The sequence below is a fragment of the Hypanus sabinus genome, chromosome 1, assembly GCF_030144855.1.
Source record: "Hypanus sabinus isolate sHypSab1 chromosome 1, sHypSab1.hap1, whole genome shotgun sequence".
Lineage (NCBI taxonomy): Eukaryota > Metazoa > Chordata > Chondrichthyes > Myliobatiformes > Dasyatidae > Hypanus > Hypanus sabinus.
This window is the reverse complement of record NC_082706.1, coordinates 178,343,305-178,546,050: the sequence shown is the minus strand read 5'-3', so window position 1 is coordinate 178,546,050 and position 202,746 is coordinate 178,343,305. Positions and strand designations below refer to the sequence as shown.

Below are 202,746 nucleotides of genomic sequence, written 5' to 3'. Positions count from 1 at the left end.
TGATCTTTCTGACATGACAACCTTCCAAACAATCTGATAATTCGAGGCATTCATTGCAAATTAGTTCGATGACAGAATTCAGTTTGGATTTGAGAAACACCTTGTAGATAATGGGCATGATGGATTAAATTGTGTTACGGGTTGATGAAGTCAGTCAGCAACAAGGCCATTTTTTTAAAGAAGGGTTGCACCTCCCGTGACCAGCTTCAGTGCTCTCCGGGACCAGGAAGTGAACGCGTGCAGGGAACGGGAAGCTGGCGCCGCGCGCCGCGCGCTCCTCTGCTGCAGCCCGGGCGTGACGCTCGTGACGCTCGTGACGCTGCTTCCTTCCAACATGGCGATGGAAGGCCGGTAATGGGGGAGCTTGGTGCTCGGCACAGGAACACTCCAGCTCCGGTTACACCGAGCTGCTCGCCGTTCCGCCGGCATCGGCGGCACCCTGTGCTGCCCCTCTCTGCTTTTTGCTCGATCGGGCAGGTCTCAAGGCGGGGTGGCAAAGAAAAAGAAAGAACAGCGAATAAATTAATAATAATCGGAAAATCCAGCAGGAGAGAGAGTGGGGGGAGAGCCCCGGGCCGCTTTTGAGGGGCCAGCGCGTCATGTATGAAGGGAAAAAGACGAAAAACATGTTTCTCACCAGGGCGCTTGAGAAGATTCTGGCGGATAAGGAGGTGAAGAAGGCGCATCACTCTCAGTTGCGCAAAGCATGCGAGGTGGCACTGGGTAAGAAAAGCCGATTTCACATATTTATAATAACAATACTGAGGGTAAAATTTGCAGACTCAGTGGCGCTTAACTGTAGATTCTAAATGTAAGTAATGTCTTTATGCATGAATATAACATAAACAGAGGCTTGTGTCAAACAAGTGCAGGGCCCAAGTCATCTGACATAGTGTAATATTGTAGCATTGTACTTCCTAGTATATATATTTATTTTAAGTGGAAAAGGCCATTGTTTCCCTTTTAGAATAACAGAATTAGGAAAAAAAGATATTGGCAAGGTTCAAGCCACATGACACTACAAAGTAAATAAAGCTATTCTCTTAAAATTAGGTTACAAGGGGGAAGTGTTTGGAATCTGGAATAGGGTTGATAGTTTTTTTACATATCTGCAACGTCATGATGATCAGAAAATACTGGATAATCTTCCCAACTCTACACAGGTGCTATGGGAAAGGGAAGGAAGCAAAAGTAAGTAAGAAGACAGTTGCAGTCAATTGATACGTGGATAAGGCCTGTAAGGAGTGACAAGTCGATGAATAAGAAGTTTACTTTTGTGGCCTCTACAATCTAATCTATAACGGCTTGTATTAATTGCTCAGAAATGTCAGCAGATCTTTATAATTTTGAAATGTGAAGATGAAGGCTACATAATACTGGATGAGAATGGACAAGGAAGTTGAAACCTTGTACAGTTTAATGATGCAAGATGACGCCAGCTTTTTCAGTTATTTAAATTTGCCAGGAAGGAAATTTATCCGAACATATGAGCAAGCTATTATCACTTACACATAGTGAACTGAAATATTTTGATATGAAGTTCTGTGAAATGCAGGCCAAGTTGATATCTAGTGTGATCAACATTTTGTTGCAGATGTGACAAAAAAGTGTGCACAGGCTATGTTGGGATAGGGATTGAATATTTTGCAGTATTCAAAATGTAGAAAAATAGAAGGCTTACTGTCAAAGGATATCAAGCCTGTAGGTGAAGCTATTAATGTTTCAGTAATTGCTTTTAAGATTGTATTGCATGTTAATTTTAACAATGGTTAATGTAAATGTTAACAGCTGAATGCCTGAATTATGGTAAAATTTTCAAGGCGGGAAAATAGCAGGGTTGGTAATTATCAGTGAGAAAATATATTTACTGGAATATGATAAATTATACAGAACATTGCTTAGCAAATCTCTGTATTGATATTTTGCATAAATGCAAATTGCTTGTGTTGACTTTTTAGAATTTTATATTGCCATTCATGATAAATGAACTACTGCTTTAGCCCATGTCATTCATAAAGTCGAGAGATGTAAACTGACGTGAATTCATATTTGAAGAATGTAAAAATCCTTCTATGATATTTGCAGCTGTCTGTACTTTAGCACATGTTGGCTTAGTGTGGATCATCTCCTTCTGAGTTTGTTCATTCATTCAGGTTGGCACTGCTGAAATACTTACCAGATTAGCAGTTGGGTAAAATTTTATTAAACAATGCAAACTCTGAGATCATTAGCAAAGAGTTTGGGCAGTGTGGTATACAGTTATATGTCAGATTATTATCCCTAGGAATAGGCCTTGGAGTGATTGTGAATTATCGTAGGTTGGTACCTGATTAGGAAGGTCTTGCTTTAGATTCTTTTGTTTACAGGTATAGTAAGTAAGTCAAATAACAAGCATAATAATACAGCTGGTGTAACCTGGCCTTGATTTATCAGAAGGATGGTTTATTGTTTGATTTTTGAAAAACAAGTGAAATTGAATGTACATGTTAGTTGAACAAACTGCTGACTGGGTCTGCAGTGTATGGAAATTGTAGACGTTGTTGCTTAGCAAAATTAATAATTCATTTAATCAACCTTTCGGTCTAATACCAAAGCACACTTTTTTAAAGCTTGGTATAATCCGTTTAACATCTATTGATTGTTTAGCCATATACTTTCAATTTTACAGTGCTGCAACCTCGCCTCATCAAATTCAGAACATAGTTTTGGCCCATTGGTTTGCTATAAACTGGTTAGAAATAAAAATGGAATTAATTGTTGAGCGAACAGTTTATTTGGTACCAATATTCCCTCTCACTCCCACCTGCTTTAAAAAGTGCATAGCGATTTTTGTTGAAGGAGCATGGAGTTGAGGGTTTATTTTGCAGGGAAGGTTTACAATTGATTACACCAGCTAAGCAGATAAAATAGTAGTATCATGTTTCCAATAACAAAAGAAGTTGATGTGTTTTCAATAGCAAAAGAAATTGACAATATGTTTTGAGTAATTCGCAACTCTGCACGAAATTTATCTATTTACTGCCACCAGAATTCCATTTCTTACATTTTGCTTGTATTTTAATGATTGCATCTTGTCGTATTGAATGCATTTTCAAATTAAGTTCAATCCATGGGCTGTTTATGCTCAACCTCCTGTATAGATTTTAAATTTACTTTTATTTTGGTTAGACTTTTAGCAAGTAATTAAGTTATTTTAAAATTGTGGAGATCATGTAGCTTTTTTTTGTGGTGGTGTTTTCTGTAACTGGTGATGGTGAATCATGTATTGAGATGTCCAAATGGTACAATATCAGCACATGATGGTTTTCTTTGCTAGATGTTTACTTTCTTAGATATGGCTATTCAGATTTCCTAGATGAATGTTTACCTTTTTGTTATACCTTAAAGGTTAACAGCATTACTCCTGGATACTTGGGTTATGAATGGGCTTGTTATTTTACATATAGGAGCATGAGAAAAGCAAAATGAAAATTATATTTATTTCTTAATACTCCGTTTATCCTACTTGATAAACAGTACTACTAGGATCTCTTATGCATTACTAGATTGGTAACAAAATCATTTCAATTTCATCATGAAGATAGTAATGACAATAGTGTAAGCCAACACCAATGTAACCTGATTTCTTGTGCAATACAGAACAGCATTTATATCTTAAAAGTACCGAGCACTAGGAGGAAGTGTTCACTTAATTGTGAACAAGTGAATGTGCCTTGGACAGTCTGGTGGCTACCCAGTTTGAGTGAGTGTTTCTGGTTGTGGAGAGCAAGCTGAGCTAGCTCTCTACAGTTAAGAAGTGGAGCAGGCTCCGTAAGCCACGTTGCCCTCGGGTGGCACACCATTGAGGTTCCACTCCCAGAATCCCTCAGTCTTTGATGGCTCATTGCTGAGATGTGTGAAACTTATTCAAATCAATTTTTAAAAGCATCTGAGTTTAAAAAGCAAAATTAAATTGAATTTAATGATCAAAACCAAAGTAAAACAAAGTAAGTCTTAACACTTGCTTTAGTTTTTGTCCCCCACTGATTGACTCCATTCAAATGAAAAGGGATACATGTGTGTAATCATAAATCTGAAGGTCCAAATCCACCACTGCTGCATGTAGTAGTGGGCTTAATGGTGGAGCAGGAGCAGGGCATCAGATATTATGGCACCTGACTTTCAGTTCATCTTGGGCTTGTTTATTTGATTGAGTGCAGGATGCACACAATTAAGTGACTTAAGGATTATATGGGTTGGCACAACATGGAGGGCTGAAGGGCCTATACTGTGCTGTAATGTTCTATGGTTCTATGTATGCTCTGAACTGAATGGCTGAGGGCCAGAGTTGCTGATTATCAACTAGCTTAATTTGGCCCAATGTTTTGTGATTTCCCCCCCCCCCCCCATTAGGAAAATCACAATCTTCAGTTGTGACTTAAGGGTATCGATCAGTCATCAATTGTTTTGCTTATTCTTATTAGATATTGATTGGACTTTGTTGTAATCCATGTTGCAAAGGACGGAATCCATCACAGATGGGAAGCAGGATAGCTACTTTCTTTCTCTCTGATTTTAGAGGGGGTGCCAGATTAAAATATCCATGCAAAAGCCAGAAATACAGAATAGAAAGTAATTTTCAAGATGTCTGTGCAGCATTTCTGTTCAATTGGAAGTAAATATGAAATATATGAAAGTAAATATACTTGTTCATTAGAAGTAAATATGAGTATATATGAATTTTTAACTTGTTTGCTAAGTCTATTTGTTTTATATTGCAGTATACAAGATTCTGTATAGTCTAAGCCACATTTTGTCTTTGTTATCATATCACTTCATCAGTGATGAATGTTAGCCTTGATTTGTAACTACTTTATCAGTGAATTAATGATTTTTTAAAAGTAATTACCAAATGGCACTTACCTTTTTTAATTCAGTGTTGGTAACCCTGCTATTTATGTCAACCTTGTTGTAAAGCTGGAAGGGTTGGTGTGAAGTGACTGAACTGGTCAGCTCCATTTGGGTCTCTGGCATGCTCTGCTTTTGTATTGCTATGTACAGATCAGCTCAGAGTTGAAGTGACCTTTAAGAAGGATGTAGCTCTATGAAGCTAATAGTCACAAGTAAACAATCTCTGGCCTCATGGGGGAAAGATGAGGAGAGAGGAAACTCAGAATGTGATTATTATAGATTGAGATTGTGTTTACTAACACATTGTATCAGATTAATTTATGTCAATTACAATAATTTAATGGAACATAGCGATAGAAATATAGCATAATCAGGATTCATCTTAAATTGGGTTTAATTTATTTTCCACAAAGTATTTTGTCTTAAAAATATAACCATGATGAGAACTGAAAACAAAATCTTGATCCATTAATCTGTGTGTTGCAGCATTACTGACTATTTAGGTGTGGCAGCTTATCGATAAACAATGGATGTAAGTGACTTCAGTAAATGAACAAACTATATACATGTACAGGAAAAATAAAGGCATGCACCAAAGCAATTTGGAACAATATTTATATTTTTATTTAGAGATACAGCACAGGCTAATAGCATAGCAATAGGATGATAATACATATGAATGAGTGGCTGAGGAAGTGGTGCAGAGGACAGGGTTTCAGATTTCTGAATCATTGGGATCTTTTCTGGGTCAGGTACGATCTGTCAAGGGGGACCAATATCCTTGCAGACAGGTTTGCTAGAGCTTCTGGGGAGGATTTAAACTACAACCCCATTTCCAGAAAAGTTGGGATATTTTCCAAAATCCAATAAAAACAAAAATCTGTGATATGTTAATTCACGTGAACCTTTATTTAACTGACAAAAGTACAAAGAAAAGATTTTCAATAATTTTACTGAACAACTTAATTCTATTTTGTAAATATACACAAATTTAGAATTTGATGGCTGCAACACACTCAACAAAAGTTGGAACAGAGGCATGTTTACCATTGTGTTACATCACCTTTCCTTTTAATAACACTTATTAATTGCTTTGGAACTGAGGATACTAATTGTAGTAGATTTGCAATTGGAAATTTTGTCCATTCTTGCTTGATATAAGACTCAGCTGCTCAGCAGTCTGTGGTCTCCATTGTCTGATTCTCCTCTTCATGATGCGCCATAGATTTTCAATAGGAGATAGACCTAGACTAGTAGCAGCAGGCCAGTCAAGCACACGCACTCTGTGTCTACAAAACCACGCTGTTGTAGCCCGTGCAGAATGCGGTCTGGCATTGTCCTGCTGAAATAAGCATGGACGTCCCGGGAAGAGACGTCGCTTTGATGGCAACATATGCCTCTCTAAAGTTCTAGTATACGCCTCAGAGTCAGTGGTACCTTCACATACATGCAACTCACCTGTGCCGTGGCATTGATGCACCCCCATGCCATCACAGATGCTGGCTTTTGCACCTATCGCTGATAATAATCAGGATGGTCTTTTTCATCTTTGGCACGGAGAACTTGACGCCTGTTTTTTCTGAAAACCAACTGAAATGTGGACTCATCTGACAACAACACACGGTTCCACAGTCTTTCGGTCCATCTGAGATGAGCTCGGGCCCAGAGAACTGGCCGGCATTTCTGCATAGAGTTGATGTATGGCTTCCTCCTTGTGTAATACAGTTTCATGTTGCATTTCTGGATGCAGCGACGGACTGTGTTAAGTGACAATGGTTTTCCAAAGTACTCCCGAGCCCAGGTGGCTATAATTATCACAGTAGCATGACAGTTTCTTAAGCAGTGCTGCCTGAGGGCTCGAAGATCATGCGCATTCAATAGTGGTTTCTGACCTTGCCCTTTACGCATTGAGATGTCTCTGAATTCTTTGAATCTTTTCACAATATTATGTACTGTAGATGTTGTAAGACCTAAATTCTCTGCAATCTTGCGTTGAGAAATGTTCCTTTTGAACTGACTAACAATTCTGTCACGAATTTTGGCACAAAGGGGTGAGCCACGACCCATCCTTGCTTGCAAAGACTGAGCCTTTGATGTACGCTACTTTTATACCCAGTCATGATATCTCACCTGCTACCAATTAGCCTGCTTAATGTGGAGTCTTCCAAACCGGTGTTACTTGAATATTCTGTGCACTTTTCAATCTTATTTTAACTCTGTCCCAACTTCTGTTGAGTGTGTTGCAGCCATCAAATTCTAAATTTGTGTATATTTACAAAATACAATAAAGTTGGTTAGTAAAACTATTGAAAATCTTTTCTTTGTATTTTTGTCAGTTAAATAAAGGTTCACATGAATTAACATATCACAGATTTTTGTTTTTATTGCATTTTGGAAAATATCCCAACTTTTATGGAAATAGGGTTTGTAAGTTGCAAGGCGATGGGAACCAGGCTGACCAGGCTGAGGATGGGGCAGTTGATATACAAGTTGATACTGTCAACCTGAAATTATTAACCTGCTCATTTGAGGAAAAACACCAGAGACACGAAATTACCTCTGAAGCGGTTTTTATTCAGAGAGGAATTCGCAGCCCCACACACTTCAGGCGTAAGGTAGCCAACTCCCAATTTGTCGGTCCACAGAGGTCGTACTTATACCCAAAAGTGGAGCACTACATTCGCAAATATGGTTACCGATTCAAATTCATCGATTGATTGGCTATCGCATAGTTAAGCACGCGAAATACTCAGAATGAGCATAGACGCAAGCGAAGTACTTGGAATAGGTATATAGCTCAGCTACTTTGCCAAGCACATTGCCTTGCGGTCACAAGGTTCCCTTTCTTTGTGGTTGCCATATCTGTCTGGTACTCTATTTTAGTTACCTGTTCCCCGTCCCCAATGTCCCCTGTCTCTGTCCCTAGTCCTGTCCACATATTTTGCTACACTTACCTCTTACCCTCTCCACATTCTCAATACAGTCTGTATTGAGAACAAGGAGGAAAGACAGGGTAGGGAAAAATTGCAGTCAGTGAGGTGAGTTGAAGTATAACATGGGGGCAAAATCGAAAATGGAGATGAACACTGGACTGAAGGTGGTATATTTGAATGTACAGAGTATACAGAATGAGGTCAATGAGTGCAGTTAGAGGTTGGCAGGAATCACTTGAGATGTGGTTGAAAGGTGAATATCCAAGCCAGGGACAAACCTTGTATTGAAAGGAGAGGCAGGTAGACAGAGGGGGTGGGGTGACTCTGTTGCTAAAAAATGAAATCAAAACCTTAGAAAGAGGTGATATAGTATTGGAAGATGTCGAATCCATGTAGGTAGAGTTTAGAAACTGCAAGGGCAAAAAGGCCCTTAAAGGGGTTAAGTATACAGGCCCCCAAACAGTAGCCAGAATGTGAGATATAAATTTCAACTGGAAATAGAAAAGGCATGTAATGAGGGCAATGTTACAACAACCATGAGAGATTCTAATATGCAAGTAGATTAGGAAAACTAGGTTAGTGCTGCATCCCAAAAGAGGGAATTTGTAAAATGCCCATGAGATGGCTTTTTAGAGCTACTTGTGGTTGAGCTCACTAGGGGAAAGGCAATTCTGGTTGGGTGTTGTGTAATGAACCAGATTTGATTTGGGAGCTTAAGGTAAAGGAACCCTTAGGATAGAGTTTTCATAATATGATAGATTTCACCCTGCAGTTTGAGAGGGAAAGGCTAAAGTTAGATATGTATCATGTATATGTATAGTATTGAGTGGAGTAAAGGGAATTACAGAGGCATGAGAAAGGAGATGGTCAAAGTTAATTGGAAGGGGACATTAGCAGGATATTTGGTGGAACAGCAATGGTTGGCATTTCTGAGGGCAATTCAGAAGGTGCAAGATAGATACATCCCAAAGATGAAGAAGTATGCTGAAGGAAGAATGAAGCAACCGTGGCTGGCAAGGGAAGTCGGACAGCATAAAAGCAATGGAGAGGGCATATAATAGAGCAAAAATTAGTGGGAAGTTTGAGGATCGAGAAGCTTTCAAAAACGAACAGAAGACAACTGAAAAAACATGAGAAAAAATATTAAGTATGAAGGTAAGCTAGCCAATAATATCACAGAATATTAATATATCTATCCCATCATCTAGCACCCTCAGTTTAATCCTAGCCTAATTACAGGACAATTTACAATGACCAATTAATCTACCAACCGGTATGTCTTTGGAATGTGGGAGGAAACAAAGGTACCCCGAGGAAAACAACACAGTCATGGAAAGAATATGTAAACTGCTTGGAGGCAGTGGTGTGATCCAGGTCACTGGTACTATAAAGCATTTTGCTAACCATTATGCTACTACTCAGCCCCATATGTGTCTTTTATCATATATATAAAGAGTAAAGGAGGTGAGAGTGGATATTGAACTGGAGGAAAGTTACACTAAAGAGGTAGTAATGGGGTATAAAGAATTGGAGGATGAACTTAGTAAGTATTTTGTGTCAGTCTTCACTGTGAAAGACACTAGCAATATGCCAGAAATTGAGTGGGAAGTTGTTCAGAAGTGTGTGTTGCTGCTTTACTAAGGAAAAGATGTTTGGAAAGTTGAAATCTATGAAGGAAGACCAAATGGACAATACCCCAGGGTTTTGAAAGTAGGAGGTGAAGAGATTGTGGAGACATTAGTAATGATCTTTAAGGAATCAACAGATTATGGTATGTTTCCAGAGGATTGGAAAATAGCAAATGTTACTCCATTCTTTAAGAAGGAAGGGAGGTAGAAGAAAGGAAATTATAGACCAGTTAGCCTGATCTCAGTAGTTGGGAAGATGTTGAAGTACGTTATTAAGGATGAGGTTTCTGGATACTTGGAGGCATATGATAAACTAGGCTAAAGTCAGCATGGTTTCCATAAGGGGAAATCTTGCTTGACAGATCTGTTGGACTTCTTTGAGGAAATAACAAGCAGAATAGACAAAGCAGATTCAGTTGATGCTGTTTACTTTAATTTTCACAAGGTCTTTGACAAGATGCTGCACATGAGGCTGCTTAACAAGATAAGAACCCATGGTTTTACAGGAAAGAAAATAGGATGGATAGAGTTTGGCTGACTACAGGAGCCAAAGACTTGGAAAAATGGGAGCCTATTCTAGTTGGCTACTGGTTTCTAGTGGTTCACAAGGATTGTCATTGGAACTGCTTCTTTTCATGTTATGTCAACAATTTGGATGGCGGATTTGGTGGTTTTGTAACAAGTTTGCACACAAAGCTAGGTGGAGGGGCAAGTAACATCGAGGAAGCAGGGAGTATGCAGAAGGATGTAGACAGATTGGGAGAATGGGCAAAGAGTGGTAGATGGAAAATAGTGTAGGGAAGTGTATGGCCGTGCACTTTGGGAGAAGGAATAAAGGTGTAGACTATTTTCTAAATGGAGAGAAAATTCAAAAATCAGACGTACAAAAGGGCTTGGGAATTGTTATGCAAGATTCCCTAAAGTTGACTTGCAGATTGAGTTGGTGCAGTGTGATCATTTATTTTGAAAGGATTAGATTGTAAGAGCAAAGATTTGATGTTGAGGCTTTATAAGGCATTTGTCAGACTTCATTTGGAGTATTGAGAGCAGTTTTGGGTCCCTTATCTAAGAAGCGATGTGCTGGCATTGGAGAGTGTCCAGTGCAGGTTCATGAGAAGGAATCCAGGAATGAAAATGTTAGTGTATGAGGAGCTTTTGACTCTGGGTCTATACTCACTGGAATTCAGAAAAATGAGGGGTGACCTCATTGAAACCTATATAATGCTGAATGGCCTCAAAACAGTGGATGTGGAGAGGATGTTTCCTGTGGTGGGGGAGGCTATGATCAGAGTGTATAGCCTCAATAGAGGGATGCCCATTTAGAACAAAGATGAGAAAGAATTTCTTTAGTCAGAGGGTGCTGAATCTGTGGAATTTGTTGTAGCAGACAGCTGTGGAGGCTAAGTTATTGAGTATATTTAAAGTGGAGGTTAATAGTTTCTTGGTTAATCAAGGCGTCAAAAGCTACAAGGAGAAGACACGAGAATTGGATTGATAGGGATAATAAATCGACCATAATGGAATGACAGAGTAGACTCTGTGAGACAAATGGCCTAATTTTTCTCCTAGTTCTTATGTTTTAATAAAGAATTTGCAGATCCAGTTGTGGAGGGATTTCAGAGAGCCAGATCTTGAAGTTGATGTGTTTAGAGGGCACAGTTGTTGAACATCAAGCTGTAGCTGGTAAAGTTGACATATGTGTTTCTGAAGCATTTCATTTTGGTTAATTTATGTGCCTTCATCAGTAATCATTGAGGCATGATGTTGAACTCAGAGTTGCAGAATCATCCTGAGATCCTTGGGGGGAGGGGAGGGGTGCTCGTGTGGGTGTGTCCTCTCGGTTTAAGTGTACATAAAAGGCATTGATCTTGTCCAACAGTGATGGATCAAAGTTCAAAGTAAATTTATTGTCAAAGTACATGTATGTCATCAGATACAATCCTGAGATTCACTCTCTTCAGTGCCTACTCATTAAATCCATAATAGAATAGCAATCATAATAGGACCCTTAGGGAACAGTGAACACAATATGACCGAGTTCACATTGAAATTTGAGAGGGGAAAAAAATCAAATCCAATGTGTCGGTATTTCAGTGGAATAAAGAAAATTACAATGGTATGAGAGGGGAACTGGCTGAAGTTGGCTGGAAAGGGCATTTGCAGGAAGGACAGCAGAACAACAATGGCTGGAGTTTCTGTGAAAAATGAGGGAAGTGCAAGACAGATATATTCCAAATAAGAAGAAATTTTCAAAGGGTATGGGATGAAGGCAGGGCAGTGTGTAAATAGGCAATAATATCGAGAATACAATATGAATAATCCTTGAAAGTGAGTCAATAGAGTGTGGGAACATTTCAGTGCTGGGGCGAGTGAAGTTATCCCCTTTTGGTCTGTAAGCCTGATGGTTGAAGGGCAATAACTATTCCTGGTCATGGTGGTGTGACTCCTTCCTGATAATTATGCAAACCAATCCACCATGTAGAAAGTAGTATTATACAAGCCCTACCACAGCTGTTGAACATACATCTGTGACTTTTGTTTAGTCCAAAGTTACCTCTTTGTACTCTTGATTGCCTTCCAGAAGTCATACCTGGATTTATTATGACTCTGGGTCATCAGTCCTAAACATTACAAATCTAGATTTCAGCATATTGTGAATCTCCTAGTTCATCCTTGGCTTCTGATTTTGGAAGATTGTGTTTTAGTTTTGTGGGTACGTTCTTGTCAATATGTATGTTGATGGATTGGTGAAGAATCTTGAATATTTAGTTAGGTCTGCTGAATAATCCTTGAGCATGGGTCAGTCCACTTAACTATCCCAATTAAAGTCTCCCACTGTGATGTCACAGTTATTGGGGTACACTGCTTTGCTCTTGTTTTTATGCCATTTAGTTTCTTGTGTGCTAGCTTGATGTCTTAGACTTCAGTCAGGATGACAATGAAGGACTTTTGCAATAAGATCAATGGTTTGCATTTCACTGTCAGATGTTCCAGGTTGCAGGAGCAGGACAAGACCGCTGTGTCAATATATCACGGCACATTTATCAAAAAGCAGGCGTTGTAGCCTTTTCCCTTACCCAATGCTGCCATCTGGTCTATACTGTGGATCATAAAACCCCCAGACTGGAGCACCATAGGATTCTGATTCATTGGGACACATACATTTTGGACCAATTAAGCAGCTACTGCAATTAGCCAAGGTCATGGAAATAGTTAAAATGGTATAAAAGAAAAAGACAAACTGAGTAATAGATTGTTTATTTAAATGAAATTAGAACACTGCCAATACTACAGCAGTACTATGAAGCTGTTTTAGTTCCTAATACCAATTGACAGAGGAATTCATCCATGTCATGTTCTTTTGACTGTACATGAACAGAATCAGCACAGATAATGGACTATCTTCATACAAAGCTGTTGATAATTGCATCCTCAATATTCATTTTCATTGTAACATTTGTTTATTATCAATATCTTCAAATTCTTCGTAGTTCCTAACTTGTTAAAATTGTGAGATTGTTTCATTTTCACTTCCGGTTTTTTCTGGCCTCTCCAAGCCTGATTGCTAGAAACCACGGTGAGCAAGACAGTTCTGAATTATCTTGTGGCTTGTTTCTCAGCACTGTCAGTGACAAAAATCACTACTTTCTGAACACCAACACATGCAACTGATACTATTTAAAACTGTTTACTCGAAGCAGTGTAGTTAGTGTCTAACAACCATGCAAATGCATGTGATTATCACTCACTAACTCACTAGCTATAACTGTTTGGTATAGTCTTCTGTCCCACTTAAGTGGCATAGTGTCCCAAATAAACAAAGGAAAACTTGGCAATTTTCCTAATTAATTTTTGTGCTTTAAGAATTGTCCAAAAAAGCAGCTGCATCCTGATTAACTGATGGCCCAATTACATATACAGTATTATATGTCCACTGTATATGTAGATTGTAATGTAAAGGAAGCTTGTAATTTTACGAAAAGTTGTAGGAATCTGATTGAAGCAATAGTAAAGAAAGAAAGCTTGGAGTTTTCAGAAAGTCACTGGGGGGTGGGGGAGTGGAATAAGAGACATTTTTCTTAGGTTATCCTAAAACACTGAATGGGGAAAGTGCAGTTGCAGTCATGTAGTAACTTTCTGTCGCCAGTTTACAAGCTCTATCAAAGCAATGCAATAATTACCAGTCTGTTTCTTTGAAGCTGAAGAAAGAATAATGTAAAGGGTAATACCCTTGTTCCTTCTTGAAGTTGTACAATAAGATATTGTGCATTCACCTAAGCAGATAGGATTTTAATTTAACAACACTCTCTTACAGTTCAACTAGGGCTGCTATCAGTCCAGTATTGTTTGGCATTTCCTGTATCTAAAAGAAAATTTGGTTGTAGATATGACTTTGATATAAGACATCAGTTTTCCAGATGTGTGGTGTATAGAGGATAATTGGACAGATGGCAGACCAGAAATCATCAGGTTAGGCCATGCAGCATAAAAAAGCATTCCATGATGTAACCACTATTTTGCTGGTGGGAGTGGAGGGGGGTCGTTACCTTGCTGCTGCTTCTGCATGGGAGAGGGAGTTGGGTAGGGGACCTTGTATAGCTGCAAACCAAATTTGGAAGTACTTCAATTTTTTAATGAATGTTGTTCTTATTACAGAATGCTTCCTTCATTACATATCTGATGCACCTGTACTTCAACTTGTGCTGATACCGTTGGCTTAGCTTACTTTATTCAGTCTCCTCCAGTTATGGGGTAACTTCACCAGGAATGGCAAGTCTTTATGCATCATCAGACTTGTGAGGTGGTGGAGTCCAGTTATTGGTGCTTTGTTAACATTCACAGTATCAGTGTTCAGATCCTTCCTGTTGCTTCAATGTGCCCTTCACAGATCCCATAATGGTTCAAGATTGCAGTCCAGAAGCCTTGAATACTGCTGCCTCTTGCACCTCTGAAAGGAAGATGAATCTGGAGTAGAAAGGAATGAGAGTGAGAATGCTTGAGAGTTAGTTTAGAAAGTGGCATACTTGTTTGCAAACTCTATAAGTCGTACAGCACAGAAACAGGTTCTTCCTCCTATGTATTCCAACTGACCATGTACCCATTTACAATAATCCTGTTTATCAGGTTTCAGAAGTCTGCTCTATGAAAAGTTTCTGATATATATTTCATCAATTTGTATACCTCTGGGGACTTACGGTAAGATGGCGATTGTTTAGTTGCTCCGAACTTTTGCTCCGTTATTCTTCTTACCTTTGCACTATATGTCTCCCTTCTTAAACCTTAGTTAGGTATTTTATTAGTTCTCTTTTACCTGCCTGCGAACACATCTATCTTATAATGGCTACCAAAAGTACTAAAACCGGGAAAAAGGAAACTTCTACGGCTTTGCCGGCTGACATTCTCACTGTTCTGGAACAACATCAACAAGATACTTTAATGGATTTTAGAACTGAATTTAGAACTTCTTTCAACCAGCTGAATGTCAAATTGGATCAGATTAATGCTGGAGTGGATGAACCTGCTGAACACTTATCTCACGTTGACATAACTTCTGAAGATTTAAAACGCCGTGTTCAATATCTTGAAACTCTCTGCTCCAACCTAAAGGAGAATAGTGAACTTTTTTCCAAAATGGTGGATCTTGAAAATCGGAGCGGGCGTTGCAATCTACGAATTCTTGGTTTGCCAGAGGCCACTGAAAAGGGCTCTCCCATTGAATTTTTTTTCCAAGTTTCTCTGTGAGATTTTCAGGAAAGAATTTCTTCCGACTCCACCTGAGCTTGAAAGGGCACACAGGATCTATGTTCCTCGAGCAATTCTGGGTTCCCGCCCACGGCCGATTATTTTATGCTTTCATCAATACCAGGTGAAAAACCGTTTGATGATGGAGGCACGCCGCAGAGGTACTTTTGCTTTTCAAAATACAGTCATTCGTTCTGTGGAAGATTTTGCCCCCCAGGTTCTGAAGATGCATGCTGAGTTTAAAGGTGTAATGAAAGTGCTTTTTGATCGCGGATTCAGACCCTCTCTCCGAAATCCAGCCGATCTTCGAATTACGCTTACTACTGGAGATTATAAGTGGTTTAAATCAGTGAAGGAGGCTGAGGCGTTTGTTGGAAGTCTTCCGGCCACCTCGTCTTCTTTGGAACCGGCCTGACCTTCTAAAATGATTGATAAGTCCTTCTCGAAGTAAAACTATTGTTTCCGAACTCAGACTTTACTTGAATAATTCAGTCATTATCTATTGAAACTCCAAGGGCTGTAGTCAATCACTCCCTGGACTTGGTGCGTTTTTTCTAAATAGATAATTTAAGTTTAATGTTTCCCTGCGAACTTTTAGATTTTACCTGTGTAATCTATTTTATTTTTGTATAACCTTATCTATAGAGAACTACAATTGCCTTTAACTTGTTTTGGAGGTTTGGAGTTTTTATTGAAGGCTGCCCTGTTGGTTGATTCATAGTTTAAGTTTTGCTTTTTTTTCTGTAAATGGTTGATAAGGACTCTCTTTGAATTTTATAATTTCCCCCTTTTCTCCCTCCCTTTTTTTTTCTTTTAATCTTTTATAATTTTTCGCGGGTAGGTTAGTTTTAGTTTTCTTCTGATTTTCTTTGCATTAAGTTTTATACTTCTGTTGAAGTTGTTCCTACTTGTAATTCTGTTTTCTAGTGCATAAATTAGTTATTATTTGCAATATTATTTATACGGAACTTTTGTTAACGACACAGAACGGGAAGTCATACTTGGGTTAATTTTTTTGGTAGAGCTAGCTGCTTTTTTAGGTAGCCGTCTAATTTTGGGTTGCGGAGGGGGGTGTCCAGTTCCAACACTACTCACTGTTTCTTTTGTTTTCCTTTGTTATTCAGGACATGTCTCTGTTTTGATTCTACGGATCTATGTTTACATTTTTGCTCCCAGACTGTTATTGTACTGCTTGATTTTTTATATGCCTGCTACCTTCTATGCACTAACAATTGATAATGGTTAATTCACTTAAATTTGTGAGCTGAAATGTAAAGGGATTGAATCATCCTGTTAAAAGAAGGAAGGTCTTCTTGCATATTAAACAACTCAAAGCTGACATTGCTTTCCTTCAAGAAACTCATATTCGTAGTTTTGATAATTCTCAGCTTCTGTCAAAGTGGGCGGGTCAGCATTTTCATTCATCCTTTGCTGCCAAAGCTAGGGGGGGTCTCCATCCTTATTAATTCAAATATTCCTTTTGAACTCCATAATAAGATATCTGATACAAATGGCCGTTTTAATTATTGTTTCTGGTAAATTATACAGTACTAAAGTTGTACTAGCAAACCTGTATGCTCCCAATTTTGATTATGTTAATTTTTTTGAACGTTTTTTCTCCTCACTATCAGATTTAAACTCATACTGTCTTATACTGGGTGGCGATTTCAATTGTTGGTTAGATCCTAATTTGGATCGATCGTCCTCTGTCACTAGACTACCTACTAAATCTGCCTTAGCTATTCACTGTTTTCTCTCTAATTATGGTATCTCTGATATATGGCGTTTCCTTCATCCTACTGAGAGAGACTATTCTTTTTTTTTCACATGTTCACCATACCTTTACTAGAATTGACTACTTTTTACTTGATAATCAACTTATTCCATTTGTGTATTCTTGTGACTATCAGAGTATACTGATTTCTGACCATGCCCCAATTACTTTGTCTTTAAATTTTCCTGGTCTCCCTCAGAGGAATAAACACTGGCGTTTTGACTCGACTTTATTATCGGATGATGATTTTCTAAAATTTATTAAGGATCAGATAACCTCTTATTTTAACACCAATACATCATCTGAAATGTCATCCCAGATGGTCTGAGATGCCATGAAAGCATATATGAGGGGTCAAATAATCCCCTATACAGCAAATCTTAATAGAAAGTCCTGTGCAGATCGATTAGACCTCATTAATCAGATTAAAGAATTGGATCAACTATGCTCAAACTAAGAATCCTGAATTATACAAGAAGCGTGTAGAACTTCAAACTAAATTTAATCTTCTGTCTACTCAACCTATCGAACGCCAACTTCTTGAAAGTAAGAGTCGCTTCTATATTCATGGTGACAAATCTGGTAAATCTAGCCAATCAGCTGAGACGTTCCAAAGCCAAACAACATATTACAAAGATCCAGAAGGAGAATGGAAACTTTACATCAGATCACTTAGAAATCACTGACGCATTTAAAAATTTCTATTCTCGACTTTATTCCTCTGAATCTTTGAATGACAGTATCTCTGTTGATAATTTTTTAAATAATCTGAATATTCCTTTGCTTTCATCTGATTTTAAAGCCAAACTTAATGCGCCTTTATCATCAGAAGAAGTATCTTTTGCAATTTCTGCATTTTCTTCAGGGACATCTCCTGGACCTGATGGGTTCCCCGTAGAACTTTATAAATCATTCTCTTCACTTCTTTCTCCTCAGTTATTCTCAGTATTATCTGACTCGTTTAATTATGGTAAATTGCCACCCTCTTTTAATGAGGCATCTATTATTCTTTTATTAAAAAAGGGTAAAGGCCCAACAGAGTGTTCCTCGTATAGGCCGATTTCTTTGCTTAATGTTGATGTTAAAATCTTGGCCAAAGTTTTGGCTTATAGATTAGAACCTGTTATTCCCTCTATTATTTCTGATGATCAAACTGGTTTTATTAAAAACTGTCTTCCTTTTTTTAACATTCGGCATTTATTTAACATTTTATATTCACTCCAACTGGGATTCCTGAATGTGTTATTTCCCTCGATGTGGAGAAAGCATTTGATCGTATAGAGTGGAACTACCTTTTTGCAGTTTTAGAAAAATTTGACTTCGGTCAAAGTTTTATCTCTTGGATCAAATTGCTGTATTTGTGTCCTTCTGCCTCTGTTTTGACTAATTTTCAGAAATCCCAGTTATTTAACCTCAAACGTGGCACCAGTTGGGGATGCCCTTTAAGTCTCCTTCTCTTTGATTTGGCTATAGAACATTTGGCGATAGCAATTCGAAATTGTCCTGAATTGACCGGGATTTGGAGAGGGGGTGTTGAGCATAAAGTTTCTCTTTATGCTGATGACTTATTACTTTTTCTTTCAAATCCGTCTACATCCTTACCTCCAATGTTTTCACTTCTTGATCAGTTTAGCCAGTTCTCTGGCTATAAACTTAATTTACTTAAGAGCGAACTTTTCACAATTAATAAAGAAGCACAAAAATTAACATGTTGTGATCTCCCTTTTAAAGTAGTTCATAATCAATTTACTTATCTTGGGATTGCAGTCACAAGGAAGTCTAAAGATCTCTTTTGTGAAAATTTTGCCAATCTTTCATATACTATAAAACAGTCTGTTACAATGGTCACCTCTATCTATGTCTTTGGTAGGTCGTATTAATGTTGTTAAAATGTATGTTCTCCCTAAACTTTTATATTTATTTCAATCAATCCCAATTTTTATTCCTAAATCTTTTTTTGATTCCTTAGACTCTATTATTTTGTCATATCTGTGGAAGAATAAGCGCTCTAGAATTAATAAAGTTTATCTCCAAAAATCTAAAAAAGAGGGTGGCATGGCTTTACCTAACTTTCGTTTATATTATTGGGCAGCCAATATATGTTGTGCTACCTTTTGGTCTTTTTTCCATGGCCAACCCGAGTGCCCTAATTGGGTGGAATGGAGTTGAGTTCCACTAAAGATTTATCTGTCTATGCACTTCTTGGCTCTGTACTCCCTAGTAGTTTGTCCAGATTAATTGTTAATCCTCTTGTTAGACACACTGAGCGTATATAGGCTCAGTTTAGGAAATTTTATAGTTTCCATGGTTTTTCCTTTTCTAGCCCTATCTTACATAATCACCTTTTTTTACCTACTACGTATGATTCAGCATTCCATGATTAGTACATTTTGAAGATCTTTTTATTGATAATCGCTTCGCATCTTTTCAACAGCTCTCTGCTAAGTTCAATTTGCCCAATGCTCATTTTTTTAGATATCTCCAAATTAGATACTTTATTAATCCTTTAATTCCTAACTTCCCTGAAATGCCTGAGAAAAATGTTACGGATTTATTTATTTCTATTAATCCACTAGGTAAAGGTTTAATATAATTTATTCGTGATAAATTAGCATCCTTACGGTGTGCCCCTGTGGATAAAATTAGAATGGCTTGGGAGCGTGATTTAAGTATCTCCTTATCTGATGAGACTTGGGACTCGATTCTCAAATCGGTTAATTCAACCTCTCTTTGTGCTCGCCTTTGCCTTTTACAGTTTAAGATTGTTCATAGAGCCCATATGTCTAAATCTAAACGATCTCGATTTTACCCTAACATTAGTCCTCTCTGTGATAATTGCAAAAGAGGCGAGGCCTCTCTCATTCATATGTACTGGTCTTGTCCTAGCTTGGAGAAATTTTGGAAAGATGTCTTCATAACGTTATCTTATATTCTGAATCACCACCTAGAACCTAACCCTTTAATTGCTTTGTTCGGTTTTTTGGGTGAGACAGATTTACGTCTGAGTTCGACTAAGTGTCAAATATTATCTTTTGCCTCTCTCCTGGCTAGACGTTTAATCCTCCTTAGATGGAGAGATGTTGCCCTGCCCACGCATGCTCAATGGCTTAATGATATTATGTCCTGCTTAGACCTTGAAAAAATTCATTATTCAGTTCTTAATTCAGATACAAAGTTCCATAAGGTCTGGGGACCTTTTATTGAGTACTTTCATAACCTTCCTCTTAACTAAGGTTTTTTTTTGGTCCCTTGCTTTCAGCTCCTCTTTTTTTTGGTAGTAGGCATTAACATCTTCTGTTGCTAAGTGTATTTAAAGTTTTGGGGGTTTGAATATCCTGATTTATACTCTGTATATTGTGTTGTGGTTGGTCTGGAGTTCTTTTTTGTTGTGGGGCTTGGGGAGGATACTAATTTTACATGTCTTCAATTTGGGTGCTTTCTCAATTATCTTCTTTTGTATTATATTATTATTGTATGTTTATTTTTGCACTGTATTCATGTTCTTCATTTCAATCTGGGGTTTTTTGTATCTGTAGCGATGTAGAAAATGTATTAAAAAAATATTAAAAAAAATTTGTATACCTCTATTAATTTTTCTCTTAGCTTCCTCCACTCAAAGGAAAATAAATCTAGCCTGTCCAGTTTGTCCCTATAAGTGAAACATTCCATCCTAGGCAACATCATGCTAAATCTCTTGTGCGTCTTCTCTGTTGCGATCACATACTTGTACCATGACAGCTGTGACCTTACCAAAGTTTTCTAAACACTCATGCTCTTCTATATCCAACTAATCAAGGCCAGCATTCAATATCTCTTCTCAAACCTTGCCCTACCTTTTGGGATCAGTGGGATGTCCATCATTTTGTTTTCAGTTCTCTGTCATTCATGATGTATATCCCATCCTTATTAAACCTCCTAAAAGCTATCACCTTGCACTTGTTGAGATCAATTTTCATCTGCCATTACTCCATACAACTTGGGTGCAAATCGATTTCATTCCATGTCCTAAAGCATAAAATCTCTTTTTTAGTTATTCCAATCTGGGATGGTGTAGGTTAGTTGAAGAAATTGTGTGGGCATAAATTTATGGGAGCAGTGATACAGTTGCATCAAATCCAAGCCACAAGCTATCCTTTATTGAGATAAAGTGACCTCTGCATAAGGTAGGGGAGAGGTTTGCATTCCTAGAAATATGGTCCATACCACAATTTTTCTGAAACAGCTATGTATTTTGTGAATGTTTCGAGAAATGTTAGTGGAAAAGAAATTTTCTTTCCATATAAATTCTTGAGTGAATTATATTCCATTTCTCAGATATTTGAGTATTGATTTGTGGTTTCTGCAAGGGTGACTTTGTTATCTGAAATTCACAATGTTATCAACCTCAGTTCAGTTTTCCATCACCACTGAACTAGAATTACTCAACAGTTTATACTTGGGTCCCTATGGTAGAATCTTTAGCATTCTGATAGCTTAAGAATGCTATCATATGACTTCAACAATCAATGAAATATTTTGAAATGTACTCATTAATATGGCGCATGGAAACTTGGCTACTAATTTCACAATGTGATAATGCAAACTCATTAATAATCATTTAAACTGGCCCTGCTTGTTGAAAGATAATTATTGGACAAGCCATAAGATAATGGGCCTCTCTCTAGGAAATTGAACGCTAAACCATTAGGTCTCAAGATGAAATGGAAGCTGGCTCAGGTGATTGCCAGGACAGAGGAACAGAGTATGAGCCACATTGCACCAGGAACAGAAATACTGAGGGCACTTTGCACCTGATGGCCTTGCTTTTTGCCTGCTATCGAGAAACTATCACTTCTGTATCTCCAATTCTTGTGGAACTTTTCTTAATCACTCCAAACAAATGTTGTTACGTACTTTGGCTCCTCCAAATCAGATTCCCAGTAGCTTCAGATAGCCAGATGCCAGATGACAGTGAAGTGAACATTGGATCGGTGGGGCCAATTGCCAAAGAGTATGGCCTTGCTCTTCCTACAGTTGATTTTAGCCTTCAAAGCTAGCTCAAAATGTTTACCGATGTGAATCAATCTGTCAGCCAATGTTGGATCCAACTGAAAATGGTAGTGTTGTCAGGAACAATATTATAATAAAAACAAAATGTTAGAGATAGGTCTGGCAGGAGCTTTGGAGGGAAAAGGCCAAATCAATATATCAGGCTGATGACTGGTATCAAATTTGGAAATCAAATGTATTTTAAATTTTAGAGAGGTAAAAAAAAAGAGAGAATAAGGGACTGTCTATGATAGGGAATCCCGAAGACATTGATGTCATCTACAGTCTGCCCTCCTTATCCGTGGGGGATTGGTTCCGGGACCCCCCGCGGATACCAAAATTCGCGGATGCTCAAGTCCTTACCAGTGCAATGGTCTTTAGGACCCATCGGAACCCCGGACTTTATTTAACCTATCTCCTTGCAGTGGACATTAGGACCTGGCGGTGCAGCTCTGAATCCGCAGTGTTTCTGTTCATAAAAATAATCACGATCACGATTGAAAATAAGGTGGAAGTAATAAAGCGATTGGAAAGAGGTGAAACGCCATTGGTCATTGGAAAAGAGTTAGGCTACAGTCGGTCAACAATTGGAACAATTTTAATGGAGAATGTGAAAGGTCCTGCCCTGATGAAAGCTACAATTATTACTAAGCAACGCAGTGGTTAAATTATTGAAATATATATGTTTAAGTGTTTTATATGTATAGAAAGGTAAAATATGTACTATATACTAAGAAAAACGTTTGACTAACTGACACTAAATAATACCAGATGTACGTGTTCCGACTTCAAATCTGACTTAAAGACGGACTCAGGAATGGAACTCATTCATAACCCGGGGACTGCCTGTACTTTTCTAGATTACTTATAATACCTAATACAATGTAAATGCTATGTAAATAGTTATACTGTATTGTTTAGGGAATAATGACAAGAAAAAATAGTCTGTACATGCTCAAGCAAAGAGCACTGGAGAGAGAACTTCTAGGTTTTCCCTATCCATGGTTGGTTGAATCCGTGGGTAAGGAGGGCCAACTGTACTTGTTACTCAGATGATTTGTCAGGAGAAAACACAAGCACAAATGACGAAAATAGAAGAGGAGCGAGGGGGACGAAAAAAAATGGTAGAGATGCAAGACATTGACCAGAAAATCTGACACAAAAATAGAGTACACTGAGAACTCTCAGCAAACCAAGCAGAATCTACAAAAAGAAGAGCCTGTGCCCTTGATTGAATTTTTTACAGCAAAGCTTTTTAATTCCAACATATGCAGGAGAGGGTGCAAAGAAGATCAATGAAAATGTATCCAGGACTGAATACAGATGTGAAATTCAGAAGGTGGTTGGGCAGGCTAGGAATTTATTCATTCGACTGAGGGATGACCTTATAGATGTGTATAAAATGATTGAGGGCACATATTAGGTGAATGCAGTCGATTACCCAGGGAAAGAGCTTGAAAAACTAGAGGGCATTGATTTAAGGTGAAAAGGTAAAGCTTTTAAAGGGATCTCAGAACATCTTTTGCATGCATATATGGTGGTACATATTTGTTGCCATATACAACCCTGAGATGAACTTTCATGCAGGCAAAAATAGTACCTGGATGATGGATGCTGCTTTCCTATGATGGCCCTCTGTGTTGTTGTGCTCAGTGGTGGGGAGTGTTTACCCATGATGGTCTGTGTCATATGCACCACTTTTTGTAGGCTTTTCTGTTCAAGGGCATTGGTGCTTCCATGATGCAACCAGTCAGTATATCCTCCACCACACATGTATAGAAGTTTGCCAGTTTTAGATGGCATGCTGAATCTTCGCAAACTTCTAAGAAAATAGAGGCGCTGCTGTGCTTTCTTCATAATGGCATTACGTACTGGACCCAGGACAGTTCATCTGAAATGATAACACCAAGGAATTTAAAGTTGCTGACCATTTCCATTCTGATCTCTCATTGAGAACTGGCTCATGGACCCAGGTTTTCTCCTCCTGAAATCAATAATCAGCTTCTTAATCTTGCGAACATTGAGTAAGAGATTGCTGTTGTGGCAACCCGCAGCCAGAATTTCAATCTCCTTCCTATACATTGATTCCTTACCACCTTTGATCCAGTGATGTCATCAGCAAATTTAACTGTGGCTTTGGAGCTGTGTTTAGCCACACAGTCATAAAATATAAATAGAGTAGAGCCGGGGGTTGGGGGGGGGGGTGGTTAAGCAGAGAGCCTTGTGGTACACCTGTGAGCTGATGGAGATTGTGGAGGAAAGGTTGATGCCAAACCAAACTAATTGGGGTTTGCAAGTGAGGAAATTGAGAATCCAATTACACAAGGTGGTTTTGAGGCCAAGGTCTTGAAGCTTATTGATTAGTTTTGAGGGGATGATAATATTGAATGCAGAGCTATAGTCATTAAAAAGCATCCTGATGTATGGATCCTTGCTGTCCAGATGCTCCAGGGTTTAGTGAAGAGCCTTTAAAATGGTATCTGCTATTGACTAGTGACAGTAGATAACTTCGAGCGGATCCAATTTGCTTCTCGGACAGCAGTTAATATTTCTTCAGCAATATCTCACAACACTTCATCACAGTGGAAGTAAGTACTACTGAATGATAGCCATTGAGGCAGGTTAGCACATTCTTCTTGGGCACCAGTATAATTGAAACCAGTTGATCAGTTTAGGTCGGGGGTCGGCAACCCGCGGCTCCGGAGCCACATGTGGCTCTTTTACGTCTGTGCTGCGGCTCCCTGTTACTTTGGGAAATAATTGGTTGTGGCGACCCTTTTCCTGGCACATCCGAACCGACTCACAATTAGATAGCCTACGGGGGTTTGCGAGCACAGAGCTTTGGAGCCTCTGCGCCATGGGGGGCAGGTTGAGGGAGGCTTAAAAGTGAGGCTGAAGATTTCGAATAAGGTTTTTTCCTTCGACTGCAGTTACCGACTCCGTGTCGTAATTTTAGCGCTGCGTGTAGCACACCGCTACATGGTCAGTATTTAATTAAAATGTATTTTATGTTAGTTTGTTAGTTTTTGAAATGTAAATCTAAATTTGAAGATTATGGTGATCTTGTACAATCTAATTAAGACGTTGTGGCGACCTATTTCCTGACACATCCGAACCGGCTCACAATTAGCCAACGTTCAGGAGATAGCCTACGGGGGTTTGTGAGTACGTGTCTTTTGCAGCATCCGCGCCCATGGGGGGCGGGTTGAGGGAGGCTTAAAAGCAAGGCTGTTTAGTTCGAATAAAGCTATCTTTGACTGCAGTTTACTGACTGCGTGTAGCAACCGCTACAACGTGTTTTTATCGCTGGCTGTCCAGAGGGAAGGTGCTGAAACGCTTTGTCGCGTGTCTGGAAGAAGTGAAAACTTTCCTGGGCAGCAAAGGGCTCAACTTTCCTGAGCTGGAACAGCCAGAGTGGCTGGAAAAGCTACACTTCATGGTAGACATGACAGCGCACCTGAACACGCTGAACACAGCTCTTCAACGGGGTAAGGACGTACAGCCCTGCACACGTTGGAGGATGTTTTGGCATTCGAGCGCAAGTTGACGTTGCTTGCCAGAGATTTACAGAAAGGCACATTGTCTCACTTGCCCAATTTGAGAGAGTTCAAACAATGTCACGACATGATAAATTCGGAGTATTTACATTCTGCAATCATCGCAATGCAAACATCGTTTGGGAAACGCTTCTGTGAGTTCAGAGAGGAAAAAAACACATTATCCTTCCCGGTCACTCCCCTAAGCATCGATCCATCCCTACTGAATACGACTGCATTGTCAGGTGTGAGTCAACCTAAACAAGTATGATAAATATTTTAATTGCCTATTATTTTATGTATATTCATATGTTTTCATTGTTCAGTGAAATAGTCCTTTTATTTTTCAGGCCGTCAGCTGGCTGATGTTATTTTTGATTTGCTGCTGGCGGCAAATTTAAGTTTGACGTTTTTCATAAATACAAGAAGGACTCAAATAGACGTTGAGTATTTTACTTAAAAGTAACCTTTAACCTAACGTCTTTTTTTCGGAGTTCAAAATGTTTCTGTTGCATGCAGAAATGTAATTTCGTTTTCTCTGCAGGAGTTCATCAATTTCATAAATGCAACACATTATAGTTTGTTTATACATAGCATAAAGGCAAAACAAAACGTTGTATGCAGTGTTATTTCATTTTAAACGTCAAACGGGTTTTGCGGCTCCCAGTGTTTTCTTTTCTGTGGGAAACAGGTCCAAGTGGCTCTTTCAGTGGTAAAGGTTGCTGACCCCTGGTTTAGGTCATTAGTATTTGGCCAGTACCCCATCTGGGCCAGATGCTTTCCACTGGTTCACCCTCATGGAGGATGTTCCCTGAGGTATTTAAGGTACGTGCAGCAACATTTAAAAGACAGGTGGAAGTTCTATGAAAAGGAAAGTTTTAGAGGAATATTGGTCAAACACAGACAAATGTAATTAGTTTAGATGAGCATCCTGGTCAGCAAATAAAATGGCTGACTAATTTGATTGAAAAGATTGGAGGTTTTTCTGCTTTACTCGTATATTGTTTTTGTTTATACATATTTGCAGTTTTTAGCGAGTTAATTTTGCTTGTACAATAGTTTGCATGAAATATTTAATTTCTTAAATAGTATATATTATATGCTGCCAACAATGTGTGCTTGCTCTTTTGGCATAAACTCTCCAGGTGTCTTTTTTTAAAAAGAAGTATGTTGGAACAAAATTTTTACACAACTACCAAAGGTGTAGCAGCAGAGTAGAGCAGCTGTGAGTAAATTTCTGGCTTATGTTTTATAACAATTGAGCTAATTGGAAACAACAAAATTCATCATCTGTCCATGATACAGAACATACTGGATAATGACCACATTAAATGTGCGATTTCACAGCAAATGATCAACAGTATTTATTTTTCTCTTCTCGGGTTGGTGGATGCAAAGTATTTCTAAAATTTTTGCATTACTATCAGATATAATTTTTACCCCAAATATTATTATTTGTTAAATTTGCCCTAATAGATTTATGCTATGTTGGAGTCATTTCAAATCCACAGATAGTGAAAAGCACAAGAGAAAGTTGTATAATTTTCAATAGCTTTATTATTTGTGTTATGATAGTTAAAATTTAGCAGGAAGACTGAAAATTATGACAAGTTTTCAAAATGTAGTCTAGGTTAGAACTTGTGTTTTTTTTCTGCCTTTATTTTTAATCATCTGAACGATTAAACACTTAAGAAGTATTTGGGGAAAAAACCTTACATTGTCATATTGTTCATTTTAATTAACTTCATATACAGCAAATTCAAAATTTTGATGAGGTAAGTAGGTGTCCTTATTTTTCCTTACCACCATGTGGGTGCTGAAACAGTCCTTCCAAATGAGAGATTCATGTGCACCTCTTTCAGCATATTCTGTTGCATTCAGTGCTCACAAAGTAGTCTCTTCTACATTGGTGACTTTTGTAGCGCACCTGTACTCTGTTTGCAACACCATCTAAAGCTTGCAGTTGCATGTCGTTTCAGCTTCCCTTTCCACTCTTACACAGACTTGTCTCTCTGCCCTCTCCACTGCCACATTAAGGTCAAATGCAAACCAGAAGGACTGCACTTCATAGTCCATTTGGTAGCCAAGAGCCTAATGATATGAATATCAATTTTTCCAAATTTCTGTCAACTAACTCCTCTGTTTGTTTCCTAAACCTGCTTGCCCACCTGAAGTCTCGCTCCCATCATTCACCTTTTCCATTAGTACACCCCCCCCCTTCACAAACGCCACTTCCACCTGTTTACCTGGCGCTTTTTTTTCCTGTTGGCTCACCTTTCTTACTCATTCTCTTATTATCTGTTCTCTCTTATTACTTGTCAACATATATCTCAATATATTTCCCTCTTCTTCTTCCATCTGGATCCATCTGCCCATTATTTCCACACCCACCCCATAATCTGGTTCCACTTTTTACCTGTCAGCTTCTGTCTGGCCTTTCCCTTTCACCAATAAACTGGCCGTCTTCCTTCTGGATTTTGTCTTGTTCAATCATTGCTTTACTTTGCTTGCACAGATGCTGGCCGGCTTTCATTCCACTGAATTCTACCATTAGTTTATTTTTGTCCAGATTCCAATCTTTTGTGTCTCTAAACTAGTTTATTTTTTTAATTGAAATCAAGCCACTGAAATGAGCAGTGTGATATAATGTTCTTGTTACCAGTTGCTTGAGTAAGAAAGGAATATCACTTTTTACTATTTGCATTGTCTAATTCCTTATCCATGTCTCTTTGATTGCATTTGTTAAAATATGCCCCTCATGTTGCTCTTTCTGTTCTGTTTGTCAGTCTGTATATATGAAGTTTACATTTTCTTATGTTGATTTAATGTAATGGCTTATAGCCAATTTATGATAGATTGAACTGCTTTACTTGCACCCATGTTCCTTGGATTTGCTGATAGCTTTGGTGAAGTACAAATTTGAAATAATATGAGAACCACACCATGATGAGGATGGAAAAGTTACTTGCTAGTGAAATTGAAAAGCATGGATACAGTTAAAACAGCATGTTAGTACAGGGTGATTATTCTAAGAGCGCTATAGCAGTCTCTTGTGGGGAAGAAAGGGCAGAAAACTGGGAGGTTGGAATGAACTTTAAAATATCAGAGTGAACAAGCATTTGGCATTGTGGGTATCGCTTGTCGAAATTCTCCACTGCATCTGTTCCTAGTAATCAGCTTTCCATTCTAGGATATTGGAGATGTCTTCCTTCAAAGAACAGGGTTTCCCCTCCTCCATCATTGATGCTGCACTCACCGCAGCTTGCCACCGCCTTAAGGACAAGAGTAACTCATATACTGTTGCCTACCTCCCCATGAGTCTCTTCATCCAACACTTCCTTCTCCAAAGGAATACTGCCACTAAACATATCTTTACCCCCTCCTCCCCCATTCCACTTTCCGCAGGGATCATGGTTCCACCATGATTCCTTTGTCCATTCATCCTTCCCCATTAATCTCCCTCCTGGTACTTCACTGTGTAAGCACTGAAGTCCTACAGCTGACCATTTGCTTCCTCCCTTACCACCACTCAGGACACCAAGCAGTCCTTGCACGTGAGGCAGCGCTTCACCTGCGAATCTGCTGGGGTTATCTATTGTGTCCAATATCCCAATGCGGTTTCCTCTACATTGGTGAGACTGGTTGTAAATTTGGGAAACCACTTAGTCAAGCACCTCTCATCCATTTGCCAAAAGCGGAATTTTCCCATGGCAAAACATTTTAATTCTGACATTCCATAAGACCATAATACATCAGAGTATAATACCATAGGCCATTCAGCCCATTGAGTCTTCTCCGCCATTCCATCATGGCTGATCCCAGATCCCACTGAACCCCATATACCTGCCTTCTCGCTATATCCTTTGATGTCCCGACATATCAGTAAACTATCAATTTCTGCCTTAAATATACTCACATACTTGGTCTCCACCGCACTCTGTGGCAGAACATTCCACAGATTCACTACTAACTAACAAAAAAATCTTCCTTACCTCTGTTCTAAAAGAGCGCCCCTCAATTTTGTGCCCTCTTGTTCTGGACACCCCCACCATAGGAAACATACTCTCCACATCCACCCTATCTTGTACTTTCAACATTTGGTAAGTTTCAATGCGATCCCCCTATATATTCTTCTAAATTCCAGCGAGTACAGGCGCAAAGCTACCAAACGTTCCTCATATATTAACCCCTTCATTCCCAGAATTATCTTCGTGAACCTCCTCTGGACTCTTTCCAATGACAGTACATCCTTTCGGAAATATGGGGCCCAAAACTGTTGACAATGCTCCACATGCGGCCTGACTAGTGATTTATAATGGTTCAGCAATGTCTACTTGCTTTTATATTCTATTTCCCGTTGAAATAAATGTCAACATTGCATTTGCCTTCTTTACCACTGACTCAACCTGTAAGTTAACCGGGGTGTCTTGCACAAGATCTCCTAAGTCCCGTTGCACCTCTGATGTTTGAACCTTCTCTCCATTTAGATTTTGTCCTCACTATTGTTCCTTTTACCAAAACACATAATCATAATTTCCGAATGCTATATTCCATCTGCCACTCCATGTTGGTCCATAGGGTCCTCTTGTGCCACAATGAGGCTACCCTCAGGGTGGAGGAGCAACACCTTGTATTACATCTGGATAGCCTTCAACTTGATGGCATGAATATCGATCACTCCTGGTTTTAAAAAAAATCCCTCCCCCTCCCCTCTTCCATTTCATACTCTAGCAGCTTGCCTCTTCTCATCTGCTTATCACCTCCCCCTGGTGCCCCTCCTCCTCCTATTTCTCTTGTGGTCCACTCTCCTCTGCTATCATTCCTCCTTCTCTAGCCCTTTAACTTTCCTTCTCACTTGGCTTCACCTTCTCGCAATTCCCCCCTCCCCCACCTTTTTATTCTGGCATCTTCCCCCTTCCTTTCCAGTTCCGAATAAGGGTGTCAGCCAGAAACATCGACTGCTTATTTATTTTCATAGATGCAACCTGACCTGCTGAGTTTATTGAAGAAAGCTTGTGTGGTTCCACTGACTCAGTTATTGAGTCATGTGGTACAACCCCAAGCTAAATGTTTGTGATGTCTTCAGTGCAGTGAGCAAAATACATTCATTCTTAATCATATTTCAAGAGCTCAATGTATAATCAGAGTACATAATATGTCACAATATTCACTTTTTAGCAGGCATACACAATAAATCCAAGAAACACAAATTAAATCATTGAAGGACCATACCCGACAAGGTGGACAAACAATCAATGAGCAAAAGAGCTGCCTGCAATATGCTGTTGTGGTTCACCTGCACCATCTTGCTGCTCATATCAAACAGATATGACACATCTCATCTTTGTCCCAGTTACCAACCTGAATAAAAACTTGTTATTTTGTCATTTGTAGCTTGAATCAGCCAGCATCAACTTCCCACATCCTAACAAGTTTATTTCTGGTTAACCAAAGTAATAAACTACTAAGACATCTTGACGTAAATTTAAAAACCTGGTCTGTTCCTTGCCCTTGAATTCTGGCTGGCGTTTCTTCTTTTTTTAATATTAATTTTTTTAGAAAATTACAAATAATAAATGTAATGAAAAATTAGTAAGAAAAAGAAAAATAATATTAATCCTCCCCCCTCCCCTTAACCCTTATCTAAAGAAAGAAAAAAAAAGAAAGAAAGAAAGAAGAAAAAGAGTGCCTGGATATCGGAGGATCCCCACATGCTCCATGGAGTTCAAAATAATTTTAATATTTATTTTTACTTTCCCCAATTAGTTTATAATTTTATCTTCAAAGGACCTATATATTTAATCCCATCTTTTGTAGGTATGGGAGCCAAATTTTCAAAAATATACCATATTCATTTCTTAGATTATATGTAATTTTTTCAAGTGGAATACAACTATATATTTTGTATTTCCAACAATCCATAGTTAAATATAAATCAGATTTCTAAGTAACTGCGATAACTTTTTTAGCTACTGCCAATGCAATTTTTATAAATTTTTTCTGATACTCATTCAGTTTAAGTTTCGGTATTGTCCCCAATATCTCCTAATAAAAATAATATTGGACTATGTGGGAGTTGTACGCCAGTAATTTGTTACAATAAAAGTCTTAGATTTATCCAAAATGGTTGAATTTTAAAACAAGACCAAGTAGAATGTAAAAAAGTACCAATTTCTTGATTACATCGAAAACATTGCTCAGACATATTTGAATTTAATCTATTTATTTTCTGTGGTGTTATATATAATTGATGTAAAAATTATTTTGTATTAATCTAAGTCAAACATTGTATTTATCATACTATCAAAACATGATCTTGACCAACTTTTTCCATCAATTTTAACATTCAAATCAGATTCCCATTTTTCTCTTGATTTATGAATTCCAGATTCAATTGTCTGTTTTTGAATCAAATTGTACATACAAGATGTAAATTTTTTAATTTTCCTTTTTGAATTAATATTTCTATTTCACTAGGTTTTGGCATCAACATTGTTTGACCCAGCTTTTCTCGTAAATAAGCCTTTAATTGAAAATAACAGAAAAGAGGGTTATTTGATATTTTATATTTATTTTTTAATTAATCAAACGACATCAATATACCTCCTTCAAAACAATCACCTATATATTTAATCCCCTTTTGGAACCAATTATGTAAAAGTTTATTATCCATTGTAAAAGGAATGAGCCTATTTTGAATTAAAGTTCTTTTTGCTAATAAAGATTTCTTTATCTCATCGTCCATATTTACCTTATTCCATAAATCAATCAAGTGTCTTAATATAGGAGATTCTTTTTTTTCCCGTATCCATTTGGATTCCCATTTATATATAAAATCTTCTGGTATGTTTTCTCCTATCTTATCTAATTGTATTCTAATCCATGCTGGTTTTTTTCCATCAAAAAAAGACACAATAAATCTAAGTTGATTTGCTTTATAATAATTCTTAAAATTTGGAAGTTGTAACCCTCCTAAATCAAATTTACATGTCAATTTTTCCAATGATATTCTTGACATCTTTCCTTTCCAAAGAAATTTCCTTACATATTTAATCAGCTCTTGAAAAAAACTTCTGAGGTAATTGTATTGGTAAAGTTTGGAATAAATATTGCAATCTAGGAAATATATTCATTTTTACAGCATTAACTCTACCTATTAATGTTATTGGTAACATCATCCATTTATCAAGATCCTCTTTTATTTTTTTTAATAATGGCAAATAATTTTGTTTATATAAGTTTTTTACATCATTATCAACTCTAATACCTAAATATTTTATCCCGTTTATTGACCATCGAAATTGAGTTACTAATCGACATTGATTATAATTTCCTTTGGTAAGGGGTAAAATTTCACTTTTATCCCAATTTACTTTATACCCTGATACTTTCCCATATTCTTCCAATCTAAAAGATAATCTTTGCAAAGATTGCAATGGGTTTGTTAAGTAAATCAAAACATCAGCAAATCAATTAATCTTATATTCTTCTTGATTAACTCTAAAGCCCCCAATGTCTGAATCTGTTCTCATTAATTCAGCTAATGGTTCTATTGCCAATACAAATAAAGCACATGATAATGGACAGCCTTGTCTAGTTGACCTCGTTAAGCAAAATGGTGTTGAAATCTGACCATTTGTAACTACTTTAGCTTGAGGATTAGTGTTTAAAGTTTTAATCCATTGTATAAAAGATTTTCCTAACTCATATTTTTCCAATACCTTAAATGAAAAATCCCATTCCAATCTATCAAATGCTTTTTCTGCATCCAAAGCAATTGCATACTCATTTCCTCTCTTTTTTTGTGCCAAATGAATTATCCTACGTAACCAGGTTATATTATCCATTGATTGTCTGTTTTTAATAAAACCTGTTTGATCCGTATGTATTAATTTTGGTAAATATTTGGATATTCTATTAGATAAAATTTTTGCTATTATTTTATAATCTGTATTCAACAAAGAAATAAGTTTATATGATGGTGGTTTTAAAGGATCTCTATCTTTTTTTGGCAATACAGTTATGATCACTGTTAAAAAAGATTGTGGAAGTTTATGCATTCTTTCCACTTGATATATTAATTCCATAAAAGGAGGAATTAATAAATCTTTAAATTTTTTATAAAATTCAGGAGGAAAACCATCTTCTCCTGTGGATTTATTACTGAAGCGATCCTAAAACTTCTTCAACCCCTTTTAATGTAAAGAGCATATCTAATCCTTTCTGTTCTTCTAAATTTAATTTTGGAAGGGTTATTTGTGATAAAAATTTATCTATCTCAGCAATCTTATTTTGTGATTCTGATTGATATAGTTCAGTATAAAATTTTTTACAAGTTTCATTAATTTCTAAAGGTTTATAAGTAACCTTATTTACACTTGTTCTAATTGCATTTATTGTTTTAGAATCCTGTTCTGTTTTCAACTGCCAAGCAAGAATCTTATGTGATCTTTCACCTAATTCGTATTATTTCTGTTTAGTTCTCATAATTACTTTTTCTGTACGATATGTCTGGAGTGTATTATTGTAATTTTTTATCAACAAGTTGTCTTCGTTTTTCTTCTGTCATATATCTTTGAGATTCTTTTTCTAACTTTATGATATCTTTTTCCAATTGATCTAGTTCTGCCATGTATTCCTTCTTAATTTTAGATGTATTACTCATAATCTGACCCCTTAAATATGCTTTCATTGCTTCCCATAATACAATTTTATCTTCAACTGAATGTAAATTTGTATCCAAAAAAAATTGAATCTATTTTTTCATAAAATCACAAAAATCTTGACTTTTTAATAAAATTGAATTAAATCTCCATCTATAGATCGATTCCTCCTTATCTATCATTGTCATTATCAAGGGGGAATGATCTGACAGTATTCTTGCTTTATATTCCACACTTTTCACTCTATCCTGAATATCTTTTGATAATAAAAAAAATCAATCCTTGAGTAAGTTTTATGTCTATTTGAATAAAATGAATAATCTCTTGGATTAATTTTTCTCCATATATCAATCAGGTTTAAATCTTTCATTAATGGTAAAGTTAGTTTTATTACTTTTGATTTTGTAGCACCTTTAGTTGACCTATCCAAAACTGAATCTAAACAAAAATTAAAATCTCCAGCTATTAATATTTTATCATGAGCATCAGCCAAGTTCAAAAAAACTTCTTGTATGAATTTTGCATAATTTTGCATTTGGTGCATAAATGTTCATAAAAGTCCATAATTCTGAAAACATTTGACAATGTATAATCACATATCTCCCCCAGAATCAATTACTACATTTTGTATTTTAATTGGTAAAGTTTTATTAACCAAAATTGCAACTCCTCTCGATTTTGAATTAAATGAAGCTGCAAAGACATTTCCAACCCGATCTCTCTTTAATTTCTTATGTTCTGTTTCTGTTAAATGTGTTTCTTGTAAAAAAGCTATATCTCCTTTCATTTTCTTAATATATGTTAAAACTCTTTTTCTTTTCACAGGTCTATTAAGTCCATTAACATTAAACCTTAAAAAATTAAGTAAATTAATCATTCATAATACCTTGGGAACTCCTTGAAATTCTCCATGTTGCTATGAGTCTCTCCCCAACCATCCAGGCAAAAAAGAAGAAAAAATAGAAAAAAGGTAACTAATATTTAAGAAAAAAACCCAAAATACCCCCCCCCCACTAATGTTGCGAATAAAAAGAACACAACATTACCCCCCCCCCCCCCCATTTTACGGGTCATGGCAATCACTAGCAAGGGCCTCACTTTTGTCCACCTCAGTGAGTTCCGTGCCCGGCTTGACGCTGAACTCTTCTTACGTCTCCAAGCCTATTACTTTAACAAGGATTCCCCTCCCCCTATTGATGACCCCTTCTCCTGTCTTCAACCCTCCTGGACACCCCCACCGAGCCTTCTACCTGCACTCGATTTTTTCATCTCCAGCTGTCGCCGAGACATCAACTGTCTCAACTTCACCACTCCTCTCTCCTGTTCCAACCTCACTCCCTCTGAACGCACTGCCCTCCACTCTCTCCGCACTAATCCTAACCTCACCATCAAACCCGGACACAAAGGTGGTGCTGTAGTGGTCTGGTGGAGGGACCTCTACCTCACTGAGGCCAAACGGCAGCTCTCCGGCACCTCCTCTGGAACAGGACCCAACCAAAAATCATCAAACCATTGTCTCCCATACCATCACTGCCCTTATCAACTCCGGAGACCTTCCACCCTCAGCCAAAAATCTCATAATTCCCACACCCCGCACTGCTCGCTTTTACCTTCTCCCCAAGATCCATAAGCCTGACTGTCCTGGTAGACCTGTAGTTTCAGCCTGCTCCTGCCCCACCAAACTTGTATCTGCCTACCTCAACATTTTGTCACCCATAGTTCAGTCCCTCCCTACCTTCATCTGGGATACGTCCCATGCCCTCCACCTCTTCAATAACTTCCAGTTCCCCGGTCCTGACCACTTCATTTTCGCAATGGATGTCCAATCCTGATACACTTCAATTCCCCATCCAGAAGGCCTTAAAGCCCTCCGCTGCTTTCTGGACAATAGACCTCACCAGTTCCCCATTACCAGTACACTCCTCAGTTTGGCAGAACCGGTACTCACACTTAATAACTTTTCTTTCGGCTCTTTCCACTTTCTCCAGATCAAGGGTGTAGCTATGGGCATTCACATGGGCCCTAGCTATGCATGCCTCTTCATGGGTTATGTGGAACAGTCTATGCTCCAAATCTGTACTGGTACTGCTCCTCAACTTTTCCTTCGATACATTGACGACTACATTGGTGCTGCTTCCTGCACCCATGCTGAGCTCGTCAATTTCATTGACTTTGCCTCTAACTTTCACCCAGCCCTCAAATTCACTTGGTCCATCTCGGACACTTCTCTCCCCTTTCTCGATCTCTTGGTCTCCATCTCTGGAGATAGACTGTCCACTGACATCTTCAATAAACCCACTGACTCCCATAACTACCTTGATTATACCTCTTCCCACCCTGCCAAATGCAAAAATTCTATTCCCTATTCCCAGTTCCTCCATCTCCGCTGCATCTGCTCCAAGGATGAGGCTTTCCGTTACAGGACCTCCCAAATATCCTCTTTCTTTAAGAATAGAGGTTTCCCTTCTGCCGTCATCAATGATGCCCTCACCCACATCTCCTCCATTTCCCGCACTTCAGCCCTCACCCCATCCTCCCGTCACCACAACAGGGACCGTGTCGCCCTTGTCCTCACCTATCACCCCACCAGCCTCCGGATCCAGCATATTATCTTCCACAACTTCCGCCACCTTCAACAGGACCCCACCACTAAGGACATCTTTCCCCCTCTACCCCTCTCTGCTTTTCACAGGGATCGCTCCCTCCACGACTGCCTGGTTCATATGTCCCTCCCCACAGATCTCCTACCTGGCACTTATCCCTGTAAGTGTAAGTGCTACACCTGTCCCTATACCTCATCTTTTACCACCATTCAGGTCCCCAAACAGTTCTTCCAGATGAGGCAACACTTCACTTGTAGGCTGTTGGGGAAATCTATTGCATCTGGTGCTCCCGGTGCGGCCTCTACATCGGCGAGACCCGCCATAGAATGGCGGACCGCTTCGTCGAACACCTACGCTCCGTCCGCAACAACAGACAGGATCTCCCGGTTCCCACTCACTTCAACTCTCCTTCACGTTCCCATTCAGATATGTCCATACATGGCCTCCTCTACTGCCATGATGAGGCCAAACTTCGGTTGGAGGAACAACATCTCGTATACCGTCTGGGTAGTCTCTAGCCCCTTGGTATGAACATTGAATTCTCCAACTTCCAGTAATTCCCTCCCTCTCCCTTCCCCCATCCCGCCTTCACTCTGTCTCCTCTTCTAGCTGCCTATCACATCTCATGACTCAGCCTTCTTCTACTACCCATAGTGCTTTCCCCTTAGATTCCTTCTTCACCTCTCTTGCCTATCCCTTCCCTGTTTCTCCTCCCCCACCCCTCGATCTTTCCTCTGATTGGTTTTCCACCTTCCCCCACCACTTTTATAGCGCCCCTGCCCCCTCCTCCTTTAGTCCTGACGAAGGGTCTCGACCCGAAACGTTCACTGCTTCTTCCAACGGCTGCTGGTCGTCCTGCTGAGTTCATCCAGCTTTTTTGTACATCAGCAATCATGACCTTTTTAATAGCATTTGTTAACTTGATTCTGATTTGCTCATGGGATGGTCCATTTTTTTAACTTCTGTGTCAGTGGGAAAACACTCTTTATATGTAATTACTGTACTGATTAATTTAAGTGGCCACCATATCCCTTTTTAATAGCTAGTTTCCTAATTCTAATTCATTTTATTGTTGTTGGTATTCTGTGATTCTGGAACATTATTTACAAAATTAGTAATCTATTTGAATGAAAGTTTGTATTTTGGTGCTCACCTGTGCTTGGTTTCATGAGGGGTTAACAGCAACATTAATTGAAGAGAATAACTTTGCTTTAACTAACTGTTACACACAGAATGACATGTGAAACCTGCTGTTGACTGCAGTTGGGCTGCCATAACTTTGGTTTATGTACATAAAAAGAACATTGTTCCTTGATCCAGAATTGCCAGTGAAATTTCAAGGGCAATATGGCAATAAAGGTTAGTTAATTTCCAATGCTATTGTGTAGATTTCAAAGTAAAGTTTACAAGCAGTGTTTTTTTAAAATTGGTTTTGCAGACTGACAACTCCATTTGGCAATGCATACATCTACTAGTGATGATCTCCAAATCAGATGATCCCAGTTATATTTACAAGGAGAATACCTTTTGAAATTATGAGCAGCTTGTTTAGAAGAGAACAAATTCCAAATGTTCCTTTGCTCTAAGTCATTACACTTAACAAATTCAAGAATACTTACTAAACGAAATGCTATGTTTTCAAAGACTTGTTACGTCAGTTTTGCTTTAATATCTCAATTGGAGATGCAAGTCCAGAGTTAAGGTAGGGTTACTTATTTATTTTTTCACTAACTGATACAGAATGTAGTGAGTCTATATACAGCCACAGTGGATTCTGCTTAATTAGGACACATCAGGACCAGCACGTTTTGGGCCAATTAAGCATCTGCCAAAGACAAACTGAGTAACATTATGTATTTAACAGAAATACAGAACAAATTAGAACACTACTTTTAGTACTAAAGTACTATGAAACTGTGTTTTAGTTCCTGATAACAACAGAGGAAATCATCTGCATTGCATTCTTTTGGCTGTAAAGGAACAAAATTAGCGCGGATGCAAGGTGCAGATAATGGAATGCCTTTAGAATAGAAAAGGATGAGTATATAGGTGTCAGTGCTATTGATGATTACTCCATCTTCCACATCTTCATTTTTATTGTAAAGTCAAGATAATCATCAGTACCTTAATTCTTTGTAGTTCCTAACTTGCTAAACAATAGACAATAGACAATAGGTGCAAAAGTAGACCATTCCGCCCCTCGAGTCTGCACCGCCATTCTGAGATCATGGCTGATCATTCACTATCAGTACCCAGTCCCTGCGTTGTGCCCATATCCCTTGATTCCCCTATCCATCAGATATCTATCTAGCTGTTGTGAAATAACTTAATTTTCATTCCTGGCCATTACTGACATCACCAAGCCTGAATGCTTGAAACCACAGTGAACAAAACAGTTCTGAATCATCTTGCTGCTTATTTCTCACCAACTATCAGTGACAAAAATGACACAAACACACACAACATCATGCTTTATGCACAGTGTAGTGTCTAATGGCTAAATAAGTATGCATGATGATGCTAGTTAGAACCTGTTCAACAGTCTTCTGCCCCAATTAAGTAGCCAAGTGTCCCAAAATAAACAAAGGGAATCCCAGCAATTTTCTTCATTAGTTCTTGTTCTTGAAAAGTTATCCCATATAAATGGCTGCTTCGATGAATAGATGGCCAAATTAACAGGAATTCGTTGTATTTGGGCAGTTTTTCATTTACTCAGCACTGACAACCGTAGCTCTGCTTCATCTGTTAACTCCAAAGTGTTTATACTATGCATATAGGTATCACTAATGATGTAAAAAAAAGAAAGTATCCAGAGCTTTCCCACCATATACAATGAATAAACTCTTATTGGGCTTTCAGCCAGGTATACATTTCATTGACAAACTCTGCCATCTTCATCAAGGATGATGCCTGAGCATCTCTAGTCCACTGGTATTTATATCCCATAGTTCATTCCTCCTGATTGATTAGTCATCATCTAATAGATTTCTGCTGTCCCACCTTGTTTGCAATTGAATTCCACTTCTTACTTAGAGCGAGAACTTCCACCTTTTTTAGAATTCCTTACCTCCAGTTTTGTTCCAATGGCTTCCTTTACCAGGTAGTCCCAGAGGCTATTTTATTTTAAATAGTATTTTAAGTAGTATTCCACTTCTTATTTATGTAGAATACCAAACTTTTAGTCAAAGTACAATTGTTATTTGCAATGAACACCATTTGGAAATGCCTTTTTGTTGTCTTGAGATGATGGTTGAAATAAATGCAGCTAAAATTATTATTGTTGACCTGCCCCAACACTTCACAGAATCTGATTACAGGTGAGGAAAATAATTAAAAGCTGTCAGTAACCATTGTGAATTAGTCATCTTAAGGGATTTTTAAAAAAGACTATGAATTAGTTTGCTCTGAGTATATTTTCAAAGTGCCTGAGAATGAAGCGTATTTAACCTGGTTTTTAAATTATTTTCTGAATTGCTACCAGAAATGGTTCTGAATCTATTCAGGCATTTTGAATTGCTATTCATTAACAGTAATATCATGGAATCTTGGATATGAAAAACCAGACCAGGAACTGGAGAATTTAGGTAAACTTGTACCATTAAAATGACTGATATTCTGTGGTTCTATCTTTTTCAAAGTTGAGGTGGTCATAAGACATAGGAGTAGAATTAGGCCATTTGTCCATTGAGTCTATTCTGCCATTCCATTATGACTGACTTATATCCCTCTCAGCCCTGCTATCCGACCTTCTTCCTGTAGCGGTTGGGCACCCTTACTGGTCAAGAACCTATCAACCTGCGCTTTAAATATACCTAATGACTTGGCCTCCATAATGTGGCAATGAATCCCACCGATTCAACACCCAGTGGTTGAAGACATTCCTTCTCATCTCTATTCTAAAGGGATGTACTTGTATTTTGAGGCTGTATCCTCTGATCTGAGACTCTCCCACTATAGGAAATGTCCTCTCTAGGCCTTTAAACTTTCAATCAATGAAATCCTGTCTCTCCCCCTCCCCCCCTCATTCTTCTAACCTTGAGTGAGAATAGACTCAGAAACGTTAAATGCTCCTCATACATTTTTTTGGGATCTTTCTGGTGAACTTCCTCTGGATCCTCTCCAATGCCAGCACATCCTTTGTGAGATAAGGGGCCCAAAATGCTCAAAGTCTCTTAAGTGCAGTCTGTCCAATGACTTAGAAAGCCTCAGTATTGCATCCCTTTGTTTTATTTTGCTTATGGATTGGGGGAAGGTGTGGAATAGAGGATGAAGTAACATGTAAACCTTTCTCTATTGTACCTGATGTCTTTAGGCTGTCTCCAATTTTACCTGCTCACAGCTTTTATTATGTGTACATGATGAATATTAACAGTACAGCAATCTTTTTTTGATGCAATTTTTCCTCTGCAAGTCCTTGGCTCTTTGGCATTTTGTAATTGGCTGAATGGGAAGTATGAAATTCAGATCCTTTCATGGTTATATTAATTAGATAGTCTGCTGTGTATCACGTTCTTAGTTTTTTTTCCCCTTTAATATATTAGATTTGAATTTTATATATTAGATTCCAAATCTTATCCATGCAAGCAAGGGAAATGCGAATCTCACGCTTCATTTGGAAACTTTCTAGATGTCACCACTTATAGTTTGTATCTTTTAAAATTATTGTTTATTTTTAATAGTTCCAAAATTACAAGATTGTAGCGGTATGCTACACGCAGCGCTAAAATTACGACACGGAGTCGGTAACTGCAGTCGAAGGAAAAAACTTTATTCGAAAACTTCAGCCTCACTTTTAAGCCTCTGTCAACCGGCCCCCCACGGCGCAGAGGCTCCAAAGCTCTGTGCTCGCAAACCCCCGTAGGCTATCTAATTGTGAGTCGGTTCGGATACACTAGGAAATGTGTCGCCACATAACCCCCCCCCAGAACCGGCGATACACCCCCCAATGTCCACAGTCTGGGCCAGAACCTGCTTGGGAGGTCGGCCTCTGTGCCGAGGCGCCGGAAACTCGGCCGGTTGCGCCAGGTCCACATGGGCCGGCTTGAGGCGGTCCACCGTGAAAACCTCCTCCTTCCCCCCAACGTCCAGCACGAACGTGGACCCGTTGTTCCGGAGCACCATAAACGGCCCCTCGTATGGCCGCTGCAGCGGTGGCCGATGCCCGCCCCTTCGTACAAACACAAACTTACAGTTCTGTAGGTCTTTGGGTACGCAGGTCGGGTGCCGCCCATGCTGTGAAGTGGGTATGGGGGCCAGGTTACCGAGCTTCTCGCGAAGTCTGCCCAGGACTGCTGCGGGTTCTTCCTCTTACCCCCTTGGGGCTGGTAGGAACTCCCCGGGGACGACCAGGGGTGCGCCGTATACCAAGTCGGCCGACGAGGCGTGCAGGTCGTCCTTGGGCGCCGTGCGGATGCCGAGTAGGACCCAGGGAAGCTCGTCCGCCCAGTTGGCTCCTCGCAGGTGGGCCATGAGGGCCGACTTCAGGTGACGGTGGAAACGCTCCACTAGCCCGTTCGACTGTGGGTGGTAGGCAGTTGTGTGGTGCAGCTGAGTCCCCAAAAGGCTGGCCATAGCTGACCACAGGCTGGAGGTGAACTGGGCGCCTCTGTCGGAGGTAATGTGGGCTGGTACACCAAAGCGAGATATCCAGGTGGCGATCAGGGCTCGGGTGCAAGATTCGGAGGTGGTGTCGGTGAGCGGGACCGCCTCTGGCCATCTTGTGAACCGGTCCACGATAGTCAGGAGGTAACGCGCTCCGCGCGCCCACGATATCCACATGAATGTGGTCGAAACGCCGGTGGGCGGGATGGAACTGCTGCGGTGGGGCTTTGGTGTGCCGCTGCACCTTGGCCGTCTGGCAGTGCATGCACGTTCTGGCCCATTCACTGACCTGTTTGCGGAGTCCGTGCCAAACGAACCTGCTGGAAACCATCCGGACAGTTGTCCGGATGGAGGGATGCGCCAAGTTATGAATGGAGTCGAAAACGCGGCGCCGCCATGCTGTCGGGACGACCGGACGGGGCTGGCCGGTGGCGACGTCACAGAGTAGGGTCCTCTCACCCGGGCCCACGGGGAGGTCCTGGAGCTGCAGACCAGTGACTGTGGTCCTGTAACTCGGAATCTCCTCATCCGCCTGCTGTGCCTCTGCCAGCGCCTCAAAGTCTACCCCTTGGGAAAGGGCATGAACGGTAGGGCGAGAGAGCGCATCCGCCACGACATTGTCCTTACCCGAGATGTGCCGGACATCCGTCGTGTATTCAGAGATGTAGGACAGGTGGCGTTGCTGGCGGGATGACCAGGGGTCGGATGCTTTCGTAAACGCAAAGGTAAGCGGTTTGTGGTCCGTGAACACGGTGAAGGGCCGACCTTCTAGGAAGTACCTGAAATGCCGGATTGCCAGGTAGAGCGCCAACAGTTCCCGGTCGAAAGCACTGTACTTAAGCTCGGGTGGTCGCAGGTGTTTGCTGAAAAACGCCAGGGGTTGCCAGCGACCTGCGATGAGTTGCTCCAGCACCCCACCGACTGCCGTGTTGGATGCGTCCACTGTGAGGGCAGTAGGGGTGTCCATTCTGGGATGTACTAGCATTGCGGCGTCCGCCAAAGCTTCCTTCGTTTGAACGAAAGCGGCGGCGGACTCCTCGTCCCAGGTAATGTCCTTGCTCGGACCCGACATCAGGGCGAACAGGGGGCGCATGATCCGGGCAGCTGAAGGGAGGAAGCGGCGGTAGAAATTGACCATACCTACGAATTCCTGAAGGCCTTTGATCGTGGTGGGTCGGGGGAAGTGGCGGACCGCATCTACCTTAGCGGGCAGAGGGGTTGCCCCGTCTTTAGTAATTCTGTGGCCCAGGAAGTCAATGGTATCGAGTCCGAACTGGCATTTGGCAGGGTTGATTGTAAGACCGTACTCACTCAGTCGGGCGCAGAGTTGACGGAGGTGGGACAGATGCTCCTGACGACTGCCGCTGGCTATGAGGATGTCATCCAAATAGATGAACGTGAAGTCCAGGTCCCGTCCCACCACGTCCATTAACCGCTGGAACGTCTGTGCGGCATTCTTCAGGCCGAACGGCATGCGGAGGAACTCGAAAAGGCCGAATGGGGTGATGAGAGCCGTTTTGGGGACATCGTCAGGATGCATCGGGATTTGATGGTATCCCCGGACGAGATCTACCTTGGAGAAGATCCGTGCGCCGTGCAGGTTGGCCGCAAAGTCCTGAATGTGCGGCACAGGGTAGCGGTCCGGTGTGGTAGCCTCGTTCAGCCTGCGGTAGTCGCCGCACGGTCTCCAGCCCCCCGTCGCTTTGGGCACCATGTGCAGGGGGGAAGCCCATGGGCTGTCGGACCGCCGGATGATCCCCAATTCCTCCATCCTCTGGAACTCCTCCTTTGCCAGTCGGAGCTTGTCCGGGGGAAGCCGCCGAGCACGGGCATGGAGGGGTGGTCCCTGGGTCGGGATGTGGTGCTGTACGCCATGCCTGGGCATGGCTGCTGTGAACTGCGGTGCCAGAACCCATGGGAACTCCGCCAGGACCCTGGTGAAGTCGTTGTCGGACAGCGTGATGGAGCCGAGGTGAGGGGCCGGCAACTGGGCTGCACCCAGGGAGAACGTCCGAAAGGTCTCGGCGTGTACCAGTCTCTTCCTGGGCAGGTCGACCAGCAGGCGGTGAGCCCGCAAAAAATCTGCACCCAGAAGCGGTTGGGCTACGGCGGCCAGTGTGAAGTCCCACGTGAACTGGCTGGAGCCGAACAGTAGCTGCACCTGGCGGGTGCCATAGGTCCTTACGGTGCTGCCATTCACGGCCCTCGGGGGGACCCGGTGCTCTGCTGCGGGTGTTGTAACTCGTCGGAGGTAAAACGCTGATCTCAGCCCCAGTATCGACCAAAAACCGGCGTCCCGACCTTCTATCCCACACATACAGGAGGCTATCCCGATGGCCAGCCGCCGTAGCCATCAGCGGCGGCTGGCCCTGGCGTTTCCCGGGAACTCGCAGGGCGGGCGACAACGGCGGGCTTCTGCACCCCACCGCTGGTGGTAGAAGCACCAGTGTTCATTGGGCCGGGGGTTGGCGGGCTCTGCGGCCGGGCCTGGACTGGTTTGCTGCCGGGAGCAGGGCTGGGAGATCCGTGCGATGGACGCCCCGCTCACCTTTTTGGCGTTCCACAGCAAGTCCGCCCGGGCTGCCATCTTCCGGGGGTCACTGAAATCCGCGTCGGACAGCAGCAGGCGGATGTCCTCGGGCAGCTGCTCCAGGAATGCCTGCTCAAACATGAGGCAGGGTGTGTGTTCGCCGGCGAGAGACAACATCTCATTCATTAAAGCCGATGGAGGTCTGTCGCCCAAGCCATCCAGGTGCAGTAAACGGGCAGCCCGCTCGCGCCGTGAGAGTTCGAAAGTCCTGAGGAGCAGGGCTTTGAATTCCGTGTACTTGCCGTCTGCCGGGGGCGACCGTACGAACTCCGCGACCTGGGCCGCTGTGTCCTGGTCGAGGGAGCTCACCACGTAGTAGTAGCGGGTGTCTTCTGAGGTGATCTGGCGAACGTGGAATTGGGCTTTGGCTTGCTGGAACCATAGGTCCGGGCGCTGTGTCCAGAAACCTGGCAGTTTCAACGAAACCGCATGAACAGAGGCGGCGTCGGTCATTTCTGGTCCAAAAATCGTTTGGACCGTCGGGGTCACCAATTGTAGCGGAATGCTACACGCAGCGCTAAAATTACGACACGGAGTCGGTAACTGCAGTCGAAGGAAAAAACTTTATTCGAAAACTTCAGCCTCACTTTTAAGCCTCTGTCAACCGGCCCCCCACGGCGCAGAGGCTCCAAAGCTCTGTGCTCGCAAACCCCCGTAGGCTATCTAATTGTGAGTCGGTTCGGATACGCTAGGAAATGTGTCGCCACAAGATCATATTACCTCTGTATTGATCTTATTGATTCTAAGCAGAGTTGAGCATTTGTAAAACTAATCTCTTCTGACACATGCCACAAGCATTGACAAGTTTGAACAAAAGAGAGTAACTACATAATTTCACATTCAGTTCTATTTGAACACCATTGCCCAGAAACTCATTTGATTTAGTCAAAAACGGGCAACAAGAGCAGCTAAGAGGCTGAACTTCCTGTGGTGAATGACTCGCCATCTGACTCTCTAGAGCCACTTTATTGTCCAAGAAGTGTGATCTGAATAACTCATCTCCTACCTTAGGCCATGAACTCATCAATCACCCATCTGTGGACACTTTCTGGAGGTCTGAGATCCATATGCTCCACAACTGCTGGACTATGTAGGAGGGGACTATGTTGAAAAATAAATGTGCTAGATTTTCTAAAATTGACTCCTTCTGACTTAGGCCACGAACATATCAATAATCTCTCGTATACAGACAGACAGATATACTTTATTGATCCTGAGGGAAATTTGGTTTCATTACAGTTGCACCAACCAAGAATAGAGTAGAAATATAGCAAAATAAAACCAAAAATAATTAAATGATAATAAGTAAATTATGCCAAGTGGAAATAAGTCCAGGACCAGCCTATTGGCTCAGAGTGTCTGACACTCTGAGTATAGCATTACTGTAAGTAATGGGAGTGGAATTAGGCCATTTGGCTCATCGAATCTGCAACACCATTCAATCATGGCTGATCCTTTTTTCCCCTTCTCAGCCTTCTCCCCGTAACCTTTGCGTGGCCAATTAATCTTTGCCTTAAATACACCCAACAACCTGACATCCACAACTGCCTGTGGTTACAAATTCCACAAAATGACCACCCTCTGGCTAAAGAAATTTCCCTGCATCTCTGTTTTAAATGGGAGCCTCTCTGTCCTGAGAATGTGCACTCTTTTCCGAGACTTCCCCACCACGGCAAACATCCTTTCATCATCTACCCTGTCTAGGTCATTCAACACTCAAAAGGTTTCAGTGAGATCCCCCTCATCCTTCTAAATTCCAGGGAGTACAGGCCTGAAGCCATCAAATATTCCTCATGTGATAACCCCTTAATTTCCAGAATCATCCTTGTGAACCTCCTCTGAACACTGTCCAACGCCAGCACATCTTTTCTTAGATAAGGAGCCCAAAACTGTTTATATTACTCAAGGTGAGGCCTCATCAGTGCCTTATAAAGCCTCAGCATCACATCCCTTCTCTTATTTTCTGGGCTTCTTGAAATGAACGGTAACATTGCATTTGCCTTCCTCACCACTAATTCAACTTGCAAGTTAACCTTTAGAGTGTTCTGCATGAGGACTCCCAAGTCCCTTTGCATCTCTCCATTTTCTCCCCGTTTAGAAAATAGTCTATACATTTATTTCTTCTACCAAAATGCATGAGCATGCATTCTCCAACATTGTATATCATTTGGCACTTTCTTGTCCATTCTTCTAATCTGTCTAAGTCCTTTTGCAGCTTCTCCCTATAGATGCTGCCCGGCCTGCTGTGTTCCACCAGCATTTTGTGTGTGTTGTTTGAATTTCCAGCATCTGCAGATTTCCTCATGTTTGCCTTTTGCAGCCTGCTTGTTTCCTCAACACTACCTGCCCCTCCATAAATCTTTGTATCATCTGCAAACATGGCAACAAATCTAAATCATTGATATATAGTATAAAAAGAGGGGAAGGGGGATCCCAACACCGATCCCTGATGGAACACCACTAGTCACTGGTCGCTAACCAGAATAGGATCGTTTTATTCCCACTTGCTACCTCCTACCAATCAGTCAGTACTCTAACCATGCTAGTAACTTTCCTGTAATACGTACATATAAACATAGAAAACCTATAGCACAATACAGGCCCTTTGGCCCACAAATCTGTGCTGAACGTGTCCTTACCTTAGAAATGACCTAGGTTTACCTATAGCCCTCAGTTTTCCTAAGCTCCATGTACCTGTCCAGGAGTCTCGTATCCGCCTCCACTGCTGTTGCCGCCGGTAGCCCGTTCCGCACACTCACCACTCTCTGCATAAGAAAAACTTATCTCTCAATCTCCTCTGTAACTACTTCCAAGCATCTTAAAACTGTGTCCTCTTGTGGTAGCCATTTTAGCCCTGAGAAAAAACCTCTGACTGTCTACACAATCAGTGTCTCTCATCATACGCCTCTATCAGGTCACCTCTCATCCTCTGTTGCCCCAAAAAGAAAAGGCTGAGTTCACTTAACCTATTTTCATAAGGCATGCTCCCCAATCCAGGCAACATCCTTGTAAATCTCCTCTGCACCCTTTCTATGGTTTCCACATCCTGAGCACAGTACTCCAAGTGGGGTTTGTCCAGAGTCCTATATAGCTGCAACATTACCTCTCAGCTCCTTAACTCAGTCCCATGATTGATGAAGGCCAATGCACCATATGCCTTCTTAACCACAGAGTCAGCCTGTGCACCAGCTTTCAGTGTCCTGTGGACTTGAACCCCAAGATTCCTCTGATCCTCCACACTGCCAAGAATCTTACCATTAATACTATATTCTGCCATCACATTTAACCGACCAAAATGAATCAGCTCCCACTCTCTGGGTTGAACTCCAACTGCCATTCTCAGCCCAGTTTTGCATCCTATTAATGACCCATTGTAACCTCTGATAGCCTTTCACACTGTCCACAACACCCCCAACCTTTGTGTCATCAGCAAATTTACTAACCCATCCCTCCACTTCCTCATCCAGGACATTTATAAAATTCACAAAGAGTTGGGGTCCAAGAACAGATCCCTGAGGCACACTACTGGTCACTGACCTTCATGCAGAATATGACTGGTCAACAACCATTCTTTGCCTTCTGTGGGCGAGCCATTTCTGGATCCGCAAAGCAATGCCTATATATATTCATGGGCTCTTAACTTCGTAAGTCCCTCGAGTGGCACCTTGTCACCAGCCTTCTGAAAGTCCAAATATACAATGTCCATTGCATCCCCTTTATCTATCTCACTTGTAATTTCCTCAAAAAATTCCAACAGGTTCAGGCAATATTTTCCCTTAAGGAAACCATGCTGACTTTGACCTATCTCATCATGTGTCACCAAGTACTCCATATTCTCATCGTTAAGAATTGACTCCAACATTTTCTCAACTGCTGAGTTCAGGCTAATTGGTCTATAATTTCCTTTCTTAAAGAGTGAAGTGACATTTGCAATTTTCTAGTCCTTGATTTTTGAAAATCAATGATTTTTGAAAGATCATTACTAATGCCTCCACAATCTCTACTGCTAGCTCTTTTAGAACCTTAGGGTGCAGTTCATCTGGTCCGGGTGACTTGTGCAACTTTAGGTCTTTCAGCTTTTTGAGTATCTTCTCCCTTGTAATGGTAACTGCACTCACTTCTTTTCCCTCGCACCCTTCAACACCTCTGACGCTGCTTCTGTCTTGCACAATGAAGATAGATCACAACAGTAGCCAGAATAAAGCATTCCATTTACTTGGCATCCCAGCCAAACATTTTTGTCTTTGTGGTTACTTCATATTTTAATCCTGTCTTCAATTTCCAGTCATAGAAATCTTTGTATATTTCTTGCTGATGCATTATCACATTTTAGTCTTTTCCCTTTTTATTTATTTGCTGCTGCTTCCATAATCATTCCCACTCTGAATTTCCTGTTCCATTTGGCAAAATTATTAGGCTTTCCATTTAGCATAATGTCAAGACTCATTACTCAGGTCTCTTTTCACACGAAGTTTTAATTTCTTCATTGAATATAGATTTGATGCTTTGGAAACTTCTTTTATGGATTTCCGTCGTTTATCTACTAACAAACTTTTCAGTTTAATTCTTCAATTACTGTATAGTCATTCACTGCTCATATAATTGAGGTTTTATTTATGACCAAGGTGCTAACTTCTGACTTGCATATAAAATTCTATTGTTATGATTGTTTTTCCCAGAGTATTTCCTAAATATGAGATTACTAATCAATCCTACTTGATCAGATGAGATGACCTCTAAACCTGTTACTTACTCATTTTTAAGGTGTACTGGGACTATCCACAATAAACTGATCTTCAAAGCTGCTATTTGCAATTTGTCTACAATCCTTATAATTATTGTATTACTTTAAAAATATTTCCTTGTTATTCTTTTGGGCCACGATCATCCTTCACCATTCTCTCTTATATTTACAGGTAGCCTGCTTGCTTTTCCATTTTATTTTCTTTCTAAGTATCTAATGCCCTAGGATATTTTCCAACTTTATTCACCATGCAACCACTTCTCAGTGAGAGTTTGGGTGAAGCATTTTTGACTCTTTTACTGCCATTAGCTTGTCTTGAAAGAGTACTGATCATCTGATCCTTTCTCTCTTCTCCTTATCTACCGCATTCCACATATCCATCACTCTATATTTTTCTCCCTCTGCTAACTCCACCTGTGTGTCACCCATACACTTCTCTTCCTGGGACACTCCCCCTATCAGCCCACCCAACCTCTTTTATTAGATTCTATGCTACATCTTTGTTTCCCATCAAATTCCATCAGCTGCAGCCCTTTGTTATCTCACACCTCTTTTGCTAGGAGATTTTTTTTGTCAGTCGGGCTTTACCACCTGTCTCCACAAAGGGTTCATTCTTTACTCAGTACATTCTGGACTTTGGGCAGACTTGCGCAAGTCCAAGTGTGGTAGAATCCTTGTGGTTTTTTCTGAGCTATCAGCTGCAGCCATCTTAGCGGGTGATTTTAATTGCTGGTGAAATATTGTAAAACAAATTCTGTATTGTATTGAAGAGCTATTGTTTACATAAATTTATGACTTTGCTTTCTCAGCTTATATAGACATATTAGGAGTACTCTTACTCCTGGGCCAGCATTATTCCAAAGAGTCCCAACACTGTGTATCACAATTTTCTGTAACATAAATCCACTTTTCCCATTAAATCCCATGTTATGAGATGTGTTGCTGCGGGAAGTATTTTTTGTCGACAATTACGTCCCCACAGGTTATAGGTAAAAGCATTCTGGTTGTATTACAGGCAGTAGAAGAAGTTTGTTATTCTAATTTGCTAGAACTGAATATTACTGTAAGACTGGAGCAGAATTAGGCCACTTGGCCCCTCAGTTTGCTCCGCCGTTCCATTACAGCAGATTTATTATCCCTCTCAACCATATTCTCCTGCATTCTCCCTGTACCTTTGATGCTCTTGCTAATCACGAACCTATCAACTTTTGCTTTAAATATGCCCAATGTCTTGGCTTCCACATCTTTCTGTGGCAGTGAATTCCACAGATTCACTACCCTTGAGCTTAAGAAATTCCAGCACATCTCTGTTCTAAAGTGATGGCCTTCAATATTCAATAGGTTTCAATGCAATTTCTCTTTCCCATTCCCCCCCCCCCCCAAATTCTTCTAAATGCAAGTGAGTACGGGCCCAAAGCCATCAAATGCTCCTCAAACATTAACCCTCTCATTCCAGGGATCATTCTCATTAATCTTCTGTGAACTCTCTCAAATGCTGGTGCATCCTTTCTGAGATAAGGGACTTGAAACTGCTCACAATAATCTTAAGTGTGGACTGACCAGTGCCTTATAAACATTACATAGTTTGATAAAGTATATTGTACAAGTATCAATAGAAGCTTGTCACTTTCGAAAGCAAATCTGCAAACTGGCTTTCCTCTGTGAAGCAACACCAGAAAGTTGTATGTATAGGAGAAGAAGCTGCATTATCAGTTTTAAAAGCAAATCCCTTAAATCACAAACTTGTGAACTGGCAGCATGCAATTATTGTCCTTGTGAAACTGGTTGAATTCTCTGTATATATTTTGCATTTATTTATGTACTTCACACAAATCGCAGAAGAGTGATTTTTATTATTATTCGAAGGTGGTTTGGAAATTCCATTTCCTGAAATGGAATTTTCATTACCTGAGCTGTTATTGCAAGGGTACATTTGCACGTCTTGTGTATGGTTTTATCTCCCAAGAATACTAAAGAAATGGTATGACAAAGTATAGTGTATAGTGATATATAATATATGTTTGACTCATTATACTATGTTTGATTAGCAAGCAAACCAAGTATAGCCTTAGTCAAGCAAGCTTTACTAAAATAATTTTTATCTAAATATAGTCTGTGCATAATAAATAATGTTCTAATTACAGTAAATTGTTAAGATACTGCATTACTGTGCAGTATACAAACAAAAACAAAGACACCGCTACACCCACTAATGTACTGAAAACACATTTGTTAGCAACAAAATCATTGATTGTGTCTTATACTGAGCTTGGTACCTAGTAGCATTGTTTCTTCTGTCCAGTAATGTAAAATGTGCCTGGGGATCACAAGAAAACATGGCAATGTTCAGTGTTAGTTCACAGAGGCAGTATTGTTTTTTGTATATTGAGGACAGATATGTTAGGATCGGTGAGAGTCTGGGGGTTAGGTTCACAGAGGCATCCAAAACAAGCATTTGATACACAGCCGAGGATTTCAAACAAAAACTAATTCACCACTTAGAACAGAGAGGTTTATTTTGGCTTATAGGTTCCAGAGCAGAGCCCATGGAATAGACATGTAGTTGTTCTTTCAGGTTAATAATAAAAGAAAAGTGGAGGACTCATTATCACAGTGCTTTGAACATGTATAGTTAAAATTGCACATTTACACAATCTTCAGGTGAGCACTTTGATGTTCCAGGTAAAATGGAGGACACAGTGAAGAAAACGGCCCTCAACTCCCACTCCCTTTAGTTATTGCCAGTTCTGTAAGCTGATCTTGCTTGCTGTTCAAGGCTTTGATGAAAGTCATTAAAGATGCATTAGAGTCTTAGTGAATTTGTTCAAGCTAGACAGCATGACAGCAACTTAGCAGCTGGGTGACTGGTTGGTAAGATATGACAACAGTTTCTTCAATACTGTCTGGAAATAAGAGTTTGAAATCAAGCTAGCAGCTAAGTCCATGCCCTGTTATTCATGTTCAGTTCTGTACTCAAAAATGCTAGTGGAAGAGAACCTAACCAAACTAGAAAAAAAATGACCTGCTAGTGAATGGGTGCCTCTATTACATGGCCACAGAAGTGGGCCACACAGACGGGGTTATGGTTATAAAGTTATAATCGAACCCTTTTCCCAAATGAGATTTTTGCATGTGATTGATTTTGATTGCACGAAGCCATCATTTCCTGATAATAAAACAACGTGAGCCAGCTCAGGTTTAAAAAAAGAACAAGCTATTTTATGGAGTCAAGTTGATTGCAAAGATATTTCTGGTCACAGTAAATCTGATATTTGTAGCGTCTTCAGTAAACGAGGCAATCCTTCATTTGTTACTGCTACAATGTAAGAAAACCTCATGATACTCAACACTTTCTACAGAGTTAATAAGCACAATACTTAAACAGACTATGTGCTTTTATTCAAAAATAAGTGGTCTACTTGGGTCTCAGTAGGTGGATAATGTTTATAGCCTCTCAAGCAGAAATCAAGACTGGATAAAGACAAAGATACTTGCCAATGTTTTCAGATTTCTTCAGTTTTAGGTGAAATAAAGTACTCAGGAAAGTTCTTGCCTGATTTCAGGTATGCAGCTGCAGCTCCTTCATTATCTCTTGAAAGATATTAAATGGATCTGCACCAATAAATGATCTTGGAAATCTGTAAAAAGTACCTCAGCAGTGGTGCATGGCTTGATTATTATGACCTCAGAGCAAGGAAGTTAGCTTCTATTATAAGGCATTGGCATCATGGTTAAAAACTTAATGTGGTAGTAAGTCTGATAACTCTGTGCTTTGAGAGAACCGAATAGAAATAAAAGGAATTCTTCAATCATTAAGTCTATGGCTATAATCTTCAGGGTCAAGAATTTTGACTGCATGTGGCTTGGCAAACCATTTGTCATCATCATGGATCATAAGCTACCTTTGGTAATTTTTGTGCCAACATCAGTAACTTTCCAGAATACTGTGCCCAAAACTGTTGTTGATTGTGTAGATTCTCTAAACAACAGCTGATCAGGCATGGGCTTACACCTTGGAATTCAACATACATCTCATTAAAGATTTCCCATTTATAGCAACAAATATATGCTCACTGCAGCATGTGAAGACACATTTCAAGCAGATGTACAAATTGTACTTTATGTGATCAGATGATATCATTGTAGCATTACTTCTATTTTTCAACAGAAGTTTTTGGTTTTCATTGAATTGAGGATTTGTGATGCCATTGAACTATTAAGTCCAATTTTGAATACTTGAGTGTTCAGCATATTGTCCATCCTACCACTTCACCTGGTGTCAGATACATAAAATATACAACAGCTGAATGACTGACAAGAATTGTTAATGAAGCTTCATAAGAAAGTGGAGATTGATAGATTATTGATTAGTCAGGGCATCAAAGGTTACAGGAAGAAGGCAGAAGAATGAAGTTGAGAGGGAAAATATGCCATGATCAAATGGTGATGGTACAGTGACCATCTTCAAGAAGTATGATTAACATAAGGAAGTTAGAACTTCTAATATGAGAACCAATAAAGAATATCTTCACCTTTTTCCACAGCGTAGGATAGCATTCAGAAATTTCTTTCTGCAACAAAAAGTCTTGATGTGATTTTTTTCTTAACCTCAGCTTCAACTCAAAGTAATTTTGTAATAAGATCAGTTCTTCTTCCATCCTCATTGCAAGTATTCAGGAATTAATTTATTACTCAATCTGGAACTTGGATCAGAGAAAATCCTGAAATTTCTTTAATATGACTTTATGCAGACCACCTAGGTAGGCACAGTATACTAGAAGATATTCATTTGGTATTTTTTCTTTCTCTTCCAACTCAGAAGCTCAGAGATGAGAAAAGGTCGTGATGGCCAGTTGTACTTAAATAGGGTTAATTTGGTCAGAGATGTGGAGACGACAGATTGAATTATTTTTATAAGATTTACATCGTTTCTTCGCAATTGAGGATTGATTTAATTAAACTTTAAATAATTCCGACAAATAAGCAATGCCGTGCCTAATATTCTTTATCTGAGGGTATTCTCTTCAAATGTTCAAGAAGCCTTTATTCAAGAAAGGGAGTAGCGGATTTATGAACATTTGGAGAGGGATAATATGATTAGGAGTAGTCAGCATGGCTTTGTAAAGGGCAGGTCGTACCTTATGAATCTGATTGAATCTTTTGAGGTAAGACTCACTGGTCTTTAATTTCCTGGGCTATTTCTACTCCCTTTCTTGAACAAAGGCTTCTTGAACATTTGAAGAGAATACACTCAGATAAAACAAACAAGATCTTGGCTTATTTTCAGTTGGATGAAGGAAGAGCAGTAGATGCAGTGTATCTGGATTTCAGCAAGGCATTTGATAAGGTACCCCATGCAAGGCTTACTGAGAAAGTAAGGAGGCATGGGATCCAAGGGGACATTGCTTTGAGGTGTGGAGGGCTGTCAGAGGTTACAGCAGGACATTAATAGGATGCAAAACTGGGCTGAGAAGTGGCAGATGGAGTTCAACCCAGATAAATGTGAAGGGGTTCACTTTGGTAGGTCAAATATGATGATGGAATATAGTATTAATGGTAAGACTCTTGGCAGTGGTGGAGGATCAGAGGGATCTTGGGGTCTGAGTCCATAGGATGCTCAAAGCAGCTGCGCAGGTTGATTCTGTGGTTAAGAAGGCGTATAGTGTATTGGCTTTCATCAATCTTCGTGGGCCGAAGGGCCTGTATTGTGCTGTAGGTTTTCTATGTTTTTAAGCCTGGGCAGGTTTATTGCCTCATCTGAGAAAACTTATTCACACAACAGATATACTGGCTGTTGTTGGTTGCTTGGAGCTGGTATAAACCCATAGTTTAGTTACTCCACACTATACTGTCTATTCTTTCTTATTTGTTCTGCTTTAACATTTTCGTTATGGATTAATGACCACAGTCAATCGCCCATTTTTTTAAAAGTCCAACTTCAAGCGCTGCAGTCAATAAAGAGGCTTGGGCAAAACCTGACTCTCTGCCTAAAGGTATACAAAGTAGGGCAGGATGTTTTGGTTGGGCTGTGGGTTAGAGAAATGCAGATTCTGTACTTTACCCCTTTGTATGCTGAGCTGTAATTCACAGGAATTACATCACTGTGATTAGAGTATGGGAACCACTAACACTGTACTACAATAGTGAATATCAATAATGCACAAGCCAGGCCTGGATATAACACTGTTTCTTCCGTCCATATTTCTCAAGATATACCAAATACAGAGTATCACATTGCCTTTCAACAACTATAACGCACTTTGAGGAAAGTGTTAAAGAATGGTGGGTTAGCAAAAGAAGAGGTGATTACATGATTGATGTGATCGAATATGACGCACTGAGGATCAAATGTTTATAATAAGTAATTCATCTCTTAAAATAAGCCTGTAATCCCTTAGCTGCCTCCCACTGCTACTGAGCCTTCCCACCGCCACCTTTATCTTTGTCTCCCCTTAGAAATTCCCACTGCCATAAGTAGGGGGCGGGCACGAAATCAAAAAATTTGAGAACCACTGGTTTGGAGAATCATTTAGAATGTCTTTTTCTGCAGCCTCATTACAATTAAAGCCCTACTTAGAACTTGCTTAGTTCAGTGATGGCCAAAGCTAGCTTAATTTGAATGCTCTTTGGTATAACTAAAGTTGTTAAATGATGCTGTTCTATGCAATTAGACAAGCATGAAGTAAAGGTTTTAGTAGGCTCATTAGTATTTGGGGAAAAAGAGTTCTTTACTTGTCACAGTATGCATTTTTAATCATTATCTAGACAACATCATTTAGATTAAGCAAATTGCAAAGTAATTTTAAGTAGTGACAACACTATCAGCACAATCTCCCTCAGCACAGGTGCAAGCGAGGTTGTGTGCTTAGCTCCCTTACTCTACTCGCTCTACACTTATGACTGCGTGGCTAAGTATAGCTCCAATGCCATATTCAAGTTTGCTAATGATACCACTACTGTTGGCCAAATTAAAAGTGGTAATGAATCTCTTTACTGACTGTCACCTAGTTTTCCTGTGCCTTGGGTGTAACTACCTCTCTATATGTCCTAACTATCACCCCTTCAGCATCCTGAATGATCTGGAGTTCACCTGGTTCCAGTTCCAGTTCCAGCTCTAAATGCTTAACACAGATTTTTAGAAGCTGCAACTGGATGGACTTCTTGTAGTAACTAAGGTCTTCCTGGTTTCCCACATCCTGCAAGAGCATTCAATTATCTTGACTGAGCAGATGTAAAGAAGGAAAGGGGAAAATAATAAACTTAGAGCTTTTCTTTGCTTTCTCTGACTGAAGCCTCAAAAGAGCTAAAGCCTCAAGATTACCACTCAGAAAATGTCCACTGAGATGATATCTGTAGAAACACTTAGAATTTTCCTTCACCTTGTCTGCTAGAGCAACCTCATGCCTTCTTTTAGCCCTCCTGGTTTCTTTCTTAAGTGTTCTCTTGCATTTCTTATATTCTTTAAGTTCCTCATTTGTTCCTACTGACCTATACCTGCTATGCATCTCCTTTTGTTTTTCTTAACCAGCGTCTCAGTATCTCTCCTCCTCTAATGAGTTGTATTTTTAAAAGAAGTTTTGTTCTTTTAAAAGGATGCATTCTTGAAGATTTTACCAACAGTATCAACACTGTAATTACTATAATGGTGTGAATTTAAGATGCTAACCCATTAATCTCACAAAATGAAGATCTAGGAAAATATAGAACAAATGCTGTCAGGCAAAAGTGAGTTTATAAATTACATAAGTGATAATTACTGCTGAAAAGGATCTCAATAAACAATATATTTCTCTCCAATTTGGTCTGTTCTTCTCTCAATTTATTTTCTCACTCCAGTTGTTCAATGTCTGACCTTAGATGATAGAATTATTTCAGCCTCAGTTTTTTTGAATAATTTTCCTACATTATTTTAGGAATTCTTTATTTCAGCACTTAGTTTTTATTATCTCTTCCTACTGCATAGCTTTCCTTCTATTTTGTTTAGCTTCTTGCTCTTTCTGAATTGGACTTTCTGAATTAGACTGGAATACTTCGCATGCTTTTGCCCTCTTAATCTACTGAAAAGGGCATTGGTGTCGAGGGAGTGCTGCAAATATTTGTAAAACTGGTTCCTGGGGTAGTGAGTTTATTAAATGGTGCAAAGTTTAAGCCTCCAATTTTAGAATACTGGGAGATGACCTCATTAAAATGTACAGATATTTTAGAGGGTTGGGCAGTTAAATCAAAGTCTGGATGAGGTGTCTCAACCCAAAACACCAACTGTACTCTTTTCCATAGTTGCTGCCTGGCCTGGCGAATTCCTCCAGCTTTTTGTGTGCATTCATTGGATTTCCAGCATCTGCAGATTTAATAGATATGGGGAAGATGTTTTCCCATTGCCAAGAGATAACATCTTGTAAATTTAGTAGCAGGAGTGAGTCACTTGCCTCATGAACCTGCTCTGCATTTCAATGACCTCGTTATTGATCTTATTATGATATTAAATCTACATTCACATCTTCTGTTGAAAATATTAAGCCCTCAATCCAAAAGAATGGACAACAATATGGAGATATCAATGGAAGTGTACCAGTTCACAGAAATGGAGGGAGTTTGGATGGAAAAACTTGATAAGATATTTTATTACACCCTCTCAGAAATCCTATTATGATAGTAACCTCCCTGTTTGCTGGAGAAATTGTGGAAATCAAAATACAAATCATTATCATATTTTTTGGTACTGCCCTGTTATCAAAAACTATTGGAGGAGGTTACACAATGCCCTACAAGACATACTTAAATGTGAACTACCCTTAGAGAGTAGGACCATATATTTTGGATATATACCTCAAGAATGGTTGAAAAGAGGTAAATATTTAATGAATGTACTGTTGGTGGCTGGTAAAAAGATTCCTACTAGGAAATGGTTATCACAGGAGAGCCCAACTTTAAATACATGGATGGAAATTACAATGGACATTTACAAAATGGAGAAGATAACAGCATCTGTTATCTATAAGCAGGAACAATTTGATTCATACTGGGGAAAAATGGTTTAACTACATAATGCCTCATAGGCCTGATTTTATTCTCACAAATCAATGAATAGAAACATAGAAAATAGGTGCAGGAGTAGGCCATTCGGCCCTTTGTGCTGCACCGCCATTCAATATGATCATGGCTGATCATCCAACTCAGAGCCCTGTACCTGCTTTCTCTCCATGCCCTCTGATCCCTTTAGCCACAAGGGCCATATCTAACTTCCTCTTAAATATAGCCAATGAACCGGCCTCAACTGTTTCCTGTGGCAGAGAATTCCACAGATTCACCACTCCCTGTGTGAAGAAGATTTTCCTCAACTCGGTCCTCAAAGGCTTCCCCTTTATCCTTAAACTGTGACCTCTCGTTCTGGACTTCCCAAACATCAGAAACAATCTTCCTGCATCTAGCCTGTCCAATCCCTTTAGAATTTTATACATTTCAATAAGATCCCCCTCAATCTTCTAAATTCTAGTGAGTATAAGCCTAGTCCGGGGGTCGGCAACCCGTGGCTCCGTCTGTGCTGCGGCTCCCTGTTGCTTTGGGAAATAATTGGTTGTGGCGACCCTTTTCCTGGCACATCCGAACCGACTCACAATTAGATAGCCTACGGGGTTTTGCAAGCACAGAGCTTTGGAGCCTCTGCGCCATGGGGGGGCAGGTTGAGGGAGGCTTAAAAGCAAGGCTGTTTAGTTCGAATAAAGCTATCTTTGACTGCAGTTTACTGACTGCGTGTAGCACACCGCTACAACGTGTTTTTATCGCTGGCTGTCCAGAGGGGAGGTGCTGAAACGCTTTGTCGCGTGTCTGGAAGAAGTGAAAACTTTCCTGGGCAGCAAAGGGCTCACCTTTCCTGAGCTGGAACAGCCAGAGTGGCTGGAAAAGCTACACTTCATGGTAGACATGACAGCGCACCTGAACACGCTGAACACAGCTCTTCAACGGGGTAAGGACATACAGCCCTGCACATGTTGGAGGATGTTTTGGCATTCGAGCGCAAGTTGACGTTGCTTGCCAGAGATTTACAGAAAGGCACATTGTCTCACTTCCCCAATTTGAGAGAGTTCAAACAAGGTCACGACATGATAAATTCGGAGTATTTACATTCTGCAATCATCGCAATGCAAACATCGTTTGGGAAACGATTCTGTGAGTTCAGAGAGGAAAAAAACACATTATCCTTCCCGGTCACTCCCCTAAGCATCGATCCATCCCTACTGAATACAACTGCATTGTCAGGTGTGAGTCAACCTGACCAAGTATGATAAATATTTTAATTGCCTATTATTTTACGTATATTCATATGTTTTCATTGTTCAGTGAAATAGGCCTTTTATTTTTCAGGTTGACAGCTGGCTGACGTTATTTTTGGTTTGCTGCTGGCGGCAAATTTAAGTTTGGCGTTTTTCATAAATAAAAGAAGGACTCAAATAGCCGTTGAGTATTTTACTTAAAAGTAACCTTCAACCCAACGTCTTTTTTTCGGAGTTCAAAATGTTTTTGTTGCATGCAGAAATGTAATTTCGTTTTCTCTGCAGGAGTTCATCAATTTCATAAATGCAACACATTATAGTTTGTTTATACATAGCATAAAGGCAAAACAAAACGTTGTATGCAGTGTTATTTCATTTTAAATGTCAAACGGGTTTTGCGGCTCCCAGTGTTTTCTTTTCTGTGGGAAACGGGTCCAAATGGCTCTTTCAGTGGTAAAGGTTGCTGACCCCTGGCCTAGTCGATCCAGTCTTTCTTTATATGAAAGTCTTGCCATCTCAGGAATCAATCTGGTGAACTTCCTCTGTGCTCCCTCTCTGGCAAGAATGTCTTTCCTCAGATTAGGGGAAAACTGCATGCAAAAACTGCAGTCTCACCAAGGCTTTGTACAAAATCTGTTGTTAAAAAAAGATCACTCCCTACTTGTACATAGTTCTTTCCTTTTGCTTGTTTTTCTTTCCACTCTTTTCTATGTGTATACCTCAGATAAATACTTTGTGGAGATTTGTGATATATATGATTATATGTACAATGTCTGAAATACATCTTATGGAAATGTTTGATGATGAACTTCAATTAAAAAAAATTACAAAAAAAAGAATCTACACCTGGGATCAGAAACTCCAAAATAAGTTACAGGTCATGTATAAAAATGAATAATTCATAATGTCGCCAAAATGCCTTTCAGTAGCCTTTTTGACTCTATTACACTGCTTTGCTGATTTTATTCATGGTCTATTCAAAGATCAAAGTAAATTTATTATCAAAGTACATATCTGTTATCTTGTTGTACTACTTTGAGATTCATTTTTGTAGGCATTTACAGCATTGATACATAAATCAATATGAAAAAAAGAGAAACTACACAAATTAAAATTAATACTGAGCTCATGTTATAAAGAGTGCTGGAAAGTGAATCTTTAGGTTGTAGTATCAACTGAGTACTGAAGTGATTGAAGTTATCCATGCCGCTCCAGGGGCATGATGATTGTATGGTAATAATTATTCCTGGTGGTGTGAGACCTAGGGCTTCTTTACCTTCTGCCCAATGATAGTAGTGAGAAAAGAGCATGGCCTGGATGGTATTCATGTTAGTTTGTTGCTAGTGTCAGTGTTATCTGTTTATTTATCCATCATTCTACTGCACTCCCCAAAAGTATCCATACAATATACATCGTACTTTAGACCATAAAATGTTTAAACCATAGCAACTTTAAATTCCTGGGTGTTATCATTACAGAGGACCTGCCCTGGGCCTTGCACATAAGTGCCATTACAAAGAAAGCACAGCAGCGCCTCTACTTTCTTAGATGTTTACAAAGATTTAGCATATCATCTAAAACTTTGACAAACTTCTTTCGATGTTCAGTGGAGAATATACTGGTTGGTTGCATTACGGCTAGTGTGGAACTACCAGTCCCCTTGAACAGAAAAGCCTACAAAGTGTAGTGAGTACAGCCCAGTCCATCAGAGGTAAAGCCCTCTCCACCATAGAGCACATTTACAAAGAACAGTGTAGCAGGAAAGCAGCGTCCATCATCAAGCAACCCCACCATCCAGGCCATGCTCTCTTTTCACTGCTACCATCAAGAAGGAGGTACAGGATCCTCAGAACCCATGCTACCAGGATTAGGAACAGTTATTACCCCTCAGCCATCAGGCTCTTTAACCAGCGGGAATAACTTCACTCATCCAATTATTGAACTGTTCCCACAACCTATGGACTCATCTTCTCAATATTTATTGCATATTTATTTATTACTATTATTTTGGATTATTTTTGTTTTTGCAGTTTGTTGTCTTTTACACAATTGGTATATGTACTGTGAATGCCCGTAAGTGTTTGAATCTCAGGGCGACATGTATGTACATTGATAATAAATTTACTTTGATACTTTGCTAGTTTTTTGGCAGCAAAATACATTTCCCAAATGTGGCATATAAAGAAGATTTTTGATGGGGAAAAAATTATCATTGCTGTGTGCCTGTTTTGCTGAGTATTTGCAATTGTCTTCACTCTATTTCAGATTTTTAGTGTCATCAACATGTAAGTTTGGACAGTTGATTCATTTGTAACAGTAAGATGGTTGAGGCAGAAAGACCATTGCATTTTTGAAACAAAAATTGCAAAATATTTAAATTGGATAATTGAAAAGAACATAAAATTTGGTTGACCAAATTTTCCTCATTTGCTGATATATTGACACTGTAAAATATTGATATTTACTGAATTTGTATTTTTATTCTTTAACAGAGGAAATAAAATCAGAAACAGAAAAACAAAGGTAAGCTTTTGTTCTGTTTACTATTTGAGAATCTATTGAATTAATTGAAGATTATTATTTTATATATATATATAAAAACCTTAAGTTTTATTATTACTATTGGCTGTTTTCTTTAAGTTCATAGAGTGAGGATTGTGCAGGTTATGGTATGTTTTTTCTTGCCCTGATTTGCTATAATTGTTATTTAAGTAAAGAATTACCTCATGCTGTATTCCAGATTAGCAGTTGGTTAAGACTGGAACCTAGATTTTCTAAAAACGATTTAAATAGTTTGTGTAGTAAGTTTTTGGCAAATGCTCAGCGTCTTTGGGAGCGTCTTTTGCTATGCTGGCCTTTATAAATCAGAGCATTGGGTATAGGAGTTGGGATGTAATGTTAAAATTGTACAAGGCATTGGTAAGGCCAAATTTGGAGTATTGTGTACAGTTCTGTTTTTTCTGGTCACCGAATTATAGGAAAGATATCAACAACATAGAGAGAGGACAGAGAACATTTACTAGAATGTTACTTGGGTTTCAGCACCTAAGTTACTGGGAAAGGTTGAACAAGTTAGGTCTTTATTCTTTGGAGCGTAGAAGGTTGAGGGGGAACTTGATAGAGGTATTTAAAATATTGGGGGGGCTAGATCGAGTTGACGAGATTCAAACAAGAGCACATGATTTGAGAGTTAGGGGGCAAAAGTTTAAGGGTAACATGAGGGGGAATTTCTTTACTCAGAGAGTGGTAGATGTGTGGAATGAGCTTCCAGTAGAAGTGGTAGAGGCAGGTTCGGGATTGTCGTTTAAAGTAAAATTGGATAGGTATATGGACAGGAAGGGAATGAAGGGTTATGGGCTGAGTGTGGGCCAGTGGGACTAGGTGAGGGTAAGCGTCGGCACGGACTAGAAGGGCCCAGATGGCCTGTTTCTGTGCTATAATTATATAGTTATGGTTATATGTACAATAATAATTCAGTTAACTTTCCTAATTACCCTATTGTAGGTTTTTGGAAATCATGCAACAGATAGCTCCCTCTATGCTTCAAGCTCTGTGGCCTCTCACTGTTTAGATAAACTGCTTCTATAAATTTCATGACAAAATAAATAATTTCACATTTTCCTACTTATTTGTTAGATTACTACCCATTCATTCTCCTATATATGTCCCTTTGTAACCCCATGTTCTTTACACAATTTGCTTTCCTACTTATCTTCATGTTGTCGGCAAACTTAATAAACAAACCTTTGTTGCCTTTTTCTAATTATGTAGTTAGGCTGAGTTGTTGTGTCCTTGACACTTTGTATGTTTGGTCTCAGTATTGTAATCCAGTGCAATCAGGTTTGACTGGATTGATTCAAAAGACAAAGTTATAGCCTGTGAGGAGAGATTCTATGGAGATGGGCTGCAGTCAAGTTTAGTAAGTTCATGACTATGTCATTAGACAAACAAGCCTCTGAGGGGAAATGGCACAACAGATTCTGAGAGGCTTTCATCCCTAAGTGAATTCAGAACTTGAGGAAATAGTGTCAAGGCAGTCATTTAGGACAGAGATGAAATTCTTTTATGCAGATAATAGTGAATTTCTGAGATTTACAATCTCAGATGATTATTATAATAGTCAGAAATGAGGTTTTTAGATTTTTGAGACATCAAGGCAATACAAGGATATGGTAATTGGACAGGAAAATAGTTAGAGACACTGTCCTTATAAATTTTTGGCCCCAAATTCATTCATGTGAATTTAGATTTTTATTTGCCTTAATCACAGTACAAAGATTAATAATATTAGCAGAAATAGAATCCATGGTGATTATATATTTTCTGTGCAGTCATTGATATGCCTAACATTATAATTTCCCCTCAGTACCTCTCTTCATTTGCCAATGTAGCTTGAGTGTCCATTTTTCATTTTCACTTAAATTATCCAACTGAACTGCTTTATCATTCATTTAGCAGTATTCCACCTCCATAGCATTGCCCTATCCTACATAGTCACTGATCTGCTATAAGTGCCAGTTGGATTTCAGGTTCTGCACCACATCTCCAAAAAGATTTCCACTGGTGTGAAATGAATCCACAGGGCAGACAGGAAGCTGTTCAAGCCTTTTCACTACCTCTCTGTAACCAAGATCACCCCAACCTTATTAATCAATTTATTTTCCTTGGAAAGTACTTGTGTGTTTACATTTGGACAGGTGATTTTCACTATAATTAAGTCAGCATTAATTCTTTCACTAAAGTGTTCTTCAAGTTAGACCTTATCTAAACACCCAGCAACAAACATCCTATATCAACTTGCTTCTGTCACAACACTATTCTCTCTCCTGTGACTCCAACAATCAAGATTCATGATAAGACCTTGGAAAACATGCTTCTTCCTTTGGGAAGTGATCCATCAGTGCTGTGGTCATAGCTGTGCAAAGTGTGCAGGTTTAACTTGAATGTGGTTTTCCAATATAATGTGGAAGTTTAATGATAATGCAAAACTTGATGGTAGTAAGTTTTTGAGGAGAATGCGGAATGGCTTTGGAAGGATATAGACAGGTTGTTTCATTAGGAAATAACAAAGCTAATGGAATATAATCAGACCATGCACTTTGGTTGGAAAAATTGAAATGCTAAGTTAGAAAGGTGTTTTGCGAAACCTGGGTGTTTTTCTATGCAAATGATAAAATTATTATCAGCATGGAATTAGAAAGGCAAATAATGTGTTGGCCTTTGTCACAAGAGGGCTGAGTACAATGCTGTCTTTCTCCAATTAAGTAGAACCATGGTGAAACAGCATCTGAAATATTTTGTACTTTTCTACTTAAAGGATGAATGTATTTTCAGTAGATGTGAAGCAAAAGTTGATTCCTGTGATATCAGATTCGTTACAAGGAGCAAACTAGCTCTATACTCTTGTTTAGAAGAATTGAAAATCACTTTATTCACCAGGGTAAATGGGAATTGATGATTCCCCCAGCTGTAATCTAGGACCACAGTTATGGGCTCAAAACAAGTAAAGATTTATTCAGGACAGGCAAGAAAAAAAATTCTTTGGAATTCACCGAAATCAAAATCAACGTTTGTCATGTGCACGATTTGATAAATACACAGGTGCAATGAAAAGCTTAATTGCTGCAGCATCACAGGCACATAGCAAAATTCACAAATAAATATATACAGCTTTTACATGAATAAATACAATTAGAACAAAAAGGAAATCCATTTTAATGCAAAGTGATCTGAGTTGTCACAGTGATTAAGTTGTGATTAAGGTTGTGCAGGTTGATTCAAAAACCAAATGGTTGAAGAAAAGTAGCTGTCTTGAATTTGATGGTGTGGACCTTCAGATTTCTGTACCTGAAAGTAGCTGTGAGAAGATGGCATGGTCCGAATGGTGGAGATCTTTGATGGATGTTGACACCTTGAGGCCAGATCTCATGTGGGGAAGGATGTACCCACAATATATTAAGGCTTAGTTCATTACTTTGCAGCATCTTATATTTCTGCACTATAGCAGACCATGATACAACCAGTCAAGATGCTTTCAGCAGTACATCTGTAGAGGTCTATTACTGTTTGATGACTTACCAAACTTCCTAAGAAAGTAGAGGTGTTGATGTGCCACCTTTCTGAATGCATCTATATGCTGGGCCCAAGGCAAATTGTCTGATATGTTAATGCACTGGAATTTCTCTCCACCACCTATTCCTCCAATGTAGATCAGTACTGGTTTGCCCTCCTTCCCCTTTCTAATGTCAACATGAGCGAGAGGTTGTTTTTACTCAACCAGGTGTCCTATATGCTGACTCATCACCACCTGTGAATTGTACAACAACTGTGGTGCCATTGCTGAATTTGTACATGGCATTGGAACTGTGCTTAGCCATTATGTTATTAGCCATGGATGATGGCTCTGGAAATTAAAGACAAAGATTGGTAGATTTTTGTATATTAAATGAATCAAAGGATGTCATATTAGCAAAGGAAAATGTTGCTGAGGAATGCCTGATCGAATGATGGAGCAGACCCAAGTGGCTGGATAGCATTACTTACCTGTGTTCCTTCTTGAAAGAACCTTGTTCTTTGTTGAACCTTCTTTCTAACCCTTTTTAAAGATCGTCTTCCAAAAAAAAACTAATTTTTCCTCCCATTCACTTTTGGTTCTTTTGCCAGTGTTTCAGTTACTGTTACAGTTTACTCTTTTCAGGCTTCTCAATATTCTATGTGCCATAAACAGATACTTGATAAATTTGTGTGCAGCATTTTGTTGCAAAGTATTATTTTGTCGAATTGGAAACCTAATCACTATTCCCTTTAAATTAGAGTTGTTGCAATACAGTGCCAATAAAAAGTATTCACCCTCATTGGAAGTTTTCATGTTTTACTACATTTTACTACATTTACTACAGTGGATTTAATTTGGCTTTTTTTGACATTGATCAACAGAAGAAGTCTTATTTTATGTCAAAGTGAAAACAGATCTCTGCAAAGTGATCTAAATTAATTACAAATATAAAACAAAAAGTAATTGCATAAATATTCACCGCCTTTAGTATGGCTCACCAAATCAGTTGGTTTTTGAAGTCACATATTTTAAATATGCCGCTGGTGACATAGTGGCATCAGCGCTGGACTTCGGGGTGAGAGGTCCCGAGTCCAAATCAAACCGGCAACCTTGCACACTCTCTGTCCGTGCCTGGGTTGAGTGTCGAGCTAGCAACCCAACCATGTAAAAATCACACACCTGGAGAGGGATGGGCGTCTGGCAGGTTTCAGATGCCCAAGACACACCATACGATGAACAATCACCAAAAAGATCGCTGCAAAAACTTGTCATGATGGCGCCCCGATGACTCTACCAGGAGTTAAGGGTGCGTGCACACACACACGCACGCACACACACTTAAATGGAGATCACTGTGTGTAGTCAATGTGTATAGTAATACCTGTATCTGGAAAGTCTCAACTGCTGGTGAGTCTGTACCCTAGCAAAAATCACACCATGAAGACAAAAAACACTCCAAGTAACTCCATGAAAAGGTTGTTGAAAAGCATGACAGGAGATGGATACAAAAAATTTTCCAAATCACTGAATATCCCTTGGAGTACAGTTAAGTCAATCATCAAGAAATGGAAAGAATATGGCACAGCTGTGAATTTGCCTAGAGCAGGCCGTCCTCAAAAACTGAGTGACCGTGCAAGTGAGGGAGGCCACCAAGAAACCTATGACAACTCTGGAGGAGTTACAATCTTCAGTGGCTGAACTGGGAGAGATTGCACATACAACTGTTGCTCGGGTGCTTCACCAGCTGCAGTTTTATGGGAGAGTGGCAACTGTTCGGGGGAAAACCTCACATGAAATCTTGGGTAGAGTTTGCTGGATGGCATACGAGAGACTCTTGAGGTCAGCTGGAAGAAGGTTCTATGGTCTGATGAAGCCAAAATTGAGCTTTATGGCCATCAGACTAAACACACTATGTTTGGCGTAAGCTGAACACTGTACATCATCAAGAACACACCAGTCCTACTGTGAAGCATAGTGGTGGCTGCATCATGCTGTGGGGATGCTTCTCTGCAGCAGGCCCTGGAAAGCTTGTGAAGTTAAAGGATAAAATAAATACAGCAACATACAAGGCAATCCTGGAGGAAAACCTGATGCAGTCTACAAGAGAACTGTGACTTGGGAGAAAATATGTTGTCCAGCAAGACAATAACCCCAAGCTTAAAGCCGAAGTTACATAGGAATGACTTAAAACAAAATCAAAGTTAAGGTCCTGAACTGGCCAAGTCAGAGTCCAGACTTCAATCCAGTTGAGAATTTGTGGCTGGACTTGTAATGGGCTATTCATTCATGATCCCTAGTTTGAGCTGTTCTTTAAAAAAGAATCGGGAAAAATGGCAGTGTCCAGATGTGCAAATTCCTGTCCACTCAGACTCAGCTATATGTAATTGCTGCCAAAGGTGCATCTGCTAACTACAAAGGGGTGAATACTTATGCAATCAATTATTCTGTGTTTTATATTTGTAATTAATTTAGATCACTTTGTAGAGACCGGTTTTAACTTTGACAGGAAAGAATCTTTTTCTGTTGATTAGCGTCCAAAAAAACAAATTAAATCCACTGTGAAAATGCAAACACAAGGAAATCTGCAGATGCTGGAAATTCAAGCAACACACACAAAATGCTGGTGGAACAGAGCAGGTCAGGCAGCATCTATAGGAAGAAGCACAGTCGACGTTTTGGGCCGAGACCCTTCGTCAGGACTCGGCCCAAAACATCAACTGTGCTTCTTCCTATAGATGCTGCCTGGTCTGCTGCGTTCCACCAGCATTTTGTGTGTGTTGCTTAAATCCACTGTGATTCAATTTGTAAAATGATAAAACATGAAAACTTCCAACGGGGGTGAATACTTTTTGTAGTGAATATTGTAAATACTTCAACAGGAGCCACTAAAATTGAGGTTAGATGTTGTAAGTTACCTTTTGTTTTTTTTAAATGTACGAATAAGCAGTAGTAAATCAGAAGAGATATAGAGTGAAACCTGTTTTTTTTTCTTAATTATCTTCTAGTAAAGCATTTTTGTCTTGTTGAATTCAGACACAAATAAAAGTATAATTGGAGTTATTGTACTTTATAAAAGAATGTTAAAGATTAATAATATTTCTTTGTTGCATTTAGTCCTCCCCATGCAGAAGCAAAAGCTCTATCTGGGACTTTACCCCCAGTCAAATCAAAGGCAAATTTCATTGAAGCAGACAAATATTTTCTCCCTTTTGAGTTGGCATGCCAGTCGAAGTGTCCCCGCATAGTCAGCACATCTCTTGACTGTTTACAGGTTTGTATTTCAATATTTAATTCCAAGTATACACACAAAAAGTTATTTTTTAACAAGTACTGCAGAAGGAGGATATAAATAGTTAATTTTGTTTTTAATTTTTTAATGCAGATTTTTATTGGTGTAAATATTTTAAGTAGTACAGCTTAGTTCAATCTATTTCATTGTTGTCCATTAGAAGTTACTAATTTCAAGGTGCACAGTGCTACTTCAGAGTGAGGCAAGATGTTGGCATGTAACAAGCACTACCAGACTTAGTTTCTGTTCACAATCAACAACATTGGTGCTCTTTATGTCCTGTTGGCTGCTTAATAGTCTTCCATATATAGATTTGTAACATTCAAGATCGTATGAGTCAGGACACCATTTAATTTTAAACACCAGAATCCTCTCTGAAAATGCTATTTCATTATTTACACTCGCCTCACCTTGTCTGGACCCAACATTCTTGTCCCTATACAAATGTATCTAATTTGCTACTGAAAGTTACTTTCAAATCATCTGTAATACAGTTCATTTCCAATCCTAATTAAAAAGCATATACAATAAAGATATGAAAGATTTGATATTACATCTCAGTTTAATACAACTTATATTGAAAGTGTAACTTATCTATACCATCTTGCTGTGTTTCTTGTAAGAGTGCCTCATCTCTACTGTTAGTTTTTTCCAATTTTCTCAACTCTACTGGATGCCAATCTTTCTAAAAATGGAAACAGTTACTGCATTATTGACACTATCTTAATACGTATGCTCTACAATCTTGGGTCATAATATCCTTCCCTGAGTATCATACCTAGGTGTGTTGCATCTTGATGTTACAGAACCCTTCACTTGCTGAGCCAGGTATGTATGTACGTAAATATGTACAAATTTCAGTTTTAAAGTTAGTACAAAAATAAAGATGTACTTAAGAATGGCCAGATTTCAAAGTAGAAGCACCAGCTAGTGTAGAATGTCTCCTTTCTTTCAATAAAATACGATGACAATTGCAGAGGCTCTATGTCTTCAAGATTTCTTTGCCACGTCAGAGTAGTATAAGATTGCAAATCTTCTACCTCATTTCAGGAACGTGGAAAGTAATAAACATAATTACTACCTAACTTTGATGGTGGGATTTATTTTAAGCCAATATTCTGAAGTTAAATGTAATTTGAATGTGGAAGACCATAGGTTGGTAAGTGAAAATTGTTGGGAATTTATAAGGCAAATGATCTTGACTTAACTGTTATTTGATGTGATGGAATCGCAAATAATTGACTTATTGACAAAATTAAGTACAAAGGATTAAAAAGAAGCTAGTATATCAGAAACAAAATTGGGAAGAGGGAACTTAACAACTCTGCTGAACTTGATGGAGTTCTTGCTGGTGAAAGAGCGAGGCAGAAAGGTGGGAATAGATGGATCAGAACAAGCCCTGCTCATGAAACTATTGGGAGAGCGAGTTTTGTCTTGTAGCTAAGCTGCTCCCTTTTTTTAAACTGTCTGTTTGTTAACACAAATTATTGCAAGTTATTGAGCTCATAGTTTCATAAGATCAGGAAAATAAATCACGAAAGCAGTTAATCTTCAGTTAATTAAAAATGTAAATGTTGCTCTTTTTTAAGCGCATTGAATTTAAGATTAATTCAATTAATATTTTAAAAAATGTTAGTCATTTTTTATGATCAGGAAAATAAATCACTGAAGCAGTTAGCCTTCAGTTGATTAAAACTGTAAATGGTGCTCTTTTTTCAAGTGCATTGAATTTAAGATTAATTCAATTAATATTCTAAAAATGCTAGTCATTTTTTAATAACCGAGAAATATAGAAATGGACTTTTGGAAGAATACTGTTGAAATGAACAGTTAAAAGGCAGGTGAAAAAAACTAAGAATTAATCTTAGTATCCAAATGTGGGAGGATGCATTTCACTTATCTTCATTGATTTCCAAATCTAGGTGAGCCACAGATTAAAGGTCAGTTGTTTCTATTTTCATCAGGAGGAAAAGAAAGGTTAAGTGAATGTGCCTTTTTAGTTCTCTTATTTGTTTGATAGTAATATTTCAGACATAATACAGAGGTAGTTTTCCAACTACCTTATTGTCATTCGGCAGTTATTTACCAGTTTGCTGCTGCTAGAGAGTCTTCAAATGTCAATTGTGTCTAATTATTTGAATCTATATGATGGTTTAAAAAAAGACTAGACTAAAAAAGTTAGTCTGATTGATGTGAGTTGTAGTTTTCTGTTGCTAACTTTTAATTTGTTTTTCATATAGAAACTAATTGCTTATGGCCATCTCACTGGTAATGCCCCAGATAGTACAACACCTGGCAAGAAATTAATTGATAGAATCATAGAAACTATATGTGGATGTTTCCAAGGCCCACAAACAGATGAAGGTGTACAACTCCAGATAATTAAGGTAGCATTTACTATTTGGGTCTTTTATTCGTGTAAAATATATGGAAATATCTCCATGTTTTTGTTGTAATGGCACAACTTGCGCAACTCCTTAAATTTTGCGATTACTTTGTACAATTTAGTAAACTCATTGAACCATTTGAAGTTTTAAAAAATTTAATGATCAAATTAAATGTTAAGTTAATATCCAAGTGCCTTGATGATCATCAAGATGGGCTAATTGTTAACCAGTTATAATTCTTTATATCATATAGTAAAATGTTATTCTCATTAAGAAAGTGCATCACAATGTTGTCTCATCAAGTTTAAATTGCAGGAAACCCCCCAGTAATCTGCTATCTGACCATATGGTTTGGCGTCAGGCTCACCAAGTCCCTGGTTCTTGTGTCCCTTGAAACTTACTGAGTTCTCTAGATAATATATTATTTCACAATGTAAAATCTTTAAGGAAACATGGTGAATTGAAGCTTTTTGTGGTAATTATAATGAATTACATTTAATAATCCAGAAAATCCCTTGTCTGGGTGACACCAAAGTCTCAAGTCTTTGGAGGACTTTTTCGCCAGGTTATTAATAAAATACTAACAATTCCTTTTGCTTTCAGTGATTATTTATGTTTTTGTGTCTTCTAGAATTGGTGAATAAATAGAAGTTAAATTTAATTCATTTGAATATTAATTGATAACAATGCTAGATTATATAAGTAGTTTGAAACAAAGGTTAAAATTCTTGTTTACTGCAATCCTTTTGTACCTTTAATGCTTTAATTATTTTTGCTTGAAACTTGAAGTTGTTGAAATTGATAACTGATAAATTTGATCTTGCTGGTAATGGAAAAGGGGCAAAAATTTTTGTATCTAGCTCTATACATCATGAACTTAACATTCAAATAACTGTATTCTCCCCTTCCTCTTCCACCAAAAAATAAATGATCCCAAGTACAGCATATAAGAACATTTATTCTTTGCCAGTTGAACAATAAATAGTTCTTAATGGTTCTTGACTTGTTACCTTTTAAGAGATAATATTTTCTCAGCTAATATTTACATCAATTCAAAAAAATTTCCTCTTTGTGTAAACGCCAGAAATGCTTCAGGTATTGTACAGTTGCACATACCTTTTGCTTAACATTTGGATGTTACAATTTAAGACATTTACTATAATTTGAAATACTACTCTGGCTAACTTTAGAATCATGAGGAAAACTGACATTGGCTAACTGGTCAGTACGAGGATGAACTGTAGTATGTAGATTCCTAAAATGATTTAATTTAAGATCAATATACAGTGACAATAAAATAGACAGTAGAAATATTCAGCCTCCACAATTTTCACACATTACTCTCTCATTTTCTAAAAATATATTGAAGTAAGATTTTTAAGCTCATCTACAAAACATTGTTCATCATGTCAAATCAAAAGAAAAATTCCAAATCCTGTCGACAGTTTACTAGAAGTTAAAAATCAAAATTGTGAGGCTAGAAAAGTATTTTGTAATTACTATGCTAACTTTCCTCAGGTGCCATACTGTACTACCTTACCAACTCTCACAATGTATTGATACAGAAAATCAGAGGATCACCTGTTTTCAACAAATTCAGCAGTATGACAGATTCCCCACAGACCAAACCAAAATGAAGACAAAAGAGTAGGGAAAGTATAATAGAGAAGCATAGACCTGGGGAAGGGTACAAGACCATCACAAAGGCACTGAACGTAACTCAGAGCTCAATGCATTCTATTGTGGAAAGGAAGAAAAATGTGAAACCACAGTTACACTGCGTAGGTCAGGCCATTGTTCTGAACTTTGTTGCCAGAGAAGAATGGTACTTGTAAGAGAGGATATATGATGCCATCAGTTACTCTGAGTGAGCTGCAAAAGTCAGTAGCTGCAACTAGAGATTAATGTTTATGGCTCTACAATCTCCCAAGGTCTTGCACCAAAGGGTATTAATCAAAGGGTGGCAAGGAAGAAGTCTTGGCTTAAAAAAAAGTATATAATTGCCTGTAAAGACTTTGCAAAGCATCACTTAAAAGAAGCTGTAAAGATGTGGGCGTAGATCTTTTGGTCAGAAGAGACTAAAGCAGAACGTTGGCCTCAACACAAAGTGATACATATGGCATAAATCTAATATATCATCCGGGTAACACCATCCCTACTGTAAGGTATTGTGGAGGTAGCATTATGCTCCGGGATTGAAAATCTGCAAGGAATTGATGTAAAGATGATTGCTGCTAAATACAGAAAGGTCTTGGGTACAAACCCGCTAGCCTTTGCCTGAAAGCTAAAACAGGAGGAAGTTTGTCTTTCAGCAGGACAGCAAACCAAAGCACACTGCCTGAGCAAGCACAGAATGGCTTCACCTGAAGAAAATTGATGTCCTCGCATGGGTCAGACCTTAGCCCGAATGAACATCTCTGGCAAGTCCTTAAGATTGCAGTCCAACGCCACCCCTACCTAACCTGGCACAGCTTGACAAAATTTGCAAGAAGGAATTGCCAAATCTTGCTCCATCACATTGTGCAAGGTTAATAGAAAGTTAATCAAAAGAAAATAGCTACAAAGGGACTTGGGAGTTAACTTAAATGCTGAGTCAGTATTTAAGAAGGCAAATACAATATTAGCATTCATTTCAGAGGGCACAATTATAAAAACAAAGATGTAATACTGAAGCAGTTTTGCAACCATATGCTGTATGGGGAAGGTTGTGTTGGCATTATAGAGAGTCCCAAAGAGATTTATAGGAATGATCCTGGGGATAAACAGGTTGAATGCAATGGGAAGGAACAAGAAATACAAAGTAACTGTGTATAAATTCCTTAGTAGAATTGAATAAGAATACATAAAAGTAACAAAGATCATCAGCTATCTACCTCTGGACTGCTTTGTTTCATCTGCCAGAAAGCCATTAAATACAATGATCTAATTACCTTTCTTGGGTCACCCATATCTTATTGAGTCCATTATATTTGTGTCAGGATCAACCAGATTCAGTAACCTGATTTTAATTCTCTCCACCCTCTCCTACCCCACCCCCTAACTTGGGAAGTCTACAGAATTTGTGTTATCCTAATTACAGTGACACAGCGTAAGATGTTGCTGATACTGTTTAAGAGCCTGGGCTAGTCTTTGGGACTTTATTGAGAAATGTGAGAAGCATTGGTGCCCATCAGAATTGTCTTAACAGCCAGTATATTTATGTCATGACTGTGGTCAAGATTTAAAAAAAATTGGAATAACTATTGATTTTGTTTTACTTTTTGATAACTAAATATACAGAAATGGCTGACTGTCATGTAAAGTATATGTTTAGGTGTTGTTTTTGTCTTTTTTTTGTAATATTACCAAGTTTAGGTAAAGTTCATGTTAAAACTATTCAGCTTATTGATATTTGCCCTTACAGAATTCTTAATGAAAAAAAATCTTTCATTTAATTTATGTGGGTGGGGGAGGGAATAAAACCCAATATTTTATTTTCTACTCACATTTCATATGATGTTATTCCATGTTAAATGAGGTACTGGCTGTTTTCTACGAACACAATTCTATCCTTGTAATATGAGAGTCTGGTGCCAGTGGATTTATTTTACCCCTTAGATAAAGAACAATTTTGCATGGATTTTTCTGCAGAGCAATTTGAAATGGATGATCTACTGATTTCATTTTAGCACTATTAAGACTGTGCTACTTATGTGTCTACCCTTGATTGCTTCAATTTTTAAAGTAGCTACTATTTTGCAAATTAAAACCATGACTGAAAATTGTTTGTATTTTGAATGATTGTAGTAGATTTCTTTTGATTTCAATGTAATGTTGTGAGAGGGGAAGAGTAAGGAGCTACCCCCCCAACCCCACCACCACCACCAATAAGAAGGGCAGTTGCCAACTTTGATTGTTTTTATATCTAAATTACTTGAATCTTATTACCTTAAGATTTTAATGCAGTTGTTAAATTGCTGTTATGAAAATAAATGCCTACTTTATCATTTCCCATCTCCCTTTCTTCTCTTTTTAGGCTTTGCTAACTGCTGTGACATCTCAGCACATCGAAATACATGAAGGAACTGTGTTGCAGGCTGTAAGAACATGTTACAATATCTACTTGGCCAGTAAAAATTTAATAAATCAAACCACAGCCAAGGCAACATTAACACAGATGTTGAATGTTATATTTGCACGAATGGAAAACCAAGCAGTGAGTATTGAATTCTTGAAGGTAGTGTTAACCTAAAAGATTGTATACTTTCTGTATAGGAAAATATCAGAATTGTTATTACTTGGACTATCTTGGCGAATATGTGCATGAAAATCTTTTATTCTGAATGTAACTTGCTTATTTTCACATTTATTTATTTTTGTGATTGTAGCTTATGTAGAGAGTAAAGTTGATATTGGTATTGGTACAGAAATATGATGAGCTGTGTACTATTCTGGTATTATTAATGGATTGACACATTTAAAATAGATACAACATGTGTTTCTTTCCCCTACGTCTTATTAATGTGCATATTAGCAGTGTTACTTATAACACATTAGGTGATTCTGGTGAGAAAACAAGGAATAGAAGCAGAAGTAGGCTATGAATTCTTCAACTTAGCGTGTACATTCATTAAGCTCATGACTAATCCTGGGTCTCAAATCAACTTTCCTGTATGATTTTATTCATCTTATTCTTGGGGTGGAAGAGTATTGGTGCATTTTGATACACAACCCTATCAGGTAGACAACCCAACTTCCCTAACCCAGGACTCTGTAGAGATTGTGACCATATGTAAAGTATACATATTACGCAGGAACTAAAACTGCACACACTACTCCAAATATGATTATACCTAAGTCTTTTATAGCCTAACCAAAACGTGTTTACTTGTTCACATCAATTGCAGTACAATAGTAGATATAATTACCTTGTGTAGTCATTACATTCAATTCATTATTGTTATTAGACCCTTGGCTTCCCTTTGTTTGTGCTATATTGTTCCCTGCAGAGAAGACAGATGCAACATTTTTTCCAATGTCTCATCCATTTTATATTCTCATTATCTCCGTAGCACCACATTTCTTTCCACAACTTATTTAGGCTTAGAATCGCTTGTGATCCAAAATTTATATTTCTTGTAAATTTGCTTTTATTCTCTTCTCCCACCCAATTAGTGAGCACTCATTGTGTCTCCTGAAATTTTCACAGTTCTTGGCAGTGCTATATGATTTTTGTGAATCAGTGGTGATTTACTTCTATCTAGTTATTTTCTCAGTGGATTTGTTATAGTAAAGAAATATTTCAAAATTCTTAATAATTTACCACCCTGTGTTAGAGATGCATCTAATGTACATTTAAAAAGTTGGTTTTATTTCAGCTTAGTGGTCATGTTTAAGTCTGATTTGGGTATCTCTTAGATCATATTGTGGACCCTAAATATAAGATTCCAAATTTTCTTTGTGTAGTTACTTAGGATGAGTTTTAAAATAACCTGTTCCTTACCTAGTTCCAAAATGTATTGTTACAGAACACTGTTCAGTGCAGTGTCCAAACTCATCCTTTGATTTTCGCACATAATTCAAGGATGGAATGCTACTGAGCAACAGCAAAATATTATTGCAAGGGAGTAATAATTGCCAGAAGTCATAGTACATATCACTGATATTCATGCAGAAAGAGGGTCAAGAAGATGATTTTGGGAAAAGTACAGAGCAAGACTTTGTGGGTTGTGAAATCCAGATTTCAAAAAGCAGCAAGTGCTAATGAGTACGAAAAGAAGATAGTGATAGTGTACAGGATAAATACATAATCATTAGGAATACAAATACATTTGAGAAGCAGGGATATTATAGAAAGATCAATAAATGAAGATCTGTTTGAATTGAGAAACTAAAAAAAGGCGGTCTTTTGATTTTACATTTTTATATATATATAAAACTAAAAGCAGTCTTGAAGGAATAGAAGAGCAAATGTGTAAGAAGGTTTGAGTAGATAAAAGATTAGGCAGTAGGGCATTTTAATTAGTGCAGCCTTGCATCTGAGGAAGAATAATGTCTAAAAAACAGAGGAGCAATATTTTTAAAACTTCACTATTGTGAAATATTTTTGTTGATAATTTTTCCTATTTTCTTATGGCATTGAAAAGGGCTTTTCAGCCCATCAAGCATAATCATCACTTCTACTCTTCCTTCCTGTTAACCTGTCATCTCTCATGTGCCCATTAACAATTCCGCCCTCTAATCATTAAACCACCTAAGCAACACACACAAAATGCTGGTGGAACGCAGCAAGCCAGGCAGCGTCTATAGGAAGAAGTACAGTCGATGTTTCGGGCCAAGACCCTTCGTCAGGACTAACTGAAAGAAAAGATAGTAAGAGATTTGAAAGTGGAAAGTCCGAAATGATAGGAGAAGACAGGAGGGGGAAGGGATGAAGCTAAGAGCTTGAAAGTTGGTTGGCAAAAGGGATACACAGCTGGAGAAGGGAAAGGATCATGGGACGGGAGGCCTAGGGAGAAAGAAAGGGGGAGGGGAGCACCAGAGGGAGATGGAGAACAGGTTAGGAGTGATTGTGAGAGGGGGCAGAGAGAGAGGGAAAAAAGGGGGGATTAATAAATAGATAAGAGATGAGGTAAGAAGGGGAGGAAGGGCATTATCGGAAGTTAGCAAAATCAGTGTTCATGCCATGAGGTTGGAGGCTACCCATACAGAATATAAGGTGTTGTTCCTCCAACCTGAGTGTGGCTTCATCTTGACAGTACAGGAGGCCATGGATAGACATATCAGAATGGGAATGGGATGTGGAATTAAAATGTGTGGCCACTGGGAAATCCTACTTTCTCTGGCAGACCGAGCGTAGGTGTTCAGCAAAACGGTCTCCCAGTCTGTGTTGGGTCTCACCAATATATAGAAGGCTGCACTGGACGCAGTATAACTCACCAGCTGACTCACAGGTGAAGTGTTACCTCACCTGGAAGGACTGTCTGGGGCCCTGAATGGTGGTGAGGGAGGAAGTGTAAGGACAGGTATAGCACTTGTTCCGCTTACGAGGATAAGTGCCAGGGGGGAGATTGGTGGGAAGGGATTGGGGGGGGGGGGGAACGACTGGACAAGGGAGTCGCGTAGGGAGTGATCCCTGCAGAAAGGTGGGGAGGGAAAGATGTGCTTGGTGGTGGGATCCTGTTGGAGGTGGCAGAAATTATGGAGAATTGTATGTTGGACCCTGGAGGCTGGTGGAGTGGTAGGTGAGGACAAGGGGAACCCTATCCTGAGTAGGGTGGCGGGAGGATGGGGTGAGAGCAGATGTGCGTGAAATGGGAGAGATACGATTGAGAGGAGATTTGACGGTGGAGCAAGGGAAACCCCTTTTTTTAAAAAAAACAGGAAGACATCTCCTTCATCCTGAAATGAAAAGCTTCATCCTGAGAGCAGATGCGGCAGAGACAGAGGAATTGCAAGAAGGGGATGGCCTTTTTGCAAGAGACGGTGGGAAGAGGAATAGTCCAGGTAGCTGTGAGAGTCCGTAGGCTTATAGTAGATATCAGTAGATAAGCTGTCTCCAGAGAAGGAGACAGAAAGATCAAGAAAGGGGAGGGAGGTGTTGGAAATGGACCAGGTAAATTTGAGGGCAGGGTGGAAGTTGGAGGCAAAGTTAATGAAGTCAACGAGCTCAGCACACGTGCAGAGGCAGCACCAATGCAGTTGTCGATGGAGCGAAGGAAAAGTGGGGGATGGATACCCGTATAGGCTTGGAACAGGGACTGTTCCACAAAGCCAACAAAAAGGCAGGCATAGCTGGGACCTGTACGGGTGCCCATGGTTTGGAGGAAGTGGGAGGAGCCAAAGGAGAAATTATTGAGAGTAAGAACTAATTCTGCTAGATGGAGCAGAGTGGTGGTAGAGGGGAACTGGTTAGGTCTGGAATCCAAAAACCACCCATCTACTTAGCAGCCAGTATTCAGATTCAGGAGTGAAGATCAAAAACAAATCTGGGTCACTGGAGTTACTTATCAGTACTGTTTGCAGACGTGAGGCCCACTCTGTAAGAGAGGGAGCAATTATGACTTTAGGGTAAGAAATTGGGCAATTAGAACGGATAAACTTGAGATTCTGCTTGAGCAACACACAAATTGCAAGAGGAACTCAGCAAGTCAGGCAGCATCTGTGGGAGGGAATAAACAGTTTTTCTGACTGAGATCTTTCATCAGGGATTAGGTAATTACTTGGGCAGAAAACAAATTTGAAATAAACCGTGGGAGTTAGAATAAAGGTAATTTTACTGGGTTGGAACATAATTTAGGAAAATAGCTACTAATTGAATGTAAATTGCTGTAAGAACAATGAAAAGCAGTTGGGAAGATTATGAGTGTTCAAAACAAATTCATTATCTCAAAAAAAAATTGTGTTTCCTAATCGAGAGTAGCCTGCATATTGAGAACTATGTATAATATCATAAGACAAAAAAAAGTCAAACTTGGATTCTGAGAGTTCATTACTGCAAAAAACTCAGAAGAGTATAGACATATAATACCGACCTAAAGTTAAAATTGGAGAGCTCCTAAATAGTTATTGCTATGTAGAGAGAAAGCCATGGATATTTTTGATATATAAAAGGCAGTTAAGAAAATGTAGAACCTATAATTATGTCAGTGGACTGTGACTGATCATATCTGTAAAGACAGAGTTTATTATTAATGAGTACAAATATTGAATAAATTAAATGGGAAGAAAATATTAAGTCATTGAAGTGAGTTTTGTTAGGATGGTTGCTTTCTTTGGAGCCAAAGCTAAACAAAATTTAACTTTACTGAATTCATTGATACATTAATAGATCGGATATGAATGATTCATTTTCTTAAGGTGCTTTTAATTTAAGGTAATTGGTAAAATAATCAAAAAGAGTCTTAGATACTGTGGAGATTTGGAACTCATTAACCTGAAAGTGTGGAGGCAGAAGTATTTACCATGTTTTAAAGAGTATGTAGGCTATCTTTTGATTCTCGTTACCCTATTTGGTTTATAAAGTTGAAATAAATTGGATAGCTTTCTTTCAGCATGGATGCAGTGTGCAAAATGTTCCCTTGTGCTGTAAATTTCACTGATCACTGCTTCAATTCTGGTAGTTCACTGTTCACAGCTGTATTTTCAACTGCTTATGCCTAAAGTTCAAATTCCCCTGCCTTAACCTATCCCTCTTCTAAAATGCACCATGAAATTTACTTTGATAAAGACTTTGGCAATTTTCTTCCGTTTTAGTGACAATTATAGTTTAGTGAAAAATATTGGAAAACATTTTATGATGTGTTAACAAGTGGTAATTATTATTACCTGCTTAAATATATGTGAAGCACATCTAAAATCCTTTAATGATAAATATGCTCATCTCAGATAGTCTTCCAAATGCAGTGCTAAGTCCATATCAGAGAGCAACATATTTTTCCTGCTGTTTTGTAATGCAATGTAGTCCCAATGTATTAATATGATTATCTTAACTTTATGTAAAGATAAGGCTGGAAAAGTTAAAGTAACTGCCAAATAATCAGTGCAGGAACATTAACTTTAGATGTAGAGAAAAAAATTAGAAAGTTTTAAATAACATTTACAGAGCAAAATTGTATAGTAGAATTTAGCTTGGAGTTTTGAAACTGAACTAAGAACTTGGAGATCTGGTCTGTAAAGGTTTATTATTATAGAAATCTGCTTACCATGTTAATTTTTTTTCTAACCAAAAATCTTTTTAAATGTGTACATGATAACTGGACCAGGAAGAAGGGGCAAAGATATAGACTCTGAAGTTCAGTTTCAGGAATGTATAGGATTACTGCTTAAAAATAAATGATCTTTTTCATTCCAAGACTGCTATTTAACAGTTTCCTGTTCTTCCAGTAATTTGGCATCATTCAAAACTTTTTACCTGATCTTACTCATCCAACATCCCTTTCTTTACTGATTTATATTGGCTATCCAGTCACCCAACCTCCCAGATTTATAAATCTCATTGCCTTAATCAGAGACATTCATTGCCTCATCCATGATGATTCCTAACTTCTTCCAACTCCACAACTCGACAGTATTTTCCTCCACTACTTGAGTGAAGCATTTGTGACTTGAATAAAATAAGATCCATATTTCAAAACAATACTTGAGTAGTGGAGAAACTGACATTGGGTTATGGAAGGACAGAATTAGGTCTTGGCTGTGTTTGAGTAGTTGACTCCATGTGCATGTATTGCTGAAGGGTGTGGGAGGACGGATTTTGTTAGGACTACAGAGATCATATGAGGGCCAGGGAAAGGACATTGCTGGAGGTGCTGTAGTTACGTTTGAATACTGAGTGGCATGTGGTTCCATTTGGTACTTTGCTTGGGATTGTTTAGGTACTGTGACAGGTGTGACCACTTCATTGATGACCAGTGTTATCTCTCCATTATACCTGCTCTGGCAATCTCTCTTCAGGCTTTCTATATCTGTCATGATCCAGCATTTTTCTGTGCTTTTGTTCTGTCTCACTGATGCACTTTCCAAACACAACCATATCACTTTCTGTTTCCTTGATCCTTTACTAACTAAACTGCTGTTCCACAATCTCCACAATTCCACCTTCTTGTGTATTGTTCTTTTCTTTTACTCCATGGTTACTGTTTGAAGTGTTACGCTCAACAGTTCCTTCTGCAATCTCAATGATCCCTTCCCTTCAGATCTTCAAAACTTTTCCCCAAATATCCCATTCTTGTTTGACCTCGAAAAAGCTAATTTGTGATTAAGTTCCTTAACCACAAGTTCCAGTTTCATCTTAAACCCTGTCTTTGTGCATTCAGCTGCAGGAAGTGAAACAAATGGAAAAGGAGAGACTTCGGCAACAGCATCACCTCCAGCAGGCTCCTGTGAACCAGTATGAACCTGAATCCCCACAACTGAGTCGACTTGAGGAGCAGCCAGTCCTTGAGCTGGCTCAAATACCTGAAATAGAATCAGACCATATCAATGAGGTTGATAAACCTATTCAGGAAGATGCAGAGCCAGAAAATGGAACTGACATTTGTAATGCAGAAAATGAACAAACGGAAGTTGACCAAGCCACTGCAGCAAAAAGTAAATATGTTTGCATGTAATCTCATTTATAGATTTTGAGGCTTAAAAGTGTACTTGTTTAAAAATCAAGCAGTTATTGATTTTATTTTTACCTTAATTGTATACTGTGAGATTAAACTATATTGTTTTTTAAAATTAATTTACCTTAGTATTAGACTATCCCAATATTCCCTTTCAGGAATTGAGCTTTATTGAACATGTGATTACTTATTTATCTACAGTTCTTTTCCTTCTGTTGTCAGTAACAGATTGCTGGCAGCCCACATTAAGAGAAATGTCCAAATGTGTTTTTCATTTTTCATTGTTATTCTATGCAGTTCAATATAGTTACACTATATGAATCTATATAGTACAATATTGAAAAATGCTAGGAATAACTGTGCATAGTTCCCTGAAAGTGGAGTCTCATGTAGATAGGGTGGTCAAGAGGGCTTTTGGAACGCTGGCCTTTATAAATCAAAGCATTGAGTACAGAAGTTGGGATGTAATGCTAAAGTTGTACAAGGCATTGGTAAGGCCAAATTTGGAATATTGTGTGCAGTTCTGGTCACCGAATTATAGGAAAGATATCAATAAATTAGAGAGAGTGCAGTGACAATTTACTAGGATGTTACCTGGGTTTCAGCAATTAAGTTACAGAGAAAGGTTGCTCATTGGAGTGTAGAAGGTTGAGGGGGGATTTGATCGAGGTATTTAAAATTTTGAGAGGGACAGATAGAGTTGACGTGAACAGGCTGTTTCCATTGAGAGTAGGGGAGATTCAAACTAGAGGACATGATTTGAGAGTTAAGGGGCAGAAGTTTAAGGGAAACACGAGGGGGTATTTCTTTACTCAAAGAGTGATAGCTGTGTGGAATGAGCTTCCTGTAGAAGTAGTAGAGGCCAGTTCAGTTGTGTCGTTTAAGGTAAAATTGGATAGGTATATGGACAGGAAAGGAGTGGAGGGTTATGGGCTGAGTGCGGGTAGGTGGGACTAGGTGAGATTAAGGGTTCGGCACGGACTAGGAGGGCCAAGATGGCCTTTTTCCGTGCTGTGATTGTTATATGGTTATATGGCTTCCTCTTGATGCAGAGAAGCTCTGGCTCCAGCTAGTGATAGGTTAATTGTGTCAGTGAATGTTAAATTTGGGGGCATTGCAAAGAATATAGGGAAAGTAAATAATAGGATTACACCAATGTAGAATTAGTGGACATGGCTAATGGAGGGACTCAAGACTGTATCCATGCTATTCTTTTGACTCTGCAGTAATTTTTTGATCATTCTAACATAGCTTTTGTCAGATTGATGTGAGTGACCTGGTTATTGACTTAAACATAGATGATTTCTTGTCCATTTTTAATAGAAGTGAACACTGACTTTAGAATCAGAATCACATTTATTATCTCTGACTTGTTTTGTTACAGCAATTCAGTGCACGACATAAAAAAGATTATAAGCTATAACTAAATAAATAGTTCCAAAAGAGGAATAGCAAGGTAGTGTTCATGGACCATTCAGAAATCTAATGGCAGAGGGATAGAAACTGTTCCTGAAACATTGAGAGTAGTCTTCAGGCTCTTGTAACTCCTCGCTGATGAGAAGATGGCATGTCCCAGATGGTGTGGGTCCTTCATGATGGATGTCACCTCCTTGAGGTACTACCTCTTGAAGATGTCCCCGATGATCGGAAGTGTTTATGCCCATGATGGAAATTGCAGAGTCTGTAACACTCTGTGCTCTCTTACAATCCAGTGCATTGAAGGTTACATACCCAGCTGTGATGCCGCCAGTCAGAATACTCTCCACCATACATTTATAGAAATTAGCATGTCTTAGATTAGAAATTATTTTTCTAATTATTGGAATTATTTTTGAATCATTTTCATACAATAACTTCATTGGTTGTTAGAAATTTTATTAAAATTAAATGAGTATATGAAGTTTGGCTTAAAGCACTAGTGTAAGTTATGAAGTAGGAATAATGAAAAACATATTGGTATGGTGTTATTGAGGGATAAATCCTGCTGCAAATCCTATTGCTTGTATCTGATAAACAAGAAATAAGTAAGTCTCTGAACTTTTTTCCTACCTGTCTCCTCCAATTATACAGTATGTGTTTACGAATCTGTAAAGTATTTAATATTGTGGCACTTAACACCAAACAGAGCTTGTCCAATAAAAGTGTAAGTATTCTTGATGTGATAACTACTTCCAAACAATCCATGAAACCTGCAATTAATAACTGTATTGAATTATTTCTTCATATACATCTTCATATTTTAAATATTAATGCTTTTAAAAGTTTTTTTTCTGTCATTATTATGCCTTTTAATCCATCTGTCTTTCCCACTTTCTGTTTTGTATATATTTTAGATTAAATACTCTTAACTTAGACAGTTAGTGTGTAAAGATTCTTCAATTTGGTTGAAGTGATATTTTGCTCACCCTGTTTACATAGTTCTCAGTGCCTTCATGGAGGAATGTCTGCTAAGTGGCTTCTTGCTAGTCCTAAGCTCCACACAGTAGGCCAATAAAAATTTCTGAGCATTTGAGCTTATACCACTTGTTCACTGCTGCCCAAAAATCAGAATGTTTTGTTGGCTAATTAAAAATAGTGTTCATTAGTTTGAATGTTTAATTTAGTGGCTAACGAAAAAAACAAATTTACATCTTAATGCATTTGAAAATCAGTTGGTTTTAAATTGAAGAAGAGCAGATACCACAGTTGCCTAGGTGTTAGACGCTTTGACAAACCATGATAACTGGTTGTAATTGCATGTAATCAAACCAATATTTCAGTTTCCTTTTGAGGACATAGTAGCACACTTCCGAAGGCATGTACAAGAAGGGTTTTGTATTGGAAGGATTATTTTCAAAGTTTCATTTTGCTTTATTTGAAGTAAAGTTAGTTTGATTCATGCTTGTTTTTTTTATTTATTTCATGTTGTTCTGAGCATCTTTTATATTCTGTCCTTGTACAAGGTTTTGAAAAAGGGATTGCAGGCAGCAGTCATGGGGAGGGTCTTGAATTTGAGGATAATGTACAGGAAATTGTACAGAACATTCTACAAGAATTGGTGACCACAGTTGGAGGTAGTGTATTCATTTCATCTCTTAGTTTATTCTCATGCTTTGTAACACATGAACATGACATTTTCGTTAAATTTCTTTAATGGATTCATCTTTTAATTCCCCCCCCCCCCCCCCTTTCTGGCAGTTCAGCTATTAAAAACTAAAGTTAATGGCCATGATTGGTTTTATATAAGCTAAATTCAAATATTTATATAATTCTTAAATATACTAATTGAATGTTTAGGATCTCTGGTAAGACAAATTGATGTCAGCTCACAGGTGACAATAATTGGCAAAATACACTCAATTTAATATTGTAATATGGTTTAAAATAGGCCCATTAAGATCCAAGGCAAAAGATCTGATGTTTTGCAAAACTGTCAGGTGATGTTTGAGGGAAGGATTATTCTGCAAGTTCAGAAATTGCCATTATTTAATGTTGTGAATGGCACATTACAATAAAGACAGTGTATCTGATGCTCATTCTGAATGACATAAATTATTTATTTATTGAAGAGTAGAGAATTCTCTATAGAATTGATTAAATTGATAAAAATAAGTTTAAATTTAAAAATATACTGTAATTATTGCTTATGACAACTCAAGAATGTTAAATTAGTTTTACTTCTATTGATTTTAAAAACTATTTCTTTCCATTGTGAATGCAATGATAATTTGAAACACACTATTGAACACCCTTAAGAAATCTATAAACCTGTCATAAGCTGGTCTGTTTGGTCAAATGGTGTATCATAAAATCATTTATTCTCTTACCCATCACTGAAGCAACAGTGCAGCTTACAATATTTCTTAAAAATAAAACTAACCTGAAGACCAAACTATCAAGATGCTTTCAGGAAAATCAAATAATGTTATAAGAAAGCACAGTACTCTTTTTATGCAAGTTTATCTGAATCACCCTTAAACATGATTAATTTAAAAAGCCCAGATCAACTCTGCATAATTTGCAGTGATTAATTTTAAGGAAAGTACCTTATGCCTGTTGGAATGTATTTGAAGATATTCTCTTACCTCAGATCTTATTAACAAATGAAAAATCTTTTTAATTATTTTAGGCTGCGCAAGGTAATTTTGTGCCAATATCTAGTAGTTTCCATTATTTCTTTGAAGATGCCACTATCGAATGTGTCTTAACTGTACTTGTGCTTCAAGAAGCAATATGTTGGGGGTTCTCAGTGTATTGAACAGTGTCTGTGGTTGGGGGAGAAGGGAGAGTTTTGGGTCAAAACCCTACAACAGGTTTACTTTGGTAGGAGATGGAGCAGCAACCCACTGACCATTGTGTTTCATTCATTATCAGTTATTTTTTTGGACCATGTACATTCTGGAGAATGAAGATATCAAAACCCAATATAAACCTCCTAGCAGACAATGGCATATGTTTTTAAAAGTCTTTCAGTTTCTTTTATTTGCTAATTGTGAATTCCTGTCATTCCTGTTAAATTTTTTGGAGCATAATCGATTTTAACTGGAATGGAATATCGACAGGTTTGGGATATCATGAGCAGAAACTTTATATTCTTATAACCTGTTTTAGAAGTTAATGTAAGCTAGATTATAAATGTGATTTTCTTAAATTTGTCTCTTTCAAGATCTTCTATTATAGTTAAAAGGATTTCAGTCATAATTAGCCAAATAATTTTTGTTTACTTTATTTTTGATTTCCACCCCCAATCCCACTCCCTACTCCTATTTTCTTCTTCCCTTTTAAAGGACCTCTCCCTACTACGCATCTAGGAGGATGGAACGATGTGGGATTTGGACCTCCCCACTACCATCCTCAGTGCTGCTGTGATTGGCCAGTAAAAAGTTCAATTGAAGGTGGGTGAGGCAGTGCCAGTTTTTCCTACCCCTCCTTCAAATAATACAATAAAAATAATCTGAGCCTGAAACTCGTCCATGGATCTGAGTGGTAGGCGAAGTACTATCAAACCATGAACTTGGAATTGCTGTACTTCACTAAATAGGTTTCAGTTTGTTTATACCCATATTACTGTTAAATTAATATATTCCAAAACAATCCTAGATGGGCTGCCTCACTATGTTCTCCAAAAACTGGTAGTCATTTAAAACACCACTGCCGATGTTATTTGTAATGTCCCCCAAACCTTGTTCACTCATGGGCATGCTGAACTATCAGGGATTCCAGTTAAATAATGCCTAGCATTTGAAATTGCTAGATTTGTTTTCAAAACCTTTCATGGCCTTGACCCTTCCCCAACTGTATTATCTCCTCCTTTTCTCAGTAACCCTTTGAGATGGCTCAGTTCTCCAATTTTAGCCTTTTAATCATCCAGTAATCTGTTGCTCCGTTTTTGGTGTTCATTCCTTTAGCAACAAAAAGCTATAAGGACCTCAATACTTTTAACCCCTACTACTTTGCTCCTTCAAAGCACTCCTTAAAACCTCCTTTTACTTTATGCAAGCTTTTAGCTATCTGCTCTCATTTCTCTTTATGTGGCTCAGTGTCAAATTTTTTTGGTAATAATTCTGTGAAGTGTTTTAAATGCTGTTTTAAAGTCTCTAGTATTGGAGCTGTTTTTGAAGTTGTATACATTGTTGATAATTTATTATTATTATTTGTAGATTAACCTATTACTGATTGCTTTTACTGACATGTCTTTTCTTCAAAGTAGTATGCACATGAGACAATTTTGAAAAGCATAATTTTGTAAAGTTTTTAATTATGACATTATCCTCCAGATTTGGAAGAGAAACCAAGTTGTTCTGAAAATAATTCTGGCATCATAGATGAAGAAGCACCAGTAGTCAATGAAGCAGACAGCGTTCATTCCAATGGAATTCCAGGGACACCAATCTCCATGTCATATGCTCCATCTCTGCCTGATGACAGATTGTCAGTTTCATCCAGTGATACTCAGGTGATAACAAATTTTAAAAAATGAGTTACCCCTTATAATTATTTCAGTTTTGTTGCTATTAACCTTTACAGTTGACATTTAGAGGTTATTGGGTACTAAATAAGCTGATGGCTAAAATCTTCTGGATAACTATTATTTCTAGTAGAACAAGAGCTGTATAATTCATCTCCTTCTACATTAGGCTACAAACTTATCAATCAGCCCTCGTAAAATTCATTATATATTCTTCTCAAATTGCACTTATCAATTCTTATAAAGAACTTTCAAATAAGACTATTAAGACATGGGAGCAGAACATCAATTCTGTTCTTTCATTCCATTATGGCTGTTTTATTATCCCTCTCTGCCCCATTTTCCTACCTTCTCCCTGTAACCTTTGGCATCCTTACTAACCATGAACCTATCAACCTTTGCTTTAAATATACTCAATGACTTGTCCTGAACAGCCATTTGTGGCAATGAATTCCACAAATTCGCTACCCTCTGGCTAAGTAAATTCCTCTTTATCTGTGTTTGAAATGGATGTCCCTATATTCTGAGGTTGTCCTCTGATTCTGAGACTCTCCCACTATAGGAAACATCTTCTCCACATCCACTCTGTCCAGGTCTTTCAATATTCGCTGGGTTTTGTTTTAAACATAATGATATTTATAAAAGATAAGGAGTAGGGCTAGATCAATCAACATCAAGTTCCCTGCATTATTGTTTCTGATTTTTAGACCACAATCTGGTTCATCTTTTTAAGCAGACTTTAAATTCTCTGTGAGTGAATGGTTAGATAAACACTGTAATAATTCAATAATTGAACAGAGAACCCATGCAATTGTCCTATTACTAAATTGAATATCACATCTGTGTGGAATCCTCATCACTGGCAAATAAATACACAATTTATCAAAGCAAGCATCAGTCTGTAAATGAGGAGACACCATTCTATTTAACATTAGATATCTAACAATTGAACAAGCATTAGTTATTTACTCAGTTTTATCTTCTCTAAAATATAAAAATTGTACAAATATCAATATATCTGTTTCATGAAGTATATTGTAATACATTTTGTTTTGGCAGCTATTTGCAGAATTCAGAGATGGTTAATATTTTATCTACTTTGGAATGGGCAGAGGTGAATTAAACACCGCTAACTTAAATATGTTAACGTACGGTGATTGCTTTGCTAATCTCCAGATAATATGTTAAAAGTGGCAACTGCTCCATAATGTTCATAATAGCTAGATGAATTGTTTATCCTTTGCTTGACTATATTAAATGAAGATTAGTTTTCTCTTTAATTTGTTACTGATCTCACATGAAAGGAAATAATCTTGTGATGCTTAAATCCATACAAAAATGTTTCAGTTTTGTTATATATTTCATAGATAATTTCTAACAGTCAGTCATGTAATTTGTTTAAATAAAATATAAAATGTTTGAAAGTTAATTACAATATTTCCAAATTTCTCAAATATTCTAATAAATATATTTATGAAGTTTTGGAGCAAAAAAGCTTTGCTGAATAAATGGTATAATACTACAATGATTTGGCTTTGTTTTTAGGAATGTGGAATCACCCCAGGAGGTCCTTCTAGTGCTAAGTTCTCTCATATTCTACAGAAAGATGCTTTTTTGGTCTTCAGATCATTATGTAAGCTCTCCATGAAACCACTTTCTGATGGTCCCCCTGATCCAAAGTAAGTGCAGAGCATGGAAATGATTTGTGTTTGTAACAAAAAGCAAATTTGAAATATGTTTTCAACTAATTTTAACAGTTGAATTTATATCAGCTTGACCTTCATAAATGTACTTTCTCAGTCAGTTACTTGTATTATATTTTTTGATCAGAAAATAGTCACCTGCACATATTGTACAAGAAGATTCAATAGAATCAAATGTCTAACTCTTCTTTGCCTTAAGATAATAGGCAGCCAGTTATGGTATAATTCTTCATTATACTTGGCAATTTCTTCTTGGAATTCTTTCAAAATTCCTAAATCTGATTTCATGTTTATAATCTTATAATTAGAAACGTGCAAATCCTCATTCATGTTTGGTAGTGCCATTTAAAGTTTCCTAAAGATAGAGATACAGAATCCAGTATTTGTTAGCGAATAGTAAAAGCATCATCCAGCATCTGTTGCCTGACTTGTGGAAGCCCTTACTGGTGAAGCAGTGTTTAGTCAACCAATATATTTATGTTTTACTTGCTGGTTTGTGAAGGCTGATGTTGTTTCAGTGTCATTCAGAGTGGGTCACCATTTCCTTTAGGGTGTGTTTGGTCCTTTTGTTCTCAAGATGAAAAGCAGTAGCTGTTTTTTGGGTATTTGATTTAAGCTTCTACTTCCTGAAATATTCTTCCATGATCTCTAGGTACTTGTTCCAGTTGGACTCCAAGGTGGCTACTTGTGTGGCCAAGGTAAGTTCCTCTCCATGTAAAGGTGATAAGTCTCATGGCAGTCAGTGTTGAGGAAACAGGTTGAGCTTAGTGAGATCCTGAAGTAGACACAACTTCTTTTTGCTTTGTGTCATCCATACAAGTTGTAGTGATTTGGGAGCAAGACCTGAGCTTTGAGTGTTAGCATCGAGTTTTAACCCAGCAACACAAAAGTTCTTGCATCTGCAGAATGTCTTCAGTCTAGGTTTCAACCCTAGTGATGATCTATAGTAGTCTTGCTTCTGGAAACCAGGCTTGATGTATCATGTACATGCCCAAAGTCTGTTCATTGTCATTGTTTTTGCCCAAAGTCCTGTTACTTTGAGGATTTATGGCTCAACAAAAAGCTTAGTTTTTCCAAAGGTGTTATATTCCAACAGATTATAGTTTGTGGACAAGAGTGATTATAGCCTCTTGACCTTCTTTGTGAGTTTTTGTTGAGCTTGCCAGGTTTGAATATCTCCATTGCTACCTGCCATGTTTTCTAGATGCATGCAGATTCCATGGCATCATTGAACAATTTTGCTCACTGTTGTTGCTAATTGCTAGGAATGTGTGTGTTGGGAGGATGTGGGGGGAGAAGAGTATGGAATGTTGTACTACATTGAGAAGTGTAGTTGAGGTTGATGGAAGTTTGAATGAATATTTGAAGTAAATTTAGACACAGGACTAAGATGGTCTAATAACTGCTTGAATATGACAGGTCAATTGGTATTAGCTGCATTGTTTTACATTTTTTCTAGGCACACTGAAATTTAGGCAAAAATAACTGTTGTTCAGCTTGGTAATGTAGGACTGAATGTCAGGGCCAAGCCATTATTTTGAGCTTTTAGTCACTGAAATGGACATTTCAAAGGTTTCAAAGGTACATTAAAATGTCCAAGAGATGTATATAATATACATCCTGAAATTCTTCTTCTTTGCAACCATCCATGAAAATGGAGGAGTGCCCCAAAGAACGAAGGATAGTTAAATGTTAGAACCCCAAATGATTCCCCCCACCTTCAGCAGAAAGCATTGGCACCCCCCCCACTGAGCACTCAAGTCTGCAGCAAAGCGTTAATAAAGACACAGGCTTGCAGTACCCCAAAGGCTATTCATTCATCCAGTGTCCCAACATACCACAGGCTCTCTCTCCCTAATAAGGGAAAAAGACGTGGCCCCATTTCACAGCGAGAAGGGAGACATACCAAACCATTCGCTGATTTACAACGTTAAAAGTCTGTTGCATCACTTACTCTGAGGTCTGGGCACATAGCCAGCAGCCAGCTAGCTGCTTTTGATCCTCTGTCTCTCATGACACACCAATCGACCTCGAGTCTGCCCACCTCTAGAACCACGAAATCCCGGAACCCTGACGGCTCTCAAGTCTTCTAGGCTGCGTACTTGGCATATCAAGTAGCTGCCATTCGAGAGACCCTGAGAGCGGGTCCCATTCCCAGGAAGAACTGAAGTCAGCATGTAACTCCAGGTCAGGATCTTCAAAAGAACCCAGAAAGAGAAAAATAGAGATATTAAAAATAGAAAATAGAAATAGAGCTGCTTCCAAAGATGCAAGCAAGGAAGTCGCCGTTAGCTGCCATTGTCCTCTTACGCTCCACTTACCCCTTTCATAACCATTACCTAGAAAACTGTTCCTCTTTCTGATACTGTTTCCGTATAAATGGAATAAAAATGCTGAAAACAGCGCGTCAAACTTTTAGGTGGCATGTAGATCCCATATGGATGGATCCAGGGGAGTCTCCAATTGCCAACATATCACCTGGATACAGTAAACATGAATTGGTATAAATCACCTTTTGTTATGATCAACATCGAAACTGAAGAGAGAAATAGCATGTGAAAATAAGTAAATAAAATCTTAAGTGGTACCAATCATAAGTTTGAGCATGTAACCAGGATTTTCTATGAAGAAAGGATTGAATTATATTTACTGTAAACAAGAAAGTCCTTTACAGTGTTAATTTATTTTGGAACATATCTCCAAACCTCAACTTTCATCTCATTTATGAATGGCATTCAAATTGTTTTTTCAAAAATAAGTTATAATGAAAAGTTTGATTTACCAACTATGCCAATTAATACAAATTGAAGAGATTTTTGTTTTCATTCTTTGCTTTTCAGAAGATTTTCTAAATTTCAATGTTACTTTTTTCCCTTCTAGGTCTCATGAATTGAGGTCAAAGATCCTTTCACTACAGTTACTTCTGTCAATTTTACAAAATGCCGGACCAATCTTTCGAACAAATGAGATGTTCATCAATGCAATTAAGCAATATCTTTGTGTAGCCTTGTCAAAAAATGGTGTGTCTTCTGTACCAGAAGTATTTGAATTGTCACTTTCCATCTTCCTCACTCTCTTGTCAAACTTCAAGACTCACCTGAAAATGCAGATTGAGGTAAAATATTAATTTTAGATTTCTATAATGTTTAATAATATTTTTATGAACAAAAAATACCAAGGCAAACCCGTGAAGAATGAATATATGATGTAATTAAATCTTTGGTCTATTTTGAAATTGACCAAAATAGAAATTTTGATTTCTAAAAGAGATTGAAATTGTTTGATTCATTGAATTTTGTCTGGGTATTGAATACAAATATTAGTTTCTCCTTCATTGCTCATTCTTTATTTGTTATGGTATAAGTAAGGCAGTAAGAATGACTCTATGGGTTGTGTTTTGGTCTGTGTGTGGGATGTGGAAATCCTGGGAGACCTCCAGCATCCTGGATAACCACGTCTGCACCAGGTGCACCAAGCTTGGGTCCTCAGAGAACATGTTAAAGAACTGGAGCTGCAACTCGATGACCCACAGCCCATAAGGGAAACTGGGGCGATGATAGATTGGAGCTACAGGGAAATAGTTACCCTTAAGTTGCAGGAGACCCCTGAATGATTGACTGTCAGGAGAGGGAAGGGAAATAGGCAGCCAGAACAGAGTACCCCTGTAGCTGTTCCTCTCAATAAATTCCCCCTCATTTTGGATACTTTTAGATGGGGGGTTCGACTAAGACAAGCTGCAGTGACTGTACCTCTGACACTGTGGCTCAGAAGGGAAAGGAACAGAGGAGGAATGCAAACGTGATAGGAGATTCTGTAGCTGGCGGAGTAGATAAGAGAGTCTGTGGATACGATAGAGAGACCCAGATGGTATGTAGTCTCAGAGGTGCTAGGGTCAGACATGTCCCAGATCGAAATTCCAAAGGGGAAGATGGAGCAGCCAGATGTCTTGGTACATATTGGTATCAATGATATAGGAAGGATGAGAGGAGATCCTAAAAAGAAAATTTAGAGAGCTAGGTAGCAAGCTGAAAAGCAGGACCTCCAGGCTAACTGTCTCTGGATTGCTGCATGTGCTATGCGTCAGAGGGGGCAAGAATAGGATAATTTGTCAGATGAATGCATGGTTAAGGAGCTAGAGCAGGTGACTAGTTTTCTGGATCATTAAGATCACTTCTGGGGAAGGTATGACCTGTACAAAAGAGACAGGCAGCACCTGAACCCGAGGGAAACCAATATCTTACAAGCAGTTTTGCTAGAGCTGTTGGGGAGGGTTAAACTAATTTAGATGGGGAATGGAGTGATAGGGCTGAGGATAGGGACATTGGTTTACAAGCAGATGATAGAGCAAAATTGCAGTCAGTGGGATGGGTTGCAGTGTCAAACAGGCAAAATTAAAAGGGGTGACAAATATAGGACTGAAGGTGTTATACAGTATTTGAATACAGACAGTCTACAAAATAAGGTAGATGATCTTGTGCCTTTAGAGATTAGCAGGTATACCATTGTGGGTATCACATAGTCATGGCTGAAAGACGATTGTGGTTGTGAGTTTCATGACCAAGAACACACAATTTATCGAAAGGACAGGTAGGTAAGCACAAGAGGAGGAGTGGCTCTGCTGGTAAATAATGAAATCAAATCTTTAAGAAGAGATGAAAGAGGATTGGAAGATGGAGAATCCTTTTGGGTAGAGTTAAAAAACTACAAGGGTTAAAAAGACTCTGATGGGAGTTATTTGCAGGCTTCCAAACAGTAGCCAAGATGTGGGCTACAAATTACAACGGGACATAGAAAAAGCATGTTAAAAAAGCAGTGTTACATTAGACATGGGGAATCTCAATATGTAGATAGATTGGGAAAATCAAATTGATGCTGGATTCCAAGAGAAAGAATTTGTGGAGCCTCCGAGGTAGCTTTATGGAGCAGCTTGTGGTTGAGCCCACTAGGGGATCAATTCTGCTCCTATGTCTTAATGGTCATAAGAGACCTCAACCAAATGACAGCAAAAGTGGCTTGCATTATGTAAATAAGAATGGCCAAGACCAACTAATTTTCCGTCCTCCTCCCTCTCCCTCCCTGCTTTTGAAATGAAGACTAGTTTATGTATAGAGGATCCAGGCTTGCATTGTACTATGTAAATACTTTGAGGTTATTTTCACATTTTTAGCTTAAATATTACTGTTCTTAAGTGTATGAAAGTCATCAAAATTTTAACTGGCATTTTATTTGATGTCAAAATTGCAGCATATTGACATTTTTTTTACATGTTTTGATTTAGGTATTCTTCAGAGAAATATTTCTTTATATATTGGAAACTTCTACAAGTTCATTTGATCATAAATGGATGGTAATACAAACTCTGACCAGAATATGTGCAGGTAAGATTTTTAGTTATACTTTTCAGGTCTTTGATATTAAGAAATTTAACATGAACTTTCTAATTTTGTAAATTTATATCATTTCAATTTGCAGATGCGCAAAGTGTGGTGGACATTTATGTAAATTATGATTGTGACTTAAATGCTGCAAACATCTTCGAAAGATTGGTTAATGACTTGTCTAAAATAGCCCAAGGACGAGCTGGTCATGAACTGGGAATGACCCCTGTTCAGGTAATAGAAGTGTACAGAGAAATTGATTACAATTGCATGGCAATATGTAAGATACAAGAATTGGCTCTGCTCAACTCTGCACTCTTGTGATATCTCATTTGGGATAGTTGGTATCTACTGTATATGCAAGCATATCTGAACTTAACAGTCACCTTGAAAGATGTGGTTCTTTCTGTAAAGTGAAAGGATTTTTTTCATCATTCTAGTTAGCATGTATTTGGCTTGAACCTGTATTGCTAATCTCTCCAACATTATTGAAGGAAAAGAGAGAAACTTGGCATTTATACCTGCCTTCAGCACCTTTGAATATCATTGAGAACTTTAAAACCGTTTAGTTACTTTTGAAGTACCGTTAGTGTTGTAATATAAGAAATATAAATGGATGTTTTCGCTGCTTTGAAGGAAGTATCATCTGTGACATAGTTAACCATTATAACCATTACAGCACGGAAGCAGGCCATTTCGGCCCTTCTAGTCTGTGCCGAACGCTTACTCTCACCTAGTCCCACCTACCTGTATTCAGCCCATAACCCTCCATTCCTTTCCTGTCCATATACCTATCCAATTTTACTTTAAATGACAATATTGAGCTTGCCTCTACCACTTCTACTGGAAGCTCATTCCACATAGCTACCACTCTCTGGGTAAAGAAATTCCCCCTTGTGTTACCCCTAAACTTTTGCCCCCTAACTCTCACCCCATGTCCTCTTGTTTGAATCTCCCCTACTCTCAATGGAAAATGCCTATCCATGTCAACTCTATCTATCCCCCTCATAATTTTAAATACCTCTATCAAGTCCCCCCTCAACCTTCTTTGCTCCAAAGAATAAAGACCTAACTTGTTCAACCTTTCTCTGTAACTTAGGTGCTGAAACCCAGGTAACATTCTAGTAAATGTCCACTGTACTCTCTCTATTTTGTTGACATCTTTTTGGTGACGGGAACTGTACACAATACTCCAAATTTGGCCTTACCAATGCCTTTTTCAATTTTAACATTACATCCCAACTCCTATACTCAATGCTCTGATTTATAAAGGCCCACATACCAAAAGCTTTCTTCACCACCCTATTCACATGAGATTCCACCTTCAGGGAACTATGCACCATTATTCCTAGATCAAGTGGTTGATAGAATTTTCAACAAGTCAGAAGGTTGTGGGTTCAATGTCTGCTCCAAAGACTCGGAAATCTTGGACTTTGCATTCAGTTCAAGACTAAGCATATTTTGGATGTCGGTTTATTTTATTTTTTGAGATGAGATCCCATCAGTTTAATTGTTTGGCAGTTTATTCAGAAAAAAAAGTGGGAGATAATATCATTTATTTTATTGGAAATACTTATCTCATAAATCAGCAATGCTGAGAATTATTTTGGTCATTTTCACTTTATTCCAAGTCTGACATCCCACCTACGCTTTCATAGAACATAGAACATTATAGTACAGTATATGCTGCTCAACCGACGGTGTTGTGCCAGCTTTTTAACAGTCTCTAAGATCTGTGTAAACCTTACCATAGAAAAACCTCATCCTCTTTTATGTGTATAAAGTAAACTTCTGTTTCAAAGGTAAACACGCTACCAATAAACCAAGACTGACACCATATAAAAACTGAGCAAAGAGCAAAAATTTGCATGATAAATTGGCTTAGGAGATTTTTGGCAACTGTTGAGTTAGTTTGAGCTGGAGCTCTAGATTAGCAAAGAGATGTTTAAAAAGTTAAGCCTGAGTTTGATAATTTTGGAGGATTTCAGCATGTTGGAGAATTACAGAATGTAAAGGATGGTATAAATTATGTATATCTCAAGATCAGGTGAGGTACACATTAAGGTCAGGGTAGCATGGTAGAATATTGAGGTTGACACGATAGCATAGTGATTAGTGTAATGCTTTATAGTGCCAACTGTGAGATCGAGATTCAATTCACGCCGCTGCATTTTATGGAAGTTTATGCATTTTCCCCGTGACAGCATGGGTTTCATCTGGGTGGTCTGGTTTCTTCAAACATTCAAAAAAGACGTATCAGTTACAGTTAGTAGTAAGTTGTGGGTATGTTATCTTGGTTCTGGAAGCATGATGACACTTCCAGACACTGCTTTTAGAAGTAAAAACAAATGAAGCTAATCTTTAATTATCTACTGTGATTGCACTGTGTTTAGTTCACCCCTTAATGATAACTGAAAAAGTGAATGCAATTAAGCTTGGGTGCAGATATTTAACAGAAGTTACAGATGAGGTATATGGTTTTAATGAAATGTTGAATGAAGCTTTGCTTCATGCTGAGCGAGCAATAGTAATGACATCCTGTTGTAGAATTGGAGCTAAATGCCACTTGCAAACAAATGATCTTCTTTCCCCCCCACTGTAAAAATGGCATTGCAAGGCATCATTGCAAGAATGAATTCTTTGAGATGTGTGGGGTAAAAAAGAGGGCAGTATTTAAAAGTATTTGGAGAAGCATAGTTCTGATTAGATATAGTCACATGGCTTTGTGAGAGCCTGATTGAATTCTTTCTGGATGTTGCATAGCACATTAATGAAGGTAGAGCAGTGGATGTGATGTATAAGGATTTTAGTAAGGTGATTGTTATGATATGGTCCCTATGGTAGGCTCATTCAGAAAGTTAGGAGGCATGGGATCAAGGGAAACATGGGTGTGTGGATTCAGAACAGACTTGCCCATAGAAGGCAAAGGATGGTAGCAGATAGATCGTATTCTGCCTGGAGATGAGTGACCAGTGGTGTTCTGCAGGGATCTGTTCTGGGACCCTTGCCTTTTGTTATTTTTATAAATGTCTAGGATAAGGAAGTGGAAGAGTGAGTTCATAAGTTTGCAGATGACACAAAGGTTGGTGGAGTTGTGGATGTTGTAGGTTGAAGTGGGATATTCACAGGATACAGAGCTGGACTGAGAAAAAGTTGTTCATAATGAATTGATTCATTTTGGAAGGTCAAATTTGAAGGCAGAATGCAGGTTAAAGGCAGGATTCTTTGCAGTGTAGAGGAACAGGGATCTTTGGGTCCACTCTCCATAGATCATTTAAAGTTGCTGCACAAAGTTGATAAAGTTGTTAAGAATGCTTATGGTGTGTTGGCCTTAATTAGTTGGAGGATTGAGTTCATGAGCTGCTAGATAATGGTGCAGCTCTATAAAACCCTGGTTACACCACACTTGGAATGTTGTGTTCAATATAGGAATAGTGCGGAAGCTTTAGAAATAGTTCAGAGGAGATTTACCATGATGCTGCCTGAACTAGAAACTCTTAGATAGGCACGTTGATGATAGAAAAATGGAAGGCCAAGTAGAAGGGAAGGGATAGATTGATCTTGGATAAGGTTAAAAAGTTGACACAGCATCGTGGGCCAATAGGCCTCTCTCTTGCTGTATTCTATGTCCCTGAGGCATGGGCAAAAGGCATAGATGTCGTGATTTTAATTATGTTCCCTGTAAGTGAGATGCATGGGACATAGCGGTATTTCCTTTTCTCATAAACTAATAATAGATTTAAAGTGTAGAATTGTGATTTACTTGCTATTCAAATCTGATTACCATCCAATTTCTTTTAAAGGAACTCAGTCTTCGGAAGAAGGGCTTGGAGTGTTTGGTTTCAATTTTGAAGTGTATGGTGGAATGGAGTAAAGATCTATATGTGAATCCAAACTCGCAGACCAGTCTTGGTAGAATATTTTTTTTGCATTTCTCTTTTGTCAGATAACATTTATTATATTTTAAAATCTGAATGAACTTGCAGCACAAATTTGATGTTACAAAAAAAAAGACGCAAAAGTTTGAGTGTTGTGCATAGTCTGGTGGGTTGTCAAAGGTTGCAGCAGGACATCTATAGGATGCAGAATCGGCCTGAAAAGTGGCAGATGGTGTTCAACCCAGATAAGTGTGAAGTATCCTTCTTCAAAAAAAAAACAGGGTTTCCCTTCCTCCATTATTGATGCTGCCTATACTCACATCTCCTGTATTTCCTGCCACTCTTAGCAAGGGTGGAGTTCCTATGACCCCATGATCCTCCACATCTAACACATCATTCTCTGCAACTTCTGCCATCTTTTTTAGGATCCTACCATCAAATACATCATTATCCTCCACTCTCTGCTTTCCACAGGGATCGCTCCTCTGATCCCCTTGTCCATTCATCCCTCCCCATTAATTTCCCTCCTGGTACATATCCCTGCAAGTGTTAGAAGTTCTACACCTGCCCATTCACCTCCTCCCTCACCTCAAACAGTTCTTCCAGATAATGCTGCACTTCACTCAGAATCTGTTGGAGTAATCTGTATCCAGACTTCTGTGCATTGGTGAAACCCAACGTAAGTTGAGGGACTACTTTGTTAAGAACCTCTGTTCCATCCACCAAAAGTTGAATTTCCTGATGGCCAACCATTCTAATTCCAATCCCCATTCTTGTTCTGACATGTTGGTCCATGACTGGAAGCCACCCTCAGAGTGGAGGAGCAACACCTCATATTCTGTCTAGGTAGCCTCCAACCTCATGGCCTGAACAATGATTTCAAAGTTAGAAGTAAATTTATATCAATGTACATATATGTCACCATATACAGCCCTCATATTCTCCTGATAATTTTTTTGTTCCCTCCCCGTTACCTCTTCCACTATTCCCCACTCTGGCCTCTTACACTTCTCAACTGCCTATCACCTGCCCTTGGTGTCCCTCTTCCTTCCCTTTCTCTATTGGCCTACTCTCCTTCCCTCCAGCCCTTTACCTTTCCACCCACCTGGCTTCACCTATCACCTTCTAGCTGGTCCTCCTTCCCTTCCCCCCCCCCCCACCTTTTTATTCTGGCATTTTCTTCCTTCCTTTCCAGTTCTGAAGAAGGGTTTCTGCTGGACACATCAAGTATTTATTCATTTCCATAGATGCTGCCTGTCCTGCTGAATTCCTCCAGCATTTTTTTCTGTGTTGCTCCTCTAAGTTTTCTGCTCTTTTATGCAATTCATTAGGCTGCTTGCTTGCCTTTAATCAGTCAATTGATATCCCAACAATTTATCTCAGTAACATTACTTGGCATCCTGAACATCTGCATCACATCCCTACCTGGGAAGACCAATGCAGCCAGGCCAGATTTTGCTGATGCAAAATACTTGTAAGATTTACAATAGTTGGGTTTTATTCCGTATTATCTTTCCTGGAATTGCAAATGACATGTCCTATGGTGTCTGGAATCTTGTGTATGGAAGGCGCAACAGAGTGTAATAAAATTAACCAGATAGAAAAAAGAGAAATAGAGAACTATGAATTTCAACATAGAAAAAAACAAAAGCAAATTTAGGAAATCTAATCACTAAGATTGTAAAACCTATAGTGTCCTGAATGCTTAATCTCACACATTATGGAAACAAAAGATAGTTTCTTACAATATAGTTTGTTCTGTATTTTGTCCCATATTTAAGGTTTCATTATGGATACTTCTAGATCTAAATCAATTTGTGCAATTTCAATTAACTGCAAGAAAAATTTGCCGTTGAGACAAATTCATGCTTAGTTAAAACTTTCTGCTATTTCTTAATGGCTATCTTAATCAGGAAGGGCAGGTATGTAATATTGTAGCAATTTATTAGTTCAAATTTCTTTAATAGGATTAGTATTTTACAAGATGATAGATTCTGGGGTAGATTTTAGTTTGTGCAATTATTGATTCTAGCTTTATATTAGCTCATCTTGTGAAATTCAAATGATAAACCACAGGTATATATTGCAGTGTTTTCTCTTTTTTTTTGTATTCTAGCACTTGTAGTTTTCAAGGACCAACCCAATGCATTGTACCAAATAGAAAGAAGCTAATTTATATATTTTCCACAATATCAGTATTTTTTTTACAATACAGTACTTAAATATTGAACTTAGTTTTCTCTTCATTGCTCTTCACATGCCTACTCTGACAGAAATAAACTAAGTGATTAGTGCATTAACAGAAAAATAAACCTAACTATTTCACAGTGTGCATCAATCTTTAAAGTAGAAACATGTGGCAATATCTAATAGTAATTTTTCTGTTAATGCACTAATCACTTAGTTTGTATTGTTCTTGTGAAAGAAGCTTGTTAGGTGCCAATTTGAGTTGCATAAAACTCAGATTCTTCATGTTAGACTGCTAGCTAAAATTTAAAACTTAAAAGTTCCAGCACTAACACAAACAATCTTGCTTGATTTTAAAGATGAATTTTTTTTCTGTTATAAATTTCAAGATATCTAGACACTTCCCAAATTGAATGATTTACTTAAAGGCACCATTTTGCAGTGTCCTTTGCAGTAAGGTGGTAATTGTGATAAAGTCAGAAAAAAAAAATCAAGCCACCTATAATAATCTGCCTAATTTGTGGAATAAATCAAAAGTGTTTTTACTATGCATGTATATTTTAAGGAGGGCGTATATTCTAAGGGTCTTTTGCAACCTTTTTCTCAATCCTTTTTGGCTATAGGCCAAGAAAAATCTTCAGAGCAAGACAGCAATGAAAGCAAGTATCCTGACACGATAAATCGATATGGGAGTATCAATTCATTGGATTCCACAGCATCATCAGGCATTGGCAGCTATAGTACCCAGACTTCTGGTGCAGACAACCCAGAACAGTATGAAGTTTTGAAACAGCAGAAGGAAATCATAGAACAAGGGATTGACCTGTAAGTCTGTTACAAATCAGAATACATTGTTGATTCCTTTTGAGAGCTGTTTTATTTATGCAGTTTGCACAATTAGGTACAAAAACATGAGAAATTTGGAAGATGTTATGAATGGATTTAAAATTGGTATATCCAAAAGCTGAAATAGCTTTGCGATGAAGAATGACATTTTCACAGTTCATGTCAGGTCAAAGTAAAATTTTAAAGGTTACTGATAAAAGTTGGAAGTAAATGCCAAATGAATAAGGAATTTTAAAATAAATTGCAAAGTTGATTTTGTCATCAACCTATCCCATGTGTTGTAGTTAGATAGGCTTGTATCCATGAATTCAGTTTTCCAGTGTCTTGCCGTTGTTTCCCAGAGGTGAATATAGATAAGGATCTGAAACTCATGCCAAGAAGGCTGGTCTGGGGAAAAGATGGTCATCTGACCCTGATTCCACCCACAGTCAGGTCTCATTTGACCAAAGCACCATTTGAATGGTTGTTTGGTTCGACATCATCTATGCCCCTGGGATGTAGATGAATATCAGGAATGGCCAGAAGTACTGTTCTTGTGCTGATGCCACAGGAGATTGTTGACCATGCTTTGCAACTGACTTGTAAAAGGTCAGACTGGGTAGAACCGGCCTAAAAAGCAGTGAGGATAGCAACTCCTGGTAAACTGAAGCAAGCTCAACTGCCACAGGTCCTAGGCACAAGAGTGGGCATTGTCATTACAGCCAAATGTTCCCAACCATGTCATGAATGATGTATACATTTATAGTATTTAGGCTGCCTCTCAGGATGCTGACCATTGGAGCTTGAATAACTTCCACTCTGAAGCCTCCCATTGTCCCTATCTTCACGTTGTTCAGGATGGTGTTGCAACGACAACCTTGCACTCAACATTAGGAAGACCAAAGAATTGATTGTGGTCTTCAAGAAGGGGAAGTCAAGGGAGCACATACCAGTCCTCATTGGATCAGAAATGGAAAATGTTAGCAATTTAAAATTATTGCATGTCAACATTTCTGAGGATCTATCCTGGGCCCATCATATTGATACAATTACAAAGAAGGCATGACAGCAGCTATATTTCATTAAGAGTGTGAGGAGAGTTGGTATGTCACCAAAGACACTTGCAAATTTCAATAGATTTACTGTGGAGAGTATTCTGACTGGTGGCATCACTGATAGCTATGGATGGGAAAAGCTGCGGAAAGCTGTAAGCTCTGCCAGCTCCATCATGAACATTAGTCTCCCCAGCATCTAGGACACCTTCAAAAGGTGATGCCTCAAGGAGTGGCATCCATTATTAAGGACCTTTTCACCCAGGGCATGCTGTTTTTTCATTGCTACCATCAGGGAGGAGGTACAGAAGCCTGAAGGGCACACAATCAACATTTTAAGAACAGCTTCTTCCCCCTCCGTCATTAGATTTCTGAATGGACACAATCTCCCCCCCCCCCACCACTCTACCCATGTACAATGCCTCACTATTTTTTTGCTTTCTTTTTTGCACTGATTAATTACGTATGTGTATATGTATATATAGTGTTATAGTTTTTTAATTTGTGTATTGCACTGTTCTGCTGCCACAAAACAACAAATTTCATGACTTATGACAGTGATATTAAGCCTGATTCTCATTCTTGTAGATTTATTCAAATATTTTCAAATTGTATGGTGTACATCAGTCTCACTTGTACAGCATGTCATCTACTTGGAATGTATTCTATTGCTAATACATGGCATTATGCTTCCTCATCAAAGAAAATTCTTGTGTTTCATTTCATATTTGGATAATGCTTTAAAAATTGATTAATTTATAAGTTTGGAATACATTTTAGTAATCATGGAGTCAGCCAAATATAGGCATAAGTTTTGATATAGTTGTTTATTATTTATTCAGATTTAATAAGAAACCAAAAAGAGGAATACAGTATCTCCAAGAGCAAGGAATGCTTGGCACGACACCTGATGATATTGCCCAATTTCTACATCAAGAAGAACGATTAGATACGGTAAGCAGCTAAAATAACCCCAAGAAAAATTCAGAAAAAGAAATCTTGAATCATCTTTCGGTGGAGTGCTTATCCTCAATGGTCTTACGTTAAATTTCTATTTTTTCAGTGGATTTGTTTTATAAAAGAATTTTTACAGAAGAAATATTTCTCGTGATGAGAAAGGTTGTAGAATAAAGAATACTATTTTTGTTGTCAAAAGCTGAGAATATATATGGAAACTTAATAAAATGATGTAGAAATATTGAATGATACATCATAGGCAGTAGATTAAATTGCCTGTCTTGGTTCTTTGGAAAGGCTTTCTTGTTGGTCTCACTCTCTTGTGATTTCTGTAGAGGTGTCCAAATTTTTCATTTCCAGTTATTTATCCAGTTCCTTTTAGTAGTTCTGCTCAATACTGTTGCAGAACCTTGACCTGAAACTCTCCTAACCCCATCCCGCCCTAGGTGTTAATTGACCCTCTGAGTTCCTCCAGCAGTTTTTTTTTGCTTCAGATTACAGCATCTGTGGTCCTTAGTCCTTTTTTAAAAGTTGTTATTGGACCTGCGTCTGCTCTCCTTTCAGACAGTGTTTTTTCTCAGTTTGCAAATGCCATCGATTACTGTACCAGTACACTGTGGCCCAATTAAGCTGCTGACCCAATTAGCTGGTTTAATGGAAATAGTTAAGTTATATATAAAAAAAAAGACAGACTGAGTAAAAAAATTACGTTTTAACTGAAATATAGAACAAATTAGAGCATCACCAGTACTACTACAGGAAAACTGTGTATTAGTTCCTAATAGTTATTGACGGAGGAATTCCTCCAGTATACACAATGAACAAAATCAGCGCAGGCAGAGTGCAGATACCAGACTGACTTCATTCAATTCTCTCAATGATTGTGTCCTCCAAACTTCCATGTTCATTGTGACATTCAAGATGATTACTGATACGTTCAAATTCTTTGTAGTTTATAGATTATTGAAGTAGTTGAAATCATTTCATTTTCACTCACAGCCACTTCTGGCATCTCGAAGCCTGAATGCTTAAAACTGCAGTGAGGAAAACAATCCTGAATTCTCTTGTTGCTTATTTCTTGTCAACTGTTAGTGACAATAATCACTGCTTTTTGAACATAAACTCATGCAACTGATGCTATTTGAAATCTTAAGTTCTAAGCATGATGTAGTGTCAAAAGGCCACTCAAGTGCAGGTAACTGACACGAGGTAGAAACTGTTTGGCAACAGTCTCATGTCCCAGGTAAGTGGCATAGTGTCCCAAATAAATGAAGTGAATTCTGGCTGTTTTCTTGATTAGTTTTTTTTCACTACATGTTATCCCAAATAAGTGGTTGCACTGATTAATTGATTGCCCAATTAACAGAATCTACTGCAGTTCTTTTAGCAGTCACCTTAAATGTGCATTCCATGTTTTGTGTTTCCATCTATTGAAACTGTTCTAATTTCAGTACCATAGTCTCAGTGATTTTGAGAATTGCTACCAAATATTTCCCCAATCATTTTTGCTCTAATAGGAATAACCCTTGTACCTCCTGCTGTTCTGTGTTGTTGAAGTTTTTAATGAGTACAATTTTAGTATTGTTGCATCTTTTTCAAGCCCTTGACATCCTCTTTACAGTATTGTGCCCAAATTTGAAGCATGACAGATGTCGTATAAATATTCAGTATTTAGTTATGAAGTTGTAGAATATTTAATTAGGTTAATAACATGGTGAAGTAGTATTAGTATTGTGAGCAGGTTTGTGCCCTTTATCTTAGAAAAAATGTGCTGAAACTGGAGAGGGCTCAAGGAGGTTCATGAAAAGGATAGTAGGATTGAATGGCTTGTCGTATGACTACCATTTGATGCTTCTGGGTCTATATTCACTGGAATTCAGAAGAATGAGGGGTGACATTGAAACCCATTGAATGGTGAAAGGCCTGATAGAGTGGATGTAGAGAGGGTGTTTCCTGTGGTGGGAGAGTCCAAGACCAGAGGAAACAGCCTCAGAACAGAGGGGCATCCTTTTAGAACACAAATGAGGAGGAATTTCTTTAGCCAGAGAGTGGTAAATCTGTGGAATCTGCCACAGGTAGGTTTAGAGGCCAATTTTTTGTGTGTATTTAAGGCAGAGGTTGATAGTTTCTTGATGGGTCAGGGCGTAAAGGAATACGGGGAGAAGCCGGGACATTCGGGCTGAGAGGAAAATTGGATCAGCCACGATGAAATGGTGGAAGCGACGCAAAGGGTCAAATGGACTAATTCTGCTCATGTATTTTTTTGACTTAGGGTCTAACATTGGGTATAAATAACTGATAGTTATTCAATACTGTTGTATTCAGCTTTGACAGTTTGGCTCCTCCACCTCTATTTTTTGTTATTAGTTCAGATTTGCAATATCTCCAGTCTTTTGCTTTTCAATTGCTATTTGAGATGTGTATAGATTTTTTAAAGACTTTAGTTAATGAGGGAATGAACTCTTTATATTTTAAGCTACAATATTTTTTTTAGAAATGAAGTTAAGGGTCTGGATGGCAGACAGAGTGCTGCGACAAGAAAAGTTTGAAATAAATTTATTATGAAAGTACATTACTGGATGTCATATAGTACTCTTAATGTACATTTCTTGCGGGCATTCACAGTAGAACAAAGAAATATGGTAGAATGAATGAAAAACTGCACACGAACCAATGTGCAAAAGAAAGCAAGCTGCAAATACTAAGGAAATAATTATTAAATAGATGGGTAAATAACTGAGAACATGAGTTGTAGAGGCCTTGAAAGTGAGTTCATAGATTGTTGAGGTGAATGAAATTATCCACACTGGTTCAGAAGACTGATGGTTCAAAGTAAATTTATTATCAAAGCAAATGTATGTCACCATAACTTCCCTGAAGTTCATTTCTTGTGGGTAGTCACATTAAATACAAAGAAACACAATAGAATCAATGGAAAACTACAAACAACCAATGTGCAAGTACAAAAGTTAAAAAAAAAAGAAAAATAAGCGCTAAATAATTTTGAGAACAGGGGTGGTAGAGTCCTTGAAAGTGAGTCCATAGATTGTGGAATCAGTTCAGTGTTGGGGTGAGTGAAGGTATCCACTCTGTTTCAGGAGCCTGATGGTTCAGGAGTAATAACTGTTCCTGAACCTTGTGTGCGACCCAAGGCTCCTGTACCACCACCTTAATGGCAGCAGTGAGAATAGAGTATGGCCTAGGTGGTGAGGGTCCTTGATGATGGATATTGTTACAATGTTCCTTGCAAATGTGCTCAGTGAAGGGGAGGGCTTTAGCCACTGCTTTTTGTAGGCTTTTCAGTTCTGGGGAATTGATATTTCCATGCCAGGCATGATGCAACCAGTCGGAAGTTCGTCAGAGTTTTAGATGACATATCAACTCTGCGCAAACTTCTAAGAAAGTAGAGGCACTCTCATGCCTTCTTTGTAATGTATCCATCATCAAAGACCTCCATCATCCAGATCACACTCTCTTCTTGTTACTACCATTGATAGGAGGTACAGAAGCCTTAGGTTCGATATCACCAGATTCAGGAACAGTTCTTACAATACACAACCATTAAGGTGCTGAATAAGCATACATAAATTCACTTACCATAACTTTAAGTTGAATCTATGATCTACAGACTCACCTTCAATAACTCTGTACCACTCATATTCTCAGTATTATTGTTTATTTACAATTTGCCTCTTGTTCAGGTGTAATTTTTGTTAAATTCTGTTGTATTTCTCTAATTTTCCTGCTATTGATTAGTGTATTTGCAAGAAAATGAAAAAGAAAATTTTGAGTATTGTCTGTAAGGAAATTAATCTTAAGGTAGTATATGCTAACATACTTTGGTAATACATTAATTTTGAACTTTGGACACTTGTCTTCCACCATTGGACTTTTCATTGAACCCAGTCCAAAAGTGAAAACGTTTAATCCTTGGAGTTAATGAGTGTTGATGAGAGTAATGCAGCTGTTGTTGTGAATGTAGACTTTCAAAAGATGCTTGCAAAGTACAATTGACACAATGGGAATGTGGCTTTAACTTTGTGTGGATATAGGGTTTAATAGAATAGCTCTTCAAAGCACCAGCATGGGAGTGAACATTCTATAGTTATCATTTCATGATTCATGTCTTTCTTCTGTATATGTAAGATAAACATAATTTTAACAAAAACTACTATAAGTAATAAGTAAGCATTAAGGGTGGTGGCTTGTTCGAGCATTCTCTGATCAGTTTTACTGGTAGGATGAAAGCATGTTTTTCTTGTCCAATCCAGCCAATCTATACTCAGTGCTTGACTGTTAGATGCTTTCCTGAAATAATTCATTTCCATTTCTGTTAATAGATGGTACATGAAGCTGGCCATAAATACCCAACCCTTAAAGAAACACGTAGTTCTCATTGTTAAATCTACATTTTCACCAATATGACATAAATATTGTCTTGCAGATCTTTGTGGGATGTAGGGAACAAGATCTATTAAGGAAATGTAATACTCCTAAAAAAAAACTATCATTTAAATTGCAAATTATTTTATTGCAAATATGGATGTCTCTACAGAATTCTTTTCTTTTTTCTACTTAGACACAAGTGGGTGAATTTGTAGGAGATAATGACAAGTTTAATAAAGAAGTCATGTACGCATACGTGGATCAGTTGGACTTCTCTTCGAAAGATTTTGTGTCAGCTCTCCGTATGTTTTTGGAGGGTTTCCGTCTGCCGGGAGAAGCTCAGAAAATTGACCGATTAATGGAAAAATTTGCAGCCAGATATCTGGAGTGCAACCAAGGGTAAATTACAACTCTGAAGTAAGAATGACGTAATCTGTTGTTAATCTGACAAGTAATATGGTGGTTGCATTGAGCAGTAATGCACTTGAAATTGTAAAACTTTGTTTAAATTAATACTTTGTTCTTTCAGACAAACACTTTTTGCAAGTGCAGACACTGCATATGTCTTAGCATATTCTATCATTATGCTGACAACAGATCTTCACAGCTCACAGGTAAAGTGAAGAAAATACATTTTTGAAATAATTCAAAAATATGGTATAAAAATATTCTTAGTAGATATGGTCTGTTTTTTCAGGCTGTGAAATAGATGTGGATATATAGTGCAGATATTTAGGATGCTTTTAATTCTTGTTAATGAATTTTTTGCTGTGTTTATACTCTTATGTTTTCACTGGAAGTTTTGGATAGAATTTAGTCTGAATTGCAATATAAATTGAAAATAATGATCAATAAAACTATCACAAGCTTAAGAAATTCATTATTTCAAATCATTCAAAGGATGTCTGTAACCAAAACAGTAATCAATGTTTAGAAAGAAAGCCTGGAAGCAAATGGGTACCATTTCAGTACAAGGATATTGAAAAGTGGAAAACATTACAGGTTATATCATGAAGTGCAAAGAAAAAGTGCTGCATTCTTGCTAAAGGCCATTGGTTATCACTAGGCTGTTAAGAAATTAACAACCTAGTCATAACTATATTACATGTATCAAATGTAATTAAAATATATTTAATTGAATTATTTGCAATTGAGTATGAAACTAAGTATTGCAACCTCAAGAATGTTTGACAAGATCATGATGCTGTTTTAATGTGTTTTTCTTTATTCTACTGCTCTTTTTACAACACAGATTAATGTGACAATTATTCCAAATTCACTTACAGCTGTTTAGGTGCCTCAGCCAAATTGGCCACCTTGAATTTTAACAGTATTTGCTCCTTGTTCAAAAAAGGTAGTAGGGATAGTCCAGGTAATTATAGACCAGTGAGCCTTGCATCTGTGGTAGGAAAGATGTTAGAAAAGATTCTTAGAGATAGGATCTGTGGGCATTTGTAGAATCATGGTCTGATCAGGAAAAGTCAGCATGGCTTTGTGAAGGGCAGATCGTGTCTAACAAGCCTGATAGAGTTCTTTGAGGAGGTGACCAGGCATATAAATGAGGGTAGTGCAGTGGATGTGATCTACATGGATTTTAGTAAGGCATTTGACAAGGTTCCACATGCCAGACTTATTCAGTAAGTCAGAAGGCATGGGATCCAGGGAAGTTTGGCCAGGTGGATTCAGAATTGGCTTGCCTGCAGAAGGCAGAGGGTCGTGGTGGAGGGAGTACATTCAGATTGGAGGGTTGTGACTAGTGGTGTCCCACAAGGATCCGTTCTGGGACCTCTACTTTTTTTGTGATTTTTATTAATGACCTGGATGTGGGGGTAGAAGGGTGCGTTGGCAAATTTGCAGATGACACAAAGGTTGGTGGTGGTGTAGATAGTGTAGAGGATTGTCGAAGATTGCAGAGAGACATTGATAGGATGCAGAAGTGGGCTGAGAAGTGGCAGATGGAGTTCAACCCAGAGAACTGTGAGGTGGTACACTTTGGAAGGACAAACTCCAAGGCAGAGTACAAAGTAAATGGCAGGATACTTGGTAGTGTGGAGGAGCAGAGGGATCTGGGGGTACATGTCCACAGATTCCTGAAAGTTGCCTCACAGGTAGATAGGGTAGTTAAGAAAGCTTACGGGGTGTTAGCTTTCATAAGTCGAGGGATAGAGTTTAAGAGACACAATGTAATGATGCAGATCTATAAACTCTAGTTAGGCCATACTTGGAGTACTGCATCCAGTTCTGGTCGCCTCAGTATAAGAAGGATGTGGAAGCATTGGAAAGGGTACAGAGGAGATTTACCAGAATGCTGCCTGGTTTAGAGAGTATGCTTTATGATCAGAGATTAAGGGAGCTAGGACTTTGCTCTTTGGAGAGAAGGAGGATGAGAGGAGAGATGATAGAGGTGTACAAGATATTAAGAGGATTAGGCAGAGTGAACAGCCAGCGTCTCGGGCACCACTGCTCAATACAAGAGGACGTGGCTTTAAGGTAAGGGGAGGGAAGTTCAAGGGGGATATTAGAGGAAGGTTTTTCACTCAAGAGAGTGGTTGGTGTGTGGAATGCACTGCCTGAGTCAGTGGTGGAGGCAGATACACTAGTGAAGTTTAAGAGACTACTAAACAGGTATATGGAGGAATTTAAGGTGGGGGGTTATTTGGGAGGCAGGTTTTGAGGGCCGAAGGGCCTGTAATGTGCTGTACTGTTCTATGTTCGACGTTCTATAAATTGTTCAGTGCCACAACAAAACATGTGCAAGTATGTATACACAGAAATAAAATCCCAAGTTTAAATAAAGGTATGACTGCAGAGTCATTTAAAGTGGACTGTGAAAATGGATTAAAAGAAATGAAAGCAAATAAACAGAGGCTGACATTCATGGAGATCATCCAGAATTCTTAATAACAATACATGCTATTAAGAAATATGGATTCAGAGAAAAAAAAATCCGTCTGTATTTGAGGAATTTTAAGGATGCTACCCAATTGAATGATAAAGATTAAAAGGTGGTGGCCAGGCACTTAAGAAAAGGATAAACAATTGGCCAGGGATGACTTATCTGGAGAGAAAAAGAAAACAAAATGTTCTATTTATTTTCTTGCAAGTATATAAAAGCACAGTACTACAGGACTACTAAAATTATATAATTAAAGACAAAAAATTATTGTTCCATTTTAGAACATGAAACTGAGATATTAGTAAAGGGAAGCAGGAAAAGACTGAATACATATTTGGGTTACTTTCATATTGGTTGATACTAAAAGTCGACATAAAATGAAAGGTAAGGGGAGAAAACTAAACCAGTTATCAATAGGGAAAGAATACTAGACAAACTAAGGGGACTAAAGGCTGTCATATCACTTGTATCTGATGGCTATCCTCGGGTTTTAAAAGAAGTAGCTGCAGAGATGGTTGCATTAGTTGTGGCATTTCAAAATTCCCTTAATCTGGAAGATCTCAATTGATTGTAAAATTGCAGGTGTAAGGCCCTATTCAAGAAAGGAGAATGACCAAAGAAACTTTAGCTCGGAGTCTGGCAGCTGTAACTGGAAAAGTGCTGGTTCATTATTTAAAAGCCGCTGGAAGAACGTTTAAAGAAATGCAGTCGGGCAGAATCCGCATACAGTGGATTAATAAAAGAAAAGTCTTATTTGACAAATCTTATTAAACACATAAAAGGCAAGATTAGGACAACCAGTAGATATGTACTGTATATCTGCATAAGGTTTGACCTCATAGTATTGAAGATTGTATATTAGCATGGATAGAAGACTGACTAACTCACAGAAAACGGGGTGAATGGATAATTTTCATATTCACAAGCTGCATATTGTGGAATGCCATTGATGTCACTGCTGGGGCCTCAACGATTTACAAACTGTTTTAATAGTTTAGGCAAATTGCATGTACATTAACCAAGTTTGCTTACAATGCAAAAATCAAAGAATTTAAAGTTGCTGACTCACTCCATCTCTGATTCCCCCGATGAGGACTAGTTCATGGACCTCCAGTTTTCTCCTCCTGAAGTCAATATCAGCTCCTTAATTTTGCTGACATTGAAGTTGTTGTGGCATCACTCGGCCAGATTTTCAATCTCTCTCTATATATTGATTCATCACCACCTTGGATCTGGGCAGTGACAGTGGAGTCATCAGCAAACTTAAATATGGCATTGGAATTGTGCTTGGTCTCAGTCATAAGTAGAGTGGGGGGGGGGGGGTGCACTAAGCACACAGCCTTGTTGTGCACCTGTGCTGATAGAGATTGTGGATGAGATGTTGCCAATCTGAACTGATGGGGATCTGCAAGTGAGGAAACCGAGGATCCAATTATTGAGCCTTGGACTTAAAGCTCATTGATGAGCTTCATGGGAATGAAGTATTGAATGCTGAGCTGTAGTCAGTGAAGAGCATCCTGACATATGTATCTTTGCTATCTAGATGTTCCAGTAATCACTGGAGAGCCTGTGAAGTGACTTCTGCTGTTGATATGTTTTAACAATGGGCAGATTGGAGTGGATCCAAGTTACTTCTCAGGCAGGCATTGATATATTTCATCACCAACTTCTCAAAGCACTTCATCACAGTGGTTGTAAGTGCTACTGGATGATAATCATTGAGGCAGATTACTACATTCTTCCTAGGTTCCAGTGTAATTGAAGCCTGTTTGGAGTAGGCGGATACCTTGGACAGCCGAGGCGAGAGGTTAAAGATATTGGTGAACACTCCAGTCAGTTGATCAACACAGATCTTTAGTACTTGGGCAGGTACCCAGTCTGGGCTGGATGCTTTCCATGAGCTCACCCTCCTGAAGATGCTCTCACATTGGCCTTAGAGACTGAAATCACAGGGTCATCGGGGCTGTGAGAGTTTGTGAGGGTACCTCCATGTTTTGATGGTCAAAGCAAGCAGAAAGGGCATTGAGCTCATCTGGGTGCTAAGCCTTGTTGTCACCTATGCTGCTTGTAGGAAGTGACGGTGCCAGAGCTGACAAGCATCCTTCAGTGATTCAAGTTTGCTCCAGAATTGCCACTTCACACATGAGATGGATTTCTGGAGCCCTGCCCTTTAGCCTGTATGCAGGTAGGAAGAGGAGGACGGATTTACCGAAATAATGTCTAGGCATGGAACGGTAGGCATTCCTAATCATTGAGTGTGTTGAGGCCCCTGGTGCTGCAGGTAATATGTTGATAATAAATGGTCAGAAGTGTCTTCAAACAAGCCTGCCTGATTGAAGTGCCAGACAATCATTTAAGAGACATTGAAATAGGGTGTTTTTTGTCTGCTGATTGTGGCACTCAAAAAGTGCCTGCTTTACGTCAGCATTTTGCAGTAGGTAAACTGTGGTAGGTAGACAGTCAACACTTAATCATTCAGTGTTCCAGGTCAGGTGAACAAGAATGTTACAAAACCACTGCATCCGAGTACCACAACGAGTTTATCATGGAGCACGGACCCCCAACTTTTACCTTCTCCAAATCAGTAGTCTGGTCTGTCCTATGTATGAAGAAACCCTTGGGTCTTACAGCTGTAGGATCTCAGTTCTCCTATTTAAGAAAAGAACTTGTGCACTGGGGCAGTTAATGGAAGCTTTGTGAGATTCAGGATAAAAAATAAATCAATGAGGTAAATTGATCAGGTGAGATGAGTGACTCCCCTTAGCATTTGAACAGGTATGGCAGCAGGACAACTTGCCTACCAATTCCTGACAGCCCAGGGTTCAACTCGGGAGCAGGATGGGATACTCATCATTTGGATGGGTGAAGGCAGTCTCAGCAATGCTCTAAAATTAGGCAAAGTCCAGAACAAAGCAGCCCACCATCAACTACCTTACCTCCTCTTTAACACCATTATTGGCACATAGTTGTTGCAGTGTGTAACATTGATGAAATACATGGCTGTTACTTGCCTAGTATTCTGAAGCAGTATCTGCTAAGCTATAATATATACCCAGAGAAAAGTCGAGGGTAGCAGGTATGTAGAAGAAACATCACTAAAATCCTCTCCAAGTCACACATCATTCCAACTTGGAAGAAGATCACCACTCCTTTATTATGAATGAAATTTAAAAGAAAGGTTGGTAATCATTTGCATTCTTTCCCTTATGGAAGAAATCTAGAATTGGAGGTAGAGCCTCCAAATAAGGAGTTGTGGAAGACGTTATTGAATTCTCTCCCCATAGACTGAATCATCAAATATTTTCAAGGTAGGGATAAGTAGATTCTGGACAGTAGAGAATTGGGGGTTACTGGGAACGAGGAGAAAATTGGAACTGAGATCATAGTCAGATCTGCCTTAATAGTACAGTGGAAGAAGGATCAGGGCACCACATAGTCTATCCCTGAATATTTTTGCAATGTTCTTGTAAGGTCAGTTGATAACAACACTTAAGCCATGGATACTCACGATAACGTAATGCTATACATTTGATCTATTGAGAACTATGCCCAGAATTAAGGCAACTGAAGCAGTATATTAATAAATTTCAAATCAGAGATAAGGAGTTCTACAGCTGCTTAGATGTAATTTTATTTATTTTTGTAAAAGGTGAAGAATAAAATGACAAAAGATCAATATATTAAGATGAATAGAGGAATTAATGACAGCAAAGATCTGCCAGAAGAATATTTGTCAGCCATCTATGATGAAATAGCAGGAAAGAAAATTTCAATGAAAGAAACGAAGGAGCTAACAATCAAATCCTCCAAACAGAGTAAGTTAAATGATGAATTTTCCTATAAATTATATATTGTAACTATTATAAATGTGGCTTTCTCAAGGAAGTTTCTTTCCAAATAATTGTTTGTTTTAGTTCATTATGCTAAATATTTTTCTAATTTTCATGTTCCCTATAAATAGATCAAGGTATCTAGGTAAATAGGTAGATCTTGTCGTGGTTTCTCGTGCCCCACAAATGACCAGGAGACACAGAAGATTCTTCAAGAAGTGTTAAACTTTAATTTGCAAATCAAAGCTGAGACAGTCATTGAGCTAGTCGATGATTGCCGATCCTTGTACGTAGCATTTTTTATAGCAATCTCCTTTAGTTGCATTAGCATATCCAGTCAGCCTACAGTTCACTATTGTTTCTACCCATTGACTTAATATTGTTCTAATCTACATCTCTTAGCTACCTCTCATTAACACACCATTATCTTCTACATTCTTAAGATTTCAATCTCCTACTAAATTGGATACATGAATAGCAAATAGCAAGCTCAAAGCTGACTACATAGTTTTGGTTACACAGCAAACAATGCAACTTTTATACTCCAATAATCTTTGGTTGGTTTGACAATGTGTTCTACTTACTAAGATCTCAGACTCACCTGGTTTCCAGTATCAGGGTACTGTGAAAATGTAAAACAGATTCTTATATGTTACAGAGACTGTCTCCATCTATAACATTAGATGGAGTCACTTCTCACTTAGTTTGTCTGTCTCAGGGAAATGCAAACAGTCAAGGCTCTGCAATCTTGAGAGAATTATAAAAAGCAAGAAAAAAAATCTCATTAGGTCTTCACCATTCCAAAAGGTGTCCAGGCCTGCAGTAATAAGTGTATTTGGTCCATTAACTCTGGGTGTAGGAGCCAACTCTGGGTGTAGGGCCAACCAGCATGCCTTCAGTCAGATATTTCAATGTACTATTTAATGAATTTGCCTTTGAGCTAGCTATTGAACAAGTGTGAGCTCTGTTGCTGAGGTAATTGTCAACAATCTCGGTTAATTTTGACAACACCATAAGATATTACAGCTGGGTGCAGGATAAGACAAAATTGCACCAAAAATATGGCAAAATGGCTTATAATCAATTTGTTGGAAAGAATACCGTACTATTCTCACTGTTAAGCTTAACATGCTGAATATAGTGAGAATTATTTTTAAAAATGAACGAAATAAGTGCTATCCCTTGAATCTAGATGCCTCAGCCAAAATCTTTCAATTAGGAAGTTGACTTTCACTTGGATTTCAATTTTTTATAAAAGAAAATTATCTTGTTATATGTGCATCAAAACATCCAGTAAAATACATCATTTGCATGAATGATGAACACAGTCCAAGGATTTTTCTTCTGGCACAAACATAGCTACCACAACTCACTATCCCTAACCCTTGAAAGGTGGGCAGAACTGGAGGACCCAGAGAAAACTCATGTAGATACAGACTAAATACACAGGCTCCTTAAAGACAGCAGTATAAATTGAATTGAACCCTAATTTGCTGGCACTGTAACCTTGTACTAACCACTATGCTAAGATGCCGTCCAGATGCATGTTAATGTTAGAAACTTTTGATCCAAAGTAAAAATATTTAAATCAAATTTACACATTTAAAAAAAATCAATTTACACATAAAAGGTTTTGTAGCTATACATTTAATGGGGTCAAAAGTAAATGGATCTATTGTGCTCTCAGATCTGCAAGCATTACCAGAAATATTCATTTTTCAAAGGAAATCTTATGGCTGATTTGTCACTTTCTAATATTCCATAAAAAGATGATCATTTATTTTGTTTCCATAACTGATTTTCCCTGGCAGACAGCTTTTGAAAACTCTTGAAAAGTTGATGTTCTCTTTTGTTTATTGGACACATGAGTTTTGACATCTGTTATATATATTTATTCTAAGGCAGTTGTTAATCTTAATTTTGAAAACAGATCAAGTCACTAAGCCTTATATCTAAAAGTTACCTTTGTACAGGCTGGGTATACCTCAGCCCTAATTCCCACTATGTAGTCACAACAGGGTCTGGAAGGAAAATTTATAAATTGGGGGTCTATTTCAGGAACTTGTCTTTTAATTTGTGTACAGAAAGTTGAAATTTCACTCATGGACATCGCTAGTTTTGAAGTTGTGACTACGCACAACAAGATGTTTGGATGTGTTACTGCATTGATAACTTATTTCCTTAAGTACAGAAGTGAGGGAAACAATCAAAGTATCTTTGATTGGAACACTTTCAACATTTTGCATCCCACAGCTTCGAAGGAGACATTGGATTACGTAGAAGGAGGGTGAGATTTTAAAAGAGAGAGATGGCAATCAGCACATTTTGTACACCACCGTACCCAAGATGACGTTGGATTGTGCATAACTAGGCACTTGGCAAGATCCAATAAAAAGAAATTAGGTTTAAGCAGAGAGACTATTGTGTGAGTGGGCCAATGTTAAAGTGCAGAGTTCAGTCTTTGGCTCATCAAAGCTTCAGCAATGAGAGGTGCAGAACGTAGGCAATTTTTTTTTCATTTGTTTTTTTTTTCTTTCTTATTGCACATTTAGAACAGTAGGGATGCCAGGCAGGGTTGTGGAATGCTCGTCTTGCAGGATATGAGAAGGTGAGGAGAACTTTGGTGTCCCTGATGACTAGACATGCAAGAAGTGCATCAAGCTGCATCTTCTAACAAGCCATGTTTAGGAGTTGGAGCTGGAACTAGATAAACATTCAGGAGGCTGAGGGGTTGATAGACAGGACATACAGGGTGGTACTTACACCCAATGTACCCTCTTAAGGTGGGGTGGTCAACCTTTTAATGCGTCAATTTTTTCACGCATGAGTTCAGATGCACCATACCTCCATTCAATTCTTGTAAAAAAATGTTAATATAGAGATATTTAGCATTTTACATGTGTTACATACCCCGTAACTTGGTGTCTGACCAACAAAGATAGAAGAATCCGTTGGAGTCTGGTGGTACTATTTTCAAACAGTGTTTATTAGTAAAATATACAAATCAATATCAACAATGCAAATATATAAATACACGTTAGCAATACTAAACCTAAAAGTGTGGGTATAATAATAATAATCAATAATAAACAAGCTCTATCGATGTCTAGGGGATAATGAATTGTCATATGTGAATATAAAATTCAGTTCAGTTCATACGTGCTGAGGTAGTTGTTGGTTCTTGTGTTTTAATCATTGGAGAGAGAGAGAGAGAGAGAGAGCGAACAGTGACAGCTACAGTCGGTCAAACCTTCCTTTACGTTCTTGATCCGTCGATGTGTTGTTGTGGCCATTCAGGTATGACCCCTCTGTCCTTCAGCTAGACCGTTCTTCTGTCGTGGACTTGTCACCCAGGCAAGGGCGGACACACATGCAAGCCCCCAACAGCCCTGCTATAAACACTGAGTTAAACTGACCGATCCTTTGTTCGGTCCCCGATGCCCCACACCTTCTCGTGGATTCCAACGCTCAAGCAGTGCTCACTAGTGTGTCTGAGGGGTGTCTCCCCAGACCTCACTTTTATCCCTACTCGCAGGGTCTCCGATGTCAATCAGTTTTGAATGGCTTAGTCCATCAAACCAGCCCACTCCGGCTGTCCACTGAGGAATTTTAATGAACAGAATGGTACCAAGTAAACAGCCCTCTCTGGAGCCATAAGTCTTTCAGGAGTCATAATATGGTGGGTCAACAAGTCTCTCTCCCCTCTCTTATCAGTAGCAGATGTTCCAGTCCCAGTATGTTTTTGTTCCATCTCTTTCTCTCTCATTAGCAGCGTGGTAACAGTAACAATTTGTGATTCTTCGGGGGGGGGGGGTGGAATATGGGCAACTCTGTACCCTCCTGCCCATCAGAGCTGTTCATCCTTCGTAACACATGATATATTGATTTAATATAAAAACAAGATAAACATTACTTACCTTAATGAGACTTTTAACAAATATTTTGCCTTCTTTTGATTTCTTCCTTTTTCTTAATCACATATTCTTTCTGTAACTCAGACCCAAGCACTAGTTTCAGTCTTTCTTCTATTTCAGTCTGATGTTGTGTTTTATAGTGTCCATTAAGATCATGGCTTCTATGATGAGAGAAAGAGTTCCTACAAACAATGCACAACTATTTTCCTAATGGACCTGCTATAAATAAAAACTCATATTCCCGCTGTTTATTGAATTCACGCTTACTATCACTTTCTGCTTTTCTTCTGCTCATTTTCTTTTGCACTGTGATGGGTAACTGTGAATGTAAAAACAAGGCTTAATTTTGGAAAAAGTACAAAACTGCAAATGTTCACAAAGGACGTATAAAGCACAACTCCATAGCGCATGAGTGTCAATTGTAAACTGACTGGCAAAAACCTGTGACGCACCACTGGTGCAGACGCTGGCACCTCAGGATCAAACAAGTATCAAACGTGTATTGAACAGCTATGGAATGATGGCAGAACAAAAGTCCTTCTTCCTAGTTTGACTCATTGAACATTATTTTTATTGAAAATAGATTAATGTGAAAGAAGATAACATTCGCCGAAAGACGTGCATGAAATAATAAAATTGCTAAAAATAATTGCTACGTTTTAGATTTATTCTCAGTAAAACCCATTTCTAGCTCTAAGCTACTTGAATTCCTGTTAGAGATTTTTTTTCTACTAATCAGTTTTTGGTTAGTAATTTTTGCATGAGTAGGCTTACTTTTTTATTGTTAAACATAAAGTACATTGCAGATGCTGTGGTCAAATCAACACGTACAAACAAGCTGGATGAACACAGCATGTCGGGCAGCATCCATTGAAAGGAGCAGTCAACATTTCGGGCCGAGACCCTTTGTCAGGATGATTTTTTTATTATTACTACTGGGGTGCAATGCGCCACTTTTGGCGCATGCGCCATAGATTGCCTATCCCTGATCTAAGGTGTGTGCATGCACACATCTTTTGCTACTAGTGCACAAATAGAATTTGAACTGTACATAAAAGGTTGTCACTCTCTGCCTCACTGGCATGTTAAGTATATTTCATGATTGAACACAATCATAATCAAAATATTGTCACAAGAAGCTGATAAGCAGTGAATACAAAATAGCTTTAGAGATGTTAAACGATGTCTGAAGGACCGGCTGCACTGTACAAGTCTCTGGAAAGGAGTGTAGTTACATATCCCGTAACTGGATAACTTACCAGCAAAGATAGAGAGGTCCGTTGAAGTCTGATGTCACTATTTTCAAATGTTTTTATTTATAAAGGGGCACAAAAGTAAGGTCAATACAAACATTCAGATAATGCACGTCGTCAATACTCAATCTAAAGCGCGGGTATAGTAATAATCAACATTAAGAAATGAGCTCGACTGTTGTCTAGGGCAGGGGTCGGCAACGTTTACCACTGAAAGAGCCAATATGGACCCATTTCCCACAGAAAAGAAAACACTGGGAGCCACAAAATGAAATAACACTGCATACAACGGGTTTTTTTTTGCCTTTATGCTATGTATAAACAAACTATAATGTGTTGCATTTATGAAATTGATGAACTCCTGCAGAGAAAACGAAATTACATTTCTGCATGCAACAAAAACATTTTGAACTCCGAAAAAAAAGACGTTGGGTTGAAGGTTACTCCATAGTTAGCCTACCTTGGATCGAAGAATTAAAAGAAAGCGCGCACTGGCGGGTGTCAGGCATTGGCAGTTGTGATGTATATTAATAGCGATAAAAAACACGTTGTAGCGGTGTGCTACACGCAGCGCTAAAATAAAGACTGCAGTCAAAGGTAACTTTATTCGAACTAAACAGCCTTGCTTTAAAGCCTCCCTCAACCCACCCCCCCCGTGGGCGCGGATGCTCCAAAAGACACGTACTCACAAACCCCCGTAGGCTATCTCCCTTAGTCGGAACGGTGGCTAATTGTGAGCCGGTTCGGATGTGTCTCCGCAAAGTTTTCAGATTGTACAAGATCACCATAATCTTCAAATTTCGAATTACATTTCAAAAGCTAACAAACCACGGGGAGCCGCATCACAGAGATCAAAGAGCCGCATGTGGCTCTGGAGCCGCAGGTTGCCGACCTCTGGTCTAGGGGATAATATATTGTCCGTTGGAAATATAAAAGTCACTCAGAAGTCTGCAGGCTTCAGCCTTTTGGGAATCGCTGGGTTTCACGTGGGGCGACAGAGAGAGAGAGATTGGGGAGAAGAGAAAAAACTTGCCGGGTCTTTATGAAGCTTCTGTGGAATCGGGGGAGCGTTGGTTCCCCCTCCCCGATGTTAGTTAAAAACGGTTTTCCGTGATTCCAGCCACAAATTCCAATCCCAGAATCTAACGCACGTGGCTTCCTTCAAAATGGCTTCCCGCTACGGCGGAATCACTCTCGTGTCTTCTTGGTGTGTCTGAAGGGGCTGTCCCCCTTTGACCCTCCTTTATACTTCCTCACGGGGTTGCAGGTGTCAATCAGGTTGGGATGATGCAATCTCTCTCTCAACCAGCCCACTTTGCCTGAGGGCTTTTCACATGGTCTCCATAAGACAATAGTCACTGACGCCTTATCTTGCATCCTGGGTGGGATGTGCTGTTCGGCACGTTTCTCTCTCCCACTTCCTGAGTTTATTCAGCACGTCTCTCTCGCTCCCACTTCCTGGGTCTACTGACCCCCCCCCCCAATGGTTGCTCTTGCAATTCTCACAAAGGAGTGGGCTGGGATCATAACAGTGTCTTAATGTCAGTTGATATACTTAATTTTGCTCAAGGCAAAATTAACAAGTTAAGAAAGCAGGATCTGGGAGACTGTGTGTCCTGAAGTGAGAAAGCTACAAGTTTTGCGAACCAAAGTCATGACAAAAATGTGACAGTAGATACAAATTCGCTGCTGACCTTCTGTTGTGATGGAAAATAACTGGTTCTTTGAGTCTCAACTGTAGAGGCCTGGACACACAGTTTTAATAATAAGGAATTTATTTACAAGGGGAAGTCAGGTCAACACAAGCAACTACAATATTCTAACAAAAAAACGTCTAGGGTTAACAAGTGGGGAAGGTCGGGTCGGCTGTACAATACACAGAAAGAGGTGTGGGGACAGGGTACAGTTACACATACAAAGAACAAGGGAAAAGCATTACAACAGCTATCCCCCTTGACCTTGGATAGCTGCGGCTCCCTTACCAGAATCAACGATAAACCTTCCCAAACATAAATCAATGCACTTATCTTCAATTAGGTGGTCTGTAAGAGAGACCGAGCCAGGCACATGTCTCACCTTTTATAGCATGGGGCTGGGCGAGATAATCTAATTAAGGTGACCAATAATTTAGGTGTGTATTGATTAGTTGGGAGGGACCAAATGTTGATTGGCATGTATTGTGTCCTCCGACCAGCCAGGTGGCAGTGTGTCTGTCATGTGGCCGGTATCTCCGGATACATCTTCATAAACCCTCTGTGTTCATTTAGAAAAGGATGAAGTACAAGAATGATTTTGATTTTTCCTTGCTTGCAGATTCTGATTTCGATTTTGGCAAAGACCAAGTCAGTGTCTTGTGTGGAAAATATTCAGATTTTCTTGCTGAAAATACTGTCATTGTAAGCTACCGAGATGGTGCCACGTCTGGCAGCCATGTTGCGAACTCCGTTCCAATTGTACAGTATACTGTTAATTTCTGTGATTTCCTTCACATTTCTTGTTCAAGTAGCTGATAGTCACATCAGATATGAAAGACTGACTCTCCTGAACATCAAGAAGATAGCATTTACCCACTACGTGCCCCCTTTTCTACACTGGGAACCCCTGCTTTCGCGAGCAATGGAAGGCACACCAACTACAGTGCTGCTACCGCGGATGCAGCGCCAGAGGCGAGGGAGAAGGGCTGACATCCTGGTGAGGTTCAGATGGCATGCTAATTGGCCGCTGCTCCCTAGCATACACCTGGCTAACGTTCAGTCCCTGGACAATAAGTTGTGCAAACTGAGAGCCAGATTTTCCTACCAGCTGGAAACAAAGGGATGTATCATACATTTCAAACTTCGTGGAGACCTGGTTAATGGAGGAGATAACTGGATCATGCCATCGAGCCCTCTGGGCTCTCCCTGTTCCGGGCAGACAGGTCAAAAAACCTCTCTGGGAAGAGTAAAGGAGGTGGGGTATTCTTCATGGTCAATAATACCTGGTGCGACCTCCCCCCAGAACATGCCTGCCCTCAAATCAGTTTGTTCCCCGGATCTCTAATATGCGGTGCTGTGTAGACATTTCTGGCTGCCTAGGGAGTTCACAACTATTATTACCACAGCTGCGTATATTCTGCTGTAGGCTGATACTGACCTGGCTCTCAAAGAACTGTACAAGACCATCAGCACTCTGGAAGCTGCACACCCAGAGGCTGCCTTCATCATTGCCAGTGACTTTAATAGAGCATCACTGACTAAGTCTCTCTGAAGTTTTGCCAACACATCCAGGTGAGTACATGGGGAGCTAGCATACTCGACCACTGCTACTATCTCTTCCACAATGCTTAGAAAGCACTCCTTCACCCACCTCCCCAATTTGGAAAATCAGATCACTGCTCCATTTTGTTGCGGCCAAAGTACAGGCAGAAGCTGAACAAGAGGCGGCCATAGTTAAAACCGTCCACTGTAGGTCGACCAATTGGCTTCCATGCTACAGGACTGCTTTGATGACGTCAACTGGAATGTGTTCAAGTTCACAGATTGGGTCACGAGTTTTATCTGGAAGTGCTTTGAGATGTTGTCCCCCAGAAATCGGTCAGGGACTGTCCAAACCAGAAACCCTGGATCAACAGTTTGTGCAAGCAGCACTTTTTTGTGCGACGCAGAGCTTACGTTGCCAGTAATCAGCAGGAACTCAAGAAATGCAGCTATGATCTATGCAAAGTCATCAAGGCTGTGAAACAACAATACAGGAACAAGATCCGTACACAACTCTCCGCCAACAACATAAGCAGCTTATGGCAGGGTCTGCACACCACTGCAGACTTCAAAGCTAAACCCAGTGGAGTTTCCAACATCACTGCCTCTCTCCCAGATGAGCTAAATCTTTTTTACACTCGATTTGATGTTGCCTACACTGAGCCCCTGGGGAGACCAACAGCTGATGCGACCTGCAGCTTGGTCATCTCTGAGGCTGAAGTATGCAGGTGTTTCCAACGAGTGGACAGTCGCAAGGCTGCGGGACCAGACGACATCCCAAGGTGGATACTCGGGATGTGCACAGCACATCTGGCAGGTGTGTGGACAGACATTTTTAATTTCTCCCTCTCCTAGTGCAGAGTGCCCTCCTGCTTCAAAACATCCACCATTGTTCCTGTACTCAAAAATACCAAGGTAACATGTCCTAATGACTGGTATCTTGTCGCACTCACCTCAATAATAAGCAAATACTTTGAGAGGCTGGGCAAGGACTACATCTGCAGCATGCTACCATCCACACTGGACCCCCTGCGATTTGCCTACCAACACAACCAATCGGCAGATGACTCAATAGTCACACCATTCTTATACATCTGGAGAAGAAGGATGCTTATGTGAGAATGCTGTTCTTGGACTACAGTTCAGCATTCAACACTGTAATTCCATCCAGGCTCGACAAGAAGCTCAGAGACCTCGGCCTTCACCCTGCCTGGTGTAGCTGGATCCTGGACTTCCTGGCAGATTGCCGGCAGGTGGTAAGAGTGGGCTCCCTCATCCCTGCCCCTCTGACCTTCAACACAGGTGCCCCTCAGGGATGTGCCCTAAGCCTCTTCTTTTACTCTCTGTATACCCATGACTGTGTCATCACCCACAGCTCTAATCTGGTAATTAAATTTGCTGACGACACTACACTGATTGGCCTAATCTCAAATAATAAAGAGGAAGCCTACAGAGAGGAAGTCATGACCCTGACACAGTGGTGTCAAGAAAACAACCTCTCCCTCAACGTCGCAAAAACTAAGTTGCTGGTTGTGGACTCCAGGAAGAATGGAGACAGGCTAGCCCCTATTGACATCAGTGGATCTGAGGTTGAGAGGGTGAGCAACTTTAAGTTCCTCGGCATAAACATCACTGAGGATCTCACGTGGTCTGTACGTACTGGCCGTGTGGTGAAAAAGGCAAGGTGTAACGGAACTGCTCTTCCCTCAATCACAAGACTCTGCAGAGAGTGGTGCAGACAGCCCAGCGCATTTGCAGATGTGAACTAATCCGCTATTTAGGACATTTACAAAGACGTGTGTAAAAAGGGCCCAGAGGATCATTGGGGACCCAAGTCACCCCAGCCACAAAGTGTTCCAGCTGCTATCATCCGGGAAACAGTACCACAGCAAAAAGCTAGGACCAACAGGCTCTGGGACAGCTTCATCCACCAGGCTATAAGACTGCTTAACTCATGCTGACACCACTGTATTTCTATGTTATATTGACTATCCTGTTGTACATACTATTTATTACAAATTACTATAAATTGAACATTGCAGATTTAGATGAAGATGTTACGTAAAGATTTTTACTTATGCATATGAAGGATGTAAGTAATTCAATTTACTGTACAAGAAAATTTTAAATCCAAACTTTTTTTCTGAAATAGTGACATTTGCACTTCAAAATGAAGAGTTTTGTCTCCTTACAAAGTTGATGGACGTTGATAGAACCTTTCTTGCATCTAGTGCTGCCTGTGATGGAGGTTTTGGCGTAATGAATCCAATCAAAATCAAGCTGAGAAACCATTGAGTGTCATTTGGATGTGCTGATGAGAATTCAAAGCTATCTGTTGGAAGGAGGATTTATTAGTCTTGACAGAATTTACAAAGAGTGGGTAAATGCCAAAGAGAGGAGGAGAAAAAAATGACTAAGCAACTTAATTATCTTCTTGAACTTTGTCACTTCTGTAATTAAGCTACAAAATCTGTACTGTATGCAATTTTCAAATAAAATACCTATCTGAATATTTTGTCAGCAAGCTTTGTAATTTTATAAGTTTTGTTTGACCACTCAAGCTACTTTAATAATGTGAAATGATTGATATTATTACATGCTGTCATGTAGCATATGAAAAATAAGACTCATTGATGTGTAATATTTTATTTATTTTAAACAATGAAGAACATTTATTATCCTTAGAATTAGATTTACTTCCAGTGCGCACATGTTGTTGTCACTGTGCAAAAAATTGCTCAGCACAAGATTTTTGCGCCCACTGGTCATTACAAATTAGGGGAACACCCATCAAGAGGTAAAAAGGCAGCTGGTGCAGAGTACCACTGTGGCCCTTCCCCTTAACAAAAGGTATACTGCTTTGGATACTGTTGGGAATGATAATCTAGCAGAGGAAAGTCACAGTGGTAGGATCTCTGGCTCGGAGAAGAGGCAAACTGTGGTGATAGGCAATATGTTGGTTAGGGCAACAGAAAGTAGGTTCTGTGCACAAGAGTGAGATTCCCGGAGGGTAGATTGCCTCCCAGGTGTCAGGGTCAGGGACATCTCAGATTAAATCCACAGCATTCTTAAGTGGGAGGATGAGCAAGCAGAGGTCATGGTCCACAACAGTACCATAGGTGAGGGGGGGGGGGGCGAGATCCTGCAAAGTGCATTTAGGGAGTTAGAAGCTTAGTTAAAGGATAGGATCTCCAGGTTGTGATCTGAGGGTTGCTACCTGTGCCATATGCCAGTGAGGTCAGAGATCATACAGTTTAACATGTAGCTAAGGAGGTCGTGCAGGAGGGAGGACTTAAGATTTTTGGATCACTGGGCTCCCTTCCAGGTAAAGTGGGACCTGGAAAAAAGGGACAGTTTGCACCTGAATTGGAGGTGGACTAATATCCTAGCAGGAAGGTTTGCTTGTGCTGCACAATTGTGGGGTGGGGTTAAATGGGTTGAAGAGGGTTGGGAACCTGAGCGCCAGAACAGATGGTGGATTGGTTGTGGAGAAAATGTTGTTAAGCCTACATATAAAGTCAGGAATCTAAAGGTTGAGCATGGTGGGACTAATGTTCTGAGCTGTGAATATTTTAATGCAAGGAGTATTGTAGGAAAGGCAGATGATCTTAGGACATGGATCAGTGGGTGGAATTGTGGCAGTGTGTCCATTAGTGAGACTTTGTTGTAGGCGGGGTAGGACTGGCAGCTCAGTGTTCTGGGGCTCCATTGATAGAGTGGGAGAGATCAAAGGTAGGATAGTGGGTGGCATTACTAGTTAAGGAAAATGTCATGGTACTGCTCAATTGGGACAAATTGATGAGTGAGGCATTACAGGTAGAACTGAGGAATAAGAAAGTATAACCACATTATTGGAATTTTATTATAGACCAGCCAACAGTTCATGGGATTTAGAGGAGCAAATATGTAGAGGGATCGCAGTCTGTTGCAAGAAGCATAAGGTTATGATAGTAGGCAATTTTAACTTTCCACATACGGACCGGGATTCCCATACTGTAAAATGGGTGGATGAGAAAGAGTTTGTTAAATGTGTTCAGGAAAGTTTTCTTAATCAATACATAGAAGTCCCAGCTAGGGAGAATGTATACAATACTAGTTCTACTCCTGGGGAATGAGACAAGTAACAGAACTTTATATAGGGAACCAGTTGGCACCCGGTGATCATAATAACATTAGCTTCAGAGTAATTATGGAAAAGGATAATGGATTGAGGTTTTAAATTGAAGAAAGGCTAGTTTTGATGGTATCAGAAAGCTGGCAATTGTGGAATGATGCAGGTTGTTAGTAATGAAAGTCATCGTTATGAATGATAGTAATCAGTAGGCAGCACGGCACACGGCAGCAGTGGCCTTTCAGATCTGGTGCTACTTTAATTTAGTTTTTAAATTTAATTTTAGGGCACAATTAGGGTTTAGAGCAATGGATAACAGAGCGACTATCTACCATCACCAGATACTGCTACAATACAGAGATCGCTCAAAAACAAACCTTCATGAAAATTTGCTGGTTAGATTGCACGACCTCGGCTTGCTGAGGGAATTGGGCCTGCAGTTCTGGAGTCGCCTGATGCCGGTGGCTGGAGTTGGGGATGTCGTAAGCAGTGTGCGAGGAAGTGGAAGGGTGGCGAGCTGGCAGGAGTCCGTGCCAGGAAAAAAATAAGCCCTAGCTGGTCGGCTCTCCCATCCACTCTGCTCTCCAATGAACATTAAATTGGACTACGAAATACTGTGGCAACAAAATACTCGGAGGGAGTACAGAAATGGACAGAATCCTGGATGCCACCATTCAGCTGTTTATTTACGTAACAGATTTTCCCCTACGCCATCGGACTACCAACCTACTGACCTCTGCTGTGCCTATTTTCTTGTTTATTATTTATTGTAATGCCTGCACTGTTCTGTGTACTTTATACAGTCCTGGGTAGGTCTGTAGTCTAGTGTAGTTCTTGTGTTGGTTTACGTAGTTCAGTGTAGTTTCTGTATTGTTTCATGTAGCACCATGGCCCTGAAAAATGTCGTCTGGTTTTTACTGTGTACTGTACCAGCAGTTATGGTCGAAATGACAATAAAAAGTGACTTGACTTGTTTTCTGGCAATGGTGTACTTGATAAGTGGGAGGCCTTCAAAAGTGAAATTCTGAGAGTACAGTTTGTATGCGCCTATCAGAGTAAAAAGTAAGGAGAACTGGTCTAGGGAACCTTGGTTTAAAAGAGAGATGAGGCTTTGATTAAGAGAAAGAAGGAGGTGCATAGCAGGTGGAGGCAGGCAGGAACAAATGAGATACTTGAGTATAAGAAATGCAGGAGAACAATTAAGGAAATCAGAAGAGCTAAAAGCAAGCATGAGATTTTTCTAGCAGACAAGGTAAAGGAGAATTCTAAGGTCTTCTACAGATATATTAAGAGCAAAAGGATAGCAAGGGACAAAACTGGTCCTCTGGAAGATCAGAGCGTAACACTGGATAACAGTTTTTTCCGAAGTGTTGCTTCTTCAGAATGTTGTTTTTCTTTAGATAGACCACTTGAAGCTGAAAACGAAGTATAATTTCAGACTACTTGTATTATGTAGGAATTTGGAGAAACAAGAAATTAACTTTGATTGAATGTAATGTGTTTACTTGCATAACATTGCTGATGCTTTGCAATAGTTCAAGTGAGTTAAAATATTTTGTTGATGGTTTTTGTTTGTGGGCTCTATACAGGTTACAGCAGAGGAGGTGTCTGCTCTCTTGAGGCAAATTACAGCGTATAAATCCCCAGGGCCTGACAAGGTGTTCCCTTGCAGGGGCCCTAGGAGAGTTATTTAAAGTATCCTTAACCATGGTTAAGGTATCAGAGGATAGCTAATGTTCAAGAAAAGCTCTAAGAATAAGCCAGAAAATTGTAGGCCGGTGAGCCTGATATCAGTAATGGGAAAGTTATTATCTAAGCAACCGAATATATAAGAGTTCGGATAGACAGGGACTGCTTAAGGATAGTCAACGGTCTGGATGATAATGTTGTAAACTGAATCAGCACATTTGTGGATAACTGCAAGATTGTGGGTGTCGTGTACAGCAAGGAAGATTATCAAAGCTTGCAGTAGTATCTGGGACAGCTAGAAAAATGGGCTGCAAAATGGCAGGTGGTATTTAGTGCAGACAAGTGTGTGATGTTGCACTTTGGCAGAACCAACTGTCTTACACGGAGAGCTGTAGGGCACTGAGGAGTGTGGAAGAACAAAGGGATCTGGGAGTACAGGCCCATAATTCATTGAAAGTGACATTCCTGGTAGGTAGGGTCATAAATAAAGCTGGATATTTAACACTGTATTTAATGTTTTTAATGTTCAAGGTAAAATTTGGAGGCACTAGGTTATCTGTTTAATGGACACGTGCAGTTAAATGTTTGTGGCATTATATTTTTTGTGGAATTTTTCACAAGCAAGCATGAAACTACAAGCATGGAACATTTCATACCATCATAATCCTGTTCCATTAATGTTTTCTTTTAATGCTTGCAGATGTAGCTAGTGAAAAGCAAAGAAGACTTTTATATAATTTGGAGATGGAACAAATGGCTAAAACTGCTAAGGCTCTCATGGAGGCTGTTAGCCATGTACAGGCGCCTTTCACTAGTGCTACGCACCTGGATCATGTTAGGCCAATGTTTAAAGTAAGTTATTTACTGGCACATGTGTTTTGCTATTTGTAATAAATTCAACATTATATAAACTATTTTTCTTCCATCATTTGTCTGTAGTTCAATGCTCTTTCACTCACTTATTGTTTTTTCTCTTCCCCCCCATCCTTCCTTACCAGAGTTTTAGAACTGGCCATTTTTGCCTGTCATCATTTCGTCTTGGCTTTTCATTTTCTATTTGTATAACTCAGCCATTAGTGCATTACACTGACAAATAAGCATAATCTCATCCTAATTATCACCATGTTGAGATCATCATTCAATTCATCTCCTTCTCTGCTACTGAAAGCTAACATTTTATCCCTTTTCTAATTGTGATGAAGTATCCTGGATCTGAAACTGTTCACTGTTTCTCTTTTCAAAGATTCTGTTGTTATATGAAACGGGTGCTGAGATAGTTATGTCTTAAAAGCTCAGTGCATTTGCTTGATGGCGACAGACTACTGTTCTTTAGTTAAAGGTTTTTAAAAGGTTTTGTTTCGTTTTGTAGCTGGCTTGGACACCCTTTTTGGCAGCTTTCAGTGTGGGTTTACAAGACTGTGATGATACCGAGGTTGCCTTTCTTTGCCTGGAGGGCATACGCTGTGCCATCCGTACAGCCTGTATCTTCAATATTCAGGTAATGAAAGCTGCTTTGTATAAATTAGATGTAATTTTTAAGTATGGCAGTTTTGTTATTGGGCAAGTAATCAGGATGCCTGAACTAATGATGTAGAGACAATATTGAATCCCATCTCAACGGTCTGGAAAAGTAAAAACTGAAACTAATAATTAAAGTGACCACAAAACTAATGGAGTTGTGCAAAAATCTGTGAAAGCCACTTATGTCTTATAGAAGGTAAACCTCTTCAAACCTGAAATAGTAATGCATAGCATTGCCGTTTACTGAAGTGCTGTCTGAAATGGCCCTCATGCCACTTGCTACAAAGGCAGTGAGGATGGGCAAAATTATATAGGCTTTGCCAGTGGTGTCTATATTTTTAAAACATTTATGGTACTTTCTAAATCACGAAGAATTTGTATCGAATTGGATGCAAAAGTGTTTTATATATTATGATATTGCTATTGGGCCATATTTAGAGTTGTAAAGTATTACAGCAGGGAAACAGACCCTCGAAAGGGTTTGGCCCATAACCCTGAAAGCCCGTTCCCTCTATGTACCTATCCAAATGCCTCTTAAATGTTGGAATTGTACTCACCTTGATCATTTCCTCTAGCAGTTCATTCCGGGTACTCGCCACCTGCTGTATAAAGAAATTATCTCTCAGGTCTCTTAAATCTCTCTCCTCATCCCTTGTATCTGTGCACTCTAGTTTTGAACTCCCCAACCCTGGGAAAAAGACCATGACTGTACACCTTATCCAAAGCTCTCATAATTTTGTAAACTTCCATTAAGTCACCCATCATTTACCTGCACTCCAGAGAATAAAGATCCAGTGTGGCCAACCTCTCTCTAATTCAGGCCCTCTAGTTCTAGTGGCATCCTTGTGAATCTCTGCTCTACCCTGTCTTTCTTATAACAAGATGCCCAAAACTATACACAATACAACAAGTGTGGCCTCACGAATGACTTGCATAATTGCAACATTATGTCCCTACTCCTAAACTCGATGCCCTGATAAATGAAGCTAAAAACATTCTTCACTATACAGGTGCACCCCGCTTTTCGAATGTTCGATTTACAACAACTCGCTGTTACGAAAGACATACATTAGTACCTGTTTTCGCTAACCAAAGAGGATTTTTGCTTTTACGAAATAAAGACGCCCTTTTATACGTGTATTTACCCTGGGAAAAACTACAATGACCGTGAAGCCTTGTGCGGGCAGTTGTTTGGGCAAGTGTATATGCGCGTGCGTATGTATGCGTATACATGCAGATTTTTTTTCTCCAAATCAATTTTGGTTCGCTGCCTTCCCAAGTTTGATAAGTGAAACTACACCATACCTACAATATTTCTACTTTATATAGTGTGTAAATTTATTATATAATTCCTGCTTTTACTATATTTTAGTGTTATTTTAGGTTTTATGTGTTATTTGCTTTGATTTGGTAGGTTTTTTTTTGGGTCTGGGAACGCTCAAAAAATTTTCCCATATAAATTAATGGTAATTGCTTCTTCGCTTTACAACATTTCGGATTACAAATAGTTTCATAGGAACGCTCTGCATTAGGATTGCGGGGGAAACCTACTTACATGGCTGCTTTCAGCAAACTATGACCTTTTGCTCTCAGGTCACTCTGTTCCATACACTGCCATTCTCTGTACAAGTTTTACCATGGCATGACTGTCTAAATGCAGTACCTCACTTAGCTTAGTTGAAATGTGTTTGCCATTACTCAGCCCATCTCCCCAACAGATCTCGATCTCTCTGCAAATCATTGTAATCTGCTTCACTATCTGTGAGACCTCTAATTTAGTATCAAATAGCAAACTTGCTGATCATGCCATATACATCTCTATATAAATCATTTATATAATAATTAATAACAGGGGTCTCAGCTCTGATGCCTGGAGCACACCACTAGTCACAGGCCTCTAGTTGGCATCAGCTTTTTTTTAATTACCTGTTTCAATAGTGTTTATAACAGATTTTGTTTAATGTTTTTTAATTTTAAAATCCTTTTAATTTTTAAATATTAAAAAATTTCCATACACTTAAAAACTTTGTAACTGGAGTAATAAAAGTAATGAACGGTCTTGGCCCAAAACATTGACTGTTTATTCCTTTCCATAGATGCTGCCTGACCTGCTGAATTCCTTCAGAATTTTACATGTGTTACTCTAAATTCCCCAGCCAAGGAAACATCCTTCCTGTATCCAGCCAGTTAAATCCTATAAGAATTTTGTAAATTTCAAAGAGATCATGTTCCAAACTCAGGAATATTGTCCCACTCTATTCAATCACTTCTCATAGAACAAAATCTGTTATGCTTCTGAGAAACTTCTGATACACCTTTTATCATTTTGGTCCCCTTTTTAGCTAAGGGGACCAAAATTGTACTTAGTAGTCCAGATATGGTCTCACCAAGACCTTATATAATTGTGAAAGATCATAAAGAAATTGTCATTTCAGAGCAAAATTCACACTGAAATTAAGCATTGGTGCAAGGAAATAGCACTGAGATCAGCCTTAGTCTTATTGAAAGATGGAACAGGCATGTGGGACCAAATGACTTACCTCTAGATGTAGATCTTACTTCCTTAGCTTAAAATAAGCATTGATACCAATGAAGGGTCAATGAAGGGTCAACCATTTACTGTTTTCCATAGATGCTGCCTGACCTGCTGAGCTCCTCCAGCATTTTGTGTGTGTTGCTTTGGATTTCTAGAATCTGCAGACATCGTCATGTTATTGATACCACATAGTAATATTTAAAACAAGTTTTATGTATTTTATATTAAAATTAATATTTTGATTACAATTATTTTGTTAACAGCTTGAAAGGGATGCCTACGTGCAGGCCCTTGCACGATTTACTTTATTAACAGCAAGTTCTGGTATCACTGAAATGAAACAAAAGAACATTGATACTATCAAAACTCTCATCACTGTGGCTCACACAGATGGCAACTATCTTGGGACCTCCTGGCATGAGGTACAGGATCTTTTTGATCATCTTATTCATTATGAGCATAATGACTGTTCTTCCCTAAAAACCAAAGAACTGCATAGTTTTATTGAGATGTGAAGTAAAATTTTCTTAGAATTATTAAACTTTAGTCATGATATTTACTAAATAATGTGGCCATTTTAAATGAACCATGGAAAACATTTTGTATCAAAAATTGGTTCTTCGATGTTTCCAAAGCTTGAAGTGCTACTGCTGTCTAATTACTGTGAGGAGTAATAAATTCCGCTGTTATCATGTATTCCTTCAATTGTTAAGGGCCTGTAATTAACCATTAACATTCCTCCAAATGTGTATTATCTGATTATGTTAAAGTTATGACAAGTACCTTAGACCAAAATTCTGATTCATCTCATTTGTTAAGCTGTGTAAAACTTCTAAAGAGCACACTTGTGTGCAATGCATGTTATATTTTATTCTTTCTTGCATGATCTGTCTATTAATATAGAACATAGGTCTATTAATTCCTTGAAAGTGGCATCGCAGGTTGATAAGCTCATATGCAAAGCTTTTGACACATTGGCCTTCAGAAACCGAAGTATTGAGTACAAGAGTTGGGATTTTATGTTGAACGAGGCATTGCTGAGACTTAATTCGGAGTATTAAGTGCAGTTTTGGTCACCTATCAACAGAAAAATTGTCGATACAATTGAAGGAGTATTGAGGAAATTTACAAGGATTTTGCCAGGACTTGAGGACCTGAGGTATAAGGAAAAGTTAGGACTTTATTTCTTGGAACGTAGAAGATTGAGGGGAGATTTGGTAGAGTTATACAAAATTATGAGGGGTATAAATATGGTAAATGCCAGCTTTTTCCACTGAGGCTGGGTAAAATGACTACAAGAGGTCGTGGGTTAAGGGTGAAAGGTGAGGTGTTTAAGGGAACATGAGGGGAAACTTCTTCACTCAGAAGGTGATGAGAGTGAGGAACGAGCTGCCAGTGGAAGTGGTGGATGCAGATTCGATATCAAATTTAAGTAAAATTTGTATGGGTACATGGGTGTGGGGACAGGGAAAGAATAATAGGGTATACGAACCATGGTGTACAAAGGCTGTTGAAAATGTAGTTAAGAAGAAAAAAGTTTATGAAAGGTTCAAAAAAACTAGGTAGTGATAAATATCTAGAAGATTATAAAGCTGGCAGGAAGGAGCTTAAGAATGAAATTAGGAGAGCCAGAGGGGCCATGAGAAAGCCCTGGTAAGGAAAACCCCAAGGTATTCTACAGGTATGTGAAGGACAAGAGGATAAGATGTGAGAGAATAGGACCAGTCAAGGGTGACAGTGGAAAAGCGTGTATGGAACCAAAGGAGGTTGTGTAGGTACTTAATGAATACTTTGCTTCAGTATGCCTACGGAAAGGATCTTGGCCAGGGGTCGGCAACCATTACCACTGAAAGAGCCATATGGACCCATTTCCCACAGGAAAGAAAACACTGGGAGCCACAAAACCCGTTTGACATTTAAAATGAAATAACACTGCATACAACAGTTTTTTTTTTGCCTTTATGCTATGTATAAACAAACTATAATGTGTTGCATTTATGAAATTGATGAACTCCTGCAGAGAAAACGAAATTACATTTCTGCATGCAACAAAAACATTTTGAACTCCGAAAAAAAGACGTTGGGTTGAAGGTTACTCCATAGTTAGCCTACCTTGAATCGAAGAATTAAAAGAAAGCGCGCACTGGCGGGTGTCAGGCATTGGCAGTGGTGATGTATAATAATAGCGATAAAAAAACACGTTGTAGCGGTGTGCTACACGCAGCGCTAAAATAACGACACTGCAGTCAAAGGTAACTTTATTCGAACTAAACAGCCTTGCTTTAAAGCCTCCCTCAACCCGCCCCCCCCCCCCCCCCCCCCCCGTGGGCGCGGATGCTCCAAAAGACACATACTCACAAACCCCCCGTAGGCTATCTCCCTTAGCCGGAACGGTGGCTAATTGAGAGCCGGTTCGGATGTGCCAGGAAATGGGGTCGCCACAACTTTTTATTTAGATTGTACAAGATCACCATAATCTTCAAATTTCAAATTACATTTCAAAAACTAACAAACCACGGGGAGCCGCAGCACAGAGATGAAAGAACCACATGCGGCTCCGGAGCCGCGGGTTGCCGACCCCTGATCTTGGCGATTGTAGGGATGACTTACAGCGGATTGAAAAGCTTGAGCATACAGACATTAAGAAAGAGGATGTGCTGAGGCTTTTGGAATGCATCAAGTTGGATAAGTCTCTGGGACCAGATTAGGTGTATCCCAGGCTACTATGGGAGGCGAGGAAGGAGATTGTTGAGCTTTGCATTATCAATGAGGTTGGGAGAGGTTCCAGAGGATTGGAGGGTTGCAGATATTGTTCCCTTATTCAAGAAACGGAGTAGAGATTGCCCAAAAAATTACAGACAAGTGAGTCTTACTTCAGTGGTTGGTAAGTTGATGGAAAAGATCCTGAGAGGCAGTAGTTATGAACATTTGGAGAGACATAAATATGATTACGAATAGTCAGCATGGCTTTGTAAAAGCCAGGTTGTGCCTTATGGGCCTGATTGAATTTTTTGAGGATGTGACTAAACACATTGATGAAGGTAGAGCAGTAGATGTAGTGTGTATGGATTTCAGCAAGGTATCCCATGCAAGGCTAAATGAGAAAGTAAGGAGGCATGGGAACCAAGGGGACCTTGTTTTGTGGATCCAGGATTGGCTTGCTCACAGAAGGCAAAGAGTGGTTGTAGACAGGTCATATTCTGCATGGAAGTGGTGTGCCTCAGGGATCTGTTCTGGAACCCCTTCTCTTCGTGATTTTTATAAATGACTAGGATGAGGAAGTGGAGGGATTGGTTGGTAAGTTTGCTGATGACACAAAGTTGAGGGTGTTATGGATAGTGTGGAGGGCTGTCAGAGGTTACAGCAAGACATCGATAGGATGCAAATTTGGGTCGAGCAGTGGCAGATGGAATTCAACCCAGGTAAGTGTGAGGTGGTACATTTTAGTAGGTCAATTATGATGGCAGAATATAGTATTAATGGTAAGACAGTGTGGAAGATCAGAGGGATCTTGGGGTCCGAGCCCATAGGACACTCAAAGCTGCTGTGCAGGTTGACTCTGTGGTTATGAAGGCATACGGTACATTGGCCTTCATCAATTGTGGAATTGAGTTTAAGAGCTGCGAGGTAATGTTACAGCTGTATAGGACCCTAGTCAGACTCCACTTGGAGTACTGTGCTCAGTTCTGGTCACTGAGTCATAGATTTATTGAGTAATATACTATGGAAACAAGCCATATTGTCCAACTCATCCTTGCTAACCTTGGTGCTCACCAAACTAGTCCTATTTGTCAGCATTTGGCCCATATTGCTCTGAACTCTTCCTATCCGTGTACTTATCCATGTTGTTAATGTACCTACCTTAAATATTTTCTTTTTCTCTGTACATGCACTACCCTCTGCATGAAGAGGATCTTTAAATCCCTTTTAGATCTTTCACCATAAGCCTATGCGCTCTAATTTTAAGTTCAATTCCCTGTTTTGGAAAAAAGATTACTTTCACCCTGTCTATGCCCCTTTTAATTCTGTACACTTCTATTTGGTCACCCTTCAGTCTCTTACAGTTCTAGGAATTAAATCCTAGCCTACCAACCTCTCCCTATAACTCAGGTCCTCAAGTCATGACTTAAATCTTCCCTGCACTCTTGCTAGTCTAATGATATCTTTCTTACAGCATTGCAAAAAAATCTTTGCATAGGACTTGAAATGTGGTCTCACCAATTCCTGTAATCAGTGCCCTGACTGATAATGACCAGTGGGTCATACACTTGTGCATGCTGTCTGTTTCTGATGCCGCTATCAGTGAACTCTGTACATCTGCTCCTTGGTCCCTTTGTTCCACAGTATTCTCCAAGGCTCAACCATTCAGTGTGCAAGTCGTATCCTGGTTTGATTTCCCAAAATGCAACACTTTTCCAAATTGAAATCTATTTGCCAGTTCACAGCCTACTTACCTAGCTGATCAAGATCCCCTTGCAATTTTTGATAATTTTCTTTGCCACTTATTTTAATATCATCCACAAACTTAATAATCATGCCTTGTATATGCAAATCATTGATTTAATTCATGAACATCAACGTTCCCAGCACCGACTTGTGTAACCCGCCACCAATCACAGGCCTCTGCTCCTAGAAACAACCTTCAGCCATCACTCTTTGCTTCCTACCTTTGAGGTAACAAAGGTAGATTATGAGTTTAATTTGCGATCACTTCCTGGATTCCATGCGATCCATCCTTTTAAATAGGCAGCCATGCAGGACCTTGTCACTCATTTAAATATTTTAAAATACAATGAACTACAGATATACAGTGGATTCTGGTTAATTGGGACACATTGGGATCTGTACATTTTGGCCCAATTAAGCAGCTGCCCCAATTATGCCCCGATTTCATGGAAATAGTTAAAAGAGTACTAAAACAAAAAAAAACAAAAATGAATAATTATTGACAGAATTCATCCAGTGTACCTATGAACTAAATCAGTACAGATATTGGACTGCCTTCATAAAATGCTATTAACAATTGCATCCTCCAAATCTTCATTTTCATAGCAACATCAAGATGATTGTTGATACCTTCAAATTCTTCTTAGTTCCTAACTTATTGAAGTAGTGAAATGGTTTCATTTTCCCTCCCGGCTGTTTCTGGCACCTCCAAGCCTGAATGCTTGAATTTGCAGTGAAAAAAAACAGTTCAGAATTCTACTGCTTACTTCTCTCCAACTGGCAATGATAAAAGTCACCACTTCTTGAAAACAAAAACAAAAACACACACACACACACACACACACACACACACACACACACACACACACACACAAAATACTATTTCAAACCATCTGTTCTAACCATGGTGTCGCATCTAGCAGCCACACAAGTGCAAGCAGCTGATACTTGTTAGAACCTGTTCAGCAACCCTGTCTCCTGCCCCAATAAAGTGACATAGTGCTCAAATAAACAAAAGGACCCCCGGTAATTTTCTCAATTAATTTTTGTTCTTTTAAAAGTTGTCCCAAATAAGCAACTGCCCCAGTTAACTGGAATACAGTGTAATTTCATGCAGTATACTTGATATTTCAATTTCTACCTTAATTGCATGCGTAAATCTTAAAACAAAATATTATTAAATAAACATGATTTAACCATTTGCTGATACTACATTTGCTAGATATTTAAGGTTGTGTTGAACAGAAACTCGATAATAGCAGGTTTCAGATAAAAAGAAATTATTGCCACGAAAATTGCTGGACCTATGAGGGAGGTTTCTTTGGAGGCCATGTCAAATGTGCTTTGCTGTTGATTGCATGTCAAACCCATGATCTTCAGAAACAGGGATCATGTTTTTTTTCACTTGATTGGTAATTAAAGATGATTTCATAGGACAAGTATTGATTGACTTTCTTTTAACCCAGATAAGTGTGAGGTGATTCGTTTGGTAGGTCAGATATGATAGCAGAACATAGTATTAATGGTAAGACTCCTGTCGGTGTGGAGGATCAGAGGGAACTTGAGGTCCGAGTCCATAGGACACTCAAAGCAGCTGCGCAGGTTGACTCTGTGGTTAAGAAGGCATATGGTGTATTGGCCTTCATCAATTGTGGAATTGAATTTAGGAGCCAAGATGTAATGTTGCAGCTATATTGGACCCTGGTCAGACCCCTCTTGGAGTACTATGTTTAGTTCTGGTCATCTCACTACAGGAAGGATGTGGAAACCATAGAAAGCGTGCAGAGGAGATTTACAAGGATGTTGCCTGGATTGGGGAGCATGCCTTATGAAAACAGGTTGAGTGAACTTGGCCTTTTCTCCTTGGAGCGACGGAGGATGAGAGGTGACCTGATAGAGGTGTATAAGATGATGAGAAGCATTGATCATGCGGATAGTCAGAGGCTTTTTCCCAGGGCTGAAATGACTAACATGAGAAGGTACAGTTTTAAGGTGCTTGGAAGTAGGTACACAGGAGATGTCAGAGGTAAGTTTTTCTTATGCAGAGAGTGGTGAGTGCGTGGAATGGGCTGCTGGCGACGGTGGTGGAGGCAGATACGATAGGGCTTTTTAAGAGACTCCTGGATAGGTACATGGAGCTTAGAAAAATAGAGGGCTGTCAGTAACCTTAAGTAATTTCTAAGTAAGTACATGTTCAGCACAGCATTGCGGGCCGAAGGGTCTGTATTATGCTGTAAGTTTTCTATGTTTAATTGTTCAAGGATATTTGTTTAACAACCTGCAAGCAATGCCATGTTTTCAAATTTTAGTTCCATTTATGTTCTTCAGTTGCAGTTCTTATTCTATACTTCGAATATACATTTATATCTCTCCAAGACATTTTAGTAAAAACAGGCTAAGGTTGAAGTGCTTCATAGTTGGCAAACTTTCTGTAATTTTAAATGATTTCTTTCATTTTGATTGTTATGTGTTTTCTTTTATCTTTGCATCTTTACAGATTTTAAAATGTATTAGTCAGTTGGAACTGGCTCAGTTAATAGGTACAGGAGTAAAAGCACGTTACATTTCTGGAACAGTTCGAGGCAGAGAAGGATCCGTTTCTGGAGCCAGAGATCAAGCTGCTGATGAATTTCTGGGCCTTGGATTGGGTAAGTTAGTGTTGCCACACAGGAGTCTCTGAGAACCAGTAAACCAAGCTAGAAGTTAGGGGGTTCAAGTTAATCTTTATATCACATTTCATCTTGTATTAAGAGAGGAAACCTGCTATTCAGGTGATTTGGTTTCTATAATTTCTCAACTTGTATCAAAGTACTTTGTTTTCTGAAGTATTAACAAATTTCAACCAATTTTTTAATTCAGAGTGGCTTCAGTGGAGGCTGACAAAATCAGTTTTCATTGTTATTATTCATGATATCAGGTATATCAGGTATGTTTAATCATATCTTATGTTTATAGTTCCCTGCAGTTTAATAGTATTCAAGTATCAAATGTTTTATTTTGTAAAGGTAGCAGTGAAAAATTAGCACATAGCTGTTTCTTTCTTTGCTACTCAGGCACATTGGTTGGTGGGACTGTGGACCGAAAGCAGATAGCCAGCATCCAGGAATCCATTGGTGAGACAAGCTCTCAGAGTGTTGTTGTAGCAGTAGACAGGTAAGATTGATTTTAGTGTGAAAGTTAAATGACTTGTGAATCATTTGCCATATTTCACCTACTCGGTCACTTAAAATCTGATAATTCAGCTCCTTTGCAAGGTATTACAGGACCCTTGTCCAATATGTTAATGTACTAAGCAAATTGTACAGTCACCCAGGAAAATGAGTGACAAAGCTGGCAGAGTTGCTGCTTCAGTTCCAGTAATTTCAGTTTAGTCCTGACTTTGGTTGCTGTCCAGATGGTATTTAAATATATTCACTGTAATTTCATAGGTTTCCTCTGGGTGATTTGATTTCCACCCTACGGACTGGTAGGTTAATTGACTGCTGTAAGTTTTAAATGTATAGGTGATTGATAGAATCAGTTAGAAGCTGAAAGGAGTGTGGGGAGAATGAAAATGGGATTCAGCAGGCTAAAGGACTATTTCTCATGTTTAATGGCTCTGTGGCTCAGAAACAAATCCACTTGCATGATACATCTAGACTGTACATAGAGTATCTCCTTTATGAATGCCTTCAGTTGCTTTTGTTTGATTTATCTGTCAATATTTTTACTAGTCCAATCATACAAAAAATTCTTTTCACTACTCCTGCTGATTGTTTTCATATTTGATTTTTGTACCTTTCTATTGCCATTCTAAACCATATTACTTTGTGATCACTGGTCTTGCCACAGACATTGTTCATTTGCTCTCAGAGCAAGTTCTGGCATTTCTCTGCTTATCATTGGGTTGAAAATGCACTTTGGTGGAAATTCATACTCTGCTTCATGCACTAAACAAACCACGTAATAGAGTTCTGAAAGAGGTGGATGAAGAGATCGTGGAGACATTAGTAATGATCTTTCAAGAGTGGTTAGATTCTGAAATGGTTCCAGCAGACTGGAAAATTGCAGAAAGTCATTCCATTCTTCAAGGAGGAACGAGAGGCCGAATAAAGGAAACTAAAGACCAGTTAGTCTGACAACAATGGTTGGGAAGATGTTGGAATCGATTATTAAGGATGAGGTCTCAAGGTACTTGGAGGTACATGAGAAAATAAGCCATATTCAGCATGCTTTCCTCAAGGGAAAATCTTGCCTAACCAATCTGTTGGAATTCTTTGAAGTAGTAACAAGCAGGATAGACAAAGGAGAATTGGTTGATGTTGTATACTTGGATTATCAGAAGGCCTTTGACAAGGTGCCAAACATGAGGCTGCTTAACAAACAACAAGCCCAGGGTATTACAGGAAAGATTCTGGCATGGATAAAGCACTTGCTGATTGGTAGGAGGCAAAGAGTGGGAATAAAGAAAGCCTTTTCTGAATAAAGGGTTGCCTGTGACTGACTAGTGATGTTGCACAGTGGTCAGTGTTGGGACCGATTCTTTTTACATTATATGCCAGTGATTTGGATGATGGAATTAATGGCTTTGTTGCAAAGTTTGCAGATGATATGAAGATAGGTGGAGGGGCAGGTAGTTTTGAGGAAGTAGATGGGCTACAGAAGGACTTAGACAGATTAGGAAAATGGGCAAATAAGTGGCAGATGGGAATACAGTGTCAGAAAGTCTATGGTCATGCACCGGTCGAAATGAAAGGTGTTGACTATTTTCTAAATGGAGAGGAGATACAAAAAACTGAGGCGCAAAGGGACTTGGGATTCCTTGTGCAGGATTCCTTGAAGGTTAATTTGCAGGTTGAGTCTGTGGTGAGGAAGACAAATACAATGTTAGTATTTATTCCAAGAGGGCTAGAATATAAAAAGAAGGTTGTACTGTTGAGACTTTGTAAAGCACTGGTGATGCCAGGTTTGGGCCCCTCATCTTAGAAAGAATGTGCTGAATTCTTTGCCACAGACAGCTATGGAGGTTGTTTTATGTATACTTAAGGCAGAGGTTGATAGGTTTTTAATTGATCAGGGTATGAAGGGATGCGGGAAGAAGACAGGAGACTGGGGCTGAGAGGAAAAATTGGATCACCCATGATGAAATGGCAGAGTACACTTATTGGGCCAAATGGCCTAATTCTGCTCCTATATCTTAGAACCATAGAACATTACAGCACAGAAACAGGCCTTTTGGCTCTTCTTGGCAGTGCTGAACCATTTTTCTGCCTAGTTCCACTGACCTGCACCTGGACCATATCCCTCCATACCCCTCTCATCCATGTACCTGTCAAAGGGTTTCTTAAATGTTAAAAGTGAGCCTGCATTCACCACTACAACAGGCAGCTCATTCCACACTCCCACTACTCTCTGTGTGAAGAAGCTCCCCTTAATGTTCCCTTTAAACTTTTCCCTTTTCTCCCTTAACCCATGTCCTCTGGTTTTTTTCTCCCCTAGCCTCAGTGGAAAAAGCCTGCTTGCATTCACTCTACCTATACCCATCATAATTATATACCCCTCTATCAAATCTCCCCTCATTCTTCTACGCTTCAGGGAATGAAGTCCTAACCTTTTCACAAAATGCTGGTGGAATACAGCAGGCCAGGCAGCATCCAAAAGGAGAAGCACTGTCGGTGTTTCGGGCCGAGACCCTTCATCAGGACTCCTGACAAAGGGTCTCGGCCCGAAACATTGACAGCGCTTCTCCTTATAGAGGCTGCCTGGCCTGCTGTGTTCCACCAGCATTTTGTATGTGTTGTTTGAATTTCCAGCATCTGCAGATTTCCTCGTGTTTGTTCCTAACCTTTTCAACCTTTCTCTGTAACTCAGTTTCTCAAGTCCCGGCAACATCCTTGTTAACTTCCTCTGCACTCTTTCAACTTTATTAATATCCTTCCTGTATTCAGGTGACCAAAACTGCACACAATACTCCAAAATTTGGCCTCACCATAACATTCCAACTCTTATACTCAGTGCTTTGATTTATAAAGGCCAATGTGCCAAAAGCTCTCTTGACGATCCTATCTATCTGTGACGCCACTTTTGGGGAATTATGTATCTGTATGCCCAGATCCCTCTGTTCTGCTGCACTCCTCAGTGTCCTGCCATTTACCTTGTATGTTCTACCTTGGTTTGTCCTTATGGTCTAAACAAATTATAGTTTGGTTGTACTGATGTTCAGTTGAATATTATTGCAGAAAATGAGTGCAGAGGGCATGCATTACAATATTATGTGATTGAGGATGAATTGCAAGCCCTCTGATCATGAAAATGTTGCCCATTTATATTTTCCCAGGATATAAGGAATGATTGAGTTATTTTATTACCAGTACCAAAACGTTCATAAATCTGGTCAACCATCTGCTTGCAAATATGTTCACGTTCTCTTTCCCAGTCTTTAGACATTCGATGTTGGTTTTAAAAGATCATTTGTCTTGCTGTACAATCCTCAAAATGGAAAACCTGCCTCTTTTGCATTCTAGGATCTTTACAGGATCAACAAGATTGGATGGAAATGCTATTGGTATGTCATTATGGAGTATTTCTCATAATATTGCATTATTTTTTTACTAGCACATTAAATAAGTTTTATTTATTTAATATTTTCAGTTGATTTTGTGCGCTGGCTTTGTGCTGTGTCCATGGATGAGTTAGCCTCACCAACGCATCCAAGAATGTTCAGCCTTCAGAAGATAGTTGAAATATCATATTACAACATGGGTCGAATCAGACTGCAGTGGTCCAGAATTTGGGAGGTTATAGGAGACCATTTTAATAAGGTAAGGAAAGAAATTGAAAATACATTTGTATTTCATTTTAAGTGCACTTATTTACATGTGTAAGTAGAACAGCAGACACATAAAATGCTCGAGGAATTCAACAAATCAAGCAGTATCTATGGAGGGAAATAAATAGTCAACATTTTGGGCCACGATCCATCATCAGGTTTGGAAATGAAAGGCCAGATAAGTTGGTGGGGAGGGGAAGGACTACAAGCTGGCAAATGATAGCTATACCGAGTGAGGAGGGAGGGTAGCTGAATGGGGGAGGGGCATGAAGGAAGAATCTGAAAGGGGATAGATGGAAGAGATAAAGGACTGAAGAAGAAGGAATCTAATGGATGAAAGTGAAAGCGAATAGGAACCTGAGGGAGGTGATGGAATCGTGAGGAGAGGAAAAGGGGTGAGCGGAAGAGGGAGGGGGAAACGTAACTAGAACATAGGGACATTCATGCTCGTGCCATCAGGTGGGAAGCTACACAGACAGAATATGAGGTGTTGCTCGCAATCTGAGTTCCTCTTCATGGCTGTAGAGAAAGGCATGGAGAGACATGTCAGAATGTGAATAGGAAGTCAAAATGAAATGGGTAGTCACTGGGAGATCCTGTTTTTTGTGGTACACAGACCAAAGCTGATTGACAAAGCAGTCCACCAATAGGTTTTTTTTGCAAATGAATATTTTTGTTTTTTATTTTTCATGCTTTAATAATTTGGTAATGTTGATCATTCACACCCATTGCTATTATACCAATTTGCATATTATGAATGGTTGTGATAATTTTAAGTACATTTTGTTCAATCAGAATCTTGTTCCTAAAGGGACTGGTTATGTATCTGATGTAATTGTGCCTGATGCTTAAATATGCTGGCAACACACACAAAATGTTTTAATCAGTGTTTTTTTTTGTATAGGATTCCTTGGTCTTTCAATAGTGCTCTATACATTTCTTAATATTGCTTTTGGTCACTCAAGTTAAAATAACTCAAGTTATTTTAACTATTGTCTATTTTGCAACTCTTCTATGCTTCCGTTTCCTTAATGCCCGCTGCTCTCAGTGGCAAATTTTAAAAAAAATATTTTGTTTCAAATATTATGTCATTAAATAAAAATAAAGTCTGCTTTCTGCAGTTGGAAATGTTAGAACTACAGTAGGAACACAAACCAATATGTCCCACAATATCTCCAGATCTACCTTGGCATCATTCAAGCCAATAAACAGCTGCTGCTTTGTTCCCCCCCGCCCCCACCGTGCTTCCTAATTTATACTCCTTGAATGTTAATGATGTATATGAGGTTCATAGCATACCATTTCTAATACAACCTCATCCAATCTTTATTTAGTGGTAATTTTTTTTAAAACAAAAATAATTTTTTAAACCTGACATAAAATGCTTTATTTTTGTTTTTAATTAATTACCACCTTCTGGGCTGTTCCTTTGCCTGCTTTCATCTTGCTTTGCTCTGGCCAATAGAGTTCTATTTCTGTCTTGTTTTAATGTGCTATTTTGTTTTCTATTTGACCCTAACCCTCACCTTCTGTGTTACTTCCCCATCTGGTGATGTTCTTTGTTTAATTTCAACTTTTTAACTTGATTTACTCTTATCTATAGTTGTATTTTATCATCTCACATGTAATAGTCTTGTGAATTTACTTCATTCTACACTGTTTAACTGCAACAACTCTAGATACAGTATGTCTTACAGTATCGTGCAAAAGACACATATATGACCACAGTACTGTAGTAATTTTATGTGTTGCCCTGTACTGCTGCAAAAACAAAGAATACATTTCATGACACGTGAGTAATGCTAAACCTAATTCTGATACGGGTTTCTATTGTGAACTGAGTGTGGGAAGGGGGCAAGGAGAGGAGAATCATGGTGGGAAAAGGACGGGGAGAGAGCATGAAGCACCAGAGAGACATTCTGAAATAATCAATAAACCAATTGTTTGGAATCAAATTACCTTGCCTGGTGTCTCAGCACTGGGTGTGTGTGCACTCATACCAACCACAGCCCCTGGCACTCCTCTGCCCCCTGTCTCACACCCATCCCGCAGCACTCCACCCTCACCATTGTCAACATTCTTTGCTCCAGCCAGATATACAAACTTGCTCTCTGCTCCATGTTGACAAATACAGGACTGTGCAAAAGTCTTCTGCACCCTAATTGTAAAATGTATATGTGCCTAAGATTTTTGTACAGTACTGTAAATCTACTTGTACTTTCCAGCAAAACTTCTCTCGATACAGGACCAATTCATTCTCCTGAAATGTCAGTTAATCTTAATATCTGTGTTACAGGAATTTGTAATTAAAACGGAATTAGTCATTGTGCATATTTTGCATTTCATTTATAATTGTTAAGTTCAAGGACTAAAACAAAATTTCAATAAATTAAGATTTTAGAATATTCTTCAATGGTATTAATTTCATCAAATTAACTACTCTCATTTTTACCAGGTTGGCTGCAATCCCAATGAAGATGTTGCCATTTTTGCTGTAGATTCTCTGAGGCAATTGTCAATGAAATTCCTGGAGAAAGGTGAACTTGCTAATTTCAGGTTTCAGAAAGATTTCTTAAGACCTTTTGAGCACATAATGAAAAAGAACAGGCAAGTTAAAACTTGTTTATTTCTTCTGGTCAAATTTCAAAGTTCTGTCGAAGCTGTTGTAGTTATCATCACTTTTTAAAACAATGATATGAATGTAAGTACTGGATGCAGTATTAGATATTTAGTAAAATATTTAGTAAAAATGTTTTAATAAAAGACAAAACAAATTGATGACAGCAGTGGTTGTCTTAAAATTTTGCATAAAGTAGATTTGTGTTTTTCCATCTAGTTATTTTGCAAATCATTTTGGGATATCAAGAGTCAGGCAGAAAGTCAGGATGTCAAAATTAGCTTGTATAATTTAGCTGGTCAGGTTGGATTATTTTTCCTATCTTTAACCTTATACAGTACATTTTTAAAGCATGTGCACTAACAATAGCAGTTGTTTGCTTTCCAGTCACACTTGTTAACTATTTTGATTACATTTTGTTTTACAAATTTGTACTTTTTCTTTAAGATCTCCAACAATCAGAGATATGGTAGTCCGTTGCATTGCACAAATGGTTAATTCTCAGGCCGGTAATATTCGTTCTGGATGGAAGAATATTTTCTCTGTGTTTCACCTAGCAGCCTCAGATCAAGATGAGAGTATAGTTGAGCTAGCATTCCAAACTACAGGACACATTGTCAGTGAGTACTTTTTTCCTGTGTAATTAAACTGATCAATGTTAGCCTGAAAAAAAACTAGAGATTTATAAAATATTCAATGATGTGAATAGAATATTTTTAATAAATTAGGTTTTATTAAATTTTTGGTCCACTTAATTCAGACTTTAAATTTGAGCCTTCAGCAGAGTGCAATGTGAAAGGCTGTATGGAAGGTTAGCTGATTGGAATCCAGGAAGAGCTAGTTCGGTGCATTCAAAATTGGCTCAGAGGTAGGAAGTGGAGGGTGGTAGCTGAAGGCTATTTCTCGGAATGGAGGTTAATGACTGCTGGTGTTGCGGTCCTTGCTATTTGTTATTTATATAAATGATACGAATGTGATTACAGAAGGATTGATCAGTAAGTTTGTGGATGAGATGAAACTGAGATGTTGTTGATAATAAATAAGTTTATCATAGATTACAGGGGGATCTCATCAGTTAGGGAAGTGGTCCAATGAGTGGCAAATGAAGTTCAATACAAATAACTGGTGCATTTTGAAATGTCAAACCAACATATGACTTTAGAATGAATTGTAGGGCACTAGGGAATGTAATGAAATGGGGACTCGGGAGTACAAGTGAATAGCTTTTTTGAAAGCGGTGTCACGGATAGAATGGTGAGAAAGGCAATTAGCATGCTGGCTTTTCAGTCAGGGCATTAAGTATAGGAGTTGGAATATTAAATTGCAGTTGTATAAGCCATTGGTGAGACCACACTTGGAGTACTGTGTATAGTTTTGGTCAGCCAGTTACAGGAAAGAGGTGGTTAAACTGGAAGGAGTGCAGAAAAGACTTACGAGGATAGTGCCAGAACTAGAGGGCCAGATTGGCCAAGTTGGGGCTTTATCCTTTTAGAGCATAGGAGAATGAGGTGTGCCCTTATAGGGGTTTATAAAATCATGAAGGGTGGATGGTAGCAATCTTTTCCCCAGCGTAGGGAAGTCCAGTACTCGGGGGCAAAGATTTAGGATAAGAGGGGAATTATTTAAAAAGGGCTTGGTTGCAACTTTTTCCACACAAAGGGTGATGAATATATGGAATAAGCTTGTGAAGTGGTTGAAGTGGATACAATATATGGAAGTGGTTGAGAAAGGTGCAATAAGTGCTTGGGTAGGTACATGCATGAGATGGTCTTAGAGTGATATGGGAATGCAGGAAATTGGGATGAGATCGGAAAGCATCATAATTAGCATGGATTCAATGGGCCAAAGGGCATGCATCAGGTTTGTATTGCTCTAGGACTGTAAATTTTAAACTACACGTAAAAATGGGGCATCATTGCTGGCAAGTTAACTGTTTCTGCTTCATAGTTCTGTCCACTCAATAATCCATTTTCCCATCATAACTATGGAAAATTTGATACCATGGAAAGTTAATTTTGTCATGAACAATATCAGTTCTTTCAGAGGATTTAGTACCTATAGTCCATCCTAATAGTTTAATATTTTCCTAAAACATAAACAATTTTAGCATGACTGATATTCGTAACACTGCTGCCACCTGTCATAGTTTCAGAGTTTAGGCTTTAAAGTCATGGCATTACATTTGAAAGAGGTGATATAGATATTACTATCAAGAAAATTTGTCTGCAAAGATAAAGTTCATTTGTTATATTTAAAGCATATGTACTGTTCACAAGCTATTCTGAAGCTATTCATGTAACATGACATTAAATGATTGTTGTTCAATGAAAGCATTATTATTCATTGCAAATGTGTCCTAATAGCATATTCTTATCATTGACATTGGTTGAATTTGAATCTCCATTGGCATATAAGCATGTTTTTTGAATGAAGATTCCTATTTGGATACATAGCTTATTATGTATATGTATAAGACAAGTCTGGCCAAAGTTCTCTGTGCTTTCCAATGACTTTGGATTAAATGACAAATTTGTCTAATGGTCTATATAGCTGTAATGTAGTGAAGAGTCAGCTGAATCCCTTTTAGGATGTAGATCTATAGAGCCTTGAGCAGTATAACAGGATTATCTGAATTAGATCCCCAGTTTTCCTGGAATTGTCAAAATTATGAAAGCAAAATGTTTCTGAAAGTTTAAATTATTTAAGAACTTTTCCATATGTTTTAAACTTTAATATGGAAGTAAACACTTATCAAATTTAAAACTTAAAATATTTACTCCACATTATTTAACAAAGTATCTTTTGAGTTTTCTGTAATTATTCTCATCCATTAAAATTGGATCTGGCACAGAATGTTGCAATGAATTCCCACTATGTGGTAGAGAGTAATTTTTTGAAGAATGAAGAATAAAAAAAATGACCAAATTCATGCCTTTGTGTGCATCAAAGTTCTAAAGTTCCTGTTGGTTAGTTTGAAAAATGTTATGCTATTTGTGAAAATTACATTTCTTCACAAATTCCAGGTCCTCAGAATTGCTGAGGTATAATTATAAAGCTCTCCATTAACTCTGTCTTCACTTCTCACTGTTTTGAAAAAGCAGCCAGCATAATCAGAGACCCCTCCCACCTTGGACATACACTTCCCTATTCCCTCGAGCCGAAGATACAAGAGCTCGAAAACTTGCACCACCGGAATCAAGGACAGCTGTCTGCTTTTGCAAGACTCTTGAACAGATCTCTTATGTGATAAAGATGTGTTCTTGATCCTATAGACTATCATGCTATGGCCCTAGCTCTTTACTTGCACTGCATTTTCCCTATAACTGTAACACTGTGTTATTGCTTCTCGCAGGAACTACCTCAAAGTACTTACATTTTGAAATGATTTGCATGTATAGCTTTCACCGAATCTCAGAGTATATGATAATAATAAACCAATACCAATCATAACTATGCCAATACTTATTTATTATCCTATACTGCTATGTTTTCTTGCCATAAAATCCCAACTTTGCTTCGATGTATCTGCATTATTGTAGACCTTGGTTAACATGTAAAATATACAGGGAAGAATAAATAAAATTTAATCTGGTATTCCATCTTCACATCCCACGTTACATCTTAGACCTACGTTTAGTCCTAATTTTTCTACGTGTATTAAAATGGATTTTGTCCATTAAAATACTTTGAACTCTTTAAGCTTTTAATATTTTGTGAGGCATGGGTTGCAGCAGTCTGTATTGAAGTGAGAAACTTGATTAGTTACATAACAAATATTTGTTAAATAAAATCTTGAACTGGGCTTTAAAAATGTGATTGCTAAAAAAACGTAACTTCTATTGAAGGATCTAATTGACATAGTGAAGTGGAATTATTTTTACTCTAATTGTTGCACAAATAATTGAGGCTTTTAATTTCATTGTTCAATTTGATCAAAAAGTAAAATTAAAGTCAATGTGAAAGTAAAGCAAAAAAGAAAACTACAGATAATATAGGATTAGAAAATCTTTCTCAGTTCAATTCTTAACCCAGTTTTAAGTTGAAGTTGATTGTTTTAATATGTTAGAACATTTAAGCATTTGAATGAATGAGATCAATTATTAATCTGAAAATACCAACAAAGAACTTTTAAGAGCAGCAAAGTAAAATTCACCATTTTGAAATTATTTTCACAGTGAATGTATTTGCAAAGCACTTCCCAGCAACAATAGATTCCTTTCAAGATGCAGTGAAATGTTTGTCAGAGTTTGCCTGCAATGCTGCTTTTCCAGATACGAGCATGGAAGCAATTCGTCTCATTCGTCACTGTGCAAAATATGTGTCTGAGAGACCACAGGTGAGTATTTGGTCACAACAAATTTGGTAGTACTCCATATTATTATAGATTTTAAAGTAATAGAAACATAGAAAATCTACAGCACAATGCAGGCCCTTTGGCCCACAACGCAGTGCCGAACACATACTTACTATAGAAATTACCTAGGGTTACCCATAGCTCTCTATTTTTCTGATCTTCCTTGGTACTCTGAAATGGAATGTGTGACTTTTAGATAAATGTTTGATATTGAACAAGGTGAACAGTCACCACAATTGGCTTGTTCCTGTTCTTAGATGTTCTCAAACAAGGAGAGATGCGACTACTATGATGAAAGGATGAAAAAAAATGTATTCTGCAGCTTCAGGATCACTATTTGCAGAACAAATTTAAATTATTTCTAATCAAATATATTTACAGGCTTTCAGAGAATACACAAGTGATGATATGAATGTTGCTGCTGAAGACAGAGTATGGGTGAGAGGATGGTTTCCAATTCTGTTCGAGTTATCATGCATAATTAACAGATGCAAATTAGATGTAAGAACTAGGTAAGAATTCTATTTCTCTGTGTGATTAAAATTGTATTTCAGACAGGAGTAGTTTTTCTATATTCCTTACTATTTGAAGGATCACTAGGCACCACTTTTATCCTTAAAGTTTGCATGTTGGCAATAGATTTACTTTAGAAACACCAAGAAACATCATTATTTTCTATTTTTTTTCTCTGTTTGCTGCTTCATGACTTCTTAACCACATACAAGAAAAAGCTTGTGAACCCTTTGCAGTTACCTGGTTTTCTGCATTAATTACATATAAAATGTGGTCTCATCTTCATCTAAGTCACAATAATATACGAACACAATCTGCCTAAACTAAAACGCCCAAACAATTGTATTCTTCTCATCAGTACTGAGTACACCATTTAAACAATCACAGTCTAGGTTCTAAAAATTATGTGAACCTCTGGGGTAATGACTTCCAAGAAAGCTACAGTGCCTATGAAAAGCATTCTCCCTCTTGTAAGTTTTCATGTTTTATTGTTTTAACATATTGAATCACAGTGGATTTAATTTGGCTTTTTCTGGCACTGATAAACAATCTTTTTCATGTCGAAGTGAAAACAGATCAAATTACTGTGTCACAGTAGCATTACAAGTGTACAGACATACAGTTATTAGAAGAGAAGTAAGAAAGAATAAAAATGTTACCTCAAACAGTCTAACCAGGGATGGGGTGGGGTCATCACTTTCTCAGCTATAGGTTGACATATCTGAGGGTAAGAACGGCCACTTAAAGTACTCTTTGGAGCTGCGCAGTTGTCTTAGTCTAACTAAATGTGATCTTCTGTTCAGCCAAGGTGGCATGCAGAGGGTGAGAAACATCATCCAGAATTGCCAGGATTTTCTGTAGGGTCCTTTGTTTTACTACAGCCCCCAGTGTTACTCCTGTAACAGAGCCAGCCTTGCTAAGCAGTTTATTGAGCCTGTTGGCATCACCTGTATTGATGCCATTGCCCCAGCACACCACTACGCAGAAGGTTGTACTGGCAACAACAGACTGGTAGAACATGTGAAGGAGAGGCCTGCATTCTCCAAAGGACATCAGTCTCCTCAGGGAGTAGAGGTGACTCTCACCCTTGTACACAGCCTATGTGATGGTGCTCCAGTCACCCACAGATACTTGTAGGTTGTCACCACATCCACGTCCTCACCATCTGTAGTAACAGGGAACAGTGCAGGATTAGTTCCCCCTAAAGTCCATTACCATCTCCATTGTCTTACTGATGTTGAGCTACACATGATTCAGCTTGCACCATTTGACAAAGTCCTCCATCAGTGCCCTGTATTCATCCTCCCATTCTCTTTATACACCCAACTATTGCTGGTTCATCAGAGAATTTCTGCAGATGACATGACTTAGTGTTGTGTCTGAAATCCAAGGTATATAGGGTGAACAGGAAGGGAGACAGTACAGTCCCCTGTGGGATCCCAGTGCTGCTTATAGCCATGTATGATACACAGCTCTAAAGCCTCACAAACTGGTCTGCAAGAAAATTTATGTTTTGAAAAGTCAGAGACCAGAATTTAACCCAATTGAGATGCTGTGGCATGACCGGAAGAGGGCTATTAATGTAAGGTATCCCAAAAATATTGATGAGCTGAAACTTTATGGAGGAATGGTGTAAAATTCCTCATCTCCATTGTGTAAGTCTGATCAATAGCTATAGAAAATGTTTGGTGGAGTCATTGCTGCTAAATGAGGTTGTACCAGTTATTAAATACAAGGGTTCACGTACTTTCCAGCTTGGACTGTGAATGATTAAACTATGTGTTCAATAAAGATATGATAAGTGCAATTCTTTGGGTGTTAATGGTTTAGGCAGATTGTGCCTGTCTATTATTGTGATTTAAATGAAGATCAGACTACATTTTATGAGTAATTAATGCAAAAACCATACAATTTCAGGGGGCTCGCAAACTTTTTCTTGTAACTGTATATTTCATAAGCTTGTATTACTGTAATTGGTTTACATTTATAGTAAGCTGTAAGCTTAAGCTATTCAAAGTATTAACTAAGTTTTAATTCTTCATTTGATGTAGAATTATCTATTCTACTGATTTGTGCTAAAAGCTATGTTTTATTTCAAAAGGCATAAATACAATCAGCAAAGTCTTGATGACCTGTCAAAATTGCTTTTCTATGTCCTTGGATATTGTTATCAGAATATTTCTTATAGTTTACAGAAACTTTACCTGTCTGCAGCTGTCATGGAAGCTGATTTGATATTGGAATAAATGGTTTATACATGCTCCTATTGTCAATTTTGTGTAGCCTACCCAATTTTCAATGACAAGTATCCATACAGAATTGTTTTAAGTAAATGGGCTTTCAAAACTGTTTTCATTGTTGCTGCCACCCACTGACATTAGTATGCACTCACTGTCCACTTTATTAGATACACACGTACACCGCCTCATTAATGCAAATATCTAATGTGCCAATCCTGTGGCAGCAAATCAGTGCATAAAAACATGCAGACATGGTGAGGGGGTTCAATTGTTGTTCAGACCGAACATCAGAATTGCAAAGAAATGTGATCAGAATGACTTTGACCGTGGAATGATCGTTGCTGCCAGGCAGGATGATTGAGTATCTCAGAAACTGCTGATCTTGAATTTTTGTGCACAACAGTCGCAAGAGTTTACAGACAATAGTGTGGAAAAAGCAAAAGTATCCAGTGAGCAGCAGTTCTGTGGGCAAGAATGCCTTGTTAATGAGGGAGGTCAGAGGAGAACTGCCAGACAGGCTCAAGCTGACAGGAAGGCAACAGTAATTCAGTTAAGCATGTGTTACAACAGTGGTGTGCAGAAGAATATTTTTGAATGCACAACATGTCGAATCTTGAAGTAGATGAGCTACAGCAACAGAAGACCACAAACAGGCACTCACTGGCCACTTTATTAGGTATAGGAAGTATCTAATTAAGTGGCTACTGAATGTAAAGGTCCCTTTTGTATTTGTAGCACCTGAAGTTATTTTAATATTGCTTTATGATATAAATCTTGTGATGTACAAGTTTTGCCAATAAATAATATGGCTTCACATTTACATTTGTGTTCAAATAAGTCAGATATTTATAATAAACACACTTAGTTTAGATTAGGATAATATTAGCAGATAGGAATCTCCATATACTGTTATATTTATGCCACATAAGTGCTGGCTAAAAGCTATCTGTAGTGCAACAGAGCCTAATTTCTTGTCGTTTTGTGACACTACCATCTTTGAATTTCTTAACCATTAACCTCCTCTGGAATTATTTTTGATTGGAAGCTCAAAAGCCTTTACACCATTTGCAAGGCATAAGTCCACAGCATTATGAAAATACTCCATTATGAAATTGCCTGGATATATGAAACTCCAGCAGCACTTGAGGTACTCAATACTGCCCAGTATAAAGCAACCTGCTTGATTGGTCCCTTATTCACCATTCTCTGAACATTCAGTTCCTTCACCATTATCTCAGTGAAGTAGTCATTCTAATTCAATTGTACAACATGCAAGTAAATGTGTCATTTAGCAATGCACGTGATCATCATTTAACCCTTTATTTTATTCCTGATATAGGGGATTAACTGTGATGTTTGAAATAATGAAAACTTACGGTCATACTTTTGAGAAACATTGGTGGCAAGATCTGTTTAGGATTGTTTTCAGGATCTTTGACAATATGAAACTTCCAGAACAACAGACTGAGGTATGTAGATAGTTACTTTTCAAGTGTAGTCATTTTTATTCATAAGTATGAATCACTGTTTACAGCACAGTATGAAGCTACATTTCATTTGTTAATTTTAGCATTTTTATTGGTTGTATTCAACCAAGGAAAAAAATAATCCATTATTAACTTTCCAAAAACTATTCAGTGTTTGCTTTTTTGCTTTATCTTGTCAGAGATGGTTAAACTAAAGTGAAACTTTGCTGTACTGTTTGCATGGCTATAACTTAATTCCTATAATATGGTATTCATAATTAAGTATAACTCTTTTAGTTATGGCTTTTCTGTGACCTTGTAGAGCAAAGTATGTTTTCTTTTTCAGCTCATAATCCTTTGTATAAAATCTGAAATCTCATTTGTGGTAAATTAAATACTTGTATATGTTCACTATGATTTCACAGTTTCAGACAATCTAAATAAAAACCTTAAAAGAAATACTGCTTAGAGAGAGATCAAAAGAGTCTTTAGCTCTTTTGTTTTATTTCTCAGTGAAATACCACCTGGATATTTATCTTTCATATTTGGGGATGATTAAATGCTTAAAAATTAAGCTCCCTTAAACTATTAACACCTTGAAATAACAATTCTCTAGAATGTCTGTGGCTTTTTCCCTATACTAACAATTTTTGGTCTTGGTTCATTTTGTTAAGTTAGCGTAATTTGCTGTTCTTTTAGGCTATTCCAGTGACATTGGGATATTACCCTTCACTTGATGGTGTAGCAAACTCTGGTCACTCCCAGCCCTTTTTCCTAATAGAATTTCTGTTGGATGTGCAATGGAACACATTTACATATATTTGCTATAGCTTCTCAAAACAAAGTTTAAATTCTTTATATTTAATTGGCTTGGAAATCTTCAAGATATTCACTGTCTTTTGCATACAGTAGCCCATGGTTTATAATAAGCTGAAATTGTCATATTCCTCATTGTACGACCATGATATTAGATGTGGGATGGCAAGACTTCTTAAGTTTTTGTGGTATTGATGCAAGCGTGTTTTATTTTTCAGAAAGCTGAATGGATGACCACCACTTGTAACCATGCACTTTATGCTATCTGTGATGTATTTACTCAGTACTTTGAAGTACTGAATGATGTCCTATTGGATGATATTTTTGCACAGTTGTACTGGTGTGTGCAGCAAGGTAAAACAAACAAATACAGGTATTCACAAGTATGCAAGTAGGTCAGTAGCTGCTGTCTTATTTAAACAAAAATAAACTTTGATATGCAATATATGTAACTTCAAGATTTTGAAGTTTCATTATGCATATTGTGTAAGAAAGCTATCAATTTGGTTTACTGTAACTATACATGGGTATTTTATCAATTTCAGAATGGAATAATAAAGGAAATGTGTTGTACATTTATACTTAATATATTGGATTACAGTTACATGACCAAAATAGTAACAGGCATGTTGTCATGTTCCACAAGAGCATGGCTGAGAGAAGGGCAGGGCTGGCAGCTTAATGTTCCAAGATACAGATGCTACAGGTGTGAAGCTAGGGAAGAAATTGCAGAGGCCTTTCCCTGATTGAGGCAGGTACAATAACAATATTCAAATATGTACATGGATAGGGGGTGTTTAAAGATATATGGGCCATACCTTGCTTGGTGGGCTTTGTGATTGACATGGTCGAGTTTGATTGAGTGGCCACTTCCTGGGCTGTACAACTCTGACACAAAGATGAGGTTTCCAGGAATGTTAACTTTCTATAAGTTTAGCATTCATTTGCTATCTTGCAGCATTTCACTAACAGCTATTTTTATATGATGCAGATATTCATTATAGCATATGTATTGTCATAAAATTAAGTTATGATCTACTTAATCATCTTTTAAATCAGTCTTGATTATATAGCATGTGGTATCAAATCCAAATAGTGAATGTCAGTTTGCTACAAAGAGTCCTGTGCAAATTAACTTTCATTTGCTTTATATCCTGTTTTCCAAGATAAATTGTACTTGCATGCAGATACACATGTGCAACCGATTTAAGTGGAAAGTAAATTGACAATGCGGCCGCAAACTTGATCTGTGTTCTGACAAAGATCAACACAAAAGCTCTCCTTTCTAAAAATGAAGTGCAAAAACTGAACGACTGTTAGTCTTCCAGTTATTTCAGTCTAGTCCAAGCTTGACATTGTTGTTATGTCTTTGTCCTTTCTAGGGAACTTGTTGTTTGTAAAAGCTATACATTAATTCTTGAAAATTACACTTGCAGTATAAAAGCAATACTGTAAATTTAGAACAAGTACCTGATCCCACTCCAAATTGAAACAAAATTGAACTTCTTGGCAAATTGTGCTGTGCTTTCTTTGAGAGAAAGTAAAACTCCCTTTGTGCTGTGGTGCAAATACAGCCAAACAAAAATAATTTAAAAAGTTAATTTTTATGATGAATTTGATAATGTCTTGATTTTCTCAGATAACGAACAACTCGCACGATCTGGAACTAATTGTCTGGAAAATGTTGTTATTCTGAATGGAGAAAAATTTTTACCAGAAACATGGGACAAAACTTGCAATTGCATGTTGGACATCTTCAAGACCACTATTCCTCATGCGTAAGAAACCTTTTTAATGGAAGATGTACTTGGAACTTTCCTAATACTATAGTTGTAATGGGATTTTCTTGATCCTTTTTTTTTTGTTAAACTAAAATCTAATGTATTTCCACCATTCAGCCATTCCAGTACATTATAAACTTCCAGCATTATATTTGTTAAAGAAAATGTACTGATGTGGTCCTTGTACAATTAAACTGTCAAATGTTTGATTTTGCATTATTTTGTGTATGTATTTGTTTTATTCCCCTTTCCTTAATGCATATACTTGTTGGCAGAGTTTCCCTGGACACAAGTGTCCATTATTGAAGTAGCTGTTATCCTTGATGGGATAATGGCAGATTATGCAGGTGAAGCAATTAGGAAAGCTAGTAGAATATTATTATTTATTTTAAGAGAATTGAATACAAATGTAGGAAAGTACATAGAGTATTAATGAAACCATATCTTGGAGTATTGTGTAATTTTGGTCTCCTCATTTAAAGGAGGAGGTAAGTGCATTGGAAGCAGTTAGGAATAATCCGATATCTAAAATGGGCGGGTTGCCTTATGAGGATAGATTAGGCAGACTAAGTTTGTACCTGTTGAGGCTTAGAAGAGTAAGGTTTCAATTAGTTAGATCCTAAAAGAGGAGCTGAAAGGGTGGATATGAAAAGAATATGTCCTTATGTTGGAGACTGTAGAACAGTGTGTTAAGACATCAGATATTTAAAGATAGGGTGCAAAGGCAAGAGTGAATGGCAGTAGTGGTGATAGAAGTGGTGGAAAGCAAATGTTAGAGATTAATATGTAAAGGAAAGCTGAAAATATACATAAATAACCAGAAGAAAAGGGCAACGACTGAATGTTGGAAATCTGAGACAGATGCTGATGTTCAGTTGAAAATTAAATTGTAATATTCCTGGTAGCAAGATGAAATATAGTTTCTCAGTTTTGCATTGGGCTTCATTGGACAGTATTGGAGGCTGATGACAGAAATCCAAGTGGGGTAAAGAATTAAAGTGACAGGAAACTGGAAATTCAGAGTCACTCTTATGAATGGAATCAAGGTGATCTGGAAATCCGAGCAACACACACAAAATGCTGGAGGACCTCAGCAGGGTAGGCAGTATCTATGCAAAAAAGTACCATCGACATTTCGGGTAGAAACCTTTCAGCAGAACTGGAAAAAAAAGTACTGAAGAGTAGATTTGAAAGGTGGGGGGGGGGGGAAAAGAGAGATACACAAGGTGATAGGTAAAACTTAGAGGGGGAGGGCTGAAGCAAAGAGCTAGGAAGTTGATTGGTGAAAGAGACAGCAGGCTGTGGAAGAAAGAAAAAATTGCAGAGGAGCGCCAGAGGGTGGTGATGGGCGGGCAAGGAGATAACAGGAGAGAGGGGCAAGGAAATGGTGAAGGGGGTGGGGCTGGAGGCATAACTGGAGGTTAGAAAGATCGATGTTCATGCCATCAGGTTGGAGGTTACCCAAACAGAATATAAGGTGTTATTCCTAAGTGTGGCCTTATCCTGGCAGTGGAGGAGGCCATGGATGGACATATTAGAATGGGAAGTGGAATTAAAATCGGTGGCCATCAGGAGATCCTGCTTGTTCTCGCGGATGGAGCGTTGATGCTCAGCGAAGCAGTCTCCCAATCTCTGTTGGGTCTCACCGATATACAAGAGGCCACACTGGAAGCACCAAACACAGTATATGACCTCAACAGATTTACAGGTGAAGTGTCGCCTCTCCTAGAAGGACTGTCTGGGGCCCTGAATGGTAGTAAGGGAGGAGGTGTAGAGGCAGGTGAAGCATTTGTTCCACTTTCAAGGATAAGTGCCAGGATGGAGATCGGTGGGGAGGGACGAATGGACAAGGAAGTCGTGTAGGGAGCAATCCCTGCGGAAAACAGAATGTGAGAGAGAGGGAAAGATGTGTTTGGTGGTGTGATCCATTTGGAGGTGGCGGAAGTTTCGGAGAATTATGTGCTGGACACGGAGACTGGTGGAGTGGCAGGTGAGGACAAAAGGAACCTTATCCCTGGTAGCATGGCGGAAGGTTGTGTTAAGAGCAGACGTGCCTGAAATGGAAGAGATGAGGTTGAGGACAGCATTGATGTTGCAGGAAGGGAAGCCACTTCTTTTGAAAAAGAAGGACAATTCCTTCGTTCTGGAATGAAAAACCTCATCCTGAGAGCAGATGCGGCAGAGACTGAGTAATTGAGAGAAGGGGGATGGTGTTTCACAAGTAGCAGGGAGGGACAAGATATAGTCTGGGTAGCTGTCACAAACAAGCGCAAGTTTACAGATGCTGGAAATCTGTCGCAAACAAGAAAAAGTACTTTTCTCTGCATTTGGTTCCCCAGTGTAGAGAGCATACCTTGCATATCATATTCAGCATGGAGAATACAATTGTGGTAAAAGGACAAATACTACATCCCCTGTAACTGCAGGAGGAGGTACATGGGAAATAGTGTACAGTAAATATTCATGCAGAATTTATTCATGAAGAATAAATCAGCAAAGGGCCTAATGCTTGTTCTGAGTGGGGGGAGGGGGGATGAGAGCTGAAGTGGAATAGCCAGTGTTAAGGGCCCAGTCAACTTTTATGGAAGGAAACTCACAGCTGAGTAAAAGGGAAGACACACCAGAAACAACGGTGGGGTGAAAGTGGTATTGTGAGAGCAGTTACAGCCTCCAGATTTTTGTTTGCTAGTTATTTCAAAGCATGCTAGTAGAGTAGAGTAATGGACGTAGGTTTAAAAAGTTTGTTGTGGGTAGGAAACTGATTGCTTTGTTGGAATGTGGCAAAAATGTTGTTCATTGATCTTGATAGCTTGTGTTTTCAATGTGGCCATTAGAAATGTCCTATAGTTAATATTATCATTCTATTAACATTTTCAATGTTTGAAAATGACTTAATCCAATTATGCAGATGAAATAATGCAAGCAAGGTCAGTTGTAGGAATAGTATCACAAAGTATGAAGCAATCAAGATCATTCAGTTCATGTTGGGTCATGTTGATATTTGCTGAAGTGATCTGGGTGGCATTGCAGCCAAAACCTACTGAGGATCTACTGGGTGTTACTGTACAAGAAAGTGGCAACTTAGTTTTATTTTAAACTTGTTAGCTACCAATTCTGGGTTTAGTTGAAATAGATAATTGTACTTCCTTGGACAGACAGTAGGAGCATGTATAATGCAGGAGGAGAGGTTGATCAACTAAACTCTGCAATTCTTGCTTTTAACAATTCATTAAACAGTTAATGTATTCATGACTATTTTTGGAGTTGCTAATTTTAGAATTTATCATAGATCATTCAACAGTAGTTTTCAGATATAATGTCTCAATTTTGATCGGTTTCATTGAATTTGCAGATACGTTACATGGGGGCATATCAAATAAACTTCAAATTATTGAAATATGGTAATTGACAGGAATTATAATATCTACAGGCACTAAGACTAAATGACTTTTACTGAATCTGGTGCTAAAAATAGTGTCATGATTTGATTGAGAAGCCTGACATATTTCACCTTTCAAACTGAAGTTTAATCTGCATTTGAATTTTTATTTTAGATTATATGCTACTAATTTAAATTGGAATGTTAAAATTTCCATTCTGTAGTCAATAACTGAGTTATTTTAGTCAATCTGTTTTTAAAATAGCATTTTTCAAAACTAATTCTTCAGCAGTGACTGAATTAATGTTGCTGTAATTTATATATTTTAGTTTATTAACATGGCGACCCTCACAGTCTGAAGGTGACTCTCCGATGCAAAATGAAGCTGGCGAAAAGCAAATGGTATGAATTACATTATTTACTGAATTAACAAATGGCTTCAATTTTTATATGAGAATTTACTGTTGAACAGAATCATGGATATCAGAGTTTCTTAAAAAGTCAGTTTGTAGTTTGAGGCAGTTTAGTTTTATATTTAATGTATTTATGTAATTTTTTCTCCTCATTTACTGCTCCCAATTTTTTCAGATATGGCAATGTTAACCTGACAAAAATAACTAACTTCTATGAAGATTGTACAGGGTAGTTGCCTTCTTTTTCCTCATAACCATATTGAATATTTTTTTAAAAGGCACTCCTTCAATTCCTCTTCACTGGCTTCCTCTTCAAGGACTTCAGGTGTCCTTGGGAATTCCATGTTACCTTTCCAGTTAGGGCCAAAATATGACTGACCAGTTTTTCCATGTTCCATTCTTCATGAACTTGAGGTCATTCCTATCTTAATTTTCTATCTCCCAATAGCTACCACCCCTTTTTTTAAAATCTAAATTCCTCCTGGTTAAACAATACCTCAGTTTTGAAAACAAGATAATTTTAAAGCAACATACACAAAATGTTGGAGAAACCCTGGTCAGGCAACATCTATGGAAAAGAATAGACAGTCGACATTTTGGACCATGACCCTTAATCAGAACTGGAAAGGGAGATGGGGAAGGAGTACAAGAAGGTGATAGGTGAAGTGAGACGGGTGGAGGAGGGGAGGGGAATGAAGTAAGAAGCTGGAAACTGGAAGGAATCTGATAGGAGAGGAGGGTGGCCTCATCGTGGCAATAGAGGAGGCCATGGACTGACATGTCAGAATGGAAATGTGGATTAAAATTAAAACGATTGGTCACCAGGAAATAAATAAAAACACAAAATGCTGGCAGAACTCAGCAGGGCAGACAGCATCTATGGGAGGAGGTAGTGACAACGTTTCGGGCCGAAACCCTTATCAGGAGTGAAGTAACAAGGAATGGTCAAGGGGAGATGAGGGATAAAGTAGAGAGGTAGGAAGTGATAAGCTGGAGGGAAATGGGCTAGGGGGAAGGTGGAGAATTATGGGAAATAAAAGAGAAAGAAAGGTAGGGCTGGGGGGAGATTATAGTGAGGGGGGGAAAGAGAGAGAGAGAGAACCAGTCTAAAATAGATAGGGATGGGGGTAAGGGGGGGGGGCAGGGGTATCAACAGAGGTCTGTGAGTTGGACGTTCATGCGGGCAGGTAGGAAGCTACCAAGGCGGGAGATAGGGTATTGCTCCATCGACCTGCGTGTGGCCTCATCTTGACGGCCATGGACAGACATGTCGGAGTGGGAATGGTCTGTGGAATTGAAGTGTGTGGCCACAGGGAGATCCCGCCACTGCTGGAGAACTGAGCGCCGGTGTTCGGCGAAACGGTCTCCCAGTCTGCGGTGGGTCTCCCCAATGTGTAAATGGCCACATCAGGAGCGCCGGATACAGTACCTGCCCACCGGATACCTCCTATCTGCCGGCATGAACACTCCCACTCCAAAATGTCTGTCCATGGTCTCCTCTACTGTTAAGATGAGGTTTTTTAGTGTTAACATTTGACACTTGTCCTGGCCTTTCAACGAACAATTGTAAAACAAATTGTAATGATCAAGGAACTGAGGGGACAAGTGTCTTTTGTTGAGTTGAGAGTATGATATTCTAGTAAGTTGGGTTCATTGTTGATGTTGAGGCTGTGCAATCCAAACATAACTTTTAGTTCAGTCCCAAACAATACTTCAGAGTAGCTGAGGTTTTCAGCTGAAGTTCTCTAACATAATTCAGTGGATACTTTCCTATTGTTCTGAAATACTGTAAATTTTAAAGGGTTAAGCCCTTGGAATAAGGTATTATATGTACATATTCAAGTATATTGACTTCTTTGAAATGTACACCTAATGTATTGAATGTAATAGATAATATTAAAATGAAGCATTCAACAATTGATCTGTGCATAACTTATGCTAAAGTGTCAGTTTTCATTAAAACCATCATCAAATATATCAGATTAATAGTGTATTTTGATAGGTACATAGCAACAGTTGTGTGGAGACGAGTATAAAATTAAATAAATCTAGCAATTTAAATAAATTATAAATACAAAATTTCTATTTGATATACTGCTTTTAAGATAATATTGACTACAATTATGTTTACCATTTTTTTTAGGATGCTGTTTCTCAAAAGTCTGTGGATGTCCTAAGTAAGGGTGAAGATCAGCTATCTGTGACCAGCACAGAAAAGAATCCTTTAGACTGGCGTCAGAGCCAGTTTAGTCTTGGATCCAATGCCAGTGACGATGCTGCTAAATCTAAGACGTCATCAAGTAAGTCACAGGCAAACAGTTACAAGTTACTACCTAATGATAGTTTTATGTAATGAATTTTCTGCCAAGTTTAATAATTCTTTGCTAGAATATGAAACCTTCCAAATTTGTGTTAGAGTTTTCTGTTACAGAAACTGTGGGTAATTAATTTAGTGTAATTTTATTTTGAAATTAACTTTTTCCTCATTTCAACTTCTCATAACTAAAACCATCTCTGAATGTTACAGATGTTTAAAATATTAATACTGTAGGCTTGTGTAACTAGGATCTCTTCCCTCGGTGTGGTTACAAGAAAGTCAACATAAAAATGCTAAAAACGGGCAGCGTACCGGGCAACGTCTGTGGAGGGAGAAGAGTTTATGAATTGATAACCTTTCATTGAAAGTGGAAGAGTGAGATAACAAGCTAAATTTAAGTTGCAGAAAGTGAGAAGCGACAGAAAGAGCAAAGGGAATATTGGAGGTTTTCACCATTCTGGTGCAACATCTCTCCCATTATCTCTTCCCTGCCCACACTATTCAGGGCTCCACAAGTTTGTGATGGAAGTTGATTAATGTGAAATATTAACTCTTCCTCACAAATGCTGTTCAACCATCAATTTGTACTTTTATTTTAAGGCTATTGTAATACTTATTTTATTGCTTGTACTTTCCACCCATCTGCTTAAATTCAGCATGTGGATTGGGCATAATGAGAAATACTAGATTCCTTTGGACCTGTACAGCATGAATAAGGTCTTGAAAAGAAAACTTGGGAGCAACGATGAAATCATTAGTATAGAGTTAATAAAGTTGTAAGAGCTGCTTTTTTTGTCCAAAATCGACTTGATAATCAGCATGAAAGCTATTTTAAACAAAGGTAGCTCCATTATCGCAGAATTTATCTTGTATTTAAGGTCATTCAAAGTCCTGCCACTCGTGCAAGAAAGGGTTTGACTCTCTGTCACTAAGCAATCTGGTATGCTGCCAGAACAAGCACCGGAGTTGTTTGGCTCATGTGGTAGTTGCAACCTGTGACAAGGTTACTGCTTGTTGTTGCTGGTAAGAGCTCAGTGGGGCTGCCAGTACTTATTTTCTGTGTATTTTAATGTTCTCACATTATTATGCTATTTTAAAATAATGTATTTATTGGATAATATAACTCTTGATTAACCATGGCTTGTCAGCTCCTGAAAGTGCTGAATAGCAGAGTTTAAACAGTTTCACTCATGCCAGAGGATCTTTCGAATATCATTGCTGGGCTTGTTGAACTATAGTCAGCTCCTGGTCAATGTGCGTCTCACACTCAACATTCTCATCTATGTTTTTGAATATAGCCTTGCTCTTACCTATTTTTTGCAATATTGTCAAGTCTTGTAAATTTCAAAGTTATTTGCTGCCCTCCAATTTTGATTCCTTGCTTATCTTTGAATTTATTCAGCCCACCACTGAAACTTTAGCTGTTAAGTCAAACTCCAAGTTGCTTCCCTAAAACATTACTTCATTCAGATCAAGCTTTCAGTTATTTTTCATAATTGTACCAATTTATTAATTGAAGTTTGAAAGTTTTTTCTGCATTTATGTCATTTTATGAATCAAAGATGTTACTGAATTAAATGTGGTACAGTATATTGTTAAATATGATTGTTAAATAATCCATAGACTATTTAACAATTAATTATATTTGATTATATTCTTGGTTGCATTTGATCAAAATAACAAATCATGATTGGATTAAATCAAATATTTCCTTCCCATAGAAGTACAAGAGCAAAAATTGTTTGCTGCACTCCTCATCAAATGTGTCGTCCAGCTGGAATTAATTCAGACAATCGACAATATTGTGTTCTTTCCTGCAACCAGCAAAAAGGAGGATGCTGAGAACTTGGCAGCAGCTCAGGTAGAAAAAAACTTCTGTTGGTTAAAAATTGAGTGAAAGAGCAAATTACTTTATGACTAATCCATAAAAACAAACCTGTAAATAAGTTAAACTGTTGAGGGAAAAATTGTCTTTAAAAACAGAGGTTAGTTCAATTGTCACATCATTTACATTCAATATGAGATCACCAAAAACCTTGCATGCTCATGAACTGTAAAGGATCGGTTATGGCACATTTTATAAACTGTCAAGCTCTTTATAACTGGCTCTTAATCACTCAGTGTATTTCAACATTATCCAGTAACATTATAATGAAAGATGTCACCTGGTAGAAGAGAGCTACGGTAAGTTAGAAGTGATTAATTTTTTATTTTAATTTTTTATATGGTAATATATAATCATTAGGACTTACAGGAATCACTGAAAGGGAAGTAATGTAATAATATATCAATTATTGTAACTTTTTTTTACCGCATTCAGTAAGAGTAGTTATTGTTGGCAAACTTTTACTGGCTCTGCACAAATGAAATGTCAGTAATTCCTGCCTATAGGTTTTTACTAGTGGTTTAATGTATATTCCTGACTGATGTGGGGTTGGTATTATATTAGGAAAAACCACTTATTTTTTATTATGATGTTAAGTTTGGTTGGTTCCACAAGTGTCTGATGATGAGGAACTTGAATTACAAGACTGAATTAAAATAGCATTTATAAATTTGCGTCCCCTTTTTCTTATCATCTGGCTTAACTTAATTTAACTTGTTGGGTATAGAAGCCAATTCATTTCCTACTAGCTGCCAAAACACATAGAAAAATAAGAACATAAGAAATAGGCGCAGGAATAGATCATCTGGCCTGTCGAACCTGCTCCACCATTCAGTAAAATCATGGCTGATCTGGCCATGGACTCATCTCCACCTACCTACCTTTTCCTCATAACCCTTAAAGCCCCTACTATGCAGAAATACAGACGTGATGAGAGAAGCAGTTCCTATATTATAATTTATCATTAATTTGTTACACACCTGATCTACTATGACATAATTTTTAGGGAGATAGAAATAAAAGATTTTGCAAATGCAACCATTTCATAAATGAGTGCATTTAACAAGAAACCATCCCACAGGAATCACAGGCCAGAGAACTGAGCCACAGAAGTTGTAGATCCTTCACAACCTGTCTGAATGTGGCCTGTGCAAAACAACAAATAAATTACCTTAATGTTTTGTATATCAAAGCTCTAATTTATGGATCATGCATGATGTTTGTGCAGATTGCCAGATCATGAATGCAACTTTAAATTTCAATTTAAATGGGATCATCATTTTGTTAAGTTAATTTGAGATGTAAACAGGCAGTGGAGTGGGTTCATTTAAATAATTAGAAGGAATTGCATGTGTTCTACACCAAATGTGTAAAATTGGAGGTACTTTGGAATGGCCTGAGGACACAAGATATGGTTTATCAGTACAGCTTATTACCTTCGTATATCCCCTGTACTTTTGCATCAAGGTTAGCAATATTTCCAATATTGTTAATGATTAGTGAACTTTTATACCATTATCACAATTACCCTAAAGCATGCTAAACTTGCTGGTAAAGCTGCCAGTTATTTGATCTTGTTTAAAATTCTTACAGTATACAAAAGGCCAAATGAATTATGCAAGGATCTCGTGTATTGATATCCAATTCAAATTATAGTAGAAGAGTGCTTGAAATGGTTTTCATTCAACAAATGCACTGAAAAGCATGACTCTAGTTTTAGTTCTGAGGTGTGATTTATTAGTGAATATTATAGTTATGAGCACTTCATTCATTGGAATATCACTGTCTCATTGTTCAAAGCCATGATTATGTCATTGAGCTAGTGAAAAAATAATAAAAGTAAATGAATTCATTTCTGTTCCTTGCATTTTACAGAGGGATGCAATAGATGCTGATGTGCATGTTGAAAAGCAAGACCAAGGAATGTATCATTATTTAACTTCAAAACAACTTTTCAAACTGCTTGACTGTCTATTGGAATCTCATCGATTTGCCAAGTCCTTTAATTCCAATAATGAACAGAGAACTGCACTATGGAAAGCAGGTTAGTGATGAGTCTTGAATGTGTTTAAATTATCCATACCCTGTTGATAGAAATGGCTTTGGCATCCATGTTATAACTACCAGTTTATGTTGCAAGTGACCATTAATACAAAATGTTTCATAGTGTGCTCATTACTAGTGATGTAGTATGTTAGTGATAAGCATCTTATTCTGTACGTAGTTCATTGCAATATTAATTCCAATCACTGTAGATCTGAGTTGATGTTATATGCCAAATTATTGTGAAAATTTTATGAAAATATAGGATGTATCACAGTATTCAAAGATAACCAAAAAAAATCATGATATGTCAGCGAATACATGTTGCGTTCTGTTGTCAGGATAAAATACATTAAATAATGTATCGAAGATGAAAGGATGAGAAGGAAATAAGATATTAAATTCACTGAGAATTAATTGGCTATGGTTAGCATGAAAATGGTATGTGCTGGTCCGAGCCAAAGGCATTCTTTCATGTTGTATCTCTCCGAATCAATGTCTACAAATGGTTTGGTACCAAAATTTCAAACTGAAGTGGATATTTAGCACATTTAAGATGAATGGGAAATGGGATGGATTTCGGTCCATTTCATTGGATAAAATAAATCTCTACCATTGTATTTTCTAACATTGTACCAGCAGTCTTTGGATGGCTCTGTGGTTTTTAAGAAATTATGTGGTGTTTATTATTAAACAGTTACCTAATGCTTAATGAAGGTAACAAAAACCTGAGAGTATTATGTATAGTTCTGGTCACCCCATTATAGGAAGGATGTGGATGCTTTAGAGGGGGTGCAGAGGAGATTTATCTGAGTGCTGACTGAATAAGAGGATGTGTCTTACAAGGAAAGAATGAGCAAGGCTAGGGCTTTTTGGAATGATGAAGGGTGCAAGATGAATTGAAAGAAGTCTATAAGATTTTGAGAGATATAGATAGTGTGGACAACCACCGCCTTTTCCCAGGACAGAAGTGGCCTATAACAAAGGATGTGTTTAAGGTGAGTAGAGGAAAGTTTAGGGGAGATGTTAGAGTTAGATTTTTTTCTACATAGGGTGGTATGTGCTTGACGTGCACTACTGGGGTAGGGTATAGAATATTTAATCTATTTGAAATATTTTTAATTGTCTCTTACTATAAACCACTGCTGACAATAGTGAGTTACTGAAGGCCTTTAGCTGACCTGGGGGTGGGGGGGAAGCCTCACGTCAGACACCCAAGGCCTAGTCATGATTGTAGCCTATTGCTTTTCACAAAGCAATTCTCTGGTATGAGAAACTAATTAAACTGCCGCTTGTCTTTGGAAAAGGTTGGTATAGAGCAGCAAGGTTGGGTAGCTGAGTTAAACCGGATTGATCCCAGTCCTGTTTTTTCCATATCAAGATGGTGTCAAACTTAGAGAAGATGGTGATAATCCCATCTGCTAGTCAGTAGAAATGAAGATTGTGTTACATATTGGGCAGAGCAAGAACTACAATTTAGTAGTATTGAAAGTTTTTAACTGAGTCATATTAGTAACGGTACACGCTGAGTAATTTATAGTGTGGAAGCTATGAATCTGACCTGCTGTGATGAAAGGCATATACCTGAAACCCCGTGTCTGAAAGAGAGTCCACTGTGCATTGGATGCTCAATCGATCCATCGCACGATCAGCCACATCCTCACACTTGAACTGATACGGTGCATCCCTTTCACCCACCCACCCCTCTCCTACTCCCACATACTTGGGAATCACAGAGGAAATGAATAAGAGAGGTAAACTGAGAAAGATTATGAAATGTCTTTCCTGCTTGGTAGCAGTCAACTGGCCATCACACCCTTGTGGACCACCGCTGCCAGGTTGCTTCTCTCTGCCTTACTGATTAATTGATGTCGAGGGTAATGCACTGGGAATCTCCTCTTCTCTTGTAGAAGTGTCAATTGGTTCATCAGCTGGGGCGCTGACTTCAACAGCAGAGGACACTTGTGTAGCTTACCTAGGTCCCCCATCGGTTCTCTGGCTTATATGATCCAGATGTCGCTTGACAATTCATACGTCTGTCAGCTTAAGCTCTCCTACTTGATCATGACAATGCCAGATGTCGGCTGGTAGCCAGTTTTCTTCCTGCAAGGTTCATGTGTAGACTTAACCTCTGGCATCAAGCATTCACTTGCAGCAAGTTTGCTCCTGGACCACTGGCTGTAGGTGATCTGATGTGGTACGTAAGGTGCACTTAAATACTAATTTGGTGGGGGATGTTCCTGTAAATTCATTTTGCGTAAAATGAATTGAATTCAGAATCTGTAATTTGTAATAAATAGTATGTACAGTAAAATATACAAAAGAACAATCAGTATAGCTCAGAAATACAGTTGTATCAGCGTGAATTGATCAGTCTGATGGCCTGGTGGAAGAAGCTGTTCCAGAGCCTGTTGGTCCTGGCTTTTATGTTGCAGTACAGTTTCCCAGATGGTAGCAGCTGTAACGGTTTGTGGTTGGGATGATTCAGGTCCCCATTAATCCTTCAGGCCCTTTTTACACACCTGTTGCTGTAAATGTCCTGGGGTGATGGAAAAGGAAACAGTTAATTCTGTCAAGTCACCCTGAGTTTGTTTGCAAAGGCCTCGTTTCACTGTTTGTATTGCTCACTTCATCGGGTGTGATATCAAGTTGTTGTCAGGTGCCTAATACTACTCTTCTGGACAAACTCGTTAAATTCTGCACTTTTGACAGCCAGATATATCACATCTGCTCTCTCTAGTGGATCAAGTTCTTCTACCTTTGGGCCTACCGCATACAGCACTGGGCTGGCCTTGGGCCTACCGCATATGGCACTGGGCTGGCCTTGGGCCTACCGCATATGGCACTGGGCTGGCCTTGGGCCTACCGCATACGGCACTGGGCTGGCCTTGGGCCTACCGCATACGGCACTGGGCTGGCCTTGGGCCTACCGCATACGGCACTGGGCTGGCCTTGGGCCTACCGCAGTCGGCACTGGGCTGGCCTTGGGCCTACCGCATACTGCACTGGGCTGGCCTTGGGCCTACCGCAGTCGGCACTGAGCTGGCCTTGGGCCTACCGCATACGGCACTGGGCTGGCCTTGGGCCTACCGCATACGGCACTGGGCTGGCCTTGGGCCTACCGCATACGGCACTGGGCTGGCCTTGGGCCTACCGCATACGGCACTGGGCTGGCCTTGGGCCTACCGCATACGGCACTGGGCTGGCCTTGGGCCTACCGCAGTCGGCACTGGGCTGGCCTTGGGCCTACCGCATACGGCACTGGGCTGGCCTTGGGCCTACCGCATACGGCACTGGGCTGGCCTTGGGCCTACCGCATACGGCACTGGGCTGGCCTTGGGCCTACCGCATACGGCACTGGGCTGGCCTTGGGCCTACCGCATACGGCACTGGGCTGGCCTTGGGCCTACCGCATACGGCACTGGGCTGGCCTTGGGCCTACCGCAGTCGGCACTGGGCTGGCCTTGGGCCTACCGCATACGGCACTGGGCTGGCCTTGGGCCTACCGCATACGGCACTGGGCTGGCCTTGGGCCTACCGCATACGGCACTGGGCTGGCCTTGGGCCTACCGCATACGGCACTGGGCTGGCCTTGGGCCTACCGCAGTCGGCACTGGGTTGGCCTTGGGCCTACCGCATACGGCACTGGGCTGGCCTTGGGCCTACCGCAGTCGGCACTGGGCTGGCCTTGGGCCTACCACATACGGCACTGGGCTGGCCTTGTAAAACTTTTACTGACAGTTCTCCTAAAGCTTGAATTCAGCCACAGGACTACGATACTGACCCAGAGCGTCTGCTTGGAAAATCCACCGGTTTCTTTGCAATAGAGAATTCAGTACGGGTTTTCCCACAATTCTGTTGATGCAGGTACACTGATGCATCTTTTTAATACAATTTTTACCCAGCACATTAGGCTGTTGGCTTTCCCTGGCCACGTGCATGGGTAAGTGAAACAGATCCTCCTGGTGAACCACTTTTGCCGTAAAGACACCACACATATCCACACTACCTACAGTGTAGCTGCAAAACACCGAGTTCAGCGATCATAATTTCAGAAACTGACAATTTGCTTAACCAGTGATGGCTGACCCAGTATCCATCTCAAATTTCATCTCTGGTTGTGCACTGTGAGTGTAATGATGTGAGGAAGTTGGCTTGAGTGGCCCATGTCATGGGTTTGGAAAATTCTTCTTCGTTCTGGATGACTCCTTGTGTGATTGAATTATGCTGTTTTCTCATGGCGCATTGCTTAGTGAAGCACACCTTCTCGAGGTGGTCTACCTTCTGACAGAACCAGCAGACTATCTTTTGATGCTTGTATTCGGACCATTGAGCATGGCTTTCACTACAGCGATGGGATCTCTGTGGAAGTTTTTATGATTCCTGTGGAGACTGTAGGCTGTGAGTCGATATCTACTAGGAAACGTCTACTGGGAGTGGGCTCTTGCTCCAGTACTGTCTGAATGGTGATGGGTATGATTGAATCTGTGTCAGGCCTCTCTTGACTGCCTACTGGTGCTGAACTGTGGAGCATACTGTGTCCCAGGACAAACAGTACTTTTCAGACTGAAGCTTTTCCTGAGTCCTCCCATCTTAGATTCCAACAATCGATGTTTAGTTAGGCATTGCTTCTTTGAATTTGCTCTGTACCTTTGTACGTGCATTCCTAAGCCACTATGTTCAGTCTTGTGAAGATAGATTAAGTGAGTGGGCTTTGTGGCTGGTGTTAAAGCTGATGGGAGTTCAATGTAATCCAGGAAGGTTGTCTTCCATTGCAGCCAGGTTATGTTGATCAGCTTTGCCAGTGATGTGGCCCACAATAGATTGATCTTATTTTGATCCTCGTTGCCAAAATGTTGCATATTGTACAGAGCAAGAATTACAATGGATAGTATGACTGAACATTTTTACTCATGTTAGTAATGATATGTCCACACTCAAAAGCTCACTCCTAAAAGAGAGTTTCTGTACATAGGAAGCCCAAGGTTTTTGTTCAACTTGTATTTGTTTCGTCATTGCATGCTGTGATCCTGATCCATGCATGACCTTTCAGGCAGAAAGATCAAGCCTTTTATTTTTGTTCTTCTGCACTTGATCAATTTCAGTCTTGGATTTACTTAATGACTGAGTTTCCAAAGTCCACTGCAGAGAAGGTTTAAAAATTTAAGGAAAAATATTACTACCTGCTCAGTGTACAATTTCTATTCATAGTCCTCAAAGGCTGTGATTATGCCTCTTCTTTTAAACTCCAATATAAAGAGAAAAGTGCTCTCATTTTCTACCACATCAAGTTCTTCCAATATTCTTCTCCTCCAGTAAGCATGTATGCTAACTTTACCAAGTTTGGGTCAAAGATCCTCATCCCAAGAAATTACCTTACAGATCTAAACTGCAGTTCTTCCAAGGCAAGTACTTTTTCCTTGATCTAGTGACCAATACTGCACACAGTACTCCTCATGTGATCGGAACAAAATTGTGTACATTTGCCCAACAAATTGCTACAGCTGCATATTTAACTTGTGCATTGCAACTTCTAATTACCAAGAAACCTCTGTCTGCCACCATGTTCATTATTTTTCTACCAAAGTAAGTTGCCTTACATTATACATTGTCATTATGAAAAGATGCATTCCTGGAAAACTGTCCATTTCAAAATCTTACAGTACATAACACAAACCCTTAACAAAAATTTACAAAATTTTTTGTTTCTTTTTCAATTTGTGTTTATTTCATATAACAATCTTTTGGTAGTGTTGTATGACTTAGGATAATTTGTGTTGTAAAGCAGGGATGCATTGTACATCATCTCAGAATCAGGTTTAATATAACGGGCAAATGTCATGGAATTTGCTGTTTTGCAGCAATATAATACATAATTTTAAAACTAGAAATTACAATAAGAAATGTAGAAAAATCGATTTAAATCGTGCAAAAAACTGAGCAAAAAGATAGATTATACACATGGGTTCATCTAATGGCAGATGGGGAAGAAACTGTGAACCATTGAGTGTGTGTCTTCAGGCTGCTGTACCACCTTCCTGATGGGAGCATTGAGACAAGGGCATGTCCTGGATGAAGGGGGTCCTTAATGATGGATGTCTCCTTTTTTGAGGCATTGACTTTTAAAGGTATCCTCCAAGGTGGAGGGGCTAGTGCCATGATGGAACTGGCTGAGTTTACAACTTTCTGCAGGTTTTTCCGATCCTGTGCAGTGGCCACTCCATACCAGAAGGTAATGCAACTAGTTAGATTGCTCTCCATGGTACATCTGTAGAAATTTGCGAGAGTCTTTGGTGACATAGTGTACCTAGTCTCCTCAAACTCCTGATGAAATCTAGCCACTGTTGTGCCTTCCTGGTGATTGCATCAATCTGTTGGGCCAAGGATAGACCTTCAGAGATGCTGACACCCAGGAACTTGAAACTGCTCAATCTTTCCTCATTTGATCCCTCGATGAGGACTGGGGTATTTTCCTTCAAGTTCCCCTTTCTAAAACACCATCCTATCTTCTTTCCCACACACTTGTCCTTGAAACATTGCCACTTTTTTCATTCATTGCAGACATTGAGTTGTAGGCATTGCTGGAAAGTTTACCACTTACTCTCTGTCCCTTATTACCTGTAAGGGTGGGAGTGAATTATTTCCTTTTTGGCTCTGAATCAGAAGACATTTTATCATTCTGCATCCTTCTGAAAACCACCTTGACTTTCCATCAACAATAAATTTTGATTTGCTAGTCATTAATATATGACAGAGAACAGAGTGCCCAGCACCAATCCATGTAAGGCCACAATAATAGCACATATTTTGAAGATCTATTTATTCCTGCTGTGTTTTGATCCATTCAAATTCCATTTATCAAGTTTGTGTTATCCCCAAACATAGGAATCTTTTCTATGGAAGTGCCATTCATGCATTCACTAGTACCCAATTTTCGGCCCACCTAGATATGCCCTCAAAAGTAGCGATCAGTCTTGTTGAATACAGTTTTCCAATTATGTGCTTCATGGTAGTCCATGCATCCAGTCTTCTGAGCTCCACATATAGTACACAATGCCAATTGTTACCCTTTAAAATCTCATATTTGAGATGAAGTATTATTGAGAGTTCTAAAATCATTAAACTTTTGATGTCTGATGTAAAATCCATTCCTTGGTTGCTCTTGTTCTCTCCATATTGCATTCTTTCAATTACTTTGTACTTCTGATGAACATTGTGATTAATCAATGGATTATATTTACAAGTGACATAAATATGTGAATCAAAGTTGGTTTAAAAATTGTTTGAACAAATTGCAAATTTCAGAATAAAACATATTGGAATCATAATCCAAATCAGTTATATTTATTGTACTTTCCAACAATATTTTATGCAGCATTCTTTATGTCCACTACTGAACAGGCCAGTAAACTGCTATTGCCAGTGGACTTGATTTTTGAAGTGAGGCTGCTGTTGTAAGTAAAAACAGAAATTGCTAGAGATTTGCAGCAAATCAGAGCTTCTACAAAAAGAAAGTCTCTTTGCAACGTCCTTTCATCAGAACTCACTCAGACACAAGATAATTGTGTTTTCATTTCCAAAGACACTGCATGATTACTGAGCATTTCCAGCATTTTCAGTTTTCTTTACAGTTTTTATTTCAGGTTTCCTATGTTGGTTATTTTTTCTTTCCTTTTTTGTGGCACAAGTAAGTAGGTTAAACAACAGTATACCCAACAGGCTTCCACAGGTATTATTGTCATAGTGACAAGGTCTAGTAATTAAGTTTATTGCGGAATGAACTTCAGAAAATAGACTGAAAATTATATTCCTATTATTCTTCAAAGTGAAGGCATTGAGAGACCAGAAAAGACTTGGTAACTGGGCCCCAATGTAACATCTCATTTGAAAGAGTACACTTCCAGTGATTACAGCACTCTCTTGGGACAGTACTGCTGTGCCATATTAGACTTTTGTTATCAAATTGCTCAAGTATGAATGGATCAGTTCTAAAATTCTACAAAAAGCAGTGGATATGGTGCAGTCCATCATGGGTCCATCATTAAGCATTCTCTTTGTCACACGAGAGCAGCATCCTCATCAGGGACGCCCGCCACACAGTATATGGTCTCTTCTCACTGTTGCCATCAGAAAGAACATACAGGAGTTTCAGGACTCACACCATCAGGTTCAGGAATAGTTACTCCTCAACTATCAGGCTCTTGAACCAAAAGGGATAATTTCACTCAACTTCACTTCTTCATTAAAATGTTCCCACAATCTATGGACTCACGTTCAAGGACTCTACATCTTATGTTCTCAATATTTATTGCTTATTTATTATTATTGTATCTTTCGTATTTGCACAGTTTGTGTCTTGTGCACACAGATTGAACACCTAAAATGGTGAGGTCTTCCATTGATTCTATATAATGGCTATTATTCTACCATGGATTTATTGAGTATGCCCACAAGAAAATGAATCTTAGGGTTGTATATGTGACATAGGTACTTTGATAATGAGTTTACTTTGAACCTAACTTTTCTGTTGAAAGGCAGTCTATGTATATTGTTGCAAATGTTACAGGACTCAAGTTATTTCACGTGTACACATGAAAAATAATTCCAGTTCAAAGCCAAATAGACTTTTATTGGCTAGACCAGATTTTTGTTTTATTTTGTGTCTTTTCTGTTGACATAGGTTTCAAAGGCAAGTCAAAGCCCAATCTTTTAAAGCAAGAGACCAGTAGCATTGCTTGTGGCTTGCGTATCCTGTTTCGTATGTACACAGATGAAAATCGTAGTGATGCCTGGGCGGAAGTTCAGCATCGATTATTAAAGTAAGTAATAATTCTTCTGACTGTAGTGGGAAAATTCAGCAATATTTTTGATGCTTCCCAATTTGTTAACAAACATTGTGTAATGGGGAGAGGGGAAACAAAATCACACCCATTCATCATAATTAGTAAAAGAAATTATATTTATTTGTGTATATGCCAATATTTAGGATTGCTGTGTAAACCTGCCACTTTTGCTCATGAGTGTATGTCAGCTGTTCTGTGTGCTTGATTTCTGAAAGTCATAAAAGGGACAAGCCCTTTGGCCCATCTAATCTGTGCCAAAACCATTTAAACTGCCTACTTCCATCTACCTGCACTGGGACCATAGCCCTCCGTACCCCTACCATTCATGTACCTATCCAAACTTAGCTTAAACATTGAAATCGAGCCCGCATTCACCACTTGCACTGGCAGCATGTTCCACACTCTCACGACCTTCTGAGTGAAGAAGTTTACCCTCATGTTCCCCTTAAACATTTTTCCTTTCACCCTTAACACTTAACCTCTGCTTATAGTCCCATCCAACCTCTTCGGAAAGAGACTGCTTGCATTTACTCTATCTATACCACTCATAATTTTGTATGCCTCTATCAAATCTCCTCTCAATCTTGTACGTTCTAAGGAATAAAGTCCTGACTTATTCAATCTTTCCTTACAACTCCGATCCTCTGGACTCAACAACGTCCTTATAAATTTTTGCTGTACTCTTTCAACCTTGTATACATCTTTCCTGTAGGTAGGTGATCAAAACTGCACACAATACTCTAAATTAGTTGTCACCAACATCTTATACAACTTCAATATAACACCCATCTCCAGTACTCAATACTTTGTTTTATGAAGGCCAATGTGCCAAAAGCTTGCTTTATGACCCTATCTACCTGTAATGCCACTTTCAATAAATTATGACCTGTATTCCCAGATCCCTTTGCTCTACCGCACTCCACGGTGCCCTACCATTCACTGTGTAAGTCCTACCTTGGTTGATCCTATCAAAATACATCTGTCATTTTTCCATCAATTCCATCTGTCATTTTTCAGCCCATTTTTCCAGCTGATGCCGATCCCTCTGTAGGCCATGATAGCCTTCCTTGCTGTCCACTAAACCCCCAATCCTGGTGTCATCTGCAGATTTGCTGATCCACTTAACCACATTATCATCCAGATGATTGATATAGATGACAAACAACAGTCCCAGCATCGATCCCTGCAGCACTCCAGTAGTCACAGGCCTCCAATCAGAGAAGCAATCATCTACTACAACTCACCAGCTTCTCCCACAAAGCCAATGTCTAATCCAGTTTACTACATCATCTTGAATGCTAAGCAACTGAACCTTCTTGACCAACCTGCCATGTAAGACCTTGTCAATGCCTTGCTAAAGTCCCTGTAGACACCATCTACTGCCTTGCCTTCATCCACTTTCCTGGTAACTTGATCGAAAAACTCTTGAGATTGGTTAGATATGATCTACTATGCATGAAGCTGAAACCATGCTGACTATCCTTGATCAGTCAATGTTTACCCAAATACTCATATATTCGGTCCTTCTAATAGCTTTCCCACACTGATGTCAGACTCAGTAATTTGTACAAAATGACAGTGCTATATTGCTACATTTTAAAAGATATAAGGATATCATTTACACTTGAGTCACCACCACCTCCCCAGTACTCAGTAATGTATTAAATTAACTCCAATGACATCGATCAACCAAATTTCTTTCCTGTGGAATTATAACTTATTCTGAACCATCATTCATGTCCACATTACAGTTAAGAATAGAGCCAAAAGATTTCTTCATCTTGAGCTACCTCTCTGATAGAACTCTTTAAAACTGTGGTTAAACCACATTTGGAATATTGTGCACAGTTCTGCTTGCCACATTACAGAAAGGATGTGGAAGCTTTGGCAATGGTGCAGGATTTCACTCGGACGTTGCTTGGATTAAAATGTATTCCCTATAATGAGAGGTTGGACAAAATTCAGACTGGGTATATTAATAATTCAGCATGGATTAGATGGGCCAAAGGGCCTGGTTTCTGTTCTGTAGTGTTTTATGACCTCTATGGCTCTTGGATTGTTTTCTCTGGAGCTTCAGAGGCTGAGGAGCAATCTACTGAGGTATATGAAATTATGAGACGCATTGGTTAGGTGGTCAATTTCATCTACAGGATGAAAATGTTCAAAACTGGAGAGCATTTAAGGTGAGGAGAGAATAAGACCATAAGATGTAGGAGCAGAATTAGGCCATTTCAACCATTAAGTCTGTTCCGCCATTTCATCATAGCTGATCCGATTTTCCTCTTGGCCCCAATCTCCTGCCTTCTCCCCGTATCCTTTCACACCCTGACCAATCAAGAATCTATCAACCTCTGCCTTAAATATATACAGTCACCTCTGGCAAAGAATTCTACAGATTCACTCTCTGGCTAAAGAAATTCTTCTTCATCTCCATTCTAAAAGGATGCCCCTCTATTCTGAGGCTGTGTCCTCTGGTCTTAGACTCTCCCACCATAGGACACATCCACTCTAATGAGGCTTTTCACCATTCAATAGAGTTCAATGAGGTCACCTCTCAGTTATTAGAATTGTAGTGAATACAGACCCAGAACCATCAGACGCTGTTTATATGACAAGCCATTCAATCCTGGGGTCATTTTTGTGAACCTCCTTTGGACCTTCTGTAGTTTCACCATATCCTTTCTAAAATAAAGGACCCACAACTGCTCACAGTACTCCAAGTGCGGCCTCACCAGTGCTTTATCAAGTGTCAACATTACATCCTTGCTTGTATATTTTAGTCCTCGAATGCTAACATCATATTTGCCTTCCTCACTGTAGTCTCAACCTGCAAATTGACCTTTAGGGAATCCTGCCTAAGTCCCTTTGCACCTCAGCTCTTTGTATTTTCTCTCCATTTAGAAAATTGTCGACCCTTACATTTCTTCTGCCAAAGTGCATGATCATACACTTCCCGACACTGTATTCCACCTGCCATTTATTTGCCATTCTCCTAAGCGTCTGTCCTTCTGTGGCATCTTTACTTCCTCAAAACTACCTGCCCCTTCACATATTCTTCATAATGTCTGCAAACTTTGCAACAAAGCCATCAATTGGATCCTTAAGATGGCGTATTGAAGACATGCGACAGCTTACTTGTTACATGCAACAACTTACTTACTTTGAAAGCAAAGGAATTCGATTGAAACCATTATTAATAACACATTTTTGAAGTAAATTGTGATAAACTATCACCGCGAACACTGAAGAAGCGAGTGAGACGAAAGCAAACTTGAGAGATATGCCTGCAGTTGCACTGTGGACAAGTGGTCTCCCAGTCTACATCAGGTCTCAGCGATATACAGGAGGCCATATTGGGAGCACTGGACACAGTATATGAGCCCACAGACACAGTCTCACCTGGAAGTACTGTTTGGGGCCCTGAATGGTAGTGAGGGAGGAGGTGTAGGGGCAAGTGTTGTACTTGTTCCACTTGCAAGGAGAAGTGCTAGGAGGGACGAATGGACAAGAGAGTCACGTAGGGAGCGATCCCTGCGAAAGGTGGGGTGGCAGGTGCTTGATGGTGGGATCCCGTTGGAGATGGTGCTTCGCCGAGAACCTATGCTACATCCGCCAGAAAAGATGGGATCTCCTGGTGGCTACCCATTTTAATTCCACTTCCCATTCCCATTACAGTATGTCCAACCATGGTCTCCTCCATTGTTGTGATGAGGTAACACTTAGGTTAGAGGAACAATACCTAATATTCCATTTGGGTAGCCTCCAGCCTGATGGCATGAACATCGATTTCTCAACATTCTGGTAATGCCCCCAGCCACCCCCCCACTCCCCCCTTCCTTCACCATTTCCTATCCCCTTTTCCCTCTCACACCTTGTCTCCTGGCCCACCCAGCACTCCTCCTTTTTCTTTCTTCCGTGGTCTTCTGCCTCTTTCAGCTATCAACTTCCAAGTTCTTTACTTCATCCCTCCCCCTTCAGGTTTCACCTGTCACCTTGTGTTTCTCTCTCCGCCCACATTTTAAATCTATTCCTCAGCTGTTTCTCTCCAGTCCTGCTGAAGGGTTTCGGCCTGAAACGTCGACCGTACTCTTTTCCATAGATGCTGCTTGGCCTGCTGAGTTCCTCCAGCATTTTGTTTGTGTTGTTTGTATTTTCAGCATTCACACATTTTCTTGTTTGTATTCAAAAATGTGATGGTTTGGCAACTAAGCTGTATACTGTGTATTTTTATACACTACTGCACATATAGTGATTTTTGTGAACTATATTTAATTGATTGATTCCAACTATTATCTTTCAATAGTGTTTGCAGTGAAGCTCTCAGCTACTTCCTCACACTTACCTCAGAAAGTCATCGAGAAGCCTGGACAAATCTCTTGCTACTATTTTTAACTAAAGTCCTTAAAATAAATGATGAAAGGGTAAGAATCATAATTAAAACAAACCATTTTAGAAAATAGAGATATTTTGTTGATTATGATGCGTCTTTAGTTAATGCAGAAAAGTTGGGCACTTTCATTAGGCAATTAATATTTTTGAGTTGGAAGACTACAGGTTTAAGTCTCACTCCAGCAATGAAGTGCTTAAAGGCTAGCACTCCACTGCAGTAGTGCAAGAATGGTGCACTGTTGAAGGTATTGTCGTACAGATGAAGCCCTGTCTTCTCTTGCATATGGCTGTAAAAGATTCCATTCCATTATTTTTTTTAAAGAATGAGATAGCTTATTTCAGTGTTCTGGTCAGTATTTTATCCCTCAAATTACAACAGATCATCTGATCATCTCCAGGTTGCTGTATCTAGGGAGCTGTCTATGTTGCTATACTTCTGGCACCAACATAGCATCCCACAACTCCCTAACCCTAACCATATGTCCTTGGAATGTGGGAAGAAACTGAAGCATCTGGAAGACACCAAGTGGTCATAGAGAGAACATACAAGTTCCCTGCAGACAGTGGCAGAAATCAAACCATTGATGGTGCTGTAAAGTAATTGTGATAATAGCTACACTACCATGCCACTCCTTATGCCTATCCCTCTTATAATGCCTCATAATCTTGTACATCTCTATCAATCACCTCTTATCCTCCTTTGCATCAAAGGGAAAGGCCGTCATTCACTCAGCCTTTCCTCATTAGACACATTCTCTAATCCAGGCAGCATCCTGGTAAATCTTCTCTGCACTCTCTCTAATGTTTTCACATTCTTCTTTTAATTAGGTGACAAAAACTGAACATAAAACTCAGAATGTGATTTTTATAGAGTGCAACATTACCTCACAGCTCTTGAACTCATTCCCTGATTAATGACGCCAACAAATCATTTGTCGTTCTATCATTTTGCATGGCAACTTTGAGGGATTTATGGAGTTGGACCCCAAGATTCTTCAGCTACTCCACTCTGCCAAGAATCCTGCCACTAACCTTGTATTCTGCTTTAAGTTCAACCTTCCAAATGTATCGATTGATACTTCTCAGGATTTAACTCCATCTGCCCCTTAGCAACTCAATCTGCATCCTGTCACTGTCCTGTTCTCGCCTATGACAACCTTTACACACTCCACAACACTAACCTTCGTGTCATCTTTCTAACCCACCCTTCCAATTCCAATTCTTCATCCAAGACATTAATAAAAAAAACCCCACAAAAAGCAGGGATTCCAGAACATATCCCTGCAGATCATCACAGGTCACCAACATCCAGGCAGGTAAATATTCAATGTTCAGTGTCATTGTCTTTTGGCACTGACAGTTGGTGACCTTTTCCAGTCTCAGTCATCTCAGAATATTGATACAGACGTATAATTAAGTGCTGACTGAGTGGTTTTCACTTAGAAAATTATCCCAACTAGCAGCAGTTCACTGTTCATAATCACTGTTGAACATTTAATACAAAATTTCTAATATATCCTGGTAAAACTGATTGCTAAATTACAAGTGCTAAGTGTTTTTCCTGCAATATACAATGCCATCCTTGTTAATATAGCCTACACATCTGCTTACCAATAAAAATGAATACACGTTTGAGCAAAGCCGTTTTATTAAAATCAAGTGACATCAATAGTGTTTATATCAACCAAGTTAGCATATTTTTCAGTGTCATGAAGATTGAATGTACAAATTTTCAGTGCATTAAGACTGAGAACCAATAAAGCATTGAGCACAAGGGGGTCAAAGGATTGTTAACAATTTACATATAGAATCAACTCTTGATTTTGCTTCATTTCTAGTGAAATAGGTTGCTTTTGAAAACAGATAATTCACCAATGTAGCATTAGGGATATTGATTACACCTGGATAAATTATGTGCAAGCTACTTTATGTTGATACTGTACGTCCATTTTAAAATGATTTATCTTTTCTATGTTTCCATTCCAGTTCAAGGCCCATGCATCAAGGTACTACCCCCTTTTGTGTGAAATTATGCAGTTTAATCTGATTCCTGAATTGAGGGCTGTTCTACGGAAGTTTTATCTCCGCATTGGTTTAGTCTTTAAAATATCTCATCCTTCAGAGCAAGAGCATGAATGCACCAACAAGGAATGATAACCGATCTTAGCTGAGGCATTCTTGTCTATAAATCGGAAAAGGACCAGACATTTTGCCTACTTTGATTCTCTCCTCCTGCCTCGATCCTCCTTGATCTTTTTGTAAAGGATGGTGCTTAAATCTGTTGATTTAACCTGCCTAAAGATGTGGATAAGTGAACTGTGAACTAAGTTCAAACTGATTTATTTTATTGAATTAATTATCTGAAGATATAGACTGAATGCTGACACACGCTGAGCATGGAATCGTCACATATTGAAATGTTATTTGTGTCGAGAAGAATGCTGAGACTCAGATGGAACATAAAGAGGATACAGTGAACGTCCTATAATGGAGAAATATTTAAATGAGTACTGTGGTTTGACAATGAGTAATATATATGCTGTAAGGGAAATATAATCTTGTTGCATCTTACAGGCAGGTTAGAAAGTAAAATTAATTTTGAGTTTCTTACTCTAGCAGGTCTCTTGAGCATTATTTAGTAACTATTTTTTGTTTGCACAGCTCAAGATCTTTAGTTATAATGACCATCCTTCTGTGAAATCTGTTGTACAGAGATACAAATCTGTAAAATACAATTTTAACACTATATAGTTCTTCCAGAATGAATTTCTTTTATTTCATTATTTTCTGTTAATTTGTTGGAGTCACTGCAATTTTGTTGTTCATTGTATGCACTGGGTTGTTTTTGCTTTTGGCTTTTGTGAATATTTTACAATTTTCTTTAATATTGCTCATGCAGATGCATTGGACCCTGGGAGCTATGTGCTTAATTGTTAGTGAAAGGAGGCACTAAGGCCATTACATTAATACATTTAGTGAAATGGTTACCCTGTCAATAAAGATGAGCTTTCCCTACCTGTATATTACAGATTGGGGCCTATTATTTAAACAAAATGATTGATCCTGTCAACTGGAACTTGAATCATTGCAGGTTGATCTGAGGTGCATCTGCACTGACAAAACTGTGTCCATGTTTAATGTAGGTTCTACTGTCTATGTATAAAATTGATGTTAAATTAAATATATTGAATAATGAGTCAGTTTTGGGGCTTGGGATGATGAAATATATTGAAATCTAATTATTAAGAGGCTGTGAACGGGGCTTTAATTAAAAAAAAAGTGGATACAGGAGTTCCAAGCATTCCTCGTCACTATGGATGTAGAAAATAAATATTTGGAGAAGGATGAAATATATATGGTACAGACATGTAAAGTTTTCTATGTAAAAAAATGTACAACTTTCTGTACAATATTGGTTATCATCTGGCGTATTCTAATCAGGTCATAGCTCAATAAAGTTTTGAACTCTCTTTTATCAGTGCAGTCCTCTTTTGGTTGGTAGAACTCTGACCTTTCATTTGCATCTTTTTCAGCATGCCAAGTCTAAGCTTCACCTGAATGGACAACTCATTGCTGTCATTTTAGTTTGTCATACCAGTGAAGAAACTAGAACGTTTCACGTGTGATGTTCATGTCAGAGCCAGCAGGGCCTTGTGAACGCAACTGAAATCTCATCCTCTGTTCTGGTGGTGCCCAGAATATCAAGACAAGGAATTAAATTGGAGCCGTAGTGACCACTTTCAGATCAATTTGTCAACCTGAGCAACACCCGAACTGCTGGAGGAACTCGGTGGATCAGGCCGCATTTATGGAGGAAATGGACAGTCAGTGTTTCAGGTCGGGACCCTTCATCAGGTCTAGATAAAAAGAGGGGAGGAGCTAGTATGAAAAGATGAGGGAAAGGGGTGGGACAAGAGCAGGTAGCTATAGGACAGGGGTCGGCTACGTTTACCACTGAAAGAGCCAATATGGACCCATTTCCCACAGAAAAGAAAACACTGGGAGCCACAAAACCCGTTTGACATTTAAAATGAAATAACACTGCAAACAATGTTTTTTTTTTGCCTTTATGCTATGTATAAACAAACTATAATGTGTTGCATTTATGAAATTGATGAACTCCTGCAGAGAAAACTAAATAACATTTCTGCATGCAACAAAAACATTTTGAACTCCGAAAAAAAGACGTTGGGTTGAAGGTTACTCCATTAGGTAGCCTACCTTGGATCGAAGAATTAAAAGAAAGCGCACACTGGCGGGTGTCAGGCATTGGCAGTGGTGATGTATATTAATAGCGATAAAAAACACATTGTAGCGGTGTAGCGCTACATGCAGCGCTAAAATAAAGACACTGCAGTCAAAGGTAACTTTATTCGAACTAAACAGCCTTGATTTAAAGCCTCCCTCAACCCGTCCCCGTGGGCGCGGATGCTCCAAAAGACACGTACTCACAAACCCCCGTAGGCTATCTCCCTTAGCCGGAACGGTGGCTAATTATGAGCCGGTTCGGATGTGCCAGGAAATGGGGTCTCCACAACGTTTTTAGATTGAACAAGATCACCATAATCTTCAAATTTCGAATTACATTTCAAAAACTAACAAACCACGGGGAGCCGCAGCACAGAGATCAAAGAGCCGCATGCGGCTCCAGAGCCGCGGGTTGCCGACCCTTGCTATAGGAGAATCCAGGGTATGATTAGCAGGAGAGGGAGAGTGGGAATGGTGTCAGAAGCTGGGAGGTGATGGGTGGAAGTGACAAATGGCTAAAGATGAAATCTGATAGGAGAGGATAGTGGATTATGGAATAAAGGGAAGGTGAGAAGCAGAACGAGAGGAAGGAATGCATTGGAAATGTGCAGATCAAGAGGGCAGGGGGAAAGGAGAAGGGGTTATGGGGCATGTGGGATAAGGGGGTGGTAGAGAAAGGGCTAGGCAGAGAGGAATGGTGACCAGAAGTCAGAGAAATCGGTGTGTAAGCAATTAGATTGTAGACTACCAAATTGAATATGATGTACTGTTCTTCTAATCTGTATTGAGCCTCACCTTGGCAGTAGAGGAGGCCATGGACTGACATATAGTGAAATTAAAATCACTGATCATTGGCTGTTACATAGAATAGTATAGGCTCTTCAGACTGTGATGTGCCAACCTTTTAACGTACTGCAAGTCAATCTAACCCACTTAGCCATCCATTTTTTTTTCACCCATGTGTGTATCTAAAAGTCTGTTAAATGTCCTGAATGCATCTCTCACCCCAGCAGTGTGTTCAGTGCACTTACCACTTCTACTGTTTTAAAAAAAACCTCTGATAACTCCCTCCCACCCCAATACTTTTCTCCAATCACCATAAAATTATGGCCTCTTATATTAGTCATTGATGTCCTGAAGTAAAAGGCTGTCTGTGCTTCTCATTATCTTAAACACCTCTATCAAGTCACCTCTCATCATCTTCCACTCCAAAGAGAAAAGCCCTGGCTCGTTCAACCTTCTCTCAAAAGACATTCTCTCTTATCCAGACAGCATCTCTTGCTAAATCTTTGCACTCTCTCTAAAGCTTCCACACAGTGGATGAAGGTGTTCAACAAAGCCATTTCCCTAACACCTCCCCCCCCCCCCACCCCCGTCTCTGTGAGTCTGCTGGGATCAGCGGATTCAATAAATAGTACCGTTGGATACACGTGCAGCTTTGAAGGACTTTTAGGGCCATGATTGGTAGTGAGGGATGAGATGTAGGGGCAGTTGTAACGTTTTGCATGAATGAGGTGATAAGTGCCTGGAGGTGCAGGTAATCGGGATGGGATGAGTGGGCAAGGGAGTCACATAGCATGTGATCTCTGCGGAAAGCTGTCCCTGATGGTGGGATCCCATTTGATTTTGCAGGGAATGATAGGTTGGATGCGGATGTCACGGGATGATAAGGGAAGCTCTGTCCCTGTTACGTCTGAGGGTATGGGGTGAAGGCAGATTTGTGAGAGATGGAGAAGATAGGGGTGAGGGCAACAGCGATGGTAGTTGGGCATGGAGCCCTGCTTTCTGGGGGTGGAGAGAGAGCATCTCGGATGTCCTGGAGTGGGAAGTATCACCACAAGAGCAGGTGTAGTGGAGCCAGAGGAACTGAAAGGGAATTGCATCCTTACAAGTGACAAGGTGGGAAGAGGTGTAGTAACCGTAACTTCAGTAGTCAGTAAGTTTGCAAAAGGTGTCCATGGAGAGAGATCAAGAAAGTTGTTAAAGGTGGACTTGGTGAATTTGAGGGCAGAGTTGGGCTGCGATGCCAGTCTGGGTTCTAAATGTAGCCATATCCAATGAAAAGAAAGGCATAGCTGCGGACCATGCTAGTTCTCATAGCTACACTTTTGGTTTGGTGAAAGTAGGAAGAGCCAAAAATAAAATGTGAAGGGTGAATACCAGTTTTAATAGACAGGAGGGTGGTGGTGGATGGGAATTCTTTGGGACCAGTTCTGCCAGATAGAATCTAATCCATCTTGATCTCCAGCGGTGCCTGCATCTTGCATTTCAGTATTTGTCCAGCTTGTTGCGTGGCAATGACGTATATCCAGCAAAGTGGAAAATTGTCCTGGTCTATTTGTCTACCAAATGCAGAAGAAAGCAAAGCAGGTTACTATTGATCAAAGTTTCCCAACCTTTTTTTAGCCCATCATACTTGCCAATGCCCTCTTAATCACAATATATTTTCCAGTGCCCCAAACTGTAAAAATGTATGTTTACCTTATGCTAACATGAGAAAAATTATTCTCCTTTAAGTTTTTATTTGTCTTTAAACCTAGCTTACACTGTACCTGTGTACTGTCCAGCAGCTTCAATATCAATGTGATCCTTGAGCTTGGTGGTTTTTAGCAAGAGTTGAAATATCTGATCAAGTTGTGACAGCAATCTTTAAGGCCTCTTGTGTAACAATGTCCAAGCAGTTTTTGTTTTTTTTTTGTGAATAAGTGGTTCAGTGCACTGAAGCCTCTTTCAACAAGGTAGGACAATGGAAATGCAATGAAGTAAATAAGCAATGCCATGCATAATGTTCTTGAGTTGGTTACTGAATGAAACACTCGAGTCTTCAAAGATTTTTTATCAGTTCCCAAAAGGGCATGAATGCATCTCAGACAGTTTCCTTTTGAGAGACACCTGACTTCTGTGTACAACAGCAAACATTTGAACTGTTCATCATTCTCAATACAAAGCTCTCGAAATAGTTGAGAATGGAGGGTGTGGGACTTACTTTAATTTAACACTGTTATAACAGTATTTAATGAGTTTAATCACTTAGGTTGTTGTCTGTGAACTACACAGTGAATGGTAAAAAGCGGCCCACTTTCAGGAGCGGGCAGCGGAGTGCGCAGGAGCAGTGCTGGGCTTTGGCTCAGCGGGCTTCGACGCAAGAGGACTTCGGCAAGAAGCCTGTTTTTCATTTATTCTGACTAATCTCGGATCAGGTAATGGGGGAGACAGTTAGAGCAGTGGTGTGCTCCGTATGCAATATGTGGGAGGTCAGGGTCAACACAGTTGTCCCTGATGACCACACGTGCAAAAGGTGAATCCAGCTGCAGCTCCTATCAGACCGAGTTAGGGAATTGGAGCAGGAGCTGGATGAACTACGGATCATTCGGGAGGCAGAGGCACAGATAGATATGAGTTATCGGGAGGTAATCACACGGAAAAGACAGGAGGTAGGCAAATGGGTGACAGTCAAGAGAGGCAGGGGGAGCAGACAGAGAGAGCAGAGCACCCCTGTGGCCATTCCCATCAACAATAAGTATACCGTTTTGGATACTGTTGGTGGGGATGACCTACCAGGAACAAACTGCAGTGGTCCTGTCTCTGGCACTGAGGTTGGATGCTCGACTAGGAAGGGGAGGAGGGAAGAGAAGAGAGCGGTATTGATAGGGGATTCTAGTCAGGGGGGCGGATAGGAGATTTTGTGGGGAAGATTGGGAGTCTCGGATGGTATGTTGCTTCCCTGGTGCTGGGGTCCGAGACATCTCAGATCTGGTGCAGGTTATTCTCGAGAAGGAGGGCAAGAATTCAGATGTTGTGGTCCATGTAGGGACCAATGACGTGGGTAGGATGAGTGAGGGGGTCCTGCGTAGGGAGTTCAGGGAGTTAGGTGCGAAGCTGAAGTGCAGGACCTCCAGGGTAACAATCTCAGGATTGCTACCTGTGCCACGTGCGAGTGAGGCAAGGAACAGAAAGATTATAAAGATTAATACGTGGCTGAGAGGATGGTGCTGGAGGGAGGGCTTCAGGTTTGTAGATAATTGGGCTTTGTTCCAGGGTACTAACATTCTTGCAGGGAATTTTGCTAGTGCTTCTTGTGGGGGGGGGGGGGTTTAAACTAAATTTGCAAGGGGCGGGGATCCAGAATGTGAGAGAGTATAGCGAGAGGAAGAATAAAGGACAAGTGGGGACTACACGGTTCCAGAATATTAAGTGTATAGTAGAGAAAGGTGAGGCGGAACAAGTGATAAGGAGGACACATGTACAGAGGGATGGTCTGACGGAACATGGAGTTAAATGTGTTGAAAGAATAAGTAAATTTAGGAAGGACAACAAAATTCTAGGGGCATATAGCCCGATGGGAGTTCGGGGAGCTGGGTTAAGCACAATAGGCAGCGATTCAAACAGAGAGAGGGGAAATGGGCTAAAAATTCTATATCTGAATGCACGGTGTCAGAAATAAGGCAGATGAGCTTGAAGCCCAGGTGCGCATGGGTAACTATGATGTTGTTGGGATAATGGAGACATGGCTGCAGGGAGATCAGACCTGGGAAATGAATGTACAAGGGTATACGTGCTATCGTAGGGACAGATGTGGGCAGAGGGGGTGGGGTGGCCCTGTTGGTGAGGAATGAGATTCAGTCCTTTGCAAGGGGGGACATAGGGTCAGGAGAAGTAGAGTCTGTGTGAATAGATCTGAGGAACAGTAAGGGCAAAAGGACCAAAATGGGTGTTGTCTACAGGCCACCAAACAGTAGCATGGATATTGGGTGCAAGTTGAATAGGGAGTTAATATTGGCATGTGGCAAAGGTAATGTCGCAGTAGTTATGGGGGATTTCAACATGCAGGTGAACTGGGAGAATCCGGTTGGTGCTGGACCACAGGGTAGGGAATTTGTAGAGTGCCTATGGGATGCATTCTTGGAACAGCTTGTACGAGAGCCAACCAGGGACAAGACTATTTTGGATTTAGTGTCATGTAATGAACAGGATTTGATAAGCGATCTTGCAGTAAAGGAGCCATTCGGAGGTAGTGATCATAATATGATTTTTTTATCTGCAACTTGAGAAGAATAAGGGCAGCTCGGAGGTGTCAGTGTTAAAGTTGAACAGGGGAAACTAAGGAGCCATGAGGGAGGAGCTGGCCAAAGTTGACTGGACGGATAGCCTAGAAAAAGACAGTGGAACAGCAATGGCAGGTATTCTTGGGAATAATGCACAAGGTGCAAAATCAGTTCATCCCCAGAGAAGGAAGGATTCAAAGGGGGGAAAGGGGCCACAGTGGTTGACAAAGGAAGTCAGAGATTGCATAGCATTAAAAAAAAGGAAGTGTGACAGAGCTAAGGTGAGTGGGAGGACAGATGATTGGGAAGTTTTTAAGGAACAACAGAACTTAACTAAAAAGGCAATACAGGGAGATAAAATGAAGTACGAACGCAAGCTAGCCAGGAATATAAAGGAAGATAGCAAAAGCTTTTTTAGGTATGTGAAGAGAAAGAAGATAGTTAAGAACAATGTTGGCCCTTGAAGAATGAATTGGGTGAAATTGTTATGGGAAACAGAGAAATGGCAGAAGAATGTAATGAGTACTTTAGATCTGTTTTCACTAAGGAAGACACAAGCAATCTCCCAGATGTATGGATGGGCCAAGGACATAGGGTAACAGAGGAAATGAAACAGATTGACATTAGGAAGGAAACGGTGATGAGAAGACTGATGGGACTGAAGGCTGACAAATCCCCAGGTCCAGATGGTCTGCATCCTAGGGTACTAAAGGAGGTGGCCCTGGAAATTGCGGATGCATTGGTAATCATTTTCCAATGTTCCTTAGATTCAGGATCAGTTCCTGAGGATTGGAGAATGGCTAATGTTATCCCACTTTTTAAGAAAGGAGGGAGGGAGAAAACAGAGAACTATCGACCTGTCAGCCTGACATCGGTGGTGGGGAAGATGCTAGTGTCCATTATTGAGGATGAAATAGTGACATATCTAGATAGCAGTGATAGGATTGGGCCGAGCCAGCATGGATTTACCAAGGATAAATCATGCTTGACTAATCTGTTGGAGTTTTTCGAGGATGTAACCAGGAAGTTAGACGGGGGAGATCCAGTGGATGTAGTGTACCTCAATTTTCAGAAGGCATTTGATAAGGTCCCACATAGGAGATTGGTGGGTAAAATCAAAGCTCAGGGCATCAGGGGAAGACATTGACATGGATAGAAAACTGGTTGGCAGATAGAAAGCAAAGGGTAGCGGTGAATGAGTGTTTCTCGGAATGGCAGGTGGTGACTAGTGGGGTGCCACAGGGCTCGGTATTGGGACCACAGCTGTTTACAATGAATAACATCAGCAAATTTGCTGATGATACTAAGCTGGGTGGCAGTGTGACATGTGATGAGGATGTTAGGAGAATTCAGGGTGACTTGGATAGGCTGAGTGAGTGGGCAGATACTTGGCAGATGACGTTTAATGTGAGTAAGTATGAGGTTATCCACTTCGGGAGTAAGAACAGGAAGGCAGATTATTATCTGAACGGTGTAGAGTTAGGTAAGAGAGAAATACAAAGAGATCTAGGAGTCCTTGTTCATCAGTCACTGAAGGTGAATGAGCAAGTGCAGCAGGCAGTGAAGAAGGCTAATGGAATGTTGGCCTTTATTACAAAGGGAATTGAGTACAAGAACAAGGAAATCCTTTTGCATTTGTACAGGGTCCTGGTGAGACCACACCTGGAGTATTGTGTACAGTTTTGGTCTCCAGGGTTAAGGAAGGACATCCTGGCTGTAGAGGAAGTGCAGCGTAGATTCACAAGGTTAATTCCTGGGATGTTCGGACTGTCTTACACAGAGAGGTTAGAGAGACTGGGCTTGTACACGCTGGAATTGAGATTGAGAGGGGATCTGATTGCAACATATAAGATTATTAAAGGATTGGACAAGATAGAGGCAGGAAATATGTTCCAGATGCTGGGAGAGTCCAGTACCAGAGGGCATGGTTTGAGAATAAGGGGTAGGTCATTTAGGACAGAGTTAAGGAAAAACTACTTCTCCCAGAGAGTTGTGGGGGTCTGGAATGCACTGCCTCGGAAGGCAGTGGAGGCCAATTCTCTGGATGCTTTCAAGATGGAGCTAGATAGGTATCTTAGGGGAATCAACGGATATGGGGACAAGGCAGGAACCGGGTATTGATAGATGATCAGCCATGATCTCAAAATGGCGGTGCAGGCTTGAAGGGCCGAACAGTCTACTTCTGCACCTATTGTCTAAATGTATTAGGTGTAGTTTTTTTTTCAAGAAAATAACTCCACAGTGGTATCCTGTCATTGATGCTGCCCCATCTGTTGCACAAGCAAGAACGTTGGTGAGCAGAACATCCTTGAAAATTCACTCAATAACCCAAAGTATTGACTGGCCTTCAAAATCTGTTTCTAGGCCCCTTGCAAAGAACAACTACTGAACTATGGTTCATATTTCATGAAGTGAACATAGCAAAGATTTATTGCCTGGCAAAGTTGACTTATCCAACGACAGAGAAAATTCTGTTGTCCTAAGTATGTTATGCAATGTTTCTCATTCCCAAACATTTCATCTATTCATCTTTGAACAGAGTTGTCACTGAGCAGAATCACTTTAATTGTTTGGACTGGTGACTTGTGAAAAACTGTACTCAGAACCTCCCTTACTTCTGTTACGAAGGTGAAGCAAGAGGGGCCGAAGGGTACAAAGTCGCCCCCTCCTTTTTGAGAATCGCAAGATCGCTATTATTTTGGGTCTGAGACCCAGGAAATGAGAGAGATACACATCATGGGAGAGAGAGACGCAGAATACACAAGGTTTGGAATGTCTCCTGACATAAGCGGAACGGAACCACTGATAACTGCCATTGTCTCTTGGAGAATGAATTGTGTATTGAGTACTGTACTATTCATTGAAACCCCTCAGGGGACAACCAGAGTGGTCTGGTTGAGGGATTGCATCATCCCAACCTGATTGACATCTGAGACCACGTGAGTAAGGATAAAAGAGGGGTCTGGGGAACACCCCTTTAGACGCACCAGGAGAAACGCTAGAAATCCCGTGACAGCGTTTTATAGCAAAAGCCAGTGGGGGCTCGTGTGCGTCCTCCCTTGCCTGGGTGGCGGGCTCATCACGGAAGAACGGTTTAGCTAAAGGAGAGGTCACACTTGAACGGCCACGACAACGAGACACCTGACAGATCGAAATCATAAAGGAAGGTTGGCAAAACCCGTAGCGGTAAATGTTCCCATTCTCTTTCTCTCTCTCTCTCCAACAATTGCAACACAGTGACAACCAAAAGACGGCAGCTTGTGTGAACTGCAATGAAGTTTATATTTCCATCGGACAATTCATTATCCCCTAGACAACAATAGAGCTTATTTCTTATTGATTATTATTATACCCGCACTTTTAGGTTTAGTATTGACGACGTATATTATCTGTATATTTGCATTGATATTATTTTTGTGTATTTTTACTAATAAATACTGTTAAAAATAATACCATCAGACTTCAATGGACGTCTCCATCTTTGCTGGTAAGTCACCCAGTTACGGGGTTCATAACACTTCTGGCAGAATGAGTGCTCCAATTCTATGGAGCATTTCAGATTTAGCAATGAGCAATGAAATGTATGAAGCATGCAAACCATCTCTATTGGCAAAATGTGTGCAAGCAAATATGTTTTGAAGTGCTTTCCATTTCTGGAAGTTTTCACAAAATGAGTGAAAATAATCCAAGTTCTCACTTGGTTTATCAGAGTTCATTCTCTTCAAATTTCAGGTCTAGATGGTTTCCTTGTTTCATTTAAAAATTTTTTTCACACAACAGGCATACCGGCTGCTTTGGTTGCTTGGTGCTGGTAGCCATCCGTATTTCAGATACTCTACACTATACAATCTAAATTCCTTTTTCATTTGGTCTGCTTCTGGTTCATTACAGATTAACAATCATTATCAATCACCTATTGTTTAAGTCTAAGCACAAACAAATTGATCATAAAGAGGGAAGTTATGGCATCATCATTGCTCAGGCAAAACCTGACTCACTGACTGAAGGTACGTAAAGTGGGGCAGCAATTATCTTAGTTGGGCCATAGGCTAGAGAAATGTGGTCAAGACCATTTGAAAGGGCAGATTCACAACTTTAATCTACTGAACACCATACCCTAATTCACAGGAATTGTGTCACTGTCTGATTAATCTATGGGAATCATGATAGCTATCATTATACTACAGTGGTGGTACACAGTAATATTACGCAGGTGGTCCTGGAAATAACACAATTTTTTCATGATATGCTAAATACAGATGTGTCACTTTGCTTTTCAACAACAAAAACGTACTTCCAGCAAAGTCTAAGAGAACAGTGGATTAGCAATTATGAGGCACTGAGAATCAAATGCTTATAATAAGTAATTTATTTCTTAGTTAAGCCCTCAGCTTGCTTCTGAGCATCGCCTCCTTTATCACTCCATCAGAAACTCCCATCACCCACTTTGGGAACCACTGCTCTAGATCAATCTATAGTAAATTATCAACAAGAGATGAAAAGTACCTATGATACCTCATCCAAGTAGAACAGTCTAGCAGCAATAAAAGTCCAATATGCTAGGGGACTATACAGAAATCCTGATTTTTTGGCATTTAGCTCCCTTGAAATTCATAGGACCCCAGTTTCTGTAACCTCTTTAAAGTTGGTTTACTGGAATATTTATTATAATACTGTGCAACACCTTTTTAAAAAGTTAATAAAAATTTTGTATTATCAATTGCAATATTATCCAATAGTCAACAAAATCTGCCCGTCCAGTACAACCAGGTGTTGGATTATTAGTGTGGTAATTCATCCTTTGTTTAATATGGTTGGGATCACTGCTCCATCCACCAGTGGAGGCTTGATCCAAATATAGATAAGGCCTGAATCATGGAAATAAGGTGAGTTTAACTACACTTAATATCACAGCAGAAATTAACTGGATAGGATAATACATCTTTGGTAAATACTGATGTAATTGGGCCTCCCATCTTTATGTGTCCATTCTCTGACTTTTTCTCTCTCTAATTTCAGGAGCAAATTTGATTGTACTTCCTCCCACTTTGCATCTTGACCTTGCTTTCCAATTTAACACCATCCACATTGATCAAATAATGCTCTACTCTTTAGAAAGCCTCCCAATATGATGTTGCTACCAAGAGTATCTGCTGTTCCTCAGTTTCGGTGTTCTGAAAGAATAATTTCGAGGTTATTCTGGGCAGCTCCTTGATCTCCACCTATATCCCCTTCCCCAGGCAGCTGCATGCTGACTGTTATGCCTCCTCCCTTCTAACTATCCAGTACCAGGTGAAAGAGAGATTTGCTTGTACTTTCTATTTAGTCAACTGTACTCACTTCTTAATCTGAAGGCTCCTTTACAACGGGAAGGCCAAAGATCAATTAGTTGCTTTGCAGAACATCTTTATTCAATCCATAAATTCAAGCTCAGGCTATAGGTTTCCTGTCACTTTAATTCCCAGTTCAGCTCTCAATCTGACCTTTCTGTTCTTGGCTTTGCTATATTTTCCTATAAATCCCAACTTCTGATTCAAAACAACTTTACGAGTTCCAGCTTTTTAAAGTTTTTGTTTGTTTTCTAGAATCTGTAGAACTTTCTTTTTATAATTTCCATGTAAGAGATTTTGTCTCATCACTACCCTTTTATCTCATTCAATTAATACCTTTTGTCATTTTATCTCATCTACAATTGTTCTCATCCTTTTGTTTTCTATTTCCCTTCCACTTTCCTCTCTCAGTGAATGTATCCACAGCCTTTCTGAGTTCTTACAGAAAACTTTAACATTATTTCTCTCTCCACAGATGCTGCATGATTCCCTAAACATTCCAATTATTTTCTGAGTTCACTTCCAATTTCCAACAGCTTAAGCATTTTGCATTTGGAAATTTAGAATTGCTTTTCCATCATCGTCGTGGCTATCCCTCAAGCTCGAGGATGATGGTTTTCATTCTGTTGATCTATCACAGAGCGAAGATGCGTGTGCGTGTATTTGTTTAACATGCACTTGATGTTGCACTCCAAGAGGCACACGATATGTCACAAATCAACCAACTGATTCCAATGGCACGGAAACCACGACGATTGGAGTTGATGGATTTGTTGCAGCCTTCATCCGCCTTCACAGCCATTGAGTTCGAAGTAACTTCGTCCACCTGTTCCACCATTGAGGTCTTGGTTGGATTGTTCTTTGTCAGGGACCTCACCCTTGGCCTTACCACCATGTGTGACCCTACCAGGAGCATAGCTCCAGACGGCGTCGCTCTCGGGATCTCAGGACCACACAAGCTTCTCCACCACAACAAGGTGACAATCCACAAAGAAGCTCTTCCGTCATCGGTAAGTCAGAATTATGATATTCTCTGTAATCTGATTACCTTTGTTGTATTGGGCCGCAACAAAACTGGGAATGAATTCATACCTAGCAATTTTCTCTAGTTTCCTTATCTTGTATTTACAATCTGTCTTCTATGCAATTTAATCCTTGAGTGTTTGTGCGGGGAAGAGTCTATGTATCTTTGGACTAATGTAGAAAATAATCAGAGTATCAGAATATGACCTAAAGTCCAGAAGACAGTAAAACAATAGAGTACAACACAAGCTAACTGTGTCTCTGTAACTTATTCTAGTGATGGGATGTTTCATTTCCAGTGCTCTTTTTGTTCTGTGGTTCCAAGGATATCTCACCAGCCAGCAGAGTGTGTTCTCAGAATCAGACAGAATACTTCACAATGTGCAGGCTGCAACAGCTACAGATGATAATATTCAACATATAGGGTGAAGAAATTCAGCTGGGAATAATCTATAGGTCCAAATATAGATTGCTAATAGGATGCTAATAGGGTGAAGTATAAATGAAGACATTTCAAAGGAAATTGCAATTATGAGAAATTTAAATTACTGATATAACAAACTGAACTAGCAAGCATACTTTTGATGAAGAATTTTTGGAGTGTATCAGGGATTGCTTCTTAGAGGAAGACCCACCCTATGCCAAGCATTTTTAAATTTAATCATATGCAATAAGGAAGGATAAAAAGAAAGATCTTGTGGTTATGGGTGCTTTCGCAAGTCATGATCATAAGATAATGGAATTTCAGATCCAGTTTGAAGATGAACATCCTAGGTCCAAAACAAATGTCTTCAATGTAAAGATAATTGCAAAAGTGTGAAGGTGGCTGGTTAAATAACTTGAGAGATAGGTTGGAGCAGTGGTAGTCTATAACACTCATCAGAAATGGATTCCATGAGAAACAAATTGCCCATGATTAACACAGGAACTCAGAAATAAACCAAAAAGTATGTCATAGAAAGCAGCAAGAGCTAGTAGTAGAACAGATGTGTGCAGTATACAGAATACAATAGATGATCTTGTTGCGCAGTTAGAAATCGTCAGATATGACAATGTGGGCATCACTGAGTCATGGCTGAAAGAAGAACATAGTTTAGAGCTTAACATCAATACACATTGTATTGAAAGGAGAGGCAGGTAGCCAGAGAGGGTGGCGTGGCTCTGTTGGTAAAAATATGATATCAAATCTTTAGAAGGAAGTAACATGGGATCAAAAGATGTGGAATCCATGCAGGTAGAGTTAAGAAACTGCAAGGATAAAAAGACCCTGATTGTTTTTATACAGATCTCCAAATGATAACCAGGATGTAGAATACAAATTACAACAGGAGATTTTTAAAAAAGATATTAAAAAGGGCAATGTTGTGATATTCATGTGGGATCTCAATATGCAGGTAGACTGGGATAATCAGGTTGCTACTGGATCTACAGAAGGTATTTCTGGGATGTCTATAAGAAATTTTTTTAGAGCAGATTGCGGTTTTACCCACGAGGAGAAAGACAATTCTGTTTTGGGTGTTTTATAATGAACCAGATTTGATTCGGCAGCTTAAGATAAAGGATCTTTAACACAGTGATCAGAATATGATAGAATTCACCCTGCAGTTTGAGAGGGAGAAGGTAAAGTCAGGTGTACAATAAGAATGTGCTGGAGCTTTTGGAAAGCATCAAGTTTGATAAGTCACTGGGACCGGATGAGATATATCCCAAGCTATTGTGGGAGGTGAGGGAGGAGATCGCTGAGCCTCTGGCAATGATCTTTGCATTATCAATGGGGACAGGAGAGGCTTCAGAGGATTGTGGATGCTGTTCGTTTTTCAATAAAGGGAGTAGAGATAGCCCAGGAAATTATAGGCCAGTGAGTTTAACTTCAGTGGTTAATAAGTTGATGGAGAAGATCTTGAGAGGCAGGATTTATGAACATTTGAAGAGGCATAATATGATTAGGAATAGTCAGCATGGCTTTGTAAAAGGGAGGACATACCTTAAGAGCCTGATTGAATTTTTTGAGCATGTGACTAAACACATTGATGAAGGTAGAACAGTAGATGTAGTGTGTATGGATTTTAGCAAGGCATTTGACAAGTAAACACAAAGTACACTGCAGATGTTGGGGTCAAGGCAACGTGTACAACACACTGGAGGAACTCAGCAGGTCGGGCAGCATCCATGGAAACGTTGACTGCTTATTTCCACGGATGCTGTCTGACCTGCTCAGTTCCTCCAGCGTGTTGTACGTATTGCATTTGATAAGGTTCCCCATGCAAGGCTTGTTGAGAAAGTAAGGAGGCATGGAATCCAAGGGGACATTGCTTTTTGGATCTAGAACTGGCTTGCCCACAGAAGGCAAAGAGTGGTTGTAGACGGGTCATATTCTGCATGGAAGTTGGTGACCAGTGGAGTGCATCAGGGATCTGTTCTGGGACCCCTACTCTTTGCGATTTTTATAAATTACCTGGATGAGGAAGTGGAGGGATAGGTTAGTAAATTTACTGATGACACAAAGGTTGGGGGTGTTGTGGATAGTGTGGAGAGCTGTCAGAGGTTACAGCAGGACATTGATAGGATGCAAAACTGGGCTGAGAAGTGGCAGGTGGAGTTCAACCCAAATAAGTGTGAGGTGGTTCATTTTGGTAGGTCAAATATGATGACCCAATATAGAATTAATGGTAAGACTCTTGGCAGTGTGGAGGATCAGAGGGTTCTTGGGCCCTGAGGACACTCAAAGCTGCTGCGCAGATTGACTCTGTGGTTAAGAAAGCATACCGTGCATTGGCCTTCATCAATCGTGGGATTGAATTTGGGAGCCGAGAGGTAATGTTGCAGCTACACAAGTCCCTGGTCAGGCCCCACTTGGAGTACTGTGCTCAGTTCTGGTCGCCTCACTACAGGAAGGATGTGGAAACCATAGAAAGGGTACAGAGGAGATTTACAAGGATGTTGCCTGGATTGGGGAGCATGCCTTATGAGAATAGGTTGAGAGAACTCGGCCTTTTTCTCTTGGAACAACAGAGGACGAGAAGTGACTGGTTAGAGGTGTATAAGATGAGAGGCATTGATTGTGTGAATAGTCAGAGGCTTTTTCCCAGGGCTGAAATGGCTCACACAAGAGGGCACAGTTTTAAGGTGCTTGGAAGTAGGTACAGAGGAGATGTCACAGTTAAGTTTTTTATGAAGTGTGTGGTGAGTGCATGGAATGGGCTGTCAGCGGCGGTGGTGGAGGTGGGTAAGATAGGGTCTTTTAAGAGACTCCTAGACAGGTAGTGGAGCTCAGAAAAATAGAGAGCAATGGGTAACCCTTGGTAATTTCTAAGGTAAGGACATGTTTGGCACAGCTTTGCAGGCCGAAGGGCGTGTATTGTACTGTGGGTTTTCTATGTTTCTAACATAAGAAATAGGAGCAGGTGTAGGCCATTTGGCTCTTTGAGCCTGTTCCACCATTCAATAAGATCATGGCTGATCTGGCCATGGATTCATCTCCACCTACCGGCCTTTTCTCCATAACCCTTAATTCCCTTACTACTCAAATAAAAAAAGAATGTCAGTATTCCAGTGAAGTAAGGGGAATTACAGAGGCGTGAGAGAGGAGCTGGCCAAATTTGATTGGAAGGGAACAGTCGGCGACGACAGCAGAACAGCAAAGGCTGGAGTTTCTGAGGGCAAACTGGAAGAATTGCAGATGAGTAAGTATTCTAAAGGGAGAATGAGGCAACCATGGCTGACAAGGGAAGTCAAAGCATAAAAAATAAAGAGAGGGCATATAATGTTGGAAAAATTAGTGGGAATTTAGAGAATTTGGGAAACTTTTAGAAATCAACATAGGGCAACTAAAAAACCATAAGGAGAGAAAAGATGAAATTGAAGGAAAGCTAGCCAATAGTATAAAAGAGAATACCAAAAGGTCTTTTTAAAGTACAAAGTAAATTTATTATCAAAGTACATATATGTCAGCATATACAACCCTGAGAACTATTTTCTTGTGGACATTCACAGTAAATACAAGAAACACAATAGAGTCAATAATAAACAACCAACATGCAAAAGACAACAAGCAAATACAAAAAGAAAGAAAAGTAATAAATAACAATGCTATAAGTATTGTGAACATGAGGAGTCCTTGAAAGTGAGTCCATAGATTGTGGGAACAGTTCAGTGATGGGGTTAGTGATAGTGCAAATGAGGTTATCCCCTGTAATTCAAGAGCCTGATTGTTGAGGGGCACTAACTGTTCCTGAACCTGGTGGTGGTGGTCATGAAGATCCTGCACCTTTTTCCCGATGGTAGCAGCGAGGAAACAGCATGGCCTGGATGGTGAATGCTGCTTTCCTGCAACAGTGTTTTGCGCAGATGTGCTCATTGGTGGCGAGGCCTTTCTTTCAAGGGCATTGGTGATATACAAAGAGTAAACCAGAGGTAAGAATGGCTATCGGGCTACTGGAAAATGACGCTGGAGAGGTAGTAATGGGGACAGAGAAATGGCAGGCAGACTAACTTGTGTATTTTACATCAGTCCACACTGTGGAAGACACCAGCAGTATGCTAGAAATTCAAGAGTGTCGGTGACAGAAGAGAGTGCAGTTGCTATTACTAAAGAGAAGGTGCTTGGGAAGCTGAAATATCTGAAGGTATGCAAGTTCAGATGGAATACACGCACCCCCGCCCCAGGG

The 202,746-nt window shown here is 39.2% G+C and overlaps 1 protein-coding gene across 3 annotated transcripts; it reads left to right on the top strand.

Moving 5' to 3' along the window:
- Positions 1-318: 318 nt before the first annotated feature.
- Positions 319-185,908, top strand: arfgef1 (ADP-ribosylation factor guanine nucleotide-exchange factor 1 (brefeldin A-inhibited)). Of its 3 annotated transcripts, XM_059982409.1 has the most exons (40): positions 319-723; positions 62,496-62,526; positions 69,173-69,329; positions 71,588-71,734; positions 75,750-75,929; positions 82,531-82,804; positions 85,767-85,877; positions 87,591-87,698; positions 88,581-88,759; positions 90,317-90,450; positions 93,355-93,589; positions 95,753-95,852; positions 95,947-96,086; positions 99,656-99,764; positions 102,541-102,742; positions 104,637-104,748; positions 109,331-109,536; positions 109,667-109,751; positions 115,683-115,848; positions 130,767-130,918; positions 131,436-131,564; positions 134,387-134,545; positions 141,067-141,217; positions 141,623-141,722; positions 145,073-145,113; positions 145,200-145,369; positions 147,833-147,984; positions 148,442-148,614; positions 152,170-152,330; positions 152,730-152,860; positions 156,441-156,570; positions 157,602-157,737; positions 159,023-159,161; positions 162,873-162,945; positions 165,100-165,256; positions 166,995-167,134; positions 169,034-169,202; positions 177,882-178,020; positions 182,348-182,465; positions 184,420-185,908. In XM_059982409.1, exons 1-40 carry the CDS (start codon positions 600-602, stop codon positions 184,585-184,587), a joined length of 5,688 nt encoding a protein of 1,895 aa, XP_059838392.1. In that variant the 5' UTR covers positions 319-599; the 3' UTR covers positions 184,588-185,908. The 3 variants fall into 3 exon arrangements, with proteins under 3 accessions (XP_059838392.1, XP_059838402.1, XP_059838411.1); XM_059982419.1 differs by lacking the exon at positions 87,591-87,698; XM_059982428.1 differs by lacking the exons at positions 319-723; positions 62,496-62,526; positions 69,173-69,329; positions 71,588-71,734 and adding an exon at positions 73,679-74,261.
- The last annotated feature ends 16,838 nt before the right edge of the window (positions 185,909-202,746 follow it).

Coding starts and splice junctions, on each gene's coding strand:
- arfgef1 (XM_059982409.1), top strand. CDS start 600: ATGTATGAAGGGAAAAAGACGAAAAACATGTTTCTCACCAGGGCGCTT. Junction 724..62,495: donor AGCATGCGAGGTGGCACTGG/GTAAGAAAAGCC, acceptor ATTCTTTAACAG/AGGAAATAAAATCAGAAACA. Junction 90,451..93,354: donor GATGGTCCCCCTGATCCAAA/GTAAGTGCAGAG, acceptor TTTCCCTTCTAG/GTCTCATGAATTGAGGTCAA.